Source organism: Lethenteron reissneri, chromosome 15 (assembly GCF_015708825.2).
Source record: "Lethenteron reissneri isolate LAM-NWPU_2019-01 chromosome 15, ASM1570882v1, whole genome shotgun sequence".
Classification (NCBI taxonomy): domain Eukaryota; kingdom Metazoa; phylum Chordata; class Hyperoartia; order Petromyzontiformes; family Petromyzontidae; genus Lethenteron; species Lethenteron reissneri.
Genome location: NC_083793.1, coordinates 8410141 through 8688932, shown reverse-complemented (window position 1 = coordinate 8688932; position 278792 = coordinate 8410141). Strand labels below are relative to the sequence as shown.

The following is a 278792-nucleotide window of genomic DNA, read 5'->3' as shown; positions in this document are numbered from 1 at the left end:
ATCGACGTTGATGTACATTTCCAGATTGAATCGCTGTTGGACGAAATCACGAGATGGGCAGCTGGGATCAGCGTGCGGTGCGACAACCACCGTTCCACACAGAGTCAACATTGCAAGCATCTGTGTATGTGTAGTGACATAAGACGTCACTACTGTGTCGGCCCGTACGAGGGCTGGGGGCCCCAAGAGGGTGCCTGGGGGGTCACGTGGTGGAGGGACCCAGACCTCCCGTGAGGAGGCGTGGCCTGGGAAGGGAGGCGTGGCCTGGGCAGAGCCGGCCACGCCAGAGCGGATATAAGCGGGTGTGGATGCAGAGCAGGGCTGTTGAACTCCGAAGTGAAGACGACATCATCGGTTCTCAAGTCCCGGGTCGTCGTCCTGGGCCAGGCAGCCCGTCGCCTGCCTGGTCCAGTCTGTGTCGTGTTCCAGAGTGTTAGTGAGTTGAGGAAGGTGGTCACCACCTCATGTACAGCGTTATGTTACTTACCGTTTAATAAATAGTGTTGCCTCCAAGCTGCGTGTGTGTGCACCTAATCCGAACCCACTACATATGCTCGAATTTACGGGGCTTTACTTTTGGTTGGGTTGTGATGGTAAGGTGCCATCTCTCCATGGCAAGCTCCAGGTTCTCAGGCGATGTCATAGGTGCCAGTCCCCTTGGATGATCCAGCACCGTGTGCGTACTTGGATTATGGGGAAGCAATTTCCGATGTGGTACGGGAGACTTGGAGACACGCGGGCTTATCGACAACTGTCAAGATTGTGCCTCTGTCGAGGGCCAGTATGGTACATCTGCCATTCATCTCAGTCACTTAACCCACAGAGCATGCTTCTGTGCCACGACCTCCTCCTGCCAGAGAGCCTTCCCGACGTCAGTTGGTCACAAAGTGCACCGAGCCTGGCAAATTACCGTGGTGACTGCGCTGCCATTTTAGGGGTAAATGGGGGGCTGTTGCTATTTTCTAACGTATGGGGGGGGGGGGAGCGTTGGGTGCAGCAGGCCTTTCCACGGTTGACTCATCCTATAAACGAGTGCTTGTCATGCGTCAACATAAGCACGTGAGAAAAAAAGGCGGCCACGCGTGGCTCTGGCCGTATCACCCAGTCACGCGCCACACCGCCCTTTACGTCACTTCACTCAACAGTCTATCGGGCCATTCAGGAGATCTTCGTATGGCGGTTGTGTGAGAGTGTGCAAGTGTGTATATGCCTGTGCGCATATGCGTGCGAGAGCCTGCGATTATAAGTTGCGTGTGTCCTAGTGTGTGTGCGTGGGGAGCGGCAGTGTAGCGGTTAGCGTGCTGCGCTATGAACCTGGCGACTATCTGAACCGGTCCTGGGCCTCCCCCTAGGTCGACTCAGCCTCAAAATGAGTATCTGGTGCGGTGTGTAAACATCGCCACTGCGGAGACAAAGGCGGTCGGGCGTGGTGCTGGCCACCCCTTGTGTACCGTTCCGGCCTTCATAGGTGCTCGCTAACAGCACTTGCCCCTACAGTCTGTTAAGGCTATACGGGGGATCTTTGTCTCTGTGCGTGTTGGTGTCGCGGTTGAATTCTCGCTCATGGCCAACACCAGTGATACATGTCTGAACTGAGCCTCCCCTAGGTCGACTCAGCTTCAAATTAATACCTGGTGCGCTTTGTAAACATCGCCACCCACCCCCTCGTGTGCCGTGCAGGTATTCATAGGTGCCACGGTGGCGCCTGGTATAGAGGACTTTATGGGTTCGATCCCTATCCCGACGCTTGTATTTTTGGAGTTTGCACATTCTCGCCGTGGTCGCGTGGATTTTCCTCCAGGTCCTCTGGTTTTTTCTCTTCGCATTTGGAAACAAGCGTTAAGAGCATTTGGCTGATATAAATTCCCACGCAATAAGCCACTTTGCTGAGCTATTATTTGTGGCCAGTTCACTTCTGAAAAAGAGCTACATAGCTCAGTGGGCCTTACCTGGTAAAAAAAAAAGAAAAAATAGGTGCTACTCACTATGAGACCTCCTTTACCAGTGGCAAAATATAGTAATAGGTTTTAACCCTTTTATCTGGTACAAAAACTGACACCTTTATACAAGGGATCATGTTTGCAATAACCACAACACAAGCAGTCAAAATGCCGTCATCTGGTCCAACACCAATGGAGACTAGGCTCTAAGAAAAGCTGTCTCGGGTGTGGACTAACCAACTTCAAGGACAGTGTATATCATTATCAGAGTTGTTTCTTTTTGTTTGCATTTTGACTGCTTGTGTTGTGGTTATTGCAAACATGATCCCTTGTATGAAGGGGTCAGTTTTTGTACCAGATGAATGGGTAAAAACCTATTGCATAGGTGCTACTCGCTAACAGCACTTGCCCCAAACAGTTTGCTAAGGCTATAAGAGGAGATTTTTGTCTTGTGCGTGCCACACATGCCCTCCCTCCCTCCATCACAGCTCAGAACTGCGTTTAAAATTTCTCACACAGCTTGTCGGAGGCTAACAATCTCTCTGGTGCCTAGCAGGGGCAAGGGAGACGCTCACCTCTGCCGTCACCAACCGTGGCCCCACCGCTACACGTTGCCCCTCGGCTGAGCTGTTACCGTCGTGTCTCCATCGATCGAGGGCCCGTACCTATATGGCGTGTGGGTGATCTGGTCCGCTCTACACCGTTGCATAAAATCACCGTCGCATTGTTTGACGTCCGCTATGCCGCCGCGTTTGTGATGGTCAGCGCATAGATCTTGCAATGGGGCAATATTCTTAAATACTCTCCGGCCCTCTCTCCACCCAGCAATATAAATTAGTACAGCACACACTCTTTGGTTCTTTCGGTAAAGTCACGTAGTTAGAAATAAAATAAAATAAAACACGATGTTTTGATCGCAACACAAGCGGTCGTCATCTTTTTTTGCCTGATGACCATCGCTTGTGTTGCGATCGAAACGTCGTGATTTGTTTCATTTCATTTTATTTCTAACTACGTGACTTTACCGAAAGAACCAAAGCGTATGGATTCCTGCAGTCACGAAAGCTTCAAATCAAGATTAGTACAGCACAGTCGGTCGATCGGCGAGTCGTGTGCTGTGGCGTTCAGTGTGGGACTCCCACCTCGTCAAGGGTGTCTGGACAGTGTGGAAGAGTAGGCCAAAGTGCCCGAGAGAGCGTTTCTCTAAAGTGTCCTCAAGTGGAGGCCCCTCTGCCAGCAGTGGCACGAGCAAGTCATTTCAGGGCTGCACCTTTAACCTATCGTGTTGCAATACACGCGCATTCATCTCGTCAATCCACTGCCCGATGACCGTCTCCCCATGCCGTCTTGAGTCTCAAGGAATACTTGACCACACTTGACCGCGCTGGTCAGTGCGGGTTAGTGAAGGCGGCGAGCGTAGGCTTGGGAGCAATTACAAGCGCAGCACAACAACGGATCCCCCCCCCCCGCCCCCCATTTAGCCCCACGGCAGCCCATAACAATCAATTTTCACCCGTGTCAAATTAATATGTAATGTATAAAATCATGTATTTATGAATTGCATAATCTTCAGAAGTTATCCCGAAGTTAAGCGCATAATCCAATTTGCTTACAGCGTAAGCAAAATCTTTGGCCCCGGCTTTGCTTTTTCCCATTCATTCATAATATTGACAGCCCTTTGTCTATCCACTGCTGGATGAACACTTATGCATGCTGTGTTGCTCATGGCTCATGCTGCTTCGTGCAGCGTTGTCGCGAAGTGCAGTTCGAGAAACTGATCAGACATCACCGACCACTGGCGTCAGCTGCTGCCACTCATTGAACTTAGATTTCCAGGTTCCATTGATATCAATAAAAGGTTGACGGGAAAATGTATTTTCAAGTTCAAGTCATTTTAGTTGAACCTGGTGAGAAGTCTCGAAACCGGGATAGCCTCGTCAGCACGAGTGACCTGGGTCACCAAAATGAAAGGAGAAACATAAAAAAATTTAAATGAAAAAAAACTACGTCACGTGACCATTTGAAAATATGGTATTGCGACAGCTTGAATGCGATAGCGTGGAAATTAGGTGCCGCGAGTCATTGTGGCTTCATAACACTCGTTGTAGTGTTGTGTGAAGTGGCAGGTCTCCCTATCTATGCCGCGTCAACATAGACACACATGCACGTAAGATGCGCGCGAATAACATAAGGGTTGCTCTGCAAGATTCAATTTCAAAATCTGTAAATTATTGAAGACAACTGAATGTTGCCATTTTGTCCTTTAGGCCACCACCAACATTTTGGCACAGCCACATTGTCTCCACTCGTTGAGTATTTGTGGTCTCAACGCAGGGGCGGCACGCGACATCTCCACTAGGTGGGGCTGTTGTGAGTGACCTCTGAACTGACGGTGTTCTAATGAAGAAAAACCTCACTATGGGAACCTCATTTGCCAGTAAAAATATGATAATTGTTTTTTTTACCCTTCTATCTGGCAACAAAACTGACACCTTTTTACAAGGAGTCATGTTTGCATAGACTAGTCTCACATGTGAGACTAGGCTCTAAGGAAAGCTGTCTCGGGTGTGGACCAATCAACTTCAAGGACAGTGCACATTATCAGAGTTATGTTCTTTTGTTTGTATTATGACTGCAGGTATTGCGGTCTATGCAAACATGACTCCTTGTAAAAAGGTGTCAGTTTTGTTGCCAGATAGAAGGGTAAAAAAACAATTATCAAGAAAAACCTCGTCATGTTAATGGCTTTCCCGAGAAAGTGATACCCATTTATAAACAATACGAAGCAAGACAACAAAGCACTCAAATGCTGTACCCATGACCCTCAAGTCCACACTACACAACCCCTTTGACACTTCATAATCAACGTTTTTGGGTTTAGATCGCGTTATTTATGTGTCGTAACCCTCCACCACCCGACACGGCCAATCAGTAAAAAAGTGTCACGTTGACAAAAGACAAATTGTTCACTGCTTTAGCCCACTGGTGTGTTGAAGCGTGAAACCACAACATTTACAATTTGAGTACGACGTTTCGCTGGTCATTGCATCCAGCATCATCGGGCAATTCGCCAGAATGGTGAGGCTCTGCTGTGTCTCCCGTTCTTATATAGAGCAGCAGCAGGGTGACGTCATCATTAACTCATTGACACTGACGAAAGCCGTGAGACGGTGCAACCGAGCGTCGTGACATCGTCCTTACAGCCATGAGCGCATTTTCCACCGCCCTGAATGGGTCTCAAACGGCGTGGCCAAAATGCCAAGCTACTCGCAACGAATGAAGAAGGGAGATCTCTCACTCGGACGCCTTCACGGGCGCCCTGAGACCTCCCTGTGGCACGCGTCAGATTGCGGTTTCTAATATGAACAACTTAAAAATGTTATCTTCATGAGGCAAATCACGCGGAAAGAATAGCATTTAAGAGCAATTAAACACAACAAAACAATATACAGATTTTTTTTTGTTTAGAAAAATAATTTCTCATCTCCAGCTGCGTGGTGGGGCGGAGCGCCAACGCTCCCCACAGACGAACCGCGCCTGTCTCAAGGGAAACACGGCCACACAATCAGCCGCTCGGAGCTGGTGGTCTGGGTAAGGCCGAGTGCTTATTGCATATGCAACGCTGCACACCTTTGCGTGCTGTTAAGACGACGATAGCCACTGTGTCACGGCGTCATCTCACGGCCAATTCCTTTTTTATAGGTAAAGTGATGCAATCAAACCACTTACAGCTCGGTGCTTGCCTGCTCATGCCCGTTCCAGCTTATTTGCTTTGGTGAGATGGCAGTAAAGCAACCATCCCAATGCTCAAAGCAGAAGGGTTCCAAAATTGTGGGGGGGGTGGCGGGGACGTCAATTGTCACGTGGGCATAATTGGTCACCAATGACTCATGCCGACTCGGCGAGGAGTTATTAGTCTGTAGTTATGAGCTCTCATAGGGCCTTTTGATATGGACCCCATTCCCAAGGTCAGTCATTAGGATGATAAGACATTTCGGATATTCCGCTAATACCCTCTAAGTTTAGGATAATTGGTTATTAAAACTTTTACTGAAGGTGTTTAATCAAAAATTCATTTTTAAGATGAAAAAAAAATCTAGCTTTTTATATAAGTTTGGAATGTCGATTTTCAAAATTCCCAGACGTGGCAACATTAGGCAGAGATGTTGATGTGGGACTGCGTTTGAAGCATTCAACTGTTTTATTCCACGAATATCGCAATCGTTCTGCTGGTATAATCCTCACACGTGTGGGATGTGTAGTTTTTTTCTGAAAATTACGATAATTGATCAGATATAACACTCGTATTAATTATCATCATCATCAGCATCAGCCATATTCAATTCACTGTTGGATGAAGGCCTCCTCAAGCCGTCACCATCTCTCAATATCCTGCAATGTGAGAAATCAAACTAAGCTATGCTTTGTATTCACCATGTAAGGCCGACTGGGCTATTATTTCTCTTTTTCAGAAGCGACCTGGCCACAGATGATCGGTTCAACGGAGTGGCTTGTCACGTGGGAATTTATAGCGGCCCAAACACTTTAAACGCGTGTTTCTAGATGTGGACGAAATAACTTGGAGGACCCGGAGAAAAATCCACGCGACAATGGGGAGAACGTGCAAATATATAGCATGTGTCAGGGAACGTGGTCGAACCCACGACCACGACCTGCTGCCGATCACCTTGATGGAGTTGAGCACACAAGCTGGGCTGCACCACTCCTGCCGGATGCGTTCCGTTCCTTGGCTGCCACTCCCTTCTTATTCTTCACCATCGGCCACCATCCCTTATATCGACGTGCCCTGGCATCATTAACCTGCGGAAGTGTTTTGTAATCCACGTGTTATTATTCCTGTCTCTCAATATGACACTGTGCTCGGCATGCCTCTTGCCACGCCTTCGTCGCACACCTTGAATGCTTCGTTTCATTATCTTTCTTCGTTGTCTTATTTTTCTGAACCAAATCATAGCAGGTGGTGTGCACTGATTCAAGATGTTCTTATTCTTCCCCGGGGGATGGAAGGGAGTTAATCACTACCCTACGGGACTATGACAGGTTGATACGTTCACCCAGCACGTGCGAGTTATTCGTTCCTAAATGCTTCTCCCGTTCTTTTTTCTATTCCCCCCCCCCCCCCCCCACTTTCCTCTACCCCCCCCCCCCCGCCGCCTTCACCCCCCCCCCCCCCGGCTCCCTCTACTCTCTTAATTCTTCTTTTTGATTCACCTTACCCCCTTAAATGCACATACCCCGCTCGTGGTTCTAAGCCGGTGGGGCAGCAGCGAGCTCATTCTACCCACCACTCCTCGCAACTCAGGAGCAAGGCGCCTGGAACCCTCTCCCCCATGTCACGGTTTGTCCTCTGTACCTGGCTCCTATTGAAAGAAAAAAAATAATAATAATGAAAATATGTTCTCACGAGGCATTCATTTTCTCTACCAAGATTAGCATTGCAAAAGCACTCCAACCCAAGCTCGTTCGCCTCGTTATTCCATCAGCTTGATTGCGGTCCGTCCACAACAGCTGGCCTCGGTAAAGATCTTCTTGGTTCTTTCGGTAAAGTCACGTAGAAGGGAAATAATAAAGTAATACAAATAAAACATTATAAAATAATTCTCACGACGTTTCGGCCACAACGCAAGCAGCCGTCCTCAGGTGAAGAACAGGTCTGTCGGAAAGACAGCGTCTGACAGACCTGTTCTTCACCAGAGGACGGCTGCTTGCGTTGTGGCCGAAACGTCGTTAAAATTGTATCATATTATGTTTTATTTTTATTATTTTATTATTTCCCTTCTACGTGACTTTACCGAAAGAACCAAGAAGATGGATCCCTGCAGTCACGAAAGCTTTAAATCGAAACTCGGTAAAGATGTTCGGCTGTACCTTTTATCAGTCGTGTCCCTCTGACGGACGTCCCCTCGGTGTTTAGCGAACTTGTTGTGCGTGACGTGTTGTTGGTTTGTTCGTATTTATCCTGAGCCCAACGCGAAAGCATCATTTTGTTTTTAAGTTCCTCGGAAATGTCCGGCGTTTCATTCTCACCGAGCGTCATGACCGCCATGCAGCAGCAAATCGGACGCGGCCAATTCTGTACTCGTACTGTTTCAATGAAACGGAGTCTGTCCGTTGAAATCATACCTCGTTCAGCGGCAGACATAATTGGATAGAACATGAATTGGGACGCAGTGAGCTGACGAGGAAAGTGAAGAATTCCACACATTTAGTGTCAACTTATGCTATCGTAGACGGAGAGTCAATGACTCGGTGGCAGAGGTCGCAACCGAGTACCCGATACCCGTACCCTACCCGATACCCGGCTACCCGTACCCGGCCGGGTACGGGTACGGGTAGCCGTTTGCGACCCTGGTGCGGCCGGGTACAGGTACCCGTTTGCGACCCTGGTGCGGCCGGGTACGGGTACGGGTAGGCCGTGAGTCACTGGTGAGTAACCGTTTGTCACTCATTTCGGGTAGGGTACGGGTAGGGAATCAAAACCCGTTTGCGACCTCTGCTCAGTGGATTGAACATGGTTGATTGATGGTGAGTCGTGAAAACACTTTAACATGAGGAAATAAATAATGTTCGAATACATGAAATGTAATTCATTGTGTTTAACAAAAATGATATGTTAACTCTCAACAGACAATATGAGTATTCGAACAAGGTCATAACTGTTTTAAGTGTGCGCTGTGTATAACAGTACTGTTTCCTAAAGTCCTCATATCCATATGTTAGTGCGTATGATTGCAGATTGCGACACACGCTATAATTTAGTTGTCGCAAATGACAGATGTCGCTGCTCACGGTCTGGCAAAGTCCCACTTCATCACCGCATGCCATTGTCGCAACTTAAACCCGGACAAAGTTTCCCTTAACTAAAAAAAAACAACAACTTTGAAAGTTATTAATCAGAGAAATTATAAAATAAAGCAGAATTTAAACTGGTGTTTATTTTTCGATTTAAAGCTTTCGTGACTGCAGGGATTCATCTTCTTGGTTCTTTCGGTAAAGTCACGTAGAAGGGAAATAATAAAATAATAAAAATAAAACATAATAAAATATTATTATTATATTATTTTATGTTAAATTTTTTTAGAAGGGAAATAATAAACTAATAAAAATGAAACAATAAATATTATTATATTATTTTATTATGTTATTCTTTTATTATTTAAAAAAATAAAACATAATAAAATATTATTATTATGTTATTTGATTATGTTGAATTTATTTTATTTGATTAATTCCTTTACACGTGACTTTACCGAAAAAAACAAGAAGATAGTGTTTATTTTGTTGTTGTTTTGCCTCCGCGTGATAAAAAAAAAGTGCAACGAGGCTGGTTTATTCCCTTTGGCATACCATTATAATTCCAGTGCTTTTGGGACAAGTTGGCGCTTTTATATCTGTCGCCTGATCTTTAATGATAAAGGTCCAATGCGAGAGACAGCGATGAACTCGAGAAGTGAACTGCCAGCCCCATCCAACGGTTGCGTTCACTCACCACCGCTCGCTTCTCCGAGTATATTGCATGCGACACTTCCACTAAGTACCACTTATTGCATTTTAATGATTGGGAGCCAATGCTGCCAAAAACAGAGAAATAAACTGAAAGCCCTCTCTTATGTTTTGAAACGGTTTGAGTTCGTCCGTGAATGAGTTTCCAAGTAACTTGTTTATGTTTTGTTTGCATCGGTGTCGGGTTGTATTGTAAACACAAAGATCCTTCAGGAAATCAATATGAACTAATGAACGTATGTACGGGTCTTACCCAAACATGTATTTTAGCCACAGAGAAGGCTACACGTGGACTTGGTCTTCGTAAATGTCATTTTGGATATAAAGTTTTCGTGACTGCAGGGATCCATACTCTTTGGTTATTTCGGTAAAGTCACGTAGGTAGAAAATAAAAATAAATTCAATCCCTTGCCCCTCCCCCCTCTCTTACCTATATAACCTCTTACCACGGCATATCTCTCCCACTTCAGCAATAAAAAAATATTGCTGTGGTTTTCCCACCTGATGATGATCGATTGTGTTGCAATCGAAACGTCGTGATTTTATTTATTTCATGTATACCTACGTGGCTTTACCGAAAGAACCAAAGAGCATATTTATCATATTAATACATATATGGTGCAGCGAATGAGATCTCAAGATAAATAATGGTATCCACCAGTATTATCAGTAAATAATCGCCAACTCCACACTCGCCTGCGTGGTGATAGATAAACACACGCGGTGATACAAGCCACGTGGTGATACAAGCCACGTGGTGATACAAGCCACGTGACCCGCACAGCGGTGTGCTGACACCGTGCTCTGCGTGTTCAATTGACACGTGACAGAAGGCGGCCAGACACGAGACGGCTATCATCAAGGATGCTACTTTGCAAAGAGAAAAAAAAATCACTCATGCCACGGGCACACTGCGATCACTGGAGCAGACAACAAATATAGTTTACGTCGGAGAAATGTTAAGCGGTGAATGAATCTCAACAAGGTTGAGGTACTCGTTCGACCCCTCAATGGAATCCTCGGTAAGTGTTGACGGAGAGGTTGTCTAATGCTGACGACTGTTTACATGAGGTGTCATGCAAAGAGACATTGCGTATGAAACAGTGACACTACCCCGCGTTTGATTTTTGTTTTACTATCGGTGGGAGCAATGAATTATCACAAATGTTCATTAAACTTTTTTTACGTTTTATAGCGGCTCTCACAGGTTTGAAAGTGTCGTGCGTCAGTGGGCAACCAACGGAACGGGGGAGGATTCTGGCCATGGAGACAGCACTCAGTGGGCCCACTCCTATGCACCAGGTCTGAGGCTCTTTGGATGCACATTAAGAAGGAAATTCTGACATCAAACCAGGACATGTCTTGTTGATCAATGTATATTGCTCTCTGGTGTAGGTGCAGCCGTGCAAGTGCTCACTCACACGACGGCTGTTTGGAAGATACCTCCAGCAAAGGGAACTTTAGCGATCGCCTAAAAAAAATGTTTGGCCTATTCTTCCACAATTGCCAGTTGTCTTGGGAGATGTGGGGATACCCATAATACTTTGAAACCCACCACATGTGCCCTGCTGATCGACGAACTGTGGTTTAGTTTGTACTGCCGAGTGGACATAATTCGGTTGGGGGTGTTTAAGAAACTGACACCATTGTTTCAACTGCAAGAGCTGGGAGATGAAATCGAACCGACGGCCTCTGGATTGCTCGTACTGTTTCACCGTGCCAGCGTCCATATTTCTCATGCTGGGCCTAAACACTCACGAACAGAATTGTGCAAACGTTCCAATGCATGCCCCTGCTGAAAAAGAAAAGCGCCTTAAGACTCGGCAATGCTTTTCCGGGCTCAACATCGGGCAGCACAACGATGGGATGGCTTAAACAAGGAGTAACCTTGCTGCTGGAGATAAGGAGTGTGGCTATGTCACTCAACAACCTCCTGGGTGCCCCGAAAGAGACTAGATTAATTTCACAGCAATTAGGCGGAGTGGGGGGAAGTGCACTTAACAGTGTGCTGTCTGCAGTTGTCAAGTGTGTTTTTTTTTACGAAGGTCAAGTGTGAAGTTTGATGCTTCATGGTGCATTTATTTAATTTACTTTGTCTGGGACAATGCTGTGAGAAGCACGGCGGCAAATAAGCAATATATATATAAATATCAACATTAATGAAAGATAAACAATCAAACTAGCACGTGGTCATCAGGCATATTTGGAATTTGCCCTGCTTTGCATTCACGTCTGCTCAATATGTCATAGGGATGTATTATCTTTTATTTTCTTCTGGGTTTTAGTGATTGTACTTGTCCGCGTTCTGCTCATTTCAAGGGCGCAAACACACACACACAACCATGCAGGGGTACAAATTAATTATCCACGAACGCCCTAGCATTGCACAATTTTTGCTCTTTGCAATGTCATACTCGTATCTCATGTACATGTATTTTGTCTGTTTAAATGCAATTCATTGTTACATCGGTAGTTCTCTGTTGTTATTATTGTAAATATTATTTAAACACTGTATTTAACATGCATTAATTACTTGCAATAACGATAATGATTACGGCTTATCACGCACCTTTCATCATACAATCTCAATGCACTTACATCAATGAAAAACGGTGGTTGGCAGGTGTGAGAAGATGCTAAGTTAAAATGAGAAGCATTTTATGAAAGAGGAATGCATTTAATATGTTAACAACCGAAACAGACCGGCTCCCTAACAACCTTCGGGCAGAGAGTTCCACAGTCCAGTTGCTACAGAAGCCAACGCCCAGAGATCACCGGCTGGAACTTGAGCTTCGCTCTGGGGGATGCAGAGAAGATCCGAGTCTGCCAAAACCTCAGGGTTGTTGTTGGAACGTAGAAGCAGCTGCCGAATTCATGGCGGTGCCAGGTCATCCAGGGCCTTGAATGTGAGCAGGAGACAGAGGACGAGGGAGAAGAGATGAGGAGGACCTCGATTTGATGTTTGTTGCATAGTACTGCCAAATGAATATAGTTGATTAACGTACTGCAAGTTATTCATTTGTTGAGTTCGCACAATTGCCGCAGTCTTTAAATGTGAAATAAATGTTATTTTGATTGACCGGTCACTTTGCTCTCCAACTGTGTCTCCCTTTGCCAAAACAACAGAGATCGCGGATAAACAATGCATTCGCACCAGCTAACAAGTTTTGCTGACAGATGGACAGCGACTGGTGAATGAGAACACTATGGAGACTTCAGAATCTCTGTGTGCAATAACTAAGACTGCTGGGTCACATGAAACAACCCCAATGCTCCAACAAACCCATTTGCTCCATTGTATATAGCTTCAGCGTCTCAACCCTCCCATCTTTCCACCCCCTTCCATCAAGAGGCTCAGTCCCCTCTTTTAAATTCTTCCAGGAAAGTAAAAAAAAATGGAAAAACGTTTACACAGTGTTTGAGCGGCTAGATCAAAATGCTTGATAGACAAAAGCAGATGGTAACATGAATCATTCCGTTTAGGGTTTAGCATTTGTTTAAGGGCTGTTTAACGTCGACTTACTTGCCTCCCTGAGTTCTTTCTTTGTATCCCCTACCCATTTTAAACAAAGTCACCGCAAGCCTGGGGAAATGTGAAAGACACACGCCCGAGGAAAAACCAATGACACTCTGCGCGGGGCTGTGACACGGCCTAAGGGTAGCGCGTCCGGCGCTCGTTTGGCGCGTCCGGCGGTTCGAATCCAGCGGCCGCCCTGATTATCGCTGCGGGCGTGGCAACCGTAGAAGTCTGTTTCACGGTGAACGTCGAGCGGTCCCACGATAGCGTTCACAAGAGGAGGCCTTCGCGTGCCAGCGTCAGGGTCCACAATTGTCGAATTTTGCCCCACAAATGACTCAATCGCGATTACTTATACATATATACACACACAGAGCAGCTATCATCGCCCTATACTTGCAGACGATGCCACGGGTCAACTCTTGCAAGTGGTCTCTTAAACACTCTTAGTTTTTTCGGTAAAGTCAGGTAGGTAAAAAAATTAAATTAAAATTAATAAAAAATCAAGTAATAAAAAATCACGACGTTTCGGAGGCAACACGAGTCTCCATCATCAGGTGGGACCGTCACAGCCAGATTTGCTGCATCAAGTGACGGTCCCACCTGATGACGGAGACTTGTGTTGCCTACGAAACGTCGTGATTTTATTTTTTAAGCAATTTTAATTTCATTTTTTTACCTACGTGACTTTACCGAAAAAACTAAGAGCATGAATCCTTGCAGTCACGAAAGCTTCAAATCTAGAATTGGTCTCTTAAACATGAACTTGGACCCACCCCACCCATCGCCCACCACCCCAACACCCCCTTCAGAGCGAGTTGGAGAGCCGGAGTAGCATGTAAGTTAAAGTTAATAAATCCTTTAGGCCAACGCCGCTGATTTCACCACACATTGCTATTGCATCCTTCCTGCTTGGTTCGGATGCTGTCGCGCTGTAATAGTGACCAGACTGGACTAGTTCTCCCCTCTTTACCAATCCATAGATATTGTAAAAGTAGCTTGAACATGTACAGTACTGAAATGTTGGTAAAACACAAATGTGCTTTGTGTAAATGCGTAATGCTGTTACGTGACACACAATTTTTATTGTACGTAGTTTTTTTCCACAAGAACTCACCTTTTGCCATTTTACATTGAAAACAATTGCCTTTGAGCAAATCACCTTCGAACGGACTCGATCTAACCAGATCTCGCAATGTAAGCAGGGTTGAGTGCGGATGGTGCAGATGTTAGTTGGCGTTGTGGGCAGCAGAGGGTAGTGCTGCAAACTCCGTAGTTCTGCACGCCTGCCGCCTTCACCAAGCCCTCACTGCGAGTGTGTGGATGTGTGGCAAAGAAACTGCCGCGGGACGATACAGAGAGGGCAGGTCATCATCCAGCAGTGGATTGAAAAAGGGGCTGAAAATCTAGACTTAAATATGGTTCGAACGATGTATTCCCATATGTATTTATTTGCAAAAGCACGTTCTTGTGCAGAAATGTTCTCGTGGGGCTGGATATAACCTCGCCTTTCTAAATTGAGAACTTTAATGTAAATTAGTAAGCAAATGGTCGAATGATATTGAACATTTATTGTATCGTGAAATTTAACAACCGACATCATAAAATACATATTCTGCAAACACAGTTATGTGTGGCTGTCCCCTGATACAATAGTGTCCGGCAAATCATCGTGCTCACCCTCTTTGGCGTTCAAGCATTCAATGGATTTCCCGGAAATTCTAAAATCCCTTCCATATTGAACCCAGGACCCACGAATGCAAAGAGACGCATATGCCAACTCAATTATGAATTTCATTTTCTTCGCAAATGCTCTTGTGCCGACGGCTTTGTGGAAAATTTTCCGTCTAAATGCTTGGTCATGCCTTGTATGTTTGGGCACGATTGATGGCAAGCCACTTTTATTTCTGCCTATATCCAAGTTTCTGCACTTGTGTGTAGATGTATAATAGGGTTATCTTGTGAAGCTGTACAGCATTGCGAAAGCAGCTGCTTTTCATACTTAGTAAAAAAAAAAATCTTTCCAAAATCCACGTTTAAGCTTTTTTTTAACAGGCATTGCTAATTCCAAACATATCCTTCAGTGAACCTGCAAGGCTTATCAGCCATAGCAGGTGTGTATCTACTTATTCACCAAAGGTCCTTATATATTTTTTTGCTAACTGTAGACCGACTTGGTTTTAGTTTGAAATTGAAAAATGAAATATGCATACGTGTAAAATAGTTTGCTTCATCACCGCGCAGCAGATGCCAGATCATAGACCATACTAATCGGATCGGAGGATTGAACTATTCATGAGCTGCTGTTAAATATTTACTTGACTAGTCATTCATATATGAATCATTAAGAGCAAAGGTAATGACTGGCCCACACACACACACACGGCTGGCTTCCACAGTTAATCTCTATGTATTACATATTTGGAAAGGTATTTTAAGCCTCATCAAAAGCGCATATTTCGTTGAATTGTGTTATATGAATAATAACGCGGAGTAAAGCAAGGTGATGCGTATGTTTTAAAGCATATCACTAATGATGAAAAGCCTTTAAATGTTTACGTTAAGCCGCTTTGGCAGTGGTGCACCAACACAACCAACAGCATTACATTCTTCATAATCAACGTTTTTGGGTTTAGATCGCGTTATTTATAAATGTGTCGTAATCCTCCACCACCCGACACGGCCAATCAGTAAAAATGTGTCACGTTGACAAAGACAAATAGTTCACTGCTTTAGCCCACCGGTGTGTTGAAGCCACAACATTTACAATTTGAGTACGACGTTTCGCTGGTAATTGCATCCAGCATCATCGGGCAATTCGCCAGAATGGATGGTGGAGGGTTACGACACATTTATAAATAACGCGATCTAAACCCAAAAACGTTGATTATGAATAACATTGGTCGCGAAAGCCTACGTGTTAAGCATTACATTCGTCAGTAACACTCCTCTAATCATGTTAGGCGACGTTTCAGGCAATGACCCGTCTTCGTGGCAGAAAGATGGTTCTCCCTGCAATTGTGTGCAATATTAAAAATGATGCCATTATTTTTGGCTCTCATCAAATAATTGTTAAGATCCGTCTGTGTATTGGACAAGTAAATGACAAGGTGCTCCATAGCGGCGTTCATCATTCCAATCAATAATTTCATCATAATTCGTGCAAAATAGTCACGGCAACGAGTTGGGCATTCATTTGTTCGGCTGAATATTTCTGTATACAGCACTCGCCGCTTCTCGCCTGCCAACTCTGGCGTTTGTCGCTGGTACCGGTATAAGTTTAAAATCCAGAATGATGGCAACACACAATAAAGTATATAGACAAAACAAAAACTTTTTTGTTTTATCATCTCCATGCCAGGAAAAAAAAAGATCAATGTCCGTTTTCTGACATCTGCCAGCAAGAGTTTGGGGCATTCCAAAACATTTCCAACCGCAACACGACGGCGAATCGGTGATGAAGCGTCATGCCGGGAGGCCTGTACCCCTTGGCTTGCGAGAGGACGACACCTGCACTCACATACGTTGTTCTCTTAATGTGAGACAAATTACTCGTCGGGATTACCAGTCCACTCCACAGCTGTTTTATATCGCCTGGTATCATTAACAGCTCTTCAGGGGCAAAGATGAGAAGTATAATAATGTTATTGCAATTAATTTAACCCCCCCCCCCACCGCCTCAACGCCCGCTGGCTATGTCACTTGGGTCACATTCTCCGGAATTGCCAAAATGTACACTATGCAATGGTGGCAATAACCGATGTGATGCGATGTTATTGAGTGCTTGTCAATTGCATCGCTATTGATGCGCTATTATATTGTCATTGCAAGCGTGCGGTTTACACGCTGTCGCATCTGACTGAGTCAAGTGCTAATGTTTGTCAATCAGGCGTCATCGCGAGAAGACATTAATCCAACACGAAAGTGAGCTTGTTAGAGTCACGTGACCAAATACATAGCGTGTACTTACAAGGGGTGTGTGTGTGTGTGTAGGTGGCAGTGTGAGAGCGGTAGTGTAGCGGTTAGCGCGCTGCGCTACGAAACCTCGCGAACCCGGGTTCGATTCCCGCTCACGGAACAACACCGGTGAAGATTATCTGAACTGGTATTGCGGCTCTCCTAGGACCGACTCATCCTCAAATAAATATCTGTTGCGATGGGTGAACATCGCCACTAGGGAAACAAAGGCGGTTGGGAATGGTGTTGGCCATCCCATCTCCTCATGTACCGTGCTGGCCTTCATAGGTGCTAGCCAGCAGCACTTTCCCCAACAGTCTGTGAAGGCTGTAGGAGGAACTTTGTATATATACTATCGTGCATATGGTCTTTTTAAATCCTTTATATTAAGTTCACTTGCTTGCGCGCTTACGACCGTGCAAATCTTTCGGTCGTTTTTTAACCCACTTCCCGTGATCCAATCGAGCTGACATTTTGCACACAGACTCGTTGTGCGTGACAATTAATTTTCGTGAAATTTTTTCCCAAAATTTTACACTTTTTAGGAAAAAAAAAATTATATTTAATTACCAATTGCTTAATGGTGGCAGGCAATCATCTGACCCATAGGTGGCAGCCATCTCAAGCCAGAGGACGAGAGGACTCTAGCCACCACGGCAGAAGGCAGCAGTCAGTGGCTCTGGATGAAGAGGAAAGACCCCAGCTGGGCCCCAAAGTGAGAGGGCCAGGAGGTATGCAGTCAACAATGCTTGACTCAGGGAGGAGGACGCCCCTGCCATGCATAGTCCCATGGGATGTTGGCTACCAACAACAAGGCAACTCCTATGACTAATTGGGAATGGGACGCAAGCGTAGGATTGATCACCCTGTCGCTGGCCGCCTTTGGGGAGGGTGTATAGTGTGAAAGGCCAAAACACCCTAGGAACCAAAGGTACACTACTGACGATGCGCTCCCCAAAATTTCACCAGGCTCACTGTTCATGAACTCTTGGAAGTGCTTGCACAAAGGATAGTAACATCTCATCCTGTGTTCTTTGGAATCAGTGGCGTTTCAAGCATTGCATTCTGTTGCGCGGTTTTGCACCGCGGGACGATTGCTTGTAATCGATGAAGTGCAATCCAGCGCAATTCGATTGCTCACCCGTCGATCGTACCGATATCACACAGTGCACCTGAACCTGTTCAGGAAGTGATGCTATTTTGATGAATTTCAAACCATGGCAACAGATACGGATACCCGACGCACAAAGGGAAAACACATCTCTGATGTGCGACTGGAGTCACCCAAAACGGACCACGGAACATATGATGAATCAATGCCCGATTCACAAATAGGAAAAATGCATCATCACGCCAATGCACTCCGCTACGCCTGACGCAATGATGTGGCTCAAGCACCTCAAATGTAACGCTATAGCTGTTGCTTTACATCAACATCAACGATACGAAGCAGATGAAGACTTAAGTTTCTGAAAAATCTTCCCGTACCGTGGAGCGAAACGTCGGACATCATGCGGAAGAATACGCGGCACAACACGAAAACAAATTGTAGAGCTACACAGTTGATGCTGGATAAAAAAAATATATAAAAAGTTGTATTGGACAGGACACCCACGTTAAATCTCCGTGCACTCTGTTTCGACAGAAGGCAGTGGAGCGCCGGAGGATGGCTGTACAGAGATGAAAATAACGAAGCCTTCCAGCGAAGAGCGTTCACTCGATTTGGCAGCAGAAGCTCACCGACGTGGAATCGAGCTGGAACGGTGATTTGAGAATCTGGATTGTGAATTACAAATGCGAAAGGCGGCCTTGATATTTTAACCGCTGCACGTGGCAAATCAGCAGCCTAAACAAATACTTTTCAGTGAAAAGAGAAATATAATGTATAGGATCACAGAAAACACAATTTGCCTTCGAGCATACGTAGTGTTGCTAATAACGTCTGAGTTAAATAACCAATGCATGTATTTATCAGCTTCCTCTTTAATTCCTCTTTAAAATGTTCAACTGGGGAAGATGCCAAGAGATGAAATGGCTCATTATTTGCAAGGCCGATCCTGCTCGGATCGGCAAAGATGGGCAAAAACCTACAATATGGATGATCTTCTTGGTTCTTTCGGTAGATTCACGTAGAATGGAAATAATAAAATAATAAAAACAAAACATAATCAAATAATTCTCACGACGTTTCGGCCACAACGCAAGCAGCAAACGACAGCCGACGGCTGCTTGCGTTGTGGCCGAAACGTCGTGAGAATTATTTGATTATGTTTTGTTTTTATTATTTTATTATTTCCATTCTACGTGACTTTACCGAAAAAAACAAGAAGATGAAACCCTGCAGTCACGAAAGCTTTAAATCGAAATTTAATATGGATGATATTGATCGCGAAAGTCGCACAGTCTGAGTCCACGCACAACACAGCCCTCCTCTCCGAGGGCGATCCATTTATAGATGCCCACTAAAATAATGCAGAGGCATCATGAAGAAAAGAACATTTTATTTCAAAGCCTCTTCACATCTAACACCCATCACAACACACTTACTGCGTATTTCAACACCCTGCTTCTGTAAGATATGGAGCCACCGCGTTTACACAATTCAATCACCTGTTGAGATGAATGTAAAAGGGACATTAGAAATCAGTCGGGCATCTATAAATGGATCACCCTGTTTTTATTTAATTTTTATCCAAGCTAATTTTTTTTGCCACAAGTGGATTATTACCCAAAGTCACAAGAAGGATACCGATTATAACGATGACAATGATTTTGTATTGGCGACGATGTTCCGAAAGAGATTATTTAAATACCTTCTGTGTGTGTACGTATGTTGAACCGCTTTCGCACCCTACGTAGTCAACCGTGCGAAATCGGATGTGCGACGTCAGATAATTGAAGAGAAGTAACACTTGCTTACAACGTTTATTAAAACGTGGTGGATTGTAATGCACTGTCTGTTATATGAACGAACAAATTGACTGAAAAATCTAAACATATGAAGCTTGGCACTCCGCTAAGTTTATAAAAAATGAAAGGCATTAACACGAGTTCACGTGAACCACATACCTTCAAAGCTTCTGTGAAAATATCCAGGAGCATGGCTAGGCATTTCAAACAAAAATGAAACGCTGCCACGGAGTTTCTGAATATTCAGGCAAATTACTTTTGAAAGCCTCTCGAACAAAATGTTGACTTTGTAGGACCCCCTCCTGCCCTTGCCCCCCCCCCCATCCCAGTATTTAATTAAAGGATTTTACATTTTTAGCAAAAAATAAAGTTGATTAGTGCATGCCACAATGTAATAATTTATCTCTCGAAATAATACGTGAGAAAATTGCATCGGAAGCATTGCCTCCTATTATTTTTCTCAATTACCGTTATTTTTTTCGTTGAATCCGATACAAAATTACAGACATATTTATTTTAATTTCATGAACATTCTACTGTTTTTCAACACGGTGTAAAAAAACTTTTCAATGCAATTGTGACGAATTAAGCAAGGGCCAAAATTATGTCATGATAAAAACAATTTGTTATTATGTAACCATCCTAGTACAGCAGTGTCATTTTAAAAATGTTGCCTATGTAGGCCATCCTTCCAAAGGCTGAACAGATTCAGATCTGAGGGTGCCAGATCTGTGCTATACGTTGGATGGGGCAGCAGAGTCCATCCAAATCGCGCAATCGTGTCCAATGATCTCAGGTTCGTGTGTGACCTGGTATTGATTGCCATGTTGGTGAAGGGCTTCTGCTATCTCAGTGTCTGAATGCATTTGCCGAATATGAACCTTTAATGCCTTTATAATTTCAATACATTTTTGGGGTGGATTTTAAGCTGAAGCAATAAGAACAAAAGAAGCGATTTGCAATAACTTTTGGTGTATCCCTTATCCATATGAAACGCATTCTTACATTTGCACGCACATGTCCAGATTGCACAATTTGTGGGGTATGAATTATTTGCTCCTCGTATACAAAACCAGCAAATGGAGCAACACTATCTGTGCCGTGGGCAAAGTGAATGCACAAAAGGATAAAAGTGGAGAGATATTGCAACTGGTGCGGCTAGATGGCCCTTATCTACTGAGCGTGAATGGACTCGGGTCAGCAGTGTACGATTCAACACGTGTGCACTGCAGCAATGAACAAGTTACGGACCTCCGGAGGTTGCATTTTTTTCTTTCACAAAAAAACACAGAGCATCCCAATTTTCAGCGCATTGCCATAATTCAGGTGCCATTTGTTATTTTTCAATGCCACGCTCCCTTTCAACAGGGCTGAGAAATCACCTTCAAATGTTCAAACCTTTAACAACAAAAAAACCCTATTTATCCTGCAATTCCCAAGGAGAAAAAAACAACACCACGAAGTAAAAATGCATTTGAGATGGAATCTTGAAGTGCTTCGAGTGTATTTCAGCCCCCACAGCGACCTTCCCCTCGTGCCCCCCCTCCCCATCCCTCCCTCACCCATGTAGAATGGGCTGCTGTGCTTGTAGAATGGCGAGTGAAGAAGAGCTTTGTTCGTGACGTAACCCCGCTTAATTATGCGGATACAATTATAGGCATTAAAGCAAAATGATTCTGGCCGCAATCATAATGGTGAATCATTTACGTTGAGGGCATTGATGAAATTGTTACAACTCCAACAACTGAGGCAAGTTGAGATCACAAAAGTTTTGTGTTTATTTTTGGTTCAAGCTGAGAAAAATACCCAGTGTGTATCGTTCACGATTGTTTTCAGTGATTTAATTGCAGTGTTGAGTAATAGCCTATTTTGATGCTTTATTGCAGGCAAATTTACATTTTTACTGTTCATATTTTTCACGTTCGCTAAAATTGTTTTAAGGATAATTAACTCACAACAATTCAACAGACAGCAGGGCATCGGTCATGTTAAACATTAAATGTCGTCCGCTCAATATCAGCGAGCAATTAAATCTTAACTTTAAAACATCTTAGTTTATCACACGTTTTAAATTACCAAACATTTATCTACTATCTACGGAGCTAAGTCAGTTTCATTGAAATGTGTGCATCCTAATGGGATGGGCCCCAGCCATTATGCCTTCGAGTGTAAACTTTTAAGATTTGCCGGTTTCAATTTTTGTTTTCGAGCCGTCATTAGTACTGCTTGCAAAAAAAAATTCTCCCCGGTCTGCCAGCATGTCGTGCTGGGTTAAAAATTGAACACCAATGTGCCTGCCGTTTTTAGAGAGTGTAATTAATTGCAAAGTTAATCATTAAAGTGGTGTCCTGAATACTTTCAAACAATTGTGCGACGGTGTCCTGGGATGTAATAGCAAAGCCAACCCTGGCCTCTGGCAGGTATTTTTAGTTATTTTTTTGTATAATCCCACATGATTGATCATTCATGCATAAAAAGGGGTTTTAAGTCACATTTAGATAATACTTGTAAGCAATTATCTCATTACACCTCAGTTTTTTTAAATCCTTTATATTAAGTTCATTTGCTTGCTTGCTTGCGCGCTTACGACCGTGCAAATCTTTCGATCGTTTTTTAACCCACTTCCCGTGATCCAATCGAGCTGACATTTTGCACACAGACTCGTTGTGCGTGACAATTTATTTTCGTGAATTTTTCCCCCCAAAATTTTACACTTTTTAGGAAAAAATAAATTATATTTAATTACCAATTGCTTAATGGTGGCAGGCAATCATCTGACCCATAGGTGACAGCCATCTCAAGCCAGAGGACGAGAGGACTCTAGCCGCCACGCATATAAAGTATTTATAGTGAAAAACTTTGTTTTTACGGGTTAATTTTTTTTACTTATCATGCACAGTGTGTGTATGCATGTGTGGATTTGGGCAACGTTAGTGTAGCGGCTAGCGGGCAATGCTACGAATTGGGGGTTTGAGTTCGATTACAGCTCGCGGAAATCCCCAGTGACGATTATCTGAACTGGACCTGGGTCTCCCCTAGGTCGACTCAAGGCTCAAATGAGTACAGTACCTGGTGCGCTGTGTAACATCACCACTAGGCAGGCAAAGGCGGGTCAGGTGTGGTGTTGGCCTTCAAATGTTCTCGCAGAAATCACTTACCCCAAACAGTGCGCTTTGTCTCTAGCGCGTGTCAGTAAGTAAGAGGTGTGTGAGTGCATTTGTGTAGGTAGATTACTGTAATGAACGCTTAAAAAAGGCTTTTGAACGAAGATGACATGAATTATTAACAACCCTTTTTGTAAATCTATTGCTGTGAGGAGGCATCCCGCACCACGCTGTGTCGGCCATGGGGCTCGCCTGATCGTACGCCACAATGCCGGTCATTGCGCTACTGACTGATGGTCCATTACCACACTCTGCATCCACGTTTTAGTATCGTAAAAGGTATTGTTGTGCAGGAGCATTGATATGTTTTTTATGACTCTAAAATATGCGTGCGATGGCAATTTCGAAATGTGTCCTTTTATTATTGCGATTCCCACTTTTTTTTGTAAATTATGCAAATGGAGTGAACACAATCCGCAATTGTTTAATTACATTGTTGCCTCAAATGTACGGAAATATTTGTTGTCCCAGACAATTCTAAAAAAACAACGATCTCCTGCATAACCTGTGACAGACTGTTGGGGCAAGTGCTGTTAGCGAGCGCCTATGAATGCCGGCACGACACACGAGGGGGTGGCCAGCCAGCACCACGCCCGACCGCCTTTGTCTCCACAGTGGCGATGATTTTTACACACCGCACCAGGTACTCACGTGAGGCTGAGTCGACCTAGGGGAGTCGCAGAACTGGTTCAAATAATCGTCACTCGTCTTGGTGGCCGTGAGAGGGAATCAAACTCGGGTGGCTGGAGTTGTTGTGCAACGTGCTAACTGGAGCACGGACGCTCCCCCATACGCACTCACTGAGCTATGTAGCTCTTGTTCAGAAGTGAACTGGCCACAAATAATAGCTCAGCGAAGTGGCTTATTGTCTGGGAATTTATATCAGCCAAATGCTCTAAGCGCTTGTTTCCAAATGTGGAGAGAAAAAAAACCAGGAGGACCTGGAGGAAAATCCACGCGACCATGGGGGAGAATGTGCAAACTCCAAATATACATTTCGAGTTAAAGCTTTCGTGACTGCAGGGATTCATCTTCTTAGTTCTTTCGGTAAAGTCACGTAGAAGGGAAATAATAAAATACAAATAAAACATAATAAAATAATTCTCACGACGTTTCGGCCACAACGCAAGTGAGGACGGCCGCTTGCGTTGTGGCCGAAAGGTCGTGAGAATTATTTTATTATGTTTTATTTGTATTATTTTATTCTTTCCCTTCTACGTGACTTTACCGAAATAACCAAGAAGACGATTGTTTGTGTTGCGATCGAAACGTCGTGATATTTTCTTATTTTCTTATTTTTCTATTTACGTGACTTTACCGAAAGACCCAAAGAGTATGATTTCCTGCAGTCACGAAAGCTTTAAATCGAAACTAAAATAATATTTGCACGATTAAACGTTGCAACCTCGAATTGTGAAAGTGCCCAATGATTATTTTTTCTTCTTGGTTCTTTCGGTAAAGTCACGTAGAAGGGAAGTAATAAAATAATAAAAATAAAACATAATAAAACAATTCTCACGACGTTTCGGCCACAACGCAAGCAGCCGTCCTCAGGTGAAAACCAGGTCCGTCGAGGCGACAGAGTCTGAATGAAACAGCACACGAGCTTGGAGCATATATATATATAAGCTGGGCGCATTGACAAAGGAATTTGCATATCAAAAGGAATTTAGCATATTTATGGGAAATGCAGGAATGTGATTAGTACTGCATATGCATGTGCAGGATGCACATGCATATGTGATTAGTACTGCATATGCATGTGCAGGATGCACATGCATATGCAGTACTAATCACATTCCTGCATTTCCCATAAATATGCTAAATTCCTTTTGATATGCAAATTCCTTTGTCAATGCGCCCAGCTTATATATATGCTCCAAGCTCGTGTGCTGTTTCATTCAGACTCTGTCGCCTCGACGGACCTGGTTTTCACCTGAGGACGGCTGCTTGCGTTGTGGCCGAAACGTCGTGAGAATTGTTTTATTATGTTTTATTTTTATTATTTTATTACTTTCCTTCTACGTGACTTTACCGAAAGAACCAAGAAGATGAATCCCTGCAGTCACGAAAGCTTTAAATCGAAAAATGCCCAATGATTGTACGCAATCTATTTATGGTCCAGTTATTTGTCAATCCCAATGTTGGATGAAATCTCTTTCCGTCGTTTGACTATACTTCACCTCTCTGGTTAGTGCAGGCTATTACGATGTGGGGGAGGGGGGGAGGGGTACCAGTTCAGATAAAACTTCCCACTGGCGTTAACTGCGGCCTGGGAATCCAACCCAGGTTTTCAGGATCAGAGCACGATACGCTATCCGTTGTGTCACCACTCCCCCACCTGATATTTACCATCCAGAAAAATACGACAAAGAATGCACGGCAATGCTACTTACACTTTGATGTTAAGAACAAATATAAATAGTTGCGGAGGACGTTAATATTGTTATGCTTTCATTCAATCTCAAACTTTTTTTTCCATCCGGGCAATTAAAAGCTTACAGTTTTATTTAAAAGGCCATCTCCGTGCTAATATTAAAATATATATATATATTATTGCCAGTCCTTATCCACAGGCGATCCCTAAAAGGCCCGTTAGCTCTTTTGAGCTTTTCCGCTTTATGCACGGCTCTGGTTCATATTCTTAGGTTTTTTCGGTAAAGTCACGTAGGTAAAAACATTAAAAAGTAAAATAAAATAAAAATCACGACGTTTCGGAGGCAACACAAGCTTCCGTCTTCAGGTGGTACCGTCACAGCCACGACAGCTGTATCAAGTAAATGAGAGATTGCAGGAGCTACGACGAAACGTTGTGATTTTTATTTTATTTACTTTTTAATGTTTTTACCTACGTGACTTTACCGAAAAAACCTAAGAATATGAATCATTGCAGTCACGAAAGCTTCAAATCTAGGGCTCTGGTTTTCCACCACAATCAATGAGGGCTCTGCACGTGGGTTGCCAAAAAGCAGTTGACAATTATTTCCCAATGCGGGTGGCTATGCTGCAGAAGCCGTCTTCGCCTACATTTGCAGAAAAGGGTATAACGTAGCTAAAGGGGGTCAAGCCAGTGAGTCAGTCCCTGCTCGAATCTGCTGTGCTCAATGCTGTGACCTGCACCTATTACACAGCCTGTGAGTGTGCAATGAAGCCTGGGTAAATGAAACAAACAAAACAAGCGATGCAATTTCATACTTAATAATAACGCTTATAGTTCCGCTATATCGGAAATGTGACTGTGCCGACTCCGAAAAAAGTGATTAATCGTCGCTGATTCCGCGCAATAAATTACTCTGTGTAAAAGGAAATCAACTTCAATGGAGTTGGGTGCCCCGAGTATTCAAGACACAGCGCTGGCTGCATTGTGGCAGGCGCCCACATGCCGTGGCATGAGATTTCCTGTCCTGTCGCTCCAATAAAATGCATCTGCATCTTGCAGAGTGTGGTCACCTCTTTTACCCCTGTAGTCATTCGGAGTGTTTCATATTTCAAGTCGGCCTCATGTATACTTTGGTGAAGCAAACAAATGAGTGGTTACCTTTTGATTATAAATGTGCTCAGGATTCTGTCATATTTTTAAAGCATTTACGTATACAAAAAGTCAAAATCTAGTTTTTACAATTGTTGTTGTGATGTGTTTTTGTTTTTTGTTGTTGAAATAAAACATTGCGTTCATGATGCATGCATGCGTGCAACTACGTATAATGACAATCTAAATGAAAGTCTATATCCACGTGTCAATCCACTGCCAGATGAAAGCCTCATGTTGTTCTTGATCGTGGGGATTATTTGAAGGTACTGCACCATTCTGGTCAGTGTCGGTTGTCGAGAGCGGTGAGGCCAAAACCGGTTCAAATATCTAATGTTAGCATGGGACTTTGGTCACCAGGTTCATAGTGCAGTGTGCTAACCACTCTGCTGCTGCTCAAACCCAATATGCAATATGCATGGATACGTCAATATGTCAATTTGAAATGCACGTTTGACTGTAATTCGTTATTTATTTCCAACTTTGACAATGGAATATTTTTTTTCGCATATTTCTGCTGTATGCATTTACTAATTTAATAGATTTAAGCAGCACAATTTTTTCTTCTAAAATTCTAGCCCTCAGGCAAGAAATAAACTCAGAAGGAGTTCAGTTGGACACCGCTGGAAGATGGCATTACACTCAAAAATGTGCCCTCGGCTCTTTCAAAAGCTTTGCCTCAGGCAAAGAGCACATACCAAGAGCCATCATAAAATCTGGCTGCATTCCAGAGTTGAATATTTGTTGGCCTGTTATCATTAAAACTATCCTTACTTGTTTTAAATAAATAAATACGTGCTACATGTTAATGTAGCGCTAAATACGCCCATTCGTATTTGACGAATACATCAGATTATGCGATGGCTTCATTTATTCTGCCCAAGCTGTTAATGTCCATTAAGAGGCGAGGTCGGACTATGATAAGCTATATTTGAGTAATTTTGGAATACTCTGAATGTTCATTACTTTATGCATAAAAAAAAACAGACTTGAAAGGGAATGACATTTTTTTTATTCATGTATATATTTTTAGTGTATTATCTTCAACAACTGCTACATGTTCATGAGCACTGGAAAGCAGATCCGTGCCGTGCCTTGTGGTTTCGTGGGCTCCACATTTCTAACTTCATGCCCCACTCTCTCTTCCCCACCCTTCCCTCCATGACCAGATAGAAGACTTTTTACAAGGTTAAATGTATCTTCTTCTTGGTTCTTTCGGTAAAGTCACGTAGAAGGGAAGTAATAAAATAATAAAAATAAAACATAATAAAATAATTCTCACGACGTTTCGGCTACAACGCAAGCAGCCGTCTTCAGGTGAAGAATGAGACACTGCCAACCAAGCTAGGAGCTTATATATAAGCTGAGTTGGAGGTGGAAGAAGAGCGCCTTAACAAAAGAATGTGCATAAATTAAGAGGAATTTAGCATATTCATGGGAAATGCGTAGGAGGTGGGCAGGGGGGTTTCAAAGTCATATTATGCCCATGCATTATGCAGGATCAGCAGCACCAAATGGAGGGGGTAGGGGGTAGCATTAACAAAGGGAGGGAATGTTAATAGTATGTAGAAGCAATGAAACATGTGAATGGGAGAGCGGTGAAAGGAGACCCGCAGCGGAGTAATGCATTCTCTGTGGAGAACACAAGATACACATTCAATGCCAGTGAGTGGACTGTGGTCTGAAAGTCACCGTAAACGTGAACAACAATCAGTTAAGATCCTAAATGGTTTATTACGTCCTTCCAATGATTGCTGAGCCAGAATCCATCTTCTCGGTTGAAATTGTCTCTATGTTTGTATATGTGGATCGCCTCATGAACAAATCCCTCATGGTAGCCAGATGGCTTGCAGAGAACCTCTGTCTTGGAGAAGTCAATGTCATGTGAGCCCACTGAATTGTAACAGTGATCTGCCACGGCTGAGGTGTTTGTCCTACCGTGTTTCAGGTCTGCTTTATGTTCACGGATGCGGTCCGAGACATGTCGTTTGGTTTCTCCAATGTAACTGCTACCACAGAGGAAACTTAGTTTGTAGACGCCAGGGTACTGTATGTCTGGAACCACGTCTTTTACAGACGGGACCAGATCACGGATTTTATGTAATGTGTTGAATCGGACCTAAATCTTGTGTTTAATCAGGATTTTGGAGATCTTTTTTGTGACCCCAACAATGTAGGGTAAGGTGATGGTTTTGAAAGGCTCCTCAACAGGATCCTTCTTGATGGTTGGAGTGATGGCTTTACGGATTGTGTAGTCGGAGTAACCATTAGCCTTAAGAGCTTGGCGTACGTGTTTGAGTTCACTGGCAATGTGTTCCTGGTCGAGGATGCATTGGGCTCTATGGTATAGAGTCTTGATGAGGGAGTTCTTCTGGGATGGATGGTGGTGGGAATCCGGTTTTAGGTAAGCATCCGTATGGGTGGCTTTCCTGTAGACAGAATGGCTCATTGAACCATCAGGTCTCCTTTTAATTAGGACATCCAAAAAGGGTAGCTTGCTATCTTTTTCGACTTCCATGGTGAATCTGATGGCTGGGTGTATGGAATTGATGTGGTCGAGAAATTGGTCTAGAGCAGGCCGGCCATGTGGTCAGATGTTAAAAGTGTCATCTACGTACCTCTTCCATAAGGTCGGGCGTAGAGTGGCAGTCTGGATGGCGTCAGTCTCAAATTTCTCCATGAAAATGTTGGCTACAACCGGAGATAGGGGGGAGCCCATTGGGGTGCCCTCAGTTTGCTTGTAGAAAGTTCCATTCCAGGTGAAGTATGTATTGGTTAAGCAGTGTCTCACCAGGGGGGGTACCCCAGTATTCAGTCCTTGATTAACCAAGTCTTCAATGATTGCGATGGTGTCAGGTACAGGAACTTTGGTGAATATGGAAACCACATCAAAACTGACAAGCAGGTCGTCTGGGGACAGGGAAATCCCCTTGATTGTCGATACCAGGTCAGTAGAGTTTAGTACCGTTGGGTTATTGCTTACATTATTTGTAAAAAATATAATTTGTAGAAATTTCGATCTTGTTTTTTTTTAAACAATAACACAACACGGATGCCAATGACAACTTGTGTCGCTTGCATAATGACACCTCGATGTCGTCACTGGCTCCGAGGTTGACCCGGCTAGAACTGTACTGTTTCCTTGGGAGGAAAGGAAGGCACGTGGCCCTGTTAAAGCTCGCCATGCATCCAGGTTTTATCAGGGGAACGCTAATGTTGGAATCTAGGCGGGGCCCACTTGTCCATTGTACAAAGTGGGCCGGCATACTTTCCAGTGCTTGTGGGAACACATCGGAAGTTTGTTGAGATGGTGATCCCCTCTGTGCTTTGGCCTTGATACCCATTAGCAAGGAGAGCGGGCACATTTGAAAGGATCCACTATGGCCATAGAATCCATTCACTGAAGTCATAAAGCCCAATGTAACGTTAGATACCAAGCATCAGCTCAATATAAATAGCACGTTTTTTTTCTATTTTAGCATTCGCCACCTGGATACGAACCACATACATTCATACGGCCTTGTTTCATTTAGAAAGTATCGTAGATATGAGCGTGCAGGCTTCACCTCATGAGCCTTGCAGTATCATTCAGGATGAAGAGTCAATGTGGCAGGTTATCGGCTTATCCTTTTTAATGTTCTGTGCCCTGCTTATCGTCTCTAAGCAGAGATACGTAAAACTAGCTTTTACTGCCATGAAAGCCATGCTGTCACTCAAATGCATGGCAGCGAGCAGCATTTGTTATCAGCCCTAGACAGTGATGTTCCACAGCGATGCAGGAAGCAACATTCAGCTGGGAGCCAGGGGGGAGAAAAATATATCCCTTGGAATAGCAGAGTTTAGCATCTGCACAGGCGCACGGTTTAAAAAATGAAAATGCATGAGCTCCTTGAAGTGATTGCATAGTAAATGAAGCACTTTCCAGGTCATTTTGGCGTGCGTTTATCTGTTTGTTAATTTATTATAGACAATCCACTACACGGAGTGTTCCCATTGAGGTGTAATTACCTTGGTCACATGACCACCCTCACAGGCAAATACGGACGAGGTAATGGAGCGTGACGGCCTTCCTCTTGGAAAAAGTCATCCGTGGGATGTTTTGCGTTACTTGCGCAAGGAGGCAGATGGGATGGCGGTTTTAACGTCCCCTCCAGGGATGTCACGCTTATTGATAATGCACCTTCAACACGTTATTATGCGGACAGGCCGGGAGCGTGAACAGAGTGCCACTTGGTCACCCAGCCACCCCTTGGTTCGTCCAAGTATTCAGCAGTGCCACGCTGCCCATTTTACAGCCTCCCGTAAGATTGATTGCTCGATGTAAAAGGAGTAATCCCGCTCTTGTTCCAAGTTGGGTTTTGAAGATGAATCTGGGTGGGGTGTTCTCATTGGAATTCTCGACAGATTGTGCCCGGGCAATGCGATAGCTCATACGGAAGCACACAGTCCTGCTCACCTAACCAAACATTGCCCTCCGACCTAGATCGGCACTCTGCAAATGGCTAGTGCCCCCCTGCCTCATTTCCCATCTGTCCCTGTGTTGCCTGCTCAAATGCATTAGCTTTACACGACACATTCCCAGAGCCCAGAGGACCGAGCAGACCAGAGTGAAGCCGAGCCAGGCTGACTGGCTCTTTTAAATTAATTTATTTTTAAACACTTGGTTTACACTCGGGGCAGTTTTGCTTAGACTACACGTCCTGTTTCGTTTATGTATTGTGCACGTACATGACAAGATGATTCTGCGATGGCAATCAGAAGGAAGGACACGGATCAGCTGGCAGGACATTCTGAGCGGTTGGATGAAACTTTCTATGAGAGACGATGAAGATTGCAAAATATGGAAATCCTGTCTCATGGACAACCCACAATTAAGAGTTTGACACTAGCATTGCCAGTCCAATGCCTTTCCGATTCAAGGGGATTATTTCACCATACTTTGCCACGCTGGTCAGCGCGGGCTGATAAAGGTGGACAAGGTAGAAGTGGAAGCGTGTAAGTACAGTCCAACAATGGATGTAGCTGCACTGCCCTCTGCTGTCAATCCTCGAGCACCGCGACCTTCAATAAACCACTCTAAATAGTGGTGACTCGTTTGAGCATGTTCCAGCCTTATACCTGCTTAGCTTACAGAGACCTGGCAAGATCAGGGGCATTGCAAGCAATGTGCTCGTATACTTTTACTTTTTAAATGCTGAATTAATTCAATACCCAACGAATCAAGATGTTTAATTAATGTCTTAATTAACTCTGTATAGCTTGGTACAAATTATGATAATGATTAAATAAATATACAGTACTGTGGTGACATTCATTTTGAGTGTGAGGCTCTGCGTATTGTTTTCTACACCCCCCAATTAAAAAAACCCTTTGGCTTTTCAGCAACAAAGATTAATGTGCGAGGATGAGGCGGGTTTATTTCGCCCTTTGGGGTTTTAATAATTGTCTCAGAGATAGAGAGTGGAGGGGGTGAAGGGTGCTTTATAGCAGTTTTTCATGAAGACGTCTTGACATAAGTAAACAGACGTACATTTCGCACTAATGCCAAAAACATGCATTTACATAAGGGGCTGGTTTGATAATTTACCAGCTTCTATCACAAACTTATTTTTATTCTTTTTTCATTTTAAATGCCAGAAATATGTATGGGTGCTGCCATCTGTTCTATTGCATTATGGTAGTCACTGGTTATCCATATCATTTCAAAGTAAAGTATTACATCCATTGATTGCACAGTTGATACGCAGAGTCAAGAATAACACGTTCATATTTTCTTTCTTAAAATAATCTATAAAATGAAATCACGTGGCTTCTACTTTTGCACAAATTGGAATCTTCATGATTGACTCATTAGCATAAAACTCAGGGTATTATTTTGTGCGAGAGTGTGTGTCTCGCAATCGTAGAGCATGGACTCATTTTGTTTCAAATAAATGCTGAGGCATTTCAAATTTCGATTTAAATCAAGAATGTTTGAAAACCTTATACTATGTTTCAATTTGCACATTCAAGACATTGTTTATTATTTAAGCATACATTGCTCAGAAGCCTTATGTTTAATGAATGGGGAAACACTACATGTTGCTGTTCTCTACGTCATATGCGATACATTTAAATATGTGGTTGGGATTGCTTGCATTTTACGTTTTTTATGTGCACCTAGTATTACTAGTTAATGGTAGTACTAGTTGCCAGTAATCGTGGTGATGAATACAAGTCACTAATGGTTGAGGATGTCACCCCTACCCACCCCCTCTTGGGGATTTGATGAATTGACAGATTCAGCTTTGCAATTTCAAGAATGGCAGTTCCTCTATTGGCTGCAGGGGTACCACGATTCCATTACGTGCGAAATAAGCAAGAAAACATGGATTCTTACTTGTGCACTTCAATACATGTACCATGAGATTTACAATAGATATTAATACAATTATCCCTTATTTCAGATTACTAGTAGTTCCTGGTAGCAGGCTTCACCCACTGCTGATTGGCTTCAGTGTGACATGCCATAGGAGGCAAATTACTTGGTTCACTGACAATGGTGATAAAACATCTTTACGTATTTAGCATGAGACTGAAAGCGAAATATAGCTTAATGCTAACCCTGACATATGAGTGAAACCAAAAAGTTGCTAGATTAGAATTTTTAGGCCTAAAAATTTATATTCGAATCATCTAGTTTTGAGCCAGTGCTATTTTTATTCGAAATTTCAGCTCTCCGGCCTTTCAATAATCACTTACTCGCTCACTCAGGCAGTCATTCATGGATGACGATATGTTCTAGATGGTAGATATGAAGAAAAACAACATCGGGCACAAACCTAAAACAGGCGAGGCACTTTAATTTTCATTTTGATAACATTTTATCATCTTCAAAATGAATAAGCGAATAAACAAAAATGCAGTCCCCAAACACCGCGCATCATTTCATCTGGTCAAGGAGATGCGATAACAAAAATCCAAAAAAACAGCTACTCCCTCAACGAGCTATTTTCTGGAAATTAATGGAGTATGAACAGTACATTTTTCTCATAGCAGATTTCCAGCCTTTCCCCAAGGATTCGTATGGCTTATCCGAGCGCCGCGAGCCTGGGGCTAGAGTGAGATGCCGATTGTATTTCCTTGTGGGCAATATAAAGCCCGAGGAATCCCTCTGGAGTAAAATGATAGCCAGGAACCCAGTACGTTGTGAGCAGGTGCTTACAGCACCTCACAAGGCTCTGCTGCACGGTGCGGGCAGCCTTAACCCTTGCTTGGAACAAACACATTCCACTCCAAATCGGCAGATATGGTGAAACAAAGGCACTGCAAGGATGGACTTGTGTAATTTTGATGTAGTGAGTTTTTACGATGATATTACAACTGTGGGCATTGTCTTGTGGACTGCAAAGCATAGTAAGGAACATGTGGTGGTAAAAGTGCAGCCCTACAATTACGTGCCGATGTCATTGCTGGAAGAATGGCCTCCTCCTTCTCTCGAGGGAGCTCTACATAGCCCCTCTAAAGGGATATTATTGGCCTACTCTTCCACGCTGGCCAACGAATGCTAAAGTCTAGTCGAAGCTGCTCACAAGTTTCAATAATTGTAAAAAAAAAAAACTATAAATTTGGTGAATTTTTTTGGGTTAGATCGCGTAAATATATAAATGTGTCGTTAAAACCGCCACCACCCGACACAGCCAACTAGTAAGGATTGTCACGTAAACAGAACGTGCCAATTCGTCACTAGTACAGCACTAACCGGTGTGTTGGAGAGCCAAGCCACAACATTTACAATCTGAGTACGACGTTTCGTCAGTAATTACAACTAGCTTCATCAGGCGACAGCCAGATTTGTGGAGAAAGTCCACCTGTTTCGTTCCTTTGTCGCGAAAGCCTACGTGTTAAATCGGTGCAAAGGAGTTAATATCCCTGAAAAAACATCGGTTCGAATGTTTGTCCTGGCTATGGGATTGCAAAATGTATAGCCTACAATTCCTATTATGAATCTAAATAGGGTCTAAATATATTATTTGATGGGCAGACGTTTTGGTTATGCTATTCATTTTTGTTTTACTTTAGGATAATAACAATAATAATAACAATTTAAAAAAATCCCAAAACGCACCTGTCGAACAATAAGCCTTTGCATGTGTCTTTAATGGCAAGGTTCATTAACCTTTGGCTGTGTAGAGACGAAGCGACTCGCTTTTAGAGGTGCTTCTCACCGTCGTCGCAGACATGCATTGCCACTGCACATTTGACACAAGCTGACGGCTAAAAGTACGTGTCTCCGTTAGAAATTCCGCCGAACGTGATCCTTCCCCGATCTCGGGCAATGGACTGCTGGAATTGGTGCAATGAAGGGCAGCGTCGTTTAATTGTACACTAATAGGAGGTAAGTGCACTAAAGGGTACCTTGGAGAAATGGCACAATTATGTCGATTAAACTTGCTCCGGATGCTTTGCTTTCTCACAGCACGTGAAACGATATATTTTCTTTTTATTTGTCACTTTCAATGGAACTGATATTTTACGTCGTTAATAATATATATATTTATTCCAGCGTGGTGCCATAAGGATGCTTGTCTCTGGTAATTGCGTGCTTAGAAGGAGAAAACAAAGGCAGTTGGGGGAAACATCTTGGCTGGAAACAATTTTGCAAATGCTCTGCCCTCACCCCGGCGTAGCGTTAACCACTTTAATTGGTGCGATGTTAGTCTTGAGAATGGCCTGTCAAGCAAAATGGTCAACAAAACAAATTTCACATTTCTTTATGATATATTACATCTCACTGTGAGTCACAATGCTCCGATATATATATACACACACACACGCGTATATATGATAGCATTGGGTTTTATAAAACATGTGGGTGATGATAAATTAATCTAGGCAGCAGTTAGATAAACAAAACATTTCCTTTAAAACCCATTTCACCATTTTTGGTTCGGGATGAGCTGCTCTGTTCCTCCAGTTCTCTGGTACCCACGCATGCAGGACAACAGCCCCGCTCCACATTCCCCCACGTCCCTTGTGACGACGCACACATGACTAATAGCGCTGCGGCGTCTGCTCGGAGCGGGAGAAACGAGCGAGGAAATCTGCGCGGTGGAGAGAAAAGCTGTTTCAACGTGGTGGTTGCGCATTTTCCCTGCCGCCGAGCGGTGGAGCTAGTCGTGGTGGCATGACGCGCAGCCCTGATCACCACGGTAGCTGGCCGTGGTGCTGAAGCGAGATGCTGACCGCGGAGCTGGGACCCGGTGCCGTACGTTACGGAGTGCTGCACCACAGGCTTCTAGCTTTGTGCGCCGTTTTGTTTTTCTCCGCTAGTCCAGGCTGCTGCTCCCCTCCCCCCTCCCCGCCTCCCCCCTCTGTGCACCGCCCCCTTTCCCCGGGCTGCCCAACCAGCGTCCCGCGCCCGCCTGTGATTTTAATGAGGCTGTGTGATGAAGTGGAAATAATTTCTTGCAGCGGCAGATCCTCTTTGCTTCACTTCCCCCGTGCAGCGCTGCCCGTGCGGGCCCCTCTCTTGTTGCGTGGGCTGAGTCTGGGAGGGGGAAGTTGAGTGTTGCTTGCGACTACCCCGGAGTAGCGGGCAGGCGGTTTGTTCAGCCTGACCCATTCGTGAGTGATTTTTTAAAACCCCATGCGATCTCAGCGAATGGACGGGCGTCAAGTCGTTCGGTGAGAATCTGCATAGCCGAACCTGCATTCCTGGAGTTGTCGTACCGCGAGGTAAACGTTTTCTCTATTATGTACTAATCGTTGTTTTATTCAGGCATGTAATGTACCCTCTGAGCGTGTAAAATAGTATGGTCTATAGGGTATTAAATATAATAGTTTTTTTGTTAATCAAAATTCATAATAACCTGGTTGTGAGGAGTTGGATACAATGTAACACGTGTTATAAATATTGGAGGATTTTTTTTTTGTATTTAATGAGAACAGCGTGGAGCGGTAGTTTAATGCAGTTCTTTTAAAATATACGAATAATGTTTTACTTGAAAACTGCCCGTTTTGTCTGTTTCAATAACATGTCATGGATGCAGATGAATGTAATTACAGAGACACATACATGCTGTGTGCCTCAGAGAGAAGCAAATCATGGATGGTGATGGTGACGATAATGACGATAATATTTCCACCAGTACATCATTAATGTTGTCAATAAGTACGAATTAAACGAAAAATTTACGAAAGAACGCGATAAAACACAGAAGTAAACATCGTTAAAACAAACAAGAAAAACATGTCAAGCAAGAGAAATATGTGTTTGCCTCAAAACCAAACTAGAATGCATAATTTATGCCTTAAGTGAAACAAGCAATCTGCAATGCAATAAATAATTGCATTGCCTTCAAGTCCATTGTTAATGAACCAATGTAGAAAACCACACAAGTTGCAGGAATGGTGTAAGCCAACGGGATTGATGTTTCGTAACATTAAAGCATTAACCTAGATACTCTTGAGATGTTATCCTCTGAAAAAATAAGCCAGGGTTGTGGCCGCTGATAATTGTGCCAGTGCTTGAACATCTTGCCAAGCCACAGACATCTTCAGTGGCCCAGCCACTCTACTTAATTATGAACACCGAGTAAAACTGCACATAATAAAATATGAATGAAAAGCTTACATTTTATACTAATTCCGAATGAAGCGACAACCATTTTGCATTGACTAATAAGCATATTATTGGAGCAGGCTTAGGTGTTCCTTATTTGTTTCGTTGTTTATGTTGATCATTACTGCAGGGCTACTGCACATTATCTATTTGGTGGTGCTTTACTGGATTAATGAGGGGCTCTATAATGATGCCAAGGACCGGTTTAATGTCTGTTAAAGGAGCTGCTCCTTATCACCTGGTGTGAACCGATAACCTACAAGGGAAGAATCTCACTGACCAAAGCACTTTGTCTTAAATGCTGTGATATTGCCTTCAGAATGACAAGAATTTGCCTTGGGGATGAAACGAATCTACTTTACTGCCCTTGTGGTTCTGTGTGCAGTGTATGCGCTCGTAACCACAGAGGGGACATGTCAATTTGGATTATGCACATGATGGATGTAGTTGTGTAGGTATCCAATTTCTAAGCTCGAATATATATAAAAAGAAACAAAGCGTAATCAATGTTGGCTATTCTTTCCATACTTATAGTATTTTGCCAATTATCTTTGATGTATGCTTCCAATTGTGAACAATGAGCACTTCATATTAATTTAAACGGTATGTCTGAAGCTCACAGATATACCCATGCATTTGTTTTCATAACTTAAAGGAATACAAAAACTAAATATATTTGAAATGTAAATAATTCTCAAAATTGGATAATTGAACAATGGTTTCGATCCTTACCTTGACTTGCTTTCTGGCTTCTCAGCGGAATATAAGGGGGCTTCTCTGTGAAGCGTCATTCTCTTGTCGGTTTATAATGATTTGCTCAGGAAACCGCAATGTGCAAATGTGCTTACTGGCTGGCAGTCCCTTCAGTGCCCTCCTGTGTGCTGTCAGTGCATCCGTTCAATTGCAGCACATGGATGACGGTAAACACACTAATTGCCAGTTCCCCCTCTGTTAGAACACAGCAAATATTGTGGCATTGACCTTTTTTTTTAACAAAAACCACCACCGGTATTCACTACTGTATCCTCCCACGGGGAGTCTGAAGTGGGCAGCGGACGTATCATGAATTCGCTGGCTTCTCGTGCTGACACAGGAACCTGGTATAATTCACGGTGGACCCTTTTATGTTCTTCCCATGGTCTGGACAGCGGCATGGATGCGAGGCTCATGCTTCCCGTACATTCGCTCGTGTGCTTGTGTTTTCCCCTGCTTGAAATTTGGCGTAAGCCAAGATTTATTTTTAAAGCTTTACACTGTGCATTATTAATTTGCAAACGGCACCAGCCTATGCAGCATTGACATAATTTATACCACTGGGAATGCTATCTCTGCTGCATACTGAAAGAACTGACCTGTGCATTTGTGGAGTCTCTAAGCAGCACATTTCCCAAATATTAACATTTAAACCACATTAACTTGATTTTTCAAGGGTGATGCAGGGGTATCCTCAATATATGAGGTTGCCCCGTATATACTGGGGTGTTTCCATGCCTGTATGCCCTTGGCATGCCAACTCTGAACTTAAGTAAATCTATAATATGACTGCTCTCTTGCATTTTGTCCGTAGGCAATTCAACATTTCAGGTGCGATTATTTTATACGACTATTATTAAGATGTATTAATATTCGTCAAGAAAATGTTCACATCGGTCATTATCTTCATCTAAGCAATCTGCAGTAAAAGCACTGTGCTCTGCCTTTCATGGGATTTAAAAGGGACAAAGGTGGATTTCCCTTCATATATTTTCAGCTGTAGAGGATTTCACTGTCTGCCTCTTATGGATTGTCGAGGCATAAGGGCCACTTGCATCCAGAGGGCAGTGGGTGAAGGACATTCTGCCATCCATTGTACGTCGCCACAATAATTTACACATCTTTTTTTTTACCAAGAAAAGCCCACTGAGCTACGTTGCTCTTTTTCAGAAGCCACTTGGTCGCAATTGATAGCTCAACGACGTTGATTAGCATGTGGACATTTATAGCAGCCAAATACTCTAAATGCGTGTTTCTAAAATGTGGAGGGAAAAACCGGATGACCCGGACAAAAATCCACGCGATCGTCAGGGTCAAGATCAAACATACGACCTCCTGTTTACCAGACGAGGTAGTTAACATCTCGTCATTGTGGCGTCCCATGTACAGCACCAGCCTTTTGCTGGTGGCACGCAGGGCTGGCCGGGTGCGAAGAGGGCTTTCCACAAAATAGGGCCTCACACGGGCCTGTGTTGTTGTTGCTAAAGGGGTCCAAGTGACATCCTGCCTTGGGCCTCCAGGTAAATCCAGGTGGCCACTGATGGCATCTGCCTCCCGTTCTCAGGGCTGGTCAGCAGGCATAGATGGTGGTTGCACACAGTTTATATTGGGTGATATTGGCCCTTCCTCATGTGCTCCGAGGAAGGGTCATTGCTTGAAATGTCACTGATTGTATATGTTTTGTTAATTTGGGGGCAATGCTATTGATGAGTGTGAGTTTGTTTTTATTAAATGTGTTTGTACATCAATGAATGTGTTTAACATTGAGCTAAGAAGCAATTTTGCAATGGCAACTCTTCACAGTGATGCAGAGCAGCCAAGCCAGACGTGGCCAGCGGGGACAAGGATAATGGCAGATGTTTACAGTCCCCATAATAGACGGTTAGATTATCCACGACCTAGTGTATGCAGACCTAGGTAACCTGGTGGGCGTAGACCTGGAGAAGCTGGGTTAGGATGATTTCACACGCGCAGCTAAATCCCAGGTCTGGCTCTACAGTACTGCAATCGCGCACGTATAGTCGTGAGTGTTCCTGTTTAACGTGTTTATCAATCTGTTTGTGAATTTAATTATTAAAATGCCTTTATTTGTTTGCTTATTTATTTTTTTAACTCGCCCTGGCTGTAACTTTTAATGAGCCTTTACAACCTAATGCAAAATTGATTTTTTAATAATCGTACATGCTCCCCTTAAATTAAGATGAGATGTTTCGCTGATGAATTTCACAGCCGCTCATTTATATGCATTCAGCCAATCTTCGATCGCGGTGTCTGCAGGCAATCAACTATTGATTTTAATTACCAAGGCACTCTGTGTGCCTAATGAAGTTTTGTTTCACTCCAGAGGCCAGCCTTGGATTTACCCATGCATTTTTTGAAATGCTATATTATTATTAATAATTCACAGCCCCTTTGTCAATATACCATTGGATGAAGACTTCCCCATGCATTGCTGTTTGCGGGGAGAGGAACAGGAAAGAGGTGGTGGTTCTTCAACTATACTTCACCATGTTGGTCAGTGCAGATTCATGAAGGAGAAAACCCAGGACCAGGTCAAATATCCCTCTTCACTGATGTTAGCCGTGGCCCTTAATCATTAAGCTAACCACTGCCACCGCTGTCTCCCAGAATATATTGTGCGTTGGTAACAGGGGGTGCCCAGGACTGGTTGTTCAGAAATATTAGAATGCTGTGCAAGTCTATGATATCACCTCACTATTTCACCAGCACATTTTGTCCAATGCAGCGAGACAGGAGCATAGGGCATGCCTTTGATTGTCGTCATCAAAATCCAAAATGCTGTCAGCGGCATTAGGGTGTTCAAGAACACATTGCTGACAGGTTTTAGAGCAGCTCAAAGGAAACGTCATGGCCCGTGTTGAAGAGCCCATTCTCTGCTGTTCCCTCACGGTGCTGCATGGTTAATTTTATTCTGAGCATCTGACAATGGGAGGCAAGAGGTGGTACAGTGGTTAGCGCACTGCTCTGTAGACTCTGGAAAACCCGGAGTGTGATTCCTGTCTGTGGCTAACATCAGTGGAGAGTGGTATATGAACTGGTCCTGGCCAACCTTTTGCGTTTGTATTCTTAGGTTTTTTCGGTAAAGTCACGTAGGTAAAAAATTTAAATTAATAAAAGTAAAATAAAAATAAAATAAAAATCACGACGACTTTTGCGTTTGCTCAGAATCAGATTCCAAAGAACACAGGATGAGATGTTATTATCCTTTGTGCAAGCACTTCCAAGAGTTCATGAACAGTGAGCCTGGTGAAATTTGGGGAGCGCATCGTCAGTAGTGAACCTTTGGGTCCTAGGGTGTTTCGGCCTTTCATACTATACACCCTCCCCAAAGGCGGCCAGCGACAGGGTGATCAATCCTACGCTTGCGTCCCATTCCCAATTAGTCATAGGAGTTGCCTTGTTGTTGGTAGAATATATATTTAGTCCTGAGAAATCCCTTAAGCTATGACTGGCACTGAATAACATGGTGAAGCATGGTAAATTATACTCCGTAACTAATACAGTATGGGGTTTCATCCAGCAGTGGATTGATGAACGGCCATGAATCTACTTAAATGAATAATAGACACGCACACATGCTTACAGATGCAGATTCTCTCTAAACAATAGTTCACAAGACAGCTCTGAATTGCGGGGAATGTAATGCGTGCCACAAAATTTTCTATTTTATTTTATATTTTATACAGCTTTTGATCTTCAATATCAATGACACATTCGAGGTCTTAATGAGATTGTAAGTAATTTTAGTGAATTGTTTTTGTTCTACCAAAAAAGCACAGTGTTTAGGCAAATGTGTATTACAAACACATGGGTTAGTTTATACCTAGATATATCATGTCAAGGTATTAATTTTGAGGATTTTTACAAGCATAGACAGCAGGCTAATTCTTTCTAATACTTTCCCACCTACCGTGTTTGTATTCCAGGCTTAAGATGTGATATTTAAACACTGTGGCACCTTTTTTATGCCTCTCTTACACAAGATAACGCTCCGGTATAATTAGCGAATATACACGTGGTGTTTTAATATGTGCAATGAACGTTAATTAGGCAGCTTAGACATCACAATCAGCTGCATAATTGCATGTACAGCACGTGTGGAATGCATTAAGTATGTATTTATAGAAAGGCTGATGGCATCTTTACGGATGACGCATTAACGGTGTGAGGATTTTTTTTTTTCAGACTGGCAATGTCCCATCTGCAATTGCCCTGCTGTTATTTTCAGTTACGTAAGGCTGTTGAGTAAAGTGTGTGTAAGCACACCTCTCGCCGCCTAGCACTGACGCATAAAAGAAATGTTTTATAAAGCTGTAGCCGTAATGACCTTTACTGTCAAATTACATTTCACTAACACCGTGTCACTGTTGGCATATAGAAGCAGGTAAATTGAATTTTACACAGGACTCAGCCGATCGTAACCCGCTCCTGACAGCCCTGACACGAGGCTCATCTAGCTCAGCGCTCGCTAATGCATTTGCGTTGTTACAGGGACGATGCTGGAAATGCATTTCACACTCATATTACGAGCACCACACTACCGCCGTATCGCTCTTCCAGATCGATACGATGTACGCGTTGCATTGCCGAGCGCGCTGCTGCTACTACTGCTGCTGCTGCTCCGCAAATGGGATTGCTTCCTCCCAACTGCTGATCACTTAGAGTGTCTGCCGCTACAAATGTGTTGTCACACGGCAAAATTATTACGGTGTTTACACTGATGCTTTTGTCCTTTCCTTGAAAATGTTTAAATGTAATTTCCACACAAATGAAGTTAATAGATTCATTTATTAGATTTTTTTATTATTATTTTCGGGCAAACCTGCCAGGCAGAATTTTTATTCGAAAAAAGCGCTCCTACGATTGCTTGTGCACGTGTGTCTCTCCGTGTGTGTGCATATGGGGAGCGGTGGTGTAGCGGTTAGCGCGCTGCGCTATGAACCTGGCGACCCGGGTTCGATTCCCGCTCACGGATAACACCAGTGACGATTATCTGAACCGGTCCTGGGCCTCCCCTAGGTCGACTCAGCCTTAAATGAGTACCTGGTGCGGTGTGTAAACATCGCCACTGGGGAGACAAAGGCGGTCGGGCGTGGTGTTGGCCACCCACCCCCCCGTGTGCCGTGCCGGCCTTCATAGGTGCTCGCTAACAGCACTTGCCCCTACAGTCTGTTAAGGCTATACGGGGGATCTTTGTCTTTGTGCATATCTGTGAGTGCGTATGGGGAGCGTCCGTGCTCCAGTTAGCACGTTGCGCTACAATCCAGCCACCCGAGTTTGATTCCCTCTCACGGCCACCAACACGAGCGACGATTATTTGAACCAGTTTTGCGCCTCCCCTAGGTCGACTCAGCCTCAAATGAGTACCTGGTGCGGGAGACAAAGGCGCGGTGCTGACCAGCCGCGTCGTGGTGGGCTGTGCCGGCCTTCATAGGTGCTCGCTAACAACTGTTGGTTCAGGCTATATGAGGGTATTGTGTGTGTGTGCGTGCGTGTGTGTGACATCAGGATGACAGTGCAGTTGGCAGCCATTGACACCAATCAGCCAAATTACCCGAAACGTTAACCATCTCCGCGTCCCATCTGCTTCAGAATCTCATGGAATCCCAGTCATTAAAATGCAGGTCCTTAAATAAAATGGGTTCTGTTTAGCCGTGCGTGGCAACCAAGAGCACACGAGAGTAAACACTGCTATTTGGAGGATTTGCGAAAAGCTGCTTTGTTTACGCATAAAAAAATAAACATGTTGAAAATCGCTTGGAAATGTTATTTGAAAATTATGGAGGATCTTCACCGTGACCTCAAATGTGTGATGTGGCAGCAATTGTACCTTTTTTTTCTTATTCTGCCACTGGAGAGTGACGCTTTATCCTCTGTGGAGGGGAGAAGAAAAAAAAAACTCTGGTGAATTTGTGCAGAGGATAATGATCCGTCGTCACTATGATTTCATGATTTTCTTTGTCCTTTTTTTCAATACTCTGTCACTCGATGAAAATGCAGCAAAACCTCTTGATACCGTTTCCACTTTGTGAATATCCTCATATCTGACATTTCTTTTTGGCTATTTCCCCGATATATTACATGACAATTCACACTCTCTGATTTAACATTTTGCACATCCAACATTTAATCTGGCTGATCCACCCAACAATATTATATCTAGGTTGCTCTGTACACTGACAGATAATTTGAATGTGGTAAAAATTAAAAGTCGAGATGCAACCTTGCCAATTGCTTGCTGACGCCACTGTTAGTGGAAGGGTCTGCACTGGAGGTAGCTCTAGAGAACCCCTCTATAAGGTATTTGGCCTACTCTTCCATGCTGGCCAGATGTAAGAGATGTGAGTACTCACACTTTACCGCAACCCGCTGATTGACTAACTATGGCGTTACCCATTCATACCACTGGTGGCCGGAGTCACATTGGATTGAATAAAACTTCCATCATTGTGTCAACAACCACGCTGGGTAATTGAATAGAACCACTGACCTGTGGATTGCAAATCCAGCGCACTAAACATTGCACCACGCCAATACCCTTGAATGAGTTAGAGAACAAAACAAATTGGGGGGCATTGTGGGAAGCCGAAGACACCTTGAAGGCCCTTGCTAAGTTTATGCATCTCCCTGAACAGTTCCCGTCAAGAGGCACCGCTTGGCCCTTGGCAGTTGTGTGAGGAAGTTCAATTTACAACGCGTCAGAGGCTCCGCCACCTGCTCAGGTGGCATTTATTGCCTCGTCGCAGGCCAAGGGCTGGTTTATTAACCCTTTAGTTGGTGCATTTGCCCATAGGGGGCCCACTAGTGGCCAGAGGTCGCAACTGGGTACCCGATACCCGTACCCTACCCGATACCCGGCTACCCGTACCCGGCCGGGTACGGGTACGGGTACCCGTTTGCGACCCTGGTGCGGCCGGGTACGGGTAGGCCGTGAGTCACTGGTGAGTAACCGTTTGTCACTCATTTCCCAACGTCTTGTCTCTTCTCACAATTGAAGTTCCTAGAATCAACCCACCCGCGCCTGCAACATGGCTTCATCCCAGAGGTCGCAATCGGGTACCCGATACCCGGGTACCCGTTTGCGACCCTGGTGCGGCCGGGTACGGGTACGGGTAAGGAATCAAAACGCGATTGCGACCTCTGCTAGTGGCTGTCCCCATCACGCAGGAGCTTTAGGGGCTGCAGCCTGAAGGCCTTGGGTTACGAGGTCCCCAAAGAAACATATATATGCTACTTTATATTGGTTGAAATACAGCGCTGTAGTTCTATGATGAACCCTGTAGACAATTTGTTTTTTTTGTAATGAAATACATGGCAATTCGATGTGTATTATGAACAGTTACGTGCCCACATTACAATTAAAAATAAGCGTCAGCTTCGATTTAGCTTTACAATTCAACGTCACTTAAAAAGAACACACTCGAACTGAAATAACGCAGTGGGAATAGCAACAGGGCATTTTAGTATCATTCAGTCAAGGAAAACAATTTAATGAACAAAGAGGGCCCTCCAAAACTATAACAGCCTCGGGCCCCTATTAAACGTCATCTGGCCCTGCTTGTGCCTTGTCCCATATGCCAGTCTCTCCCTTCCGTAAACTGGGTTTACTATAGCAGCACGTGAAATTATATGGAGCACGTGGAGATCCCACGGACCCCTATCCTGAGTGCCGTAGAACAACTCCCGATATCATCTACGGCCTCTCTCGACCACATGGGATACACGCACAAGGGAAAGGAGGCAGACTTAGGAATACAACGGGACTCATTTCGGAATAACCCGTTTAAATCCCCCCTGACATCCGGGATCGTTGATCCCAGTGCCACGAAGACACACACTTTCATCTTCTTGGTTCTTTCGGTAAAGTCACGTAGAAGGGAAAAAAATAAAACATAATAAAATAAAATATGTTTTATTTTTATTATTTTGTTACTTCCCTTCTACGTGACTTTACCGAAAGAACCAAGAAGATGAATCGCCTGCAGTCACGAAAGCTTTAAATCGAGACACACACTTTGTTAACTGCGTGAGTTCCTCTCCCAGGTCAATGTGTGCAGCTCTGTACTCTGCCATACGTTAACCACTACGCCCCCCCCCTATCCACCCTTCCACCCCCACCTTATTTTCCACACCCCTCGTGTTAATAAAAGATGATCATGGACAGCCATGTAAAATACCAACAATGAGCTCTGTAAATAAGGACGCGTATGACCTGTGACGCTGGGCAGTGTATGTATTGTTGGAGTTTACCATGCGTCATGAACGGAAATAAAAAAAGAATATCAACAAAAATGAATTAAAAGACTGAGTTTCCTAAAATACTCGTGGTTGAGTGTGTAATTGGAGTAGCAGAGAGACAACTCAGAATTGTACCCATTGGAGCGCGCTCTGTAACGATCGCCCGAGCATAGATAATGTTGTAAACGCATTGCGGTGGACATAGTGTGAAGACAGGGGTCCCATGGGCAACACATGCCTAGAGATTTCACTCGGGGGGGGGGGGTGGGGGGTGGGGGAAACACACACTCACAAAACAAATAACACGAAAGAAAAAAATGTATTTAATGATTTCTAATCCTAGTTATGACCGATGCTGCTGTTGTGTCATGGTCAGCACACTGGACCTTGCAATCCAGACGTCGGTGCTTCTATTCCATCTTCCAGGGTGGCAGTTGGAACAATTGGGGCAATTTTCTTAAATCCCCTCCCGCCACCCACACCCCTCCCTGCTTCCTCGCCACTGCTTCTGTCCACTCAGCAGTATAAATAGGCGCAGCCACAGCGAGTCGATCTGCGGGTCATGCGAGGTGGCTTGAAGCGTGGTCGCACTCTCCATCCCCTTTCGGGACATCTGGCCAGAGTGGAAGAATCGGACTAATAACGGCCAATGGGCTCTTGAGAAGATATTCTTGCCGGCAGCGGCATGAGCGAACAATTTTAAGGCCGCACCTCGATTTTTTTTTTACCACCTAAATAGCGGTCACGGTTACGACTCAAAAATGATTCGTTCCTTTAAAATTGTGTCATCTTAAAATTACCGTGAGTGGCCAAATGTGTTTATTTGAATTAGAATAGGTGTTCCCCTTTTTTCTGGAAACAAAACAAGTGTTAAGATCATCATTGGAACCTCATTTGCCAGTAAAAAATATGATAATAGTTTTTTTACCCTTCTATCTGGCAACAAAACTGATACCTATTTTTACAAGGAGTCATGTTTGCATAGACCACAATACCTGCAGCCATAATGCAAACAAAAAACATAACTCTGATAATGTATGCACTGTCCTTGAAGTTGATTGGTCCACACCCGAGACAGCTTTCCTTAGAGCCTAGTCTCACATGGGTTGGACCAGATGACGCCAAAAGGCGCACAACTCAAAGACAATGCACCATCAGTAAAAAATATAAAGTGTTAAGATGTTTAAACACCAAACTGAAACCGTTTACAAGGAATCATGTCTGCAATAACCACAATCCTTGTGGTCAGAATGCAAACAGAAAAACATGCGTATATTATCAGAGTATCATCTTGATTTGAAGCTTTCGTGACTGCAGGAATTCATACTCTTTGGTTCTTTCGGTAAAGTCACATAGATAGAAAAAATCACTAATAAACCACGACGTTTCGATAACAACACAAGCCATCGTCTTCAGGTGAAACAATACAGCAGGCAGACCACTGAGGAGGAAATGTAGCGAGACAGCTACTGCAACCAAAGGTTATATAGACGTTTGTGGTGGGTACAACCCAAGGGTAAGTGAGCGGGACTAGGGATGAAATTTGCAAGTGAATGTAATCGCAAAGAGGTTAGGGGTTGGTGACCTCGGCTAATCCGAAGAGGGGGAGGGGAGGGGGGCTGCCGCAACGGGCGAGAGGGTGGGGGTGAAATTTACAGAGGGGAAAAGGTGATTTTAACTTTACCGAACGAACCAACGAGTATGAATCCCTGCAGTCACGAAAGCTTCAAATCAAGATTGAACCACTTCTACGGGGAGGATTTCCACACAACTCAGACGTGACTTCAACCGAGAAGAGGGATGCAAAATTTAGCAATCTTTGGAAGGACGTTGATCAAGCAGGTGTCGTGTCGACTGTTGTGTTGGCCCACTCTCTGAGTTGCATTACATTTCGAAGTTTGCTAAGTTTTATATATTTTTTTCTCTTTTTTCTCTCTGTCACCTTTTTCCCTCCGTAAATTTCACCCCCACCCTATCGCCCGTTGCGGCAGCCCCCCCCTCCCCCTCCTCGGATGAGCCGAGGTCACCAACTCCTACCCTCTCTGCGATTGCATTTCCTTGCAAATTCCATTCCTAGTCCCGCCCACTTACCCTTGGGTTGTACCAATCACAAACGTCTATATAACCTTTGTTTGTAGTAGCTCTCTCGCTACATTTCCTCCTCAGCGGTCTGCCTGCTGTATTGTTTCACCTGAAGACGATGGCTTGTGTTGCTATCGAAACGTCGTGATTTATTAGTTATATACTTTTTTATCAGAGCATGTTTTTTGTTTGCATTCTGATCACAAGTATTGTGGTTAACGCAGAGATGCTTCCTTGCAAAAGGTTTCCGTTTTGTGTTTTAACATCTTAACATCTCATTTGTTGCCAGAAAAAGCGGAAAACCTATTCTCCTATTTTGGTACTGGCAAAGGAGGCCCCGTGATATTTATTTAAATACCCATGTATTATCTTTGTCCTAAACGTTGTCTCGAGGCAGTTGGTAAACAACATTATTATACGATAACTGAATTCACTTTCCTGTTTGCCGTGGCCAAAATTAGGTTGTGAATAGTCAAGGGAGTCGCTTGCTGGAATGTGACCTATTTATGCAAATACTCCATAAGTAAGATACACACCAACAGAGTAAATCCGAGCCATGGCTCCAGCTCAGGATTAGTAATCACACGTTACACGAGCCGGTTATCAATCAATAAATCGATTATGTAATTCATGTATTAATGGAGCAACACATTTCACAACGTATTAATTGCAATATTAATTGACGAATTGAAAGGCATCCTTATTGTTTAATGAAATAAAACAAATTGAACAATAAAAAAACCTGCAGAGATGCGTGTTTCGAATTGCATTTAGAGACAGAAAGTGAATCACCTGGTGGAGAGAACATACACAGGTTACGGACATCATTCAAGGTGTTATGACAAAACGAGTGGGCTTGGGCAGGACACCTCGTGGCGCAAAGGGATGATGGCCACTGGTCATGAATAGCAATGGCGTGGCAGTCGAGGAATAAAACGCATTCCAGTGAAAGTCCACGGAGAAGATTGAGCGATGATGTAGATTGTTACATTGCGATATCGTAAGAGGTTGGTGATCACTCGAGGAGGCCCATGTCCAGCAGTCGTTTTATGATGACTACTGTTGAGGACGAATGTTTCATACACCAGCCAAGCACCGATTTGTGCACTAAACAATAATATTATTCAGGAATAAACATCACAATCAATAATAATAATATTGGTAATTTAAAACCTCTTCTCCTAAGAGGCTATGTACATTTCTTCAGAGCTCACTGACTGGATGACTTGAAGATACAGATGGACCATGGTAGGATAGGCCATTTAGCTAATGTACAAGAGTAGATAACGTGGAGATGCCCCTTGTCTGTTGGTCATCATCTGGGGCAAAGACCTGGGCCAATGACTTACAGACAATGAGGGGAGACCAGGGGATACGACAGAGGGGAGAGGCAGAACAGGAGGGTAGATGTGAGGGCGGAGTTGCTGGAGCGTGTTACCGGTTGCGTTACCTGTGGGTTATCAATACAGATATCTTTGTTGAACACTGCGTGAGCGAAATCCTTTCACAAGGAAGGTGCAGCCCTGCAATATCCTGCTCGTGCACACTGCCGGCGGAAGGGCCTGCACGAGGAGGAGCTCTACAGAGCCCCTCCTAGAGATATTGTGGCCTACCCTGCTACGCTTGCTAGACATCGTCGGAAGAGCTGGAAGTGCCCACATTTTACTTCACCATATGTGACCTGCGTATTTATTACTTGTGGCGTACCCATTGATACTGCTGGGTGGACAAACGCGGTGGGGTTATGGGGGGTGGGGTGTTTAACACATTCCTGCGGAGGGAGCCGGTAGGAACGTTGGGTTGCACGGTCAATGGCCAGGGTCAACGGCGGCGTGGTGTATTCCGCAAATATGCCCGACTGTGAGGGCGGGCACAAGCCGGCGTGAGTAGGTTTAACGTTGAGTTTTATCCGGGCACCACGGGGTGACCAGCCCCTCCCCACCCAGCCCCATCCCTCCCACCCCCCACCCAGCCCCACACTCCCCACCCAGCCCCACCCCACCCTACCCACTCAGCCCCTCCCCACCATAACCACCCAGCCCCTCCCCACCCTCCCCACCCAGCCCCACCTTCCCCACCCAGCCCCTCCTTCCCCACCCAGCCCCTCCCTGCACAACGGACGGACGGACACAATAATCCCCTGTGGGCTGGTGTAACCAGGAGGTTCCTACCAGTAAGAAACGTGCTCCATGGTTTAAACTTCCGTGCCAAGGAATCCAATCGAACACGGCAGCATGTCTCGTGCACAGATATCTATTTTCTTATAATTGCATTTTGTTTTGTTGTGCCACCGCTCATGTCTGCTGCATCGAGGCGCGCCCAGGCATCGTGAGTATCCGAGTCTTATTGCTGAACATTCAAGCTTGGATTCTGCGCTCATACGAATGCGGCTGAATGGGTGTTGTAACATTCAACAGTTTATGAATTAATTCACATAGTTGTTACTTTGTAGAAATATTATAATAATTATTGTTGTATTTTGATCCTGATATGTATACATGAGGACCCACAAATATAGCTCGTGAATAGCCCACCCAGCCTTCGAAACACAAATCAGGGCAGCCTTGAAGCCTAAACTGTATTGTATATACTTGCAAACTTTTCTACGCCATGGTCAATGCTGCTTTGCTGCAGTTTCAAAAACTAATTAACATGTAAACAACACAAAACGAATTAAACAAGGTTTTTTAATAAAAATCTATTTAGACATATAATGAAAATTGCAGCCAATACATTTCCTTTATTAAAATAAGCTTAAAAGATCTCTTCAATTATTTCAAAAGTTACCACATTTTTATATTAAATTTCTAGTGCAATGCCTCATTGCAATACATTTATCATAATCATCATATACAGCAAAATACATCTGCTGTACATAAATGTATCGCATGCCACTTTGAATCAAGTGCATGTAAATACAACACAAACATTAATGTTCTCTTTGCTCGTGAGTATTTTTGAGGCTGTCTGGTTTGGTGGCTGCAAATACCCTTGCCTCTCCTACTGCAGCCTTTGTACCCAGTCCCCAGGCTTTGTACGCACGACCAGAACCTCCCCCAGGTTTCCAGTGAGGCCTGCATCGCTTGAATAGAGGCTGAAGTCGGGCACGGTGATTGGCTCTGGTGGGTGGATGAAAGAATGGTCAGCACTCCAAGACGCTGAAGTGGGAATCGAAAAACAGTGCAGTACACATTTTTTTAAAATTAACAAAAAGGTCTGTTTAACACGTAGGCTTTCGCGACCAATATTATTCATAATCAACGTTTTTGGGTTGAGATCGCGTTATTTATAAATGTGTAGTAACCCTCCACCACCCGACACGGCCAATCAGTAAAAAAGTGTCACGTTGACAAAAGACAAATAGTTCACTGCTTTAGCCCACTGGTGTGTTGAAGCGTGAAACCACAACATTTACAATTTGAGTACGACGTTTCGCTGGTAATTGCATCCAGCATCATCGGGCAATTCGCCAGAATGCCTGATGCACGTTGTTTGCGAATTGCCCGATGATGCTGGATGCAATTACTAGCGAAACGTCGTACTCAAATTGTAAATGTTGTGGTTTCACGCTTCAACACACCGGTGGGCTAAAGCAGTGAACTATTTGTCTTTTGTCAACGTGACACTTTTTTACTGATTGGCCGTGTCGGGTGGTGGAGGGTTACGACACATTTATAAATAACGCGATCTAAACCCAAAAACGTTGATTATGAATAACAAAAAGGTTTTAGAGTTCGCCCCCCTTCTCCAATCTTTCGAAATGCACGATGTTTGCTCAACTCAACTGGTGTTGGCCGTGTACACTGGCACGTTGTAATCGAATCATGAACTGGCCAGGTGGCTCAGGAGTTTTCATTTAGAGACTAAATCAGGGGTCTGACTGAACCTTCTTATATCGTGGAGCACATATGCAAGGGTCATTCCTCGTGGCATTGAATTCGGTTCTTTTTGCCAGCCAAGTGGCTGAGCGCTAGAGTGAGCAGCTGGACATTGGAAGCTTGCAAATGGAACTTCTGTTTATGGTGACTCAGCGCTGGGCTTGATAGAATGAGTAAAATATTGTGTAGAAGTCATGTGGTTGTCCTATGGATAGACGCACCCCCTGCCATAGGAATCTGGACATGCCAGCACTTGCTGAAGGCTGTAAATCTGTAAATAGGCGATGATTCTCGCATAAATGCCCATTTTGAGAAGGAAACCACTTTGACTTGTTTTTGCTTTGTGCTGCGACCCTACACAAAATGTAATCACAATAGGTGTCGAGTGCAAATCACGTGGCCAAAGGTCAATTCAGCCCCATCATTCCTTATTGGCTTGATAAAATGAGCATCGCATTGCTGGAAGTCGACAGTGGTTTTCTATCGAGAGGCTGGCCTTCGCCACAGACTATGTGGCATTTCAAACACTGGCTCAAGGCCAAAGATGGAGATGGGCACGATCCCAGTGCTTGGTTAAGCACGTGTGCAGGACTGGATTAATTCAAAGCCTTGAGGGGCTGCAAGCCCGGGGCCTTGGAATTCTGCTTTGTAATAGTTACGTAACGCAATAATTTAGTGTAGCACGATGATGAATCCGAAAGTGTAATTTGGTAATTAAAGGCCCAGCATCACAGTGTTATATTACTACCAGTAATGTCCGCACTGACAACGTGTCTTCCCCTTAACCTTGAGTTATGTTTACAATTAATGTATTTCATTTAAAAACTATAACTGAACAGCAATGGGGTGTTTGGCATTGGACATGGGTGATGGTATAACAGCGAAAGAGAAGGAATGTAATACTGGTAGGAATCTCCTGGTTACACCAGCCCACAGGGGATTATTGTGTCCGTCGTGCAGAGAGGGGCTGGGTGGGGAGGGAGGGGCTGGGTGGGGGGTGGGAGGGGTGGGGCTGGGTGGGGAGGGGCTGGTCACCCCGTGGTGCCCTTATAAAACTCAACGTTTAACCTACTCACGCCGGCTTGTGCCCGCCCTCACAGTCGGGCATATTTGCGGAATACACCACGCCGCCGTTGACCCTGGCCATTGACCGAGCAACCCAACGTTCCTACCAACTTCCTCCCCAGGAATGTGTTATATAAGGAGTCGCCCTCTAAAACTATAACAGCCCCAGGCTCCTATCAAACTTCATCCGGTCCTGCCTTTGAGCCCATTACACACAAGGTATACGAATATAATATGAATATAGAACAACAGATTCTTCTGGCGAATTTCCCGATGATGCTGGATGAAATTACCAGCAAAACGTCGTACTAAAAACAAAATTTTTAATGTTGTGGATTCACTCTTAAACACACTGGTGGGCTAAAGTAGTGAACTATTTTGTCTTTTGTCAACGTGACACTTTTTTACTGATTGGCCGTGTCGGGTGGTGAGGGTTACGACACATTTATAAATAACGCGATCTAACCCAAAAAACGTTTATTACGAACAGATTCCTAACGCGCGTGACGTGATGCGTGCATAACGAGCAAAGGCATCGATTTTAATCGACGAATCGATCCATCGTGACATGCTCACTGTGGATCAGAGGACTTGCGCAGCGTGTCCCATCGTTGTGAGGCCATCCATACGTCGCGAGGCCGCCTAAAGTAATCACAGTTCTGGGGCCCCCATCAAGGTTAACCCCGGCCCCGGACGTAAACGCTGTCAATCAGAGCACTCATCTTCTTGGTTCTTTCGGTAAAGTCACGTAGAAGGGAAGAAATAGAATAATAAAAATAAAACATAATAAAATAATTCTCATGACGTTTCGGCCACAACGCAAGCAGCCGTCCTCAGGTGAAAACCAGGTCTGTCGGGGAAACAGTGTCTGAATGTGCTGTTTCATTCAAACGCTGTCTCCCCGACAGACCTGGTTTTCACCTGAGGACGGCTGCTTGCGTTGTGGCCGAAACTTCGTGAGAATTATTTTATTATGTTTTATTTTTATAATTTTATTACTTCCCTTCTACGTGACTTTACCGAAAGAACCAAGAAAATGAATCCCTGCAGTCACGAAAGCTTTAAATCGAAATCAGAGCACGGACGGCGGAATTTCCTACATTAGAGCAAAGGTACTTGGTCTACTCTTCCACGTTGATTAGACGTGTGATGGAAGAGGTGGGCGTACCCACACGTTACCCCACCGCGCACGGCCTGCCGATAAACCAACGTTGGTGTGCGAGGGCATCGAGGAACCTGTGCCATTGTTTCAACTGACCATGGCACACATCGTCTTTGGCTGCGAAGTCCGCCAGGGCATCCAGGGCGTACTGGTTGCTCTGCGTGCGCTGGAGTAGCAGCCTCTCACGTGACTCTCAGGCTACGTGGGCTGACGCAGAGCTCACAAGTAACTTTGACGAGCATATTTATTCGAAGCTTTCGTACACTGCAGGAATTCCTCTTTGGTTCTTTCGGGAAGGTCACGTAGGAAACAAAATCAAATAATAATAGAATACGACGTTTCGATTGTTGTGTTGCGTTGTGTTTCTAAGTTTACTATGTTTTTTTTCTCTCATGCATTCTTACCTGACGACGGTTGCTTGTGTTGCAATCGAAACGTCGTATTATATTATAATTTTATTTTATTTTCTACGTGACTTTACCGAAAGAACCATATTTCTGTATGTATTCTTCCGTGCGTATCTGGCGCGGTCTGACTGCATGGCAGTCACGCGCAAAAACATTCGCCACGTGAGTTCGTTTCAACTGCCACGCCGGATGATGAGATCGAACCGGCGAAACAGACGGATTGCAGGGCCGGTGCGTTTGCCGTTGCGTCAGCGGTGATCAGCGGCGGCGGCGATGCCTTGGCTCGTTCCAGAGACTGCCCAACGTTCCACGTGCACACTCGGATGTTGGCGCTTGCTGCCCCATTGTGCATCGTCTGTGGTGGTGGTGTTGGCACCGGCGGAGGGCAGTCATTATCATCTGCAAAATCATGGTAGCGTCAATAATATATATAGATAGATATTTTTTGGAGCGTGTGTAAATGAGTCTCGAGACAGAGCCACAAATGCGGCTCAAGTGTTTTTTTATTTTAAAATAAATCCTTTCTCGGTTCCCAAGCATCCCCTAAGCTTGATGATAGTTTTTTGTTACCCTTCTATCTGGCAACTAAACTGACACTTTTTTTACAAGGAGTCATATTTGCATAGACCACAATACCTGCAGTCATAATGCAATCAAAAAACATAACTCTGATAATGTGCACTGTCCTTGAAGTTGATTGGTCCACACCCGAGATAGCTTTCATGACTCCTTGAAAAAAAATGACTCCTTGTGATAAAAAAAGGTGTCAGTTTTGTTGCCAGATAGAAGGGTAAAAAAACGATTATCATATTTTTTTACTGGCAAATGAGGTTCCAATTGTTGGCACTCGGTCTTCAAATGTAACCTCGCTCGAGCCAACGATTTTGGTATTCTTGCTTGAGACCTCATTAACAACAAAGTTTTATCTGCACGCTGATAAATGACGTGCAAAGTGTGTCGCATAATCAAATGTGAAAATAACCGCACGTGCTCCAATATGTCACCGGCTTTGGAACGACAGCATACTGGGAATTAAGTCGTTTCGTTGTCATAATCAGCTGCAGCGTCAGCCTTAATTTTTTTTGTTATAAGACATTGTCTGCCCACTGCTAGATGAAAACTTCCCCATGCTGCCATCATCTCGTCACGGACCGGCGACACCACAATCCAATACATTCCTGCGCATGAGCCGATCTCATCGCTCCATCTCTGCGGTGGTCATCCTCTGGGGCACCTTCTCTCATTCGGCTACTATTCCATCGGTGGGTCTCATCCATCAGTCATCATCCCTTTTCGTGATGTGTCCACATCAAGCACAATTCGTTTTCTGAACAGTCTTCGGGCTTTCACCACCAATGTTATGATTCATAAATGGTTTATTTTGGGGGCTTGGATCGTCATTAGATTTGTGTCGTAAACCCTCCTCCACCCGACATAGCCAATGCATGAATGTGTCACGTGAATCAAACGTGAACATGTATGCACTGCTTCAACAGTACCACCGGTGCTGGTGTTGGAGAGGAATCTCCAAACATTAAAAAGGGTAACGACGTTTCGCTGGACATTGCATCTCAGAGCTTACATCTGGAGCTCTTGAGCTCCTGTTCACAACCTGAGGATGCTGGATGTAATCTCCAGTGAAGCGTCACACTCTTTTAAACGTTGCGATATTACTCTCCAACACCAGCGCCGGTGGTGCTGAAGCAGAAATACATTTGGCACGCTTGACGCACACGACACTTTTATTAATTGGTTGCGTCGAATGGAGGAGGGTTTGCAACACACATTTTTAGACGACCTAATCCAAAAGAAACCAATGATGAATCGGTCAATCTCGACGTCTCTGCTTTGTGTTTGTTGCCCAATCCATGGCCTCCGTTATCCTGCATCTCATTGTAATTCCCAGGATGCATCTCTGCATGCTTAACTACACGTTCAAGGAAACAACTGAAAATTAAAATCAAAAGATTAATTTTCATTGTGATGAATATTATCGCGCTAAACTTAGCGTAGCACTTAATACAAAGCTGTAATTAGCATATCAGGCCCGACAACAGCGTCCTTCTAAACCCTCCTGTAGCGAACCACAGATGCACGGATCACTCCTTATTGCATTTCATTTGGCTCTTTAACCAGTCACATGGCTCGTTGATAGAGTAAGTGGATCGCAGTCAGAAGGTTGGAAGTTCAAATCCTGGCTGGGGGATGGTTCAGCCCACCATCCATCTGAGGACAATGAAATAAGTCCAACTGTGTTGGGAATTGCAATAATGGTTGTCCGATTGTATATACTCGCTCGTGTTATAGGAACGTGGAATTTCCATCACCAGCACAGGGCTATAAAGAGGATATGACCACAGCCTCAATGTTCATTTTAGCAGGAGATCACTTTTACTTTTTTTAACTGAAGGATTATTAGATTACATAACATACCTGATCCCCATCACGATACATGCAAAAAGTCGATCTATGTTGCCAGGAAAACTGTTTGTGTCTGCTGTTTGCTTAATCGCTTGTCCATGGTCCTCATTTATTGCTCGCTGCCATGGACATCATAAATAAAGGCACTTTATTATAAATAAAGGCACTTTATTTATCATGAATAAAAGCACTTTATGATGCAATTTAATTTTAGCACGGGACAATTCGATTAGCACGGTTAGCTACGTATGTTGCGAAAGAAGTTCTACAAACATACACGCATGTGCAAAATTCCACTCGAACGGACGTGGGATTGACGGAAGCCAGTTTAATCTTGCCCAGGCTTGGGAGAAACGATTGTTATTTAACTTTGCCCTCTCTCTGGCTACATTGACGTGTAAGTTACATCAACCGTGCCTGCGATGACTTCTATGGATGATGATAATGGTGTTAATTATAATTAAGATTCATTACTTAATAATTTCTATTTAAAGCTTTCGTGACTGCAGGGATTCATCTTCTTGGTTTTTTCGGTAAAGTCATGTAGAAGGGAAATATTAAAATAATAAAAATAAAACATAATAAAATAATTCTCACGATGTTTCAGCCACAACGCAAGCAGCCGTCCTCAGGTGAAGAACAGGTCTGTCGGAAAGACAGAGTCTAAATTTTTGCTTGCGTTCTGGCCGAAACGTCGTGAAAATTATTGTATTATGTTTTATTTTTATTATTTTATTATTTCCCTTCTACGTGACTTTACTTAATAATTATTAAGTCGAAAAATGGATATGAACTCAGTAACCACAAGTGTGTAACAATTAGACATGTTCTTATCTCAAGCCTCTTTTTTAATGTCTATAATAAATTATCAAGTTTGAAACACACTGAGTGCTGTGGATGCCCTATGCCTATGTCATTATGCTCCAGGTTCCAGCGCCGTTAAAGTAATTGTTTAAAAAAATATACACCGCAATTTCAAAGCACACAGTCATGCTAAATATAAAACCTCGTATGTGAGTCATCTTCATTAAATATTTCCGCTTGTCAAAATAAGTGTCTGCCATTGTCTGCTCGTTGCTATTACTGTCAAGATGTGATTTCGCGAAGAGAAATTTAAAAAAGTCGTGAATTTTTATAAAAGCATTACGGCTAAACTTATTGACGTCTTGGCAGGGGCCACCTGTGTACTGGGTTCCGGAGTGTGCCCAGGCCCAACTTAAGCTCAATGCGAGTTCAAAGAGAGTTAAAAGCTGCCAGATCTAATGCATCCACCAAGTCTATTTTTGAACAGCTGCAGTGTGCATCTCATTGGGTTTCCACCATTCTCTCTCGGTTGTTAAGCCTGATTTATTTGCATCCCGTCTCAAAGTAAGATCGAGCACCATTTGCTTTTATAAAGCTGAACTATTTTTTTTTACTGGAAATATCGGCCAACAAAATGTAAGCATATTAAAAAGCAAGCACGCTCCATGGGTGTCGGTGTACATGACTTGAAATTACAATCGTGGGGACTTTATTAGCCGCTGGTGTGGAAATCACGTTTTAGATTTGTTTTTGTTATCGTAGTCATCATTACCAGACACTGCCTTGTAGCTAATATACATATAGCTCATCTAATGTGGAAACAAAGAAAATGTCTTGGCATAAACACAAGCTTATTGTGCACGTGGGAATGAATTACGTTATCTTCAATTTGAAAGAAAAAAAACAAAACAAAATCCGGTCACAGATGCGCTCGCGGTAAAACAGAGCGCATGAGTCAAAACCGTGGCTCGGAATGAACAACCGAGACCCGGAATGGGACCCGGGGAAACGCGACGATAGACGCGCGGCTTTCAGTACCCTCCTCCCGACGGTGGAGCAGCAGCTGCTGACTGCGCTGCAGCGCGGGCTATTGTGTGTCCTGCAGAATAAGATCGCAGGTGAGCAGAGCTAATGAGGATCCGTGGGCCACGGGGTTTGCAAGACTCGTCCATTGATTTCGGACCACGCACGCCGTCCCTCTTCACTTGCCCGTGCATGGCGAGGCTTCTCACTGCAACCTCGCTCCGCTTGCACGGCAACAGCCAAAACAAGCAACCGTCATATTTTTTTTCGATTAAAAAACATTGCTTTGGTGGCATGAAACCAAGGTTTTCAGCGCCAGAAAAATATCTGTGTAATTTTAGGCACACCTTTGGAGTTAAGGAATCACATTTCGGAATTATTTAAAATAACTGTGTGCTTCCACCAATATAAACGTGCGTGCGTGCACACACTGTTTACTTATTTGTTTAGCATTAAACTACATCTTTGAAGGTGTAAATATTCCAAGCGGTGAAGTTAAAATAAACCACGATACCGGGTTAATTTGACGTTCGTTGACGTGCACACGTGGCGGTTAATGCAATTGGACGAGCCAGTGGAGCCCACATTTTCCAGGCCAAACAAGGGGATAAATAAATAAAATCCTCCTCCAAGAAGGCACCTTGAAAGGCTTTGCAAAGAAACTTCCAGCACTCGGAGGTAAAACTCCAGTCGCTTGTTTGCGATCGGCAAAAAAAAAAACAGTTATTGGCGAGTCATCATGGGACCTCCTTTGCCAGTAGCAAAATATACTAATAGGGTTTTTCCACTTTTTTCTGGCAACAAAACTGACACCTTTTGCAAGGAATCATGCTTACATTAACCACAATACTTGCAGTCAAATGCAAACAAAAAACAATACTCTGATAATTGATGCATTGTCTTTGAAACTGATTGGGCCACACCTGAGATAGCTTTCTGATAGGTGTGGCCCAATCAGTTTCAAAGACAATGCATCAATTATCAGAGTATTGTTTTTTGCTTGCATTTGACTGCAAGTATTGTGGTTAATGTAAGCATGATTCCTTACAAAAGGTGTCAGTTTTGTTGCCAGAAAAAAGGGGAAAAACCCTATTAGTTTATTGGCGAGTGTGTGAACGAAAGGCTGAATTTGGTAATTGGGCGTAAAAAAGAACAGCACCACGAAGGAGCCTCAAACTCTGCAGAGCTTCGGGGAACCTCCCGGCAATCTCCCAAGAGCAAACAGCTCAGACATCTCTCGATCCACCCGTACGGCATACCGCAGACAGCTATAAACACTGCTCTTGCTTCAAATGAGTCAGATGTGCCCTCAAGATCACTGTGCGTGTGCAGAACACGTGCGATAATTACGAAGAACTTTTAGGCCATTATTAAGTGCTTGAACATTTGAAGTGAAAAAAACAAGCGTTGCACTATTTGCTCACTGGGTGCACATTACAGTGTCGGTTGAACTGATGAAGCTGAAGGAAGCCGCAGAGCAGAGGGGATTGGCGATGAACGAAGCCGTGAAATTGGTAGACCGTCTTCTTCGTACGGCTGATGTTGGTGTAGATCAACACCTATAGTTTTGCATTGAGGTGCTTGAGTCAGATAAAAAAAATTGTCGGGAGTAGCAGAGTGCATCACTGTGATGATGCCCCTCCTTCGTATTTGTGAATCGGGTATCAAGGGGTTATTTGTTCCCGTGGTCTATTCTGGGTGGCCACTGTCACGCACCAGATATTATTTAATGTTCCGTTTGTGCACCAAGTGTCTGCATTGGTAGATGACCGATAGCAATAGAGGGACTTCGTCACTGTCCAGTAAACACGGAATTTTGGGGTCAAAGTTGGGTCAACGTTGGTCCAATTGTTCCTGCCACGAGCTAATGCTGGCCCAACAGTTGACCTAACGTCGGCATGTGAACTTTGTGCTGAGTAGACATCGAGGTGTACAATGAGCCCCCCAATGTTTTAAAAGATTAAAAAAAAAAGTTCTCCCAAGCATACTTTGTAAAGGCTAATAGAGACTTAACCCGGCCGCCACATAGCAAATGTAATTAAACTGATCTCTCAAACCTTACGAATAAATAATCAGTGTAGCTAAAAAATCGTGCATCTTCCGGAGCATGTATTATATATTCATCACAAATGTATGATTAGTTGGGCTCTGTATGACACCCTCATTCTGTGGTCAGATCTAATTGCATGCGAATATAACCAACGCAATCCAGGCCTGTGAGAAATGTGTGATAATAACATATCGTTTGCTTAGATCCCTCCTTAATCTTGTGCTTATGTAAATCACTCCGATGTCACTTTGTACACACATTATATGTTCACTCCTCGATATCCTTACGCGAGAGAGTTGTGTGTCCACTTAGACTGTTACATGAGCTTGCTCAGAGGTATGGGTGTACACGACGCATGAGAAAATATCGGAAAACCGCGTTTTGTTTCTCATTTGAATGCTTTAGATCGGTCATACAAAAGTCAAATCGATTTCCCGCTCCAATGAGCATTGAGACGGCGCTCGACCCCCTATTTACAGCACTGATCCAGCCGGTGAAAATGTCACGTTCCTCTGGAGTAAGTGAGCCTATTCATAGGACATCCATTGTTGTTTCCACCACAAAGGAGCACTCAACCCTCAGCCGGGATTTCAACCAGCACCCTCCCGCATACGAGCCGCTCAAAGTTCAAAGGTCATTTATTAGGTATGGCCCTATGAGCCATTCGGCTCTTAAATCAGGTGCAACCGCAACAAACAAAAAACTAAAATATGAACAAGAATACATCTTATAGTGACTATGTGCAAACAGAAAATCCAAGAAAAGACAGCAAAATATTGCAGAAAAATCACCGTACACCAACACTGTGTGCAAACATCCCAGTGGGATGCAAGTCAAACAACAACAACCACAAGACAACTTAGATTACGGCCATCAGTCTAACTCTGTACTACAACAAACAAACATGGCCAAACCAAAATGCTTTTCGAAAATCACCAAAATAAAGCCATAGGAACTGTGACCGAATTTTCACAATAAACGACGTGAACAACATGTACGTGGAAGCAAATGGGGAGCACATTGACCTCTGGCCCCAGCGATCTGTGTTCTACTCCAGTCCGTGGCTAACACCAGCGGCGAGTGAGATCTTCCATCCTCTACCCCTTACCAACCCACACTGAACCGGCGTGGTGACGCGTCGTCAAATAGCCCCCGTGACCGACACGGCGTGATGGGGAGACTTTCATCCACAAGTGGGTTGACAGAGGCTGCAAATTATTCATATTAAGTGTACGTGAGCAGGTGGAGGTCAACTTGATTCACAGTGCTGACGTCACTGACGGCAGAGGGCCATTCCGCGAACTGTCAGGTGAACGTATTCTCCTGCAGCTCACCCCACACCGCTGATAAGCGGTAAATCATCACCCACCTTGCCCCATCATGAACATGTTTCAAATACACGACAGAAGTTGGCCCATTTCAGACATTAGGTAGCCAATGACAATGCTGGTTGCAAGAAGAAGATTTCATCCTCGGATTGTCCGTATTAATACTGTACATGATTGTTTAATCATTGCCTTATACATAAACCATTTGGAAGTATATCTCGCCGGTGATATACGTGTAAAATGTTACAATGTAAAATGTTCCAACTCATGTCACGTATAATTTGCGCATTCATGTTATATGCATTTGATGCATTCTTCTGCCATTTCACTCTTTACCGAAATAATCCTTACGCATATTTACTTTGTAGCCCAATGTTTCTATTGAATTAATAAGAGACGTGTAATCTCATTGCGGCTCTCACTTGGATACAGAGGTTTTGCTTACGACGTAGTTTTTTTACTCGCAGTTGTACTGCATGCCTCTCTGCTGTGTTTTCACAACATGCTGTGAGAGCCCGAACAAAAAAAAACCATCAGAGCAGCACACGCATTTGAGTCATAAACACGCGTGTGCGTGCACACGCGTGTTTATGACTCATTTCAAGAAAACAATTTAGAACCGTGGATTGCCAGTAATTGCTGGAGTTGTTGAATGCAAATGTAGCCGAGCGGGATGTCCTGTGCTTCTGAACTGGTCCTTCCAGCAATGCAAGTGAGTGCAATTTTAAACGCAGGCTTATTTACCATGACCAGTGAAGCCATGAGATGGGAACAGCGTTTTTCCACCGTGCTGTCAAGGTTTTACGTTCCATTACATTTTAAAACGGTCTGCTAAAATGTCTGCTCGTTCTAAACTCGAACGATGGTGACGTGACTATGCAGATCAGTTTAGTGGAACAATATCCAGTTTACCCCTTCGCATAAAATTGGCTTTACAGAATTTGCACGAAACTAACCATACGTTGTTTGACGATCGTCAGTGGGCCACCATTACCAATCTCATTGTGTTTTGGCATTTATATCGCTGAAGCACAATCAAAACAGCACCAGAGCACCTAAACGAGACTGTTGTGTTTATGAGTCCATTATCTCGCTGGCATTTTCACAACCGCTTGCTGTGTCACAGCACATGAGTGTGTGCTTTACCGTAATATTTGTTTTATATATATATGTAGAGATGCCTAGCTCCCCGATGTGTTTTCGGGTTGCACCACGTATCAGTTGGTATGACGTCCAACGTTTCACTCCACATAACTGGGGGCTTCTTCAGCAAATACATTTGGCTGACGGTGAAATAACGTTGTCCTTCCAGTCACGTGACACGGCAGGCAGCGGCTCCCAGCATGCGGAGCGCACCGTTGGGACCGTCACGCCGAACAATCACAGGGTGCCACCTGAAAACACAACCGAGACAGCTGCCCGGCACGGCCGCAAAAAAATAGAAAAACTATCGCAGGAGCATTTAGGAATCTTTTGCTCACGCGGCAACTTTTTTCTCGCGCTTTCACTGCCAGCTGAGTGGCTTGGGGATCACCGCAGCCGATGTCTTGGCTGACGTCCTCTGGCCGGCTTTGGCGAGGCCGTGAGCAGTGCTGCGTCCGCGTCAAACGCAACAAATAAACCCTGGGCCCGGTTCCCATGCTGCCGCTTTTGTCCCGCGCGTTGATGACGAATGCGAGCGGTGCCAAAGCAGTTGGGGGGGGGGGGGTACTGCGGTAGGAACAAGATAAATGGTGGTGTGATGTGTGGTGGGGGGGAGTTCTCGCTGATTTATTTATATGCCCTGTTGTCTCAAATAATGACTCGCTTTTCGCTCGTTGCGTAAAATTGCGGTTGAGAATTAGCGGGGTTTGATAGCGTTTTTCGGGGGCTACAGATTGCGCCGATGGAAGCCACTTTGTCGTCGTAAGCTGCACAGGTTATCTAGGTGAGAACAGATGCTGAACTAAGAGGGTTTGTAAATTATTCCACAACTTGAGCGAAAGTAAAGTCAACTCAACATCGGATCTCGTGAGAGAAAAACACTTAACACGCCAAAGCCGTGCTTTCTAATGTGCAAGATAAGTGTTTCGACACATTTCACACAGGTGTCGTCAGAAATTTGGTGACAAAATTGCATCTCCCGGCTTTGCATTTCAATAAGAAAAAATGCGCAAATACTTCCCGCATTAAAACAACAAGAACGCATCACGCATGCCGCCGAAAATAATTCATTGCGCGCTCATAAACTAAAGTTGCAGTTGTGCATCACATAGTCGAATGTCTCCACAAATTTCCAGAACATTCCCTTCTCAGTTTGCAATTATTGTTTTTTGTTGTTGTTAAAATTAATTGGATCTAAATAGAGCATCAATAGGGCGGTCTGCCTCTGGAATTTCCACATCTCCTTATTGTGGCGTTGAAGCTTTGCCCCACCGAACGAACGCGTGCCGGCGTTGTGCCTCTCGATTCTCTCTACTACGCGTCACATCGCAACCTTGCTTCTCTGCCACCCCACCACCCCCTCCACCACTTCCCTTTCACATCCCACAGGCGAAGTGACGAGGAGAGCAAGCGTGGAGCTTCTGCTGGACGCTGCCAACCCCTTCTGATGTGCTATAGGGATGTGGCTGTATGAATTTGCAATTGTGGTAGCATTTGCTGCTTACCCTGCAGGTAAACAAAAAAATAACTCAAAGCAAAATTCATTTTTTTTTGGTGGAAGATTTAGTTTTTTCAAAAGTTGAATTTGCAATGCAATAGTTTTTAAATTTCGATTTATTTCATTATTTCATTCTTCATTTCATTCTTCACCTGAAGACGGCTGCTTGCGTTGTAGCCGAAACGTCGTGAGAATTATTTTATTTTATTATGTTTTATTTTTATTATTTTATTACTTCCCTTCTACGTGACTTTACCGAAAGAACCAAGAAAATGCAATAGTTGTTGTTGTGGTGGTATTTAAAGTGAATGTTGAGTTTGATTGCCATTGTAATCTGACCCATTTTTTTCCGTGTGCATGTTCAGTTATAGTAAAATAAGTAAAATAAGTAAGTAATCTACACTACAGCTGGTGATCAATGTCTAAGAGATTAAATGCAATTTGTTGTCGATTTCAACCAGGATTGTTTTTTTATCCTTTCCGATTGCATTACAAAGTGGACAGTAAAACTAAATAAATAAACATCGTGATGTGTGATTTTTTTCTATGTTACCTTTACATAATGCATGTTATATATATATTTATTTGTCACCAATATACATTTAAAAAATTTTTCTCACAGTGCTGCTAGTATTTTATTTTACCCAAAAGCCTCACAGCCACCTGGTGGTTTTTGTGTTGAACCTCGCTGGAATTCTTTCTCAGACCCGCGCAAATAATTAGCACTGCCTTTGCATGTGATTGCTGTAAATTATGCTCAGCTTAAACTCAAACTCTGGGATATATGCCTCATTCCTGTAAGAGATGCATTTTTTGTTTAATGTACACACATCCTATTAGCCCTGCGTTCGCGTGCATGCCGTGCTTGTCTTTCGGCAACTAGGTGCATTCAAACGAGCGTATAACAAAGCGATCAATTGTTTAACTCTCCAATACGATTGTAGTAGTATTTCTTAATGTGATTTTAAATAAGTATATATGTATCGTGCAACTCAGAGTTAATTACAAAGCGAAGATCGAGGCTCAGTGGGATGGAGAATTACCGCGGTAACAAAGGTACGCTTGCTAATGTGGCAAATGTTACCATAAGCATACCTGTTCCAAACAGCATACAAGCGGGTTTGGGTGTGCAGTGCAAGCACATTTTAAAAAGCAATGACTATTATTATTACCTGGAAGTATCTATTTTTTTCTTAAATGGCTGCAAAGGGCCTCAGACAATATAATGAGCATAGACTACGGCTGTAGTTCTGTCTTTGTAATTTTCGTTCCATAGTTAAATAAATAAGACTGTGCTTTTTTTATTGTAATTATTATTCCTGCGGTTTTTCAAGCCCAATTATATCTAGGCACGTAACAATTCCTTTTTATTTTTGTTGATAGACTCTGGTAAAAATTTGAAAATGTAGTTCATGCACCCATTCGTATTGGCTACAGCAAACTAACGCCATTACATTTTTTTACGTGATTGCGTTAAAAGAAACAATTTGTTTTATTATTGTTGTCGATACAATTCATGAGAGAAATGACTGTATTCAGTAAATGTTACAGCAAGGATGCACCTGCGATGTGCAAGTGCAAACTTCTATACGAACGATTGAAATGATTTCAGATGCATACGCCGTCAGATTAATTTTCCACGAAAGGAAAATGGGGTCCGCATTTTCACCATGAAAGCAATAGCCATCTGTTGACCATGGCTTGGCTTCAAATTGGTTTCACGATTTTGAGGGCCTTGTGAAATTGTCTTCTTATTAACGTGAATAATAATAAAAATAAAATAGAGCATTTCTCACGGTTAAAGGCGAAAAAAAAACACATTTACATTTAAGTTCCTCATTTCATCCCCTGAATGAGAAGTGACACATTTTCAATTTAAATCTTCTAAATGTTGGTTTTATTGTCGTTCGCACTGATAGGAAGTGGGCCATAAGAATGGGAGCACAGTGTGAAATGGCTGCAGATGCAAATGGAAGGATGCTACCAATGAATGCCCCCCCTCCCTCCGCACACGCCCTCCCCCACTCCCTCCCTCCCCCTCTTAACATTCCCTATTCCTCTAGCGGAACAGACAGGGGGATATGGCCCACTGTTTTTGGAGGAGCCGGAAGATGTGACATATTTGGTAGAGTCCTCTGAGAAAAAGGTCTCGTTCCGGTGTAGAGCCAGTGGACACCCTCCCCCACTCTACAGGTGAGTCTGCGGTGCGCAGCGATGCAGATTCCTCGGACGCTTAAGTCCGATTGAAATTTTTAAGACGAGAGAACCATCCTCGCAACAATTTTTTTTTAGTTTAACACGCAAGCTTCCGCGACCAGTGTCATTCATTTTAAAGGTTTTTTTTGGGTTAGATCGCGAAAGTACAAATATTCTGGCAAATCGCCCGATGATGCTGGATGTATAATTACCAGCGAAACGTCGTACTCAGATTGTAATTGTTGTGGATTCACTCTTCAACACACCGGTGGGCTGAAGTAGTAACTATTTGGCGTTGTGTTTACGGTGCAAATCCCTTACTGATTGGCCGTGTCGGGCGGTGGAGGGTTTCGACACATTGATACTTACGTGATCGAACCCAAAAGCCTTTATTATGAATATTATTTTTTATTTCTTTTTTTATCAGGTAAGGTCCGCTGAGCTATGTGGCTCTTTTTAAGAAGCTGCCTGGCCACAAATGATAGCTCAACGGAGTGTCTTAGCACGTGGATATGTATAGCAGCCAAACACTCTAAATGCACATTGTTTCTAAATGAGGGAGGGGAAAACCGGAGGACCCCGGAGAAAAATCCACGCGACCACGGGGAGAACGCGCAAACTCCAAATATACAGCAGGCGTCAGGCTTGGGAGCGAACTCACGTCCTCCTATATACCAGGCGAGATAGTTAACATCTCGCCACCACGGTGCAAACACATCGTAAGATGCTGCAGTTAGCCGACGGTGGAAGGAAACGTGTGGGCTTTGGCAAGATGCATTATTAAATATTGATCAAATGTATTTGAAAAAAAAAAGATATTGCGATTATGTTTAACTGGTGAGCGGTGATGGGTTAGGTGAGTTGATCTTCGGCGAGTCAAATCAGGTCAATGTCTGACGAGGGTCAAGGTGGATGCCCTTTGAGTGTCGTCGCGTCAACCCCCGTCAAACGGACAGGCTGCCATTTAGTTTCAAATTAAACGCTCGCTAGAATTAATGTACATGACAATGTCACATATCCGACGCGCAGGGGACAGAGGGACAGGCGGCTATGTGAAAAGGCCACGCATGTACACATCTACGAAAAATGACAGTGATATCACCATGTACAGACAGGTAAGAAGTGGAAACCCGCGTTACCGTGCGTTAGAAGTGAACAAACGTTCGCGAGATCAAGAATACGATAACGCGAGCGCACAAAGGTCGGATCTGGGACTAACTATTGAAAATAACAGATGAACCGGGCACATACATTGCACTGTTTGTGGGCGGATAATTGGTCAGGGCGAATATGCGACGGTCGAATATGCGACGTCGTGAAAGGTGCGGGCAAAGGTGCATCATCCCAATGCCTTTGCTAGTGGAAGGGTATCACATAAACCATCACGTAAACTCCGGTCATTCTCGCAGAAGTTTTTGGTTGGCTGGTCATTGAACAAAGATGGTCACTGCATCGCGCGCTTTCATCTGCGCTTCTGCGGCCGTCTGGAACGCTCTTCCTTAATATATTAGGAAGCCGCTGGAGCTATGTAGTTTTAAATTACCTACATTGGAAACTAATTTCTTTCGAACAGCTTTTTGTGTATATATTGTTGTCCTTCCCCAACACCTTCGATTAGCACAATTGACCACGGCTACGTACGGTGCGAAAGAAGTTCCATATACACTAAAATGGAGCTCTCGAGAGTGTCCCTCCAAAGCGCCTTTGGCCTACTCTTCCACCGCTTACCAGAGGTATCGGACGAGGCATGCGACCTTGCGCCGCACTTTAAAGCCGCGTGCGTGTATGTGTGGTCACGTGACGTGCGGGGCATCGCTCTTCGTTCACAGGTGGCTGAAGAATGGGACGGAGGTTCCGATCACGGGACACTACAGCCTGGCAGGGGGAAACCTGATCGTGAGGAATCCATCCGAGGGTCGAGATGGTGGCGTGTTCCAGTGCCTGGTCACCAACTCCGTCGGAAGCATCATTAGTGTGGAAGCCAGACTACAGTTTGCCTGTGAGCGCCTTCCATGATTCCGTTCTCTCGCATGTATTTCTCCCCGCTGTTCTTATAAGGGGCCGTCCATAAATGACGTCACGCGATTTTTGACGATTTTTTACCCCCCCCCCCCATCGTCACACGGCGTCACAAAAAGTCAGACCCCCCCTTCAAATATGACGTCACAAAACTCTGCCCCCCCCCCCCCCCAATAAAACATGCTTCAAATTGCTTTAAACTATTGTCATTGTAGTGCGTATTTTATGTGCCGCTGCACTCTGATGTTGTAGGAGAAAACACGTATTAAAAAGTATTTTTGATGTGACGTCACATTTCTCACCTCCCCCCTCGTCACACATCGTCACAAATGGCTGACCCCCCCCCCCAGGTGCGTGACGTCATTTTCTCCTACAACATCAGAGTGCAGCGCCACATTAAATACGCACTACTGTCTACAATGACAATAATTGAAAGCGATTTGAAGCATGTTTTATTTTTTGGAGGGGGGGGGGGGGCAGAGCTTTGTGACGTCATATTTGAGGGTGGGGGGGGGTGTCTGACTTTTCGTGATGCCGTGTGACGAGGGGGGGGGAGGGTAAAAAAATCGTCCAAAGTCGCGTGACGTCATTTATGGACGGCCCCTGATTGCGAGTTGCGCTTCGGCGTCGGCAAGCCAGGGGGCAGGGCGCCATCGTGGGCGTCTGCGTTGGGCAGGGGTCTGGGTGTTCGTGCCGTCGTTTTAGTATTTCCCTCTGCGTGTTTTTTCGTGAGGGAAATGCGGGTTTTTTTTTAAACTTTATTTTAGATAACCAGAGCAGTAATTGTTGCCATTGTGGTACAGGAAACACATTGTATTTCCGCAAAGAAATTCTAGAACACAAATGCCTCATCTGGATTTGAAAATGCGCGGAGTAATTTAGGACCACGGCGGTCATTTTTCGCCGTGGAATATTCTAGATTTGAAGCTTTCGTGACGGCAAGGATTCATATTCTTAGGTGTTTTCGGTAAAGTCACGTAGGTAAAAAAATTAAAATTAATAAAAGTTAAATAAAATAAAAATCACGACGTTTCGGAGGCAACACAAGCTTCCGTCTTCAGGTCATAAGGGGCTGTGACGGTTCCACCTGAAGACGGAAGCTTGTGTTGCCTCCGAAACGTCGTGATTTTAATTTTATTTTACTTTTATTAATTTTAATTTTTTACCTACGTGACTTTACCGAAAAAACCTGTGTAATATTATTTTGTGGTTTAAAAATGTGTTCGACAACTGAATTGCATGCATTGTTCTGAAAGATTGAAGATTTCCGTAACAAAGCCCATCCATTATAGACCACTAATACAATCTTACGTATGAGGTCCCTGCTTTAGGCCAGCTCTCCATTATCGGAAATTTGTTCTTAACATATTTAGCAGCTCATTGTTAATGCACGCTCTTCATGGGTTTAATTTTTTTGCTATGTTAGGTGACTCTTCAATATCCGAATAGTACAACAAAACATTGCGAGTTAACATATGTATGCAGTCAATATTTATAACCATCTATAGCCATACATATGTTTTTTTTTGTAATTGTCCAAACATCCCATTGAAATTTCGTATCGAGATCGAATGAGCTTTTCGTGGCTAATCAAAAAGCACAATCATTATTGTCGTTCCAGCTCATTGGCAACACAATCAAACGCAATTCCGCCTGAAACACTCTCTGAAGCATGTGTAGGAATTATTCAGCATGCGCATGTTTGCTTTGAAAGTGATGAACGTCGCATGGGAAATAAAGTAACGGATGCATTGCCACAACAACTAGGGGAGGCCATTCCGCCATCAGTGGAGCAAGTTTGCTGTTGCAGGGCTGCACCTTTAACTTTCTGCTTAATATCCACAGCTTAATGGGGGGGGGGGGCAGGACTGTGATCATTTTAGGGGGCCCTCTTTGTCTGGATGGCCACACAACTATGGGACATCCTGCGCTGGTTCTGCGATACAGAGTAGGCATGGATCGATTCGTCGATTAAAATCGATTCTCATGCTCACGGTGTGTGCATCACATCACGCGTGTTGATAATCAATTATTTTCGATTCATGTTCCATGCATATACTTTGTGTGTAATGGACTCACATTCAGGGCTGGATTAAGTTTGAATGGGGGCCCTTGGGCTGTGATGGTTTTGGGCGGGCATTCTTTGTTAAGTCAATTCCTTCCCTTGACTGTTTTACAACCACTCGTGCCCGATGCCAAACACTCCAACGTTATTCACATTGGTTATTTCACTTCTCGTTTTTAAAACGTGGTGTATACTAATCGTCGACCAGAGTCAAAACAAGCAAACAAAAGTATTGTTACATTTTTTTGGCACGTTTCTGGTAAGGAAAGCAGATAGTGAGATGTGTTTTCACTTAATTACCAATTCACCTTACATTATTTATCACAGTGATAAGGTATTGCATTTCAAACGGTACAAAGCACTAAATATATTTTTGTGTTCGTCCTCAATATGAGGCCCCGGGGCTGTAGCCCCTGAATCCCCTTCTCGCAGTCCTTTCAGTTGCCACGAAAAAAAAATCCATTCCTGAAATTGAATGACGACCACGAACTGTGACCGTTCATTGGCTCGCAAGGGAACGGGCAAAATCGTCGCTGTCCTAATACACAGGAGCCCAGGGGTTTCCCTTCTACGTGTGAGCAGGGTTGTCAGGATCATTTCGCGACGCCACTATATGTCATACGATATATAAGCCAAGCCAATCGTATTATGCGTTTTGTAAAACGCATTGTGTTGCATACCGTGGCTTGTCTTTTTTATATTGCGTTTCCTGACGAAATGTTTAAGTCATAAAAACAATACTGATCGTCCAGAATGATAATTCGTTAAACAAATCGTACACAATTTAACATGTGAAATCCAATTACAATTGTATTGGAAATGGTTATCACCGTAATCGCAGTAATCGTCAAATTTGAAATCTTTTTGTGAAAAATGCTACCGTGGTGACCATAGTCCTCATACACGGGGGCCCAGGGTTGCTCTGGTTGGTGATGACTCCCGGACATAGTCAAAGATCCCCCCTGTAGTCTGCACAGGCTGTTGGGGCAAGTGCTGTTAGTGAGCTGCAATGAACTCCCACGCACGCACATCCATAATTGGTATGCGGCGGTGGCCTTGTGCTGCTGCGATGGCTCCGTCACATCACCATCTGCTCCAGCAACGTCTCTTTGCACCGGGGGTTGATGTTACATCCCAGGCATCCTGTAATCCGTATGGTCATTGTACATTATTACCCAAGGGCCATGCGCTGTGACCTCTACTGCTGCCTGCTCACCCCCCTTCCCCCATCGCTTCATTTCTCACAACAGAAATGCTTAGCTCACTGGATTTGCAATCTGATTCGATCTTGCCGCTCGGCAGTTGAAACGATACGGCATGCTTCTTAAATACCCCTGCCACTGTCCACCCAGCAGTGGAAGTGGGCACAGTGCGTTGATTTGATTGGCTGGTCGTCTGTGAATCAACGTGCATTTAGAGTATTTGGCTGTGATACATTTCCACGTGATGAGCCACTTCGTTGAGCCATCATTTGTGGCCAGGTCGCTTCTAAAAACGAGCTATAATAGCTCAGTGGGCCTTACCTCGTAAAAGAAAATAGTTTACATCATGGGACCTCCTTTGCCAGTACCAAAATTTGAGAATAGGTTTTCTCCTTTTTTCTGGCAACAAAACAGGTGTTAATTTGTTAAAACACAAAACTGAAACCTTTCACAAAAGCCTCATGTCTGCATTAACCACAATACTTGTGGTCAGAATGCAAACAAAAAAACATACTCTGATAATATATGCACACCAGAGACAGCTTTCTTTCGAGCCTTGTCTAGAGGACGCCAAAAGGAAAAATTTGAGACAGATGCCATACAGGCATCCACCCTACGTCCCTCCTTTTGGAAGAGGTACATAGATGCAGGGGCGGTTTCTTCATTAGGGCGATTGGGCGACGCACCACCAAAGTGTGAAAGGGACTTTTTCAATCACATTCAAAATCTCATTCAACCAGAGTTACACTAGCCGTTACTGTGCCTCTGGATATAGTCCAATCAGCGTCATGTCACGTTCTGTGGAGTACCGCCTCTTTTTGGGCGATTTCACTCTGGCTGAGAATCGCCCAGAGTGTTCCCATAGACTTACATTCAAACATGCTTTTTTTTCGAACGGCGGGCGCTGCAATGCATTCTCTATGGCTTCCGAGAGGGCTCGCACTAACGTGCTTACGTCATCATACGTAAGCACGTTTCTGTCAACAATATTATTTGTCGCCACCTAGTGGAATCTTTAATAAAATAAACTGAGTGGATTGTAATAATAGTGAGTATAGAAACAAACAAGGAGATGTATTGTAAGAGTCACTTTATTTTTCATTAATATTAAAGTAGTGAAGTTGCCTTTACATGCTTAAGCTGTTAATTTATCCATTGCATGGGTGGACCTTATCCTTATCAATCATCCAGACATTTGCCCCCCCTGAGAGATTTTGCAGGAGCCACCACTGCATAGATGACACGTTCGTCATCTGGTCACATGGCCTACCAGCTTTGGACCAATTCTTCAACCACATCAATTCCATACACCCAGCCATGAAATTAACCATGGAGGTGGAAAAGGATGGCAAGTTACCATTCTTGTATGTTTTAATCGAAAAGAGACCAGATGGTTCATTGGGACACTCTGTTTACAGGAAAGCCACCCATACGGATGCCTACCTAAAACCTGACTCCCACCACCATCCAGCCCAGAATAATTCCCTCATCAAAACTCTATACCATATAGCTTGATGTATTTTGAACCATTACCACAAAGCCAGTGAACTGAAACACGTACACCAAGCCCTCAAGAAGAATGGATATTCAGATTACACATTCCGTAAAGCTATCACCCCAACTGTTGGGAAAAAAAAACTATCTGAGGAACCAATCAAAACAAAAACTTGCCATACATAGCAGGGGTCACCAAAAATATTTCCAAAATCATGAGCAAACACAAGATCCAGGTTCGATTCAACACAGTACGTAAAATTCGTGATTTGATCCCATCTGTGAAGGATGTGATCCCTGACATGCAATACCCCAGCGTCTACAAACTAAGCTGTGTCTGCGGCAGTGGTCACATTGGGGAAACTAAGCGACATGTCTCGGACCGTGTTCGTGAACATGAGGCAGATCTGAAACACGGCAGGACCAATAGCTCAGCTGTGTCTGATCATTGTTTTAACGCTGTGGGCACACACGAAATTGATTTTTCCAAGATGAAGGAACTCTGCCAACTCACTGGCTATCAGCAAAGTTTCGTTAATGAAGCCATCCAGATATATTAACACAGACACAATCTCAACCGAGAAGATGGGTACAAACTCATTGGAAGGACGTTATTAACCAGGTTAAGTCATAACTGTCTGTGATGTTTAGTAGTTATTTTCGACTTTCTGGTGTTACATTAACATGTTAAATGTCTCACTAACACAGCCACCGTTGCTCGTTTTCCTTGATGTGTCGGTGGCTCTCCGATCTTACATTGACATGCTAATCTCTCACAATACAATGGCCACCTCTGCAGCTTCGTCGTCGTGGAGGTAGCTCAGCTCTCCGATCTTACATTGACATGCTAATGTATTCACTAGCCCCGCCCACTTCACTTATGACCCTTGGGCTACACCCATCTCAAACCTATATAACATCCTACCTCAGCAGCTATCTCGCTACTTTTGACCTGATGACGATTGCTTGTGTTGCGATTGAAACTTCGTGATAATTTTATTATTTTTTCTATCTACGTGGCTTTACCGAAAGACCCAAACAATATTAATTCCTGCAGTCACGAAAGCTTTAAGTCAACATCTTAACACCTGTTTTGTTGCCAGAAAAAAGGGGGAAACCTATGCTTAAAATGTTTTGTTAATAGTTAGTTCAACTAAACTAAACTATGTCGTGATTGTGAATAGTTAAACTATATAGTGCTGAAAGTGTGGGGACTCCCACGTCTTCCAAGACATCGCGCTGACATGGAAAAGTAGGCCAAATACGCTAAAAGAGTAGGCTAAATATTCGATAAAGAGTCGCCTTCTGCCAGCAGTGGTATGAATAGAGCTGCACATTTCCCTTGTACATTGAAGCCCCTTGAAGCCAGACTAACGGGAGGTGGGGGTGAGCCTTTCTGATTTGTGGGAGATGTCAGGCAGTCTGCAAAAGATTTCAACTTTAGAAAATCATATTATTTTTAATTACGCACACATTTATATTGGCGCATCTAAGACATTTTATTAGAACTCAATATCAATCTAAACATGCAGGATTTTAAAATGTTACAATAAAAAAAAATCACCACCATACAAGTGAAGCACAAAAGCTAAGCTTCACTGGATGCGAAAGGTTGAATTAATTTTACCAACGGGCTTGAGGCATTAATTTAGTTTATTTGTAAAGTAAACATACAATAAGTGTGAAAGAAATGAGGGCGCAATAAGAAAGGACGTGGCATGCAAAGGAATGGATTCCTCAATTTCATACGACAGATATGAGTGCGTAGCATTACAATTGCTCTTTCACTTGCACACAATGTCTTCTCCCGTACAGAGATTAATGAGCACGCATACGACATATTCCGGTCAAAGTTTTAGTTTTGTTTTATCTTTTCAATAGTTTGATGTATCTATTCAGGGAAGTCCTTCTGGCTTAACCCAAAATTCTGGCTTCCTTGAGCATGCTTTGGAGAGGTATTCACTTTGTTCCTCACTTCTGTATTCCCTTGCAGACTTGGAAAGTTTCCGGAGCAAGCCCCGGGGCACGGTGGCCGTGAGACAGGGCCAGGGAGTGGTGCTCATATGTGCTCCTCCACCCTATTCTGGCGGTAAATGAATGCTCCCTGCTTGCCACTTTCCACGCACTATCAACGCCGGAAAACCCGGAGGACGGATACAGCACCAAGCTTTGCCAAATGAGGGTCAAAGGCAAAGAGAGAAAGTCCATTATTTTTTAGTCAGCTTGAATTTCTAGAGTATGTTTATTATCAGGTTTTATTTTGGCACAAGAAAAAATCCCATTGGGCAATAAATACTACTTTTCGATGGGGAATTGGTTACAGAAATCTGGTTACAGCAAAAAGACACGAACACAATCATCAAAGTAAAACTGTACATGGGCATGTTCTGAATGTTAAAGCCATGCATCAACATGGTTCGACAAGCAATACAAGTCGAATTTGACACATCACACATGTTTTGTTTTATAATTCAACGTCTGAGAAGCAGAGAGATCAATTGCACGTACAACTTGAAAGACAATTCTATGCACACAAGTGATTTAAAGTTGGAAAAAGGTGGTTACGATTTGTATCCCATACATCCCTCCAAGATTATTCCAGAGATCACGAACAGCCTCCCGGAAGCAACTCAAACCCAGTTTGTTTCTCTTATATTGGGGGACTTCGAGCAGGAACAGAGAGTAGCTGCTAAGGATGCAGAAATTGGCCTGTGGGATTAAACGATCCGGAATATATTTAGCAGATTTTTTTAAAACACTTGAAAGGGTGAAAATGGCTCGATGCTGCGCCCTGCGTAGATGACAGAGCACATGCTGCCCAATCTGGCACGAAGCACTGGAGACTTTGGCACGCTGTGCCCATCAGCCAGCAATGTTGCACGCTGTGGAAGTAAATCGAGCGAGACTCTTTATTTCAAATCAATATTTCACAATTTAAATATCTGTAAGGAAAACGGTGCAGCTTCGGCTTCGTTTTAGGTGTCAACGCTTTCAGGAAAGTTACCGATATAATGCTGCTGTGAAATTTCGATTGAAAGCTTTCGTGACTGCAGGGATTCATCTTCTTGGTTTTTTCGGTAAAGTCACGTAGAAGGGAAGTAATAAAATAATAAAAATAAACATAATAAAATAATTATCATGACGTTTCGGCCACAACGCAAGCAGCCGTCCTCAGGTGAAGAACAGGTCAGACGCTGAATGAATTCATTCAGACGCTGTCTCCCCGACAGACTTGGTCTTCACCTGAGGATGGCTGCTTGCGTTGTGGCCGAAACGTCGTGAGAATTATTTTATTATGTTTTATTTGTATTATTTGATTACTTCCCTTCTACGTGACTTTACCGAAAGAACCCATATAATGCTGCTGTGGTTTCAATAACGGTTCGCAGCACACTGGTGGTCCAATCTGGAAATCTCCGGTAAAATTTGATCTCCCTGCATGGTAGTTGAAACAATTGCGTGAGATTATTTATTCCCCCGCCTCCATCCACCCAGCAGAATAAAGGGGTACACCACAGTTAATCGATCGGCAGGGCAATTGTGGTGCGAACAAGCCTCTTCTAATACTAAGGGGAAGGATCAGCCTGCCTTGCTATAGCTTGAGCCATGTGGCCTCTTGTGTTCCAGCTCTTTGTTGCATATGGGCTTTATGGATAAAAATATAGATACACGCCTACATCGTCATGATTAAAGTTCATCTCTGCTGTTGGGGGATTAGAGGTGAAAGGGTTAAGAGGGAGGCTGCTGTTTTTGTGTGGCACATATCGACCTGGTATCTGTTGCGTTTCTGAGATGCCAAGTAATTTGAGGCTTGCCCAGAGGTTTTAAATCCTGTAGGGATTTCATTTCCTTTGCGCTTGAACCCATCTGATGAATCATGCACGGTGGCGTCAATACTATCACGTAATGCCAGTGTATTCTCGATCAATATTGAGCAGAATGTGAAATTATTTGTGGCCGCGTCCGACCGAAAGCACCGTTTCGCTGCAGATGATAATTTAAAAAAATGACGATGATGAATTTCACGGCAGGATAATTCATTTACTAAAGCTCTGAGCTAATTTGCATCACAGCTCAGTAAGCAAATTACAATATGCATCAAATTACATCTAGATTGTTTATTTGGACAAATGCACCGGCACATCCTGATTGCACATAAGCGTTATTCAACAAGTTATGAAATTTGTGATTTAATTGTCTTTCTTACATTTGTATTATTTAACAACGAAAATAATGCGTGTTATTTGAAGTAAGGTTTCATATGAACTCCATTTTTTACGTTAAATTGTTAACTTTGCGACACATGTTTTCGTTCAACTTTCCAGGGGACATAAAATCGTGAAATCAGTTGAAGGACAATTGCAAACACAAACAATAAATATGGCTCCACCGATTAGCACGGTTGGCTACGTACGGCGTGAAAACAGTTCAACATACATACAATGTAAACGTTGCATTTGTTCTAATCAAATATTCAGTTGCCCTCTAACCCCAATCTCCAACCTTCTAGAGAAGCAAAGAGGGCGGGTTGGGAGTGGGGGTGGCAGGGAAATATTTTCTGGAGCTCAGCCCTAGGCAGTGTGCGCTGTGTGAAAGGTCGAAAGGTCAGCGTGGGGCTGACCTCTTTTGCTCTTCGTCCACAGAGCTGACGTTTGTCTGGCTCTTCAACGAGATGTACGACTACATGCGTTCGGACGGGCGGCGCTTCGTGTCGCAAGTGACTGGAAACCTCTACATCGCCAAGGTGGAGGCGACCGATGTGGGGAGCTACACTTGCATGGTCCACAACACGGTGACCAACACTCGCGTCGCCAGCCCTCCGACTCCTCTCCTCATCAAGTCTGGAAGTGAGAGAGGAGGAAAAACGTCCCTCTGTTGTTGGCAGTTTTTTGTCGTTGCATGGCAAAAGCGAGCAGGCGATACCAGGCTCACACATCACCCCCCCCCCCCACCCCAACCGCCCCTATTTAAGTGGTTCATTTAATTTAAAATAACTGGCTACCTCCAGCCCCAGCCCATGGTTGGCTGTTTGTGCACAGGCTGGCCTGCTGGAATGTTCCACGTCACGTCGCGGGGATGACACCTCGGCTTGAGCCACCGTGGGTGTTGGCTCTTGTAATCTTTGTATCACCTTGGACTGTGGTGGCGCACGTATATTGCAGGGGAGGCAGGGTAGGGTTTGACGTCCACTTTAATTGGCTTTAGGACACACGTTGGGATCGAAGGCCACTTGGCTGGGGAACGTCATCCCCGTGACGGCCTTGCCAACGCAATGCTCAGCATACTGAGGTTGCACTTACCATATGTCTGTGAATATGTTAGCGACGGCAGGACATAAACTGGTCACTCCGCTGCGACAGTGCCCACTGAGCCGTGAATGATTTTCCCCCGAGTCAAAACATCTCTGAAATAAAAAAATAATAGGCAATATCTCGCCCTAACATGAAATCCGCAATACTCCACAAGTTTGCTGGATATAAGCACACCTCTTGAACGTTAGGATAGCTGTGCTTATATCAGAACTGTGCTCAAATAATGAAAAAAATAAGAATGGGAAAATGGCAAAAAGGCCCCATACATATGTGCTTTAATAAGGTGAGCTTATATCCAACTTCAACTGTAATTGCAATTTATTGTCCATTTTTCACTTCGCTGTTGTATGAAGGCCTTTTTACACCTGTGGTGTCAGCTTCGTCATCGGAGTTGTTTTGACGACGTTTCGGCACCACTCACTGCCACGGGTGCGGTGTTAACTGAGGCCAGAAATAAAACATACGTTGCAGGCTTCATGTCATGGTGCGCCTGCCACTGCACCATCATTCCTCTCCACTCCATAACAACAAAAATCAATAGGTTATTTTATATATATATATATTTTAAAGCTGCCTGGTTCATAGGTTTTGTTTGAATTATCTTGCAGGAAGCATGGGGGAGTACGAACCGAGAATCGAAGTGGGCTTTTCACCAAAGACTCACACCCTGCTGGGTCACACTGTCAGGCTGGAATGTTTTGCTCTCGGAAAGTAAGTCCAATTAATTATTGAAACATATCACCTACAGCTTTGGCGGTGGTAGTGGTAACCATTACGTTCCCAAAAAGCCACGATGGCTGCAAATCGTGACAGACGATACAGAGGTGTAATGGTACACCGTGAATTGCCAACCACTGCCAACGTGAATGTAGTCATCTGCAAGTAATGGATTTGTCTTTCTGGTAAAAAAAAAAATGTTCCAAGGTGACTATGCCTACGCATCAATGCAGTTGCTATTTCCATTCTCACTCTCAAACACCCACCGGCTTCGATAGCGCATTTGCACATTTGCAGTCATTGATTTTCCCGACGTAATGAGGTGGACAGCCAGGAGTGAGGGAGCGTGACGAGATCAGGCGTGTCACCCAGAGCGTGTCACAAACACAGACCACGTGCAAGAGTGTGACGCTTGTTACGCAGTGGTTCTACAGACATCCTTGCCGAATGTGGACCCTTCAGCTGCATTGTAAATCGGAAAGCGCACCTTAATATTCGACGTAAAACAATCAAAACCTTGCGCTCATGTTTTGCTCCCAACTCTACAGTGCACCACGTTATAGAATTAAGCTTTCGTAACCGCAACTTATCGGTGAACGCAAGCACATTAGATACGTAGTAAAACAATTCTATTATTCGTTATTTTCCTTCTGTTTTTAAATCCTTTATATTAAGTTCACTTGCTTGCTTGCGCGCTTACGACCGTGCAAATCTTTCGGTCGTTTTTTAACCCACTTCCCGTGATCCAATCGAGCTGACATTTTCCACACAGACTCGTTGTGCGTGACAATTTATTTTCGTGAAAATATTTTCCCAAAATTTTCCACTTTTTAGGAAAAAAATAATTTCACATTTAATTTAAAATACCAATGTGATAAAAATGAAACTCTTACTCAAGAAAAACAGAAATGAATAATAAAATAAAACCGATGCCACGCATATAAAGGATTTTTAGTGAAAAACTTAGTTTTTACGAGTTAATTTTTACATAGGTGAGTTCCATTAAGCCCCACGCAGCACATGTACAACGAGACACTCCTTCTCGCTGGAGGATGAGAATCGGAATCCCCTTCGGCAATCGCGCCACGACACTGCCACGTTGATGGCTTACTCTTGCAGATACCACGGGGGATACGTTGAGGTCCCGTAGAGAGTGTCACAACAGCGGGCTCCAATCTTCCTCTGAGTATGAGGCCCCTGTTGACAACGCACCTGGCGACACGTGAGTGACGCCAACGTGGGACATCAAACCAACACTCCTATGCCTCAGAGCTTCGCAGGCGCGTGAGACGGACCGGCCACTCACCCCAACCCAGCCACTGGCTATGTCTATGTATAAAGATCTAATTGCTTAAAACGCCTCCAACCTAAGAGCAGGCTTGTGCTTAGCATTCGCAATGATGGATTTATTTTTTTGGCTGCGCAAGCGATGGCTGTTTGGAACATCGCAGTCGACATACATATGCCTTGCCGCGAGCTATTTACTGCTTGTTGCTGCTTGCAAAATGGTTATCAAATTAACCACCGCGCAATAATTTTTTTTTTATCAGGAAGGCTTTAGCACTGCCAATTAAGGAATTAGATTAAATGGACGCGGTTTTGTTTGTTAATGAGGTGCAGGACATCGCGAAAGGAGAAGCAATATACAACTGACACTTGCATCAGAAACGTATCGATTTCCTTTCCCCAGCCCCGTGCCCGTAATATCGTGGAGGAAAATAGACGGACAACTACCAAGTAAAGCATATCTGATGGAAGCGAATGCAGTTTTGGAGATACCCAATTTCCAGCACGAAGACGGTGGCAATTATGAGTGCAATGCAGAAAACGTGGCCGGAAAAAACTCTGCTCAAGGGAAAATAACAGTGTACGGTAAGATGCGTCATCCACCTTCACAAAACCAACACGGACATCGATCTTTGTTCAATCGGTTTTTTTTTATAAAAAAAATCATGCAAACATTCTGAGAAATATCTGTGAGATGAAGCAGCTCCTTTTTACATGTGCCCTGGAGCGATCAGTGGGGGTTACATTTTAAATTGCATTTTATCTTATGTTTTATCCTACGTTTTATCTTACGGTTTGCGAGCATGGTATTTCCAGTCGATTGGTCAGTGCACTTTAGTGAATCGGGGGATGAGGGGGTGAGCGAATAGAACCCGGCTTTGAAATCACTCACCAACTGATGTTAACCGTGGCTGAAAATGAAGCTGCACTTGTTCGATTCATAGCACAGCACGCTATTCCCTGTACTCATGCTCCACCATGTAAGCTTCATATTCACGGTCAAATGCCTCCGATGGCTGAACACAATACTTTCCCAAAATGCATTGCTGTCCCGGTCGTTATATACGCGTTGTCGGTCTGATTCCTCGGCATTGTTTGGGTTTGGTTTCAACCGAACACAACTCTCCCATCCAACACATGGTGGATACACGTGGCTCACATGAATTCCTCCACTCAGTTGTGCGCGGTGAATGAATGCCACTGTCTTAGAACCACCACTTCATTGAGCGCACCCTCGTGACAAGCGGCGCAGTTACGTTTTTTTCAAAAGTGCCGACCGGGCTCTGGCATCATCGATCAGTGCCGATCGTGTGCAGTTGCCAAGAACATCTCCGCGGTTCTTCCGTGATCAATGCTCACAATGATTGGGCTCCGTTTGTGCATTAAACGTGCATGTCTCCATCGCTTGCGGAATCCCAAGTCGCCATCAGAGTGCACAGCGCAGCTATCATCAAAAGTGGGGTGGAAGTGGCACTCTGACAAAAACATCGCTCCAATGAATCTTAATTTGGAGCTTTCGTGACTGCAGGAATTACTCTTTGGTTCTTTCGGTAAAGTCACGTATAAAGATAAAATAATAAATTAAATAATAGCATACGACGTTTCGATCGCAACACAAGCAATCATCATCAGGTATAAATGAAATAGCAACAAAAATCTAACCAGAAAACTATAGACTGACATATAAGCATTACATTACATTTCGATATTTTGCTAGGTTATTTAATTTAGTGTGTCTCTCTTCCGTTCTCCTAATTTTCAAGCTTGCGTACCTTACCACGCGTCTTCCTACTCATTGACATGCTAATTTTTTCTCTAACCCCTCCCTCTCTCCGCCCCCGCCCCCCTCTCTCTATTTAAGGCCTCGTCACAGAGACGTTCTCTCTCTGTGTGCCTATGTGTGTTCTCTCTCTATGTATCTTTGTGATATCTGTCTGCTTATATGTCTGTCTATAGTTTTCTGGTTAGATTTTTGTTGCTATTTCATTTATACCTGATGATGATGATTGCTTGTGTTGCAATCGAAACGTCGTATGCTATTATTTAATTTATGATTTTATCTTTATACGTGACTTTACCGAAAGAACCAAAGAGTAATCGCTCCAAAGGCAATGGCACGCACGAAGCCCACACCTTAACCCTACGGAGCCATTACGGGATATGTTTGATCAGTTCGGTACCACAGCGTATCATGCAAACAATATTAAACCAGGTGCGTGGTGCTTTATTCCACGTAGCGTGAATACGTCCATATGTGCTGTTACGTGCAATTACAGAGGTCGCTGGTTCGATTGCCCAGCAGCAGTTGAAACAATGGGGCGAATTTCGTCTATGCATCCGCGTCTCTCTGTCCAGTTTCATGAATTGCAGGGCTGCACATTTACCTTTGACACATGCGAAAGGAAGTGAAGCGGCAGTGATTTGTGCACTGCGCTATGAACCTGGTAATATGAGTTTGATTCCTGGGAACGCCTAACATCAGAGGCGAGTGTTATCCGAATCAAGTCTGAGCCACCTTTTCACTAACACGCATTAACCAGCATGATGAAGTATAGTCAAACAACCCCTGTGACAGCTACGGCTTAGGGAGGAGGGCTTCATCCACCAATGCATTGACAAAGGGCTGTAAACTGTTCATTAATTAAACACAATCTGTAGAATATTATCGACATCAAAATTCATAACTGTTGGGCCACATTGGCACTGATCTAAAAGTCCAACTCTCCACTCACTGCTTGAATTCGCCTTCATGAAATTGAGTATGAATAATTGTGGTCATGTGTTTTGTTGTCGGTTATGACAACAGGATTTAGGTGCTTCTTTTATATTTTCAGCTATGATAAAGTTAACATTTAGCTTAAGCTATTACGTAAAACAAGTTTTGTTTGTTGTTTTAATCGTACAGTTGAAGTCATGTAATTTTTTTCTACTGAGTTGTCGAATTTCTTTATCACCCATGGGGCTAATGTATAATTTCATTAAAAAAAACTCAAATTTTCAATGCGCCTTTGTAAAATGTAACATATATTATGATGTATGATAATTAAAAGTGAAAGAAAGAGGCAGAAGATTGTGTGTTGAGCCCAGAGGCCTAATCCCATTTCCTATCAGACTAAAACCTACCGCAAACATTTTTTTGATTTGTGGAGCCAAGTGAAACGTTTAATGTGCTGGCAAATGAACTGTTACATTAATCACATCTTCCACGCATAAGTAGGGAGAATGCAACATGTGCACATGAGAATGTGATATTAATCAAACCGCGGATGGCGGCTGCTGTTAAATTAAGATGTACATTATGTTTCATGCACTGGCAAGCCAATATGAAAATTGCGAAATCAGATGCACGGAAGAGTTACCGATCCGTGCCTCTTAAAGAATAATTAAAATAGCTAATTAGCATTCGGTGACCTGCTAACACAATTATACAGTCTTGATTTGAAGTTTTCGTGACTGCAGGAATCCATACTCTTTGGTTCTTGCGGTAAAGTCACGTAGGTAGAAAAAAAAATCACTATTTATTTTATTTTTCGACCTACGTGACTTTACCGAAATAACCAAAGAGTACAATTATACAGCTTTTACATTATTCCACATACATGCTTTGTAGGCTTTTGTTCAGGGTTACACACACACGTGAAATTAATCCAATTATAAGGTACAATTACAACACATATCTTACTTTAACTCTATAATGTAACTGCTCGCATTATGGTGAGCAGATTCATGGTTTAGTTTATTAATGTCACGTGGTCAAACAGCCTGTAGCTTTAGCATTGTTCCTCGTTTCCAGGTTATATATTTTCTCTCTGAAGAATTAAATGATTGTCACGTAACAAATCGACAATATTGCACGAACATGAATGCATGCTCAATAATAAATTCCCTGCAGTGCAAGTCGGCTCGGGAAGATTCATTTTAGTCTGATAATAGTCCAATTGAAAATTCACTTACAGAAACATGAAACAGGGTGACTATTGTACTCATATGTAAGCAGACATGGCTTTATGTCAAACGGAATTGCAAGCTAAGTTATCATAAATTATCGATAGTTCAGTATCAAATTGTGATTTGGTTTGTATAGTATTCAAGGATTTGAGAATAGGTTTTCCCTATTTTCTGGCAACAAAACAGGTGTTAAGATGTTAAAACACCAAACTGAAACCTTTTACAAGGAATCATGCCTGCATTAACCACAATACTTGTGGTCAGAATGCAAACAAAAAACATACTCTGATAATACATACTCTAATATTAAGGATAGTTGAAGTGATGGAATTCCAGGTGTTTGAGGCAGTAACAGCAAATGAGTGACAACCATCCGAGTTTATTTTTTCTTCTTCTTGGTACAATGCACTTTAGTCTTGTGGGGCATTTAAAATGTTGATGGTTGTGGTCCTGAATAAACACAGTGGACAGGTCATAGACCGAGTTGTGTGTTTGTGCATTAAAGATGAGCATGGCCCAACGAGTTTCCCTCCGAGTTGAAAGAGGGCGATCACTGATCTTGAAGTAAAGATCACAATCATTGAGTGGAGTTTTTAGTTAGTATGATAAAGCACAAGGCCGAATCAACGATAAGATTCGGCAAATCCAAAGTGGTTTAAAGGTTGATTGGTATTTGAGGTCAGCATAGTCCATGATAGGCATATACTGTATGTAGACGCTATCAGTTGCCCGTATAGTAGATGAGAAATAGGATTTGTTTTTATACAAAGCCCCAATCTTAATTATTCAATCACTAGTCACGGTCAACATCGGGGATGATATTTTAATCCAGCCATGGCCCTCTTTTATTTTGGCTCAGCTTCAAACGAGAGTTGTGCGCCGTGTGTAAACACCGCCACTGGGGCGGACATATTTTTGCTGGGCCTGGTGGTGACCAACACCACACACCTTGATAATGGATAATTGTTTTTTTACCCTTTATCTGGCAACAAAACTGATACCTTTTTTACGAGGAGTCATGGTTGCATAGACCACAATACCTGCAGTCATAATTCAAAAACAAACATAACTCTGATAATGTTTGCACTGTCCTTGAAGTTGTTTGGTCCATACCCGAGACAGCTTTCCTTAGAGCCTAGTCTCACATGGTGTTGGACCAGATGACGCCAAAAGGCGTGCCACGTGCCGGCATCCATAGCTGCTCGCTAACGCCATTTGCTTCGATGCCCTGTGTAGGCCCACGTTGAGGATTTTCGTCGTTGGATGTGTTTATGTCAGAGTATAAACGCACAACGATATTGGGTGTGGTGACTTACATTTGTAATCCATAACATTAGAGGCATCACGAGTTGGTACATCACACGCAGTTGTGAAACTCCCACACCTATTCAGATACAAGGTGACCAATAGGTTTCAGTAAAATTGGTAGATTCAATGCATCTGTGTGGAGCTTTCATAGTTATTCTTTCATATATGTGTGTTTTCTCGGATTTCCACTCACAGGCCAAGCACACATTAATGGAATTGGTCAAACATCCTAATGCAGGATCCTTAAAAAAAGTATTGATACCGAGTGATGCTTCTTTGTAGATGTGTTTTAAACGAGACCATGTATTTGGCGGTAGGTTTGAGACTGTAGTTAAAGAGTGAAGATTTAATGTGGTCTCAATACAGTATAAATCCCAGTTTTGCATCAGCAGCTCTTGTTAAAATTCCATTTGATTCAAGAAGAAAATAATGCTGAAATGTAGCATAGTAAGTTGGGACAAAAATTATGATGACAAAGCAGCTAAGGGGAAGGTTGTAGTACAATAAAACACTAAAGTAAAGGACCATTGATCAAGAACATCCAGATATACTGCATGAGAGACTCGGTATAAATATTCAGTGAGGATGACAAGATAGTATGAGAAAGGCCTTTGTAAGTCAACTCTGCTTAATGAAAGTTACATGAATAAATGCATTAAGTTGCCAATGCATATATTTAATCAAGCAGTTCACAATACACCTAATTAAAATCAATTAAAATGTCATTTAAAATATTTCAATTAATATTCTTGGTTCTTTCGGTAAAGTCACGTAGAAGGAAAATAATAAAATAATAAAAAATTTTAACTATAAAATTATCACGACGTTTCAACTACAACATAAGCAATCATCATCAGGTGTGAAATCCACAGCAAGAAAAATTGAAAAAAGTGGAGTTTTTTTATTTTCTTAACGTCAGCACCACGGACAGCGATTTTTTTAAAACCAAGAATATGAATCCCTGCAGTCACGAAAGCTTTAAATCAAAATTTATCTCATTTAAGTTTTGTAATAGTTAAAATCGTCTTTACTCTTTCCATGCATAGCGCTCAAATAAATCAAATTATTTTTCTGTCATTGTTTGCTGTACTCACTTGGATGTCAGCTGCTCCAGTGCTGAGTGGTTGACGTTGCCCCACATGATCCATGTTTTGACGTATTGTGTTTTTTCTTTCCATGGTGTTTTCGTACCTATTATAAGGTGTTCATTTTATGAATTTGAAGATGTTTGTGTGGACGTCAAAATGTTTCGCGTTTTGAGATGTAATTTGCTTAAATGACGCGAAATTAAGCAAATTATTACTTAATTTTAAAAAAATCCACTTTTGCCTCGCGTTTAAAACAAAACGAAGGGCATATGGCTAATGAGTCGAAATTACTCTTTCTCAAGACGGTTAAAGAAAATGTACACAAGTAAAATTATTTGAAAAATGCACGCGTGATATTTCCCCCCCAGCTCCCCCCCACTGGATCCAGCCCATTGGTAATGTGGAGCAGGGCATTGGAGACAAGCTGTCCTGGGACTGCAAGGCGGGAGGGAAGCCCCCTCCTACTTACCGCTGGCTCAGGAATGGAGCGCCCCTGCCATCAGAGGTACCTTGAACACTCTTGCCTCCTTCATTTTCTCTTGACTTCTGATCCCATCTAGTCTTGGGATCCTTGAGATCCATCTCACTATCCTCATTTATGTGGTCCACATCTACTACTTTAGGCGAATTCAAGCAGGGAGTGGAGGGTTGGACTTTTAGATCAGTGCCAATGTAGCTAAACAGTTATGTATTTTGATGTTAAACATATTCTACAGATGATGTTTAATTATATGAACAGTTTACAGCCCTTTGTCAATACATTGATGGATGAAGGCCTCCTCCCCAAGCCGTAGCTGTCACAGGGGTTCTTTGACTATACTTCATCACGCTGGTTAATGCGTGTTAGTGAAAGGGTGGCTCAGACTTGATTCAGATAATAATCGCCTCTGATGTTAGGCGTTCCCAGGAATCAAACTCATATTACCAGATTTATTCCAGTGTTGTTTATGGCTTTGTATAACAACCCATGTCTAGGACTGATCGCCAAAGCACAGCCTTGGCTGAAGCTGATTTAATGTATTCAATGCCTCCGCTGCATTGCACTGAGGTTCACGATGGTTCAATAATGTCATCCGTGTTCTGGTCAAGATTTCCACAGTTGCAATACACCAGGGATTCTTTCACGTTGCTCTTGAGTAGCTGCACGCCTGTTGAACTTCTTTCGCATCGTACGTAGCCAACCATGCTAATTGGAGGCGTGGTGGAAGGGCAACAGGCCAAACACAAAAAACCAGGTGGTCACATCTAACATGGGCGCGATATGGGCTATGCGGTTCAGTCTGCGCCCACTGATCCAACCCAGCGGGTTCGATGGTCGGGTCGGTGTGGAGACACTTTGTTGGGGGCATTTCCGTTTCTTCATAGTCGTCGCCATCATCGATCTTTAGCTTTGAAACCCAGAACACTCCGGGGCCTTGGTCGTATTCGAGACGGGTTTTCACGATGATTTAAGTTGGTAGATTTCTTCATGGAGCGGTCAGTTTGGCTTCCTTTGAATGCAATGATACTGTATCCAATTTCAGTATTTGGTTTGTCCATTTCAGCTTTTAATGGAGCTAAAGAAAGGCTTGTCTTGTTTTGTTATTAGAGCAAAATCTTTGGACAATATTCCGTCGTTATAAAAAAAATCAAATGCTTTTTTTTACGTGAAGGAGTAAGCAGGCGTGTTGTCTGCTTGTTAATTGTCTTACTCGTCTTCCCCACAAAAACAATAATGTTTCTGGTGCCTTCTGTATTATTTAGTTTCGTGTCAAACTCTAACCAACATGCAATCGAGTGGGTCTCTGTTTCGATTTAAAGCTTTCGTGACTGCAGGGATTCATCTTCTTGGTTCTTTCGGTAAAGTCACGTAGAAGGGAAGTAATAATATAATAAAAATAAAACATAATAAAATAATTCTCACGACGTTACGGCCACAATGCAAGCAGCCGTCCTCGGGTGAAGACCAGGTCTGTCGGGGAGACAGCGTCTTCACCTGAGGACGGCTGCTTGCGTTGTGGCCGAAACGTCGTGAGAATTGTTTTATTATGTTTTATTTTTATTATTTTATTACTTCCCTTCTACGTGACTTTACCGAAAGAACCAAGAAAAGGTCTCTGTTTATAAACATCTGACAGTTCGCCAGCATTGGTTTTCGCAAGCCTGACTCTGCTGGTCCAGAGTTTGCTTTTATTGAACCAGTTCCTGCTGAAAAACATTCACTCCCAATACAACGCCATCTCACCGATGGGATGGGTAAAACAAAACACGAACTAACATTTTATTTGCGTTGAGCAAGGAGGCGAATTATTTTATTCATTCCGTCGTGGAAGGCCACTTCCATATTAAACTTGTTTTTACTCATGCGTCCTTGCATGTCGAATATCTCTGCTGTATATTTGTAGGATCGTGCGAGGTGAGCGATCTTTCTATGCGCACACGTGCGCGCGTGACTTGGGAAAAAAAAACAAAGTTTGCACGTGCAATTAGTGGAGTCGCCTGACATTGACAAAAGTTTTGCCGAACGTCGTCGTGACCTTTACCTCTGAATGCCAAGCCCCAGCGGAGTGAAAAATGTACTTAGAATGCTTAGCCTAGCTTCCTGAGCTGCGTGATTGAGGGGGGGGGGGGGTATAAGGATGGGTGGCCAAGAAGCAATAGGGTGGAGGAGGGGATGAGTTGGGGAGAGGGGGGACACGTTTCTGAATACACACGGTGGTATATCCTGCGGTTACTGTGCCTGAATCTGAGCTTCGACTTTAGCATCACATATCAAGATTATCTTTTTTAATTAAATACTACTTTCTTCCCCTGCTCTGCATATGAGAGTACTGTTCATATTCTTAGGTTTTTTCGGTAAAGTCACGTAGGTAGATTTTTTTTTTTATTAATAAAAGTAAAATAAAAAATTAAATAAAAATCACGACGTTTCGGAGGCAACACAAGCTTCCATCTTCAGGTGGAACCGTCACAGCACGATAGCTGTATCAAGTGACGGTTCCACCTAAAGACAGAAGCTTGTGTTGCCTCCGAAACGTCGTGATTTTTATTTTATTTTACTTTTATTAATTAACATTTTTTTACCTACGTGACTTTACCGACAAAACCTAAGAATATGAATCCTTGCAGTCACGAAAGCTTCAAATCTAGAAGAGTACTGTTCGTTGCATAACAGTGAATCCAATACATTATATTATTTTCTTGTTTCAACCGGTTCAGGGTGGTTGCATTGTGTCCCATGTGTTTGTATGCCTCTGGTGTGGAACCGCCAGTAGATTGTGCACTTTTGTATTTGTTTAGAAGTCTATATCTTGACTTAAAGCTTTCATGGCTGCAAGAATTCATATTATTTGGGTCTTTCGGTAAAGCCAGGTAGATAGAAAAATAAAAAAATAAAACATCACGACGTTTCGATCGCAACACAAGCAATCGTCATCAGGTGAACAATTATAGCGGGAGAGCTGCTGAGGCAGAAAAAATATATTATTTAAAGAATTCCTGCCTCAGCAGCTCTTTCGCTATTTTTTTCACCTGATGACGATTGCTTTTGTTGCGATCTAAACGTCGTGATATTTTTTATTTTTTTTATTTTTCTATCTACGTGGCTTTACCGAAAGACCCAAAGAATAAGTCTATATCTGTAGTTTTCTCATACATTTTGAGATGATTACATCACATCCCCTTTTACAATAGAACACATCAGCGGTATAATTTGCATTAATTGTCAAATACGTACTATTTGGCACCTATGCTTTCGCACACGTATATGCTTAGCCTCAATAAAATATTACGAGAGACGTATGTGCTTAGGTGAATCCAGAGGTTTGTTTTTGTTGTTATTACACAAAGCCTCGCTTGGCTTTAATTGGGAAGCCGTGCTATCATCTCCCGGGTTCTGTAATGCCTTGATCTCTAATACACACACACACCACACACCACTTTCTATGGAGGGTGTAAGCTAAGCGCAAAACTAGATTTATGGACTGGGATGTGGCGCTCTTTCTTGGCTGGTGATAGCAATTTCTGAATCTGCTTGGCATAAAACAAAAATGGGGAAGTTATTTATGTATTAGTTGCGGCTTTGGGAGTTGGAGGGGCGAGGTTAGAAAGAATAAATGCTCGTTTTATTGATGGGTCTGAACTTACGAAGCCAAACACGAGGATGTGGTGGTCAGCTGTTTTGTCAATCTGTTTCTACAGGCAGAGAGCTGCGCTTGTGGTGGCATCATGCCCATTATTATTGTTATTAGCAGTGACGATGATGTATGCCCTTTGTAAAAACGAAACACTGCCTATTGTTATTTTAATGGTAATAACCATCCATTGTGCTTTTTGTTGAATTGTAATTTTTGCCAAAGGAATGAAAACGTACATGCAAATGCTGAAATGTTAATTAACGTGCCCTTATATCGTGAGCACAACAGGAAACCTAATCCATCTTTGTTTCACAGTTCCCGGGATTTAGATGCGTAATGTCATGGTTTTAATGAATTAAAATGCTATTTTACACACGTGAAGCACTTTTAATTATTGCTCCAGTCTTAATACAGCCGTGCGTTGATGACGTGCCCTGTTTGGTGCTCTCGCATGTCACCCTTTTGATCTACAGAGCAGATTCAGCGTGATGGCAAACGGAGAGCTGATACTGCAAGAGCTTCAGCCGTGGGACAGGGGCATGTATCAATGCCTGGCCGAGAATAAACACGGCAGGATTTATTCACACGGAGAACTCAGAGTAAAAGGTTAGAACTTACAATTTTTCCTTGCATATATATATTTCTTCCTGTCCCTTTCTAAGAAATTAAATTCGTAAAAAAAAACGTCAGAAGAGAAAAAAAAACCCACCCACTCTGTTCAAACTTGACACAATTCTAATATAACACGTTGAGGACAGAAAATGATTGCCGCAACGCATGCATCAGCTTGAGCCTTGTATTAATTTGTCCACTCGCTGTGTGGCGTGGGTAGATTTGATCGTATCAGGTCTACTTATATTTCTATTATTAATGCTTTTTAATACCACAAAAGGGACAAGGGGTAATTCCGGTGAAATGCAACATCTTTGGTTCTACGAAAAAAATGTCTCAACTCCATATATCACTGGCAAAGCGAATGCATTTCTTGCTGGCATTGAAAATATATGCATTGCGCAACATCAATTCACACGCTCGGAGTACAGCAGTGATGACATGCACTTTACACACTGCACACAGGACGCTGCCCCGGAGTTATGGTTGACACACTGGAGTTGCAATCCATGGAGTAATGGTTGGCACACTGGAGTTGCAATTCATGGTGTAATGGTTGACACACTGGAGTTGCAATTCATGGTGTAATAGTTGAGACACTGAAGTTGTAATCCATGGTGTAATGGTTGACACACTGGAGTTGCAATCCGCTGTGTAACGGTTGAGACATTGGACTTACAATCTAGGATGAACTGGTTTGCGCAAACTTGCAATCTGGAGGCCGCCGGTTCAATTCGATCCCCGTTCACTGAGCACTATAAATGGTTGAACCATGGCAGGTCATGTGTGGTCCAGTGAAGTGTGAGAACTCCCCACCTCTTCCAAGACGTCTGACCAGCGTAGAAAAGAAGGCCAATTGTCTTCTTGAAATGTTCTCGAGACCTCCCTCTATCGGAGGCTATTTTCACATGCAGTGACATAAATCAAGCACTTTCAGGGCCACACCTTTACCTTTTTACAGTGTGTGTAGATATATGTTTTCCAATTGGGTCTGCATTAGGCAATTTAACAAATCAGTTGTTGAACACATACAAATCTCTGTTTGTGTGTGTATACATATACATGTTTGTCTTTGCCTGTGTGAAGCCTCAGCGCCTGATTTTCGAAGCAATCCCATGAAGAGGGTGACTCCAGCTGCAAGAGGGGGCCAGGCTGTCATCAAATGTGAGCCGAAGGCCTGGCCCAGGCCCTCGTTCACATGGACCAAGGGGAACGCAATGGTCATTGACAATGAGCGGTAAGCCTTTGCCCTATCCACAAGAATCCAGTGTTTGTCCTACATTCTAAATTTGAAGCTTTCGTGACTGCAAGGATTCATATGCTTGGGTTTTTTCGGTAAAGTCACGTGGGTAAAATATTAAAATTAAAATTACTTTTATTAAGTAAAATTTTGTACCTACGTAACTTTACCAAGAATATTTACCAGTGGCAAAATATAGTAATAGGTTTTTACCCTTTTAACTGGTCCAACACCAATGGAGACTAGGCTCTAAAGAAAGCTGTCTCGGGTGTGGACCAATCAACTTCAAGGACAGTGCTTATCATTATCATCATCAGAGTTGTTTCTTTTTGTTTGAATTTTGACTTCTTGTGTTGAGGTTATTGCAAACATGATGCCTTGTATAAAGGTGTCAGATTTTGTACCAGTTAAAAGGGTAAAAACCTATTACTATTACCAAGAATATTTGTCCTACACATTCAACAAAAAAGCACAACGCACTGCCTACTAACAATGGGGCAACGTGTACGTATGTATCTATGTATGCATGTTGAACTTATTTCACACCCTAAGTAGCCAACCGTGCTAATCGGAGGTATAAACACAAATGTGGCAGTGAGAGCTTTGCATGGGGCACGAGTCAGGCATAGCAAACGGCATTAGTATGCAATCATTTCATTTAAGCCTACCGATCATTCCACTAGCTCTCAGGTCCACAGCACATATCCATAACTGGTGTGGTGTGTACCTGTGGGTGACGTGAATTTTATCACCGTGTTTTTCACTTCGTGGATTTCTTATCATCGAATGCATGATGGCGTGTATGGCTGAGCTGCGTGAGGCTTAGCTTTGTTTGACTCTTATAGAAAGCAATAAAATGAGGGAAAACATCCCATATACCGTGTTGGAAATACAATCAACATATTCGTTAATAGCACTGTGGCTTTAAAATATTTTATAATAGGTGACGTTTCAGCCAATGGCTCGTCTTCATGGCACATAGAGAAGCCAGATGGATAGAGTGGATAAGAGATGGAGACAGCACACGATACAACATTGTGCATTATAAGAATTCAGTTATGAGACATTTTCAACTATTAAAATGTTTCCTGCTAACAAATACGTACTTGAGCACCTCTGCCAATGTATTATCGACGAACATTTCCATATCTTTTTAAATCCTTTATATTAAGTTCACTTGCTTGCTTGCTTGCGCGCTTACGACCGTGACAATCTTTCGGTCGTTTTTTAACCCACTTCCCGTGATCCAATCGAGCTGACATTTTCCACACAGACTCGTTGTGCGTGACAATTAATTTTCGTGAAAATATTTTCCCAAAATTTTACACTTTTTCGGAATTTTTTTTTATACAGTATGTAATTACCAATTGCTTAATGGTGGCAGGCAATCATCTGACCCATAGGTGGCAGCCATCTCAAGCCAGAGGACGAGAGGACTCTAGCCGCCACGCATATAAAGGATTTATAGTGAAAAACTTTGTTTTTACGGGTTAATTTTTTGCAGTTTAAGTTGCGCATTGAAATGGCCCGGTATTGCATTTGCTGTATTGTGCTAGGGCTAGGCACTTTGTGGCTTCCAGTGTTTGATATTTGACATCCAGTCAAGCTGTGGTCTTCCTCTTCTTCTAGCACCTTCAAGTGTTCCCTATATCACCCTATTTGCAGATGGTCACCATTCATCCTGATCAAATGTCAGAAGATACAGTATTGCAGCTTACTCTATTTGACCTCACTTTGTAGCTTTGAATTTTGGTCTGTTTCTACTCTTTCTCGGACTTCCTTGTTCATTGCACACTCCTTCAATTACAGTTTAAGAATCCTCCACGAGACGTTTATTTAATTTGTTACGATATTGCTGATAGCATTGCAGTTTATACGATTGGACAAAAAAAGTTTACAAAAATACAAATTTTAGTTTTTCTGATATATTTACTAAATGGACACAATATGACGTGCGAGCCATGGTTTTTTGCGTCGCGCAATCATGATTTTTGTTGCTTCCTTCTACGGGATGGGCATATTTCTCTCCACGTATTTCCACAGACAGCAACATTAGCATGCTACCAACTTGTAAAGTAGAGCCGTGTTTCTTCACCTCTGCCCGTTCTTCCATGAATTTGTCTGAGCTGACAGTATGACTCGATAGATTCGGGAGAGTCCATCTGTATTCTCATTCAAGTCAATTAATATGCTCAAAGACTGAAGCAAAGGCATGCTGTGTAAGGGGGCCATGCTGAACAGATTATCTCCACCGCAGATACCTAATGACAAAACATTTAGTGCGGCTAAATTGAACGAGGTAAGAGGTCTGTTGATTGTGCTTGCCTGACGAAAGTTATCCTACTGACGACAATTTCAGGATAGCATTACATGTTGATGACTTTGGCAATTTAAATTATTTATTCGTAGAGTAAATAAATATATAACGCCGCTGTGTGTGTGTATATATAAATAAATTATCACAATGTAATGTCTAGGTACAAGCGACTGAAATGTGATTTTCCTGGTTTTGTTATGATATGTTCTCTAAATATTGGGGTACTTCACGTGTTTATTACACACACACGTATGACGCATGTTTATTACACACACACACGCATGCCAGAAGCGTGGCCTGGGTACAGCATGTATTGGGAGGCAGAGGATCGCAAAGCTTTCTTTTAGATGATTTGGGCAGTGAAAGATATTTCCTTCTATACTAGCATAACAGTGTTATCATTATTAAATTTGTTGTATATCAACTGGCGTTTATTGTTACCCTGCAACCATTAACATGTGTTTATACATATTCATAAGCGCTACACAGAGCATTGTTGTGCACAGTCCGCTCCATATTCATTCATCGGAGTTTATTGCGATTAGACAAAAGTCACCATAGCGAATGCATTTCCATCCACTTGCTGTTCACATACAAAGAGGAAACATTTCCATTTTCCATTACAGTCGTGATATTCAGATGCTAATTAGGAACAGTGTACAAGACTCATCCATTTTATCTGTTGCCAATTTTTCCTTTTCGCCGACGGTGCTTCATTAACTTTGTATGAATGCTGTTCAGCCATCTGCTATGGGTTACCATGATAAAGATATAATAATCCGACTGCTTGTGTATGATAGCGAGTACATGTTGCTGGCTAAGTCACGTTGACGGACTGTCATTGCAATTCAGTGGGTGGTCAGGCATGGCTCTGCATCGTAAGTGAGTCGGTGGAGCTGAGCCGACTGTGCTGCTGAAACGAATAACAGCAAGTCGCCCACCCCCCTTCCCTCCACCCCAACACAAAAAAAAATTGGGCTTGACATTGAGGAAAAATATCAGACTTCCCCGTGAAGACATATGTCCAGCACTTTGGCATTCATCTGGATTCGTCGGTGCTTGGTTTCATTGCCATTTTGAATCAGTGGTCCACTTACCGCTCCATTTGGCCGGAAGATATTTTGATTGCTGCCCATTGGTTGAGATGCACTTGAGATTATTTCAAAAGAATTGACCTTGGCTCAAAGCGTTATTTGCATAACAACTGCATGATTCCCCACCCCATGCTCTCATTCAATATTTATGCAATGATGTTTTTTTTTCTCCCCTCTCCAGCCAAACGTTGATTTTCTGCTGACCTGTTCGTTCAGTCCACTTAACATAGCAAAGGGCAACCATGGGGCACAATAGCAGGTGGTGGATATGGTCTCGGGGGGCGTTTGTGGCCCCAGAAAGGGTGATTAAGGTAATAAAATATGTGCTTTGGGCATTTGTGCAAAGCTTGTTTGATGAAATGTTTTGGAAGGATGAGCATAACGCAGAATGGGAGCCTCTGGATTCGGAGTGTAACTGATGAAGATGCCGGCACCTACACCTGCACGGTGGAGAATCACCTTGGGAGCGCTAACAGCACCGGCAGATTAATATTGAAAGGTACGTTTTTTGGAGGAAATGTACACAGGGACATACATTTACAGATGCTATTGAAAAAAAATATTTGCGTTTTTTGTTGCATGAGTCACGTGACCTTTGGGCATAGCTTGGCAGCCGCTGTCGTGACCAATGTCCATTGATTGAAATGTTATCACGTTATATGTTTTTATTACTATGATGCTATGATGGCGGTGAAGTATTTTTGGCGAGCGGTTGCACCACCGCTGCCAATGCCAGCGACAAAAATCCGAGTATTATATTGGCATAGTGTCAAAAGGACAGCGCTGTGGATTTATAGGAAAAAAATAATTGTGGGAAGATACAAATCCTTTTGACTAAACACAAGAGAAGTTTATTTGTAGCATAGTGAAGTCTCTTAGTTACGTTTCTATTTGTGCACTAATAGACTTAAATAATAAAATAAACTTTTCAAGTGGCCTCACATCAGCCAAATGATAGATGGTGGAGCATGATACCTGGCCCTGGAAGACACATGCATACACACAGCTGCTTCATTTATATCAGTCAGCGGAAGCTACTGGTTTCATTGCTATTGCTACTCAGGAAATCGTGTAGCATGCAAGCCAGCAGTGTGTGTGTATATATATAAAATGTATTGTTTTAGTAGAGAGACCAGTTTCTTGACGTGCAATTGTTTTTTACTCTAATTGACAGGGCCCTATTCCTTTAGCATTTTATACAACGCGTCTTGCACTGTACAATACAGACATCTGCATACATTTCCTCTAATTTTAAGATTCTATCTCTGTCATGAGTTACGGTTCAATCACTCGACATTGCAGGAACGTGGTAAATGGCAATGCCGTTATCCAGCAGTGGATTAATCATGGGTGATGATGATGATGATTGCGATACGGTGTAATTTAATTTTATGTTATATAGCATTAATATAAACTACTTTTAGAAAGCACATCATGATACAGACTTTCCTGGTAATTGAATTTGACCATTATCATACCTCTGAAATAACCAGACATTCCAAAACTACAGCGTCCCGTGTTCCGTGACCACAATCACAATCAACTCGAAGGTTCCACGCGGCTTGTAAATTACATTATCTGCAACTCTGTGTTGCATTGTGGCTTTGTTGGTCGGTTTGTTTTGTACTCTAGGATTCATTATTCAAGGGATGCTGCCGCCGTGCAGTGGTTAAGTGCACCCCGCACTTGCAATCAATTGCCCGCCAGTTAATTCTGCAGTTGAAGTGTTGGGCAAGTTTATTTATTTTTTGTTACCCCCCTCCCCCGACCACACCTTTGTCCACCCAGCAGTTTACAGTGCAACCCCACAGCTCGTTTATCGGCTGGTTGGGTGGCGTGGGATAAAGTGTGCATAACCTCTTCCCGAGATGTCTTGTAAGTGTGGAAGAGTAGGCCAATAACGAAATGGAGGAGCTCTTTCTAACTCCATCCAACGGAGGGCTTTTCTCCCAGTAGGGACGTCACCAAGAATGTGCAAGGCCGCACTCTCTTTCCCTTTTCAGTCATCGAGCTGGCATAGTTTTACTGACCACATATGGAGCTGCCACATGGTAATGCTTTGGAATACCTGACCTGTGATTATTGGAACAGAATGATGAGGCCACATAGAGATGAAAAGGTGGAAAATTGCCCTCGGTACTTCGTGGGCATTATCCAATACTTAAGTTGTATGACTGTACACATCGGGCCGCTCAGAGTAAAGGTTTAAGCTGAATTTAATTATTTTGTTATTGGAAGCTGCAAGTCATCGTGGCATGTATACTGCACCTTGTAATTTTAAACACTTGTGGGTTTTTTTTGTTTGTGGTTCGAGTCACGGAGAAATATGGTTATGACCTTGCGTGGAGAAACCCAGAAACCCTCTGAGTCTGGCAGGGTGAAGCAAGGGCCATTACTTAACGCTGCGTGAGCGCGACAGCGGCGAGTGGCCTTGAACATCGACAGTGTCACCGCCAGTTAATGAATCCACCTTGAATGCTCAAATGTGACCTAATTGGTGGTCTTGGCTGGACACATCATTTATTTTTTACGTCGTTTTCTGCAGTCTCAGAAGTGAGCACGCCATCCTTGGGAGCGCGTCTTTGTGTGAAGGCGAGCTTGCGCATTCCTTCCTACCCAATGGGCAATCATTTGGTGGGATTTAACCGTGTGTCACCTGCAAGGTTTCAAAGGTGACATCTAGAAATATTTAATGATGAAGGTGACAGTCGGTGGGTGGAAGTTGTTGGTATCGGGAAGCGTAAGGAAAGGGCACGCGGACCTTCACGGTAAGTGACTGAAAAACAGGATTTCCTCGAAGCGGTTGCATCTGTGGTACTTTTAACCTCTGCACCTCCTTTTATCGAGCATTCTGGTGGTAATAGGACACCATTACCGCTTAGGTTTTTTTTTATTCCTTTCGCGGTGGTTGCTGTATAACTCTCCCAAGTGTGTTCAGGTTGTGGCGCGTGTATTCTTTGGCGTGATGTCCGATGTTCAACTCTCCGCCCTGGGAGCTTCTTCGCGAACAGAATTCGGCTCCGTACAAAGCTGCCCCACACACGAAGCGAAACATCGGACGTCACGCCAAAACAGCTCGCCGTACAACCTGAAGACACATCGGGAGAGACGCGTACCCGCTGCCGTAGTAACCCCCGTGTGTATTTCTTTTTTGTCAGAATCGACCCGCATCACTGTGGTGCCCTCGCTCAAGATGGTTTCAGTCGGGGAGAGTATTGTGTGGCCCTGCCAAGCATCCCACGACCCATCCCTGGATATCGTCTTTGTGTGGTCGCTCAACGGGCAGCGAATCGACATGGAGAAGGACGCGGAGCATTACCAGCTCTTGCAAGGGGTAGGTAATTCCTGACAAGGCTGGGACAATTCACTGCCCACCGCCAATAGAAATTTGACTAATTGTCAGAAATTCTGGGTCGTAATTCGATTCCAGAATAATGTATCGTCGTTTTTACAGGCATGGCGATTGGTTGTGCGCGTACGGTGATTCCATTGCAAACAATATGCGGTAGGACGTCGCATGTTTGACCGTCGCATATCCGCCCTGACAAATTAACGGAGTGCAACCCACGTGGCATTTGTGGTGTAACCGTAATTTTTGGTAGATGTTCACAAATCTTACTTTAAATTTCGATTTAAAGCTTTCGTGACTGCAGGGATTCATCTTCTTGGTTCTTTTCGGTAAAGTAACGTAGAAGGGAAATAATAAAGTAATAAAAACAAAACATAGTAAAATACAATTCTCACGACGTTTCGGCCACAACGCAAGCAGCCGTCCGACAGACCTGTTCTTCACCTGAGGACGGCTGCTTGCATTGTGGCCGAAACGTCGTGAGAATTGTATTTTATTACGTTTTGTTTTTATTATTTTATTATTTCCCTTCTACGTGCCTTTACCGAAAGAACCAAGAAGATAAATATTACTTTTTCAAACACAGTCACGTGTTCTTACGATCGCGCACGTAATGTTATGAAGGACAGCAAAAGCATGATCCGATGTTTAAAGCAACTTGTGCTTCACCTTTGTACAGTAACATATTTGTATTTGGGGCAACTGTCATTTTGTATCGATCTGACTCTTTCACATATCTGCCTATACCTCACTCCCCAGGGATTCCCGCACGTAAAGCAGTGATTCTTACAAAAGCAAACCGATGTGTGTGTCAGGAGCTTAAGAATCAATATTAATGAATCGATACATCATTCCGCCCTTAGTTTCCAATCCAGGTCACTCTTGAAAGAGAGACCTTCTTTAGCCTATCTGGGCTCTCATCATAGCATTGAATGAATGGATATTGCAAATCCCTGTTATTCAAAATTCCAATTGCCATGGCCGCTTGTGATGCTACGGCAATGTTCCTCATTATTTTAATAATACTAATTTAATACATTTCGTATTTCCGCCATTCTAATGGCCCAAGGCTATCACGAAGGCTATATGTTTCAGACACAGGCTGTGGTAATTTCACAGTGGGCGGTGTGGGGCAGTGTGGGAGTGGGGAAGTCATGTTGCAATGTGTAATCCCAATTGAGTAATTTGCAGTGTAATTTTTTCGAATTTGTAGAATTTGACCATGACGCCGGCACACAATGGGGCCTTCTCATTTTAAAATGAAGTCAATGGATCTTTTGACGTTTCACTGTGAGGCAGATAGCACTATTTTACTGTTCATACACAGCGCAGTAATAGCCAGGGAATTGCACTGGGGGAGAGAAAAGAGAAAGGGAAGCACATGGATCAGGGAACAAACAGGCATTGCAGACATCATTTTGACCGTAAAGAAAGTAAGAGCACTTGGGCAGGGAAAAACTTGTTCATCAACACAAAAAAGCCACACGGTTGCAGTACACAGCCACCAATATGTCATTGTCACCCGTGCTATTATGCCACTATAACACTGAACTTTATTGAAGTGAATTTGCACGAGGCAGTGATAAGCGGTAAAATTGTTTGCGGCCAGAGGCTCCCTCTGGGAGCTCGGTGCAGTCGATGCGCTGATTCTCTCTCCCGCAGTGCGTCGGCACCTGGGCAGAAGCAACGAAGAGCAATTGTGTTTATTAGTTTCCTGCAAAAACAGGCGCTCACATTGTGGAATGGTTGTGCTTTGAAACTTGTGAAGGTGCTCAGCCTCAAGAGTTCATTCTGTGATACTGGCATTTTTGCAATGCTGTACAGACGACAAGGAAATTATTCACCGTGAAAATAGCCACTGGTCCCTGGAATTGATCACGCAGACCGTGTGTGTGTGCGTGTACGTATATGGTGGGGAGTGGTGGTGTAGCGGTTAGCGCACTGCACTATGAACCCGTTTGATTCCCGCTCACGGCCAACACCAGTGACGATTGTCTTAACCGGTCTTGGGCCTCCCCTAGGTCGACTTAACCTCAAATGAGTACCTGGTGCGGTGTGTAAACATCGCCGCTAGGGAGGCAAAGGCGGCTGGGTGTAGTGCTGGCTACCCACCCCTCTCGTGCCGTGCCGGCCTTCATAGGTGCTCGCTAACAGCACTTGCCCCAACAGTCTGTTCAGACTACACTGGGAAATCTTTGTCTTGTGTATGGTCCAACTGCGCGGTCTGTCACCATCTCATGAGAAATTAGTTCGAGTCTTTCTTATTTAGTTCCCTGCCCAAGAGAAGGTCCTTGGCTCAAGTTCCGTCCATTCTGTCCGACCTTCATCTTCTTCACTTTACAGTACAGTCTCCACTTTGTAGTCGCCAAGCAGCATCATTTCTCTTTCTGCCTCTTAGCCTCAAACCCAAAATCCTGTCCCTACAGGACAACTCTTCATAGAGCTTTCGCCTCTGAAAGTGTGCCCAATCGCCAATTGGTTTGACATCACAAAGATTTTCTTGTAAATTTTAGACAACTATTCTTCATCATTCGTTCTTGCTGCCGTGTTATTGTGTGCACTGGTCGCCACTTGTGCTTTCGTACTTTATTACCGAATCGCACTGACTTAGTGATGAGCGCAGGTTTTGTCGGCTTTCATAACGGGGCCATTGTTTGTTTTGTTTTGTTTCAACCTTCGATGAGAAAAAAAAATAGCCATGGGATTAAAATGATGAATCTTTCCTGACACCCGGGGCAATGTCCTGGGAGCAGAATGTACCGAACAGTTAGTCAAAGATTAATTATCGTATTAGGATGACAAAAGACTTAACACTGTCCATACAACGCATGCTATCCAGATTGGAATATAGCAGCACCCGTTTCTCTCCATCTCGGTTAGAAGGCTCTGCACACACGAGCTGTTAAACGTGAGGATTTAACACCGTGTCTGCTTTGCGGTCACCGTCAAAGATCCGAGTGTAGTTTTTAATTGTACGTCCTTTGCGCTCGTGAGCGACCATTTAGATAAGTTGTTAACGCGAACGAAGATGGGCTACACGCGGCGACGGGCAGCAATACATTACATCAATGAACCACGCGTAAAAAAATGCCTTCTGTCAGCTTTGCTACCATATCTGTTAGTCAAACAAACCCCCAGATGGCTGTAATGAATGGTCACGTACCATCTCCCTGCATATAATGTACAACATTCATAACATGGAAATGGCTCACAACAATGATAACCGCGATGACAACATATCCTTCTTATTCATATCCACTTTATTGTTTTTACTTCGTAATGAATGCCTGTCTTCTCCATACTTCCAGCCCGCCCCCAACATAAATGGATATTCATCTTCTTGGTTCTTTCGGTAAAGTCACGTAGAAGGAAAATAATAAAATAATAAAATAAAATAATTCTCACGACGTTTCGGACACAACGCAAGCAGCCGTCTTCAGGTGGAGAACAGGTCTGTCGAGAAGACGGCTGCTTGCGTTGTGACCGAAACGTCGTGAGAATTGTATTTTATTATGTTTTATTTATTATTATTTTATTATTTTCCTTCTACGTGAATTTACCGAAAGAACCAAGAAGATGAATCCCTGCAGTCACGAAAGCTTTAAATCGAAAAATAAATGGATATTGTTCTCATCATAAGGCATGATCAGTCAACTGCTGGATCAAGGCCATCGCCGTCCCTGATGGCCCTAAGCTGCAATGTCGCAGCCAGCAACCATAGCACACGATCAGATCTCATTGCCCCATCACCGTCCCCCTCGTTGGCTCATTAGTCTTGACTTTCGGCCATGATCCCTTCTAGCATCATGTCCTGCCAGTCACCCACTTACTTTTTCATTATCAGTCAATATGCCGTACGTAACTTGCCCATGTTCTCTAATTCGTCTGTTATATGCAGATAGCAACACGTTAATTGCGAGTGCTAGGCGTGCGCGCGACGTGGGAGTCCATGCATGAAGACAGCCTTAGGATTATTACCGTCTCGCGTTCCGAAACAGGTTCACAAATGCAAAGTAACCCGTTGTACATGACTGCAATATTTACCATGTGGCAGGCTTATAAGTATATCGAGGAATTTTCATTTATACATCAAAACATTACATATGAGCGGGGCGGTTTTGTACGGACAGCATTTGTACAGCACGACACACTTAACATTCGGTCCGTGCCCTAAAGAAAATATCTCGCTCACGCCTCTGCTGGCAGACAGGCTTCCACGAGAAATAACTCGAGAGGATAGAGGATATTTGGCCTACTCTTTCACGGGGACCAGATGTGTCGGAAGTGGTAGGAATTCCCACACTTTACCCCACTACATACGATCTGCCGATCGACGAAGCTAAAACATTTTTTTTTTACCAGGTAAGGCCCACTGAGCTATATAGATATGTTTCAGATACGACCTGGCCAGCAATCATGGCTCAAAGAAGTGGCCTACCATGTGGAATGTCATAGCATGTCTCTAAATGTGGAGGGGAAAACCGGAGGAAAATCCGCGCGATCACGGGGAGAACATGCAAACTCTAAATATACAGCAGGCGTCAGGGTTGGGATTGAACCCACGACCTCCTGTATACCAGGCGAGGCATTTCACATATTGCTGACTCTGCTGTACACATTTATACTGCTGGGTGTACAAAGGCGGTGGTGGGGGTGAGAGGGGGGGGGGGGGCTGGATTTTAGAAACATAGCCCAACGTTTCAACTGCCAAGGTGGACAATGACAGTGGTTATCGAACCGGCGACCTCTTAAATGGAAAGTCCAGCGCGTTAAAACATCACACCACAACAGCTGTTCCTGCAACGTTCAGTATAATGTGTATCAATGATATTGTTGTTATGCATTTCTATAATACTAATAAACCAACGTTTTAAGTTGATATATACCCTTTGATTCTAGATTTGAAGCTTTCGTGACTGCAAGGATTCATACTCTTAGTTCTTTCAGTAAAGTCACGTAGGTAAAAAAAAATTTTCATTAAAATTAATGAAAATAAAATAAAAAATCACGACGTTTCGGAGGCAACACAAGTCTCCGTCATCAGGTGGGACCGTCACAGTCAGATTTGCTGCATCATGCAGCAAATTTGCTGCATCATGCAGCAAATCTGGCTGTGACGGTCCCATTTATTTTATTTTCATTTATTTTAATTTCATTTTTTTTACCTACGTGACTTTACCGAAAGAACTAAGAGTATATACACCCTTTGGCCGATTCACCGTTGGACGATGGTCTCCCAATACTGTGTCGGTCATCGAGGGTTGTTCGACCATACTTCATTCCGCTGGTCAGTGTAGGTTGATTGAAGGGGGGGGGGGGCAGGACATGTTCATATATCACTCGCGACTGATGTTAGTCGTGGCTGGGAATCGCACTCAGGTGGCCAAGTTCAAACTGCAATGTGCCAGAATCACTGGGCCACTGCTCACCCTCATATTATATAGAAACATAGTCGCGTTGCCTTTTCTGAGTGTTTGTGTTTATTATAGGACTAGCTGTACTATCCCGGCTTCGCCCGGGACTTGGATTCACCACGCCCGGCCGCCTTTGTCTCCCCAGTGGCGGTGTTCACACACCACAGCAGTTACTCGTTTGAGGCTGAGTCGACCTAGGGAAGGCCCAGGACCGGTTAAAATAATCGTCACCGGTGGTGGCCGTGAGCGGGAATCGAACTCAGGTCGCCGGGTTCGTAGCGCAGCGCGCTAACCGCTACACTACAATGCGTTACGCTTCCACGTGCGCGGGTCACGTGACAGATTTGACGTCACAGCTCACCTGCTGTGCAAAAAATCTATGCATTATTGAGCTCCCTCCCCCCAAAAAAGTGTATTGTAAACAGAACGTGGCCAATTTGTCACTAGTATAGCACTAACCGGTGTGTTGGAGAGCCATGCCACAACATTTACAATCTGAGTACGACGTTTTGCCAGTGATTGCAACTAGCTTCATCAGGCGACAGCCAGATTTGTGGAGAAGTCCACCTGTTTCGTTCCTTGTATAGAGGCGTAGATGTGTTGACCACCCGTCTGCGCTCTTGCGCAATGATGGGGGTGGGATTACTGAGTCAACGTACATTATGCATGTTCATTATGCGAGCCCTTTGAACTTGTCCTTCCTGTATATTGTGTTTATTAAAATAGCCCGACCAACGGTAATCCCTATTGAAGTACGCTGCCCTTTGTATCATTAACCATTATCCTGTGATAGTATTCAAAGCAGTAAACCCACGTGAGAAGATGCCATAGCCCATTTCTCAAAATTTAACATCGTTGAATTTAAATCACAAACACTCTAACTTTCTCGTATCGTAGACATTATCTCCTTTGCGAGAATTGCATTGTGATTTCAACAGGCTGGCGACAGGTTTGATTGTCTCAAATTGAAGCAAATTGAATTGAGCAAACTAAACATTTATTAATAGTTGTTGGGCTCGGAAGCAAGTCCGAGTTAATCTCATCCTGCCCGGATGTTGTTGTCATTGTCGTCTCGGCAACCGCCCCCCCCCCCCCACTGACATCAATGTCCCTAGATTTGAAGCTTTCGTGACTGCAAGGATTCATACTCTTAGTTTTTTCGGTAAAGTCACGTAGGTAAAAAATGAAATTAAAATTAATTAAAAAGAAAATAATAATAAATCACGACGTTTCGGAGGCAACACAAGTCTCCATCATCAGGTGGGACCGTTACAGCCAGATACAGCAAATCTGTCCGTCACAGCCAGATACAGCAAATCTGGCTGTGACGGTCCCACCTGATGACGGAGACTTGTGTTGCCTCCGAAACGTCGTGATTTTTATTATTATTTTATTTTTTATTAATTTTAATTTCATTTTTTACCTAGGTCACTTTACCGAAAAAACTAAGAGTATCACTGTCCCTCTTTCCTTCCTTGTGACTGTCCAGTTGTAGCCTCCGAACTCTGTGATGTCGTCTCGCTGCTGCTGCTGCTGCCTCTGCCGCTTATCTCCCCCCACTTCTCTTCCTCTCTCTCTCGTGTTCTTCACTCCCGAGTTAGCTTTGTCTCGCCTTGGTTGTTCTCGTGACGTGTCCTGCCAATTCCCACTAGAGTTATTTTGCCTTAACAACAGCATCGGTTACAACCTGTTCTGTTCCTTATTTCTTCATTCTATAGCCCTATCTCATCGACTTACTACTAACATCCTTCCTTTCAAAGATCTTTGGCACGCTGATCACATTCTTTGTTTACTCGTTCATTTCATTTATCTCCACCTCTGTTTATTATCAGGTCTCATTTTCCAAACGCAACACTGTGTGCATCAAGGAACACTCGCCGTATGTTAATGGCGGCGAGTTTTGATATTTGATTCATCCTGGTCGGAACCACCTGGTTCCACCAGCCCACAGGGGATTATTGTGTCAGTCCGTCCGTCGTGCATCCGAAAATGGTAGGGGTGGGGCTGGGTGGAGAGGGGAGGGTGGGGAGGGGCTTGGTGGGGAGGGTGGGGAGGGGAGGGGCTGGGTGGGGAAGGTGGGGAGGGGCTGGGTGGGGAGGGGCTGGGTGGGGAGGGGCTGAGTGGGCAGGGTGGGGAGGCGCTGGGTGGGGGGTGGGAGGGGTGGGGCTGGGTGGGGAGGGGCTGGTCACCCCGTGGTGCCCTGATACAACTCAACGTTTAACCTACTCACGCCGGCTTGTGCCTGCCCTCACAGTCGGGCAAATTTGCGGAATACACCACGCCGCCGTTGACCCTGGCCATTGACCGAGCAACCCAACATTCCTACCAGCTCCCTCCGCAAGAATGTGTTTAATTCACTTAGCATTTCAAATGTTGTGAAAATCAATTCAAGTTCACATTCCTGACTCCACTGGAAGTGCATTGAATGTGACTTCTACTCCCACAGTGCCCTGATGCTGTCGTGAATTTGTCGGTCTCGGGGTGCGTGTTGTGAAATCAATTGATGGTTCAATTCCACATTCCTGCCAAGTTATCAGGCTTTCTCCTGCAAGGGACACCTGGCCCCAGTCCGATATGGACCTCAAAGGCATGCCCAGGTGCATTCGTACTGTTTTGCTCAGCGGGTTAAGCAAAAACCTTCATTTGAGACATTTTAAAAAAATCAGACACTTCAGAGTGCCAAATGGATCTACAAGCAGATTTGCAATTAAGACACACTCGGAGACACGCGCAGACACACGGAGACACGTTTGGAAACTCAGAGACACACTGAGACACGTGGACACAGTAATGTCTTACTGGGGCGTTGGTAGTCCGGGAGGTGACACGTGACTAGTGGCGGGGTACGGCCGCAGCGAGAAGCGTGCTGGATTTGGTGTGCCGGGTGCGAACATATTTCCCAGAGCTCAGCCCTGGTCAGCTTCAGATACAATTGAAGCCCTTGGATGCTACCTCTGATGTGGGTTATAGCCAATTAGACATCCATGGACATGTAGAGCAAACTTAATTGTAATATTGACCAGGATAACACAAAATGCGAAGTTTAGGGGAGGTCATTTATTATTATTAAAATATTCTAAGTCAATTTAATTTAACAATTAATTAACGTGATGGCACATTGATAAAAAAAATTACATCATTATATTTTTGGTTTTGACCTACACCAGTCTGTATAATTTATATACCATTGCCTCAAGCAACACTTACCAATTCAATTGACCTCCTTGAACTCCAGAAGTGTGATAAGGAGCACTTTATCATATGTTCACCCAGCCTAAGCAATTTGAAATTAACTTTCAAATTGTAGTGTAGCAATACAGCTAATGAAATCCAACACTCTTACAATATATGCAAATAGTGTGTGTGTGAGGCCAAGCAAAGGGCTAAATGGATAATAATGTAACTAAGATGCAATTTCGCCTTTGCTGTATTGGTATCTTCATGTTAAGCTGTGGATTTTAATGCATTAAACGATTTAGTTTTTTTTTATAAGAACTAATAAGAGATAGTGTTACTTTAGGGGACGCCGCTGTGGTTTAACGGTGAGCGTACGCGACTCGCAGTCCAGAGGTTGCCAGTTCAATTCAATCGCCCGGCGCGGCAGTTTAATCAATTGTGAATTTTTCTTGAATCCCGCCACCACTGTCCACCCAGCAGTATGAACGGGCACGCAACGGTTTGTCGACTGAGCTGGTCACGTGATGGGGGGGGGGCATTCGGGTACTTCCAGCTCTTTCAACACATCTGGCCAGTGTAGAAAGATTAGGCATAGGCTGTTCAGTCTCTCTAGAGCTCTCTAGAGCTCTCTAGAGCTATCTCTCTCTCTCAGAATCATAAACCGTATTTAGGACTGGAGAAATCTGATGAGCCTTGAAGATCTCTCCCACAGTTGTCCAGTATGGGCGTGTCAGCAAGTTACAACAATAAACACTAAAAGCAACGCTAGGAGTGCAAAATAGAGAAACATGTAAGCAATTCGCGAAAGAAAAAGTAGTATTGTATAAGTCCTATTCATCAAGCTTGGGAAATGTAGTAAAAACAACAGCAAAACGTGTCCCAGACCACACCAAGATAACACACAGTAGGCCCTCAGTAAAATGGCACATTAACACATTCCTGCGGAGGGAGCTGGTAGGAACGTTAGGTTGCTCGATCAATGGCCAGGGTCAACGGCGGCGTGGTGTATTCCATAAATATGCCCGACTGTGAGAGCGGGCACAAGCCGGCGTGAGTAGGTTAAAAGTTGAGTTGTATAAGGGCACCACGGGGTGACCAGCCCCTCCCCACCCAGCCCCACCCCTCCTACCCCCCACCCAGCCCCACACTCCCCATCCAGCCCCTCCCCACCCAGCCCCTCCACACCCTCACCTCTCCACCCAGCCCCACTCCTCCCATTTTTGGATGCACGATGGACGGACGGACACAATAATCCCCAGTGGGCTGGTGTAACCAGGAGGTTCCTACCAGTAACATTGAACTATCGATACACAGGTACGGATCAAAGTTACAATTTACATTTTCAAATATGGCTGTAACCAGCACTAATCTTCTGCTTCACGATATTATTTGAAGGAGGATGTATAACAGTGCTGTGCCTTTACCCTAACTAGGAGAAGAGCCCTTTGAGTATGTGTCGCCTTTGCAGCCAAAACCTTTGGTTCAGCGTCTTTGTGGACTCCACATTGCACGCGGCACTGTCAGGATTTATACAACACAGGAGAGAGAACGCGTGCTAAGTTTGCTCATACATATAATCAGCACGTTTCTTTACGCGCTAATGAAGCTCATTTATTCGAATTAGTAGTTGTTTAATAATACAGTGCCTTTACATCAGGGTTTATGTCTCGAGAAAGATAATGGTAACCACGAGTCTGTGCGTATGCTTAGCCTCACCTCGTACTGCTTACGGTACTGAGATGGTTTAACCGTTCCTACGCCACTCTTGATTCTGGCTTTCTGAGATTTTGGTATTCACACAGAACCCTAGAAATTATGAAAGTGATTTAATCTGTATTCTTGGTTCTTTCGGTAAAGTCACGTAGAAGGGAAATAATAAAATAAAATATTAAACAAAATTCTCACGACGTTTCGACAGCAACACAAGCAATCATCCACAGCAAGAACATTTTCTTGCAAAAAAAAATTCTTGCTGTGGATTTCACACCTGATGATTGTGTTGCAGTCGAAACGTCGTGCGAATTTTTAAAAAAATAATTTTATTATTTTACTGTTTCCCTTCTATGTGACTTTACCGACAGAACCAAGCATATGAATCCCTGCAGTCACGAAAGCTTTAAATCAAATTTTTATTTAATCTGGTACCGTGAGCTCTGGCGGAATGCCATTGAATCACTAGAATCCTGAACATCTGGCACCACGAGCTTTGGACAGTAACATGTTACCGAAGTATCCTAAAGGTGCTTTAGTTTGGCTCGGTAAACCTTGGACAATCGCTGTTAATCTAAAGAATTTCAAGAAAGCTGGAAGTTGGCTCAGCAAGCCTCTGGATATGAAAATGAACCCTAGAAATCCTGAAGGTGGTCTTCTTTTTTTCTGGCTGTGGGTTATTGCATCTACATATACATCTGTATATCTTAATGATAACGAATACTGTTTAAATTATACATAACTAGCTGTACTACCCGGCTTCTCCCGGGACTTGGATCCACCACGCCCGGCCGCCTTTGTCTCCCCAGTGGCGATGTTCACACTCGTTTTGAGGCTGAGTCGACCTAGGGGAGGCCCAGGACCGGTTAAAATAATCATCACCGGTGGTGGCCGTGAGCGAGAATCGAACTCCGGGCTCGTACACAAAAAATATATGAATTATTGACCTCCCCCCCAAAAAAACTAAAACACAGAAGTGTATTTTTATAATTTGTGCATAGTGTACAGTCTGGAAAGTACCCACATGGCAAATTTCAAGTTTATTGCATGTCGGGAAGTACGCTAAACATTTTGAACAGACACACATATTCACTACTTTGCCTTATATATATGGAGATATATGTTTCAGTGCATCAATTTGTGTATGTGTATATACATATCTTGTTGTAGGCAGCAGTGATTGGCGCGCTGCGCTCCGAACCCGGCGACCCGAGTTAGGTTTTCGCTCACGGCCACCAACACCAGGGACGATTATCTGAACCAGTCCTGGGACCTCCCCTCGGTCGACTCAGCCTCACATTAGTAGCATCTGGTGCGATGTGTAAACATCGCCATTTGGGAGACAAAGCCGACCGAGCGTGGTGCTGACCTCCTATTCCCTCGTGTGCTCTGCTGCCCTTAATAGGTGCTCACAAACAGAAACTTGGGCCCAAAGGCTGTAAGGCTATAGAGGGGGTATTTTTATTGCCTTTGTCTATACATATATCGTTGCTGATCCTGCCATGTGTAGAATGTAAATATAAAGCAGCAAATGCAAATGAATGTCAATAATAGCCGTCGTGAGTTGTGACATTCGCTATTGACTTCCTGGCGATACGAGCAAATCATTTATATGGATGGTTCAACTTTAATGTTTCCCTGAGAGGCCTATGCGCGTCGCACCAAATGTATTCATATATCTGTAAATTATTTTCCGTGACTCATGAATTAACATGCCAATTCTTTAAGCTGTTTGAAATAAAATTACGTTATTAATAACAATAATGTTGATTTGTAATTTTCACAGTTTTTGTTTACTCTCAGAGAGAGAGAGAGAGAGAAAATGCAGGAAACCAGAGAGAAAGTGAGAAGGCATCCAGGACCGGCACCAAAATGTGCCCGAGTTCTGTGGTCCTATATGTGTATGTTTGGCCAACTCCATTAATTAGTGTTTCCTCTGTGTGCGGAAGTAAACCGGAGTGCCCGGAAAAAAAAAACCCCCACGGGTGAAAGGGGGGTAAAACTCAATCCTCATTCAAACTAAATAAAGATGAACGCTAATCCACTTGCTGTACTGCCATACCATGGCAAGCCAGGAGATAGTGAGCTCTTGACGCCCACGGAATGGAAGTTTAACGAATTTGGATTAAGGGCCACTCGATTGTTCATTCGTTTGTGTTACTTGTATTGCTGTTTAATTTTTGCGTGCTGAAGATTTTACTTACTGCTTGATATTGTACTTGACCCACTGCTTGCATGGCTCTTTTTGATTTTCTCTACTTGTATTAAACCCTATCTTGCCCGGAAGCTAAGCGGAGTTGACCCTGGATAATGCTTGGACAGGCGACCATCATTCATAACAGGTGGTATAGGCTCTGAGGCTACGTAATGGACTGTAGAGCGAGATTATTGTTACTGGTTTTTTTTCGGTAAAGTCACGTAGGTAAAAAAATAAAAATCACGACGTTTCGAAGCCAACACAAGCCTCCGTCTTCAGGTGGAACTCACTTCATATAGTAATTTTGCTGTGACGGTTCCACCTGAAGACGGAAGCTTGTGTTGAATCCTTGCAGTCACGAAAACTTCAAATCTAGAATGAGATTATTGTTCTTTGGTAATTCTCTGCTTCAAAGTAAATGACTCCCACGTTCATCAACCCACACTGTCCAGCCTAATGAAGTATAGCCAGATGACTCCGCTCAAATAGTACAGCATGGGAAGGCCCTCATCCAGCAGTGGATCGACAAAGGGCTGCACATGTACACGTGTCAACGATGATCGTGATGATGATTATCATGGTAATAATGATGACGATGACGCCGATTGCGTTTCATGTCGTGGACGATTACCGTTGTGTGTGTGTGTAGCATTCTAAATCGCAAACGAGTGACTGCGCACTCCCCTCCCGTTGCAGCAGAGGGAAAACGTGGGAGACCTGATGATCAAGCGGCTACAGCTGCGGCACCGCGGTAATTACACGTGCACCGCCCAGACGTCCGTGGACAACACGTCAGCCTGGGCCATGCTGATGGTCAGAGGTGAGGTTGCCACCCTTCGTTAGCACTCGCTGTCCCTGTGCCGAGGCTGCGATCGCCGCTCCTGCCCACTCGTGTGTATGCGCCGTGGTTCGGGGGGGGGGGGGGGGGGCAACGATGGTGCGGTGAAATTTCGATTTAAAGCTTTCGTGACTGCAGGGATTCATCTTCTTGGTTCTTTCGCTAAAGTCACGTGACTTTAACCGAAAGAACCAAGAAGATGGTGCGGTGGTTCATGTGATGTGCTATGCATGTGCGTGTATGTTGAATTTTCTTTCGGACGGTACGTAATCAGCCGTGCTAGTGCGGGGGAAGGATAACAAACTAAACACCAAGAGCAGTTAATTCTAGATTTGAAGTTTTCGTGACTGCAAGGGTCCATACTCTTTGTTTTTTTTCGGTAAAGTCACGTAGGTAATTTTTTTTTTAAATCACAACATTTCGGAGGCAACACAAGCCTCCGTCTTCAGGTTGAACCGTCACAGCAAAATTACTGTATTAATTGTTGCTGTGTTGCCTCCGAAACGTCGTGATTAAATTATTTTTACCTACGTGACTTTCCAAAAAAAAACATAGAGTATGAGTACCAAGAGCAGTTCTCAAGAAATTAGTTTTCAATTTAGAAATGAACCCGGCAAACAGAGTTCGAATCCTGCTCACGACCAACCAGTGTCGATGATTGAATTGGTCCTGAACAGGGGTCGGGAACCTTTTTGACTGGGAGAGCCGTAAAAGCCAAATATTTCTAAATATATTGCATTGAGAGCCATATAGTATTTTTAACGTATAATAAATTAAATGTCTTACTTTTAATGCGACTTCTGGTGCTGCATGGTTTTGCTGATGGCCTTGTAGTCTGGTTCGTACGTGGTGAGGTTGAGCTTTATGCAGGCGTTGAGGCCCCGTGACCTGTGAAATTTATCTTCAAAACTAATTTCTGTTTACTTTAAAATGACACAGTATTATTAAGCAATATCACAAGTATTTTAAAATCAGTTCCAAACTGATATTTTTATTTTATTTTTTTCAACTCAAAATTGTCTGGGAGCCATATGCCGTCACCGAAAGAGCCATATATGGCTCGCGAGCCATAGGTTCCCGACCACTGGTCCTGAACCTCCACGATGTCCACTCAGCCTCAAATAAGTACCCGGTGTGGTGTGTAAACATCGCCACTGGGGAGACAAAGGCGATCGGGCAGTGGTGGTTGCTACCCACCCCCTCGTGCTCGCTAACAGCACTTGTCCCAAAAGTCGGTGCAGGTTATAAAGGAGACCTTTGTCTTTGTCTTATGTGTGCTTGGAAGCCAGTGTTCTCAGCCGAGATTGTGCATTCGTATAAAACTGAAACATGGTCTAGATAGGCGGAAGGAGGGTGATATGGGGGAGAATAGCTCCACTCGTTTGGGTGAAATGCGATTTTGCTTTTACTGCTACTGCAAGTTGGAATAATTCTAAAAAATGCACATTGCACTGGGAAAATGATCAATTTCGTGACATGCCAGATTTGAACTGTTTAAGTCAAACTGATAAAAACGATCCTTTAAGGATCAGAAGTAATCAAACATCGTTTTGCATGAGATTGTGTAGGTTCAGTCTGCCTTTACAATGGTGGCACAACTCACAGAACCATCAAGACATACTTCAAAAAGTGTACAACCCTTAAAAGGTGTCTTGAAAAATGCAGTCCTATACAAAATTGACTAAACTGTCCATGCCTTAGGCAAATACAACGAAAGTTTGTCTCGTAAGGCAATTTTTAAGAGGGCTATAGTGCTTGTGAAACGTTCAGAGACACTACTGCTCCTTATTCCTCATGCAAGAATATGAATATGTCGTTTCCAATTGTATCCATCTGTCAGTCCATCTTCCAATCCAATCTGTGTGCACATATGACTATTTATGAAGAGTCACAATAATGCTGCACCTTGGAAATGGATAAGCAATCTGAAAGAAACAATGTGGAGCATACTCGGGAGGAGTTTCGGATTTCATGTTTTACAATTTCGGGATTTTTTAATTTGTATGCACAATATTTGATTTTGTTAACATTTATCGGATGTAAATGTATCGAGTTTTCATATTTTATCGTGTTTATTGTTGCTTTTTAATTTATTTACTTCAAATGTCATCAGATAAAAAAGGGAAATATTTTCATATTCCAATGCTTTTGTCATTCAATGTACTTGGTGTGATGTCATGTGACGTAAAATTTTCAGATTTTTCTGAAATATTTTCTTGGGATTATCCAACATTTCGTATCTAGGCCCAATTTTCAGGGTTTTTTTTTCAGATTCATCCGAAATTCAGGAAATCATTCCGAGCGCATTAAGCTCCATTGCACAGTACGATTTGATTTCCGAATAGTCTTAAAGAGCAAATGCTTGTGTGTAGACACTTTTTGTTTTTACAAAATAACAGTCGTAACATTTTTCGATTTAAAGCTTTCGTGACTGCAGGGATTCATATTCTTGGTTCTTTCGGTAAAGTCACGTAGAAGGCAAATAATAAAATATAAAAAATAAAACAATAAAATTCTCACGACGTTTCGATTGCAACACAAGCAATTATCATCAGGTGTGAAAACCACAGCAAGAAAATTTGAAGAAAAAAAAACAATTTTTTAAAATAAAAATAACAGTATAACATTAATTGCACAGCCCTTTTGCTAATCCACTGCTGAATAAAATCCTGCTACCTGAACGGTTGTTTGGTGAAACAGGCATTCCACCTCACCGGTTGTATGAACTGGACTGATGTTTTTTTTATTTTACTTTTTAATGTTTTTACCTACGTGACTTTACCGAAAAAAACTAAGAATATGAATCATTGCAGTCACGAAAGCTTCAAATCTAGAATGGACTGATGTTAGCTATTGCGTGGGAATTGAACTGGTTTATGGCTTCATAGCGGAAAGCTTTAGCCACTTCACCACGATTCTCACAAATTTACTTTATGGCAACTATTTTTTTAATGTTTTAACGCACACAAACGGCATGCTGGTATTGAAGGTGATTTTCAACATACTCGCATGCATTAAACATTCGATACAATGAAACCTATATATCCTGTACATAAAAACAGCACTTCCCCATGCAGTTGAAAGAGTACATTGCAAAGCACATGCTAAATTATCGTGACAAAAATGCCTTGCTATCCTGTTATTAGATTGCACCCATTGCCGTATAAAATGTGCACACGAAGGCACTGCATATGCAGTGTGGTGCATAGCAATACCACATTAAACAATGGCTTAAATATATGCGGAGGTTGTGTATTTTTTATCGAGTTACATAACCAACCATCAATAAACAGCCATAAAAACTATAAACTATTTTTATTCTACCAGGTAAGGTCCACTGAGCTATATATCTATTTTTAGAAGCGACCTGGCCACCAGTGATCGCGTGGAAATGTATCGCAGCTAAATACTCGAAACGCATTTTTTTCTAAATGTAGACGGCAAAACTAGAGGACCCGGAGAAACATCCACAAGACCACAGAGAGACCACATCCTGTATACCAGGCGAGGGAGTTAACATCTCGCTACCGTGATGCCCCACCACACGTGGAAAAGTCAACGTATATGCTGAGCATGCCCAGTAAAATATATTTCATATCTAGATGATGGTTTGTTGACGACTCACACAGGAACACATTTGTTTGTTGAATTAAAGTAGCTGAGCAAAGGCCAAAAAGTGCCAAAAGGCCCAGCCACAAACAGCACTATTGAAGGTGTGATAGATAAGTGTTAATACTAAGCAGGGAAATCATATTTTGACAATATGAATTGGGAAAGATTGGTAAACTGATGAAGCCACAGTGTTGGGGTTTTAAGATTGATAATGCCCTGTATCATTCAGCAAGCAATTTGTTGCAGGTGCTGATGTTGATGAGGCTGTCAATGATGATGGCCATTCCAATTACAAAGAACGCCAAGCCTATGTGAGTGTGACTGATAAGAGGATAAAGCCTAACTTTCATTCCTGCCCGAAGTAAACGTGCAATATTAGGATCAATACGACAAAACAATTTGCTGGCAATATGCTATGCAACATCAGCGTATACTTCAAAATTGAGAAGGTTGAAAAAGACAATATTTAAAATTGCGTCTATATCATCTTAAACACACGAGGGTTATATTGCTGAGTCAAATCTCGCGTCGTCCGCTTTGATGAGCTGCATATTAGACCACAGCTGTGAACATTTCACTGAATACAAGAGAACATTACGCTGATGCCTGAACCCATGTCACAGAAAACACATTCCTGCGGAGGGAGCTGGTGGGAACGTTGGGTTGCTCGGTCAATGGCCAGGGTCAACGGCGGCGTGGTGTATTCGGCAAATATGCCCGACTGTGAGGGCGGGCACAAGCCGGCGTGAGTAGGTTAAACGTTGAGTTTTATAAGGGCACCACGTGGTGACCAGCCCCTCCCCTCTGCCCCACCCCTCCCACCCCCCACCCAGCCCCACCCTCCCCACCCAGCCCCTCCCCACCCTCTCCACCCAGCCCCACCCCTCCCATTTTTGGATGCACGACAAACGGACGGACGGACACACTAATCCCCTGTGGGCTGGTGGAACCAGGTGGTTCCTACCAGTAATATCTGTCATTACCCTTTTTGATAATGTCTCATGTCCCCATTGTACTGCTTGCAAGCTCCTCTGTTATGTTTTTTTTGTTACTTATTTATCCAGGACAACTGCACTGAGTCACAGGACTCCTTTTTCTGAGGGTCTTGCATTTGGGTTTTATTTTAAGATGTTTTCAGACAGTTAACGCCGAGCGCTCATTATACAAGTGCGAGCGAACCAGAGCACTTAGAGTTTCAGTTTCAGTTTTCAGTTTCATTTATTTGGAATAACCCTGTGAACCATTCGGCTCTTGATTCGGGTGCAACGCAACAAACAATAAAATGACAATATACATTTAAAATATACTGCGCGCAAATTGAAACATCCCCTACAAAAACGCACGCTTGCAAAGGGGGCAACACTCTATCCCTGTACAGATGGAAACAGATGGCGATTGGTCCACTCACTGTATTGCCTTCTCCTGGCGAACCAGGGTGCGGTACATCGACGCACATGGGAAGGGAGTTTCGCGACCTAATTTTGTGCTGCGATCTGATTCAAATCCACAGCCACGGGGTGGTTGTGTGTTTTGCCTCGGATGTGTCTGCAGAGATCACAGGGTCTGAGCAAACATGCACCACCTCTCTATTTCCTCAGTCTTGTGTGGGGTCGCTATTGTTGGAAAAAATCTTGCACGACTGTGAAAAAAATAACATCTCGCCGGACTAATATGGCGGAGCCCTGGTGCAGTCAGTTGAAAAGTCCAGCAGTCTGAAAAACACATTTCAAATGTGAGAAATAACAGTATGTAATAAATATACCAGTGCGTGTCTTGTGTGTGTGTGCGTGTGATTTTCTGTACCGACCATGAAGCAAACATGTGTACTTATTTAACACGTAGCAGGCTTTCGCGACCAATATCATCCATAATAGAGGTTTTTGGGTTTGATCGCGGAAATATATAAATGTGTCGTTAAAACCCGCCACCACCCGACACAGCCAACTAGTAAGGGTTGTCACGTAAACAGAACGTGCCAATCTGTCACTAGTACAGCACACCGGTGTGTTGGAGAGCCAAGCCACAACAGATTTCTGGCTGTCTCCTGATGAAGCTGGTTGCAATCACTGGCGAAACGTAGTACTCAGATTGTGAATGTTGTGGCTTGGCTCTCCAACACACCGGTGTGCTGTACTAGTGACGAATTGGCACGTTCTGTTTACGTGACAACCCTTACTAGTTGGCTGTGTCGGGTGGTTGCGGGTTTTAACGACACATTTATATATTTACGCGATCTAACCCAAAAACCTCTATTAATGATGTGTACTTATTGTATGCTTTGTGTGTTGTGTACTGTATTGTACTGTGCAGTCATCTCAGGCAGTTAACCTATAGAAACTGTGTCTGTCCTGTGACCTCCTGTCAGTTATCCTTAGATACTTCACATGGCCTCAATGTGCACTTAGCCTGGCACAAGTGCTGTGGTGACGTCGCCGCCACTTAGTGGCGAATGGCGTCTGTTGTTCTGGAGTAATCTTGGTTGGTCGGTTAGATTAGTCGGATTCAGGGTGCATTAATTCCTCCATTATTCACATATTCATTGAATTTAATACACGTTACATACTACATATTATAAAAACGTTATATTTACAAGTGCATATAAACCATATCACATGTTCTAATGCATTGTATTACACAGTTTATATTATGTAACATTCTAAAGTACATATATATGAAACTATATAGGCTTTGGTGATCAATATCATGATTCACGATTGATTTGTGGGTCAGGTCATGTGAGTAAAATGCTATATTTGTGTTGTACACCCTCCTCCATCTGACACAGTCAAATAAAAAAGTTGTCACGTGAGCAAATATGCAACATTGTATTGCTTCAGCAGTGCACCAGAGTGTGGAAAAGCAATCCACAGCATTAAACAATTTTGGAACGACACTGATATTTTTATCACGCCATACGACACCAAAAACATATCATAAATCAGTATTTATATTATACGCAATTAAATTACAGCTCTTATTTTCGTCGAACTATTCAACTTTGTTGATGTTATCTTTAATTGGCTGACCTGGCAAAGAGCAGACTCTGGGAAGCTGAGGTCCGGATAGCCGGGGTTGTTACTGCGTTGTCAATTGCCCAAGGGGTGCCTGCGTTTGCGATGTTCAAACCCCCCCTAGGTTATCCAGGTTAGTGTGTTGAGGGTTCCATGTTTGTTTTCACTTCGACCTAGCTGTAGCTAATTACAGGCAAAAGAGGTCAAAAACGCTGGCCAATTAGGCAGCTGGTTTCTGTATAACTCTGAAGCAACAGATCCACATGCCTCGGCACGAGAGGAACAATATTATGAAATGGTCGTTGCCACTTTAATGAATGCGATAACAAACACAGTGATGGAGAGTGCATTGAATGTGGGAGAAATGCTAAAAAGCAGAGATCAAATTATAGATTACAAGTAAAATGATCACACTGAAACTGTTGCGACGATTCGTATGTAAAGTTAAAATGGATAACTTTTCACGAATAAATGTACAGTATTGTTACGTCGTGAGTAAATTAACACTTTTAAAGTTTAAAGTATATTCGATCATACTTTTATCATGGTATATGTAATGCATCTTCAATGGTGTAACTATACCAATTTACATTCCTTTTGATAGTAGATTGATGGATTAAATCTTCCCCATGCATTTTCAGTCATTGGGGACTGTTTGACCATACTTCACCCATATGCTGGTCACAGTTATAGCAGTCAGGTTGCAGGGTTCATTGTGCACTGTGCTCATTAATCACTGTGCCATCAGTCGCGGACATTTAACAATACCGCACCCATGCAATATAAGAACATTATGGAAATGAGATGTCTCGCATTTTAATTATACATATCCACAACACGGGTTGTAACAATATTCCAAAACAACACAAGTTAATTACAAGTGCACTAATCTCAATGGATATGATTGCGATAACAATTTTTTTTTTTTAGCATGAGTTACATTTCCACACTGTGGCTTTAATTGTCACCTGGCGTAGCTTCCGAGCGCAAATACCCTAAGCGGCGATATCGCACAATTACATTTGCATCGGCAGTGCAGCTCGGCTAAACCAAAGTGAGCCTCTAATGGCAAATAACCATCAAAACATGCAAAATTTGAACCGTTATAAATGGGTCTTTTTTATTTACAAAAAAGACAATTTTCTTTCACGTATCAAGTGGACACATCGGAAATCACTTCAGCCAAACGCTGTGTGCTTTGTCTTAATTGAATAGCCACCCCATTCCCCGGCTACCGTCAAAGCTGTGTCAAGAACCCCGTGAGCTTTGACTGCAATTGTAGAAATTAACCAATCACATCCCTTAAGCCGTAACAGGTCACAGGGGACTGATATTGCGTCCGCCACTACCTATGTCAGTACGTAACCTCTTGAGCCACCTTGCGTTTACAAGTTATTAAATCCTCATTTATCCCCAGCGCTGGAAGCATTACTCTCCTTGCTTGCTGTGGTCACGTTGTAAGCTCATAATCTCTGGTTTAGCCGTGCTCTACAGTTTTTGTAATATATTTGACCATTGCATATATATATATAAAAAAACATCGCTTCAGCTCATCATACATCCGGGGAAGATAGCATGAGCACCGATTTGTGGGGAAGTCAACGGGAGATGTCCTCTGGATAGATCCATCACTGTCAGAGGGATGTGGAATGTCCACCACTGGCTCAGGAATGTAAATACGAGATGAGCACCCCCTCAATGCGCATTTGAGTGAGAAATCACTCCGGCTTTGACTTGGCTATTGCATAGGGGACACTCTGGAGTAGTAACTCATTGGGTGTGTCACTGCGATATGAACCCGGCGACCTGTATTCAATTCTCGGCCGCGAGAAATATTTGAACCACTCTTGTGCCCCCCACCACCCCACCATCACCAACCCTCGCTGACTAGCGTGGTGAAGTATGGCCAAACGACCCCAGTGAGTGACATCCAGCAGTGTGTTGACAAAGAGTTGTAAATTACAATTATTGTTGCTTTTTGTCTTGTGCACTGATAATGATTTCCCTAAAGCGGTGTCACCTTACAGAATAATAATAATATTAGTCTTCAAATGATGTGCACTATTAATTGTAATTGCTTGTTATGGGAGATTGCATTTTGCATCAAGAACATACTACGATATGGTAATGGTTTCACGTACTACGTTGGTAACTCTAAACACTGACGGCAATGAATTTGAAATGCATTTATTAGTCAACAATTGCTCATAGCTTGATATGAGCTATAATTGGTTATCGCTTGCCACGGACTGCCGCAGTTGCTGTGCTTTGATTTACAGAACACAGAAAAGCATTAGACACATTGCCATTCCCTATAACAGGTATACAACATCCGCATTCAAACTTGACACGGAATGGTGATCGTATTAATCCTCATTAAACATCCAGGGCAATGTTATCTCCTTCATTGGTTGTGTATTGCTCCTTTTGAAGATGACACTCCTAATGAGTGAACAGCAGCCTTCACATCGGCATCAATCCGTGCAGCCCGCAGATGAAAGCGCGCAGGACTTGACTCATCATCTCGGATCAAAGGAAACCATTGCCCTTTGTAGTGAAGCGTCGCGACCGCCGTGTTGACGGGATAATTATTTGGAAGCAGAGTGGCAGCCCGCTCAAATTACTCTTCCTTGCGATAATGTTCACCCAAGGACACGGGCGCGTCGTGCGAACCGTCCCCCTGATGCAAAAAGAAACGAAAGCTTTGCAAAGCTCGGCAGTGTTTTTTACGCATTGCTAAGATCACTTTGATGCATTGAGACTAGATAACTTCAACCGGTGTGTAGGACTCGTGCGCCATTGCATTTGTTGAATCTTAGACTTTGACATGACGAGTCGAATTCACGTGAAAGTTAGTTTATCCGTGATTGGACAAAATAACTGATGATACCTTTCTCAAATTCCGTTACTTTTTTGGGGGTTTTTTAACCCGCAACACAAACACAACTGAGGTTAATAATAGGGTTTATCCCCTTTTTTCTGGCAACAAAACTGAAACCTTTTTACAAGGAATCATGTGTGTATTAACCACAATACTTGTGGTCAAAATTCAAACAAAAAACACACTCTGATAATATATGAATTGTCCTTGAAACTGATTGGTCCACACCAGTTTTGTTGCCAGAAAAAAGGGGAAAACCCTATTATTATATTTTGGTACTGGCAAAGGAGGTCTAATGATACAACTGAGGTTATGTAAATTCGTGCGCGGGAAACACATGGACGGAAGCCGATCACTCTGGGTCGTTCTCTCCCTCTGAAATGCCTTTTTTTTAATGCCACAAATAAAAAGCCAATGTGTCTGGAATTGACTTGACACCCAGTCGGTTTTCCTACCGATCGCTCTGAACGCATGCGCACACCGAGACTGTGATCTGTCCATACATTGCGCCATTTGTGAATCTCCCGTGAGACGGATGGTCAAAGAATGATAACGGAATGGCAGCCACGGAATGGAACGGGTTCGTGGGGACGCGCAAACGAGGAAGATGGAGTGACGGAATCAGCCCGTTTGCAGATGCTCTGTATAATTGTTGCATCGCGGGATGATGATGTTGATGATGAACCTCCTACTCCTCCTCCTCCTCCACAGCACAATTTAAACGACGCTGCTCCCATCAAGCAGTGCCGGTCGAGGTGCCAGCTAGTTTAATGGTCGTGTCGCACGGAGTGTCTTGTTGTTAAAACACTGTTGTGAATTAAATGGCATGCGCTGATGGCTGTTGAATGATTAATAAGGGACGCTCATGAAAGAATGCAAACAAGCAGATCAATATGGGGAAGATAGAGTCGCCCCCTTTTTTTTTAATCCTTTATATTAAGTTCGCTTGCTTGCTTGCTTGCGTGCTTGCGTGCTTGCTTGCTTGCTTACGACCGTGAAAATCTTTCGGTCGTTTTATAACACACTTCCCGTGATCCAATCGAGCTGACATTTTCCACACAGACTCGTTGTGCATGACAATTAATTTTCGTTAAATTTTTTCCCCAAAAATTTACACTGTTTAGGGAAATGTTTTTTAATATTTAATTACCAATTGCTTAATGCTGGCAGACAATCATCTGACCCATAGGTGGCAGCCATCTCAAGCCAGAGGACGAGAGGACTCTAGCCGCCACGCATATAAAGGATTTAGAGTGAAAAACTTTGTTTTTACGGGTTAATTTTTTACTGCATTGGATGGTTCTCATGATCAGCCATGCTGGATGAAGGCCTCCTCAAGCCACTGGCACCTCTCATGATTGGGGCCGTCCATAAATTATGTCACACACCTAGGGGGGGGGGGGTCAGACATTTGTGACGATGTGTGACGAGGGGGGGGGGGGGTTGAGAAATGTGAAGTTACATCAAAATGTGCAACTTTAAATAAATTTAGAATTGTTATAACACTAATTTTGATTAATTTTCATGATTAACTATTTGATTATTAAAATTTACTAAGGTCACCTTTTTATTTATTCCATGAAGGAGCATTTTGCTTCTCCATGGGAGAATGGAGAAGCATACATTTAGTAAAAAATTTGAGTAATTGTTATTAAACATTTTGATTCTAATGATTCTACCAGGGCTTTTCATTCTGTGGAATGAATATGTGATTGTTATAATTGTACTTTCCATTTTGCTTCGTTCCACTACAAAGTTTCAAGTATTTTTTTATAGTTATAATTACTTTTAATATTTTATAATTATAAGATAATTTCAATATAATATTTTGAACATCTGCAGTTTTAGTTAGACGTTGAATATTTTCAAGTGAATTTTATGCTAAATTTAAGCTTTCCAACGTCTCCTTTTTAATACGTGTTTTCTCCTACAACATCAAAGTGCAGCGCCACATTAAATACGCACTACAATGACAATAGTTTAAAGCGATTTGAAGCATGTTTTATTTTAAAAATGGAAATATGGTTTGGGGGGGGGCGAGCTTTGTGACGTCATATTTGAGGGGGGGTCTGACTTTTTGTGACGCCGTGTGACGAGGGAGGGGGGGGTTCAAAAATCGTCCAAAATCGCGTGACGTCATTTATGGACGGCCCCATCATACGATGCCACAATCCACACAGCACCCGCACATTTGATGTTAACCGGCAGAAATATACTCGTCGGGGTCCTTAATCCTTAATCGTTGTCTTCTGAACACATTACAAATTGAAATCACTACATACTTTTTGTTGTTGTTCCACACTTCAACTGTGTGATCAGCACGGTTTTAGATATCACTCGCTAACTCCGATTCGCACGGTTGACTACGTATGGTGCAACAGAAGTTCAACGTACACACATACGACTGATGCTATCTTTGGCCGAGAAATTGAAAGTTATATCGGCCGACTCAAGGAGACTATCCCCCCCCCCCCCACCAATTCCGGACACAGTCCTAACTCGCGCAGCCCTTGTTCGTACATAATTATATCTGCGATGCTTAGCCGCTCATGTTTATTCCCACTACAGGGCAAATGTTGTCTCGTCGGGTCGATGAAGTGGGAACGGGAAGAAGAGGGAAACATTTTCCTCTGCACCCTCCAATGTGACAAATCCGAAGCATGAGTTGAGCTGAATTGAGGGCATATGCTCGATGTACCAGAAGCCATTCGTTTATGCAGGAGGTGACGCCAGGCAATTTGCGTGTCCGTGCGAGAGAGAGAGATAGAGTGGGCATGTATGTAGACGTGGCTTTAAAGTGCACCTACCCTGGCACAGGCGTTGCGGTGATGGTATCGTCACTTAGTGGGGAACGCGGTTGTTGTTGTTGTAGAAGCATAAGCTCAACTCATTCTGTCAGTTGGAGCGTAGTTTTTCCAATTGCTTTCTTGCCGCACGGGACCACAAAACTCTATTTGATCACAAGCTCTCTTTCGTACAAGAGACCGTGTTTCCTTTTTCAAGAGAAAGTAGAATTACGTGTTTTTGTTACTTTCTTGGAAGGTGGGATGTGTTCTTGGTGATTACACGTGGATTCCATCAAACCACGTTGCGTGCGACCAAAACAACAAGCTTGTCAAATGGCACACACGCTCTCGGATAGCGATTGCAATTGTAGATGCGTTTACAAGCATTGTGTTAGACAAAGCTTGTGTGGCGTGGGGCAATTTCGGTTTGTGAAAGCTGCATTGCGGTGTCCTCAAGTGGAATTATTAAATAGAGTTTGAGCATATTCGTGGTTCTTTCGGTAAAGTCACGTAGAAGGGAAATAATACAATTATAATACAAATATTAAACAATAACATTCTCACGACTTTTTTTAGAAAAAAATTCTTGCTGTGGATTTCACACCTGATGATGATTGCTTGTGTTGCAGTCGAAACGTCGTGAGAATTTTATTGTTTTATATTTGTATTATTTTATTATTTCCCTTCTACGTGACTTTAACGAAAGAACCAAGAATATGAATCCCTGCAGTCACGAAAGAAGCTTTAAATCAAAATTTAGAGCTTGAGCAGTCAGCCAGCCACACGTCCGCAAAACAGAAGTGTGCATGTTGTGAGTTGTAAAGGCCAATATATCATACCAAGGATGCTGCTGCATTTTTGTATGTCATCTTTATTAATGCGAATATGGGCTCATTTTCATTTTAAATCATTTATATTGCTTGGATTGCATCCTAAACTTGCTCCATCAGTTGTATCTGCTGCCTGGGTGGATAGCAATTTTATGCATCTGTGAATTTCATCATGTTTTAATTAAGTGATTAATCTAAAATATGGCGCGCGTGAACCAGAATGCATTTGTCTCTTTTAAAGATTATATTTTTACAGGCTGCGTGCATTACGCTCTCTGTGTTTAAACATATACTTGATACCTTTAGCATTCAACAGAGTGGGAACACGTTGCCCCTTTCGTGTTAGTTGTGGATGACGTGGCATAATGAAACAGCAGCGTGGACAAAGAAATTAAACTTGCTTCATTAAGGGTGCTGCATTTACTGCGAAAGTTATCTGATGCTGTTTGCCATTTAAAAGAACACACTTAATGGCGGAAAGGCTAAAGTTGCCATCATTATTTCCTTACATGCTCAATTAATTTGCAATTCTTTGGCAATTAGGCCATATTTTTGTTTCCTCAAGTTTCTGCGAGTTCCAGTCTTACAACATGAGAAAACGTGTTAATCATAATATGCCCATTGGCGTGGTTGGCATCCATCACCGTAGTTGAACAAGAAGGCGCCATCTGAAAATGAAGGTGTGTCATTTGGAAATACAGCAAACTTTGTAATTAAATTTGAGCGGTTTGATGTTAGTTTTTGAGGCTTTGGTGAATTTAAAATGAAAGTGACGCTTATCAACCCAACAATGGATAACTGTTAACATACGTTCTCAATGGTACACATGACAATGACTTATACAAGTACACTTTACGATGCATATTTAATGCCCAAATATTTGTTAATGGGCGCAGGAATACATAATTATATCCTTCCGCTGGGGATACTTGGAGGAAAAACATTACCAAGGCATTCTCTGTGATGACATTAACACCAAAATTAGGTTAGACAAGCGTTCGACTCCACCCACCGTGCATTATTAATGAGTTTATTGGCTGCACTTTTAAATAATGTATAAAGGCCAATTGGCATTACATAAAGACAGGGGGGTTATGGTGTTCTAAGGTTTTCAAGGTCAGTTTTTTTCTCAAATTTCTGTCTCCTTTTTTCTTCTTCCAATTTTATCTCAATTCCGCTTTCAGTATCACGTCACTAGACAAATTATTTATTAGAATTTTCCACAGGGCATCACAACCCTTCATTTTAGAGAACGACCCACAGAAGCAGATAGCACAGAACTACCCCTCAGAACCTTTCAAGTGACCTCTGGTCCACAGTGCAGAGGGAACACTTTCCCCATCACTGCATATAAGAGCGAGGTTTGTTGCATGAAAATCAAACCGATTTTTTTTTCCAGAACTGGAATTTAGCCAAATTAAGTGGATTACCAAATTAAATTTGAAGGTTTCTTTAAGGTAATGTATGTGTAAATCAGCTGCCTGAAAGCAAGTTTTGCGATGTGATTTTCATCGGCATCTCAAAAGTTAAATAATATTGGTGAGAATAGCCCAACATCTGACTTGTTTTTGCCACGATTTCTGGATTTAGGTTGTGATGAGGGCGGTGGTTATTGTGATAGAAAGCAATGGTTGGAGCAGGTAAGGACTACATTATTGCGAAATCTTTTCAGGCTGTGAGATAGTGACAAATATTTGATGTGATTGCTTTCAGTGGAAACAATGCTTGAAGGTTATTATGTATGTGCTGGTTGTTGTTTTGGAGCTGTTTTTCTACGGCACATAATAACAATGTGTCTTTTTTTATCTGAGTGATAGAAATAGTAACAGATGTTCAATATGAAGGAAAATATATAAGCATTGCTGGTAACAAGTCTTCCCGGTGTATTATTGAGACATTTTCATGGTGTCAATTATTTTTTTCCCTTCACCTGAGATGTTAAATGAATGAATTAATGCTAATTTACAACCCTACGTGAATACACTGTTGCTATATTCACGATGGCGGTGGGGGGGGAGGAGGTGTTTGATCATTCCTCCCAATACTGATTATAGTGCAGGGTTAGTGAAAGGGGCAGGACCGGTTGAGATCTCACTCACCGCTGATCTTATCCGTGACCGGAAATTTAGCTGGGTTCACGTTTCATGCGGACTGCGCCTGACTACCATGACGTCACTCCACCCCCTGCCATTGTATTGCAGAGCAATTGTAGTAGGGGGGGGGGGGACGGTGGCCCAGCGGTTAGCGCACCGCATTGTCACGTTTGATTCCCAGCCACATCTGTGAAAACGAATGGACATTTGTACAAAAGAGCATCATAGCTCATCGGATTCCTCCAGCATGAATAAATATTCTGATTATGAACATCAGTGACCAGTTATATCTAAACTATTTCTGTCCCCCCCCACCACCACCTCCTCCACTTCAGCAACACTCCAATGACCAGCAAAATAAACTCCACGTACGACATGGCCCGGGAAAGGGCCTTCATCCAGCAGTAAATTAATAACAATTTGTCGATATACATGAAAACTACTTCGAGTATATGTACACGTGCGGTAACAAAATGCATGCCCACGTGCAGAGCCGGCCCAGCCACTAAGCGACCCTTGCAATTGCAAAGGGCCCCGTGACCAGCAGAGGGCCCCCTAGAGTCACTGCTAGCTAGTGGGTGAACAAGTATAACCCGTAAAAACAAAGTTTTTCACTATAAATCCTTTATATGCGTGGTGGCTAGAGTCCTCTCGTCCTCTGGCTTGAGATGGTTGCCACCTATGGGTCAGATGATTGTCTGCCAGTATTAAGCAATTGGTAATTAAATATTTAATTTGTTTTCCCTAAACAGTGTAAAATTTTTGAAAAAATGTTTCAATAACATTAATTGTCTCGCACAACGAGTCTGTGTGCAAAATGTCAGCTCGATTGGATCACGGGAAGTGGGTTAAAAAACGATCGAAAGATTTGCACGGTTGTAAGCAAGCAAGCAAGCACGCAAGCAAGCGAACTTAATATAAAGCATTTTAAAAAATCATACATCAAAGGGGCCTCCAACCAAATTTTGCTTAGGGCCCCCAAAGGTCTAGGGCCGGTTCTGCACACGTGCGTGTTAATGTGTTACTCTGTGGGTAGCCCCATTCTGTCAAAGAAGTCGGCGTGGAGCAACATTTGACGAGCGTTGCTCCCTTGCTCTCTCTCTGCGCTGTCTCAGGACCCCCTGGGCCTCCTGGGGCTGTGGTGGCCGAGGAGGCGACGAGCACGACCGTGCGGCTCGCCTGGAAACGAGGGAGCAACAATCACAGTCCCATCATCTCGTACAAAATCCAGGCCAGGGCTCTAGTGGCATCGACGGAGTGGCTTAATGTGCGCACGTGTAAGTGTTGCTGTGCAAGTGGGCTCTTGTGCTGGATAGGCACCGCCGCGTGAACATCACGTGGAAAATTTGTAATGTAAATACAAGTCGAAATATACATGTATATACTCTTAGGTTTTTTCGGTAAAGTCACGTAGGTAAAATAATAATAAAATAAAATACTAATAAATAAAAATAACAAAAATTTAATCTCGACGTTTCGGAGGCAACACAAGTCTCCGTCTTCAGGTCGGACCGTCACAGCCAAATTTACTGTATCATATATAAAAGTTAATTAAACAATCAGCGGATTAAAGTTACTCCTTCACTTTCATTTCGAATCTATTCAGATGTAATGAATTGAAACGCAACTGAAAAGGGCTCCTTCTTCTGACTGACCCTGGTGAGATTTCTCTTTCAAAATTAAGTGAAAGGGGTGCGAATTGGAAACGTCATCCAATAACAAGCAGCTTTTACAGGCCTATGGATATCCATTTGCGTTTGGATATCCATATGCAAATAAGCTTCTCCCTCCCTATGATTCCCCCTTCCCACCCACCCTACCCCTGACAGCATCAGCGCCAGCACCGCCCCACCAAACATTCGACCCCTCTGCTGCGTCGTCCCCATTTGAGATAACCTCGCACGGTCCAGTGCATCGTGGCCTTGCCAGGGCGATGCCCAAATGTGGGATCTGTGTTTTTTTGTGGCACGATAATGCAGCGGCTCTTTCACAATGCAACTGCAGCACCACTGCCTCTGGAAATTGACAGAGACCGCCGAAGGGCTTACTCGCAATAGCACTGGCAATGTCATTTATTTTTAAATAAAGAAACTAGTCACGGTAGTGATAATGTCATTTTATTTTCTGGGGAAAATATCACCGAGTCTCGAGACTCATTGTCACGAGGGTTTCCCTTTGAGTTGTTTGACGATTTTCTTTATAAGAACTTTTATTTTTGCTCGGGATGTAAAACTGGAGCACCCAGAAAAAAATGCCACGTGCAATAACACATAAACATCCACACCGATGCATAAAATAAACTAATTTTCGGTACTGCCAAAGGCCCTTGACAATTTGCGAGTTTCAGAAATCTACAAGATTCATCAAACTTTGTCTCCAGCATGCCGGACGATAGGCATTGCTCCACTGCATGTCTGTAATCTATAATCTGCACGTCAGAATCCGACTTAAAACGCAATGGTTTCCAATGTATTGCTGAAAGCGAAGCAACACATGCTTCATAATAAACGTTTCTTTTTGGGGGTTGGACTGCTTAAACATAAATATGCCCGAATTCTGGTAAATCTAATGAGGCGGGTTATAATCACTAACAAAACCTCGCTCTAAAATTGTAAATGTTATGGGTTTACACTCCAACACACCGGTATGCTGAAGTATAAACTAATTGGGACGTTTTGTTTACGTGATAAACCTTAAAATCGACTGTGTCGGGTTGTAGTGGGTTAACGACACATTTATATTTACGCGATCTAACCCAAAAAACCTTTATTATGAATAATCTTGGTCGCAAAGGCCTCGGTGTTAAACCAGCACTTGCTTCATGTTTAATAATGAAATATACTGGCTGGGTCAGCACTGGTGTCATGCCACTCCTACTTGTGACACAATGTGTGTGCATATTAATGCCACTTTTATAGCAGAGGCCTGCATCTGTGTGTGCATATCAACACGATGTCACAATTGCAATGGAGACTGCGTAGTGTATAAAGGTATGAAAGGCCCTCAAAGTAAAATACTGTCTGTGGCAATGGCAACCATTGTGTAAGTTACACTGGCTTGACACATTTTACACGTCGGTTTTGTTTAAGTGTTCGCTTTGATGCGCGGTGGAAATGGGGCATATATATTTTTTTACAAGGCGATTCTGGAAAACGATGACCGTAAAAACTCGTCCGTGAAATATATATATATGTGTGCGAGGCTACTGCTATGGATAATTTATTCGCAGCAGACCTGCTGTACGTTTGTAGGTTTGCATCCAGGTTTTATTTTTTTAACAAGTGCTCTTTTGAGTTAAACGCGTGTTTTTTTTTTTGACAGCTCCAGATATAATTTCTGGAGACTCTGAACAGGCGACGGTCGTTGGTCTCACACCTTGGATGGACTACGAATTCACAGTACTTGCCATCAACGCTTTGGGGGAAAGTGAAGCCAGTCGCCCATCAAGAATGATTAAGACCCTATCAGCTGGTATGGACACCAGGATATTATGAGCACCGCTGTCACATATTTTCATTTGGTATGCGTGCATTGCTTCGTGGTGTTGTTGAGCCAAAATACAAACGCAACTCCATTCTGTTTCTACCAAAAAAAATACTTGTTCATTCATCGGCACGTTTTCTTTCCAGACCAACATTATTAAACGGCATTTGTTTAAGCAAGCACGTTTCGGACCAATTTCGACATTCAGGCTCTTTTCAAACAGCGTCGCCTGCTTTTAATTTTGGCATGCAAATAATTGCGACAATTTGGGTAAATGTTGTCACTTTTAAATGCACTGCCACGAGTCGGAGCTTTTATTTGTCTGTGCTCGACTTTGTTAAGCAAATGTCATGCACATATCCGGTCTAAGCTAAGCCAAGTGGTATTTCGCCTTTGGTGCAGAGGTGTCTCCAGAGATTACGGAGCAGGAAAGATGCACGTTGGGGGAATTTGTTCATTTTCCGTGGGCAAAATTCGGCATCTATTGGTGTTTACCATGGCCAATTTCAGGCACTTTTGAGATAAGCGGTACATTCGAGCGGTCCGAAATTCGATCCGTCCCGCTCGTACAAGACACTCAGAGATTCAGCGCATCGATCCCCGTTCTTCCGCGTTCACATAGAGAAAGCCACAGGCAGTGCATGGGGAAGGGATGGGCTTTGGATTATGCCCCCTTCACCCACACGTGCCTTTTTTGTGTGTTGTGTGTGTGTGTGCATCTCCACCGGTGCTCGCTGTTTAATTTTCTAAAGTTTAATGAGATGCAAAACCCCGCTGTCTAGAGACTTCTCCTTGCCACCGATAACTGTGGGTTGCACCGAGCGCTGACATGACATTGAGCCACAGATAACATTTGCTCCGCTTCACTCTGAAGATATTTTATTATCAACATTGGCGCTTTAATAGTGGTAAATTGTTTTAATTATAAAAAATTCAATCGGGAACGTGACAGAAATCTTGTTTTTTTGCAAACAATAGTTTTAAGTATGCATATATTTTGAGGCCTTGAAATTTGCTTTTTGACGGAACATTCACTTCTTATCACCCTCTTGCATTTTGTGCTTTGTTTTCGCGATAATGCATTGGCAGTGGTCCACAGGCACAAATTACAATAACTGAACACAGTGTAGCCCTAAAATCTAAAATATATAACAGGTGATGTTTTGGACAATTTTAAAAACAAAGAAGGGCCATTGTCAGAAAAATATATTATTTAAAATATATTTCAAAATATTTTCCCACTTTTAAGGCAGTGTAATCAAAAATATATGAAGAAATCTATTATACAACGACATTATCTTCTTGGTTCTTTCGGTAAAGTCACGTAGAAGGGAAATATTAAAAATAAAACAATAAAATAAAATTCTCACGACGTTTCGGCCACAACGCAAGCAGCCGTCCTCAGGTGAAGAACAGGTCTGTCGGAAAGACACCTGAGGACGGCTGCTTGCGTTGTGGCCGAAACGTCGTGAGAATTGTATTTTACTATGTTTTCATTTTATTATTTTATTATTTCCCTTCTACGTGACTTTACCGAAAGAACCAAGAAGATGAATCCCTGCAGTCATGAAAGCCTTAAATCGAAATTCAACGACATTATGTTATGCTCATTTATCTAAATTTCAGGGCCATGTCTTTAAACAACGTGCTGCGTTTTTGATTGACATCCTGAACAGTTGGTTGACACTGATATTTGTACTTTTATTGTACAAATTGTCACCATTACTGCATTATTATGATCATCATCGCTGCAGGTCCAGAATTGTCACCGGAGGGGCTTGGAGGAGGAGGTGGCCACCAGCATGAGCTCGTCATCACGTGGCAGGTATGGCGGCGGGCGGTGTGGCAAGCGGCTCGCTTCACGGCGCCTGCAATTCCGTGGCTGCCGAGAGCGAAGCGCCAGTAACGTTTACGTCTTCTTGGTTCTTTCGGTAAAGTCACGTAGAAGGGAAGTAATAAAATAATACAAATAAAACATAATAAAATAATTCTCACGACGTTTCGGCCACAACGCAAGCAGCCGTCCTCAGGTGAAGAAAGCCGATTTGACAAGTCTGACACCTGAGGACGGCTGCTTGCGTTGTAGCCAAAACGTCGTGAGAATTGTATTTTATTATGTTTTATTTTTATTATTGTATTACTTCCCTTCTACGTGACTTTACCGTGAGAACCAAGAAAATGAATCCCTGCAGTCACGAAAGCTTTAAATCGAAATTTGACTTTTACGTTTTAAGCGACAACCAAACAACAGGTGAAGAAGATAAAAAAACGCACAGCCTCTGTGCGTTTACAATAATAAAATAAACTATCAGCAGTTGCGGAGGAAGTGCAGTGTCGTCATCTTGTCTTAAGTCACCATCAAAATGCGCTCCTGCAGCCATTTAGAACGCTCTTTCCTTCCGATATTATGCATTTTAAATCTAGATTGAAAACTAATTTATTTATGACTGTTCTCCGTGTTTAGTTTGTTGTCCTTACCCCGCACCTCCGATCAGCATCATTGGCTACGTACGGCGCGCAAAAAAAGTTCAGCAAACATTCGTACAAAATAGAGTTAAGCCGATTTGACAAGTCTGACAGCAGCAGTGACACAGCGAAAGACAGCTGTGTACCGGTGTTGTCCTCATCACTCATCAGCACGGTGGAGTACACCAATAACTTCATTCGAAATTCGTTTTTTTTTTTCTGCTCAGCCCGTGGCGCCGCAGTTCCAGTACGGGCCGGATTTCGGCTACATCCTGGCATTCCGGGAAAATGGCACCAGAGCCTGGCGCCAAGTGACCATTCCGAAGGCGGAATCACGCCGATACGTCTACCGCAGTGACAATCTGGCTCCCTACGCGCCCTTCGAAGTGAAAATCAAGATGTACAACTTCAACGGGGAAGGACCTTTCAGCAACGACACCATCGTTTATTCGGCAGAAAACGGCAAGTCCATATAAATGTTCCCTTTTTCTCTTATTTATAAACGTGGACTTTCATTTAAACGGTGCCTTGTTGGCAATTAGAAATGTATGTAAAACAGTGTACTTGCTTAATGTCACGTGCGGTGGTGGTGGTGGTGGTGGTGTACACATATATACGCAAAAGCGCCTACAACAACAAGGCCTTGATTCATCAATTGCAGTTGATTCTCATGCTCTTCAGTCGAGTGGCACGTTTCGTGTGGTGCGGTAAAGTGTGGGTCACTCCCACCTCTTGCATGACGTCTGGTCAGTGTGGACGAGTCGGCCACGATACGATCCGGAGAGGCTCTCCTGAGATGTCTCTAACGGAAGCCCTCATGCCAACAGTGGTTACGAGTCGGTGATTGCAGGGCTGCACTTTTACCCGACGCCAACGATGCATGCATTGAATCTTGTAAGAATACAAATAGCGATACCAACGCAAGATCCAACAACTTTTTTTTTATCATGAGCGCAACGAAACCACGTTCATTGACGAAACAGATGCATATATATGTCTAATAATTGACACAAACTCCAGTAAATTGTGCACTGCGGCTGACAGTCGACTTTCGAAGTGGACTGCCACCCTTTAAACCAGTGGTCCCATACCTGGCGTGCACGCACCCCCTGGGAGTGCGAGATGCCCTTTCTGTGCGTGCAAGACATGGCCAGATTTTTTTTAGAAGGTAAATCATCAAAAAAACACAAATTAAGCACGGTCATACGTTGTTTCATCAACCCTATCTATGTATTAACATTAAAGGGCTGCGAGGCTGCAGTAAAGGTTAAGAATCCCTGCTCTAAAGTTTAAGTAATGGTGCCACCCCCGGTAGTCGCCCACTTGCTGCGTGGATCAAACAAATCACTCGGAATGCTGACAGGCATCTTCTTGGTTCTTTTGGTAAAGTCACGTAGAAGGGAAGTATTAAATAATACAAATAAAACATAATAAAATATAATTCTCACGACGTTTCGGCCACAACGCAAGCAGCCGTCCTGTCGCCTCTGTCGAAGGCGACAGCATCAGACGCTGTCGCCTCGACAGACCTGGTTTTCACCTGAGGACGGCTGCTTGCGTTGTGGCCGAAACATCGTGACAATTATTTTATTTCGTTTTATTTTTATTATTGTATTACTTCCCTTCTACGTGACTTTACCGAAAGAACCAAGAAGACTGAATCCCTGCAGACACGAAAGCTTTAAATCGAAATCTGACAGGCATGTCAGCTCGAGCGGTTGTTTTGTGGATGCTGGCACAAGAGGTCACGACGTTTGGCGCAACGGTCCCTTCGCTGGCTCTGTGCGATGATCGATTTTATGATTTCTGAATCCGCAAGTGGCAACGCATTCTTCGCAGTGGCAAAGAGGGGTCGATTCCTGAGTGGGATCGTGACGCCGAATCGTTATAATTAAAAGACTCACGGGGAAATGATCATCGTTGCCTAGCTTGCGCATGTTCGATAAACTTTAAGGACAGCGATGATTAAAACAAAAAATTGTGTAGAGAAAAACTGGTGAGTTACTTGAGACCACAACAACAACAACAACTTGCAAAGCATGACGAACTCTTCGATGTGATTCTGTGCCGCGTGCTGTTCACGATTCCCGATATCGGACGTCGCTCCGAACGACACGCGGTACGAGCGTGCAAGCGCATCGGAGAGCCGTAGAACACCGCTCGCCGTTCGGCTCTGAGGTGGTGAAGCAATTGGCCCAGGATGAGCGAGAGGTCTGACTGCGTGGGTTTCAAATCTCAGGCGCCACAAGGTGCCACTCTGGCCACTTGCTTTTGTACCCTTTAATATTTCAACGCACGAATACATTGATCGAACATACACGTGCAGTAGTTGGTGTCTATCTTGTATAGTCACTCTCTTCTGATGCACGTTGGTTGCAGCACCAAAAGTTGCTCCGTCCAACGTGACTGCGAGGAGCCTGACGTCGGCAGAAGCAGAGGTGTCCTGGAGAGCTCCGCCTCTCACCTCCAGCGCAGAGCGCATCACCGGCTATGAAGTAAGGCCCCGTGTTTTAAACTCTCTTAGACCCCTACCCCCATTCGCTCTTCCTCTCTCCTCGTGTCCTGCCAGCAACGGCGTGTCCTGCCAGCAACAGTGATATGTCTGTCCATTATCAGGGCCGTGGTTATGATGATGATGATGTGGATGATGATGATGTAGATGATGATGTGGATGATGATGATGTGGATGATGATGATGTGGATGATGATGATGTGGATGATGATGATGTGGATGATGATGATGTGGATGATGATGATGTGGATGATGATGATGATGATGTGGATGATGATGTGGATGATGATGATGATGTGGATGATGATGTGGATGATGATGATGTGGATGATGATGTGGATGATGATGATGTGGATGATGATGATGTGGATGATGATGATGTGGATGATGATGATGATGTGGATGATAATGTGGATGATGATGTGGATGATGATGATGTGGATGATGATGATGATGATGTGGATGATGATGTGGATGATGATGATGTGGATGATGATGTGGATGATGATGATGTGGATGATGATGATGTGGATGATGATGATGTGGATGATGATGATGTGGATGATGATGATGTGGATGATGATGATGTGGATGATGATGATGATGTGGATGATGATGATGTGGATGATGATGATGATGTGGATGATGATGATGATGTGGATGATGATGATGATGATGTGGATGATGATGTGGATGATGATGATGTGAATGATGATGATGTGGCCCGGTTTGTTGCCCTTGCGAGGTCCTGCATGGTGCGGGGCACCCACCAGGAACCGACATACCAAGAGAGACCTTCCGCGGTCCGTGTCTCACGTCCGCATGTTGGCTCTTGAACTGTCCGACGACTCACACTCGAAAGCGATTTGAACGTCTGTAGTTTTGTTCAGATTCGCAAGGCCTCAACGATTGTTTATTCACTTATTGCAGGTAGAATAAAATGCCTCTCACTGAAGCGATTGGTGGATAATTTAATTGAACAACAATCTTTAACGATTAAGCAAATGGAGGGACACTTCCATGCGTGCTGTAATGGTTTAGCAGACTGTCCTGGCAATTCAATCTCCCGGTGAAGTTTCAATTTGATCCGATCTCCATGCCTCCGATTAGCACGGCTGGCTATGTACGGTGCGAAAGAAGTTCAACATAATACCTACAAGCAGCAGTTGAAATCAAGGTGAACGTTTCTTGATTGCCCAGGCCTCTGTCCATCCAGCGGTATAAATGGGTACGCCGCAGTTAGCTTATCGGCAAAGTCGTGCGCGGTGGCGTAAATAGTGGGTGCTCCCCGTCTTCAAATATGTCTTGGCAGCATGGAGATGAGGCCAAATGCCATCTAGAGGAGCTGTCTAGAGCTTGCTTTATTGGAGGCCCTATCGTAGGCAGAGACGCGAGCAAGAAATGCAGGGATGCATCTTTGCCCTATCTAAAATATTGAACAAAACGCGAGGAGCCAAATTCTTATCGTGCCAAATGTTCAACTACAACGGAGCAAATCGCCACGGCATTGAGTTTCGGCTGTCGCGCCAAGATGATACTCCGACCCTCAGTGTTTCCAGTAAAAAAAAAAATCTTCTCTACATTTATGCCATCTGAGCCACTTTAAGCCTTGTGGAACGACAGTTGTTATGAAAAAAGGTGAATTAAAGTTCAGGTTGAGATACTTTAAACCAGACTCTCTGTGGTGCGTACCACGCTTGTGCTAAGAATGCTGCAGGGTTCTTCGCGATAATTAAAATAGCGTTATCGCAAACAACAAGACAACTACGTCTCAATCAGAATCGTTATTTCTATTTTTAGTTTAAATCATTGGCTTGGACGGCTCAAAGCTGTGCAGCGGACGCCCTTTCAATGTTCCATTATCACCCCACTTTGATTCAATTAACACGATCACACAACGATTCTTCTGGTAATCCACGGGTGTCATGGATTAATCACGTGACAAAAGTGAAGACAAAATCTCGACGCGTGAACCCTTCAGCTTTCGCGCAATTAATCCCATGGAAGATGCCGTGCGTTTACAAATTCATGCCACTGTTTTCATACATTTCAAAAGTACTAAGTAGAACACGTATTCATGTCATAGCGATTGGCAAAGCATGTAATAGCAGGCTCCTCACATTGTCTGTGTTATCATGCAGTGTGTAAGGGAGGGACAGTGCAACACAATCCATCTGTACTTTCCCGTTTTTAAATCCTTTATATTAAGTTCACTTGCTTGCTTGCTTGGGCGCTTACGACCGTGCAAATCTTTCGGTCGTTTGTTAACCCACTTCTCGTGATCCAATCGAGCTGACATTTTGCACACATACTCGTTGTGCGTGACAATTAATTTTCGTGAAAACATTTTTCCAAAATTTTCCACTTTTTTGGAAAAAAAGAAAAATTCATATTTAATTTAAAATACCAATGTGATAAAAATGAAACTCTTACTCTAGAAAAACAGAAATGAATAATAAAATAAAACCGATGCCACGCATATAAAGGATTTATAGTGAAAAACTTTGTTTTTACGGGTTAATTTTTTTCCAACCCACACTGACCATCGTCGTGCAGTATGGTCACATATCAATGTTCCACAGCCAGCATCCAGCAGTGAATAGACACACCCGCAGTACATGAATGTACACATGCACATTTCATTGGGTGATCAGTGGCTTAATTATTAGCACACTGCACTGTGAACCTTGCAACCCGAGTTTGATTTCTGGCTGTCTACGTATATTTTTAAAACGTCTTACTACTGCTTCAATATGAATACCTGCCCCATCTCAAAATTGCTGAAGTGATACATCAAATATATAATTTTTTTGATACTAGATCCGTGACAATCAAAGCACCCGCTTTGCAAAAATATTGTGCTTGTTGGTATTCATTAAATTTTACCTAAATAGTAAAAATGTTGACAACATATTTCTGAAATAACAATGACTCAAGTTCATGGTAATAATTATCAACGTTCAATGAAATAGCTATTACCCGTTACATTTATATTTTCTAAAACATTTTTCAGAGCAATTATATTCGTTAAATATGTTGAGCTAACTGCAGTCTAAAGTTATTCAACGTAATGTTTATTTGCGCCAAGAGCACTGCAAAGCACAAAAAACCCAATAGAATGAAAATGTGAAGTACGATTATGTATGTATGTACGTTGAATTTATTTTGGACTGTACATAACCAAATGTGCTAATTGGGGATGCACAAACACAAACACTGTCCTAAATAAATGAGCTTTCAACAGCAGCTTTCCTCCTCTATCCTCCTGATGACGATCACTTGTGTTGTGATCGAAACGTCGTAGTTTTTTGTTATTTTTTTGTTTTCTTTGAACCATCTACGTGACGTTTACCGAAAGACCCAAAAGAATACGAATTCTTGCAGTCACGAAAGCTTTAGGTCAAGATTTAAATGATAAATTAGTTTTCAATTTAGATTACAAAGTTGAAATTACATCGCGGCAACTGCAGAAACTACGGGTTGCAAAACACATTTTTTAATTGACGCACAATGCTGTGACATCTGTCCCTCAGATTGTGTACTGGAAAAAGTTTGAGGGAGAGCTGATGGCAGAGAGTGCACGGACAGATGGCCTGGAATCTAGCGCGGTGCTCCAAAGTCTTACGGGCAGCACCGATTACCAACTGGTCGTGAAGGCATACAACAGCGGAGGCACGGGACCACCCAGTCACATCGCCCAGCTCATCACCAAGAAGCCTCGTAAGTGTTGCCACCCTCAACATAATTTATTAGAACAATTTTGACCCAGGGAAGCCTCACTGAGCCTCCGAACAATCTTCCGGTGGGTGAGTGAATTTCGTGGGTCCACTATTGTTGTCGAGCAAAGGAAGCAATGCTTTTTTTTACATGGTACAGTATTCCCTCGCTGTTCGCGAACTTTGATATCCGCTATTTTGGCTTTCTGTGAATCGCATCTGAAACTCAACACCACTGACTGCATCGAGAGAGAGAAAGAGAGAGAAATAAAGTGAGGAGAGAAAGTGAGGAGAGAAAAAGTGGCGAGAGAGTGAAGTGATGAGAGAGAAAGTGATGAGATAAAAAGGTGTGTTATGATAATTTTCATGAATTTAGTAGCTTATTTCCATGTTTGTTTAAGGTAATTCATTTTTTAATTACTATTCACGAGCATCCCCGGAACATATTCCCTGCGAATAGCAAGGGAATACCGTACGGTAAAAACACTGAAATTAAGTAGAGTATCTTCTTGGTTCTTTCGGTAAAGTCACGTAGAAGGGAAGTACTAAAATAATAAAATAAAACATAATAAAATAATTCTCACGACGTTTCGGCCACAACGCAAGCAGCCGTCCTCTTCACATGAGGACGGCTGCTTGCGTTGTCGCCGAAACGTCGTGAGAATTATTTAATTATGTTTTATTTTATTATTTTATTACTTCCCTTCTACGTGACTTTACCGAAAGAACCAAGAAGATGAATCCCTGCAGTCACGAAAGCTTTAAATCGAAATTTAAGTAGAGTATGTGAATGGAAACTGTTGGTGTGGGTCGCCTGTTTGGACGATTGGCTTGCCATGTGAACATTTAACTGAGCGTTATCACACGTTGCGTTTAATTCAACGGCCGTTGACAAACCGCGCTGGTTTTTAAAAAATAAATTCGCCACGAGAATTACTATGATTGCAGAATCTTGTGGTGTGTGTAAGAACGTGGCATCGCATTAAAATTCACAGTGGAAAAGTTTGGAGCCGTGGACTGATGCCCATGGTCAGAGCTTCTCATATGTTCTGGTTGGCTAATGCTGATAAAGTGTTCTGGCCAGCAAACATGACAATTATCATATCGGTCTGTTGCAGGTGGGGCCCTTTTCGTTATTTTTAATGAGAGCAAATCCACCAGCCTCCTTGTGCAAGAAGGGAGGCTGAATTTCAAACCAGCGTTCACTGCTCATTGCTCTGTGGCTGGATTTTGGTTTTGATCATTAAAGTTCCACTGTCATCATCGAGATTATAAGCATTGAGGGTACATCCTGTGGTGTGCTGGATTTGTTCTGTAAATGTTTGCGACGGGCCGTGTGATTTGCACCACTACGGCGCTTTCTTCGCTGTGACCGCAGTGCAGTGCATCGTCAGTATGTCTTGAAAATTTTTCTGCTTCGTGAATTATTAATTCCAATGTGGAGTTTTGGAAATCGTTGGATTTATATCTTCAACTTGTGTGTGGACTAACTGCGGTTTTTTTTTTTTTAACCACTTACCTGACGCTAGCTATTCATTAAACGGTGTATCTGTTGTTTTTGTTAGCACCTAGCAAACCTCCAAAAAATATCGACTTGAAGCAGGATGGCACCAAGGTTACATTACACTGGGACCCGGTAATTGCCATGGAGAATGAATCAGCTGTCACTGGATACAAGGTAAATTGCATTCAAATTATTATTTGTTTGAGTAATTTATTTTGCTCGGCCATGCTCAGAGGGCTTGGATAAATAAAAATAATGAAAACGCTGACAGTTTTAAAGCATCTTATCTGACAAGTTTCAAATATGTAATTAACAATCGCGAACACTGCCACATAGTCCTTCCTGTTTGTGCACCAAATTGTGTTCGCATAAGCAAATACTTTCATCACCTTTTTCGTGCATTGCGAGCGATGAAAATAAAATGTTTACGTCGCAAGCATTGTTCGCCTTTTCTTTCTTTTAGAAAATTAGGTGTTTTTCTTCGATAATTGTCACTGCCATCTTTGGGGATTATGCATTATTAATGAATGAAAAGGTTAATTGCATTTCTTCCACCAATGTCATGCATGCGAATACACAAAGTCACGCTATGGCACTTGCTAAATGAAAGTTATTTTGTTTAAAAGAAATATAGTTTGTTACATTGCACATTTAGAAGTGAGAAAAGTGCTTTTTTGCTATCATCCAATAAAATAGGTAAAGTTTGTACATTACATGATTCTGAATCAGAGGACATTTCCACTACAGCATTTTAAATTCTGGCAATCGCCTGGTGAAGTTGGTTGTCACTACCAGCGAAAAGTTCGTTCCCAATTGTTAAACGTGTGTAATCTCTCATTTACTTGATACAGCTGTCGTGGCTGTGACGGTTCCACCTGAAGACGGAAGCTTGTGTTGCCTCCGAAACGTCGTGATTTTTATTTTATTTTACTTTTATAAATTTTTTTTTTTTTTACCTACGTGACTTTACCGAAAAAAACCTAAGAATATGAATACTCTTCGACACACTCGCATTCTCGAGCAATTCCAATGAGGGTGCACGACACACAATTGCACTGCACTCAAGTGATCTGACCCAGTGAATAATTAGCATAATTTTCCCCCTTTCTCTCATTACACAGGTGTCGTACGTGTCACTGGACAGAGGCACTGACAAAGAGATCATAACCAATGGCACCGGCGTGGAGGTGGTGCTGCCAGACGGGGGAGTGTATTCATTCGAGGTGCAGGCTCAGAGCGACGGAGGCCTGGGAGCCTCGAGCTCACAAATGAAGATACCCGACAGAACAGGCAAAGCGTTACTTTTAAACTACAGCACGTTAAAGCGCGTGTTTTGAAAAAAAATAAACAACCTTCCCCTTAAATTTCGATTTAAAGCTTTCGTGACTGCAGGGATTCATCTTCTTGGTTCTTTCGGTAAAGTCACGTAGAAGGAAAATAATAAAATAATAAAAATAAAGCATAATAAAATATTTCTCATGACGTCTCTCGACAGACCTGTTCTCCACCTGAAGACGGCTGCTTGCGTTGTGGCCGAAACGTCGTGAGAATTATTTTATTATGTTTTATTTTTGTTATTTTATTATTTTCCTTCTACGTGACTTTACTGAAAGAACCAAGAAGAACCTTTCCCTTTACCACCGCCACCCCAAAAATGGCTTTTTTCACCAAAGAACAATAATGTATGGTGATATTCAGTTTAACACGTAGGCTTTCGCGACCAATTTCATTCATAATCAACGTTTTTTGGTTAGATCGCGTTATTTATAAAGACCGGGAGCAAGATCAGAGCCTCGCCATTCTGGCGAATTGCCCGATGATGCTGGATGCAATTACCAGCGAAACGTCGTACTACTCAAAACATTGAAAATGTTGTGGTTTCACACTTCAACACACCGGTGGGCTAAAATAGTGAACTATTTGTCTTTTTGTCAACGTGACACTTTTTTGTTGATTGGCCGTGTCGGGTGGTGAAGGGTTACGACACATTTATAAATAACGCGATCTAACCCAAAAACGTTGGTTATGGTGATATTCTCCGCTTTATAAGCTTTCATCTTCTGACGTTAATTGTAATATAGCTCGAAAAAATTGTATAATTCTGCTGCTGTATAATTTTATTGAGAATGTGTTTTGCCTCTTTCATTCATTGTCCTGGTTTTGCAGGGATGAAGTTGGGAAGAGGACGCAACAATTCAGCAGGAATTGACGTGTGGAGTGTATGGGGCCTCATTTCACTGGGAGTGCTTGCCACTGGGAGGAATGGACTTTTATGAGGATGGGAAATTATGGAGAATTTCAAGAATTAAAACTGCACTGAACTGCTAATGCTTATGTGGTCCTTGAATTTGAAATAAAGAATCACAGGTACAAAATGGTAAATTAAACATTGTGTTCAATTAACGTGTTTTATATGTGCTCACTGTTTATTTCGAAAGGTACGTGCATTGTATTGGGATTTCACTGCAGAATTCTACCCTCTTTTAAATTCACCACCGCTCCCTTATTTCACAATTTTCTGTAATGCATTGGAATAATGGTTTTAATTACAAAATCACTTGTAGAAGTCTTCATTTTCTTGACAATGTATTTTGCTGAACAGAAATACGAATGGGGAAGACACATGTAAAATAAAGACATCAATTTTGTTTTTAAAGTCGAGGAAGAAAACAAAATGAAGGGACACTTTTCTACGTTTACATTTTTCTGAAAGTTGTCAAGTAATGTTTGCTTGCTTTGATTATGTAAAGTTGTAAATTACTTTTCACGCTTAAGTGAATTGACAATGCCCACTTTCCTCTGGGACTGCATCCTTGCCAACGTTTCTCAAACATACAACACAAGAAAGCACGAATCATCGTAGAACATCGTAGTGTTAAAGCACATGATATTTACCCATGTGTTACGTATTTCGTTCTATTGATGCAACCCAATGTGATCTGCACCTATATTGCTGAGCAAAATGGCATATGAACCTCATGGCGGTACCCCCCGGGATTTCATAGTACCCCGGCTCTCGCATAATGTCCGTGATCTAGTCATTTTTAGTCTGTTGATGGTCAGCGATGCGGCAATCGACTCATCTCGACGAGCTGTACACGACTACGGTGCGTACGAGCGTTCAGGGTTTCAGCGCAATCATTGTCCTCGCTACATTCCGACATCTCGGAGTGGCACTGATTTTGGATTGATTGGTACCCCAGTCGCGGAGTTAAGTACACCCCTGGAAAAAAAAGTGTCCCAGAAATAAAATATTTAATTGCCTTGGCCATTTAGTATTCTTTGGTACCCCGTGGTACCGCCATAAGGATCATATGGTTTAAACAAAACCATTACAAAGTATAATTGAAAGATTGCTTGTTGTGGAAGTTGTTTAGGTCTTATAATGAACTTAATCTCCAAACTGAACACAAGGAAAAATAAATAAACTCACTCGTGCTATTTTGTGGTCAACACACAGGCAAATTAGTTCTGATGTTATTTTTGAGTTTTCCCCACCAGTGTACCTCATAAGTCTTGTAAATTCTATCATTCCAAGGTGGAGAAAATCAGATTTCAGGAACGGGATATGTCTTAGCAGTAGCGGGAGCAGCCGTGTTCCATAATGCACTGCGTTCATGGTAAATTAAGTGCATTGCTTATTTAGTGATATTTATCAGACATTTTGTATCATGGTTATTTCATGTATTTTGGGAATGAAATATCAAGCGGTACTGTAGTTTAAACTGTTATTTAAGATTCCTTGTTTTTTTATTTCAAATTTTTTGGAATGTATTATACTAGCTGTGATGTTCTTCAATATAAAATCCTGACATTGTACGTGGCTGCATTGCCTTCGTTTGCACCTTCAACACGAACACGCCTTGACACGGTGGTGGCCAAACTCACGTCTCCAACCGGTTACGTTCCTTCGCTTTCTAAGGGATGTTACGTATAGGGCAAAGGCGCTGCTCAGCAATTGCTTGCTGATGGAAGTTCCTCCACAAGAGGGAGTTCTTATAGCGCCACTCTATAGGATACGTTGCCCTGCCATCCTGGCCAGACTTCTCGGAAGAGATTGAAGTACCCACACTTTACCACACCACACGCGACCTTCCGATCAAATAACTGCAGTGCACTCGTACATACCGGATTGGAGGAGGTGGGGGGGTAGAAACATACTTCATATAATTTACTACCGCGCCCGGGAGATGATTCAAAACAGCAACCTCTGAATTGCCAGTCCAGTGTGCTAACCATTGCGGCATTCCCCCAATACATTGTGTACAATTCTACGAATCCATGCATAGGTGACATCAAGCGCTGCCACCACACACTCTCCACTCACTCAAGTGAACACAGGTACGCCCTGCTCGCTTACCTGGCACACAATTTGCGTCCCTGGTCCAGTGCGGGAATTGCAATCGCAGCGATGGGAGAAGTGGAGGCTTTAATGGTGGATGCATGGTCGTCCACTCTCGAACCTCTACGGAATCCTTTTTGAATGAAGGTTGCATCTGTGCGCGTGAATTCCATATGAGAGTCACTCGTGGCGACTGTTGCCGATTGCTTTGTGCTATTGTACGACTGAATGCAGTGATTTTGTATAATCAGTGGGAATGGAACGTCCTGCCGAGCGCCATTTTTTTAAATTCTTTATATTAAGTTCACTTGCGTGCTTGCTTGCGCGCTTACGACCGTGCAAATCTTTCAGTCGTTTTTTAACCCACTTCCCGTGATCCAATCGAGCTGACATTTTGCACACAGACTCGTTGTGCGTGACAATTTATTTTTGTGAATTTTTTTTTCCATAACTTTACACTTTTTAGGAATTTTTTTTAAAATATTTAATTACCAATTGCTTAATGGTGGCAGGCAATCATCTCAAGCCAGAGGACGAGAGGACTCTAGCTGCCACGCATATAAAGGATTTATAGTGAAAAACTTTGTATTTACGGGTAATTTTTTTTAGGTAAACCTCCCATTATGAATTCTATCTATACGCAGGTTATTATATATACCATCACGCATGTCAACAGGTTTCTACATTAGACTTTGTTTTGGTTATGATTATGTTGATGCTGATTATGTCAATTTGCAATGTTGAACATTGATTATCACCGAGTAATTGATCTACATTTTAAATACTTTTTTTGGCAGCCAAGAAATGGAAGTCCTTTGGGAGATGGAGCGATGAAATGAGATCGTGTGCAGGTGGTGCCAGTTGAATTGTTGCGTCACAGGATGTTGAGAAGTAGTGGCGGCCTGGGGGAGGCTTTCATCCAGCAGTGGATTGATCATGGTTGATGATGGTAAAGACTTCATTAGATTCAACTTGCTGCTGTAATGGGTTGAAGCATCGAGTCACCATGATGATAATGACGATGACGTAACTGTCTTTTCATTTTGCACAATGTAGCAATCTGACCCTGAGCATATTCAAATACCATTATTCCTGCAATGATGGAGAATGTCTGTAATTGATTAACATTGATAATTACCATGTGCTCAATTCAACATTTTATGCAAATCACTGGTGCTTATTCCAATCGTGATATGTGCTGAATTGCAGCACCTCTGCGTGTGAATAAGGGATCTCAGACGCGGTTCTGAGATAGCACCTTCCACGGGCTGTTGTCTACACAGGACGATGCATCGCTCTGCAAATGGGTTTATCTTTCTCTCACGACACGGCACCGATAGCAAAAATGAAAAAGTGTAAACAACATGACAACGCGATTAATCTCTTTCCAAGACTTTCATCACACTTCCTGTCCATGGCAAAGCTTCACAGCAACCACCTTAGCTCGCACTGGAGAAGGCCGCACAGCGATGGATCCTTGCATCTATTTGTGTGGAGCACCTGGTATTCTGGTTTCCTCCCACATGCCAAACCGCCGTAAGTGGAACAGGCCAAAAGTCACAATTGCAAGACCCATTTGAGAGTCGTGAGAAGCATTGAGTATTTTTTTGTGGGGGGGGAGGGGCGGTTGGTTGCCTAGAGGACACCACGTGCTCAATCATCATATGATTTAAGAAGATTAAAATCCGCCCATTGTGACCTCATTCCTGTCCATCCCTTGAAAAATTAAACCTTCCGTCTCGATTAAGGAAACAGGGGGCTCACCAACCAAAAAAAATATTATTGAGACACGTTTGGGAGCAGAGGTCCTGTCGAGTTGTCAGCAACTCCTTTATTCGTGCAGCATTGCCAGCCAAATGCACTTCATTTTCACAGACCGCTAAAGCCTCTTCCTTGATTAAAGATATCTCCACTTCTGGCATTTAATCCATGCGTTCTCACGGGAACTTATGAGCAGTGCTTGGCCATTCCAGGAACGTTCCAGTCGCGACTTCCAACAGCTCGACCCCTGATCCATCAGGGGTTCCATGGGTTTGGCCTCTCCCCTGCATCCCCCCCCCCCAACTGCCCCCACTGACCCAACACCTCCCTTCCTTCTGCAACCAAAGGAATACACTTGTATATATATATACATTTTTGTCAGGTTTAACGCATTCCTGGGTTAGAGTACGATACAATTTGGATTCGTAAAGCACGTGTGTAAATATATGTGACCACGTCTCGATACACTGTACAGATACAGAATGTTTAACTTATTTCACGCAATGCAGAGCCAACCGTGCAAATCGGATTGTGTCGAGAGAGGTAGGCAGTCGCAGGCCGAGGTACAGAGGAAGGTTTTTGAGTCTGCACTTGAACAAGGACAGGGGAGTTGACAGCACGGATGACCGGGGGAAGGGAGTTCCAGACCATGGGGCAAGCAGGCGAGAAGGAACGACCGACCACGGAGTGAAGGTTTAATGTTGGAAAATGAATGCTAATATATCTGCAAAAAGGTAAAGCTACATCACTGCATTTACTTGTTCATGCCACTGATGGTGGAAGAGCCTCCACTAGAGGGAAGTCTGGAGAGCTCCTCTAACGGGATTTTGGCCTACTCTTCCAAGCTGTTCATGTGTCTTGGAATACTATGGGAACCTCATTTGCCAGTAAAAATATGATAATTGGTTTTTTTACCCTTCTATCTGGCAACAAAACTGACACCTTTTTACAAGGAGTCATGTTTGGCGTCATCTGGTCCAACCCATCTGAAACTAGGCTCTAAGGAAAGCTGTCTCGGGTGTGGACCAATCAACTTCAAGGACAGTGCACATTATCAGAGTTATGTCTTTTGTTTGTATTATGACTGCAGGTATTGCGGTCTATGCAAGCATGACTCCTTGTAAAAAGGTGTCAGTTTTGTTGCCAGATAGAAGGGTAAAAAAAAACAATTGTCTTGGAATAGTTGGCAGTACCCACACTTTACCTCACCACACAAGAGCCGATCGACAAACGGTGGCATACCCATGTGTACTGCTGCGTGGACAGAGGCAGTGGAGCCGAGTTTTAAGAAACTTGCCCCATTTCTTCAACTGTCACGCCGGAAGATCGAATTGCAACGGGGTCCTCTGGATTGTAACAGCTGTATGTCAACCATTACACCACGGCAACATTCTAAAATCTCTGTACCGTAGATGTGTAGAAATAAATGTGTAAATGCTTACCCCAAGCTCTCATACTCTGATGGTGCATTGTCTTTGAGTTGTGCGCCTTTTGGCGTCATCTGGTCCAACACCATGTGAGACTAGGCTCTAAGGAAAGCTGTCTCGGGTGTGGACCAATCAACTTCAAGGACAGTGCATACATTATCAGAGTTATGTTTTTTGTTTGCATTATGACTGCAGGTATTGTGGTCTATGCAAACATGACTCCTTGTAAAAAAAAGGTGTCAGTTTTGTTGCCAGATAGAAGGGTGATAAAAAAACAATTGTCAGAAATAAATGTGTTTGTAATCCAGTTTCTTACTCTTCCCTTCCGGCGACTCCTGACCACTGGATCCTGCGTCGGGAGGTGATAGAGGTCACTTTTAGGACTCATATTTTTAGGGTTTTTCGGTAAAGTCACGTCGGTAAAATTTGTTTTATAAAAGTAAAATAAAAATAAAATAAAAATCACGACGTTTCGGAGGCAACACAAGCTTCCGTCTTCAGGTGGAACCGTCACAGCACGATAGCTGCATCAAGTGAGAGAAATTCCAAGAAAACAGATTACCTTGATTTCTCGGCATCTCTTGAGGAAGGCCAGCGTCTCGAGAAGCTGTGACTTCTTGTCTCGTTGTCTGTTAAAAACTCAGATAGGTGGAATTCCTCCCCGTAGAGGGTAATAATTCTAGATTGGAAGCTTTCGTGACTGCAAGGATTCATATTCTTAGGTTTTTTCGGTAAAGTCACGTAGTTAAAAAATTTAAATTAATAAAAGTAAGCTAAAAATACAGCAATCGTGCTGTGATGGTTCCACCTGAAGACGGAAGCTTGTGTTGCCTCCGAAACTGTCGTAATTTTTATTTTATTTTTATTTTACTTTTATAATTTTTATTGTAATTTATTTTTACCTACGTGACTTTACCGAAAATAACCTAAGAATATGAATCCTTGCAGTCACGAAAGCTTCAAATCTAGACACTTGTAGGACTCAGAAAGTCAGACGAGCCCATCCGAGGAGGGCACCAAAGGTGTGCAGTTCTACGGAGTCAACTCGTCGGTCATGCCCGAGTGAGATTCTCAAATAAAACCAGGTCACCTCACCAGGGATCCCCTTTCGCCATGCTCGTATTGGGTCAACGAGATGCACAGCCAGTAACACACTGGCATACATGCAAAACAGAACGTCGCAAATAATTTATGACATGAATTTTTCCAGTTGATTTTTTGAATTTATGCACAGTATGCATTTTCCTCAGAGGCTAGCACAGTCGTGGATTTTAAAAAAACATTTGTATGTGTAAAGGCCTCGTGTGGTGTAATGAATTCAGTGATTTCATTGCTCAATCAAGCATTTTTGGTTCTTTCGGTAAAGTCACGTAGAAGGGAAGTAATAAAATAATAAAAATAAATCATGATAAAATTATTCTCACGACGTTTCGGCCACAACGCAAGCAGCCGTCCTCAGGTGAAGACCAGGTCTGTCGGGGAGACAGCGTCTGAATGCATTCATGACAGGGTCTGTGGGGGAGACAGCGTCTGAATGCATTCAGACGCTGTCTCCCCGACAGACCTGGTCTTCACCTGAGGACGGCTGCTTGCGTTGTGGCCGAAACGTCGTGAGAATGATTTTATAATGTTTTACTTTTATTATTTTATTATTTCCATTCTACGTGACTTTACCGAAAGAACCAAGAAAATGAATCCCTGCAGTCACGAAAGCTTTAAATCGAAATTCAATCAAGCATTGTTGTTGTGCCCATCTCCTGTTTACAGCCCAGAGCCAGTAGTAGAAATTCCAACATTCCTATGACGGGGACTTCACCACAAAGTGTTTCTCATTTTCCATAATATAGGTTGTTTTGAGTTATATCGCGTGAATATAAATGTGTCGTTAAACACACCACCACCCAACATAACCAATCTAGATTCAATTAGCAAGGGTTGTCATGTATTATCGCCTAATGATGCTAGTTGTAATTACTGGCGAAACGTCGTACTCGAATAGTAAATGTTGTGGGTTTACTCTCCAACACACCGGTGTGCTGTACTAGTAACGAATTTGCACGGTTTGTTCATGTGACAAACATTACTAAATGGCTGTGTCGGGTGGTGGCGGGTTTAACGACACATTTATATTTACGCAATCTAACCCAAACTCTCCCCCCTATTATGAATAATTTTGTTCGCGGAAGCCTACATGTTAAACTATTCTTCATTGCTTTTACCCTGCTGGGACAATGGGCATAGTCAAACCCTGACCAGGATTTGAATTTGATTGCGTGTTGCTTGCTCTACTGCTGAGCTACCTGGCATATTTCATGTCTCGTTGTATGTGAAACAGGAAAAAACATACTCAAAATAGTTACTCCGTAGCATTTTAATACCGAAGAGAAATGTTCCCCAAATGTTATCGCCTCACATTGTTGTAATCACGGTAACGTAATCTCGCTGGAGATATGTTGTCACAATTCTGTTCCATTTAACTTCCTCCATATATTATTTTATCAATTATAATCGTGAAGTGTGTTGTACCCTCTGAGAATATGCTGACTACCGGGGAGCTAAACGTATGTTGCCATATCACAGGGTTAACATAATAGCTTTTGTTGGTATCGGCATTGGTATTACATAACAATTACATCTAACACATGTGAGCCGCCGTGTCAAGGTCCAGGATTCTTCTAATTAGACACTGCATGAATAATTGCATTTAATTTTCACATAGGCCCAAAGCAACCACAGAAGAACCACCCACGCTTGATAAGGCGCACACTGTGAAATGCAAGCGTGAGCAATAAGGGCGGTTGGGCTGCTGTGCGAATATTAATTCAACAAGGGGAGAAGAAGAAAAAACATCGTGCACACGGATGGGTTCTGCAAACGCTTTCCAACGTGCGCTTGTCCTTGTGAGTATTTAAATAGTGATCACAGTGGTAGCGCTCGTGCCGTGCGGACAAGGGCCACCGCGTCCATGTGACACGATGAGACGTAGCGGCACGGATAGCGGTTCATCCAGGGAGAGCACACAGGGAACTCATTTTTGTTTCAACTTAACCGGTTTCTCGAGGGTAAGTTCCCAATGACAACACCACTTTAAACTCAAGTTTTATCCACATTGTATCATCATTTTATAAGAGTTAACGTGCCCCTCCTTCACGGACAAATGGACAGATGGACAGCATTGTTGGAAAGCATTAAATAAATGTCCTCATGATTACTTTTGAAAAGGCGAGTCTCTGGCAAGTTCATCATCTTGTTTAGTTCAATGCTGGATTTTTTTTACAGATATTTTATCTATGCTTTCAGCAAGAGCACAGTACCTAAGCATACATACAGACGGTGAGATGAGCAAGCATATGAACGTAATTCGCTGTACTCTCCATTCGTGACCTGGGAGAGTAAAATGAAAGCGAAATAGAGGTCAGAGGGCAGAGGAAGATGGATAATTGACGATAAAAGGAGGAATAAAAAAGGGGACATGGGGTGTCCAGTCAGTGGCGAGATGTTAACTCCCTTGCCTAGAATGCAGGCGGCGATTGGTTCAATCCCGACCCTGACGCCTGGATATTTGGAGTTTGCATGTTCTTCTCGTGGTCGCGTGGATTTTTCTCCGGTTCCTCTGGTTTTTCCCTCCCCATTTAGAACCGTGCGTTTAGAATGTTTGGCAGGAATACATTTACACATGATAAGCCACTTCGTTGAGCTATCGTTTGTGGCCAAGTTGATTTTGAAAAAGATCTATATAGCTTAGTAGGCCTTATCTTGTGAAAAAATACTGTTTGTAGTTCATAATCACACAATGTGTGATCAAGGGGGAGTTGAATGCTGGCTTTAGGCACATGGGCAGCGATGGATGTGCTTAGCTGTCCCGCACAAAGCTCTGCCACCTAGAAATCTGCTCATGTAGAGGTCACCGTTTGGCAAAAGGACAATTCGTCGCCGCAGTCACCGATGCATTGGAAATTTTCATTGAGCAGGCAATGATGCAGAGGCACTCCATCACGTTGCCCGAGCATGCGGGACAGTTGTGTGATGTTAACACGCGAATTCGCGTAATGAATTGCAGTAACAGATGTTTAACTCCCATAGCGCTAATGTTTAGATGATTTAAAATGCATTGTTAATGCTGTAACACATTAAACTCTATATATATATTTGGCAGTGTTAATGGTGGGCTTCAATGCAATGCACTTTTGTGTTCCCGTTTTGTAATAGGCATCGTGTTAGAATGATTAATAATGATTATTGTTATTATTGATGTTTAAAAATGTGTTGCGAGTCCCGCAAGACCACGGAAACTATCAATCTGAATGAGTGACAGAACACTCCCAAAGTGTTACGTACTGTTTACTTCTCCCGGGAACAACGCTGAGTAGAGTCATCTAATTTAAAGGGCATGGAGTCACCTTCATATCCATGCATTCTGCAAAAGAAACAAAAATGCTTCGTCGTAAAAGCATTTAACATAGAAAAAAAAGTGCACACACTATTGCACGAACAAAAATATTTCAATTATGCTTTTCATTGTTTTTTTCTCTCTTACAAATGACGCTTCACGGATTGATCCATTGCTGGCATTATCAGGAAATGCATTGTGTTTTGATTATGTAACACTTAGCGTTATCAGCAGACATCTTCTATCCTCTGGTGGATGAAGGCCATCTCTCATCATTTCACTCTCCAGGTTCTACACACAAGCTGAACTGATTTAATTTTCACATCTTCCCAGTCAACATCCTATTATCCGCGTTCACTCCTTTGACTGCTATTCTCTCATCACTCTTGACCATCGGCCACCATTATCTCTCGCTGTGTGTGCTGCCCAAGCCCACTTATGTTTATTTACCAGTCAAGATCAAGCCTCAAACGTGTTCTCTAATCCATTCGCTCCTATTTTCCGTCTCAGTGAATTTTAAACGTATATCTTGTTATGTTTTTGCAGACCCTTCGGCAAATTTGATTTGTCATTTTTTTCATCCATGTCATAACCACGTAAATATGGGCTGATCAAAATCTCTCTTCTTTAGACATATTGGTATGTTGCTTTTCAGTATCAAGTTGCGTGACCATTGTAAAGCTGAATAGAAAAAACTCGTGATGTGCTATTGTTGAAGATTACATGAAGAGGCCTATGGTCCACATCATCCATCAACATTTTTTCCCCCTGAGGACGACCGCTTGTGTTGAGATCGAAACGTCGTGATATATTTTATTTTATACCTACGCGACTTTACCGAAAGAACCAAAGAGTAAATAAAATAAGGTCAATTTTTCAAGAGAAACAAACTTTATTTTAACATGGTATAGGACACTTACAAATCAAAAGTTTCGTGTATCCCAAAGGTACCTATTGCGGTGCGATTTTTTTTAAATAATAAATAAAAGAGACATGCTATTAGGGTTAGACTCCATGATGCATCGTCACCACCATGGACATCTATAAGCCATCTATTGTAGACGGCCAATTAAAGATGAGTAGCCATGTCTCACCCTATTATGTAAGAGGAAATTGGTTCGTTAGGCCTGGCAATGCATATTCTCATGGAAAAAAAAAATCTTCAAGCCATTAGGAAAATCAATGACAATGCTAGCTTAAATAGTCTTTCCAAGCCTGGGGCTTGTCATTCAGACTGTGTCTCCTCGACAGACCTGTTCTCCACCTGAGGACAGGCTGCTTGCGTTGTGGCCGAAACGTCGTGAGAATTATTTTATAATGTTTTATTTTTATTATTTTATTATTTCCATTCTACGTGACTTTACCGAAAGAACCAAGAAGAAAAATGCTAGCAGTCTTTCAATGCCGGCACGTTACTTGTTTTAAACACACGAGCAACAAGCTGTGTAGTGCGACGCAATGACACTGCAGCGCCTATCACCATTGCAAGACCCAAAGTCACAACCATCCCACATTTGTGTATCCAGGTGAGGGCATTCAGAGGGGTGCATCGACCCTGTGTATCCGCCACTGATCCCAGCAAGTTAAGTGCTTCAATTTAGTTGTGAGAGTCAGCCCGAAGTGAGGTGTGTGTGTATATGTGTAGGTACATTTTCTTTGGCAAAGAAACTGTAGACCCGCGAGATATCGTTTGGTTTGCACACTCTGCTGTTTTGTGAAGAATAAAAAAAATAACATGTTGTAGGTCATTTAAAATTATCTTCACTTTCACATCATCGTATTCATACATTATTCAATTGCCCTCAAAACCTGAATGAGTATTGCGGGAATAATATTTTAATAGATTCGCTACGTTCTCGGGTACAAACCATTTTCATCGGAAGCAGTGGGTGCATTCTGGATGATGTGCTTAAAATCAAGCACCACTCTGAAGCTCAGAGAGGCACGAAGCGAGCAGGGGTACGTGAAGAAAAGCATCTGCGTTGCCACGTAGCATCGCAGCATATGTTGCAAATCCCTACTCTACAGGTACAGCACACCCAAAGCTTGACGCAAAGCATCTTTCAAACACACACAATCCCACTCCACCCACCCGTTGCTTCTCCCCTTACACACCAACATCCCTCCTCTACACACCAATCTCCCTCTGTCCCTCAATCCCCTAGTCCCAGCCTGCTGGCTTCTTTACGAAAGCTGCAAGCTTTGTGAATCCGCGCACAGCAAAGCGGCGAAACATTAGTCTATTGTATACCGCAGCCATTAGAGACCTTGCCAGCATGTTCGATGTGTTGCCCTTGTTTGCCAGGCGTATTATATCATTCCACTTATAACAGTTCGTCAAGTGTGTCAAGGGAGAGTGCCGCCACAAGACCGTTACCTTCAAAAAATGCAAACTTTTATTCCGAGGCCCATGTTTAATTGTTTGCAGAATTGCGAGTGCAGTACACTATTTATGAGAGAGAGAGAAATAAAAAAATTGGCAGACTGATCAAAAGACGACTGGCGCCTGGCGTTGACATTTTGTCAGTTTTTCTGTGTTCGCTGTCCATCATCGTGTGGAAGCATTGATTTTGCAGGCACTTGGGGAGCATGGGGAGGCTTTTTCCCCATTGAAAGTTTCCTCGCTGGTGTGGGGAGTCATTTTCTTCCCCCAGGCCTCATGCAACAGCGCAGCTATCTCCACCCGTGATGGCGCGGCTCCGTTTTTAGAGGATCTGCGTACAATGTAAACATTAGAGCGCGGTTCCATGACAGCGTTGCCTGCCTGCAAATGGGGTTCCGATAACCGTGAGTTTAGTTTAAGGTGGTATTGAGATTGCGTGAACGACAACACGTTGCGTGCACTGCCAGTAAGCAGTTGCTGTTGCATGTTTCTTATCGACGTCGTCATCATCAGTCATTCACGTCCCAATGCTGGAACCAAGCTTCCACCACGTTGTCGCCGAATCCCATAGTCCTGTTAACGCCACCATCCATCTCATGCCTGCTCCGGAACTGATCCCACGGTTCCATCTCCAAGGTGGTCGTAACCCTGGACATGTTCTCCCCAATTTGGCTGCCCATTCCCTCATAAGTCTATGCCGACCGGCGATCTTCTCATCATGTCAGGGTATGTCCCTGCCCAAGGGTGATGATGTCTTCCTCTTTTTGTCCCTCGGTGTAATTCCCAGCATGCGCATCTCCGTGCTTACTAAATGCACGCTTTTTAAATATTTTGTAAAATTTTTGTTGTCATGGCACACGTGTCTTGACCTCTGTCCACCCGCCAGTGCAACTGCTGACACCGCAGCTTGTCGATCAGCTGGTCCTGTGTGGTGGGCTAAAGTGTGGGTACAACCGCCTCTTTTAAAGCATCCGACCAGCGTGAAAGAGTAGATCAAATACCCTCCGGAAAAGAAAAGAAAAACTCCTTTGTAGATATTCCTCGAGTGTACACATTTACCTTTTTAGTCTGGTCTGACCTTCACTATAATTGCAAGCATGCGCGTGCTTCTGCAAATTCCTTTCTAGGGAACTCGTATGTGTGGATCATTGAGATCACTATCATCTATTGGACATCCATATAATTAGTGCTACTTATTGTTATGCTTGTTTACCCTGGAAAGCCTCACTCGTTCTCATGACTCTTTTTTTCGGGAGGGTCTTGCAAAGTTTTTGCAGGAGGGTGGGGGGCAATTATGCTATGCACTGTATATTAAAGCTCAGTAATTTGCAGTTAATATTTCACATTTGGCAATTTGGACCATCACACCAGCAGGCAATGGATTACTCTTGAAAATGAGGTCACGGAATCTTTAACGTCCACTGTGAAGCAGAAGGCATGTAGTATTTTTGTATGGTTTCATACACCCGTGGTATTAATTAGGCCGATCACTTGATTTGAACCACGAACCTCTGCAACACGTGACGGATGTGCTACCGCTAGGCCAGGTTACGGCCCGGCAACCACTGCAGTGGGATGGTGGTCACCTTGCCCAGTTTAAATATGATTATAGTGTGTGCAAATGGAGCAAAACTCATAAAACGTTATCCAAACATTTTAAAATCCATTGGGTGTGCAAGACCTAGCATGCATCGGGGTGGAATATGAGGGCATTCGGAATGCGGTTTGCTGCACAATTCAAGAGCATTCGGCAGCATTATTCATGAAGCTGTTGGTGTGTTTAGCAGTTAACTCCGCGAAGCTGGGACACGAGGCTTTGTGTAGAGCAATGCTAAGAGGCATTTTCCATTTGTGCATATTGAAGAAAAAATTTTCCCCGTGCGGGAAAAAAAAAAGTTGTTGAAATGTGCGATGAGCAAAATGTGAAATCGTTCAAGCGGTGTGTAGAAATGTTATATATATAAACAAATAATCTTAAACCGCACTTTCTTCCCTGCTGTATAATTGCAATGGCTACGTGCCATATAACATGCAGTGCGTTCAGTTGTTTTCTGAAATATTAGCACTGTACCATAATCCACAATGATCAACTAATAAAAAAAAGTTCACTCAGAGTAGCAATACGTTATGTAATTTTGTTATTTTCCCACCAATGTTGAGATACGTCCCACATACTTTATTCAAGAGGGTCGTGCAATGTGGATGTTTGGCCACCACCAAGTACGTTGTATGATTTAAATGTGTGTGCTATGCGAGTGAACCAGAACACGCAGTTGACAATATGTGGAGAACATCCAAATTCCACACATAAATCTACGTGACTCTTTTTTGAAAGTATCAAGGTGATGAAAATAGAATAGCCTTTACCCTTTCTGCCTAGGTGTTAAATCGCCAAATCTTCTTCTTTCGTGTGGCTGATGTTGATGCAGAGCAACAACCACAATTCCACATTCAGGTGGTCAAGCCAGATGACCGCGTCGGGAGAAGCGGAGTCTGATCGCTGTGACGTCTCCTTCGTATTTGTGGGTCGGGAATTACGTTGTTACATGTTGTACGGTCTGTTCTTGATGATCACAGTCACACGCCGACAGACCTGTTCTTCACCTGAGGACGGCTGCTTGCGTTGTGGCCGAAACGTCGTGAGAATTATTTTATTATGTTTTATTTTTATTATTTTATTATTTCCATTCTACGTGATGACTTTACCGAAAGAACCAAGAAGATGAATCCCTGCAGTCACGAAAGCTTTAAATCGAAATATGCTAAATTCCTCTTGATATGCAAATTATTTTGTCAAGGCGCTCTTCCCCCCTCCAACCCAGCTTAAATAGTCGCTCCAAGCCTGGGGTGTGTCATTCAGACTCTGCCTTCTCGACAGACGTGTTCTTCACCTGAGGACGGCTGCTTGCGTTGTGGCCGAAACGTCGTGAGAATTATTTAAATTATGTTTTATTTTTATTATTTACATTCTACGTGACTTTACCGAAAGAACCAAGAAGACACGCTAGAGAGTTTATTATTATTAATTATTTCCATTTATGCAGCAGGTATCCGCATCTGACATGGTTTGTGTTGTTGCAGTTTGGAAAGGACTGTGAGCTTCGTGGAAGATCAAACCCAGGGATGATGAATAGGAATATTCATATACCGATAATGAAGAGAAAGAGCCACATAATGTTGTAAATAGCTAATAATACAATGGAGGGTACGGCACGTTTCACTTTACTACAATTGTTATTACAATGGGTGTTTTATATTCCCCTGTGGTTTGAAAGTTGTCATGATGTATGTAGCAAGAACTCAAGCACAGTGTAGCTTATTTCATTTCATCCAGAGTTTAGGCTCCCACAGAGTTCTCAGTGGGCGCCGTGGTGTAATGAGCACACGTTGGAATGGACCTTACACGGGGGAGTGAGAGAAGATGGTACTCCTGCAAATGTTGTAACAGAATTCCGCCACCACGACACCTCGCCCGGCTATGATATTCCTCTCGACCACTGTAATACCTATAACCAGCGGAATGCTTTTTTCCCCAGGATATACTTTTTTTGAGTAGATAATAAGACCATACTATTTTGACCACGAAACATTAAACAAGGTCATTGAATGTAATTGTTTATTTTTCTATTTTTGTAAATAATTAATGAGTGAATTTTGGTACTTAGTGACGTAAGCACTGTACGAAACATACATTTGTTTAATTCAAGATATACTCGCAATGCGTGCCATGAGGTTACTGCCTAAACTACTCCTGTACTCGAAAGATGCATACACACGTAACTCAGCCCATTCCCTATCCCACGTGTTTATTCAGGACCAAAACTTATCTTCGATGTTCCACGGCAGTTAAGTGCATTGTGCCTAGAAAAAAAAACTTGTATGGTTTTCACTAGTTCGCTATTAATGCCCCAATCACCTGGAATTCCATCGCTTCAAAAATGTCCAATTTGACTCTTCAATCTAAATCACAATGTAATGCTAAACTGTTGATTATTTATAATAATATCAATCATGGGTGGGTGGGGGCGCTAATTAGTTTAATTGCAGACGCTAAGGACAGGCACCTGCAAGCCTTGTGGTTCTTCATGTGTGGCAAGGGTTACATATGATGTTTCATTCCTATATTTAAAAAATACCACCTGTATTTCTAACATTAAAAAAAAGTTGGTCACAGAGTGGACACTTGTGGGGCTGAAACGTAACTCGCCTTTTGTTACGTGGGAGTCAATGGGAAGACGATGGTCGTGTAACTCGCGTTTAGTGAGACGCGCCTCCATTTCTTTCTTCATAAGGCTTTGACAATTAGGAGCCACGATAATTGCGCACAGGATATTAAACTAACAACGCATCCCTTGGCTGCCGCTCTGAATGTGGCATGCCATTACACCGTGCAGCCACAACAAAATCAAAGTCAGGAAATCTGCAGGAAGTCCTAAAATGTAAGCCCTGAGATGTTCCCACCCCAAGCGCAGCATGTAGCCTGACGGAGTTTCTCCGCACGCTTAATTGGGTCTCTGCGCAGCCCAAGCATCTGTCGCATGAGCCGCTGGATGGCTGTAAGAACCCGGTAGGATGAGGCTCCTGATGTGCTCCACACGGAATCTGCAAATAAAGCGATCCCAGGCAGCTGCAAGCGCCGGTGCCTGTGAGACCGTGACAGGAGGGAGTGTTACGTCTGAGCAGACAAGACAAATAGTTCTAGATTTGAAGCTTTCGTGACTGCAAGGATTCATACTCTTAGTTCTCTCGGTAAAGTCACGTAGGTAAAAAAAAATAACATAAAAATTTATAAAAGTAAAATAAAAATAAAATAAAAATCACGACGATTCAGAGGCAACACAAGTCTCCGTCATCAGGTGGTACCGTCACAGCCAGATTTGGTGCATCAAGGCTTGATCACTTGATGCAGCAAATCTGGCTGTGATGGTCCCACCTGATGACGGAGACTTGTGTTGCCTCCGAAACGTCGTGATTTTTATTTAATTTTTTATTAATTTTAATTTAATTTTTTACCTACGTGACTTTATCTTCTTGGTTCTTTCGGTAAAGTCACGTAGAAGGGAAGTAGTAAAATAATAAAAATGAAACATAATAAAATAATTCTCACGACGTTTCGGCCACAACGCAAGCAGCCGTCCTCAGGTGACCTCGTTTTCACCGCTGTCTCCCCGACAGACCTGGTTTTCACCTGAGGACGGCTGCTTGCGTTGTGGCCGAAACGTCGTGAGAATTATTTTATTATGTTTTATTTTTATTATTTTATTACTTCCCTTCTACGTGACTTTACGTGACTTTACTGAAAGAACTAAGAGTATGAAGCCAAATAGTTGCCTGCAAACGCAACTCAGGTATTGCATTCTGCTATCCACAGTGCCCAAGCTAGCACGCTACTGCTTCAAGTTGACAGTCTTTCACACAATCGTTTGTCACGTGATCTTTTAAAGTCACGAAAGATTTCGATTTAAAGCTTTCGTGACTGTAGGGATTAATCTTATTGGTTCTTTCGGTAAAGTGACGTAGAAGGAAATAATAAAATAATAAAAATAAAACATAATAAAATAATTCTCACGACGTTTCGGCCACAACGCAAGCAGCCGTCCTCAGGGTCCTCAGGTGAGGACGGCTGCTTGCGTTGTGGCCGAAACGTCGTGAGAATTATTTTATTATGTTTTATTTTTATTATTTTATTATTTCCCTTCTACGTGACTTTACCGAAAGAACCAAGAAGATGAGTCACGAAAGATGTTGAGTTGTACTTAGTTTCTTTAAAAAAAACGTGTAAAGTGTAAAATGTCGAACTGGGAGCCTGAGTGAAATTCCCAGCCACAGATACGATTATTGTCAAGTTATATAGGAACGAGTCTTGGGCTCCCCTCCCTTCACCAACCCATACTGACCTGCGTGGCGAAGTATGGTCAAACAACGCCTTTGACCTACACAGCTGGCGGAGACCTCCTTCCCCCAGCGTAGCACCGAATGTGAGTCGTTATTTTATATAATATATATACTTAAACTTACAACAAACACTTTTTTCATGTTTTATTTAGCTTTCGCAATAGAGGCGTTCGTATCTGCTTTTATCACTTCCGAGTGGCTTCACGCTGATTGTTGCCATCGATGACTCACACTCCTAAGGTGTCTGAGTCTAATATTAATTCCCTGGCATCGCAAGCGCCGGTTGAGTTGGAATCTGTGCCGAGCTTGGCCTATGGGGTGAGAATACGTATAATACATTTCCTCTTCAGGCTGCCCCTTCTCAAAGAATGTCGGATTTGGTGAAGACTATGGCAGGGAGAGATTGTGTCGCACTACCACGAGGCCTGCCCTCGCCTATGCCCTTCTGAGCGTAACACCGTGGGTCACAACAATTGCTTGCTGCCAAACAAAAGATGCACGCAGTTGGTTTGACTCCGGTCACCTTTGTCCTTGTGCCTCGGCTAAAGAAACAAGTGTACTCGAAGATGACCTGCACTCCTTGTATGCTATTGATTTCTTTATCCTGTCCATTAGCGAACTGTTTGGTGCCACGTGCCCGCGATACAGACCCGGCTGATCGTGGAGAAATGGATCTACGTTGATGTTGGGAGACACTCACCTGTAAGGGTGGGTCCGGGTGGGGGAAGGTCGGGGGGCGGGGGGTGTCAGGTGACTCAAGGAGCTGCCAGAGATGGGCAAGCATTTGAATTGCATGTAATTTGAATGTGTAATTTCATTGCATTTGTAATGCGTTCAGAGCATTGAACTGGCCCTGCAGACATCACGGATTTCAGTTAAGGCAGCCGCCCATGATTAAACTGCGTTCTCAAGTATCGTGAGTTGATGGTCTAAGTCCAGCCACCAATTACTGCACTAAACACTCGTTAAATGAAATTAGCGTTTCGTTTGGATAAATTCAAGCCACGGGAATAAAACATACATTTATTTAACCGTCACACAACAATCTCATAGCAGAGTGCTTTGGAAAGTGCACGCCGTACTGTTGGCAGGATAACCCAGCCACGTGATGCATTTTTTGGGGGAATGTGAAAGCACATCTTCTCTGACACATGTAATCAACTTCACCTGCAATGGCATTTGCATATCCTTGTCTGTTTATCTGTTTAATGTTTCTGAAACTGAACGTGCACTTTAATCCGTCTAAACATAATTAGCCCGAGTCGATTTTCGCTAAAGGGAAATTATTTTATGTTGATTTATGTTCGTGCAATAGTTTCGATTCCTCGTGTGACAACGCAGTTGTTTCTTGACTGTTTTATCTTTAATTCTAGATTTGAAGTTTTCGTGACTACAAGGAGCGATAGTCTTTGTTTTTTTCGGTAAAGTCACGTAGGTAATAAATTTTTTTTTAATTAAAATAAAAACAACAAAATTAAATCACGACGTTTCGGAGGCAACACAAGCTTCGGTCTTCAGATGGACGGTAATTTTGCTGTGACGGTTTCCACCTGAAGACGGAAGCTTGTGTTGCCTCCGAAACGTCGTGATTTAATTTGTTGTTTTAATTTATTTTTACCTAAGTGACTTTACCGAAAAAACCAAAGAGTATGTGTTCTCTTTGCTTTGTCGCTGCACATTGTATTTTTTTTCTTTTGTCATGTTGGCGACTCCGATCACTCTAGCAAATGGGTTCTCACCTGCTTAAACAATCACACACGCTTTGACTTGAGACTCGAACTAATCCGTGAGGTTTCCCAATGGATGTTTCATTGCACGAAGATGACATTAAATAGAGAAAAAAACGTACAATAAATTGGGGGGGAAGAAGAAAAACACATTCATATATATATATGTGTATGTAAACTTTTAAAAGGGAATGGCCTCACATCCTAAGCAGCCTATCCTTACTGAAGAAAGGTGTTTTAGAGACCCATTGGGATTTCCTTGGCCAATTTATTTTGCATATTCAACACACTTAAGAGATGGAGCTTGAAGCGGGTTTAGTTCGGGTTGCCTGAACCCTCTGACCAAATGAGTCCCAGCTGCTGCTATTAGCGCTGCCCTTATGCATAACTCTAATGATATAAAACAAGTCAACACACCCAATGTCTCACCTTCTGCTGAACCTCTTTGCTCTAACATCAGAGCTCAAGAACTAACTAAGGGGGTGTAGTCGATAGCATTACTTTGTTAGTTAGACCACGGGAGGAGAGAAGCAGGACTGGGCGTCTGCATCAGCAATCAGCTGTTCTTGCAGCTGATTGCTAGGGATATAATGGCAGGGAGTGTATGACAGGCACTTAATTGAGGTCACGTCACCGGGTAGATGATGTCACGCCTCGGTGTCGGGTTATACAACCCGAATGACATAACGTAATACATGTACTGACATAAATTAACTTCATTATTGAACGTGTGTGTTTTTAATTAATGTGGTTGTTGCATGTTTGCTGTGTTACAGTCACAGCACACACAACTAGAGCATATTGCTATCTGAGACGATACACACATATTTTATTTTTGTCTTTGTTCCAACCCATCGATGTCACATCACAAAACGAATACTCAATCCGGAAATTTTTATTTTTATTTTTCACGGAACTGCTTCTGAACATCGACTCGAAGAGCCCCTTTTTTAACTTTCTGCGATGGGGGTGGGCGCACTTCCCCACACACCCTGCTATGATATTAGTGACTTGTCGTATTACGGTCAAAATCAATATTTGAATCCTCAAAAATGGAAGTTAACTAGCTTCATAGAACCAGATTTAATCACTGGCGGCTGAAACCCTGAATATGAACCGAGCCGTGATGCCAAAATAGAACGCCGCGTGGAGACACAGAAGGGAGTCAATTCTCATGTTTGCTTTTACCCGTAATGCTCTACGGCAATGCATAACGAGTTTGTGTAAGCCAGTGGATGCTGGCTCGGCACTTTGACTTCTGAGGCGCGAGAGTAACTCTCAGTTTTTACATATTCATACACACTACACACAATCCAAATTGTTTTTTTTCCTCTTTCAATGTAGAATTAGCATAAAGCCGTATCCCCACACCTCCTCTGCCGCGTGTGTGTATAATAACTCGTGAGCGCATCGAGTGGAGTGCTGCTTCTTAAATAATTAATCAAATATTCCTTTATAAAGGTCCCTGATTTACATCGCTGCCGTCTAGTTTCGCCATGCTCTGCAACATTGCAGTGCTCGATGACAGGTAAATATTCAAACAGAGTTGGCATTCTCGTCACACCACGAGGCAGCCGTTCCGAAATACCCACCTATAGCTGATGGGTTTACGATATAAATATTCAAGGCACATCTGACAGAATATCTGATTCGAAGCATTCTCTTTTGTTTTACTTCATAGTTGCTTGACTGCACAAGCTTTACAATTAAAACACACACTGTAATCCATCTGCGAAATGGGATCACTCCTGATAGGTTTCTGTAGATCTGAGTTTATTTTTAATTGCAATCTGGCAGAGGGTACACATCCCATCGCAAAGTGCTGCATTTGTATCGTGCACAAAATTACTTTTTTTTCCCGCTTAAGATAAACAATCTAAAGTTAACTGTGTTTAAAAAGAAAGTTCCTGCCATTTCTGTTGTCGTAGTGAACTCTCATTTACACTTGAGTTTGCAATCGTTAATATATATAGTATACCGTATACTACTGCTTAGGTTTTCACGGTTGTTCTTCAGTACTTTAATTGAAAAAGCTCACAGCCCGTGGGTGTAAATGATTGAACCGTGTGCTGAATATCGGGCAGCACAACCCAAAAAATACATTTTGGAGCTCAGTTTTGAAAATTGGTATCTATGTGGGTTGAATAAAATGATATTGCATAATTTAAAATGTTCAGTATTTTTCCATACCACCACAATTGTCTTAGGCCGTAGCTATATCATCATAAAGAAAGTGAGAGCCCCATTGAGATGATTCCTTAAAAAGGGAGACATGGGTTGCCAATAACTGTACAAGCTACCAAGAAATACGACCACAAAAATCAACAAGTCATTTTAAGAAGCAACTATTGAAATAATTCGTGCATATATGTGATTCACGTGACTCCAACCTACCAAATGGGCCCACATGGCACTCAGGTTGTCATATGTGGGTGGGTTTTAACTGAAGTTTTAGAGGGTAAAATTCAGATCTGAAAGCAGAACATTTCCCTACATTGTTAGTGAATAAAATATCCCCATATTGTGGAAAATCTTGGCCTCAACTATTTAACTGAGTCTGTGCATCTTATGGTGCATTGGGGTAAATTACAATAACGGTTATTATAATGCCGCTTTTGTTACCCATGAGAGCTTAACTGATTTTTTTCTTTTTCAGGATCCTGCATTAGGGTGCAATTCCATTCAAGAGCGTTTGATATGTGAGAGGAAAAGAGAGACCCTTGGAGAAATCCCTCACATACGAGAGGGGGGCACGCACAGCTCTATATTGTGGATGGATTCAAGAATGCATTGTTGTACTGCCATCGCCTGACCACCTCTGCCTGAACCTACAAGACATTGCTTGATAGTCCATCCATAATCTAACTAGGTTCAGTTTAACACGTAGGCTTTCGCGACCAATATCATCCATAATAGAGGTTTCTTTTGGTTAGATCGCGTAAATATATAAATGTGTCGTTAAAACCCGCCACCACCCGACACAGCCAACTAGTAAGGGTTGTCACGTAAACAGAACGTGGCCAATTCGTTACGAGTACAGCACACCGGTGTGCTGGAGAGCCAAGCCACAACATTTACAATCTGATTTAAAGCTTTCGTGACTGCAGGGATTCGTATTCTTGGTTCTTTCAGTAAAGTCACGTGACTTTACGGAAAAACCAAGAATATTTACAATCTGCTTGACGTTTTAGCTCTGACGAGAGAGCATATAGTCAGAGTTTTTTTTGTCACAAGCAAACATTGAGATTGAAAACGTCTTAATATTTTGGTAGGAAAAATACAACTGTGTTTTCCAATATTGCTACTGTATCTCTATGGCTGTTTTTCTGCGAAAGTCATGCAAAGTCCAATCAGGTTTTTTTTTTGACATTAGCCAAATACATAGGACTGTTCCCTTACTGAACCTTGCTCTAGTTAAATGTGATATAGTACCACTTGTGTTTAAACTACATAATTTATTTTCCAATTGCATTTTGTTTAAACCTATTTCCATGGAGGTCAGGGCTTTCGATAAAGAAGTAATAAAACCAAATGTCTTTTAAATGAACATGGCCACATTATCACGGCACACATTGAACAATTGAGGGACATTTGGAAAAAAATATACGATTGCATCTCCATCCAAACCAGCCTTTTGAAAACACAGCTGCGGCGTTCGTAAATTAGTGAACAGAGAGAAGACAAACACCTCGTGCCTGCATCAAGTCCAATTCGCATGAAGAGCAACGGAACATACGATCTATTCTCTGTGTGTGTGCTGGCTGCTATGATTGCGAATGGATGAGCGCATGTCGCGTACTCATTTCTCTCAAAGCGTGCGGTGATATTCCTTTGTTTCAATACGAGGACCATAGGCTGATGGATATGGCAATCTGCCTGCACATGACTGATCTGAGTGTATGCACAGTATGTTATACATATATATATTCAAAACAAAGGCAAATATTCCGCGTGTAGCCTTATAGACTGTTGCGTGAAGTGCTGTTGAGTGAGCACCTACGAAGGCCAGCAGTGGTCACGAGGAGATGGTGTGTTTACCGCCATATCCGCCCTTGTCTCCCCAGTGCTGATGTTAACACACCGCATCAGGCATTCATCTAAGGCTGAGTCGACCCATGTGAGGCCCAGAAATGATTGAGATATTGCTCACTACCGATAATAGCCGTGGCCGAGAATCGTACTCAGGTCTGCAGGTTCGTAGCACAGCACAGGATTATAATCACTATGTCACTGTTATATTCTTGGGTTTTTTTCGGTAAAGTCACGTAGATAAAAAATGAAAATTAAAATTAATAAAAGTAAAATAAAAATAAAAATCACGACGTTTCGGAGGCAACACAAGCTTCCGTCTTCAGGTGGAACCGTCACAGCCTGAAGACGGAAGCTTGTGTTGCCTCCGAAACGTCGTGATTTTTATTTTTATTTTACTTTTATTAATTTTTATTTAAAATTTGTACCTATGTGACTTTACCGAAAAACCCTAAGAATATGAATCCTTGCATTCACGAAAGCTTCAAATCTAGAATTATGTTACTGTTGCCCACGCATTATTTTACTAATCTTTAAACATTTTTTTAATTTAATCATGTAAGGCCCACTGAGCTATATTGCTCTTTTTCAGAAGCTACCTGGCCACAAATAATCGCTCAACTTAGTGGCTTATCAACGGGAAATGTATAGCAGCCAAATATCGTAAACGCATGTTTTCTAAGTGTGGACGGGAGAAAAAAACCGAGAAAAATCCACGCGACTACGGAGAGAACATGCAAACTCCAAATGTACAGGTGTCAGGCTCAGGATCCAACCCACCACCTCCTATATACCAGGCGAGTTAGTTAACATCTCACGCGTGTGCACTTATATAAATGTGTGCACACAACAAATATCCCACATTTAGCCTTAAAGTCCACAAATTCCATTGTGGGGGTTGAACGAAAATGGGCGGCTCATTGATATTTACCAGAACAAAAAATATAGAAAATAAGAAAAAAATAGGAACCTTTTTTTATATCAGGACACCCCACCCTTGAGAGGTTTCTAAGTTGCTTGATCTCCCTCTCATTAGTGAGCAGTGTTGGATTACACACCGTAAATGATACTCGCACACATATTTGAAAACCCATGAAAACGAGAAAAATATATAGTTTCTGACATGTTACATTTCGTATAGCTTTAACTAAAATTGCTTATCATTCACTCTCTGTGCCAAATCCGCAACTGCATGATTAAATTGGTTATTCGATATCAAAATGTTTAAAAACGGTGCAACTTCTCTTTCACAAGCACACTGTTTAGGATTCATGTTATTAAAAAAATCCATAATATGATGCAGAATGCTTGCCAGATCGCAATTACAATTAAATACAACGTCCGCGGAAACAGATCGGCTTTGCACCCAATTCTCGGGTGGATTAAAACTACGCTGTCTTGATTCTCAAGCATGCTAAGTTATTAATGCTCGAGAGAATTCCATTTGACCATTAGCAGTGGAAAGTCCTATTAATGAAGGAATTGTAGGTACATGAATTCTGCATGCCAACTATGTGTCCTGTAGCATGGGCGCTTTTCGCTCAGCATGAGTGCATAATAACCCTGGGTAAGCGTGGAAGAAATGGCTGTTGTCATTATACAGACTGTTAATTAGATTTGCTATAAGTTTTAAAATTGGAGATTTTGACAATAACTAGCGCAACCCCCAATGAGGGTGTTTCTCATCAGTACCAGAAAGCCACGAGAAGCAGCCGATGGAAAACATTCCTCTGCACTGCAATCAACGTCAAGATTCAGGGTCACAATTCCATCACTGAATTGATATTCTACGTCTCATTTTTATAATCGCATTCGCTTTGTTTCTTACATTGTGTCGCACATCTACAGTTTTGTTTGCTCACTTTTCTTAAACGTAACATTGCTGTATGATTTACGTCAGCTTTAGGACAATGCTGCATATATATACACAGATGAAGTATTCGGAATGACGGCAGGAAACCACTTGACGGGTAGCACACTTTTTATTAAACCTTGACTTGTCACGATACAACGTGTGGTCACTATTTGACACACTACACACACTTCACTGACACGTGTGGTCACTACCTCTCCCACTACACACTCCACTGACACGTGTAGTGACTATGGCTCACGCTGCATGCTCACACTGCATGCTCACACTACACTCCAGCCCCGTAACGTCCGTGGAGCCTACAGACCCACCCCAGCTTGGGCGTGGGTCACAACCTCTGGGTCCCGAGAGCCGGCCCTCACACGGACGTTCGGCCCCGGGTCCCAGGGTCCCGCCTCTGGGTCACACAGAGCCCCGGCCCTTACAAGGACAGCGGGACTAGGTGCCGCAGGGCCCTATCTCTTCCTCCTCCGTCTTCAGTCTTCGCTGGTCACCAACTCACACAGCCAATCACTACGCGCTGGCACACGATCCCTACCCCAGCGCGTATCACCACTACACAGAGACAAAGATCCCCCCGTGTAGCCTGAACAGACTGTTGGGGCAAGTGCTGTTAGCGAGAACCTATGAAGGCCGGCATAGCGCACGAGGTGGTGGTGGGCAGCCAACACCATGCCCGGCCGCCTTTGTCTCCCCAGTGGCGATGTTTTTTTTTACACACAGCACCAGGTACTCATTTGAGACTGAGTCAACCTAGGGGAGGCCCAGGACCAGTTCAGATAATCGTAGCTGGTTTTGACCGTGAGCGGGAATTGAACTCGGGTGGGCGCATATGGCAGTGCAGCACGCTAACCACTACACTACCGCTCCCCACATGTATATATATTGATATATATATATAACAAAAAAACATGTCAGAAAACGTATTCACGAAACGATCAATCTAGGCTCCAGGTCATGCATTCCTCTAGCCATGGATAAAAATAATCAGGGGGTGGGCACGCCGAGGGTTGGGGGGTAGGGAACAAGTAGAACCGAGTTGGCACAGGGGCTGAGCTCATTCGAGTGGCACGAAATGTGAAGAGACTGCGCATGACACGAGATGCGATGGGCTGTTCCAAGAACGACGCAGAGCAGGCTTTGGTCTGATGGCCGTACGAACACAGCACGTGGAGCGTTAATGCAATGAGGTTAAATGGGGATACTTCGAAATTGAATTGACTCCCCTTTACCAAACCTTGGAAAGAACCTTGAAAAGGAAGTTAGTTGGTCGTGGGTGATTGGCAAATTTCAAGTGGCTCCCCCCAGGGCTGGCTGAAGGGATCCGTCGCAAGTCCTTGAGGGTATTTGTGCCTGGAAATAAAAGCAGCGGGTTTGCAGCTGCGGGCTGACGGCAAAGGCACAATTGCTGAGGCCGTTTGGAACAACCTCGGAGAAGACCAGGGACCGAGATGAAGAACTTGGGATTTGTAAAAGAGTGTTCGCGAAGGTCAAATGAATGTGCATGTTAGTTGGATTTGCTATTTGACGACAGTCACTGTTGGGTTTGTATTTGAATAGTCGTTTAAAATTCCTAATGCCACCCAATATTATTTTTTAAAGTGCTAACAGTATCAAAAGATCGGCGCATTAATCAACAACACTGCCCCTAAAATATATATTTTATATATATGGTGACATTTTAGGAAATGGTAACTTCTCCAACGCAGACAGATCTTGATGGTTGTGTTGCCGTTGTTGTTGTTGTTCATACTTGTGCACCACAGCCAACGCAGTATTGCTCGTAAAAATACGTATCGTTATGAGGTTACATTTATTTTAAACACTCATACGAAAAAAAATTGTTTCAGGTAAAAACTTCGTTCAGTTTTCATACTCACGCTGCCTAATTTTCTTTTTTTAAACATATACGCTGTTTCCAGGGGGTGTGGCGTTACCTGACGAAAGGCCATCTGTAAAGGGCAGTACATGACTAATGAACCATGTTTCCCCATGGAGTTAATTTGCGATTTTTTTCTTGTACAACTATAATGGCCATTAGGATTGAAGTTGGCATTGAAGGTTTTGTTTGTGTCTTTGTATTTGTAGGCCGGGCGCGGTGTTGGCCGCCCACCCCCTCGTGTGCCGTGCCAGCCTTCATAGTTGCTCGCTACCAGCACTTGTCCCAACAGTCTGTTGAGGCTATACGGGGCATTTTTGGCTTTGCACAACACACAGTGATCATCATCAGCAATGGCCAATCCACTGCTCGATGAAGGCTTCCTCAAATTCCGTGATTTTGCGACATATAACCCACCCAGCACCTGGACTTGAGCTGATCTCATTACGATACCTCCAGGTATAGTATTACCCCAGACCATTGGCCAACGTACAATTACAACTAATTTGAGCAGTAGTTGTGTAAATTAATCAATGTCCTCGTGAGCCCTTCTTTCAGATGAGCAAAGTGTCATGACTAACACAGTTATACAATTATATGATCAGTGGCACTACCTTAACAAAGCAGCATGTTTACATGCTATTAGGAAGGAACATTGCCTAAAATCTCACCAATTATATATAATTGTTTTATTTTAAGGCAGTGTTGTTGACGGTTAGGATTCGGAGTCTTGTTTTTGGTTGTGCATGTGCACCATTGTCAATGCAGCCATCGTGAAATAACTTAGTCATTGAATCAGTTGTGAGGAAGGCAACACTAAAATAAAAGTTCTACATTGGGCAGAATAATTATAATAATAATTAAATTTATAACGCGCGCAAATTTGCGGACGTAACGGCCGCAACTCAGAGGTGCGGAGCCAAGCTCAGAGTCGCTCGAAAGCACGTGGTTATAGAGGTCAGTCTTTAAGTGTCTCTTGAGGGAGGCGATTGAGGTGATGCTGCGAATGTGCAGAGACTGTTGGGGCTGCCACCGAGAAGCGGCGCATAGACGTGACCATCCTGGATCTTGGCATCAAGAGGAGGTCGTGAGTCGCGCTGCGCAGGCATCTGCCGTGTGCTGAGCTTCAAGTTGTCAATAAGAAGATCGTCGTACGCTAAAATTAATTGGCAATATTTGAAGGCGGGAATTGGCTCTGAGACGGTGCTCGTTTGATTCAACAGCCAAATAGGGAGGTTACTTTTTCTTGAGGTGCAATATTTATATGACAAGACAGGCTGCTGGGGAAAGTCTTTGCTGGAGCGTACTCATTTCATGCAAATTGCATCTCAAAATCGCTGAGGAACCACAGACAAGCTGGAAGTCTGCCAGGTGGTGAGCCAGCGTGAACAATGTATCTGCAGTTCTCTATATATTAACACGTGTTCAGCCAAATGGCGAGTTGTTATATGTCTGGGAGGAAACCCGAGCACCTGGAGAAAACCCATGCACGTGAGTGGGCATGCATACGTTGTATGCCTTACAACAAAGGTCACAAAGATTGGACTGGGGTATAGAAAACACATTTGCGCCGCTTCTCGGTGGCAGCCCCAACATTCTGGAACGATATCCCTCTGCACATTCGCAGCATCACCTCAATCGCCTCCTTCAAGAGAGACTTAAAAACTCACCTCTACAATCATGCTTTTGAGCGACTCTGAGCTTGGCTCTGCGCCTCTGAGTTGCGGCCACTACGTCTGCAAATTTGCGCGCTTTACAAATTGAACTATTATTATTATTTTTCGTCAAGGAGCATAAACCATCATCCACACTCTGGTCATCCTCGCAGCAGCGTTTTGGCTAACCATTGAACAAAGACGGCCACTGCATCACGCGTTTTCAGATGCGCTTCTACAGCCATCTGGAACGCTCTTTCTTCCGATATTAGGAAGCCATTGGAGCCCTGCACTTTTAAATCTAGATTGAAATGAATTCTTGTAGAACAGTTTTTTGAGATGTGCAAGCTTGAAATTATCTGAATGAAGACAACATTAAGGCAACCTACGGACTTTTCAACGTGTTGTAGTTTCGATTTAAAGCTTTCGTGACTGCAGGGATTCATCTTCTTGGTTCTTTCGGTAAAGTCACGTAGAATGGAAATAATAACATTCAGACGCTGTTTTTCCGACAGACCTGTTCTTCACCTGAGGACGGCTGCTTGCGTTGTGGCCGAAACGTCGTGAGAATTATTTTATTGTGTTGTAGTTTGTTGTATTTCCCAGCACCTCCGATCAGCACGGTTAGTTACATACGGTGCATATGAAGTTAAAAAATACATTCCTGTAGATACAACTATTGTGGTGGTAGCTATGTGAACTATCCTGCCAATGTTGAAACTGAAAAAAAAGAAAACGCTTGGGGGGTGGCCTTTTAAGGTGGGTGGGTAACACTCTGAGCCGAAATCACTGCACCCTTTTCAGAATATGAGCAAAATGTCTCTGAGTTTGCTCTGCTGCCCTTCATGAGACAAGTGTGTTGCCTTTCGGTTCAAACTTCTAACCTTTTAAAAAAAAATGCGAGCGACGCGTTTTAGGCTGCTGCCCTGCCACCCTTTAAGAGAAGAGGGCATCACCTTTGAGAGCAATTTGCTACCATTTCTCGAGATGCACACAATGCATCTGACACTTCTATGCTGCTGATAGTCGAGGCAGATTTCACACAAAAATACAGACAAAAGTAGAGGATGGGGTATATGGGATTCGAAGGGTCCAACATACAGCAGGAGTCGGATAACGCCGCTGCCGCATAGTTCACTGCTGACTATTAATATTAATTCAAATGTGAGCATGAGCACCGGCACTTAAATAATTAAATTCACTGAATTTTTTTAATGCACCTTTTACAGGCAGTTGTAAATGGTGCAATGATGCATTTTTTATCTAGTGGGTATTCTGTGATTCAGACGCTCAGACGATGTCCTGAAAAAGTATATGCATTGCAAATAGCTTAATCGACCTTTGATGTGACCTCTGTTAGAAGGCAGATTGTTTTTTTGCACGTATCAAGGCAAGTGAATTCTGAACACATTAGAGTCGCATATTATTTGGGTTTGTTTAAATTGTATTTTAGCCTAAGTTTATGGTTATAGGTTTAGGTGTGGGTTTGCGCATTGCATATTTTTGCATATTGTGGTTGTTATGAAACATTTCAGATCTTGTATTGATATTTGACATTTCTCATTATACTACCTAATAATTTAACACATCTTTCGTGCTAACATGCACGGCTTGCTGATGCGTGGTGCAGATGTGACTTCGTTAAATTTGCATCACTTCACATAACATCACACTTTTGCACCAATCCTAAATGATATATTTTTCGGAAAGATCTGAAATTCATAGCTGGAATATGATAATAAAAATATAAACACATCTGGAATAGGTTATATTAAGTAGATGATTTCTGTGTTTTGTCTCTCTCAAATTTAGCAATCTTTGGAATAACGTAATCAACCAGGTAGGGTGTCGACTGTTATGTTAGCCGACTCTCTGTGTTGTATTGCATTATATTTCTAATTCTTTGGTTCTTTCGGTAAAGTCGCGTATAAAGATAAAATAATAAATTAAATAAATATTATTTTATCTTTATACGTGACTTTACCGAAAGAACCAAATAATAATTCCTGCAGTCACGAAAGCTCCAAAATTAAGATTATATTTCTTAGTTTACTAGATTTGTTTTCGCTTTCATTTGTACCTGATGATGATTGCTTGTGTTGCAATGGAAACGTCGTATGCTAGTATTAAATGTATTATTTTCTCTTTCGACGTGACATTACCGACATAACCAAAGAGTAAGTACTTGCTGTGTGGAATTTTTTTTCAACCAGTTGCATAGACTCGTTCTCACTTGTATTATTATTTATATACATATGAAGCAATGGGAAATATCTCATTAATCAAGTCATACTGTTTAAAACTGCACATTATTCCCTTTCCATCATAATTCCATAACATTTTTTTTAACTACAGTATTACCATAAAAGTATTGCACTAATGACTGCTCTTCTGCAAAGTGCATTGCAGTTGTTAAACCCTGCTCAGACCCATAATAAACCAGCGTACAATGGCCATAATCAAAGCAATCGCTCACAGTCAAGTATGGTTTATGGGCCCTTATAGATTGCCCTCCAACCAATGCAACGTGCAATAAACATGCAATGACTGGTTAATGAGACCTAAAACAATGGGATGGCAGTGCGTTAAATGGCGAACACAATATCTCTCTTCCAACCTGCATGCTTTCAATTAAAATACAACATAGGCGCTTTCACATACTCAAGAGCCAAAGTAAATACCTACCCAAATGAGCATTGAGGAAGTGCTAGCCTCCTGTTTACAGCCCACAACCAGTGATGGCAATTCCGTATTCCTATGGCGGGGATGAGTCTATTCGTAGGACAACTACTGTTGGTTGACCTTCCCACAAAGTGGTGCTCGCTTTATTGACCCCAGTAGGATGGTGGGCTGAGTCAACCCCCGGCTAGGATTTGAAAAAAGGACCCTTCCAATTGCAAGCTGCTCACGCTTTCGCTGAGCCATTTGGATGCCATTAAAGATAAATTATTATAAAAAAACCCACGTAAATATCAGCCGAGAATTAAATGTGGAAACTTCTGACGGGATCCAGTATTGCCAAGTGATTGCAACTTTTTTCCTGGCATCTTTTTTGCAGTTGTTTGGTTGATAATGTACAAATAATGCGCTGGCCTTCACAGTAAATCTTGATGGAGCCTGCAGTATATTTAGCTCAGCAAAGGTGGTCCATACATCACATCTCAAGGTGGGAAAAATGTAATTCTGACACTGGCGGAATGTGGCTTCAGACAATGCTTAACCTTAGCACATAGCAATGACACAAGGCTAATTGGTTTGTCAGAAGAAAGATATATTGGCAAGCTATGAGAGAACTGCAGGGCACTATATCAGTCAAGTGTTTGAAACAAAGAGGCCCTCTGTCCTGCTAGGCAAATTGCCCTTCACAGTGGCATCATCAGATACACACAGTTAATTCTCACATTTATTTGCATTATTTTTATTTTAACTTACCAATTTAGGGTGAAGATCCCGAGGCCGGCCCAGGAAACACTGGTGGGATGATGCCACTCAGCTGGCCTGAGAACACGAAGAGAAAGAGTCTGTGTATAGTAGTGTATAGCGTAGTGTAGTTTAGTAATGTAGTGCAGTAGTGTATCGTGTAGTGCAGTAGTGTATAGTAATGTAGTGTAGTAGTGTATAGTTTAGTGTATAGTGTACTGTGTAGTGTAGTAGTGTATAGTAGTGTATAGCGTAGTGTAGTTTAGTAATGTAGTGTAGTAGTGTATAGTTTGGTGTAGTATAGTAGTGTATAGTAATGTAGTGTAGTAGTGTATAGTTTAGTGTAGTGTAGTAGTGTATAGTAATTTAGTGTAGTAGTGTATCGTTTAGTGTATAGTGTAGTGTGTAGTGTAGTAGTGTATAGTAATGTAGTGTAGTAGTGTATAGTTTAGTGTTTTGTGTAGTGTAGTAGTGTATAGTGTAGTAGTGCATAGTTTAGTGTATAGTGTAGTTTGTAGTGTAGTGTGTAGTGTATAGTAATGGAGTGCTGGAGTCTGTCGACAGTGAAAGGGAGGTCTGGACCGCCCTACTCAACGTGTCACCAGGACAAGCGGATTGAGAAGTGAACTAACAAACTAATTTAGGAACATTATTTTTAGTAAAAATTTTCCCGTAAATTTTTTTTAAGTAGCCTTTATTTATCCTATGACGACCTATAAATAAGCTGATGTCCCCAGGTGTTAATTAATTGAGAAGTGTCAGTCCAAACAAAGTATCTATTTTTAAAAGTCATTTTAATCCTTTTGGCAACCAGTTCATAGAAGCAACGCAGAGAAATCACGCCGACACGTTTACGGCTCTCGGTGAAAGAGGGCCACGTGGCTCAACGGAAGTAAATATGCTCACCCTTGAGGCATTCGGTATAGAATCTGCTTCGTATGTGGCATATTGTAGAACCCTTACGAGACGCAATATGTGCCTGTGAAATGTTGTACTACGATTACGCTGATGACAGGAGATGCGTGTATAGTGTCATCCATGCACGTTCTAGGATGCTGCCATGACGTCATGGTTATTGCACTGGAATTGTAATCCAGAGGTCTCTGGTTCGATTCAATCTCCCCGCATAACAATTGAAAGAATGGTGCCACTTTCTTAAATACCACTCACCACCTCTGTCCACACAGCAGTATTAATAGGCACACCCCAGTTGTATTATTTTATATTTTTATTATTTCCATTCTACGTGGCTTTACCTAAAGAACCAAGAATATGAATCCCTGCAGTCACGAAAACTTTAGATCAAAATTTAAAACACCCCAGTTAGTAGTGCGCAGGTTGAGTAAGGTGGGGGAAAAAAATGTGACTACTCATACTTTTTCCAATAAGTCTGGCCAGCGATTAATAGTAGGGTAAACACCCCATAGGTGTAGCATCCTATAATTATATTCTTGGGTCTTTCGGTAAAGTCACGTTAATAGGAATTTTTTTTAATAATATAAATATTATAAAATACAATAAAAATAATAAAAATTAAATTAATTAAAATGTCTATTTACGTGACTTTACCGAAAGAACCAAGAATATGAATTCCTGCAGTCACGAAAGCTTTAAATCGAATGTAATCACCCTATAATTATTTCTCGTGGAGGCCCTTTGGCCTACAGTGATGCGAGTAAGGAATTGCACAGCTGTTCCTCCTGTTGACGAGTCCTGCAACTTCGTGAGGCTTTCGTGGGTTGATAATTATCACACAGAAATTATTATTTAGTAAAAAAAACCCATCACATTCCATTTGGATCCGCACCTCATTTGACCAAACTTCAGAATTAAAATATCACTGTCATGAGACAGACAATCTTCAGAGAGTGGTGCCCCTCACTCTGTGAACCAGAAGTCACTTAAAGGGATCTCAAAGGTAGCTCTGTCATGTCCTCGTCCACTTGCCGCTCTATAACGCGAAGGGTTGCGCTACTCGGCAATAACTGTGAACGATTGTTTCGTCTCATAAACATGAAGCTGATAGGAAAATCTTCAGGAAAAAAAATACAAAATAATACTCATAATGAAACGATCACACATTCATACAGGGAGACCATGTGAAGATAAAGTTATTGTATACTAATATACTCACAAAGATGATGTAACTAATTATTAACTGGCAGGTATCTTGCAATTGCTTTCATTACTCATATTTTACCAGGTAAATTAATTGAAATTAACTTAAAACATGCTGCTATTGAAAAACCATACACTGTACGTACATGCTGGCATTACCTTTGTTCCAATATACAAACGTAAAAAAACCAAATTAATTGAACTTTTCGTGTTATTCACATCTTGGTTAGAGTCAAGATGACCTTCTAGGAAAAGACCTATAGAGAAGGTCGAGAGATCCCCAGAGCAGTGAGAAAATGAATCGGGACAGTGCATCAGGCAGACACGGGCCAGAAAAAAAAAACCCAAACCAAAAATACCATCGCCTGAAGGGACAGCACTTGCAGTGGTATTTATCCAAGCGACAGGTCCTGGGCCCTTTCAAAACACTACCACGTTGGTCTTTACACGGGGACCCAGGGGCAGCGGAGTGCTCGTCCCCATAACCTCGCTCGAACGCTTCCCCGCCTCAGTACCCATACCCCTAATAAAACACACCAAATCAAGCATAGAATTAACCTGGTCTGATAAAAAGAAAAAACTACTGAATTTAAGTTGTATTCAAATTATAATGTCAGGATTCTTTTTTCATTATTTATGTCGTGCTCCCATCCCCCTCCCCCTCCACCTCCTGTTCCAAACCCACGATGATTCATCCTTTGGAAATTCTACACAATGCGCTGCTGTTTTTGAGCGAGCTACTGGCATAAAGAAAAACGCACAGACCGTTCTCTCATCGCCATTTCTGTTAGGTCTGAAAATGCGCGGGGATTGTGAGCTCGATTTAAAGCATTCGTGACCGCAGGGATTCATCTTCTTGGTTCTTTCGGTAAAGTCACGTAGAAGGGAAATAATAAAATAATTTATAAAAACATTATTATTTTATTATGTTTTATTTTTATTATTTTATTATTTCCCTTCTACGTGACTTTACCGACGGAACCAAGAAGATTGTGCACTCGTCCTTTTATTTTTTCGAGCGGCCAAGTTTCCACCACGGTCGCAAAACGTGTTGCACGCAATGCACTGCGTCCTTGTTCGCGTGCCACGACGACAAATACACCACGCGTTAATGTGAAGAAATTTTAAATCGTATTTCAGTAACTTTATGGGGTAAGGGAAGGGTGGGGTGGGGTGGGATGTGCGCACAAATGAAGCAAGCAGCACACGAAATTCGCATCGTCCGCGTGTCTCCTTTTCTTTTGCTCTCAGTTCATTTTCCTCAGCTTCATGCATTTGTCTTCAATGTCTCAACAAACATTAGGGCGGATGGGGGGAGGGAAGTGTTTACTTGGAAACAGCGAAACAATACCAAACCACAAATAGTACGTTTTACCAAAAATATTTCATGCAATTTCACTTGAGATGAGGTGGGGGGGGGAGAAGATAAATTGATGTCCATAGCCGAGCCCTCTCCGCGTGTAATGGAGTGTGCCCGTTGCCCGTTTGCCAACAAAGAAGAATGCGTCGACACAGACGTCGTGGGTGCCTTTGCCACTCTGAATTCCACAGGAGACGCCTGCTCACATTGGGGGGCAACGGGAGCCCACGTGGGGGGAGCAGGCCACGTGGGGGGAGCAGGTCACGTGGGGGGAGCAGCCCACGTGGGGGGTGCAGGTCACGTGGCGCGCGCCACGTGGCGTGACGCGTGGCGCGCGCCACGTGGCCCGGATCGTTTGCCGCTTGTGCCCCCGCAAGCCACACCGCCGGTTGACGCCACGTGGTACACGGAACCTCGTATGCTGCTGGCACTCTGCCTCGCGGTGGACGCTAAATATCAACGTGACGTTAGTCTGAAGAGAGTATGGTGTACGGCGCGCCCGCGTCACGGTCCAAATTTGCTGAACTTTGCAAGGGACCAATTCATTATTTGGTGAGGAAAACCGCAGGGCGATGTCAGCCCGTCTATGCAATAGCTTTGTTCGATGTACTTAACGATTATGATGCTACAAATGAGAGAACCATGCGAAGTTAAATTAAGGATGTGTTCCCTCCTTTTCCTGCCCTTCTTTAAACAGTTTCATCTATCGGTCATTACCCCTTCTGGTGATGTGGTCCGCTCAAGCCCAGTTAGATTCCTTTTGTTTATATGTTGAACTCCTTTTGCACCGTACGTAGCCAACGATGCTCATCAAAGATGCGGGGGAAGGACAACAAACTAAAGACAAAAACAGTCCGTAGGTTCAATCTTGATTAAAAACAGTCCGTATGTTGTCTGTATTTTGTGTTTGCTCACGTGCTGCCCTATCTCTTCGTGCAATTGCAAGCATGTACATCTTTGTTCGCCTTTGAATATATTTTTTCAGCCTTTGTTGAATTTTCTCTACAAACTCTACATGAATCAAAGCCCTTGGACTTTGATTGCTGGATTGATCTCTCCGTTTGAACGCTCAGCGGTGCCATTTCTGTGCTCATTCAGCTCGATGAATGTGGTTAATTAATAGGCTTACACAATCAAGAGCGAAGCTAATCCAAAATTGGAAAACAAATCAGCGGAACTAAACAAAACACGATGGTAGTTCTAAACTTTTTTTGAGCACTGGTTTCATTACACAGCTGCTAGTCGATCAGCAGGGCGCGTGTGGTTTAGTACAATGTGGGTCTGCCCACTTCCTCCAAGACATCTGACCAGCGTGGAAGAGTAGGCCAAACACCCTCTGGAGGGACTCTCTCTAGCTTCCTCTGGTGGAGACCCTGGCACCAGCAGTGGCCATCAGCAAGAAATTGCAGGTGGCACCTTTACCTTGGCTTACCCTTCATAACATGATACAGCGAGACAGTAGACTGTGCAATTTAGAGGACACAGAAATTGACTCCAAATCAATTTTCTAATCTTTTCTAACAAATATATAAATGGAAGCAGTGAAAGAGAAAATAAAATAATGTTACGGCTGAGGAACTTGAAACAGCGAGCTCGGGGTTTAAATGCCTGATATTAGAAAAAAATTACGTGACATTACGAGAAGTCACTTTCAATTGTATGAGTGGAAACTATTTTCAAAGGGGCCTGCTTAAAGGGATGCTCCCTCATGCGGTATTGTCTCAGTGTGGCCCATAGTTATCGCAACCACTCATCAATGAAATGATTGAATAATTACTCGTGCAATGATGCGTTAATTGATAATAAGTAGCTGTGTGTAAATATCTATTCTTAACCTGACAGTACTGATATTAAATCACACGTGTAACAATCGCCATACTTTAGTTTATGTATGTTGTGCTTTTCAGGCACGGGGCTCAATCAGCAGTGGAGCAAGCGGCTCGCAATCAGAGGGTCACAAGTTCAAATCCTGGTTGGCAGTTGCCTCAGCCCATCAGCCCTCCTGGGGTCGATTAAATTGGGTACCACTTTGTGGGGAAGTCAACAGTGGTTGTTGCATGGGTAAACGTGTTCCTTCAATAGGAACGTGGAATTTGCACCGCCGGTTCAGGGCTGTAAACATGAGATGAGCACCACCTTAATGTTTATTTAAACAGGAAATCATTTAGACTTTTTTTTACTTTTGTGTTTTTATAGTCGATTGTGTATGAGGTGTCACACTTTCGAATCAACGGTCAGAATAACCTATTTCACATAACGTATGTAAATCTAAACTCAAAGACTTCAACTGAGAGAATCAACATTAATCTCTCAGTTGATGTATCATTACACCTGCTGCGTAAGGGCGATGCAAATACTCAGTTTCACTTCAGTGCACTATCAATTTAGCGTACAGCCATGCACAAACTTGCACAATTAAACTTTTTAATCTCTGCTCATGTTGAAAGGTAGGGGTGAAAAAAAGTAAAAATTTACCACCGTTATTTCAAACTTTGGGCATAAAATTGTAATCGCATTGCAATCATGCAGTCATTATCTTTCCAGAGTTTATAGCCATTAAAACCTCAGTAATTAGTATACACCAGCAGCCTCTATGTCAGAAATGCACAGTCATCTCAAACCTCCAAGTCTTCAAACAACAATCAGATTGATTATTCTGTGCGGGAAAAAAAAAGATGCATATTTTTTTTAATCGCTCTTTGCAGCTAGCAGATGGTGCAAATGTTATTTTATGCAGCTCATTAATAAAGGCGACAATTTGGCAGCCCCTTTGATTCGGGAGGGAGAAATGTCATTTTAAAAATATCAGACACACATTGTTGGCTTGTGAATTACTTAAGGTTGTTTTTTATGCCATAGATGTTTATGAATTTTACAAATCATTAAGATTTTGGCAGAAATCTTTCAACATGAGCAGAGAATGCGCCTCACAATTTGTAATTAATGGCATACTTAAAATAGCTTAAGCGATGCTGCTGAGTAATACATCAACAGTGTGAAGCAATTGAGGTAAATAAACAAATCCACACGCTTCTTCCACTGATATCGGCCCTATTAGCCTTATTCTTTTGTGCGTCTGCTTTCATTGCCATGGAAATAGTGCCATGCTGCAAGTCAAGCAGATATTGCATGAAGGGAAAGCCTTGAGGGCAAGTCTGGAAAATGTTTAAGATGTTAAAACTCTGTTTATTAAATATGTAATCTTGGAATCAATCGTCAATAATTAACGAAATTGTGAAAAAAATTCGACTCTAATTGAATTCTTCTGAAAAAAACTACCTTTAGTCAAGACAAGTGTCAAGTTCAAGTTCATTTATTAGGTATAGCCCTGTGAGCCATTCAGCTCTTGAATCGGGTGCAACCACAACAAACAAAAAACAAAAACATGAACAAAAACATCTTAAAGTGAATATGTGTCAATGTAGAATACACATAACTGGACTAAGGAGACCTAAATCCAGCAGTGGATTGACTAAGACTGTTGTCAATGATGATGATAGTGATATTATAACACAATATCATATCGAATATCCACAAGATCATCAATATACACCGTGAACATAGACAATGGATTTCAAATGGAAGAACATGATGTGCTATTAATCTATGTATCACGTGTCAAGCCCAAGCTGGGGTCGGCAATGGCAGACGATTAATTGTTTTATATAGGTAGAACAATTAAACAATCGTATATAAGCCTGTATCGTAACTTAATATCTCGCAAAAAATATGGCACATTACAGTACCATACTATGCATGTGCCCTCTGTACTGATATGGGTTGAATTGTCCCTTCTATTAGGGCTCGTGCTATTCATATGTGGTGTGTGATGGCAGGTCCAGTGAAGTGCATTTGGTATTCTTGTATTGTACACAGGGACGTTTTTGGCACAGGTCCAGAGCTCGAGGCGATGTTCCTTTGTAAGCAGGGCACCTCCATTTTTTTTTAATTGGGCACATTGTCAGTCTCCTAAACACACACACAACCGAGATGAAAAAAAATGCTATGTTTATTTTAACCTTGTGGATTTAAGCCCAGGGATCTTCTAAAGTTATAAAAGTTTAACTGTTGCTGCCATTTACGGCCAGTAATCACAGTGTGTCTAAAGCAATCAGATCCAAGAGCCGGGGCAAAGACATCAATAAAAAACAAACACTGTTAGCGCTGAAGCTGTCCTTGAAGGTAAAGCTATGATGGTTTTCATCCAATGGTTTATTTTTTCTTTCAGGTAGCCACCATTGATTTTCACACGGATGCTCATGAGACTAAATGTTTGTGAAGATTGAAGCAAATTCTTAGACGATGTTGCGTGAGGGTAAAAAACAACCATTACGATATCCTGGTTTTTTTCCATTCTGAAAGATTAATATCAAATTGTATGTGGCTAAAGACGCAGCTCTGCAATTCCTTGATGACACGACTGCGTGGAAAGGCCTTCCAGTCGATGGAGCTCTAGAGAGCCTCACTAAAGGGTATTTGGCCCACTCGTTCATGATCATCAGACGTGCTGGAAGTGGTGAGAGTACTACATGTGACTCGCAGATCCACTAACTGGTATACTCAGTGGATAGAGGCAGTGTGGGGGGGGTCTTCGCCAAAACCACACTACGGATAGAATGTTCTTTTGTTGTCCAGCAAACACTGTCATTGGTATGTACTGCCATGTAACTAACTTGTGAACCAACGTGCACTATTAAGTAACCACACAGTGAGTGCCTTGAGGTGTTGTCGGTGCAGAGTGTAATGCTAACCGTGTCTGTGCCGTATCTCCATCTGTGATGGGTCTGTGCGTCATGTCACCATATTTTCTGTTTGCACATAGTCACTCTAAGATGTTTTCTTGTTCATGTTTTTGTTTTTTGTTTGTTGCGGTTGCACCCGATTCAAGAGCCGAATGGCTCACAGGGCTATACCTAATAAATTAACTTTGAACTTCGAGGTGGAGGGGTTAATTAAGAAACGTGTCCATTCCAACTGCCACGCCAGGTGATCGAACCAGCGACAGCTGGATCGCAGGTTCCATGTCACGACGGTAGTATCCCATTAGGTAATAACGACTTATTTCCTTATTGCTGTTGGATCTCCAAGGGATTGTAGAGGTGTGGGCACTATCACCGCCGTCATCTAAGATACGATTTCAACGTCATGTTCCGTACATCCATCACTCACAATTAATTTCATTGTTTACAAACAGACAATTTACATCTTCCCTTTCTGCCTACCATTATCCATTCTCTTGCTGCCACATTCTCCCAGATTTTACACAGAATTCCCCATTAAAGCCCTGCCTAACGTGTTGATCTGCCATTTACTTGAAAAAAAAACCTGATATGAAGCACTGAGTTTGAAAAGTTGGCTGCACACAAAGCTCATTGTGAGGTAGAGCAAATGCTGACATTTGTGTGCCGCACACACCGTTATTTTTTTTTATTTTGCACAACTCCCGGAATGCCATCGCTCATATCTATGGCTTTTGTTGACCCCTTTCTAGGTGTGCTCAGCCTAAAATAACCATTAAGTGCAATACATTCTACACCAGCACATCATCTACAAATGAGCATTTGAATTGTCGTGTTACACACCGCTCTCTTACTGCCCCAAATAGACGCTTGCTGACATCTATACGAACAGTTTAACAGAAAATAAAATGAGTAAACTGTAAATTCCGAATATTTGCAGGGATACGTTTCTTGAGAATGACACACATATTAAATATGCGAGTATTAATACTCAAAGCTCATATAGAAAAAAGAGCTAGGGGGCATAAACATATACCAGATTACACTTAAGCATATTAACTGTTTGTATATGATAATGAATATATATATACATTGTATAGTAGTGGCATTGAGTGATTGAGCTAACCTACTCAAGCTCATATAGAAAAAAGAGCTAGGGGGCATAAACATATACCAGATTACACTTAAGCATATTAACTGTTTGTATATGATAATGAATATATATATATACATTGTATAGTAGTGGCATTGAGTGATTGAGCTAACCTTTAATCATGATGAGAATACACGCATTTAAAAGTGCAAATAGCAATGAATACATACATTATATTACATGTTATTTTTTTTCATGATGTCAATTCATTTTCGCTCTGGGGGCCATGGTCTCTCAGACAGTCCTTCTTGCATGTGACTGACACGCATCCCTGTGATGTTCAAGTTCATTCATTTATTAGGTATAGCCCTGTGAGCCATTCGGCTCTTGAATCGGGTGCAACCGCAACAAACAAAAAACAAAAACATGAACAAAAAACATCTTAAAGTGAATATGTGACTAAGTGCAAACAGAAAATCCAAGAAAAGACAGCAAAATATTGCAGAAAAAAACACCGTACACCAACGCTGTGTGCAAAAATCCCAGTGGTATGCAAGTCTAACAACAACCACAACCATGGGATGCACAACTAACATCCCTCCTTTATTTAGACATCGTGTTCCACTTACGCCGAGAATGTAGACATTACGCTTCAGCCCCTTTTATCAGTCGTCTGCTGAAACAAGACCTCGCTGTGCCAGGCCTATCATGGGGCCGTTTTCACCATTACTGCACCACACTGTGTTGGTCAAAGCTGAGATGGGAATGGGTCAGGAACTGTTTCAAACGCCCCTCGCCACCGATGTTAACCATTTCGCGGAATCGCACTCACCTTTGCTGTGTTCGGAGTGCAAGGAGCACTCTTATCGCTGCCGCCACAGCTTTCCCCATACCACCGGGTAAATGTTTTGCCTCTAATAGATCGTTCATCTTTTGGCGCTTCACTCTTGTCCAGCAGAGGATTGACGAAAGGACTGGACGTGGGCACAGGGCGTCCAAAGATTACAAAATTAATTGCTTAGGAAAGTAAAACAAACACGTTAACATTATTAACCTTAAAAAAAAAACACATTTCGTTTGTTACTTTACATGCAGTGTTTGAATTCAGCTGTTAAGCAGACTTTGTAACTCAATGAGTCCTCCAGCCGCTCCTAAATAAAGTAATCGATTGTCTGATTTAAGTTGTGTACCGAATGCCTATAAGACGGCCTTGCTTGATTTACCGAATATCCTTACAGAGAGTGGCTCAATTAAGAAACATTCACTTTGTCAATGAGATAGTGCTGTCTGTTTCATGAAACATCTTTATAGATGGCTGCTCTTCTAAGCAGCACAGAGTTTGTGAACATGTACCGCCTGGCACTTGTTTCATGGAATAGTATTCATTGCAATAGGTGCAGGTTTCACCGCCACCCCCCCCCCCTCGATATATGAGGAGGGAGCTTCAATGTTGCAACGTTACGTCTAGCAGTGTGGATATCTGACCGTCTGTATACAAGCAGACTAAGAATACCTGATTGACATCTCCACTTCCACAAGATTTGTCTTACACTTTTTTCTGGTCGTGTGCTCTCAACTCGGTTTGAACAGATGAGGGCAAAAGGGGCATGAATTGCCACCAAACCAAAGTGTGCCGTGTCTAAACCACTAAGTTAACCCCCCTAAAACGAACATTTCTACATTGTCACATGGAGTGGCACTGCATTTTTTTTTATGATCCCATGCATGTCGGTATTCTCTGGAAATGGTTGCTGACATGTCTATCCGCAGGAGTTATATTCACAACTTCCTAAAAGCGCTCACCATGTCATCTTTTTTTCGTCAAGTGAAAAGCAGCAGGGTGAAATGCGGTGCGCATTATATTTACAAGAATAAGTCGGAGTGAAGCTCAACGGTACAAGAATATTCTACCCACGTGGGATCCACGTTAATAGCAAATGTGAACGTGTACACACCATGATTTACAGAATCAGAATCTTTATACTGGTAGGAACCTCCTGGTTACACCAGCCCACAGGGGATTATTGTGTCCACCCGTCCGTCCGTCGTGCATCCAAGAATGGGAGGGGTGGGGCTGGGGAGAGGGGAGGTGGGGAGGGGCTGGGTGAGGAGAGTGGGGAGGGTGGGGCTGGGTGGGGAGGGTGGGGAGGGGCTGGGTGGGGGCTGGGTGGGGGAGGGGTGGGGCTGGGTGGGGAGGGGCTGGTCACCCCGTGGTGCCCTTATAAAACTCAACGTTTTACCTACTCACGCCGGCTTGTGCCCGTCCCTCACAGTCGTCATATTTGCGGAATACACCACGCCGCCGTTGACCCTGGCAATTGACCGTGCAACCCAACGTTCCTACCAGCTCCCTCCGCAGGAATGTGTTTTAGAATGGAGGATGCTGATGAGATAAGAAGCTCTTTTTCACCGATGCCCAGTAGCGGCGGGTCAGCAAATTACAACAACGAACAGTACAACAACACGAGAGGAGTGAAACATGTAAAAATAGGTAAGCAAGTCACAAAAAAGGTATATAAGTAAAATTTCCATAGGTGCATAAATTCCTGTAGTGGTTTATTTTTGATTGCTCAGAAGTGGCCAGATGGCTCAGAGGTCAGATATCTGACCTCTGAGTCACCGGGTGCCACGGTGGTGGGATGTTAAGTACCTCACCTGGTATACATGACGTCGTGGGTTCGATCGTGACCCTGACGCCTGTTTATTTGGAGCTTGCATGTTCTCCCATGGTCGTGTTGATTTTTCTCTGGGTCCTCCGGTTTCTTCCTCCACATTTAGAAACATGTGTTGAGAGTATTTGGCTGATATAAATGTCTCCATGATAAGCCACTTCGTTGAGCTATCATTTGTGGCCAGATCGCTTCTAAAAAGAGCTACTTAGCTCAGTGGGCCTTAACTGATTTTTTTTACATGTATAGTTTTAATAGTTTATAGTTTAAACGACCTGGCATAACTGAGTTCCTGGGTTTTAACTACAAGTTTAAGTCAACTGTGATTTAACCAGGTTCTCAACTCTAATGATTTGGCGATCTCACCGTGGTCACCAATGACTGCACAAAAAAATGGTCAAAGTTAACTGAGATTTTACACTAAATTTTCTTAAAACTTAAATATCTGAATTTACTACCTAGTGGTGAATAATTCTTTATTGCAGCGAACATGAGGAAGTAGAGCACCGCCAGCATGGATAAGAGATAACTTTAAAGGATCTCAGATGTAGTTCTGTAATATCTGCTTCCATGGGCCAGAATTTAACACAGATGGATGCACTCCACTGCACATACTGAATGGACACTTTATCTATGACACGGTGTCAAAATCGCAATATAAATAAAGTTGTGCCTAGCTTGTACAAGGGGTCATAAATTGCTTCAAGGTACTGCCAACCATGATTATTACTCTATTTTCTAAGAAACAGTAGTCACACCCTTTACTAAAAAAAGTCTGATAAATACAGAATAAATGTAACATTGGTCTGGCACATGTTATACTCCCTCTTAATGATTATTTTGATTCTTCCTTGATTTGTGTTGCTTTGTCTCTTCCCCTAGACGTGAGCTGTAATTGCATTGGCACACAAACTAAATGTAACATGGGCAACGTTTAAATCTTTAATCTTTTTTTTTACAGAAAACATAATTAAGATACGGCTTCAACAATGGCCCACATCTGTCAGCCATTCACAGCTATATATGGCTGTTAAATTGTGCGTTGTGCATCTCCACTTTTCAGCTCTGCAGATAAAGCATCTCTGGCAGTAATTATGAGATGGCGACATACATATTCATCAGAGGAAAGCTCAACATACAAATGCACACTTCTGTCGGGCCTTTTAGAGCAAGAGATAAAGGTGCAGCCCTGCAATGTTTTTGATCACGCCACCGCTGCCGGAAGGACCTCCACTACAGGGAACGCTAGAGAGCCACTCTTTGGGGGCATTTTGGCCTACTCTTCTACGCCGGCCGGACATATCTTCGTCTCGTTCGTTCGTACGGATGATGTAGATGCAGAGCAACAACCACAATTTCACATTCAGGCAGTTAAGCCGGACAACCGCATCATCATCAGCGGAGTCTATCTTCTTCAGAGACGTCTGAACAAGTGGGAGTACTCACACTTTACCCCGCCGCATGCAACCTGCCGGTGGACTTTTCTATTGTTGCGCACGGCAACAATGGGTCTGCTGTCCACGCGACGGCTTCATGAGAGGGTTTGTGTAGCTTTGCTTTTCCTGCTCTGAGCCATAGCTTGGGTGGCAGGGCCATAGTCACCGCTACTGTTGTTCCTGTAGGCTTCTGTAGCAGGGCGATTCTTGATTTTGTCTTTTTCAGATAATTTGTTTTTCTGTTATGGGGCTTACAGGCCAGGTCTCTATCCATGATGATCCCGAGATATCTTGGAGTGAGGTCAGAGTGCTCTGGCAGACACGTCAGGGGTGGTAGGCATCTACTGCACGGTTGGTCAGGTGGCAAGCACTTGTGGTGGTTTTGGAAGGATTTGGTCAAGAGTATCGAGCGACTGAAATATGCCTCCAAATCAAATTAGATCAGCTGTCAGAGTCTTGGCAGTGTTCTCGAGGTTTGTGCCCTGAGTAGCAAGGGCAATGTAATCTGCATCAACGAAGCTGTTCGACTGCTGTACGCATTTATACTGCTGGGTGGAGAGAGGTGGGAGGTAGGGGGGGGGGGAGGCATTTAATAAACCTGTGTATTGTAACAATTTTTTTTTTATAAGAAACCTGTCCATTGTGTCAAATGTCGCACTGGCTAGCTCTGGGTGGCAACTTCAGTGTGTGAGCGATACACCATGGCAGCTTGCCTTTTTAGCGTAAGCTTTGTAAAATGAGTTCGGTTTCCCATTATAAGCCCCCACCGGGATACATGAAGCCCTTTTTACACAAAGATCAACCATGTAAACACAGTTTCAGCAGTATTTTTGTCATTAGGTTTCATGTTCTCAGTCTTGGTAAACTTTAAAAAAGATTTTGAGCATCTGTGAGGACAGTTGGCATTTCAGGACATCAAATCATGTAGAGCCATATGGAAAATAAAAAAAGCTACTGCCCTCTTGCGCTGATGACATTTTATCACTGTGAACATCTGAGAAAATATATTTTTCAACGTAGTCGCATCCGTATGCTGTGTACACATTATATTTCAGTTTTAGCATTATGAAGCATGTGCAAGCGTCGTCATTTTCTTTGCGCAGGGTTTTTTGCAGTCACACTATGAAGATCTCTTTAGGAATTCGGTTCGTAGGTGGCGCAAAACGTTGGACATCGTCGCCGAACCAACACGCGGCACAACCACAAAACGCACATCGGGTAACTAGTTACATTTCTTAATTTTTACCCAGAGACGTCTCACTAAATGTTAAGATGTATTTTTTTCAAGAGGGTTCTGCATTGGGATGTTAGGCCACTTCCACGCATGATGAATTTGTTTTTTCTTGGGGGAAGGAAACCATCTAGTATGAGATGGTAACATTCAACACTCCACGCATATCAATTCAAGCCATTGCCGGTTGCTGCCACATCTTGATCGCCTTACAGCCAGAGCCTACAACATCTGGAATTCCCAGGCAGCCTTCTACTCAAGAGCAAAGCATGTTGAAAACCTGCTTCGTGATTGAGATATAACTAGTTCGGGGGCATATTCTGGGAAAATTAGCAGTAATTTAAATTTGTTCTATTTTACTTTTATTAATTGAATTTTTTTACCTACGTGACTTTACCGAAAAAACCTAAGAATATGAATCCTTGCAGTCACGAAAGCTTTAAATCTAGAATTAGCAGTAAGGTAACAATGTAGGCTATATTTATTCTAGAATCACTTGCATACATTTAAAATCAACTGTGAAACCATGTCAAACCACGAATTGCATGATAAAGTCGGTAAAATGTTGCCACTTTAGATAAAGAAAATAAAAGAATTGGCTATTTTCACTTTACCCCTCTGTTGTACAGCGTGCAACACTAATTGATACATTGTGATGATTGAGTGATTTCTCTTCGGTTAGGTTTAAAGTGATGAAGCAGTTACAAATCATCGCGGAGCATATGGCTCATTAAGGTTACACAGCTTGTGAGTCAAAAGGGTGAGACCCATTTTCTTTTTTTTTTCCCCCCACCGGGTCCTAACAATGGACTACACCTGTTTACAAGCCTCAAATATTACACAGTACATTGAATTACATGCGAGCAGCGGACAGAATGGTTTGGCAGCGAAGCTCCGAATGTGCGATGAAATTTGCCACAGGGCATAAATGATCTTGGCGCGGCGATGTTTCGCTGCTGCGACGAGCGTTCTTCCCGACCCGCACGCGAGGTAATGGGACATAGCCAACGGCCATTACATTGCATGCAGTTCCTATAATTTTTTTTCAAAATACAACAGTGGCCAAACAGGTGTAGTGGTTCAATTCGGAGACAGTAATTCTCGGAGGCAATCTTTTATTATGCTCACAATCTCCCTTCACACACCCTAGTCGCCTAGGCTACACACACCCTCGCCTATACACAACAATAGCTGTCAAACACCGATGACGCTGACCGATACAGCCAACAACCGTATAACAGCGCAATTTCAAGCGACGACGACGACTGCGGCGACGAAGAGAAGAATGGTGACGACGACAACAATGGACTTGAGCTGCACGACTGGGATCCCACTCCAACAACAGCCCCGAGGTCCCCTACAGGGGCCCCTCTTACACTGTCACGTGGCCTGGCTCCACCCTCGGCCACGCCCCCTTTCTAGAACCTACCAGCGGGTTCCTGGTGTGCCCCTTCTGTGACCTTTCCCCCCTAGATCCCCCTCTGGTGTACCACGTGGCCTGCTGATGTCAGGGCTGCCGTAAGCCGTAGATCCCCTTCCCTGCCAGCAGCCAGCGCTATGCTGCTACATTACTCGTCTATGCCACTACACAGGTAGCAACCGTCGAGAAAGGGTCATAATTGAACAGCAGATTGAGAGATAGGTGGAGACAACTATTGACACGCAGTGGGTGGTGTAAAGCTATTGTCATACGAGTCGCATTGTTATTAACCTCCATGTGGCCTGGCGTCGCGTTGGTGAGACACATCGTATCGAGATTTTGAGAGGCCGAAGTGTTTGCCAGTATCTCTGGTGTTCTTGCTCTCAATGCTTCTGTCGCGTACTCTTAAGATCCATGGAAAAAAAATCAAAGGCTGTAGAGTGTGTCATCAATATGTCGCTAGCATTTCAACCACTCAGGCCAAACAACAGTCCACTGATCATTATTTAATCATGGATACATTACGCACACCCTGCATCTGTTTCATAATCTTGGTTATCTTGTTGGTATAAATGGTGTTCTTTATCTGAAAGCACCAAAACAAACCAGCGCTCTTCTTGGTTTATTGTCCAATTAACTCTGAAAGTTGTACTTTTCACTCTCAAGCAAAGCATGGTGCACTTATGAAGTTTTTTTTTTACTACACATGTAACAAAGTATGGGTCAGTAAATGAGGCACTCAAAGTGGTTCTTTCGTCGGGCAGCACATGTTCGCTGAGGCAATGTTCTTTTTGTCTGGGGGGGCCTATGGCTAAATCCAAACAAAGCAATGTATGATAATATTCTGCCTGCACGCTGAGAGCAGCTGTGTTGTGGATGGCAAAATAAGGACTACTTGCGTCTCGCGATAACCACAAGAACTTGGAGCCACGGCGTGCACGCGATGAATTATTTACACGGTGCCCCAGAGGTAGAGCACAGAGAATAATAAGAAGAAGAAAACCACCAAATCGGCAGCACCGAACGCTGGTATAACCTCTCGGTTAACCCGAAAGAGGGCCGCCGAACTGATGCGGCAATTAATTTCAGATTTTGTGTTGTCGGAAAATATAATACATTCTCCGGAGACAACGTCATTTGGTGAATGTAACTTTAAATCGGTCAACTATTTTAACGAGGGCAATACAGTTCCCCGAGTAAGCTTGTTCGTGTACACAACCTTTGACAAAGAAGGGGATATCGCTTGACGCTGGGTAATGGTGCCTAAGAGAGATGCTGGTAATGCTGTATGCTTTGATCTGTTTGCATTGCAGTGGCCTAAGCTGGTTCCAGCCTCCATTTCTGCATTGATCTCTGTACCCAGGAGAAGTGCAACAATGCATCGATGCATCGATTGATATTGATTATGCAGCTAATGATAATCAAGTGTAAAGAAGCAATGTTATGGAATCATAAACGGGGATAGAGTGGTGGTACACCGGTTAGCCTGTTGCACCATTGTATCTGGTGACCTGAGTTCAATGACCATCCACAGCTAACATTGGTGTTGATTTCTGAACCGGTTCTAGGCCTCTCGCCTTCACAAAATGGCACTGACCAGCATGATGAAGTATCGTCAAACAACCACCCTGGCGAGATGTTAACTACCTAACCTGGTATACAGGAGGTCGTGGGTTCGATTCCGACCCTGACAATCTGTATATTTGGAGTTGGCGTGTTCTCCGGGTTTTCCCTCCACGTTAAGAAACATGCGTTGAGAGTGTTTGGCTGCAATAAATGTCCACGTGATAGGCCACATCGTTGAGCGGTCATTTGTGGCCAGGTCGCTACTGAAAAAAGAGCAATATAGCTCAGTGGGCCTTACCTGGTAAAATACCCCAAAAAATAGTACAAATTAATAGTAACCACATCTCCGATCCGACACAGGGAGGTCTTCCTTCAGCAATGGATTGATTTAAGGGATGTAATTATTGTTGTTGTTACATGCAATTATATCAGTTGACCTTTGCAACCACTAATGACCACTGCCATTACTACAAAAGTAAAACAATGCATATTATAGTTGATTCTTAAATCAAATCACGACCATAAATTGCAACAGTTTATCAAATCGTCAGAGGGTGCCTCTTCCCAGCATGCACCTCATCCAGATTACATGGTGCTAACATGATTATCTAGCACTGAATCATCATCATCATAATCATCAACAACAGCCATGGTCAATCCACTGCTAGATGAAGGCCTCCCCCACAAGCTGCCGCCACTTCCCGTAAATCCTGTGTTGCGAGCTGATTTTCATCTCTCCATCTCTTCAGTGGACGTCCTTTGGGTGTGTTGCAACACGGCATATGCGCCGGATAAAATAGTGGTCTGTTGCGCATACCACATCTAAGAATTCCTCCCATGACCCCGCTATCCTCTGTCACCCCCAGGCTAAATGTGGAGCTCACGTCCTGGGATGTGCAGGCAGTTGTCCTGATTGTGGATGTGCGCTTAGCAAAAGTTAATTAACAAATATGTCTCGTGACTGCAGGGATTCATCTTCTTGGTTCTTTCGGTAAAGTCACGTAGAAGGGAAGTAATAAAATAATAAAAATAAAACATAATAAAATAATTCTCACGACGTTTCGGCCACAACGCAAGCGGCCGTCCTCAGGTGAAGACCAGGGGAGACTGCGTCTGAAGACAGCGTCTGAAGACGCTGACTCCCCGACAGACCTGTTCTTCACCTGAGGACGGCTGCTTGCGTTGTGGCCGAAACGTCGTGAGAATTATTTTATTATGTTTTATTTTTATTATTTATTACTTCCCTTCTACGTGACTTTACCGAAAGAACCAAGAAAACAAATATGTTGCTCGCATTGAGATGAAAATGTGGAAAACGTTATCACTTGCTTTTTTCTGATATTGGCCACTCGTTATATGTAACCTTTGGGGCTTACAGCAGTCGATGGATGCATACTTGGCAGATCTGAATTTAATGATCGTGGATAATTCTGGATGTTAAAGGGTTTTACAATTAAGAACTTTCCAGTGCATAAATGTCATTGCTCCCTAAAGGATTGTTTTAGGCCACAGCGTTTCATTAATTCTTGCCACTTTTAATATTAAGACTTATGGCAAAATCAAAGGTTGTTTCGCATGAGTCCTGAAAAGAAAATATATGGCAATCTCCCCTTAATAGTTTCATCGATACGCGGCTCACATTATCACCAGATATCCCACTTTATTGTGATGTCAGAATGTAGCTAAATTAAGGGCCCAATAGATTATATTATAAATAAGGTAATAATTAATGCATTATTTGAATTCAATATAATAAAGCTTTCATGTGTATGCCGTAGAAGTATATCGCAAGCTCGCTGAGTGTATTGAACGTGACCAATGGCAAGGCATCATGATTGGCAATGGCAGTTATTTTTCATTCATACTTCACTAGGCACCGATTTTTATGGCCACCCTAATGATAAGGATAAAAGCTCAACCCCCCCAGGTTTGGAGTGTTTCTGAATACAGTATTTACTGAGATGGCTTTGTGCGGGGGCATAACAAGGAAAACCACCTGGTTTGCGGACTGAACCTCAAGGGATAATTTGTATACAATTTTACATTCAGAGTTGATGTCATCTAAAACATTACTATTATCAACTGCATGAGCTGTGGATGTGCAAGTGATGCTTCTTCTCACCGTCGAAGCTGTAGTGGGGTTCTCTTTCCTCAACCCTGTGGACAATGTCTCTTGATTTGGGGGCTGCGATGGTGAGATGTTAACTCCCTCGCCTTGTATGCAGGAGGTTAGATCCCTACCCTGACGCCTGTTTCTATTAACGTTGCATGTTCATCCCGTGGTAGCATGGACATTTATCTTCGCCATCTGGTTTTTCCTTCCACCTTTATAAACTTGCATTTAGATTGTTTGGCTACTATAAATTCCCACATGTGATGACATCGGCCACTTTGATGAGCTGTCATTTGTGGCCAGGTTGTCTCTGAAGAATAACGAAGAGCTCAGTGGGCTTTACTTTGCTAAATAAACACGTGTAATTAATTTTTAATTAAACAGAATTTGTTTGCCAATGTTGTTGACATGAAACGGTTACATTGCACCGTGGAAACATGTTAACACTTTGTAATGTTGTATTTCAGTAAAAAAAATATTCATTATATCAGCGCAAATTTTTTTTATAGTTTGTGAAAATAGATATGGCATTACATAAAAGCAAAATTTCTTAAATGACTACAAGCAGCAAAATGTAAAAACGTTCAATATAAAAAAATTGGTATGGTGGACTGCATCACGAATTAATTAAAATCAGACTGAGCAAAGATTTGTATTTTAAATGGTCGATCACTGAGCCAAGTGCTGTAAACAACATCATGACCAATTTTTTTTTATTATTTCCAGAGTTCTTGATAGAAGGTGTTTCAATTATATAAACTATGCATTGATAGTCCTGAATAAGCATGTCTGCATATGCTCTTTAACAAGCTATTTTAGAGCCCTCTGTCATTGCAATACTTGATAAAGGCCTGCAGATACTGAACTGGTTGTGGGGATTGTCTGACTATGCTGTACCACACGGATCAGCGTGGGTTGGTACACAGGTAGACCCAGGACCAATTGGGGTATCGCACACTGCTGATGATAGCCCTGGCAGGGAATCAAACTCAGGTCTTTGTATTAATGAAAGCAGTGAGCTCGGAACGATGCCACAACACTCTACTCTCACACTCTCCAAGGAGCCTTTAATTTATTTATTATCCTGGTACACAAAAGGATGAGTGGCCCGCATTGCGTCAAAGTGCATCATGTTTCCCTTTTGCAGCCCTTGAATAGGTGTTTTTAAATAAACCAGGAGAGAAGGCTGCATGGATACAACCGTCTGAAATTGAGCTCAGGCTTGCGGTACAGAAAATGTGTGGTGCAACAGCCATACAAAGTGCCACCCTTCCATCGTTAAATTGGTAATGCCAGCAGGTCGATGAACTGAAACACATTTTGTCTATCAGTGGCAATACAGAGCAACAGTTTATTTCTTCGTGCTATTATCCTGAATGTTGCACTCCAGCACCCGTTGTGGTTACATGCCATAAAACGTCATGCAAAATTAACAAATGGTTAAAATAAAATACCAAACTGCCTGCACCTTTTAAATGCATCCATTAAGCGTGCATTTATCGATGCATTTCCTGATGTATACTGCCAAGCGGGATGTAGCCTGACCCTGTAATGGTAATAACGGTAACAGTCAAATGGCATTTTCCCCTCTGTGCCAAGCATAAGTAAACGGACTTGCAGGCACTGTCTCCTTCCCAAAGGGCCCAGTCCTTGCCATCCAATGCCTTGAATACAGATGAACTTCACTGTACTGCAGCTACGGTATAGATTTAAACACACAAGCAAACGAGGTGGTCAACACGAAGCACAAATGGAACACAGGCAGCATTCTCGCTTGTTCATTCCGTGGGATGAGCCATTATATCTTTGACCATGTGGTTACAATGTCGCGTGCAGTCGGTGCTCTCTCAGAGATTAAATACTGCCTCCCTTAGCCCCCAAAAAAAACTAGAACCGTTTTTAAAGAGCTCCAGTTAAATGGATTCAAAAGTCATTAAGCTGAATAATGAAAAAAAAGTGTTGGTCCGACCAATATTGCTTGCGTCGTTCTCATTCAGCAAAATGTGCACATGTATGCAAAGCAATTTCTACATTTTTGGGGGGTATGTGTGTTGAATCAAAATATTCTCATAATTGAAGATTTTAAATTCATTTGGTGGGCATAGCACTCATTAATGCAGTTTCCAAATTGTAGTGCATTTCACCCATTATATAAAGACCTCTCAATGTTTACCCTGCAGCATTATATGCTCTTTAAAAGTGCTAGCTGGTAATGCAGCGTGTAGAAACATGGTCCTTTAATTTTCCAGAACCCTTATAGCAAAAATACCTAATGTCCTTTAATGGAAGATGATGGCCTCTGTACATTATTACATGTCCATTTCTCTTGATAATGTGGACATTAGCTCGGCTTTCCATTCCCTTAATTTGTAGCGTAGAGCAATCTGTTTGACAGGGCAAACACACTTTTAGCATATTTCTCAGGGCAAAGGTCATTTTATTAAAAAGCACTGGTGCACAAAATGAGATCAAAAAGTATTTATGAATGGCCTGGAGATCAGAAAACTCCCCGGGTCTTGTGATTTTAAAACGTTTTTCGTTTTTTACACAAATTGCATCAACATTCTGTTTTGAGATGATGCAGTCATTTCACTTTGCGATTAAATATATTACTTTGCCCTTTTTGGGCTAAACTGTAGCGCGATTGTTTGAAAGATATACAGGAGCATTTATAAAAAATGTCAAGCTTTGTTAATATGTACAGCTTAAGAGTATTGAGTATTGTTTAGCTAAAATTACAATCTAGAAAGCATTGCCCCATGGTGGCATTTGATCTGTATATAACTATTGAGATGGGCAGATTCATGATACAATTAAATGTTAAGTTATTTCAGGTACGGAATATGCTCTTTGGTTCTTTCAGTAAAGTCAGGTAAAAATATATAATAATAGAATACGACGTTTCGATTGCAACACAAGCAACCATCATCAGGTACGAATGAATGAGAAAACAAACATAGCAAACCTAGAAATATAATGCAATTCAACCCAGAGAATCGGCTAACACAACAGTCGATGTCCTACCTGGTTGATGAACGTTCTTGCAAAGATTGCTAAATTTGAGAAAGAGACAAAACACAGACACGGAGACACAGACATACAGATAACACAGAGAGACACATAGAGAGGGACATACACTAGAAATATAATGCAATAAAACCCAGAGAGTCGGCTAACACAACAGTCAACGTCCTACCTGGTTGATTAACTTTCTTCCAAAGATTGCTAAATTTGAGAGAGAGACAATACACAGACACGGAGACACAGACATAACACACACGTAGAGAGAGAACACAGAGAGACACACAGAGAGGGACATACACAAAGTGTGTTTTCTCTCTACTTGTGTGTCTGTCTGTGTCTCCGTGTCTGTGTATTGTCTCTCTCTCAAATTTAGCATTCTTTGGAAGAACGTTAATAACCAGGTGGGATGTTGGCTGTTGTGTTAGCCGACTCTCTGGGTTGTATTGCATTATATTTCCAAGTTTGCTATTTTTGTTTTCTCATTCATTCGTACCTGATGACGGTTGCTTGTGTTGCAATCGAAACGTCGTATTCTATTATTTAATTTCTTTTCTTTCTACGTGACTTTACCGGAAGAACCAAAGAGTAATTCTTCCTGCAAGTCACGAAAGCTTCGAATCTAGATGGAATATGCTGAGAAGTAACAAAGAATCACGGAGAGATGCATTTTGGTAATTACGCCAAGAGAAAGTAAGGGTAACAAATGAGAACATGGAGACTTCCTATTGAGTGTAAAAAAAAAGTGAGCAGACATTGTTACGAGTGACCGTCACCAGTTGTTGAACCGGACGATGAATCTGGCAGCCAAGCCAGGAGGGAACTTTCCCGAGAGGACGTCTGCTGCGGAGACGGAACGATGAGACCAGCCCATCTCGAGACTCAAGACGGATCGTGCCATCGCAACCCCAAACTGGATGGTGACGGCACGGCGAGGCCTTATCGTCATGGCTGACGATAACGATGATGAAAAATGTTAAACTGTCGCCAGTGTGCGATGGGCTTTGACTAAGCACTGTTGGATGAATATGAAATAATTCTCATGTACATTAGTGTGAATCTGCTTCCAATTAAATTGGCTTTTTTACAATCCACTATAAAGCTTGTGTTAACATTTTCATGATGCGAGATGGCTGGGTGTCTCAGGAGTCAAGTGTAGTTAGCTGATGGTCACTGCCCAGTCACCATTGATCATATTCAAAATGTTTTTTCACATCATTGGATGCAAAGTTTGGTTCTGAGAATAAAAGAAAAGTTTCACTCCAATGCAATAAATATCTCTTTCTAGCAGGGCACGTGGGACATTTCATAACCCCAAAAGAAAGTTTGAAAGAATCCGAAGTAATTCTTTGATATCTGCTTGCACAGGCATTCTATAAATACTAGCCATTTGCCCGTCCAAGGACGGATGTATTTCAGTAAATCTGAAACTTGAAAGCGAAAAGCAGACCGCGACGTGGTATTCATTGCATCAATTCGTGTGTAATTTGTAAGGCCGCGGTGACACAGACCTATTTCATTTAAAGGTTATAATACCTTGTTCATCATGACGTCCTTTCTACTTCCATGTCTCAACAGCGTGACGGAGATCACGTGACGTGAGGGTTCTGCCTTTGTAGCGAGGGTTGTGAGTTGACGCCGAGGAGGGGGGAGGAGGCGCCTCGGCCCCCCATGTGGAGTGACGTCAGCCGCTAATTATTATTATTGCTCTCGACATTTCTATCTGTTCGGCAAACTGATAACCGTTTCCTTTACTGTGTTCAATCGTGCGCTTAGCGGTAATGCTGATCTGGCCAAGGAGCATCAACCACCACGCGAACTTCAGTCATCCTTGCAGTGGCTTTTGGCTGGCCATCAAATGAAGACGGTCACTGCATCGTACGCTTTCAGATGCGCTTCTGCAGCCGTCTGGAACGCTCTTCCTTCCGACATTTGGAAGCCACTGGAGCTGTGACCTTTAAATGATCTAGAATAAAAACGAATTCCTTTAGAACTTTAGCGTGTTTTTCCTTCTCCCCGCTCGCGAGCTGCCGCGGTTTAACGATTATTACTCTGCACTTGCAATTCTGAGGTCGCCGTTTCGACTCAATCTCCCGAAACAAATGCCCCACCGCCTCCTCTGTTCAGCCAGCAGTATACATGGGTTCTCCACAGTTAGTCGATTGGCAGGGTGGGTAAAGTGTGGGTCCTCCCATCTCGTCCAACGTGGTTGATCAGCATTGAAGAGGAGATAAAACATCCTCTTCTTCGAGAACACCCTTTAGAGTGGCGGTCCTTACCACCATCAATGGCTTGAGCAAGCCAATGCAGGGGCTGCATTTTAATTTTTTTCATGCAACAAAGTTTATCTATATTTTGCATCGTTGAAATATACATAGTCTAATGTTTAAGCATGCGTAACTCTTTCATAAACGGTGGAGTTTACACATACTGTGTGAAAAATATATCTCTATACATACTTGCGTGAAATATTGTGCATCCCATATACACATTTACAACAGAGGGGGTAACAACAACAAAAATAGAGGCTTGCATGCCCTGCAGACAAACATGCTGCCCTTTATTGCAGTTATTTGCAATGCCAGATTGTAACGAAGCTTTTAATGAGGTTTATAATGAGGCTGCTTCCATATGTGTTTTCGACCTTTCTCATAGCCGGGTTTCTCTGTGAATATATGAGTGTGATAAGCAATGTGTCAAGGATACTGGATAGCACGTTAGAGACTTGCAGATCCTCAAAGGATACTGTGCAAAATTCTATAATTATCGAATAGTTTTAGAAAGAGTGCCTGTGACAGTCCTCATGCTGATATCTGAATATTAAATGTTGCCATGCTGAGACGAGCCTTCAAACCAAATTATGATATGCACAATTGAAGGCTTTACTGCACAGGTTTCTTTGTACCCGTGTTGTGGATAAATAGACTGGAAGCATTTGCTGGAGTGTAGTATAGACCTCGGGGGGTGGGGGGGGAGGCTCTGAAACTTCAAGAATATTAAGCAAAATGTTTCTAGCTATTGAATGCTTCAATGACTGGGTGGTGGTGAATATCTCCACCACCATGGCTATCGTGCAATGCAGTGGCAGCACATCAAGCAAAAGCCTAGGGGCCCGAGCAGTGCAATTAGCCCCATGGTCATGAAAATATTGATGCATGGAAAAATGTAAGATCGTATTTAAACCCTAATAGACGAACCAATTAACATAAAAACAATGGTTAATCTCTCCCTTGTATATATTGTCTGCATCTCTATTTTCTCATCTGCCTACATCTCCAAATCTTGCCCGTAATCATCTCACAAGCATTTTATATTTCGAAAGGGTCCCCCCCCTCCCTCCCCCACCACCACCACCACCAAAAAAACATATTTAAGCTGAGCTTCCCCCAGCGGGGCTAGCACTAGCAATGCCAAGCAGCCTTTCCACGAGGAAACTGACAAGAAACTGGAGCGAAAAGCGCCGTGTTTTCCCTGATGCCCTCTCGAGTTGAGTAACTCCGGTCTCCCACCTGAGTTAAGGCGACGAGTGTGGGCGAGCAGTGGTTGCGATGCACCAGGCTATATACTCGACGTGGCAAGTTTTCCGGGATGCTCGCATTCATAATTCATTCGCGGCTTGGCAAACGGGTGATGCGTTCTCGACGGAGAGAAATTGCATGCCCAAATATATTCACTGCCCGAGCCATCAATTTGAGCTGCTGATCTCGCAAGGCCCAGTCTAAAAGTTGGAGGAGCCATTTTATTCCAATTGAAAGGAAGATGGAAACAAAATGCACTTTATTTATTAAATCCTTTATATTAAGTTCACTTGCTTGCTTGCTTGCGCGCTTACGACCGTGCAAATCTTTCGGTCGTTTTTTTAACCCACTTCCCGTGATCCAATCGAGCTGACATTTTGCACACAGGCTCGTTGTGCGTGACAATTAATTTTCGTGAATTTTTTTCCCCAAAATGTAACACTTTTTAGGATTTTTTTTAAATATTTAATTACCAATTGCTTAATGGTGGCAGGCAATCATCTGACCCATAGGTGGCAGCCATCTCAAGCCAGAGGACGAGAGGACTCTAGCCTGCCACGCATATAAAGGATTTATAGTGAAAAACTTTGTTTTTACGGGTTAATTTTTATATATATATAAAAAAGACCTCAGATAATTCTTCACCCTTCGTCAATGTGTGGCGCATGCAGAGGCACGTGGTGCAGCAGGTGCTGCTCGCACGAGCAGCCACTGGTGCTCTCGGAAGCTCCCCTCCTGCGTGTTACTTTCGACAGCCGACGCAGCTCACGTGAGGCATGAAACTCACATCGAAGGGGAGCTCGTTCAGAACCTCTGAGGACATTCAAGCAAATGTGACGACGCCACTAGGAAACTTTTCAGCTAAACACTCCCAAGGCTTCTGGCAGAAGCTACGCAATTACTTGCAATGAAAGATTTGAGGCGGTTTTGAAAGGTGATCATTTAATAGTCATAATGCATTTTTTTGTTGTTGCGTTCTATGTAATGAACTTCATTGTAGTTATGCCGTGAAACCCTCCGCCAAACGACACAGCCAAGTAAATAAAATTGTCATGTGCACAAGCATTTAACGTTTGTCGGCTCACCGCGGGTTAAGTTGAAGAACAATTCTCGCAAGCAAAACGTTGCAACTCGAAGCGACCTTTGGGGCCGTCCATAAATGACGTCACGCACCTAGGGGGGGGGGGGGGGTCAGACATTTGTGACGATGTGTGACGAAGGGGGGGGGGGGTGGTTGAGAAATGTGACGTCACATCAAATGCACAACTTTAAAAATTTTATATAGACGACACGTTCTACTTAATTAAATAAATAAATGTTTTCTCCTATAACATCAGAGTGCAGCGCCACATTAAATACGCACTACAATGACAATAGTGTAAAGCGATTTGAAGCTTGTTTTATTGGGGGGGGGGGGGGCAGAGCTTTATGACGTCATATTTGAGGGGGGGTCTGACTTTTTGTGACGCCGTGTTATGATGGGGGGGGAGGGGGTGGGTAAAAAATCGTCCAAAATCGCGTGACGTCTTTATGGACGGCACCTTTCCACCGAAACTGCGTCAAGCATCTTCAGGCCAGAACCCAGCAAGTCAGAAATTGACAGTTGAACTCCTGGAGAAGATGACATCACCAACCCTTCGTCACAATGCAGGAGGAAGGCTTCCCGATGACGTGGTTCGTGCAGATCGGTGACGTGGGGGTGAGTGGAGGGGGTGGAGGGGGTGGTGGAGCAGGACCTGATTCGTAAATCACTCGTCATTGATGTTGAGCCACGATTGGGAATCGAGCTGTTTGCACGCACGCAACCACTGCACCACCTGCTCCTCCACCAGAGACGAATTATTGGCGGTATAGATTCGTTCCAAAAATATCTTTGAAAGGACCCGAAACTTTGTTTTAAAATATATTAATGTCCCGTCTAAAACCTGACAGAAAGGCCCATGAAACTGGTCCACAAGAACTCCTGATTAATATCTGCATCATTAAGCTGATTGCAAAAAATACTGGACATGTATATCTCGGTACTTTCGTGGGTCGAATGATACCTCCACTCACCACGCTTTGGGGGTATTATCAAATCACACTATCCATCGTAAAGTAATTGTGGCACCCTCCAGAGGCACTTAGAGTGCCCTGACAAAGAAGATAAGGAATCTCTTTGGACTCTCATATGGATCCCAATCACACTGCATGCAAGGTGGTACACACAGGAACACACACATAAATAAGTGGCAACGGTACATGCCTGCAATCGATTGCTCGCAGTACTGCAGGCAGCGAGAAGCTCAAGAAGAGCGCCCCTAACAGAGTATTTGGCCTATTCTGGGAGGTACGCACATTTTTAACCCACCACACACAACATGCTGACGGACTGACTGCGGTGCCTCCCATTTGTACTGCTGGGTGAACAGAAGCAGGTGGAATGTAAGAAACCGGCACCATTGTTTCAGTGTGCTGACCATTACACCACAGAAGCACAGCTCCGCAAACGCGTACGATTCTAAGCTAGGTATTACAAATAATATATTATGGCTTGCTATTACCATCATGCACCAAGCAACAAAAAAAATTAAAACATTTCATAATTTAAACTAAACTATATATTTTTTTAACCAGGTAAGCTATACAGCGCTTTTTCAGAAGCGAACTGGCCACATATGATAACTCAATGAAGAGGCTTATCACGTGAAAATTTATATCAGCCAAATACTATAAACGCAGGTTTATAAATGTGGGGGGAGAAAACAGGAGAATATAGAAAAAAAGATCCACATAACCACGGGGAGAACATGTAAACTCCAAATATGCAGGCGTCAGGGTCAGGATCGAACCCAACCCCACCTGCGTATACGGCGAGGAAGATGCCATTGTAGCAGAGCACTGCAGTGCAACATCGAGTCACATACCAATACTTCTCAGTTTGTTCATTGGATTTTGTAAAACTTCTTAACCACACTTAGAAACTACTTTCCGTAGCTAAAGGAAGCATCGTAACACTGCCTCGCAGCAAGACGTGGGATTTAATTGACTGAACTGTCTATTTTTTGGATATAGAGGACATGCTTTGGTGTTATGCGCAGGTTTTGCCTGCTGTAGACTGTCTTGCTGCTTAAAAGCACATTTAATGTAGCTCAAAGCTGCTTGATGTCGAATGTTAGAGGAGCTCGTGGTACCGTGAGTCTAAAGATGAAGTTATAACTGTATGTTAAGGAGGATCCTTACATCGTAAACTATTTCCAATGAGATGTGTAGATGAGCTTACAAGCCCATATCTGCACCGACAATGTCTCCCATGGGGATTGCAGACTCTGCTCCTGAGACGTGCGCCTATCAGGGTTCTCTGTGCGTTCAGAGTCTGATGCGAAAGCTGCATGATTTCCATTGCAGATAGGGCCCCTTTTACTCACATCTACGGAAACACATGGTCATCATGGCCAAATGGCAACACAATGCAGGGATTCATCTTCTAACAAGTCCCGGTGCTGGCCCCCTCAATCAGAATCAGAATATATATTTGGACTGGATGAGGAATCCGATGAGCTATGAAGCTCTTTGTCACAAATGTCCAGTAGGGATGGGTTAGCAAGTTACAATACCAACCCACACTGAGCAATGTGGTGACATGTTCAAGCAACCCTCAAAATCGACATGGTATGTTCATACAGCAGTGGATTGATGGAGGTCTGTTCGTGAATATCATCATTTCATATTAATAGCGCAGTTACATATTTAATTACTTCATCATTTTATATGTTCCAATTATACTCTGTAATAAATGAAACATTCAAAGGAGTGCTGGTGATCAAAATAATGAAGCCAAAAGGCAAATCAAGAGCAGAATGGAGTGCTTTAGTATAAATGAATTTGGTAATGAAAAGCAAAGCGTGCCAATGGCTTTGAAGCAGAATGAATGTTTTCACTCAGTGCATATTCATGGCAATGAAACGTGGAACCGCTTTTTTGTGTTTAGTTTGTTGTCCTTCCCCTAAACCCTCCAATTAGGATGGCTGGCAACTTACGGTGCGAGAGCAGTTCAACGGAAGTACGTAAGTGGATCGGAAACATTGCCACTGACGACGAAAATAGAAACAGAGGATGAAAAGTGTGCAAAGAAGAATCCAGAGATACATGCCAGGAATTACAGTGAGACACATGAAGAGGAAACTCTGGAATAGAACACAAATTGGGGAGATTGCACGTATTGTTTGGGAACGTCGTCTTCGCTGTCCGTATTATTGGATGATGGCTGCTCCAGCTTTGTTGACCAGTAATGGAGGACAAGCAGTCCCCGACTTACGAACGGGTTGCGTTTCTGACGCTCATCTTCTTGGTTCTATCGGTAAAGTCACGTAGAAGGGAAATAATAAAATAATGAAAATAAAACATAATAAAATAATTCTCACGACGTTTCGGCAACGCTGTCTTCCCGACAGACCTGTTCTTCACCTGAGGACAGCTGCTTGCATTGTGGCGGAAACGTCGTGAGAATTATTTTATTATGTTTTATTTTTATTATTTTATTATTTCCCTTCTACGTGACTTTACCGAAAGAACCAAGAACATGAATCCCTGCAGTCACGAAAGCTTTAAATCGAAAAATGATCCAGCTTTGTTGACCAGTATTGGAGGACATGTAGTCCTCGACTTACGAACGGGTTGCGTTCCTGACGCTCATTCGTAAGTCGATTTCGTTCGTGTCTCGGAACTCAAAATGTAATTATAAATACGGTCACCGTGTTATAAAATGTGTTGTGGTTCAACAAAAAAGGGAGGCATTGTTAAACTCATAAATAACAATACATTTTGTATATTTGAATGTAACACTGTGAAATACTGTATAGTAAATAAACTACATAAAGTAGCATTAAACTAAGTCTGTTTTGATTTGAAGCTTTCGTGACTGCAGGAATCCATACTCTTTGGTTTTTTCGGTAAAGGCACGTAGTGAGAAATAAAGTAAAATAGAACAAATCACGATGTTGCGATCGAAACGTCGTGATTTGTTTTATTTTATTTCTATCTACGTGACTTTACCGAAAGAACCAAAGAGTATATAAATCTGTTTTATTTTCACTTTCCTCGACTCAAACGATTCACTGTTATTGTGCATCACGTGCGTGGGATGCTGGGACTCGTTACAGCTCGCGGATGATCGCGCTGCCGAACAAAATAGTTCCTCGGTTCTGTTTATAAGTACAACCGAATATTTGCAGGTCGAATAATAAAAATATATATATATATATATATCCCATGGTGGTTTGTTCATAAGTGTGGATGTTTAATTTCGATTTCAAGCTTTCGTGACTGCAGGGATTCATCTTCTTGGTTCTTTCGGTAAAGTCACGAAGAAGGGAAGTAATAAAATAATAAAAAATAAAACATAATAAAATCAAATAATTCTCACGACGTTTCGGCTACAACGCAAGCAGCCGTCTCATTCTTCACCCGATGAGTGTGGATGTTTGTAAGTCAGACGTTCATATCTCGCGGATTGCCTGTACTTACAACGATGGCTGAGTAGCCCAATCCTCAAACGACAGACCTTGTCACAACTTTTACTCATTGGCGCAGGCGATACTCCATTATCTCTACTCCTTGATAAACTGGCTGCCTCCACGATGAACGGTCCTGGGCAAGCTGCTGCCAGTTCGCCGTGGGAATGCCAAACTTCTTAAATGTGACAGGCAGCAGCATGTCCTTGTATCGGAGCTTCTCTCCCCCTCCAACTCTCCTGAAGCTGCCCAGACACGATGATGCCCTTGGGGGAGCCTTCCGCCCTTCATCCTGACTTTATGGCCAGCCCATAAAAGCTGGGTCTGCATAATGATCGTGGACGAGGTAGATATCCGTGCATGATCAAACGCCTCGCCAATCAGAGTGGGAAAGGTTAACATAATTCAGCTTTGGTAGGACACTTCTTTTTAGAAGCGGTGATTATACCGATGAACGAGGCTGGTGATGGAATTTCAGCCAATGGAGGGAACACGCCGGTGTGGATAGCCACCTCGGAGGTGCAACGATGAAATCAGCTCATGCACAGAGAAGACAGAATGTGGCATGACAATGCCGTGTAGGATGGTGGTGGCATGAAGAAGCCTTCGTCCAACAGTGAATTCGCCTTGGCTGCTGATGATTAAAAGTAGCTGGTGTAAAGTAATAATCATGCGTGATCTATATGGACAGGTTCTAGATTTGAAGCTTTCGTGACTGCGTTTTCCGCACTCATTGACATGTTAATTTTTTATCTAACCCCCTCCATCTCTCTGCCCCCGCCCCCTCTGCCTATTTAAGGCCACTCAACAGAGACGATCTCCCTCTCTGTACCTGTGTTACTCTCTCTCTATGTATCTTGGTGATATCTGTCTGCTTATATGTCTGTCTATAGTTTTTCTGGTTAGAATTTTTTGTTGATATTTCATTTATACCTGATGATGATTGCTTGAGTTGCAATCGAAACGTCGTGATTTTTATTTTATTTTACTTTTATTAATTTTAATTTAAAAATTTTTACCTACGTGACTTTACCGAAAAAACCTAAGAATATATGGACAGGGTTTCTCATTATAGACTTATCATGGCATTAAAGTCTATACATGTTAAATAAGATTAGGTTTATTTGTAAACCAATTAAATAAAGCGAACAATTATTTATATATTGGGCATTGTTCTTCTTACTGTTATTATCCATGATGATACTCTATTATATTTTGTCCTTCAGTACCAAAGGAGTATTTTACATTCACCAGGTGTTTAGTTAACATTTAATGTAATGAAATGAATGGTCTTGGACAGCCCAGGAAAATATAGCATTGGTACATATCTACAACATTGCAGATATTTGTTTTCAGCTTGTGTCTTTATGCCTAATGTTATTTTCTGTAATCTCTTTGTAACATGTGCTACAGATGTAGATATAATACATACTTAGGGTCTCGATGATCGTCACAGTGACAGTGTCAGATGCCTTTAATTATTGAATGACATAAGCTTTATTTACGAAGTTGCAACAGATAATATAATTTGCTCAGCTCCACTTGAGCTAATAAAGTGCTAAATGAGTCATAATAAACCCTTGACCTTAAAACTCTAATTGTAAACCATTTATGTGCTCAGCGGTATTTTGATTGGTTTGTCAAAGTTAAACAAATTATTTGGCGGTGCTGCTGCTGCTGCTGCGTTGGCAGCGGCGCAGAGCCACTACGAACAAACATTTACAAACAAAATGTGTCAACAACTCTGCTTCTAAAAGGAAACGTACATGAGAGGTGATGCTTGTACAATGATCCTTCTTGATAACTCGTACGTGGAAAGGCCAGAGATATCGTGGATAATACGAGTTGGGGACTGCACTTTACACGCACGGGGCCTGATGCCAATTTATATGGAAACGTTTTCTTACGACAATATTTAAATTTGTATACACATAGCTATCCAATAATAGCTATTGGGTAACAGACAAACTCTTCAATAATCCAAAAGTATTCCTAAATCAACTTAGTTATTTTTTACGGAGCTATAGATATACAAATATATATTTCAGCACAATCAGATGTGCAGAAGTAGATGAGCAATTCATTCTAGATTTGAAGCTTTCGTGACTGCAAGGATTCATACTCTTAGTTTTTTCGGTAAAGTCACGTAGGTAAAAAAATTAAATAAAAATTAATAAAACTAAAATAATATTTAAAAAATGAAATTAAAATTAATAAAAATAAAATAATATTATTTTATTTTTTATTAATTTTTAAGTCATTTTTTTATAAATACTATTATTTTATTTTTTTAATAAAATAATATAAAAAATGAAATTAAAATGAATACAAATAAAATAATATTATTATAAAATTAAAATTTAAAAAAATTATATATTATTATTATTTTATTATTATTTAATTTAATTTCATTTTTTTATAAGTAATATTATTATTTTATTTTTAGTAATTTTAATTTCATTTTTTTACCTACGTGACTTTACCGAAAAAACTAAGGGTATGAATCCTTGCAGTCACGAAAGCTGAGTAATTCATTCTCAATGTCAGGATAATCACTGGCAGCACAAGGCATAAGCAAAACAAGCAAAGGCTTAGTGGCCCCCAAGGGGCACAAGGGGGCCCAGATTCGTTAAATCAACGAGCTCAAATTGAAATACCAATAAAAATAATAATCGGCTAATTAACATGAAGAGCCAACACATGTAAAACATATTTCGATTTAAAGCTTTCGTGACTGCAGGGATTCATATTCTTGGTTCTTTCGGTAAAGTCACGTAGAAGGGAAGTAATAAAATAATAAAAATAAAACATAATAAAATAATTATCACGACGTTTCGGCCACTACGCAAGCAGCCGTGCTCAGGTGAAGAATGAAACACCACCAAGCTTGGAGCGTATATTTAAGCTGGGTTGGAGGTGGGAAGAAGAGCGCCTTGACAAAATAATTTGCATACTTATTACTTCCCTTCTACGTGACTTTACCGAAAGAACCAAGAACACGTAAAGCATTTCTATCTTGCTTGCATCTCTGTCCTCTTGTTTCTCCATCTCGACTGTAGTCTACATTTCTCTCATCTGGCTACATCTCTCTCTGATGTCTATAGCTTATCTATCTCACTAGTATGTTATAAATTAATAGGAGGTCTCAAAAAATGTATTTCTTCTTCGGGTTCCCCAATGGGCCAGCACCACCACTGAGGATAATCTATTATAGCAAGTCACTTAATTTAATTAAACAAAACTATTGCTGTCATAATTTAAACCAAATACATTGCAAAGCAAGGTGTTACGTGAATACATCATGTTAAAAGGGTGCAATAAAACGTTCAATTAATGAAATGTGTGGGGACATTGTTTCACAAATACACGCTGAAATGCCACATTCTATAATGACTCTGTCTGTTAATATCGATTGATGAATTCCCTTTGACTGAAACAGACCTTGGCAGACTATGAACGCACGCTTCTGTTAATTCACATGACGAGCGCTGTAGGACTTATGAAGGCAATGCTATTCGCATATTAGTTGACACATAATTAATTGCTTCTCGCAAAAGTGCTTGCGATGTCACCCTTCGCTTCGATATCCACACTTTCCCGTTGTCCATTCTCATCAATGTTTACGGCAAGAAAACAGGGAGAGAGCGAAACAAAAAAAGCCCGCTCACAAATGGAGAGAAAGTATATCTGGGCGGGGTGGGTGGGTGGGTGCGGGGGGGAAATGATGTACACGGGCATATTTGTTATGAAGGAGAATCGGCGAGGGCGCTTGCCTTCCCAGTGGGGGGGGGGGGATGCTTGCAAAAACGACGATACAATCTGTCACCCTGTCACGTCTGTTGCCAGCGAGGATGCCACCGCGAGTGCTCGCGCGCAGCCAAGCAAACAAGGCAATCGTCTCCATCTGGAAGCCACGTGTCGCAAAGCCAATTACCCAAATTTCACGTACGCGGCAAAGTATTATAATAATATTAAAACAGGCCAGCGTGGATGCTTATGTGAGTAATAAGGTGTGAAGGGTCTTCAGGCTGGACTGAGTTTGTCACTAAAAGTTGGGAATTGCCATCTGGGGCTCACACTAGGGTTCCTGCCACGGCTGACAACAGGTGCTAATGAAACTTCAGTTTCGGTCACTTTATCCTTCTGTCGGTGACAATTGTTTGTCATCATAGCCATCGCGTTTGCAAAGGTGCTTTTGAGCGAGCGGAAGAACGAGGTAGGTTCAGTGCTGTCGCAGCGTTGGCGCTTGGGAGTTGAGTCCGCAGGGACGCCTCTCGGTTTTGTTGTAGCCCAGGGGTTTGCAGCTGGAAGCCACGCGTCGCAAACCCAATTATCAAAATTCCATGTACGCGGCAAAAATATTTGAATCGTGTTAAAACCAGGCCAGCGTGGATGCTTATGTAAGTAATAAGGTGTGATGGGTCTTCGGGTTTGTCACAGAATAGATTCATCCTTGAAGTTATTGAACTCTGCCTACGTCACTGTGTTCGTTGCATTAAAAAGGCGTTTTTGTTTTCACTTTTTTTTGGTGGGTGGCAGAATGTATGATTGGCTTTGTTAATTTAAAGAGGGCATGTATATTTCATTGCGACGGTAATATTCTACGTGTTCTTGATTTAAAAAAGACATGTTTTCAGAAAATATTTAAGAGTGCAGATTAGCTCAAGGGATATGTGCATTTTTATGCACACAACATAATTACGTTCAGTGGCAAAAGCGTTGTATTTTTACATAATAAAGCAAACTTTATGTTAGGCTAATTTAACAAAGTCTATTTGTTGTATACAGTAACGTGATAATTCGATTGGCCAAAATTATCTAGGATAACTCCATTTGTAGGGACATATTGATTTTTTGTTTCTAACAGGATTATGCTATTCAGTGAAGGACTCTTTTTGCTTGTGGAAATCACAACACTCAATAAGTTGCTGTATTTAAAAAAAAAACACACGTTGTCAAAACATTAGATTTTTTTTAGTTTGAGCATTAATGGCCTCCAAGTGCCTCTTTTAACTATTTCATTTACATATCTCCAAACAAATATTGTCAACAATAATAATCATCATCGGTGTTTTATCAAGCATATATTCATGCACACTGCATCTCAACATTGCTCGCACGATCAATAACACACGGAGGTGAAGATATACTGTATATATAAAATTAGAATTATCACGATACACAGTACATTGTACTCATGGACTGACTTTTTAAGAAACTCGTTAACCAGGACTTGTCTCGGCCTCGACATTAAATTAATTATACATCCGTGGAGTTAAATGTAGATTTTATAAGTACACTATTGAAATATGAAGAAATCCCCCGGCCCCCCTCTTCCCCCCGAGATTTAATTCAAATTGTATTACAATGCGAAACAATATATTTTTTTTTTATTTAAAGCTTTCGTGACTGCAGGGATTAATATTCTTGGTTCTTTCGGTAAAGTCACGTAGAAGGGAAATAAAAAAATAATATCTAACAATAAAATTCTCACGACGTTTCGACTGCAACACAAGCAATCATCATCAGGTGTGAAATCCACACCTGATGATGATGATTGCCTTCTACGTGACTTTACCGAAATAACCAAGAATATGAATATATTTTTTTGTTCCTGGGTAGTAAGTGTAATTTCCTAATTGCATATGCCTCAAAAGTAAAGAAAATGGCTATTATTCATATTATTCCCCGAAACTTTGCTTTTGTGACAAGGACAGTGATATTTTTAAATTTACCTATTTTTCAGGACATTCCAGATATATTCAGTGCTGAGTAAACTTGGCATAACTTCGAGAACATTCTAGAACTTTCCAGTAATATAAATGGTAGCCTTAATAAACCCACCAGTTCAGTTTAGTTCTAGCTGCCTAAGTGGATACATATCTGCATTTTTCTGAGATGGCATCAAGAGGCTGCAAACATTCGGCAGACGCGTTTTGCTATGTCTGCGGCCAATTTATCAAGATAAGAGCGAAAAAGTACTCTGTGGAAGCATCTGTTAAGATTTGTGAGGCTTGCAAGGCATATTTCAGCATGCCTGTCGGTGATCAAGACAAACCCTGGGTACCTCATTTCACCAGCGCGCAACGCAAAAAAACTAGGGAAGGTAAGATGGACAATTGTTGCTCGGAATTTTATGTTTTAAAATTTGTTTAAAATGTTAAAATTGTAAAAGTTTTAAGTTTTTAAATGTTTTACAATTTTCAATGTTATTGAAAAAATATATATAATGTATGAAAAATGTTGCGAGAATCTCTTACACATTAGTCATGAGTGAAATAAATTTATTTTTGTAGGATGGTACAGAGGGGAAAACACAACCATGAAGTTAGCTATCCCAAGAACTTGGCGGGAACCCACTGACCACTCAAGCAACTGCTACTTCTGCATGGTGGATCCTTACAAACGTCGGACTGGCAAGAATGCACCTGCTATCACCTTCCTTCATCCATCAGCCCGGTTCCACATTGCCATGAGTTCCCCATACCCACTCCTCCGGAGAGAGAGCAGCCGTCTTTTATAAGATAGCAGCAATTAAGAGAGCAAGGAAGACGTTGTAGATCCAGATGACAATTTCAGAAGTGGAGATGAGGAGAGAAACCCATACTACCCCAAACAAAAATACCTCAACGACTTGAACAAAGATCTTGGTCTCACCAAGTCCAATGCCGAGTTTTTGACGTCTCGGCTCAAGCAGTGGAACTTGTTGGATAAAAGTGTGCAAATCGCAGATCAGAGGAAGCTTCACCAACATTTTGCAGCTTCTTCAATCGTTAAGATGGGCTCTCTTTCTGCCATATTGTGACCAGTCTGTCTGTAGCAATTGGAATCGCCTGTAACTATAATGAGTGGCGCCTCTTCATTGACAACACATCCAGGAGCCTCAAAGCTGTACTGGCCATAATGGTAACAAGTACCCGTCTCTTCCCCTGGCTCATTCGGTGCACCTCAAAGAGGATTACAACAGCATCAAGACCTTGCTGAATGCCTTGAAATATGCTGAGTATGGCTGGGAGGTCATCGGAGACTTCTAAATGGTGGCATTCTTGATGGGTCTCCAAGGCGGTTTTGCCAAGTTTCCCTGCTATCTTTGTCTTTGGGACAGCAGGGACACCAAGGCGCACTACCTCAGGCGGGACTGGCCACAGCGGACCGAGTTCTGTGTGGGGAGAAACAACGTCAAGTGGGAGCCACTGGTGGACCCCCGGAAGGTGCTGATGCCACCACTGCACATCAAATTGAGCCTTATGAAACAATTTGTCAGAGCTGTAGATAAGGAGTCGGCAGCCTTCAAGTACCTTCAAGACTTCTTCCCTAAGCTGTCTGAGGCAAATATCAAAGCTAGTGTCTTCGTCGGATCACAGATAAAGAAGATCCTGGAGTGCAATGAATTCCCCAAGAAGCTCACTAATAAGGAGAAAGCGGCTTTAAACAACTTTGTCGCAGTGGTTCGTCGCTTCCTGGGCAATAACAAGGTCGAAAACTATGTGGAGCTAGTTGAGTCTCTGGTGAAGAACTATGGCACAATGGGCTGTAGGATGTCCCTCAAAGTCCATATCCTTGATGCTCATCTTGATAAATTCAAGGAGAACTTGGCAGCGTACTCGGAGGAGCAAGGCGAGTGCATCCACCAGAATACACTGGACTTTGACCGCCGCTACCAAGGACAGTATAACGAGAACATGATGGGAGACTTCATTTGGAGGCTGATTCGTGAAAGTGATTTACAGTATATCGTAAATCTCGACAAACTACTCACTTCTAAATCTTTTGTCGTCATTTTTGTATTACTTTAGTATAAATACATGTTCATTTTGATTCACATGTTGTTGTTTTCTGACTTTATGTGAACGAAAAGACACAAATTTGCCCGTTATCTCATTGAAAATAGGTACATTTCAAAATATCACTGTCCTGGTCACACAAGCAAAGTTTGTGGGGAATAATAGCCTTTTTCTCTACTTTTTAGGCATGAGCAATTACGAAATAACACTTACTACCCAGGAACAAAAATTGTGTTACATAGTGTTATCATCGGGTCCCATGGTGCTCAGTGCAGTCTCTCCGGCATCTGCTGTCTCAATGTGAAGAAGGACCACGACCCAAAACGCCGCAGATTGTATCCTTTTCTTGAAATGCCACAAACTTGTTGACGAGTGTCAGTCTCTTGCCAATCGTGCACGTGATGCAGTCAGGAAATAAGATACAATGTGAAAAAGGTTACGGCAGTATTTTGAAACTTATCATTCCGTAGTCATTTATTTTTCTTTACGGCATCCGCCGAACGTGTTCTCACACATTCACTTGGCAGACCCTGCATTGCCTTGCGCGTTACTGTGCTGTGAATCTGAATGGCAACTGCTTATTTACATGCACGACTGAGTGCGTCTCACCTCTACAATTCCAGATTATTTGGTGATGCTGCATTGCCAGTGAAGTGCACAGTTGATTACATTTCATTTCCTGAGCACAACTTCCATAACTAACAACATACTCAACATATTCGTCAATAACACTGCCTTAAATAATATGTATATACTTGGTAATGTGTTATTAGGAAACGGTTGCCGATTATGTTTCTATTTTGTATTTTTTACCCTGTGAGACCACAGTGTTAATGACGAATGTTTTTGCTTTTTTTACTTTATAATTTCGGGAGGCGTTGAGAGACTGGGAAATAATGCTTGGGGTGTTGGGGGGGAGGGCAGTGTTCAAAGGTGTTAAAAGCATTTTGTCACTTTTGTATCCCACGTGTGCCCAGCGCCTCATTCCCATTGAAAGACTAACAGTGGAATTCTATTTTTGTCGACATTGCCTCAAACGCAAATGTTGTTTCACTCCTTTGTTTAAAAATTAGTTTTCACCCATTCCATCTAAGTCATTACTATCATCGTTTCACATTTCTATTGCTTTACGGCGTAAAGGTTCGCACACTGCACTTGCAATTCACTGGTCGCTGATTCAATCTCCCAGCACGCCAATTAAAAGCATGGAGCAACTTTCTTAAAAATTCCCCACCCATCTGTCCACCCAGCAGTACAAATGAGTCCAACTCAGCTCGTCAGTCGGCAGGTTGCGTGTGATTGAATAAAATGTGGTGACTTCCACCTCTGCATTGCTACAGAAGGATACCGCGTCTAAGCTGGACCCAAAGAGTGACACAACGTGGAAGCAAGAAAAACGTTGGACATGAGAAAGAAAAGTGGACACATTTGCAGGATAATTAAAAGTGTGCCGCTCACAAAACGGAAGGAATCAGAAAGTGAGGAAGATCGAAGAGATTGGTGCCATAAAGATGTGGCACAACCTTGAGCACATTGGCACAAGACAGAGAGGCAAGTGGAAAGACGAAGTGTGCAGATGACACCTACGAGGCTAGCTGCCCATGAATTGTGACGACGATGACTTGCACCTCTTGCAAGATGTCTGGCCAGCATGAGAGGAAGTGAAATAGTCGGTCAAATAACCACGAGAGGGACTCTCTCCAGCACCGGCCGGTGGAGGTCCTTCTGCTAACCATGGCTCGAGCAACGTAGGTTTCCTGCACCCCCTCGGCAAGTCATTCAACCCAACCCAGGATGCAAAACAATGTAAAACACTGCTGCATTAAGCAATGTATCTCCATCAACTCGTACTGCCTTAAGTGTAATAATAAAAGGGGAAAAAACTGTTTCGGATGTCTTCTTCTTGGTTCTTTCGGTGAAGTCACGTAGAAGGGAAATAATAAAATAATAAAAACACAACATAATAGAATACAATTCTCACGACGTTTCGGCCACAACGCAAGCAGCCGTCCTCAGGTGAAAATGTTTCGGATGTTTTATGCAACTGGCTTGTGGTCTGTGTGCAAGCAAGCGATTTAGCGCCTGACAAAATGGTCACAATCTTCTCTGTATCTTCACGAAGGCTGGTGGCACAACACGGAAAAAAGCAGTGGCAACAACAAAATGCATAGATCCATTTTGACCTGTGCCAGACGACAAAGGTCAAAGTTGCAGGAGTAAGAATGACATTTGATTTGGAGCTTTCGTGAATGCAGGAATTACTCTTTGGTTCTTTCTACGTGACTTTAGCGAAAGAACCAAAGAGTGACATGTCATGCATTGACGGTAAAATGCAAGTTGATGTATCGTAGTATGCGGTGTGCAGGTACATGCGGTGCATATGTCTATGAAGGGGTTTTAGTTTGCTCGGTTAAGCTGTGCTAGCTCTGCGTGTACGCACAAGTATACAGATGGCTGTCAAGGGTAAACATGGGCCTTTGAATGAATGTCAACTGTAGTCAGGACATTTATGATCAAGTTTTACGTGCATTGGAGAATTGCCTGCCGTTATTAGTTGGGTCTAAGCTATCAAATTAGTGGTGAATATTAGTAGGGGTTGAACGAATCAATCCTCCCAAGAGATTCAGGTTCTTAATTCAATCAGTCATTGCACGTAGCATTCAATATATGTATCACGAGCGAAGGAATTAATAGTTTATACATCACACAGTATATTGAATATCAAACTAACTACCCGTAGACTTTCTTTGTTTTATCATTAATACTAAATTATAAGACACATTTTTGGAAGTTTCATTTAAAAAAAGTATCCATTGGAAAACAACATAACTTGTATGCTGTTTTGGATCTGGCGACTCTGAACTAACCAATGATTGTTTAACAATTTAGATTCTGGAATGCATAAGTATAATGATAACTTTACGAAGACTCAAAAATGTTCAGTAATATTGTGAATGTGTGTCCCTTGAACACTATGCGTTAACACTACAAAGACAATCATTTTTATTTCATTTCCCTTGCATATTCTGGTTGTATTACATTTGTTCCTGAAGTCCAACGAAACAGAATAGTATTTTCCAAACATTGTGACATAAAAAAAAATCATATGCGTGTTTGCAAAGATTAGCATTTATATGAAAAGTTATTAAAACAGAAAAGGGCAATGTTAAGTTCGAGAAAGTTGCATGGTTAATGCCCAACACTCATTGTCTTATGTATTATTCATGTCCTTCAATATAAGTAAATTCCACAACACGTTGGTCATAGCCGAAAAAATATCTATAACAGTTTACAACCCTTTGTCAATCCACCCTTGCTGTAAAGGCTTCTCCATGGAATGTCAATCATGGGATTGTTTGACCATACTTCACCATGCAAGTCAGTGCGGGTCGGTGGAGTGATGGCCCAGGACAAGTTAATAATAACAACCCCTATTTTATAAAGCTCCTTTTATACTGAAGCATCTCAAACGCTGTACATAAAAACAATGCTCACGAGTATAGATACAATTTAAGCAAAATAGAAAGCTGCTAATAACAATATCAATCACTACTCTCGAAATTCCAATGAAATGAAGAACTGTGATAAAAGCGAATAATACTAATAACACGTTCAGATTATCAGATAATCACTCTGCTCGGCAAGTTCATTGTGGAGTGTGTGAAGCCGTGAACCATGCATTTCTTCTGCACCCCTACAGTAGTTTAGTAATGCATAATACTTAGATATACATTACCGACATGAATTACCCTAATGCAGTGCTTTATGGCAGTGACATGGCCTAGCAGTAGCGCCTTCGCCACTTGTTGCAGACGTTCACGGTTTGAAGCCAGCGGCCGCCCTGTATGTTACAGGCGGTATGTAATCTCCATATATATGTAAAAGGCAAAGTTGTGAATATGTGTGTCTGTTCAAAATGTTTAGCGTACTTCCCGACATGCAACAAACTGGAAATTTGTCATGTGGGTACTTTCCAGACTGTACACCATGCAAAAATTATAAAAAAATACACTTAGTTTTTTTTATTTGGGGGGGGGGAGCTCAATAATGCATAGATTTTTTGCACGGCAAGTGAGCTGTGACGTCAAATCTGTTACGTGACCCGCGCATGTGGAAACGTAAGGCATTGTAGTGTAGTGGTTAGCGCGCTGCGCTACGAACCCGACGACCCGAGTTCGATTCCCGCTCACGGCTACCACGCGTGACGATTACTTTAACCGGTCCTGCGCCTCCCCTAGGTCGACTCAGTCTCAAACGAGTAATTGCTGTGGTGTGTGTGAACATCGCCACTGGGGAGAAAAACGCGGCCGGCCGTGGTGGATCCAAGTCCCGGGCGAAGCCGGGTAGTACAGCTAGTAATTAAAAATAAAGATGCGCGCCATCTGCATTCTCAATGGAAGTTAAAAATTCCCTTTGTCATTCGCAAGAGTTGGCCATTATGTGCGAGCATCAAGGTTTCATCAAAATAAACTCGAAACGTATGGAACCTATTGTGCCATTAATCTGTTAGATTAATTCATCACGTTGCTACCTCACAGCCAACAATGACGATAAATTGCCCTTTACCTCCATTATGACCTACCTCAAAGTCTCGATCGCAGTTTACAATTGCACTGTGTGATAAGCATAGTGCTTTGTTCAATGTAAACGATACCAGCAAGGATTGCAAAAAAATCCAGGATTTCAATATGAAATGTCAGGCCAGCCAGAGAGTGGTAGGACTTTGTCAATACTGGGGGCATGGGATTATTGATCTCTGGCAGACAGCCCGCCAAGCTGTTGGACATGAAAAGCCCTTTAGCACTCCAGGGGAACTCTAAAGGCCTAGTGGGGAGGGTTGCTTGGTTTGATAGGGCTATGGCATGTCATTCCTGTGCCTTGCCAAATTGTGTAATTGCTTCACTTGGACGGGCTGGCTCACTGATGTGCTGCAAAAATGGCGCAGCGAGGCGACTGCTGTTGAAGTTTCCGTTGTGCACATTATTAGGGCTCTTTGCACAAGAATGCCAACGCTGTGGCATGCACACCCCCACGAGGTGTGTAATTCAGGAGGCGATTCAATCGGTGATGTTGATGTTTCCCAAGAACTGATTTAATTAAACTGTCGCATAATCCCATCAGGATTTCCACGTTGCCTTTGCTGTACAGAGACAAATTTGACCGTATAACTTGCTGGGTGGCCACATTCGCCAAATTTGACCGTTTAATTCCCCAATTCCGATTAGCGTGGATGGCTACATACGGTGCGAAAGAAGTTCAGCATGCATATGTTCGCGATGGAGTACGGACGCATTTTCGCTCCGCAGCATAAGGACTCGCACGCAGCGGGGAAACATATATGGCGAGTCGTGTGCCCAATTAATTCCTTGGCAATGAGTGCTGCTTGTGCAGCAGGGAGTTGCACGTTTGGGTTAGGGGACCAACCTCAATCAAGGAAGTTTACCAGAAAAAAAAAAAGCTCTGGCGGGACGGATAAGAGGTGCCGTGGACATAATTGTGTTCAGAGGACCTGTCCATGAGTGGCAACGCGAGGCACGGGACGAGACGAATCGCCAGCCCTCGTGACATTTCTCCGAAGCAAATGGATGTTCTGCCGCTTATCGTTGCGACACAGTGATGGCTCCCGCATGCCGCAGCATGTTAAGCATGGCCATGTACAGGGTTATCTGCATCGCCGGAACCACAGATAGAAAACCGAGAATGCCTGCCAGCCGGCCCCATTACATGCTAGCTTAAATTACTCATGCAGCTTGTGTGCACTGACTTGCAAGTATAGCTACAAAATTCATTTTTCTCTCTCTACGTAGTGCATTAAAACAATACTATTACATTTTCATCTTCCGCTGATGGGTGTACGTGTGTGTGTGTGCAGGTAAACGATAGTACCTGCTAGTTGCATATCCTCTTGCCTTGCAAGGAAGTGACAAGAGAATCACTCATTTCTAGAGGGGAAATTTATCGGCAGAATTGAGCAGGGGAATTGGCCACTGCATCAGCATTCCATCAACGGGTGCGAATTGGCCAAAACCGTTTCGGAGGAAGATGCCCAAGGGTGGCATATGATTGCTCTGGGACGAATTGTGTTGTTCATTTGTTGTCATGTTCTCACCTGCCCCTTCTGGGCATCTGTGAAAAAAAAAGCTTTCTGGCTCATCAGATTACTCCAGTTAAAATATTCTTATTAAATGTTTTTACTTGTTCCAAGTTGAGCTATACAATCATATATTTCAATCTATTCATTCTCAAATTACCAGGTCTGCCAATTTTACAAACAATTTGTTTTTTTTTCCCCATCAAATACTCACAGCTTGTGTAGATTTGACTAGCAATGGCCATGTTTGAATATCTCTCTGTGTGCCTGTGAATATGTTTTGCATTTAAAGTTCAATATCTTTTTCCAATGTATAAGCTGGAAAGTGGTGGTGTAGTGGTTAGCACATTGCGTTATGAACCCGACTACCCAAGTTCGATAAACACTCACGAATAATATCAGCGATACATTTCTGAACCCATCCTGCGCCTCCCTAGGCCAACTCAGACTTAAATGAGGACCTTCTGCGGTGCGCAAACATCGCCACGAAGGACACAAAGGCGTGGTGTTGCCCACCCATCTCCCTCGTGTACTGTGCCGGCCTTCATAGGGTCTCGCTCACAGCATTTACCCCATAAGCCTGTTAAGGTTATACGGGGGATATGTTTTTTTTTCATGTTTCCCTTGATAAGCCAGCTGAATTTATTTTAAGGAAAACATAGCTGCCACCGTTCTCCCATTCACATGTTTCATTGCTTCTACATACTATTAACATTCCCTCCCTTTGTTAATGCTACCCCCTGCCCCCTCCCTTTGGTGCTGCTGATCCTGCATAATGCATGGGCATAATATGACTTTGAAACCCCCCCGCTCACCTCCTACGCATTTCCCATGAATATGCTGAATTCCTCTTGATATGCACATTCCTTTGTTAAGGCGCTCTTCTTACACCTCCAACTCAGCTTATATATAAGCTCCTAGCTTGGCAGTGTCTCATTCTTCACCTGAAGACGGCTGCTTGCGTTGTAGCTGAAACGTCGTGAGAATTATTTTATTGTGTGTTTTTTTTACTTCCCTTCTACGTGACTTTACCGAAAGAACCAAGATGATGAATCCCTGCAGTCACGAAAGCTTTAAATCGAAATATAGCTGGCCAGGTTTAGAAGATATGTTTCTAAAGGAGCCACTGTAAATGCAGTAACGCAGATACAATAATAAACGGTACTTTTAAGTTTGTTGGCTCAGCAGTACCGTGAATGGCTCGCAATCAGAAGGTTGCTGCAAATTCAAATCCTAATTAGTGACTGACTTAGCCCATCATCCCTCCTGAGGTCAATTGAAATGACCACAGTGTTTGTCCTTTGGAGTGACTCCGCCCTTACCGCAATCACCCTGCCATATGAATGTGGAATTTCCACTTCTGCTCAGGGCTGTAAATATGAGATGAGCCGTGCCTCAATACTCCTTCGGTCGACAAATCGCTGAGATTTAAATCTCTTTTTGAATAAAAAAAAAAGACCAGGTGAAGCTTTAAGTGTCATTACCGAACCATAAAAAATAATATATGAGTACCTTTTCACAATTTAATTATAGTCTATCCAGCAGGGAATTGCAGGTGAATGTGATAATGGCCAGTAAATTAGGAGGGTGGGTTGAAATTGCTTGCATCTCATTCAACAGATGACAAAAAGTCTCAATTGTTTTTTTTTTAAATAATTACGCTGTCTCAAGGTCAGAGAATAATGGCTGGGTCTCGTGCATTAATTGTATTCTAATTCAGTGTGCAGGGGGGAAGTGAGATGGCCCTGAGCAGTTCACGGCACCTCAACAACTTACCACTGAGTCACTGGCGAGATAATACATGCAGAATGCTGCCGTTTGCTGCCTGGTTTCAGTTAGCCTCACTTGTGATTCTGCACCTCCGATTTAGCACTGCTGGCTATGTGCGATGCGAAAGATGTTCAACATACATACTTACATTCTGGCATAAAGTGAACACATGTGTAATGTGAGAATATATCCGGGTCTCTGACGTATCACAACTCGTCACGATGATTGGCTCTGCCGGTCCTGGTTTATAGCCAATGGGGGGAAGCCTAGGGGCGTGGTCCTGACGTAATGGGAAGCTGACAGCTGTAAGTAGAGGATTGGTTCTGCTGGCTTTAGCCACAGTCAATGGGGAGACGAGTCAGGGGCATGGTCCCGGGAGCCTACGATGGAGTCGGGAAGATTCCACAGAGGCTAACCAGGATTGGTGGAAAGGTACCACGTGACCTGGGTATTAAATAGGGGTGGAGACGAACAACACGTGGTCAGAACTGGAACGAACGGAGGGAAGAGGCCACGCGAGAGCGGGGGTCCAGGCTGCCACGTGGCTGCGCGCGTCTCTCTCTATCCCTCTCACGCTGTCTGTCAGCGGCGTGAAGGAGTGTTGTAATGAAAGACAAATAAAGACCGGATTCCAGAAGTCGCTTCCAAGACCTTTATTAGACATGCATAGATGCAACATTGTACTAATTGCTACATTGGCAATGCAAACATTGCGAAATGGTGACCGATCTTCAGGCACATTTAGTTATTGTAACATTTGTATCAGCTTATCGTTTCGTCTATTTAGAAAGTTCAGTGCCTTTATCTTCTTGGTTCTTTCGGTAAAGTCAAGTAGAAGGGAAATAATACAAAATAAACGCTGTCTTTCCAACAAACCTGTTCTTCACCTGAGGACGGCTGCTTGCGTTGTGGCCGAAACATCGTGAGAATTATTTTATCATGTTTATTTGTATTATTTTATTATTTCCCTTCTACGTGACTTTACCGAAAGAACCAAGAAGATGAATCCCTGCAGTCACGAAAGCTTTAAATCGAAATTCAGTGCCTTTGTTTGGCATGTTGCGTGTTGTGGCAATGTTGGCTGCGCTTACAATTCGTGTGCAGACCAAAGTGATTGGCAACTCTTCAAAGTGCAAATGGCACTGCCTTCATTAGACTATACTTTCTAAAGCAATGAATTCCCCCTAAAAAAATGCGCTTCAGATTTTATGGTGTGGTTATTGATTTTTAATGTTTTGACCTCAAAACCATTCCGTTTAATTTTCAAATATATTTATGTTGATGGCAAGTAATGAATTATGACAGTCGTATATTTTGACGGCATTTAATTTCATGTGGATTAGTTGAGGATGTCTTAACTTATTTTAGATGTGTGTTTCTTGGATGTCTTTGTCTTTCTTGTGAATGAGTACACACATTGCCACGAATGCTCACATTCAGACATCGCTGCTCCGTTCAATCTAACACAAATACCAAAAAAAAATGAACACCCTTGATTTAATTGTGGTATACGTTACAGTGCTTCAACTTGAGCTTGTGAAATACATTGTACATGCCTTTATTTGTATATAATGTAAGCAACAGTATCTCTACATTCTCTTTCAGCTGCCTCATTAAATTATATAGAACTGAAAATGGCTTGGAAATCTGTTGCAAAAAATCCATTGAATAATATAAATCATTGTTTATTTCAGTGAATACCAATGCCAGGTGTTATATCCATCAATAAGTAGCCACCTCAAGATGGTCCCATCTTTCTAATCTGTTCAATAAAATCAAAGTCAAAGCACTTCCCTGCACAAATTAACATTGATAATTGCCGTGGTGCTCATCTACTTACAACCCTGAGGCAATGATGGCAATTGCACATTCCTATGGTGGGGGTGAGTCACCATGAGACGACCATTGATGATTTCCCTCGCAAAGTGATGCATATTTTAATCCACTCCAGCTGTGTGATGGGCTCAGTCAACCCTCAAACCAGGATGTCAACTCGTAACCTTCCCATTGCTTCGATGGGGTGTGTACGATGGGGCGTGTTATTATTATATAGAGTTTACATCGATGGGATGTGTTATTATGCTTGAAATATCGTCTTGTAGTGGCTTTATTGAGCACTTTGCGAATTGTATTAAAGAATATATGAAAAGTTAAACAGTGCCCGGTTTCATATTTGTTGACACTTTTATTTGCTGTTAGGGCTACACGTTTTTAGTTTCGTAATTATCTCAATACTTTTTTTTTCTCCCAATTATATTCTGATTGTGCGATGCATTTCACGTCAACAGATTACGTCGGTAATTGCCACTGGGAACACCAGCAGTTATCAATGCAACATTGTTAGGGTGCTAAAGGTGGCACAGTGATTACACTTGTGCCTCACAGCAATAGGTGCCTGGGTTCGATCCCTGATTTAACTGTCTCTGTGTGGAGTTTGTATATTCCCCCCCTATTCTGCATGGGTTTCCTCTGAGTTGGCTGGTTTTTTGCCATCCTTAAGAAACACAATACAACTGGCATTGGCCAATATTCCCATACTGAAAAATCACCTGAATATTACTCAATTTAGATGACACGTGGGAACATCGTGCCCTGTTGTTAAAACTTGGCAGAACCTTCCTGAAGAAGAGTTTTGAGGCTCAGCGAGGCTTTCTTGGGTTAAAACGGTAGGAAAATGAAGCGAAATGTGTGTTGGTGAACCAACTCCTGAAGATGACATAGCAGAACTACTGCTGAAACCACTTGCAAATTACTCATTTGTTCATGGGTTATCATTGTAAATAGAGTTGCTTACTTCTCACAACTGGAATAAGCTCAATTAGGAGACAAACGAAAGTGAATGGGTTTTTTTTCTTATGAAATCATAGTCATGTTTTATATGACATTTGTAATGCCTTTTTGGGTATGGCTTTAACAGAAAATGGGTACTTCGTGACCAGGATTAGACCATCAGCTCTCTCACTTGAGATCCCAGCTGAATGCGAGAACACAGAAATGCAGATGTAAACCCACGATCTTCGTGATGCGGCCTGAATGCTCTAACTCCTGAGTCACCCTGTACTCCTCAAGTCTAAACATATACATTTCGATTTAAAGCTTTCGTGACTGCAGGGATTCATCTTCTTGGTTCTTTCGGTAAAGTCACGTAGAAGGGAAGTAATACAATTAAAAGATAATAAAATAATTCTCACGGCGCTTCGGCCACAACGCAAGCCAGCGTATATATAGAGTATATATAAGCTGGGTTGGAGGTGGAAGAAGAGCGCCTTGATATGCACATTCTTTTGTTAAGGCGCTCTTCTTCCACTTCCAATCCAGCTTATATATACGCTCCAAGCTTGGCAGTGTTTCATTCTTCACCTGAAGACGGCTGCTTGCGTTGTCGCCGAAACGTCGTGAGAATTATTTTATTATGTTTTATTTTTATTATTTTATTACTTTCCTTCTACGTGACTTTACCGAAAGAACCAAGAAGATACTGTAGTATTATTATTAATTTACATGTACAACTCTCAACCATTAAAGTCGACTTTTTTTTTATTTTACCAGATACAGCTAAAATACTCTAAACATATGTCTCATTGTTTGCTATACACTAAACGGCTGATATTGTGACCGCTCAAGGAGTTGAGAAGCAAAAGCTGAGAGAAAAATCACATTAGAAACAATATCAATAATGCAATGTACCGTTCCCAAGTACAATAAAGAGGTGGCCAACATTAGCGCAAATTATAATACTTTCAGCTGTTTTGTGGCTATTCCAATTGTTTCTTGGGTTGTCGATGTCACTCGGGTTAAAACTTGGGTTTCAATTTCCAGCTAAAAAGTAATCATCTCAAGTGTGGTGCTGTAAAGGTTATTATTTGCCTGAATTTCATTGAAGGGTGCTGAGGCTGATATTTTGATGAACGGGATTTGGATTGTGTTTGATACATCCCGAGTTTAAAATGGATGGATGAGTATGAGATTGCATTTGTCCTTTCCCTCCCCTTTTCCCAAAAAAAAGTAATTTTCCTCAGTAAATTGTGTTTACCTACAAGGGTCTTCTCTTTCAGTAGCCAAGGTGGTCTGGGAATAATTTCAATTTCACCGAGGCGCATACAAAACTTTGTACTCAGCAAGTTAACGATGCATACGAAATTATCCATGCAACCTGTAAGCTATATATGTGTTGCGCTTGTTTGTATCAGTATGTATCGAAAGAGTCAGAAATAAATTTGGATACATTCATAATTTATTTTAATGTCGGGATTCTAACATTCTGCTGCATTGAAGTAATGAATGTGGAAATGCGGTCCACATGAAATTACATTTTTGCCAATCTAAATATATTTTCCCATTTGTTACTTTTAAATAGTTTAAAGTGATTTGTCACGTTATCCATGTTCATGGAGCACAGGCATGTACATATGTGAGCTCTCTTTGCCACACGTGTTCAATGGAAATACTGATTTCTTTTTTCATAATCCATGCAGGTAAATTCTAATTTTTGAGATAGCACTTGTAAAGTTATCATCAAAGTAACATTTTTCTTGAGCTTTCTTTCCGACTTAACATAACTTTAAGCTCTCACCACTTTAAAGTATATTGCTTGGTTACATGAAAGTGCACGTTTTTAATCAATCATTCGAAGCTAATACCCAATTAAAAATGACTATATATAGAGCTTGGATAATGTATCATAAAACTAGGCCTTTGGTAGCTGATGTAAAAAAAAGAAAATGTCATAGCTTTGATTAAATATTTTACAAGTTTAAACTTTGCCTCATTTCACAGCCACTGATTTTAGCAATCAATTCCGATAAAACTGTGCACCTTATTGCAGATGCAGTTTTATTTCGGGTGTGTGGCAACCCACAACGCATATGAAGGAAAGCCGTGACCAAATGCCAGTGACTGCGGTAAATGCCACACAGGTAAGCAGGGCCTGCCTGTGTTTATGGCATTCACTCGATATTTTTTTGCTGCAGTCCTTGCAAACAATAAGTGTTCATAATAGAGTTGTTTTGGGTTAGTTCGCGTAAATATATAAATGTGTCGTTAAACCCGCCACCACCCGACACAGCCAACTAGTAATGGTTGTCACGTGAACAGAATGCCAATTCGTCACTAGACATTCACTCGATATTTTTTTGCTGCAGTCCTTGCAAACAATAAGTGTTCATAATAGAGTTGTTTTGGGTTAGTTCGCGTAAATATATAAATGTGTCGTTAAACCCGCCACCACCCGACACAGCCAACTTAGTAATGGTTGTCACGTAAACAGAACATGCCAATTCGTCACTAGACATTCACTCGATATTTTTTTGCTGCAGTCCTTGCAAACAATAAGTGTTCATAATAGAGTTGTTTTTGGGTTAGTTCGCGTAAATATATAAATGTGTCGTTAAACCCGCCACCACCCGACACAGCCAACTAGTAATGGTTGTCACATAAACAGAACGTGCCAATTCGTCACTAGACATTCACTCGATATTTTTTTTGCTGCAGTCCTTGCAAACAATAAGTGTTCATAATAGAGTTGTTTTTGGGTTATATCGCGTAAATATATAAATGTGTCGTTCAACCCGCCACCACCCGACACAGCCAACTAGTAATGGTTGTCACGTGAACAGAACGTGCCAATCATCACTAGACATTCAATCAGTGTTCATAAGAGAGTTTTGGCGTAACATTGTATTCAGATTGTAAATGTCGTGGCTTGGCTCTCCAACACACCGGTGCGCTGTACTAGTGACGAATTGGCACGTTCTGTTCACGTGACAACCCTTACTAGTTGGCTGTGTTGGGTGGTGGTGGGTTTAACGACACATTTATATAATTACACGATCTAACCTAAAAAAGCTCTATTATGGATTATATTTGTCGCGAAAGCCTACTTTACTTGTTAAACTAATCAGAGTGTTCTAACAGTAAAACACATAAAAAAAATATAAAACAGGTGCACAACTGCATTGACCATCTCAAACGGATGATATCTGGTCAAACTGATTTGCAGACGTCTCGCGAACTGCCATTGAGTCTTGGCTTATGTCATGCAGTGTTTCTGTGATGCTTTTACCTTTTTAACATGTTTTTTTTATTTCCATTTGTATCCAAATCTTTTGAACTTCATCGCAAACATTGATGGTCGTGGAGTTTGCTTTGTTGTATTAAGCATTGATCAACCCACTGATAACTTTAATATCCTTTAATGCAATACGCTATCTTATATTACAAATTATGTATAACACATTCTCCCGCAGTGTGTCCTATTGCTGCTCTCCTCTCTGCTGGCACCGGTTGTGTTTAATGTTGGCTCAGTATTATTTGTGATATTAAACAGAGAAAGATGAAGAGTTGAACGCTGTGGCTTTAGGCTACACAGGCAATGAAACACACGATCACATTATCTTTATGGGGTTTCGACTGCTTGTTACACAAGAATATAAGGAAATATATTAAATACAAATTCTAGACTCACTCGTGGTGTCTATTATTCCTGAAATATATAGGCGCATACCCGAAAAACCCTCACCAGCCCACAATCACCAGCTTGGTGAAGTATGGTCCAAACTGTCCCCATGACCAATAGAACGTAGCAGATGCCTCCATCAGCCGTGGGTTGATGAAAGGCCATATATTTATCATCCATGAATGTGATTGACCGTACATTTTTGCAAGACAAATATATAATCAGAAAATGTAATTTACAATGCATCTGTTTACTTTTCACAAGCATTCTATATATAAAAATAAAAGTTGTGTTGTCATCAACACAATTATAGCATGCCTATATAAGTGTGGTACAGGCATTGATCATATGTAAATGTATTTAGAGCCATTATTTACATAACCTTAACATGTAGATATAGACTTTTGATTTATTATACGTGTTCACCCCAAAGGTGAGATCTGCAATGGCCGAAAATCACAGAGGAAGTTGCATGAAGAGATAAATTTAACAATCGTATGTAAACTCCACCAACACAGGAGAAGAATATAGACAAACAATAATGCACTCGCATATTCGCAGTAGTAAAATCAAATGTGGCTGTAGTTAACATCAAGCACGAGTTTAGGAGCATTTCTTGATTGTAAAGTCACCAAATTTAGAATGTACAAAATATGAATACCAAAAATGAAATACCATCACCCCTATGTGATAAACGAACACACGGTTTTCGCTGCAAAATAATGCTCTTTACTGAAGTAATGGACATGTGAATGCACACATGCATTGAAGAAGTGAGTTATGGTTGATTAGATGTGTAGATGGATGAATGGACACAGAGACAGGTCCACAGATGGATTGATGACAGACGTGGTGAAATGGAATGTGCACTCCATGTCATCTGCTTGTCGGTGGCAATGGCAAAAGCATTGGGAATTATAGCTTAATCATGAACTGCTTCTGAAGGATGTTACTACCCAGTAAACATGTAACGTTGGGCGAACTTTGGCATGTAGCTGTAACCACGTGTAATGGGTATACATAATTATCTTGGTATGTCAGAGAAATGCATTGGACAAAGTCTTACTAAAAATAAAAAATGCAAGATACGTTATTGATTTTTGTTTTTTGTGTGAAAATTTTAAACGTTATACGCATTCTAATATAAATGAGAAAAACATGAATTCCACTAGATTTGAAGCTTTCGTGACTGCAATGATTCTTTTTCTTAGGTTTTTTCGGTAAAGTCACGTAGGTAAAAACATTAAAAAATTAAATAAAATAAAAATGAAATAAAAATCACGACGTTTCGGAGGCAACACAAGCTTCCGTCTTCAGGTGGTACCGTCACAGCCATTTACTTGATACAGCTGTCGTGGCTGTGACTGTACCACCTGAAGACGGAAGCTTGTGTTGCCTCCGAAACGTCGTGATTTTTATTTTATTTTTATTTTTTATGTTTTTACCTACGTGACTTTACCGAAAAAACCTAAGAATATGAATTCCACTTTTTCATTGCCATAATTGCGTATTCGTTTGGCATACCTATGCAATTGCTGACTGCTAATGTGGATATAGATGGACCCGTACAATTGACTTTGGGAAATGAATACATGTGGATACAAAAATAACTTCACAGGTGTCTGTAAGCTCACACATAGCAAATAGTTGAATGGATTTCTTTTGTCCAGATTTTCAAATTACAAAAAACATATATTACTTTCCAATTAACTGCACCGTTTGTCCAACGAATGTGTGTCCACTGCAGTGATGGTTGCTCTAGATAAGGCACATTTAACGTTGTTGTTGCTTTTGCTTCGCTGCTTAATTCTTCTGACAATGCACTGAAGAATACAAGAGCCGGACTGCCTCACTGCACAGTGGTGGTAGATAATTTTAAAGTAATTAAACGTAATAGGTACGCGAATTAAATCATGCATCCCAGATAGCTGCTATGTTCATAATGAGCAATAGAGTGGCGAGGCAGGGGTCCAAGCAACAGCAAACAAAGGAAATGAAAGAAGCGTGGCGACTCCAAAGGCGTCGCAGGAGAAGAGCTCTGTCCCTTGATTGGCTACAGCATCCGCCGTCTGCATGGAATAAGCTCTGTGAGTGGCATCTGCATGCCGTGCATCCTTTGCCCGTACACTGTCAGACCGTGTCCCCGACGTTGACATTCTTCAGAAACATCTACAATGGCAATCTAAACCCTTTCATTAAAAAAATGTCAAATTTTAAAATATGCTGCTAGTGAGTGAATGTGTATGTAGGTCGTAGATGGTAAAGTATGCAAAGACGGATAATTATGATTGCATTATTCATTGCTAGCCAAAATCTCATCATTGCCATTTGCAATGATATATCCACTGCTGGATGGAGGCTTCCCTAGGCTGTCGACAACCCTGCTTACTGCCACTCTACCGTCAGTCTTGTCCACTCAGCATCACCATGATTCCTTGGAGTGAGCATCCTGAACAAAATACATATATCTTAAACCCAATTTTATTGATGCAGGGTTGGACTCTAAAGTGTGCTGTGTTCGGTTCCAAATAATCTTCATGAATAATTTGCGTACGTTTTAGATAGATATAGTCTCCTTTCACATGAAACATGAGTGACCCAAAGGTGGGAATTTATTTTGAACAAATCGTCTTTTTTTGCATCGGGGAAGCTAAGCAGGTTTTGAACCTGACGAGTAGATGAATACATTATCACCAGTGAACACCAGTTGTCGTAAGCTACAAGATGACCTGGAGATGATAGTTCAGCAGTGAGCTCACTCCACGTATCATCATCATCGTCACGATCCATGGGCAAGATTGCCCGTAAGTGTCCACTGCACATTTCGTCGTTTGTTTCCACTCGTCTCTGTCTTGTGCTGGCACCAATATCTTACGTCGTCGTCAAGCAACTCTCTGTTCGGTCTTCTTCTCTTTCCGGTTCCTTCCATTTTTGCGCACAGCACACTTTTAAATGTCCTGTTGTTGTCCACCCTACATGTGTGTCCAAATACCGTGGTGCCAATTTCCTTCTCATCATCTTCTATGTGTAACCTTTTTCTTACTTCTACATATACATCTTCTTGGTTCTTTCGGTAAAGTCACGTAGAATGGAAATAATAAAATAATACAAAGTAAAACATAAGATTTTATTATTTTTATTTATTATTTTATTATTTCCATTCTACGTGACTTTACCGAAAGAACCAAGAAGATGAATCCCTGCAGTCACGAAAGCTTTAAATCGAAATCTACATATATAATCTTCTTGTTGGGTATGTTTGTAGATTGAAGCTATCCATGTGGAATTCTTAGCGCTATCACTTCGCCAAACGACCATCAATTGAATTTGTAAACATCCTCAAAACGGGACCCTCCTGAACATGAGTTTTGAGACCCAGTAAAAAGGCATTTTTTCTGTGGAAATGAAATGGGAGCATTATTGTTAGAAACAAAGCGAAGCAAGAGCAGTTCAAACTGTGTTGACTGACACTGAAACGCGTTGAGCCCGAGCGCAAAGGTGACATGGTCTCATTGGCAAAGGCACCTCGAGGGGACGTTGTTAGGAGCGGCGGAATGTGTTTAAACAAAAGTACATTGGGAGGAATCATTGTCTAAAAAAATGTCTCGGCGTATCAAAGCACATGCAAATAAATTAGATTTCGCGACTGTGTCTGGCAGAAAAACAAACCATACCTGCACGAATTTAGTGCTAACTTGATTTGTTATATTTACATAATTTTTTTTCATATTCTGTTTTCATTCACCCGGCGTTTGAAGTATGGCAATGTTGGACAGTGTTTGTAACTAGAGTGTCCACAATATTACTTGGCAAAAAATGGCTGTGCTGGATGGAATATGATCAAATTAATTAAACAGACCTTACACTTTTCCTTTCAGAATTTAGTGAGAAATGTCTTAAAACATTCCATTGAATTGATAGTTATTAATACATTTTTCATTAAAATCAAATGCAAAGAGCAGAAATACTAAGTCCGGCCTTTGAATATCATTTAGCCCCTTGTGTTAATATTAATTAAACAGAGCAAACTATTACACTGCCTGCCTGGTCAGCCTGGAGTGTGGCTTTCTCAAATTTAACGCAACTTTTTACAAAATGAATCATTATGATTGATGAGCAACGAGCGTTGTAGATATGACCGGGCAAAAAACGTCTGGCTGCTCTGGGTAGGATATTTGTGCAGGATAGAGGAGGAAATATATGCCTAGACAAATATTGGAGTGGTTTCCATGAGTCTGGCGGCCAAGAGGAAAACCGAATAACAGATGGTGGGACATCTGAAGATCTTGGAGGTCGCGTATCCGCTGTGCAGCAGCTGCGGGGATCTGGCAGAGTAGAGAGCATTGGGGAGGTGTGGTGGTATTAATGGATTTTGCCATGATGACATCTTGATATTGGTGTCAACAATGCCCTCTTATTATTATTTTTTAAAGTAAAGTACAGCTGAATATCAATATCGAGTAACACAATCTTATTGAATGTAATCGCAATGCGTAAATGTTACACCCACGATTTATGCTGGGTCACTTGCGCATACTTCACACCATCGCGGCATTATCTCACACCGTTCACTTTTCGATACAATCCTGCTTGTCCAGATGGTCAACCTGTGTGTTAATGTAATTCTCACGGGCAAAGGATAATCCAAGGCCACGTTTTCTGTGACCACACTATGTCTGCAACGTTGTTTAACTGATTGTCATTATGTTACTCGTAACGAACAGACATGGAGTAGGTAAATCAAAGGCAGCTGGGGTCAGGCCAGGGTCAAATAACCTGGGGGTACAAGACACCATGCACTTGCAAGGGATCATTTCATAAACATTGTCGGTTTGGCAGGGGTCATATTCTTGTTGCCATGGTGTAACGAAGAGGACGCTGGACTTGCAATCCAGAGGTCGCCAATTTAATCTTCTAGCAAGGCAGTTGAAACAATCTGGACGTTTCTTAACCCCCCACCCACTCCCCCCCCATCTATGTCCACCCAGTAGTATAAATGCATACACCACAGTTAGCCAATCAGCAGTCATTCCATCAGCAGTGACGTGACCAATCCATTGCTGTTTACTGCTCTGGAAGCTCGATTGACAACAAAACATGATTTGAATTTCGGGACCTTTGCGAATACACTGCTGGATGAAAGGCTTCCCAGGCAATGTCTGTCATGGGGGCGATGAGAATATACTTCATCATACTGGTCAATGTGGGTTGGTGAAGACAGGTTGGAGTGGAGAGGAGGGGAGGGGTGGGGTGCAGAAGAGGTTCTGATGTTACTCTACATATATAATCTTCTTGTTGGGTATGTTTGTAGATTGAAGCTGGCCATGAATCTGCATGTATGTATGTTGAACTTCTTTTGCACCGTACGTAGCCAACCATGCCTAATCGGAGGTGCGAGATATAAGTCGGGTGGCAGGTTTCAGAGTGTAGAGTGCTAACCACTGTGCCACCACTCACCTACCTCGACATGTTTAAGCAATGCAAATCCCCTGGCATTGTCTCTGCATTTGTAATGTAGCATTTGGCATTAATAAATGCATACATTGAAAATGTCCTTGTTTTTTGAGAACTGGGAGACGTGTAATGAATGTTTTTTTGTACTGTTCCCCTAATGTGGCATGAATAGCATATTATAGTAGTTGCTAAATATTTCGAATATTACATTCGCTTTTTGGATAATAGAATAATGGGATCTTGAAGGATAGCATTCGTACGTATGTTGCATTCATTGAGATGAAGCCATACTTTTAAGAAATGTTTGACCCCCATCCAAAGCCATCGTCATCAAAGGCACAATAAAATACTGCAGCTTATTTCCCATGTTTAATGAGCCTTTACGAAGCGGGGGAAACGAAAGCCACCATTGAATGCCATTCGGTCATTTAGGCCACATTATTCATGGCATAATAAACAAAATAATAATGTGTGCATTGCAAAATACATGATGATTGCCAATGTTGGTTGTTTGTTACAGGCGCTGCGGCTTGACTGCGACGTGGGTACATAATTTGACCATGTTATGGCGGGGGAGGGGGACTGTTGAGTAAACAGCTATTACTTTAAGGCACACTGTCAGTACACATTGCCGAGGCAATGCAAAACAATTATACTGGGAACTGGGGGAAGACTGCACCCACCCTTGCTCATCAACGCTTCACATGAACTGGTGTGAGTGGAGCTCTCACTCATTCGGTCGAGTACAAGAGGCCCCCTCTTATACGTTTTCACTCTTACTCGTCATTTATCCATGGAGTCTGTAAAACCCCAAATATCCACAACCCCGCTCTAACAATTTTCCACAATGTTTTCCTCTGGATAAGTTGAGCGAGTTCATGAATAACTCTGCGGATAATAAGAACATGTTATATTGGTCCTCCGTGGCCTCATGTTCCATATGGGATGAAGACGATTAACTAAATATATTGCTCCCCCAGATCAACATGTACAAGAGGAGTCCTCCTGTAATGTCGGCGCAGATGCTGCTTCTTTGCCACCCAGACTTGAACGTCTGCTCAAGATGACAACAACTGGCTGTCATTTGTAGAAGCTTAATTTACTTTGTCCCAGAAAACAAGCAAGCTCATTGGTTGTGTTTGGCTACTGTGTAGAAATATAGCTAAAGGTACAACCCTGAAATTTAATGCTCGTCCCACTGCCAGAGAAATGGGCCTCGACGAGAGGGCATTTGGCCTACTCTTCCATGCTAGTCAGACATCTAGGAAACGCTGGGAGTACCCACACTTTACTTGACCACGCAAGACCTACCGATCAACTCACTGTGGTGGGCCAATTATACTGCAGGGTGGACAGAGGAAGTTGGAGATTTAAGAAATGTGCTCCGTTTCTATTCAACTGCCGCTTGCAGAGAGATTGGACCTGCGACCTCTGGATTGCAAATCTAGTGCACTAACCATTACACCACGACTGCAGTGTATTAAGCGCTTCAATGGATATTGTTTTTCCCTTTTAAGCGCTCATGTAATAATATAATCGCATAAACTTCCGCGGTTCTAAGAAGAAGATCGTGCTGTGCGGTATCGGCCAATATCACGAAGTGGAATGATTCTAGTTCTAATTGAATAAGCTTGGTCGACGATGTGCCAGCTAGACAAGGGAGAAGCGAGGGAATCGGGCGTTGTTACCATGCCTATTGGGCCACGCCGTGGCACAAGTTGACAAAGGACGGGCCTTCTACTGGGGTGGCATTTTCCCCGGCAATCGATTCTGCTCATTATCTCCTCGGCAGCGACTCTGAGAAAAATGTCACCTCCCCTACTTGGGCGTGTGACAGCGGGGAATGGGTTACCCTATCTTCAGACGATTGCTCCCCCGCATCGCCAAGCAATTAACTACACCGAGAATCCTTGCTTGCAAGTCAAGTCTTCAATACGTCCAGATTACATTACACACTTCTTAATCACGGCTCGCTCGTAATTTTCGGCACTTAAAAAAAACCGTCTCACAAAATGTGTTTGATGGCTTTTCTCTGTTGAATTTGGACTTTTTGTGCTTGAACAAAAACATAATGTAGATGCTCAAGATGTGCAGAATGATGCTATGGCAAAAAAGGCATGCGGGCTATCAATGCATTACATTATAAATGTCAAATGTCGAAATGGATAATTAAAGAATCAAAGGATTGTAGATTTGGTATATGACATTGGAGGTGTGCAAAATGTCCAAGTTGACAGGACGCCCACTGCAGCTCATGCATCTACGTCCAAACATTGGCATGTCCTTTTAACCTTGACCACAACAATCTGATAACTCTTTACAAAAAAACTGAAGCAAATAAAATACGGCATGTAATCAACGAATACCATTTGGTAGAAGATTTAAAGTAACATTGCTGTACTACAAAATGACAACGGCGAAAATATTATTATTATAGAATTCATACATTAGCAAAGACGTCTGTATGGTCAATGGTTGCTTAGCAACATGCATGTGGCCTGCATTCGGCCGAGGAGCTATATCCTGTGTACATGAGGAGGAAAATTGGTTGGGAGGGAGATTTACTTTGTAGTCCCTTGGCTTTTTTTTGCATCACCCTGAAGCGGCGATAAATTATTTGAGTTGCATCTGTGGAATGCACAACATGGAAATGTTTACATTCATATTCTGGTGGATCAGCGGTCGAGGTGAGAGTTCAAATCCTGGTTGGTTGGGCGCTGACTGAGCCCGTCTTCCTACCCGACCTCAATTAAAATGAACACCACTTTTGTAGGGAAGTCAGCAGTCGTTGTCCTGTGGGACAGTCTCTCCCCCGTCCATAGCAATGTGGAAAATCCAACCACTGGCTCTGGGCTGGAATATCCAAATAAGGGATGAGGGCTGCCCCAATGCTCCTTTAAGCAGGACATTAATTTAGCAATATAACATTTCGTATTAAAATGCTGTCGATTTTCTTTTAGGCCATTTCATATCTCCGTATTATCGTTCCCTTCAAAAGCATGGTCGAGATGAAGCCACAGTAAGTTAATACCAAGGTTGGATCCCCCCCCCCCCCCCACACGAGCCTAGAGTGATGAGCTGTGACCTCCTGCCGAGCGGTACAATGGTGTGGTGTGGACTAAGCCCTGGGTGCAGGGATGGCCACCCTTTTCGGGTCACGTATAGTTATTGGCTCCTATGACAAGGCTTACAATTGAAATGAATGTTCTATTCTAAGCTGCATGTTTGCAGCAGCTGAGCACACAATTTGGCTATACTGTCTTGAGGGTTCCTCTGATTTGCCACCAGGCGTAACTGGCTCCCACCTGCTGTTTGAACTGAATATCACCTCAGCGTGCGCGCACATGCATGAGGAACTGGTGTGAAGTCCCCTTATCAACATGGCCAGCGACCTGCTCAAGCCTAACACCGGGCGACATTCACATATCAGCCGCCAGCAGCGCTTGACTTCGTGCATTGGTTCGCACACGCCATTGCATAATGGTGATTATGAGAGCGAAGCAGCCTCCCCGACACTGTGAAGATATCTTCGCCGTTATCAATCCAATATCATGGCAATAAAATATTTTCACCGGGGTTTTTATTGCAGTGCCGTTATTGTTACAGTATCGCAACTAAAATACCCTGTGTCTTTGGCACATGTTAAACCTCAAGCTCTGTCACATTATTTGGGCGGCAATGTTTTCCCCACACATATGAGGAATGTTAAATATTTAGTGGTAAAGTATTTTAATGGAATTTGACCACATGGGTTCCCGCAAAGGCAACACAGTGAATTGTGTGACATCACACTTGCACTTTATTCAATTTTTTTTGTTATAAATAGAAATTAAATTAACTGCTCTGAAAATTAAAATCTCCTTTTTTGAGTGTATTAGTGGTTAACCTATGCCAATCTGTCCTCCAGCTATTTAAAATAATTGGGTTGAACAGATAACATTGTGCACTTTGAAATGTCTGTCCCTTTTAAAGTTGCCCATAGGGAAATGTATGGTGTGGTAAATAGTGTGAATGAAACAAACATTAAATATATATTTTTCATAGCTCACACTTCAAGGTTACAATATAATTCTTACATTTAAACTTAGCATATCAATGGACATCCAATTTATCACCTTATAATTTAAATCTATTTTGTCACCGTGATCATAAAATAACATAGTACAGTACTTCAAAAAGAAAGCTACATTTACGTATGTAAAAAAAAACATGACCACATCTGGAAATTTCTACACAATTTTTTTTTACAAAGCTTTAGCAATTAGTTTCAACTGGTTTTAGCAACCATGATCCATAACGTGGGCGCTGGCCGTGTAAGCACAAAGAGCTTGTGATTGGAAGGTTAGCTCTTGGGAAAACACTTCTCACAATTGGAATTGCAACATTTCCAACTAATTGGCTCCCATGAAGGGCTGTTTTTTAGGTCAATTTCTTAACCTTTCATGCAGCTTGGTATTTTCCATGGCTTTTGAGCAGAATTGCTGGCTTTTAGCAAACATTAACATTTCACAGAATATACAAAACTTTAACCATGTGGCACATGTTTTTTATATATTTATAACGAACCTTGCAGAAATAATTTGTGATGTTTATATTGTGTATGTGGAATTAAAACATTCTATATTCATGCTGGTTTCAACCTGTAGGAAAATATATCTTCATGCAGGTTTCAACCTGGAGGTTAACTCGAGTTTATTTGCTTGTGATTTAATCATTCCTGTTTGCCTCATAAATATGTCCGTAAATGTTTCGTGCTCATTTTATTTTTGAAATTTGTAGATTGGAATTTGAATTAAAGTTTTTTTTGACAATTTGTAAAATAAACAGCATATAAGGAATATTTGATTCAGTTTAATTCAGTGTTTTAAAAAGCGACGTCTTGTAAAATGCTATTACATTTTATTTTCTGGGGCATTAACAAAAAAATAAAAATAACGATAAAAATTAATATTAAGTGTGCAGACTACAGAATCTGCCAGGGTAAAACCTACTACTGTTTGCATAATTATTTTATGACAAAGTGTGACTGATTGAATTCCTATCTCTGTTGATCTCAAATGTAGTAGGCTGAGATGACATTTACAGTGCATTACATCAACACACAGGGTGCTTCCTTCGAAAATGTTGTGAGAAAAATCATAATAACACAGTGCTTTGAATTGGTGGCAGTTAATGATCTTGATAAAAAAAACACAAAGAGCAGAAATACCAAGCCCAGCCTTTATGTATTCGAATTAAACAACCAAACTCTTCTAAGCTGCCTGCATAAGTCAAGAGTGTGAGGACTTCTTACATTTCGTATTAATTAACAATTCTTTGAAAATGCTCACTCATGAATAAACACAGTGGCTCTTCCCTCAAATGTAACACGACTTTTGACAACAAGTGAATAATTGTAACTGAGGCAATAAGTGTTGTACATTAGGCAAAAGCGGTTGCGCTGGATAGGAAAAGTGTGCTGGACAGAGGAGGACTGGTTGACAGATACAGACACTGGCACGGTCTCCACAAGTCCAGTGACCAAAGGATAACACTGGTCAACAAAAAAAAAATCATTTTTTTCTGGCCTGGACTTTTGCAGCTGTTTTAGACTAATTTCAGGGTGCTGATTCCAAATCTGATCTCAGATTTGCTCTATCACATCTCATTTTTATGCTATCGGCATACCCCATTTTCATTGATTTTACCCGAAATTAACTCTGTCACTTATGATTGCAAGTTGTTGCGAGTCAGTGACTGCTTTAGTGTTAAAATATGGTGCTGTATTTTTAGGATAGTGTGTTTATAATATCATTTTATGTAGATATCCACATTTATTTTATATTTTTCTCCTGCAGTCTTTATTGAAAATGCAATATTTGATATCTCAAAAACCTGATGTGATAGACAAAACTGATGCCAGATTTGGAATCAGCACCCAAAAATTACCTTAAAACCGTTGGAATACCTTATGCCAGAAAAAGTGTGTTGACCAGTGTAATACTGAAGAGCAGATGGTGGGAGACTTTTCGGGCAGATCTCGGAGGTCGCTTGTCTGCTGTGCAACAGCGCCGCGGAGGTGAGATGTTAACTGCCTCGCCTGGCTACACAGGAGGTCGTGGGTTTGCTGTGCAGCAGCTGTGGGATGTAGAAAGCATTGGCCAGGTGCGGTGGGTTTAATGGTATTCCCCATGATGACTTCTTGATCTTGGCAATGAGTGGGTTCGATTATAAAATTTAATTAGAAATACTCAACATTCTTATAAGAAACAGGAGATTAAAAAATTAGTATTTATATTTTGGACAATAATGGTGTATCTTGGGACCTCCTTTGCCAGTATCAAAATATAAGAATAGGTTTTTCCCATTTTTCGGGCAAAAAAACAGAATTTTTTTACAATGAATCATGTCTGCATTAACCACAATAGTTGTGGTCAAAAATGCAAACAAAAAACATACTCTAATAATATATGCATTGTCCTTGAAACTGATTGGTCCACACCAGAGACAGCTTTCTTTTGAGCTTCATCTCAGAAGGTGTCCTCTGGTCTAACACCGTTTGAGACGAGGCTTTTTGTTTGCATTCTGGCCACAAGTATTGTGGTTAATGCAGACATGATTCCTTGTAAAAAGTTTCAGTTTTGTTGCCAGAATAAAAAGGCAAAAAAACCTATTCTAATAATGGTGTAATTTAGAAAATGTGTTTTTTTGAACAATGTTTGTTGTACTATTGTTTGCTCGGATTTGTACATTTTGCGGGAATTCTAAATGTTTCTAGTGGATATATATTCACCAAAGAGTATGAATATATATCGTTTCAGCTGGACGTGAATGCTGTTTTATGGCAGATCAAAAACAAGGTTAACAAAGACAATATTTAAAATAGATATTTCTGTGAATCATGAAAGGCAATGCCGTGCTCTTGCTGTACAGACTGTTACATAGTAATGCTTTTATTTTTTTCTCAACGAAGGGGAAGGAAGGCAGGCAGGCAGGCAGCTTCATCAGGGTTTAATGATGCTAGTTTTACCCTGTTTCACACAGGTGTATTAATGTCGCAACATGGAGCCATGGAAGTGACATCAACAACAGAAAGTGTCAGTGGGAGGAGGTTGTCATGGAAAAGGAAAGTGGTTTCTCACCGTTGAGGAGGGAAACAACATCGCAGCAATGAGGGCTGAATATGGCACGCGAGGTGTCACTGCACTGCAAGGCGGCTCTGCATGTGATAAAGTAATTTTCCACATGTTGGTGTGTGGCTTGGAAGCTTCACAAGCCTCAAGACAATTTATATTTGCTCTGCCTTTCTTATTGGCAAAAGTTGTGCTTGATTTTTACTTTATATTATTCCCACATCTTCTCAGTTACCACCATTACAACAAGCACTTCAATATGTGTGCGTGTGTGTGTGCGCACGCGTGGATCATGAATTTCTGCTGTCTACGATAAAATGTGCTGCCTAATGGGTTGCGGTCGTGACAACTATTTAACTGATAATTTAAATGTAAGTTTTTTTCAGTCCACTGTTGGATGAGGGCCTGTGTGAGTTTGGGCGATTACTTGACCACAATTCACTACGCTGCCTAGTGTGGGTTTGTAGAGGCTAGGAGCAAAGGCGTGGGAGCATAGCATAGTATGGTACAACGGATTTTGCTGCGATGCCCTCTACTGCCCGCCTAAAACATCTGGTATGCATGTTGGTCACCCATCTCAAGCACCACCCGTACTCAAACCAGCTTAACTTCGAAGATCTGACCAGATTCGAAACATTCTGGGTGATTGTTTCAAGGCATGCAAATGCTGGCTTGGGTCAACACACACACATATATGTACATATATATATGACCAATAGTGTGAATAACAGCAGATAATATCAAACATTGCCTTCCGCAACAACGCTTAGGGCCTTCATTCAGCCGAGCTAAAGCCGTTTGAGGTTTGCTTGTACGGGCGCACGCAGACACGGAGACGGAGAGCGAATATGAATGTGCGGCTCCGTGTGTGCTGCCTATGATTGTATTTCATTTGTTGACGTGGGTAAGGAACATTCGACCGTTCAGCTGTTTTCCAAGAATGGTCAGTCCTCGTTGTCGACCGCGCAACCGAGTCTGTGCATTTGTGGGAGAAGAAAAACGAATTGTTACAAAAACACTTCCCGATGTTGAACCATTTAACAACGCGAACGAAATAAACATCCCGCAGTCGAACATTGCCGTTGAATTCTTGAATAAAAGCGGTAAGTTTCCAAGCGCGACAAGTAAACATAAATGAATGCACAACTATATTTTGATAGTTCTGCCACCGCCGCTGCTCCTGCCGCCGCTGAGTTTAGGGCCTCTACTAAATTAATAATTGAAGCACATAAATGAGAAAATGAAGAATTGTAATAAAATGGGCTACATCGCTATGCCTCTTCTAGCAGAGGCTTTGGAGCCATACATCATCACTGCCACGCTTCAAAGGTCCCTTAGCATCAGTCACTGGCGGAATCGACTGCGGATTCGGCCTGTCGGTGTGAAGCCGAGCCGCATGCATTGCGCAACCGCGATGGACAATGCTTTCTCATTAGTTGACGGTCAATGTCATAAAAAAAAATGTGCACTTAATTTTTTTTTGTTTCGCCGAGGAAATGGACGCTCGAGGCACCAGCGTCGGTTAATTGGTTCCACTAGCTGGCGGCTGTGCGAGTTGTAACACCGTTGGCCCCTCTTACTGATGTGTGCATACGCATGACCGCCCAGTCTTGACACCACTCCGCTGGGATGGGGAAGAAAGTCATGCTCAATTTTCACGCATGTGCTGGAACCTAATACTCTTAATAGATTACTGGGGGGGGGGGGGAGGGCTGGGCTGAACGAAGGCACGTCAATGGACAGCATTTTTCGTTCCTTTAGAATTGTAGCCCAATGAGCCAAGGCTACGTATTTTACTTGTTGGTACCGCCTGAGATCGCAACACTTAGTCATACCAGCATGTTTTAAATAGCCACCAAAAGTGAATTATGCAATAATATTATTTTTTTAGGTATGTGTTCACATCATGCAATTGTATTAGCCGTATACCCAAACTGGTTTCCATAAGTATGTTCCACCACCTGTGTAACGAATGCTGCTCTGATCTATGAACTATGGATGTGTGTGGGCACATTCGAAAATGCTGCATTTAAGTCACATTTTTTTGCACGAAAAAATCCCAATTATACCACGTGTGGAAAATGTGTTCAATAGATTGATATAGTTTAGCACGTAGGCTTTCGCGACCAATGTAAATGCGTCGTTAAACCCGCCACCACCCGACACAGCCAATAAGTAAGGTTTGTCACGTACACAAAATATGTCAATTCGTTACGAGCTCAGGACTACGGTGTGCTGGAGAGTAAACCCACTTGTGTATAAATCACTCGGGCATAAACCCGACAGGTTTGAACAGCCTGCAATGCAGCATGGTGTAAATGCATATGCTGTTAATCTCGCTGTACTTACACAATCATTACAGTGGCACAAACTCAAACAACACCAAACAACGTGTTTCCATAGTAGAGTGACAGACAGAAATGACTTTAAGCAATAAAAGCCATAAAGAACCACCATGCATTTAATGTTGTTTATTCACTGCGCTTCAGTGACAGGCTTATATGATGGCAGCTGATGGAAATGTCAATACTCACTCGGTAGTCGTTTTTGTAGCTTTCTGTTGCCCTCTGCTGGAATGTGATTTGAGAGCAAATGTTGTTGATTTTGAAGCTTTGTAATTGTGCTGCAATATTCAAAGGTAAAGTTGCGGCGCTGTTATTGCCGACTCGCACCATTGCTGGCTGATCAATCGATTTTACTTAATATAGCGCCTCTTAGCAATTATGTCAACACATAGCGCTTCACATGTAAACATAACGTTACGTCTTGATTGAAAGCTTTCGTGACTGCAGGGATTCATGTTCTTGGTTCTTTCGGTAAAGTCACGTAGAAGGGAAATAATAAAATAATAAAAATAAAACAATAAAATTCTCCCGACGTTCCGACTGCAACACAAGCAATCATCATCATGTGTGAAATCCACAGTGCTTCTTAGCAATAACGTCAACCCAAATTTTCTTGCTGTAGATTTCATACCTGATGATGATTGCTTGTGTTGCAATCAAAACGTCGTGAGAATTTTATTGTTTTATGTTTTTATTATTTTATTATTTCCCTTCTACGTGACTTTACCGAAAGAACCACACATATAACGTTGCGTCATTAAAACTTGAGATACAAAACATCGTAAGAGTGATCTTCCTCTCCCCATATAAAAACCCCCGCTCACGCTCGTAGTACAAACGTGAGTGGGGCAGTGAGACAATTTTGTTCCCGTTCCCTAAACCCAAGAGCGCCTGAATTCGGTCTTGTGTCTGCGGAGTTTCTGTTCCTCCCCTACCCTTGTTACGGTTCGTGCTTTATATTAGGATCTTGTAAAAAAAAAAACACACACACACACACAACACCTTCCTTATCGGATGGTGTTCTTGGTGGACTCCACTTGAACAGGACGTCCACCAGCACGCTGCACCATGTACAGCCCTAGACACTGCAGAACCCGGACTGAAGAATCCTCATACTCGTACCACTGAACACATAAACCGGAATTCGTAACCCAATAAACCTGCACCACGAGATCACAAAAAGTAGACTAGAAACCGACAAATACCGGATTGTGAGCCCACTCCGATCACGAAGGCTGCTTCCATTGCACAGAACTGACCATCAACGACTGATGTCGAGCCTATCAGACGGATCACCCCGCGGGGAATTGTGTTCGAACCAACGAGATGTCTTCAGCAGCCTTTTAAAATGTGAATTATACACCGGCTTATCTGATGTCAATTGCGAGGTCATACCGCGACCAGGCAGCCAAACGACGGAATGAGCTCCCTCCCAAGGTCACATCGACACCGAGGAACCACAAAGCGGCTCCGTGTCCCGGATCTCAAATCTCTGACGGAAAGCGCTCCTCTGTTCTCTTCTCTTCAGAGGCCACGCAGGGAACTACCCCGACGGAGTGTGTTGGTTTAATCTTTCACGCTGGCCAGGTCTCTTCGAAATGGTGGCAGTACCCACGCTTCACCCCGACCAAACGGGAGCTACTTATCGACTGTCGTGTACGCATTTATGCTGCTGGGTGTGTATAGAGGCGTGGGGATTTGACACCCACCCCACCACTTCACCACTGTTTCAACCAGGAGCTTGGAACCGTCAACCTTCTTTGTTTTGCAAGTCCAGTGTGCTAACGATTGCACTACGGCAATATACGATCTATTACAAGCTATTTAACTTTTTTTATGAACGGTGGTGCGTGGAATAAAATGCACGTGCCCCACACTACGATACACATACACAACTGGCAAGGTTATTCCATTTACCGATTTAGCAATTGTTGTTAGCCTACGAACATTTTTTAAAGAAATTATACAAATAGGACTGATAGCAATGCACAAAATATAGTTAGCATTTAAAGTGGCCACTTTTACACAGGCATGTCACGATGTTTCCTCCTCGCACTTGGATGAATGAGCAACTTAAGATGTGTTTGTATTTACTTTGTGACAAAGTGGTGAATGCAGTGTCCTCTTGTGGCTGGAGAATCGACTCGAGCCAATTAACTACAATATGCAAAATGTTAATGGAATCGATGCGTGTTTGACGAGCATAGGGATCGATCACAGTCGGGTCGGTTCTGTTAAGTCTTTGCAGTAGGGGGCAAAGATTGCCGTGCGTTTTCGATGCGATTAATTTTTTTTTGTCCGTAGGCTTTCACACCCGATATTATGATTCACAATTGGTTCCTTTTTGGGTTCGATCGTCGTGTACAAAATGTGCGTCGTAAAACCCTTCTCCAGCTGACGCGGCCGATTCATGAACGCCAACTCTGACTCCTACATGATGATGCTGGTTGTAATTCTGAGCAAAACTTCATACCCATTTGCACGTTGCGAGATTGCTCTCCAATACACCGGTGTGCTGAAGCAGTAGTACATTCGGACGTTGAATTACGAGTGGAGGAGAGTTTACAGAACACATTTTCACACGACAAACCTCAAAAATAAAAACATTTATGAATCCCGTGAGCGTTGTCTGACACATCCGTAGATCTTCATACACGTCCTTTGTGAACGTTGTTCTTGGCTGATTTACTGAACACGAAATTCTGGTGACGTGGCAACTGATTAAGCAGCAGTAATTTGTTATTAACCATGCAAAAAAGATTTAACTACACATTTTGGACCATCTTTTCTGGCGGGCACTATTTTACTTTACCGAGTGTTAACATCCCAAGCGTTTAACAGTACTCTCCTTTTTCGTATTTGATTGTCAGCCAACACTGGTAAAAACAACATGGGCATTTTCGTTCTCTTCTACCATGTGCACCAACAGGTGCTTATGCACAAACATGTCCACGTACACGTACACCTCGTGCTCTCTTTTAGCCCCCCCCCCCTTCCAATACGTTATCATGTGCACCAGCAGGGGCTTGCGCACAAACACGTCCACGTCTACTTACACCTCGTGCTCTCTTTTAGCCCCCCCCCCACTCCCTTTACGTTCCATTCATTGGCTACCACATTCTGATAAGTTCCTCCCCCTCTTCTCCCCCTTAACTTGTATTTAAGAACTTGCATCTTGGAATCCCTGCCTCAATTGATACAGCAAATCTGGCTGTGACGGTCCCACCTGATGACGGAGACTTGTGTTGTCTCCGAAACGTCGTGATTTTTATTATTTTATTTTATTAATTTCATTTTTTTACCTACGTGACTTTACCGAAAGAACTAAGAGCAGCAGTAATTTGTTATTCGACGGATGCCGATCTGACAACAGCAGCTATGCTTGGCTCGCAGTTGCGCTCTGCTGGACTTGAATTGAAAAGAAGAGTGTGTGGGGAGGTAAATGTGCCAATATTAATGATGAATTTCATTACTTTACCATCTCACAGCCTCTTTTCCCACTAATATCAATCGATATCATACATTAATTACTTTGGGCGTGCATACGAAATTATTAGTCTAATTATATGCAAATTACCTTTCAATTTACAGGAATATATTTATAAAATATTTTGGTTAAGATGTGCATATGGTCTCAATTATTTACGTAATATATTTCAATGAATACGGTATTACTTTTAAAATAGATATGTCTACAACTTTCTGATTACGTGCCAAAGTAGGCCTTTTGACTAAAACATTCATCGGTTATTAAAGCAAATGGACCACATACTTACTCTTTGGTTCTTTCGGTAAAGTCACGTAGGTATAAAATAAAACAAAATAAATCACGACGTTTCGGGCGCAACACAAGCGTCTGTCATCAGGTGGGATAGGTTAATTGGAAGTGCCAACCACCTGATGACGGACGCTTGTGTTGCGCCCGAAACGTCGTGATTTATTTTGTTTTGTTTTATACCTACGTGACTTTACCGAAAGAATCAAAGAGAATGGAGCCCTGCAGTCACGAAAGCTTCAAATCAATATTGACCACATAGATATTGCCACACTTCAACAGATAGATGGATGCAAATTTGGCTCATCAGAAGGTGTACAAGGCTGAGCCATGTTCTCGTACTCTGATCTAAGTCTTGACGAGAGAATACAGGGTGTGCAGTGGCAGTGGTGCACATGCCACACAGTGTTAAACATGATCTCCACCTGCAGTGTGAGTCAATATTTCTACCCTCTCACTCTGCCTGCAATGTACCCCCCCCCACCCCCATTTTATTTGGCCTTTATAGTGATGGATATGGTCTTTTTTCAAAATAATAATAATAGTGAGGACATTACAGAGGGCGAATAAAAGCAGCCTGAGCAATCTGGTAAACAAGAAAGATTTTAAAGGTAAGGAAATGGGCAGTTTAAAGAGCTTAAACATCCATAGCGGAGGTTTTCAAAAGAAGGGCTCTTTCATTTTAAAGCGATGGACAGACGCGGTGAATTAATGGATTTTTTTTAAGGACAAAGAGGAAATGTTCTCCTGAAGAGATCTCTGAGTGAACTTTATCGGGAGCCTTCGTGCAGAGCCTGGCAAGGGCGAGAGGGATTGCACAAATGTAGGCTGAGAATATGATGAAAGTCATGGCACAAGATTCACATAACATAATTAATCATCATAATAATACATCACATTTAAGGGCGCTGTCCTGATGTAATGCTTGGTACACTGCACTTAATGGTTGGCACTTCCGATTAGCACGGTTGGCTACGTACGGTGCAAACAAAGTTCAATATACGTACATACGGCATGCTGCATGGCAATCAGATGGTCGCCGGTTTGATCCCCTGGCACGGAAATTGAACCAAAGGTGCAATTTTCCTAAACCCCCCCCACCCCGCCCCCTGCTGTCCACTAAGGAGTCATGAATGGGTACAACACAATTGTCTGCAAGGATGTGTGGTAAGATAGAGAGTTTGGGTACCGCAGACCAAACATAACTTCTAGGGGTTCGTTAGAGTGGAGGGCTTTCCGCCGGCAGTGGCGTGAGTGAGCAATTGCGGGACCGCACCACTTACCCCTTTTTCACATCGCATTTGGGATTTTTGCACACAGCGTTGTAATACGGTGGGTTTTTTTCTGGAAGATTTGCTGGTTTATCCAGGATGTTTCTGTTGCGCGTCGTCGCTTTAAGATGTTCTCTGTTCATATTTTGTTTGCTGTGGTTGCACCCGGCTCAAGAGCCGCATGGCTCACAGGGCTAAACCTAATAAATGAAACTTGAAACTTGATGTATATGCCACTTTTATTCCTCTTCTTCTTCAAAGATCTGCTCAAAGGGAACTTTCAATGAGCCCACTTTTTGCACACACCATCACACTGCACGAAACTATTGACTGAGGGGCGCTGTGGTGGCGAGATGTTGATTGCCTCGCCTGGTATACAGGAGGTCGTTTGCACGTTCTCTCTCCGCGTGGTGGCATAGACTCTTCTCCGGGCCCTCGGGTTTGTCCCTCTACTACATTTAGAAACATGCGCCTAGAGCGTTTGATTGTGGTACATTTACACATGATGAGACACTTCGTTGAGCTATCATTTGTGGCCGGGTCGCTTCTGAAAAAGAGCTATATAGGTCAGTAGGCATTACCTGGTAAAAAAAAGAAGTTTAATTGTATCTTCTTGGTTCTTTCGGTAAAGTCACGTAGAAGGGAAGTAATAAAATAATAAAAATAAAACATAATAAAATCAAATAATTCTCACGACGTTTCGGCTACAACGCAAGCAGCCGTCTTCAGGTGAAGAATGAGACACTGCCAAGCTAGGAGCTTATATATAAGCTGAGTTGGAGGTGGAAGAAGAAGAGAGCCTTAACAAAAGAATGTGCATATCAAGAGGAATTTAGCATATTCATATTCAAATTCCTCTTGATATGCACATTTTTTTGTTAAGGCGCTCTTCTTCCACCTCCAACTCAGCTTATATATAAGCTCCTAGCTTGGCAGTCTCATTCTTCACCTGAAGACGGCTGCTTGCGTTGTAGCCGAAACGTCGTGAGAATTATTAGATTCTATTATGTTTTACTTTTATTATTTTATTACTTCCCTTCTACGTGACTTTACCGAAAGAACCAAGAAGATGAATCCCTGCAGTCACGAAAGCTTTAAATCGAAGTTTAATTGTAGTTAATTTTTAAGTATTATTCAACCACTCACCACACAGCCACTTCGCCTAAGCCGTGTCCAGTTAAACTTCCTCCACTGTTGTGGACATTATTGTTGCACAGCTTCTCGTCACCTGCCACTCTGACAAAATGCATAGGTATCGTAAGATACACAGAGTGTAAATTATAAAGATGCAGCGAGATGAGAGAAGTGATTGAGCCGTGAAAGAAATACAGTTAAATAGGAGTGGTAGACAAGTTATAGATGTAGAAATACAAAGAGAGATGTAGGATAGAGATGTAGTGCTGGAAGATACTATTGTTACATGAATATAGGTATTTTGAAATTAGATGTTGAACTTCTTTCGCACCGTACGTAGTCAACAATGCTAATCGGAGGTGTGGAGGAAAGACAACAAACTAAATATAAAAAGTAGTTCTCAAGATTTGAGAGGGATAGGGAAGAGATTTGCGCCGTTCCATTACAAGATATGAGGATCAACATCATTAAACCTCCTTTGCCAGTACCAAAAATATAATATATATAATAATAATAAATATAATATATATTTTGGTACTGGCAAAGGAGGTCTAATGATGTAGATACTCACCACGAGCCATCATTACTTTGATAGTGCAGCATTGTCTTTGAGCTGTACGCCTTTTGGCGTCCTCTGGTCGAGCACCAATTGGGTCGAGGCTCAAAAGAAAGCCGTCCCTTGGTGTGGACCAATCAGTTTCAAGGACAATGCATATATTATCATAGTGTGTTTTTTGTTTGCATTTGACTGAAAGTATCGTGGCTAATGCAGACATGAATCCTTGTAAAAAGGTTTCAGTTTTGTTGCCAGAAAAAAGGGGAAAACCCCTATTATTATTAAGATATGAGGAGTTGGTGACTTGGCCCAGCGGTGACGCAATGCCTGCTTTGTTGCAGAGATTTGCAGCTCCAAATCCAGCCGGCTGCCCTGATTACGACTGCAGAATTATTATCTGTAAAGTACAGTACATACCGTCTGCTTCACAGCAGATATTGAAACAAACAAATCCCGTGATATTCGATAATAGAAGACAATTTTGTGTCAGTACGACGGTTCATATTTGCCAAATTTGAAATATTACTTGCAAATTATTTAACTGGATTTGCAAGCAGCATAAAGCAAAATCGAAAACTACTGGAGTCTCTATCTGTGAATCATCAAATCATATCAAACTTTACTTATGTTGCACATTTCGTGCAAAAAATGCAATGCACAGTACTCTGCAGGACAAGATTAAAGCGACTGCCACAATGTAAACAACGATACGAATGATACATACACAAGTGACAAATCATAGCACCTTCGTGATAGCCTCATGCTCTAAGAATGAGGCCAATACCAAAAGTACAACATTATTATTATTAAAAGTGACAGGAGGTACATTCAGGTGAGTGCAAAAGGAGGGTAATGTATGAAGAGTTAGGAGAAAGATGCATTCAAATGAGATGCAATAGGTGGCTTAGTGTAATTTATGATAGAAAATGCATTTAATTTAGGTGAGAACATTTTGAGAGGAGATGGAGTCAAAGCAGCGCTGAACAGATCGGACGACGACGACGATGATGATGATGGTGACGATGATGATGATGGTGATGATGGTGATGATGATGATGTGGCCCAGCTCGGCCAAGTTCATAAACGCCGCGTGAAGTTCCAATTCGTTGTCACCCGGTTTATGAATAACCGTAATGGACACGTATTATTTTTTTCAAGAAGCCAAAATACAGTGGGAATATCAAAGGAGGGCGGAACAACATGCAACGTATAACGGGCCAGATGTAATGCACCCTTCAATGGAACAGAACAGAACCCAACATAATATAACACGAACGCAATACAGGTAGTCCTCTACTTACGATGCAGATGCGTTACGACGACCCCATCGTAAGTCGAAAATATCGTAAGTCGAAGATGGCCTAGCCTACCCAGGGGTCTTAAAGAATGGTGATAATTTAGCAAAACAGAGCAATTTACAGTACCGTACTGTATAAACTATATACCGTATGTATTTATTAATTACGATACTGTATTGCACAGTGAAATTGAAAGTAAAAAGCAAGGTAAATTCTTAGCCTACCGATATGAACTGCAATTTAATAGAACGTGTTTTCAGGAAACAATCCTATCTGCTATTAAAACTTTTAACATGCATTGAATGTATCGTATCGTGGTAACCCTAAAATGAAATCCCTAAAGCTACGTATCATACATGCATTGAACGTATCGTAACGTATCATATTGTCCTGTTCTCACCAAGATTTGAGCAACGGTCACCACATGATGGGGAAGATGGGCGTAGTTAGTTGTTATTATTATTTAATTAAGAATTGAAGCACATACATTTCGACAAGAATTATAATAACATGAGCTAAAGTGAGCTGGCTGCTCCAGCAGGGACAATGGATTAATGCTACTGAAGTGCGTCAAAGGGTCCTTACACATTAGTCACGAGCAGAATCGGCCGTGATCTCCGCTTGTCAATGTGTGGTGACTGAGAAATATGTCCCCGTCTTGATCTACGGTGGAAAAGGTCGCAGCCCTGATGTGAACCGACCTTAGATATCGCACAACTTACATATATTTGCAGCTGCGGTGGATAATGCTTTGCCGTCAAATGATGGTAGAGTAAATGCATCAAAAGAGTTCACTGGTATGGCGACTTTTCATAAAAACTGCGACTGGGGACATAACAATCCAGCAGGGAGGGGATGGTAACACCAATCGTTATAAGAAAATGAACTATTTAAATGGTACCCCATGAAGCATCGGAGGTGGGGCTAGTGGTTGGGTTAAGCTCAGAGGAGGATCGTTATTTGTGGTTGGTTGGTAAGATGATTATGTCTTGACGTAAAATTTTCGTGACTGCAGGAATTCACATTCTTGGGTCTTTCGGAAAAGTCACGTAGATGGGTTAAAATGAATAAAAATAAAATAAACAAAAATCTAACGATGTTTCGATCGCAACACAAGCAGTCGTCATCAGGCGGAGAGAAGAGGGGGGTAAGCCTCTAAATGCAACTGTTTCTCAAGGTTTAAAATGGGCGTAGCCCAAGTGTCAAAACGGAGTGGGCAGGACATAAGAGTCTAGGCCAGCAGTGGATAGAGCATCCTATAGAGATGGAGTCTATGCCACGATAGAGCAAAAGCTGTTGAGATGGAGCCTAGGCTAGCAGTGGATAGCGCATGCAGTAGGCATTGTGTACTCGAGGTAGTCTAGGCCAGCAGTGGATAGAACAGGGCTTCCTCAGCTCTCTCCCCAGCGGTTGCAGGCAGAATGAGTGGAGAAGGTTGTGTGAGGGGTTAAAAACCACTGGCTATAGCTTGCTCTATCCACTGCTGGGCTAGACTACCTCTAGTACACCACGCCTTCAGCTTGCTCTATCCACTGCTGGCCTAGGCTCCATCTCAACAGCTTTTGCTCTATCATGGCCTAGACTCCATCTCTATAGGATGCTCTATCCACTGCTTGCCTAGGCTCTTATGCCCCACCCACTCCATTCTGACACTTGGGCTACGCCGATTTTAAACCTTCATAAACAGTTTCATTTAGAGGCTTACCCCCCTTTCCTCTCTGCCTAATGATGGCCGCTTGTGTTGCTATCGAAACGTCGTAGTTTTTGTTAATTTTATTTTTATTCATTTGAAACTATCTACGTGACTTTACCAAAAGATCCAAAGAATATAAGATGATTATGGCTAGGGTCATTTGGGAGGGCTAGTACGAATGGATGATTGGCGAGTGGGCTAGGATTAGGGGTAGAAATAATACGAGTGGCTGATTGGCTAGTTGGTTAGGGTTAGTGGGAGGGCTAGTAGGCGCAACTGATTAGCAATGTGATTTGGAAAGGGTTACTGCGGTGACTGCGAGGGCTCGTATGAATGACTGATTGGATAGTTAGGATTTGTGGGAGGGAGAGTACGTACGAGTGGCTGGGTGGCTTGTTGGTTTTGGTTTGTGTGGGCTACCGTTGGCTGGCCAGTGTTCCACCCACCAACTCTTTGCCTATGGCTTTCTGCTGCCATCTGTTGGATATTGTTCAAATGACCTGTCTTGGATTTTAAAGAAATGCAAAATTGTAATTGAGTTTTTTATTTATTTAAATATGGAAGGATGCAGAGGGCATAAATGTTTACAGGTGTCACATTACTCAATTTATTCAATCAATTTTAAGCATTGCCAGGGCTTTTCATATACTGGCTCAGACAATAATATAATATAGGATTCATTCATACAATTCATCCTGTATGTGATGGTTTTTATTGGTTCGTTATTTGTTTTAACTTTTTTTTAACAAGAAAATACGCATTGGCGAAAGAGCAATATATATTTTTCGTGCATATGGACCTGACAATATTTCCTCTCGGCTCACTGTTCTGCTCCGCTGCACTTAGATTAAAAATAAAAAGGCGTGCGCGAAGAAGACTGTAAAAATAATAAATTGTATCGTTATTTTGTTTGCACCTCACACGGCCTCTTTTCCTACATGCCATCGATCGAACATATACGAGTTTACTAAGACCTTCCCGCCATGCATGGCATTTGCAATAAAAAGTAAAATTGGGAATTTTATGACCTCGTATATATAAGTCTACACCTTTTGACTGGTAATGCAAAACTGCTTCCATTCACTGGAACGTTTGATGGCCTCCCGTAAGGCATTAAACACGACAAAAAATTACAATGCCATACAATAGAACAGAGGTGGGACAAAGTCATTGTTATGCAAGTCCAAGTCGAGTCTGAAGTCATCAAATTCATGACTCGAGTCTGACTCGAGTCCAAGTCACATGACTCGAGTCCACACCTCAGAGGTGGGACAAAGTCATTGTTATGCAAGTCCAAGTCGAGTCTGAAGTCATCAAATTCATGACTCGAGTCTGACTCGAGTCCAAGTCACATGACTCGAGTCCACACCTCTGCAATAGAAAGTATTATATCGACGTCGAAAACGCTGCCAGCTGTTTCACCAAAGCAACATTAAGGGCACTCGTAGGTAAATGTAAAGGTACAGTCCTGCAATTACTTGCTAACTTGCTCATGACACTGCTTGCCAGAAGCGGCCACACGATATGAACCCCTAGAGAGCCCCTTTGGAAGGTAATTTTGAACTCATTTTCCACACTGACAAGACGTATTAGGAAGAGATAAAAGTGACCACACTACGTTGTACCTCATCACACACCACCTGCTGAGAAACCCCTTCTGGTGCGAACCATTTTGCACTGCTTGGATGGACAGAGGCAGGGGTTTATTTAATAAATGTTCAAATTGTTTAAACTATTGCACCTGAAACTGGATTTGCACAAGTCCATTGTTCTAACCATGGCACCGGGTCACACACGTCGACCTGTGGATTTACAATGATGGAAAGCGAACTGTAAACGTAGCGTTGTGTCGAGGTTATGTGTGGGTGAATGCTTCCTTTAAACTCAAGTGTAGCAGACACTGGGGCACCAGCTAAGCTTGAAGGCGACCTGAATTGCTCCCGAGTGCTGCTTTATGATCGCTACGGTGACTTCATGGAGCGTTGTTTGCTTTTTCAAAACAACAGCTAAATTGATTTTGTTTTCCTGAGTTGCTGAGCACATGGCCCAAAGGCCCCCGAATGTCAAGCGACTGAAAACAAACAGCACCATTAAAGGTGTAACTGATGAGAGTGTAACACGTTTCTTTAATTGAGCAAGGTTATCATGTGAACTTGGGAAAATGTACGTTGGGAGAGAATTCAAAAGGGAAGAAGCAGGAAGAGAAGTAGTTTTGCTAGCTGCGGTGTGGTCATTTTATATGTGTGGGTAAGCGCGTATTTGAGTGAATGAGTGGGCGGGTAGATGGGTGAGAATGTTGTTGTCAGCTGGTGTAGCGGTTAGCGCGCTGCGCTAGGAACCGAGTTCGATTCCCTTTCACAGGCCAACAGCAGTGACGATTAACTGAACCGGTCATGGGCCTATCCTAGGTCGACTCAGCCTCAAATCATTAGTACCTGGTGTTGTGTGTAAACATTGCCACTGGGTTAACAAATGCGGCCAGGCGTGGCGTTGGCCACCCACCCACTCGTGTGTCGTGCCGGCCTTCATAGTTGCTCTCTAACAGCACTTGCCCCAAGTCTGTTCAGGATATGGGGGGGTGAGAGGGGGGGTTGGGGATATTTGTCTTTATTTATATTTGTCACCTGCAGTGTGATGGTTGCACTCGGTATGGATGAGAATAAACAGCATGGTAGACGTAGTCCTCAACGCGGGTGGAGGAATCAATGATTTTAGTTCACTGGAACAAAACGACGGTCAAAATGTAAGCAAAGGACACCCGCTCCCCTGTGCTCAGAGATATCGCCTGAAAAAATATTGACACAACTATAAAACAAAACGGCTACATTTATTTGTAATGTGTATGTAATCACCAAGCTATCTGTAATTGCATGCAATTTGTCCTGCTGCGCCGAATATTGAGGAATCGTTATTCATGTGTTTGCCATGTGAGGTTTAGCAAGGGAAAATGCATTGGTTTTATTGTGTTATTTCATATGCAGTGATAACTGGAGGGAATATGTGTGTGATTTACACAATTGCAATGCCCTGAGGCAGATGGAGAAATGTCAGCAAATGAAAGTGTGCACATTTGCTTAGATAGCGTGAGCCGGCAGCAATGGCAATGCTTGTTTGTAAATTAAACAACGCCATCCTCGTGTGTGTATTGTACACAGATTTGCAGTTGCAGGATAACTATGCGCTAGATCCCTATCGAGATCTTGCATCAGCGCATTGAACAATCCCAATAAAGTAAATCACAGGCGGAACCCACGGGCAGTGGAAATAAGCGAAAAGTAATTTTGCACCTATTTGGTTTTGTTTATCTGGAGTCTATTGTCAGCGTTAGCTCCATAAATCACTGTTTTTTGTCGTACCGTTCTTGTATCTGCATAAATGTGCATTCTGAGAAACGGGTGTCAAGTGAATTGTGATGTTCTTGGTTCTTTCGGTAAAGTCACATAGAAGGGAAATAATAAATACTTTATTATTATTTTATGATATTATATTATTTTATTTTTATATTCTTTTATTATGTTTTCGTTTTCTTTTAATTATTTTATTATTTACCTTCCACGTGACTTTACCGAAAGACCCAAGAAGATGAATCCCTGCAGTCACGAAAGCTTTAAATCAAAATGTATTGTCATGCGTGACAGCGTCACTTAACCCCCCCCCCCCCCCCCCCCCCCACGGTCTCTTCGCAAGAAGCAACGGAGGCAATGGATAGCTTGACCCGCGCTCCAAAATTGGGATGCCCTCGTCACCCGGTTGGGCAAAAATAGGCCCTCGCAATCTGATGTCGTGCTTGGGGGGGGCAAACTTCGACGCCTTGTGCCCCTTGTGCAAGGCCCCGTGTGTAGATCACGTAACCTCAGCTGTGTTTGGCAGCCCCAAACTCACGCTGCCCGCCACTGGTCAGCAAGGGAGGTCGACGCGGAACCGGCTTGTTCGCCACTCGTTTGCAGAGATTTGCGATTTTTATCCGGAGAGCGTCCCCCTGGTTAATGCCGCGGGTGTATGGGCTGTAACACAGGGTGCTTCAAAAAATGTTAACACTTAAATGGGACTATCGTTTTTAATGGACATAAAACGGATAATGCACTGTAAGATGATAAGAAATGTATGTTATTAGCTTCAAAAAGTCGAAGAGTCTCCCACTTGTTCGCCATCGTTGTCAACACGTTGCCTGGAATTTTCTCCAGGTGGTCTCTAGAGCCCGGAGACACATTTATCCTGGTATTGTTGCAAATTCTCAGAAGTTTTTTACATTTTTCTTGAAGCACCCTGTATACTCGGCGCCATCTGCTCCACTCACGGTGGAAGTTAAAAATGTCCCGTGACGTCGTTTGAAAAGAGTCGACCCGCTGTGTGCCGGTGTCACGGTCCGAATATGCCAAATCATAATTTGTACCCACAAATTGGCATGACACACAGCAACATCGTTCCCTACTGCGAAATAAGAACGGTGCAAATACCAAATGTACTCTTTGGTTTTTTCGGTAAAGTCACGTAGGTAGAAAAAATAATAGATCACGACGTTTCGATCGCCACACAAGCAATCATCCTCAGGAGGACACACAAGCAATTGTCCTCCTGAGGAATATTGCTCGTGTGGCGATCGAAACGTCGTGATCTATTTTTTTGCTACCTACGTGACTTTACCGAAAGAACCAAAGAGTATAGGATTCCTGCAGTCACGAAAGCTTCAAATCAAGATTGAACCAAATGTACTATTTATTTGATTTGACTGCACGTCTATCTTGAGATTGAACATGGCACTCCGGCTTGTACACTTTGCCTGCCTCAGCCGGCGGGCAGATTCATGAAGTCTGCTGGGATTGTAAAGTGATGCTCAGCCAGAGGATGGCAAGGTCCAGCAGTTATTTCTGTAAGTCGTATCTGCAATGCCTTTAGTTTGACTGCCGATTTGATTGGCCGTCCGAGGTTATAGGAATTCTACAGTAAATACGTTGCGCAGCGATAACGTTATGGAACATTTCAAAAACGTTCAACGTGCACTTCCCACATAGCTCTGCGGTGCGTTTTATGGTTGTACCCACGTGTCGTTCCGCCTGATGGCCGACGTTTCAGTGTAGGTGATTATTGCTCCTGAAGAAGCACGTGGAGGGAAACGTCGGACATAATGCCTAACAACACGCTCTGCAACCCGACAACAAATCGGAGAAGTGCAGTTCTTTACTTTGACACACTGTTGTTGTTGTTTCTTGAAATAGTTTGGACACTTCTTAGTTAGTCGCGCGCACACACAAACACACACGCATGCAGTCACTTCGGCACCCAGGGCTCTCTACAAAGAGAACAAGCTGTCACCTGGGACACTGCAAGAGAACAAACATGCAAGTGAAACATCACGCTCGCTCGCATTGCTCCATGCCTCATAACTTGTATTGAATTCAACTGTTTGCTGTCACGCATGGACTAGTGGTGTTCCAGAGTGGTTGAGTGCTTTCCTGATCTGATATTTCTCCCCGCTCACCACCCCTGCCCCCTCTCCCAAATGACCCCAATCCCCCACCCACCCCCCCAATAAAAAACAAATGAGACGTCAATGATTTAACCACAAGGTGGCACCCTTGCTTAGCATCTGGAGCATGTAATGTGTGTCGGGGTCGTTGTGTTTGTGTGCTGACAGTGCTGTGACGGTCAGCGCACAGGACTTGCTAATGCAGGGGGTTTCGCCGGTTCGATTCCACCTCTCGGCACGGCAGTGAAAGCAATCGGGAAACGTTTCTGAAAACCCTCCCGGCCTTTGTTCACCCAGCAGTATCAATGTGGGTATTGCGCACACCAACTGAAATAATAAAGTACAGGCAGTCCTCGACTTACGACGGAGATGCGTTCCGACGACCCCATCGTAAGTCAAAAACATCGTAAGTCGAAGATGGCCTAGCCTACCCAGGAGTCTTGAAGAATGGTGATAATTTAGCAAAACAGAGCAATTCACAGTACCGTACTGTATAAGCTATACACTGTATGTATTATTACAATACTGTTTGCACAGTAAAATGTAAAGTATAAACAAGATACATTCTTAGCCTACCTATATGAACTGCAATTTAATAGAAAGTTTAAAAAATTATTTTACAATTTTGTCGTATCACTATCGCCATCGTAAGATCGAAATATCGTGTCAGACCATCGTAACTCGGGGACTATCTGTATGCCACGTTTTCATTTTGTTGTTAAGCGGGGTCAGGCAGTAGGCGACAATCGACACATGATCATGCGAGAGACCGTACGCATCAATTACGGCGGTGTTTAGACAACCCGTGCAAGTAGCAGAAATGTCTAGGACTAAGACAATGTGGTTTTTATGTATTTCATAAGCTCAATTTTAGCCCATAAACACCAGCGGTTGATGCTGGCCTTGAGTGGTAATATTTGTACACCACTGAGCCTGCAGTTATTAATATTAACTATTTATCCACAGTGAGCCTTTCAGCTCTGCTCTGCTCTACCTGCGGATACTTGCTGCCAATGTCCATGTGACGGACCTCTTGGCAATCAATAGCTGAACGAGGGCCACCCCACGCTTGTGCCTCTCCACCAAGACACAGTACAGACGATGGCCAGTGAGGGTTATTGAAAGTGGGGAGCATAGACATTAGAGTGTTGCACAGTACAACCATGGATTTGTTTTTTTCTGCTGGTAAGTGGTGGGTGCGCAATGCTACGAATCTGGCTAGGTAAGTCTCAATTCCACTGCTACATCACTCGTGAGTGATACATCTTCATGGGTGCTGGGCCCCTTCACCAAGTTGCATTGATCAGAATGGTGAGGTGTAGCTGAACAACTTCCATCACCGAAATGGCCTGGGGGAGACCTTCAATTCCAGTCGTGGACAGACAAAATCCATGAAAATGTTTGGGGCATTGGGATCATGGTTTAGTACCCTTAACGGGATCATGGTTTATGTTTTGGCCCATCAGGCTTGTTGCCATAAAAAACAATAGCAAGCTGCAATGAGTTGATGCAGCTTGCTACTAGATGACAAAATGGAAAAGCACCGAAGCCTAAAAGAGTCTGCTATTGGCACGGGTTGTGTAGACTTCACTCTAATTGATGGCTCAGGTTTATTACGTGATGTTGTAAAGTATCCCCTCGCTATTCACGAATTTTGCCATCCGCGATTTTGGCCGTCCGCGAATCGCATCTGGAACTCTACACGAGTTCATCGAGACAGAGAAAGAAAAGTGATGAGATAAAAAAAGATTAGATAAATTGGTGTTGGGCAGCATCATCATAATATAAGTTAAGATCGTTTATAAACTATTATTGAATACTTTCATATTTATTTTGATTTACTTTAATTCAAAAAAGTGTGTTCTTGTATTATGATAATTGTCACGTATTTAATAGCATATATGTTTATTGATTTAAAGTATATTTGTTCAACTTCTTTCGCACTGTATTTAGCCAACCGTGCTAATCAGAGGTGTCGGTGATTAATTAAGGTAATTGATTTAGAGGGCAATATCATAATACGTTAAATTTACTATTCATGAGCATCTCCGGCACGTATCCCTCACGAATAACGAGGAAATCAGGTAGATTGCTGCTAACTCCCTGCCCCTGCTCAGGTCCAGACTCCAAGTTCACCTTTCCTCATCTGCCTACGACTCACTCTCCCCCATCCGTGAAGTTCTTACAATCGCACCTTCGACATCTGTACGTGCAGCCCTTTTGTCACTCTGCTGCTAGATAATTGCCTCTCAAGTTCAAGTTCATGTATTAGGTGTAGCCCTGTGAGCCATTCGGTTCTTGAATCGGGTGCAACCGCAACAAACAAAAAACTAAAACATGAACAAAAAACATATTAAAGTGAATATGTGACAAAGTGCAAACAGAAAATCCAAGAAAAGACAGCAAAATATTGCAGAAAAAAAAACGTACACCAACGCTGTGTGCAAAAATCCCAGTGGGATGCAAGTCAAACAACAACAACCACAAGACAACTTAGATTAAGGCCATCAGTCTAACTCTGTACTACAACAAACAAACATGGCTAAACCAATACACTTTTCGAAATCACCAAAATAAAGCTATGAAAGCAATGAAAAAGCAATCATAGGAACTTTGATGGAATTTTCACAATAAATGGCATAAACAACATGTACTACCAAAACCCTGCAGCCATAGCCGTGGGGGGTAATATGACCATACTTCACCACACCGGGCAGTACGGGTGAGTGAAGGCAGGGAGCATAGATGTTGAAGAGGAATGAAATACAACAGCAGATGTTGCTGCATCACCTCTACTTCCCACCGAGTAGCGTAGCCCTGCAGCCTCCTATGATAACCTGGTGTGAAATGAAATACTTTAAAACCATTTTATTCGTGGGGTGCTGCAAGTTGCTGAAGTCACGCCAGACCACGTTTAGATTTATTAAGATGCACAGCACAGTGGCAACAATTGTGTCTCGCAGCAATAACGGCCTGGGTTCGATTCTCAACTTAGGTGCCTTTCTGTTTGGAGTTTAAATGTTCTTTCCTTGTTCTGCGTAGGTGTCCTCAAGGTTATCTGGTTTCTTGCCATAGCTACAAAGAAATGCAACGTGGCCAGAGATTGGCCAAACATTTCTACGCCAAAAAAGTTAACTGCAAATTACATTTCTCAACTGGGATTATATATAACAACACCACCACACACACCCTGCTGAAAAACCTGGCAGGACCTTGCTAAAAATTAATATTCAGACTCAGTGATGCTCTCCTGGGTAACCGAGCGTAAATAACACAAAATGTTAAGTGTCAAAGTCTCTAGATCTCGCTACCCGTCGTGTGGGAACATCCCAGTCCGCCCTGGCGATTCTCTTGACATGGTCCTGAACTTGACATGGGCAGTCCAATCACTGTTAAAGGCAACCGCTGTACCGCTCCACGCAACAACAAAAAACCACGAAGAAGTTTCCACTGTTTTTTGCACAATCCGCCGCGAAGGCCCTACAGCTGTGTTTGGTTTGGGCGCTTTATTGTTTAATTCTTTCTTCTGCTGTTGGTCCGACACCACGGGGTGGTAACTTCAGCCCCGCTCGTCGGACGCGCGGGGGATTTTCCTTCGGTGCTGTGCCACAGCTGCGTTTATATCTCGGCCCCCCCGATCCTGCGATGCACGGCACTCTGCCCCATGCACGGCCCGGCCACATCAGCACTCGCACCTAATCACTGCAAGATGTTCTTCTCTCTCTTGATACAGCTATCGTGCTGTGACGGTTCCACCTGAAGACGGAAGCTTGTGTTGCCTCCGAAACGTCGTGATTTTAATTTTATTTTAATTTTACTTTTATTAATTTTAATTTTTTACCTACGTGACTTTACCGAAAAAACCTAAGAATATGAATCCTTGCAGTCACGAAACTTCAAATCTAGAATCACTGCAAGATGTCGAGGACACAGTCCCGCATTTGTTTGGCTGTCCGTTGCCTCATTTATTTACTTCCATCAAAATAATGCTCTTGATTTATTGAGCATGTTCTAGGGGAAGTGCTCACACTGATGTCAGTGGCGAAATGTATTATTTACATTACTTGCTTGCTTGCGGGCCACACCGCCGAGCATTGCTTGTACATGTTTTGAGAAGTGTTTAGTAAAGAATAGCATCATGAAATATACATGTGGAGCAGTGCAGTTCTGGGCTATGTGTGTGTGTGTTTTTTCAAATGTCTCCTCTTTGAACGAACATTGCAATCGTTGATTTGAAGCTTTCGTGACTGCAGGAATCCATAGTCTTTGGTTCTTTCGGTAAAGTCACGTAGGTATAAAATAGACCATGACTTTCCAACCTGATGACGGACGCTTATGTTGCGCCCGAAACGTCGTGATATATTTTATTTTACACCTACGTGACTTTACCGAAAGAACCAAAGGTATTGCAATCGTTGGTTTGAACATTACACGGTGGTACAGCAGCTCACCGCTAAAGCTCCTTCCGCCCCAGAGCCGCGGTCGTTTTCTGCCCGTGAATTATTTCTCAGATCACAAATTGCATTATTATCATTACTGGTGCTATTAAAGAAGGACAGGAGCAAAGGGAGTGCCAGGTTTCTGACGGCAGTAGACCCGTGGGTAAGATCAACAACCAGCCTATGTGTCTTCTTGCTTCTTTCGGTAAAGTCACGTAGAATGGAAATAATAAAATAATAAAAATAAAACATAATAAAATAATTCTCACGACGTTTCGGCCACAACGCAAGCAGCCGTCCTCAGGTGGAGAGCAGGTCTGTCGAGTAGACTCCAGATGAATCCCTGCAGTCACGAAAGCTTTAAATCGAAATTCAGCCTATTTGTCTTTGCTCAGCGCCGCATTCCCGTCACGCCGGCGCACGATCAAATCATTCTTCTGGTTATCAGTCGCTTCGGGACAGAGTCGCTGAGCTGACATTAATTGAAGGTGCTTTGTGGTACGGAAGCTCCTCTCGAGTGTTTGCTCACGGCCGAATGTCACCGTGGCCTATAACGACCGCTAACAGCTGATGAGACGAGCTCTCTTCTTCGCGTTTTTTTGGGGTTTTGTTTGCCGCTGAAAGTGTACGCTCTTTTTTTTGGGGCAGTGCGAGGAGTGAAATGGCTTCTGTTTTTAATTACTCACCATTTCAATTTGGTTTCCCTCCAGTCCCCCCCCTCCTCCTCCTCCCCCCGCCCCCTGACTAACCCCCACCCCCACTGCTTCCCCGCCCTAAATTCCTGCTGGGCAGCTGAGCCGTATTGTGTTTCAGTTTTCGTTTTCATCCTGGCTATGTCATGGTCAACTAACAGAGGAAGCTCAAATTGATAGATCTTGCCTTTACAAGAAAGGACAAGTTAAACCCCTACTCTGCAGCCGAAAGGGTACGGGAATGAATTCGATTTATTTGTGCACTTTCATTTCAGCCTCAGAACTTTTTTTTTGTCTCTTGGCATGGCAGCAGATTTCAAATAACGTATTGTAACATACAAACAAAAGACATCACGCACGAGCATGTTTAAGCAACATGAAAGGCACGTTTAATTGTACACATTGACAGCTTTGTAAGCGCGTCTGAGACTAACCTAAGCAAGCACGCAAATGTCTGGACAATAGTTGCTATGGCCAGACTCCTCGAGCCCTGTCTGTTGTGGCACACGGACAATGCATCGTCTGAAGAATCCGCAAAAGAACATATATATTATCCTCTCACAATCGCGTATTGTGCGCGGTGGCTTTCGTGCGCGCTTAAGGTGTACGGCAACGCGTGCGATACAGAGATCATAGTAGTCCGCCTCGTGAATGATCCATCTCGTTTAATAGGTGAACCATTTGTAAGCGCGTCCTGCTTGGTGTTGGGATCGCGCGTGCTCCTCCTCTCGCGTCGGACACAAACGCCGGCGCGGTGACGGACCTGGCGAGTAAAGATTAACGGGCCCTCCTCTAGAGGTCGGTTAATAAGCGCACGCACGCATGGTTCCACATTGCCTCCGAACCGTAGTCAACCAAACAAGCCCACCCTAATAAACAAGCGCGACGACTTTACACTACGAGACGCCGCGGTTGATCTATGACACCGCGCCCAGCTTCGAACGTGTCCCCCTCGTTCTGCCGCTTCGCTCAGAGCCCGTCCGGGAGGCTCGCTGCTGCCTGAACGTGACCTTCCCGTACGAGGGCTCTCGCCGACACCAGCTGCTTCTGATCAAAGCTCCCAAATTGGAATTTTCCAATGGCGCTTTTTACAGTCAAACTCCTTGAGAGAGACACTTCGTCAAAGCTGAGTGACATCGACGAAGGCAACGGAATAAGGAGCCGTACTCGGGCGCAGAAGGATCGGCGCTAAGATTATTATATGGCCAAATTAAGTCCGACTAATTGTCTGTGTGATGCTGCTGACTTTTTCCATTAGTGTCCTTAGCCATGGGAATTTTTGGATTCTCTTGAACGGCATAAGATTTATTAGATACGCTAATTTTTGACAAATGCAGCTCTCCGGATTTTGTTATTTGCCTCTGGGGCTTAGTTACGTTTCAAAGATTAAGATCATTTCTTAGATGTGTTTTTTTTTTGTTCAATACTGCTCCGTTTTCGTGGCACTATGCCAGCGCTCACTTCAAGCGGAAGGCAGAACAAATCTCGAACAAATTCAACACATTCCACATTCTATCATCCTCTCCTGAGTTTACGACCCTGGCAGGGTGATCATAAATCCTCGCTGAATAGCAGGCCCTCTGATGAGTACGCACGCGCTAACATTGCTCTGCTCATCTTTGCACATCCACCGATAAAACTTCCCGTAAGCTGTCAGGAATAACATTTACTTTGGCCGAGTTTCCCTAAGAACATGCGGCAGAGTCAGGGAGCTCTCTAATCCACTGTCACCATTATTTATATTGTAATCCGTTTCCTATGTATCATTTTTAGAGTGATCCTCCTAATATTAAATATTCGCTTCGTCGAGGATTTACTAGCCACCTGCAGCACCATATACATTACTGTTTATACAGGTTCCCGTTATCTGTTTTATCTTCATTACAAACAAAGAAAATAGAGCGTCACTATGCCTTATGGGGCCTCTCGTTTGTTTCATATTCCAACATATTGCTCTCCTTCTGAAGTAAAGCGCTCGTTTTTAATATTTGTTGGACTGAGATGACACCCATGAAGGTTTTTGCAGGATCTCCGAGTTTATCTTGACGTATATGTGTGATATTTCAGATTCATTTCCATTTTTTCCACGTCGATCCATCTCGCAAAAGTCGGTTGGTATGTGTGAAATTTCGATTACTTACGTTGAAAATCCACGGCAAATAGAGTCAAGGTCTTAAAATGCTCAGCCTTCACTACAGATGTGCATAAAGCCAAATGTCTAAAGGGCTTTAAATGACACACGGTAGAGCAAAATAATGAATACCACCTGTGCAGTAACTGCGACCATCATTTCACTCAACTGCATGTTGTCCTTCCCGCGCACCTACGATTAGCACTGTTGATCACGTACAGTGCGAAATAAGTTCAACATGCATAAATACAACTATGATTCTCCAGCATCCAAGTTCAATTACAACTTCGCGTCTAATATCTTCCCTTGCATGCTTGACAGCAACGCGATCTGTGCCAATGAAATTAAGACGTGGCAAAGAGGCGATACATTTAGAGAAAGAGGCTTTTTCACCGGCTTATTTATTTAGTTATTTGATTAATCCCTGAACTGGCCACATGTCCCAGTGGTAGAGTGGGGCACCTCACAAAGGACGCGTGTTCAAATACTTGTAGAAAGTCAAACAATTTAGTTCCACTTTACATTCGTATGAAAAAACATTCTCACCCACCATATGAATGTGGAATTTCCACTTTTGGCTCAGGGCTGTCAAGGGAAGATACGCACTATCTCATGCTCAATTAAGCAGGCACTACATATTGCATTTAAAGCATATTCTACAAGGACATACACAGTAAAAGCAATTATATGTCCATGCATTAACATAATCTTGGTATTTTCCAGTTTATTTGTAGTGCCTTTGCAAATTTAGTATTCAGTAGAAATGCCGAAGCCTTTAGAGGGCAAAGGGTTGTGGATGCGGAGGCTGGGAGAAGGGGTCGCTGATGTATGTATACGAATCCAGAGCACCAGAGCACCATGCCTTTACAAAATAAACAACCAATGTATATTTAAGTCAAGCATACCATGAAAATTTAAAAAAACAAATAATAGCAAATGCTACAAAAGCAAAAATATTTGTCACAAGCAGGGAGCGTGCATGATTCTGAAATTAGCAGTTTTTTTTTCTATATCAATTGATAAATGCTGAATAAAGTTAATCCCAACGTGAAGGAATTAATGGAGATATGTTGACCTTCTTTCGCACCGTACGTAGCCAACCAACCGTGATAATCGGGGTGCAGGGGAAGGATAACGAACTAAACACAAAAAGCAGTTCTACAGGAATTCGTTTTCAATCTAGATTTTGAAAGTGCACAGCTCCAGTGCCTTCCGAATATTGGAAGGAAGAGTGTTCCAAACGCAATGCGGTGACCGTCTTTGTTCGATGGTTAGCCAAAGTCGCTGCGAGGATGATAGTTTATGCTCCTTGACGAGATCTGCAAGGCATTGGGGTTCATTTGTGGCACGCACTTTGTTTGTAATGCGTGCGAGCACCGAACAGACATGGTCGGATCTTGCAGTAAAATTAAGGGAAGAATTGGAAAGATCAGAAAGGATGGAGGGCGTTTGAGTCAGGGTTTTGCCATTGACCAGAAGAATATTGTCATATTTAGGATTGGGCATCCAATTCCTCCCTCAGACAACTTGATATAGAGCAAAATAGAGTAGTCAGCATCATTATGATCCAGAACTTACCGATTCATTGCAGTTGTTGTCAGCTACCTTATTATCACTCTTCTATGGTTACTACCATGACTACTTTACTCATTGATTCCTTCTCCCAAGTTCAGGACTCGATCTATCAGACTGTTTCTCATCCGTACTGTGTTCAACAACCCCGGTCACATCACTTTTCTTTCCGCTTCTTCCCTTGCGCACTGCTGGACTATGGAATTATCTCTCTTCGTCTAATTTACCAAGTTCTTCTAATAACCGTGCTCAATTCAAGAAAGCCGTTAATTAATATATCAACGCCACGGTGATGAGAGGTTAACTCCCTCACCTGGTGTACAGGAGGCCGTGAGTTTCGTTGCCGACCCTGACCCCTGTTGTATATGTATTTGGAGTTTGCGTTTTTTACCCTCGGATACGTGGATTTGTATCTGGGTCCCTCCGGTCTTTCCCTCCACATGGATAAGCACGCGTTTCAAGAGTATTCGGCTGCTGTAATGTCCACGTGATAAGCCACTTCGTTGAGCTATCACTCGTGGCCAGGTCGCTTCTAGAAAAAGAGCTATGCTGCTCAGTGGGGCTTTACCTGTAAGAAATATCTTTAATAGCACTGTTTGTTGCTGGCTGCTTAGACTTTTTAGATCATCGAGCCTGTGCTCAGCGATCATGATAAAAACAAATAACCCACGTCTTACAAAGAAGAGAGATAGAGACGGACCGCGCAGTCGGAGCAAACAAAGACAAACATCTCCCGTGTAGCCTGAACAGACTGTTGGGGCAAGTGCTGTTAGCGAGCACCTATGAAGGCCGGCACGGCACACGAGGGGGTGGATGGCCCGCACCACGCCCGGCCACCTTTGTCTCCCTAGTGGTGATGTTTACACATCGCACCGGGTACTCATTTGAGGCTGAGTCGACCTAGGGGAGACCCAGGCACCGGTTCAGATATTCGTCACCGGTGTTCGTAGTGCAGCGCGCTCACCGCAACGCCACACTACCGCCCCCCACCAAACACACACACACGCACGTGGCCGGTGTGATCTGTTCCAGGGGGCCCGCTGTTTATTTGCACGTTTATTAATTTTCTCTTTCCTGACCGTGGGCATCTTCATCATGGGGAAGCACACAACCACGGCCGGGGGGCACCAGCGTGAGACCACCCTGAGTCGTGGCCGGCGGCGGTACACGGAGTAGTGCGCAGGGGTCAAGCATACACAAAGACAGCAGGCAAGTTAGCAAAAACAAACAGTACAATACGCATGTTGTGCCCCGTTTAATCCACCCGCCGTGCGTTATGCCCGGGGCTCGTTTGGTATGTTTCGGCCCTGGCTTGCATGAATGGGGCTGTGTTGAGTGCTCGGCCCGTTTGCAGTGTTGAGCCACGGTAGCAGCCCTGTGTTGCATAAAGCGGGTAAAATCAACCGCACGTGCAGACAAAAAAAAATGTGGACTTGTTTTGCTTTGTGTCCAATGCTTTATAGGTGATCACATTACACGAGGTTGTGTATGTTGAGTGCCACTGGTTAAGTTTAATGGATTTGTGTTTCCATTCACAGCCCACAAACAATTGTATTCAAGTTATCATCATCATCATCGTAAGCCATGATCAGTCCACTGCTGTATGAAGGTTTCCCCCCCCGAGATGTCGCAATCCCCTTATAGCTCTTTGAGGCAACAATCCACCTAGCCCCTGCATGCACGCTGATCGAGTCGCTCCTCTGGGACAAGCTTTCTCCTCTGGCTGCCGCTGGGTCACTATGCCTGTGACCATCGGCCGTCACCCTTTAGAATGACGCAATCCTGCCCAAGCACGATTGGCTACGTACGGTGCGAAGGAAGTTCAACATGTACATATACATACTTTTATTCAAAAGCAAGTTCAACAAATTCGTCGAAAAATATAGCTGGTGACGTGTCATGGAATGGCCCTTCTTCATAGCACATCAATACACATTTGGAATGAAAAGAAGAGGCTTTACCCGTGCTGGAAAAAACACACTGGGTGTCAAGATGTTCAAATACCAAACAGACACCTATTGCGGGGCATCAAGTCTACATTGACCACGCATACTAGTGACAAAACGTGCAGAAAAAAATATACGATAATATATTCATTTTCGTAGAATATGGCGCATTGCCTTATTTGGTATTTGATCATCTTGACACCTCCAGTGTTCTTGTCAAAAACAATGAAGCCAATTCTTCAAACGTCATCATTTTTGTAACTGACAAAAAGGTCCCATCGATATAAACAAAGAGGCTATAGAGGTAACATGGACTGGGGAGAACTCCACTTCACACCATGGGGCCTGATGAGGATTACATTCTTTCAATGTTTTCTGTTGACCAGTTGTAAAATAGGAATACTTTTCTTAACAGTTTGATTTATGTGTTTAAGCTGTGTACTTTCCGTCTCTCAGCGTAATTCCACGTGTGCATTTCTCCATGCTTCATTGGGCACTTTTCATTTTTTTGCAAGACGTTTTTTTGTTAATGACCATATTTTCAGAACCATATGTCATAGCAGGCAGTGCTCACTGATTAACAAACTTTATTCAGCATTTTTATGCAATCTTTCACGATCAAGTTCAGCATTCCAAAAATCATTCAAGTGGATTAAACAAAAGGAAAAAAAGGCCAGCTATTGAACAAATTTATGGTAAATTGAAAATAGCAGCTTTGATTATGTCTAAATTAAAATAAATTAAACCGTCTTGTGAAAAAACGTGACAGAAATTATACGTACGTGTCTGAGACCGCCATTAAGCCATTGTGAAGATGCCGAAACACCCTCAAGTATTTGGTATTGGGTAGAAATTCAAAGTAATGAATCAACGTAGCCATCTGTGGCCGCACGCATGGATACAATACGCTGGTTGGGAAAAAAAAAGATTAATTCCCATGCCATATGTTGCAATGAAAAGATTTATGACCCTTTAGGTATGGTCGTAGCAATTTGGATTGCTGCAGCAGCAGCATTGTAATGTATACGGATACATTGTTTTAAAGATGTACAAAGGGCAATATGATCTCTAACATTTGACATTTAGCTACCCACCCCAAAGCTAGGGCAAATGCTATTTGATTGAAGTGACCCTATTCTTGAAGAGGTTTACATATTCAGGGCTTAGTTCCTTCACAGTTGCTTGCTCTTATAAAACATGATCTCACATACAGTATAGATATATCAGCAAATGGGTTTAGTACATTTTTACCGAATATATGATGTAAATATGGTATTACACCTCTTCACTACGGCCCTATCATCCAGAAACCCTTATTATCCACTGAACTTATAGTGCCTGTGAAAACTCCTATTATTTGTCCTATCATACGCAATTATCAGCAGTTTTGCTGTAATGAATCATGGAATGGTTTCCTATTAGCCTCACATTGTTCGTGGAGTCACATGGAATATTTTATCATCCGCAATGTTCCACAAGTTTACCCCCAGGTAAGTGGAGTAAGTTCGCGACAAATAACATGACAGATGATAGGATTCGCGATGTTCATCCCACATAATTGCAGATAACAGGAGTTATATTTTCCTCTACTTGCAAGTTTTTAATCGGTGACACACCACGGGGAAAGGGAGTAGAGTCAAGGCAATCATGGATGTAAAGAGAAAAAGGAATGTGAAAGGAAAGAGAGAAGATAAATAATGGGAATTAAGAGGGAAAGAATGGGAAAGGAACAGAAACACGGGACCGAAGGGTCAGGAAATATGAGGATGGGGATGAAGAGGATAAGGTCCTCAGCTCCGCACGGAAGCAGCATCTGCTTTCACAGGGGGCGGGGAGAGGGGAGGGGTTCAGAGTTGGGTGGCCACATATAAGTTGCTTGAGCTGATGTAGATACAGGATATAGAATAACCAAATAATTGTTGACCACCCCCTATTGTGATTGCATTAATTATCAGGATTCACGGCCTCATTTTGACAATCTCTTTTCCATTGTTACCCTTTTCCTGCGTTACTTATACATTTTTGTTCACACCGTTAGGATAAATGCAACCTAATCATATTATTCGGGCATACAATTTCGATAAGATATGAATGATTGATTTTCTTGCGCATGATTAAGAATTTTTTTTTTAATCTATGGATCTAGATTTGAAGCTTTCGTGACTGCAAAGATTCATATTCTTAGGTTTTTTCGGTTAAGTCACGTAAGTTACTTACGTGACTTAACCGAAAAAACCTAAGAATATGAATCTATGGATCAATGCGAAATTAAATACCTCGCATAAATTACCGAAAATACAAAGGTTTAATGTTACGTACAGCCAAAGTAGAAAAGTGGTGGTGCAGTGGTTTAAGCATTGTGCAGTGAACCTGGTAAACTGCGTTGGATTGCCAACCAGGGCTAAGATCAGTGGCGAGAGACATCTGAACCGATTCTGGGCCCCCACTTCGCCAACTTGGTGATTTGTGGTCAAACAAACCTCCATGGAGGGCACAACGTGTGGGAGCCTTGATCCAGCAGTGGGTTAACTTCAACGATACGATTTAAAACTTTCGTGACTGCAGGGATTCATCTTCTTGGTTCTTTCGGTAAAGTCACGTAGAAGGGAAGTAATAAAATAATAAAAATAAAACAATAAAATAATTCTCACGACGTTTTGGCCACAACGCAAGCAGCTGTCCTGCTTGCGTTGTGGCCGAAACGTCGTGAGAATTATTTTATTGTTTTATTTTTATTCTTTTATTACTTCCCTTCTACGTGACTTTACCGAAAGAACCAAGAAGATTCAAATATACGGTATATCTTCTTTTATATATATATATATAAGCCTGCATTTACATTAAACCATTCCTCATTAACACTGCTTAAAATGGGGAAAACCAAAAACATTGTGGTGGTTTAGGTAATGTCCATTGGTCACAGCACACACAGAGGCCTGAGAGGTTGTATCTCTGAATACATTTCATTTACATAGCACGCTTTACATCAACAAAGGCATCTCAGAGTGCTTTCCATACAATAAAATGCCCATGCATGTCCAACACTTTACTCGGTGGACTCTCATTCGCTTTTAAATAAAATAATGAAATCCATGAATATCTCATTTTATATATATGTAGAGCATTAGCGCTGTCATCTGTTGGTGTGACTAGTGCTTCGCATGCTTGACCTACGTACGGTGCGAGAGAAGTTCAACACAGTACACATAGTGTACAACATTCGTTAATAGCAGTACCTGGGTTAGGGCCAAACTTGCGGTGCGATTTATGCAATCGCCCGTCGCCGCTGGGCTGCTCCAAATGTGGAACACAACGCTGGGCCCCCTGAGTTCACGGTTCGTCGGTCGGGGCTTGCGAGTCGAGCCGAGCCCTCCTGATAATGTTTTGCAGAAACGTTATAAAAAAAATGCGTGTCAACCTGCCCGTGGACGCGAATGAACCCTGTAACTGATTATGAGAGAGAATGTGCCGTTGCATTAGCGTCCTGAGCAAATGAAACCGCTGGCTGTACGTGACCCCCCCACCGCCCCCCCGAAGAAATACAAATACAACCCAAGAGCCTCTTTCTAATGCACTCTGGCCCAAGTCCTCGCATGCAATCATCGCATGGATGGAACTTTTAAAAAATGTAGTGACCAAATTGACAACCATTCAAATAAACAAACAAGGCATTGGGGGTGGGGGTGATTGTGCAATCATAAGCTGGAGCATATTCAAAATCTGGCTGACTGGAGGCAGCTGGCCGGGAGTATCCTGTATTATCTATATGTATGATATTCTGTATATATGTGTCCATGAACGTGTTGGTCTATGCAACTGACCAAGACCAAATCACCTAAAATGCAGCTGATTTCATCAGATTTCAAAAGCTAGGAATGGTTGAGCCTGGATATTGTTTGGATGAGCAACCACCATTTATAAAACAGGTTGTCACAGTCCACGGTGATATGACTTCTAATCGGGTTGCCACAGGGCTGTGGGGCTATATGGTGGGCAGTAGAGGGCAGTGCAGCAAAATCCATAGATGTATATTTAGATGATGCCACATGCTGCCTGCCTTCAACAAACCGTACAGATCGACGTGGTGAAATATGGTGAAATAACCCCGAATGACTGGCCCACACGGAGGCCCTCATCCAGCAGTGGATCGAACAAAAAACGTCACGTGTACAGGACTCTGCTATTCGTGGGCAATGAGAGGCAAACATGTGTCATTGATCATGAGAAAGAAACAGAGAAACATGAATTAATGTTGGACTTCTTCAAACTGTAGGGACACCCCAGAATCAAATCTTGCTGAATGTGCATAATCGCATAAAAGTTGAGCATATAAACAACATAATCCCTTTGTGATGGGTTATTCTCATAATTTTAAGGAGTGATACTCGTTGGAATTAGCCGAGGTTGGGGATCCCATAGCATAGAAGTGGCACTCCACATATGGCTTCCAGAGACAAACATTGCAACAGTGAGCATTGATGACAATGCACGTGCTGATGAGTCCCAATGACAATGAAACCAGTCCACAAGTGTGTCTATCACTGCATCACTGCCGCTATCGCTCGGTAACATTTGCTCAAATTAATTTTGACGGTGACCTAGGACAAGTGGACCACAATGCACGTCTTCTGGAAATGCTCATGGATTTTGAATAGTGTACAAATGGCCGTGTGCTTTTAATACATGTTTGCGTGTTGTTTGAATTGTATTGCCTCCACTATTATCCTATTGTGATGGGCTTTTCTTGTCATTTACAGATTATGCCAACACGGCTGAGATTCAGGAACACTCAACGTCTCTTGAGGAACTCGCCAATGGGAGTAATGGTCCAATTTCTGCCAGGGGGGTATTCGTGAACGGACGATTCCAACGGTGGTGCTGGTGCATGAAGGTGCTGCACCTTTTCCGCGTGTTGTGTAGCCCGTTGACGAATAGCGGTCAGTGTCCTTAGTTGGAATTTACCACCACTGGTTGCCCCTGGCTGGAGGGAAATTGATCATATTCATGAGTCTCAGCCTACATGTCTACTATGGCATTGGCAACCGTGCGTCGTATCGATGTTTGGGAGAGCGCCAGATGTTTTCCAACATCTCCATGGGCTGTCATGCGCTCAACTAGCTCTGTCATGTGCTGATGAAGATCACTCAAGCGTCTCTTGTCGCATGAGTCTCATGTTATTACAATGACAGATTTGAGTAAACTTTATTTAATTTAATATACATGAAAGTTAATTTTCCTCGGTAGTCTTAACTAGGTATAAAATAAAAATAAATCACGGACGCTTGTGTTGCGCCCGAAACGTGATTTATTTGTATTTTCTACCTACGTGACTTTACCGAAAAAAGCAAGGAGTTTGGATTCTTGCAGTCACGAAAGCTTCAAATCAAGATAATCTCATTCTAATTTATATTTATAGAGCGCCTTGGTTATAAGGCAAAACATTTAATCGGATATCCCTATGATACTTCATTAACAATGGTGCACAAACAAATAACGAAAAAATTATCAACATATTCTTGAATAACACTGCACTTTATAAGAAAAGTATATGTATTGATTTTTTTTCCTTTTAGGGCCATAGTTTCATTGACAAATATGTTGAGTTCAATTACTTCTACATTTTAATCACACAGTTCAAGCTGCAATCTATTCTCTAATAATGAACGATACCTGAATGAACAAACTGTTGGTTATGGCTTTTCATTTAATTTGTGCCATCCACCAGAGGGAGTGGCATTGTACTGTAATTATAATATTGTATTAAATCATATAATATTCAAGTTAAAGTACTGTATTATGCATTGTCTGTGTGTTGGCGCTTTTGTATCTTGCGCCTGAAATTTACACTACCACTGATGTTCAGCATAACTTAATTTGAAGCATCATGTGGTAGCTTTCATATATTTTGTTAGATGTAATGCTCTGTGTGGAGCAGCTATTTACTATAAAAATACAGATGTGAGGCCATTTGTACGGGGCAGACTGGATTTTTTAAAAATATCCCTGAGAGTTTACTTTCCTCTGTAGTCTGAACATTCTGTGGCCAACGGTATGTCTTTACATACCAAAGATGCATTTCATCTAGTCTCCAACTCTGAGCCTGGGATTTGGAAAATGAGTCATGTAATACTGCATTTTAAAAAGTGCTGATTGTGTGTCTGCATTCTCTTTACAACAAAAAAAAACACATTGACAATATTTATTGTGTGTGTAGAGCCAACACATAGATGAGACTAACTGAAGGATGTGCGTGTGTCCACGCGTGTGAAATGTGTGCACTTCTGAGTGCTCACATCGGCGTGCAAATGTTTACGCACCGAAACCCACCAAGTCCGTACGTGACGAGGGCATGTTTGGCAGAAAACACCAAGCTCTTCCTGTGCCCTGCGCGATGCCGTCGCGTGTTATTTCGCCGATCTTGGTCCGGCGCTGACAAAAGCGTTCGTGCGTCAGATTTTGGGAAGCGACTTGTAGACAGGACCCTATGAGAATGCAACGGCCACTGATCAAAGCGCCCTTTGGCTGTCAAATTAGGCTGCATTTCCTGATTGATTTATACCTCGGGGACGACGCGAGCTTTCCGTTTCACATGCAGCCACGGGATTTAATGTGTTTTTCTCTCAAGACCTTTTCAGTAACAT

General features: G+C 42.6%; 1 protein-coding gene across 4 annotated transcripts; it reads left to right on the top strand.

The window, feature by feature from the left end:
* The first annotated feature begins 35792 nt into the window (after positions 1 to 35792).
* LOC133342664 (contactin-4-like) lies at positions 35793 to 146429 on the top strand. Of its 4 annotated transcripts, none has more exons than XM_061551976.1 (23): positions 35793 to 35826; positions 64909 to 65031; positions 67084 to 67210; positions 69043 to 69212; positions 75987 to 76082; positions 78637 to 78840; positions 79914 to 80016; positions 81713 to 81894; positions 88022 to 88158; positions 92242 to 92374; positions 93467 to 93617; positions 97403 to 97530; positions 100190 to 100365; positions 113575 to 113698; positions 130045 to 130206; positions 132251 to 132400; positions 134167 to 134237; positions 135106 to 135340; positions 137258 to 137373; positions 140924 to 141110; positions 142672 to 142784; positions 143732 to 143900; positions 144777 to 146429. In XM_061551976.1, exons 2-23 carry the CDS (start codon positions 64980 to 64982, stop codon positions 144884 to 144886), a joined length of 3096 nt encoding a protein of 1031 aa, XP_061407960.1. In that variant the 5' UTR covers positions 35793 to 35826; positions 64909 to 64979; the 3' UTR covers positions 144887 to 146429. The 4 variants fall into 4 exon arrangements, with proteins under 4 accessions (XP_061407960.1, XP_061407958.1, XP_061407959.1 ...); XM_061551974.1 differs by lacking the exon at positions 35793 to 35826 and adding an exon at positions 35896 to 36258 and having other exon boundaries at positions 67081 to 67210; positions 113578 to 113698; XM_061551975.1 differs by lacking the exon at positions 35793 to 35826 and adding an exon at positions 35899 to 36258.
* Positions 146430 to 278792: the final 132363 nt, after the last annotated feature.

Bases quoted from the DNA above. Each gene is read 5' to 3' on its own strand.
- LOC133342664 (XM_061551973.1), top strand. From the start codon at position 64,980: ATGTGGCTGTATGAATTTGCAATTGTGGTAGCATTTGCTGCTTACCCT. The intron at 67,211-69,042 runs GTGAGTCTGCGG...CTTCGTTCACAG, and splicing joins CACCCTCCCCCACTCTACAG to GTGGCTGAAGAATGGGACGG. The intron at 81,895-88,021 runs GTAAGATGCGTC...TTTCCCCCCCAG, and splicing joins AGGGAAAATAACAGTGTACG to CTCCCCCCCACTGGATCCAG.